The following is a 284,356-nucleotide window of genomic DNA, read 5'->3' as shown; positions in this document are numbered from 1 at the left end:
TGCAGAATGCATGGGTGAAAGAAGGAAGGAAGGAATGACCGCTTTGCCCAAATGCCATTGATAGGAAGGGTTCCTTGGATCTACGTGTCCAAGATGTCAAGAAATAGAGTCTTACGTGTCTCCGAGTCTTGACCGCAGTGCTAGTTGCTTCTCTGAATAAACATAAGAAAGGCAGACTTCATGTACACATATCAGATCGTCATGACATATACGTTTACATGTCTTACCATGTTATTTGTCAATTATACCTCAAAAAGCTAAACAAATTAAATAATAATAGGCCTTGACCCGTTTCTCAAACACGCACGCCCATGGCCATGAATTCTGCTCAGTGTCTGAAATAATATGTGTTCTATTCAGCCGGAAAAATGGAATTTGCCGGTCTTGAAAGAGAGAAACATAGAGGGTGTCCACAGGTGGTATTGAAGACAGGCCATCCGCTGGTGCCCCTAGCGTGCTGGAACCAGTTATCTAGTGCCCTGAAAACCTTTCAGAAAAAGATCTCCCCGCAGCCAGTTGGTGTGCTTTGATGTATCTGACCCGAAAGCACTAATCTGGTCGTAGTGGACACTGGAAATTAATCCCAGCCCTGGGATTCTGCAAGAGTATGGAACTGCTTTCGGGCCAATCTTCTCATTCAGAGGAAACGGCCCAAGGGCCGAGGGTACGGACTGGAGGGTGGTCCCCCAGCTTGGGAGTCAGCCGAAGAATGGCGAAGGGAGGCGGGGCAGACCAGGAACGGCAGAAACCACAGACGGGGCTGCTCAGAGGCAAAGGCCTGGCAGTGCGGAGATGGTGATAAAGGGTCTCGGAAACTGACCTTCATATGGGCCGCTTCTATGCTTCTGAGTTCCTTAATAAAAAAAGGCGAGGCAGACCACAAAACACAGAGAGAGAAAGAGAGAGAGAGAGAGAGAGAGAGAGAGTGAAGTGCAGGTCTAGACAAGAGAGAGCAGCTGCTTCATTGTCTCCCAGGGGCTCCCCCTCGGGCTGAGAGAAACCCAAAGCCAAGCCTGAAAGCGGCCTGCAGCTGGAATAAGGGCAGGGGGAATGGCTTAAGGAGCAAGACAAATAAACTCTGCCGGGGTGTGGAAGCCAGAAGGCTAATTGGAAACATGCCGGCCTCCCTCATGCCCTTTAGAAGTCACTGGAACACGGTTCCCTCTCAGCCACGGGGGAGAGACTCCGATGCTCCAGAAAGCTGGACCTGAGAGAAGCTGTTGCCACCAGGCAACTCAGGAGTGAGTTAATATTCAAAGAACCCTGGGGGTGAACCCAAAGACTTCCCACCGCCTTTCAGTTTCACTTTCCCGAATGTCTGTGGCTTCTGGGGAAGAGGTGCCCTTTGTCCCTTCCTCACCTCCCACCTCTGCTTAGTGGGATGGGACTGGGCTGCCATTCTCTTACTGCTGATGTGCGCCAGCCCCTGACGTGGGCCCTGGGATTGGCCGTCTGGAGGCCCGGTGATGGAAGCCTGGTCTGCAGCCGGCTCCTAACTTCACTCAGGAAAGACGAGCAGTGTGCATTCCCAGCAAGCTTGTGAGGGCCACTTCCTCAGCTGCCTTGAATACTGCTGAGGCTCTTGGCCACAGCCATTCACACATCCCTTCCCAACAACTAGCTCCCAGGCCCTACTCTTTTCTGTCCAAAGCTCTGCTTCTGGAGAACTCCACTCCTGAAAATGCAGAGGACGGCTAAGATGCACGTATCCAGCTTGGGGGGGTGCGGGGCGGTGTTCCTTGCTGTATTAAGAGTCCAATCGGACGTCGTTAGATTGTTCTGGGGACTAGAAATCCATGAACTGCCTCTTTGAGAGCCCTAGAATATCTCTTTTATACTTCCAGTAAGAGCCCCCTACCGGTGAATCCAAAAATCAAAATTTTGTCTGTGTACTTCCTAGAAACAATATCTAACCAATTAGCTCCATTGATCTAGAGAGCAACATTAATGTACACACGTTTGTAACTCTCTCACGTGTGACAAGAGGTCTCAAAGAGTCTATGTCAGCGCAGGGGGCCAGCAAGAGCAGCCGCACCTGAGTGCTTGTTAGAAATTCAATTTCTTGGGCCCCCTCCCCAATGAGTCTAAAGATTGAGAGTCACTGACATACAGCATCTCAATTGATTCTTGAAACAGACCTGTGGTGTCACATAATTCATATTTGACATATGTAGTAACCAAGATGCTAAAAATTTAGGTTTTTTTGCCCAAGGCTACAGAGAACTCAGGCATCCAAAAGAGCTGAGTACAGCATGCTTTCTGCAGAAAACCAGAGCCGGTTAGCTTCCTTGTCTCCATGGCCACACTTGCCGGCAGGATCCCGATTTGGCTTTGTGCTATTTGGTCATGAGGGTTCAGGGCGTGCAGCTGGTGCAAATCCACCTTCACAGATGGAGAAGCTACCCATGGAGGATGGGTCAGTAGTTCCACTTCCAAATACACAGCCAGCCAGCACATGAGGTCAATCTGCCTGCTGTTTCCAGAGGTCTGAGGGACCAAGTCCACACTTAGGCTTGACAATAAAGTACCTAATTAAAAAAAAAAAATGTATACACACACACACACACACACACACACGCATATTCTCATTTAAACTACTCTATGAAATGGATTCTATTACAGATTAATAAACTGAGGTTTAGATAAATTAAACAATTGTCTTAAGGTCATCAGATAAATGCAGACGCCATGACTCAGAATGGATGTCCCCAAGTTGACCCTGGATAAGTTGAAGTCCTCTGATACTGCATTTACATACACAACACACACGCACACACACACACACACACACACACACACAAGAAATAAGCAGCATACTTTCTTTTTTTTTAATTTTTAAAAATTTTTTAATGTTTATTTTTGAGAGAGAGAGAAAGCATGAGCAGGGGAGGGCAGAGAGAGAGGGAGACACAGAATCTGAAGCAGGCTCCAGGCTCTGAGCTGTCAGCACAGAGCCCGACGCAGGTTCGAACTCATGAATGGTGAGATCATGACCTGAGCCGAAGTCGGACATTTAACCAACTGAGCCACCCAGGTGCCCCTACAACATACGGTCATATGCCTCTTTCATGCAGTCGAGGGTTGTTGGGTACGACTGGCCCCATTTTATCGATGAGGAAGCTGAATTTCAGTCGCACTGAAATTCAGTCTTTTGAGCTCTTTTGAGGTTATGAGCCAGACCTTCCCACTGCTCAGAGCACAGTCGATCTCTGATGGGGCCCCCCAAATCTCTGCCTCCCTGGGCTGGATCAAGCTGTGACATGGTGTTAGCAAGCAGGTATGCGCAGGAGTATGTATGGCTTTCAGCTTTAAAAGCTCATCTCTCTCCATGGCTAAACCAGGCCTAGTGAGATGTAGATACATAAATATCTTCTTTACGCCCTGTCCCCAGGGAAAGATAGAACCAAATAAATCCGATTAGCTTCCCGGGATACTGGCTGCTCTCTCTCTTTGAAGTCCAGTGGGTGAAGATAATGCCATTTCCACATGGGAGAAGTCGTTTCCGAGGGCCGAAGGGTCCCCCGCGCCCCAAGCCGGAGAAGCACAGCTAAACAGAGGGGGCGATGTGGCGGCAAGGCTCACGGGGCTCCCACGCCAGGGTCCTACGTAGCCATGGCTCCTCCTCCCCCGCCTACCCCCACCCCTGGGATGTTCCCAAAGAGGACATCTATTCATCCTGACAGAAACTCAAATTGCTGCCAAGGAGGTGATCCTGTTGCCAGTTGGCTGAGAGACAGAGGAGTAAGATGACCTAACGACAGTGGGGACCAGCAGTAGCAATGGGCATTTTAACAACACTGACAACAGTAGTAACACCCTGCAGAAAAGGAATAATGTGATGATGTGCTCTCTTCTTAGGACAGGAAGTGTGTGTGTGTGTGTGTGTGTGTGTGTGTGTGTGCGCACGTGTGTGTGTGCACGCGCATGCTCACAGAAGCAGTCAGGATAGAAGTGGCCTCATTGTATCTAATGAAACCCATCGCCTTCCCCAAGGCCCCGAGCCGTTGAAGTTCCCACAACTTGGCAGTTTTCTGGGCTGCTGGCTTTCCCACACCTGCCATCAGCCTTCCCTACTGCCATTGCTACCCAGGACTCGCTGCTTCCTCGTTAATACATTCACCAGAACCATTCATAACCCAAGGGTTCTGCATCTACCCTTGTTTTTCCAAGAAGAAAAGAGTATAACCTGGTCCCAACCCCTTTTTTTCCTTTGCCCTAGAGAATAAGAGGAAGAATCCCACTCTGTCTGGCCTCAGGGAAATAGCCGAAAACAAACAAAAGATAAGACATCTGTTTTCTACTGAGGCAGTTTTGGAACCTGTATAGGCATTTGGGAAGCCCCTAATCATTGTCTTTAAATTTACTCCCAGAAGGTCTGAAACAGCAGACCATGGGTATCTTCTGTAAATTTTAGAATCCCTTTAAAAAAGAAACAAACAAACAAAAAACTCCCAAGAGTACTCATAAAGTGTCTTCTTAAGATTCTCCAACTCCAGGGGTGCCTGGGTGGCTCAGTCAGTTAAGCGTCTGACTTTGGCTCAGGTCGTGATCTCACAGCTGGTGAGTTCCAGCCCCGAGTCCGGCTCTGTGTTGATGGCTCAGAGCCTGGAGCTGAGTTGGATTCTGTGTCCCCTTCTCTCTCTGCCCCTCCCCCACCCGCGAGGCATGCACACTTTCTCTCTCTCTCTCTCTCTCAAAAATAAACATTAAAAAAAGTTTAACACAAAAATAAAAAAGATTCTCCAACCTCCAGGTTGGACCAGACTTAGCCCAGACAAAAAAGATGAGGAGGTGCCCACCCATGTGTGTGTATATTATATGTAGACATGTATACAATACAATAAACATGTCTATAAATACGTATATTATATATGTGCATATTTGTCAAAGCTAAAAGAATTCTACAATCTTGTTTACTAACCCAAGACATTCTACTTCCAAAAACACATCTTTAAGACCTTGCTGGTGAAATTTGAATTTGTTCTCTGAGCTCATTCTCTGTCACAGATACACACACACACACACACACACACACACACACACACACCTCATTATGCCTCAGCCTTTTTTCTAGTCTAAATTAAAATTCTAATTTATTAGACGTGACAGGGATTTGTTAGCCACCAACAAGAAGTATCTCCTTTTCCAGGGGATGCCTGGATTTCCCTAGAGTGGTGTTCATTTTTTTTTTCTTGGCTATAAATATATGAAAGACTCTGTCAAGAATGCCCTCAGGGCATGAAAGTGAAAGTGCAGTAAAGAGCAAGTTTATGAGCTGGCAGCTTGACTGACTGGCTTCTCGACAGGGACCCATCTGCTCTGGGCTTGCCTTATGATCCTGTCTCTTGTAGCAACCTCGCCCGCTTGGCGTCTTCACGTGCAGTTAGCCTACAGGTGAGGGAGGGCACCAGTGACCCCAGAAGTTCATCCAGGTCCTCCCAGAGAAGTGTCTGTGGAAAATTGCCCCAGCTTTTCATAAATTCTGAGGACTCCTTACTAGATTTGGACATGGCCACTTAGTAATCATGTGACTCCAGAAACGGTGGCCATGTCTAACCCAAGCTTTAGGAATCAGACTCCTTCTCAGGTCTCTTGGTGTTCAGAAGGCAAGGCTTTCCCCTCATCTCTGAAGAATCTAGGAAGCTGGAGGTAGAAAGAAAAGTTTGAGATCTTATCATCTGAGGCGAGTAAAATGTAGTCTGATCCCCTCAGGGCTCACACACCAGGGAGGAATACAAGTTAACAAGATGTTGCAATTCTGAGGGCAAAACTCGATCATGGGAGACTACTCGTAACCCACCCAGAAGGCCAGGGCAGGGAAAGGGTCAGGGACAGCTTTCCAGAAAAGGAGCCGCGGAGCTGAACTTGAAGGCTAATTAAGAGGCATTCAGCTACAGAGAGGCTGAGGCGAGGTCCGGGAGGACAAAGAGGGCCAGGAGGTGGTAGTGAGTGGTTCTAATGGAGAGAAAAGCATCTTCAAAGCACCAGAGGCCCATGAGTCAGGGACACTGTCTCTCAAAACTCATCTGAAGTCCCATGTGACTGGAGCAGGATGCACGAGGACCTTCTTACAGGGTAAGAAGGAGGCAGAGGCCAGGTGGAGAGGGCTTGTACCTGAGGCCCTGAGAAGAGAAGCAACTGCCTCAGCCCCATCTGTGGTCTAGCAGGCCTCCCAATCCCATAGCTGAACTGTCCATTGCTCAACGCTGCCTGTGTAAAGAAAGGCTTCCTACTAGGAATAGCCTCTAGCAACGGGACGGGGACACTTTTTCTGTCCCACACCTTGCAGGCAGTTCTGAGCAGGGCACTAAATGCCAATGGCACCCTTGGCAGGAGAGCTCCGTCAACCCCCACGTGTTCCCAAATGCTCCCTCTGAGAAGCACCGTAGAGGGGAAGGGGGTGGGGAACCAGGTGCTTCTTGGAGAATTTCCCTGGTTGGTCCCTGGAGACAGGAAGTGATTGCATGTGGAGGTGACTGGGCCCGCACCATCCTCCCTGCCAGAGACTGCTGGGCTCTGTCTTCCTCAAGAGGGAGAGAGTGGGCAAGGGGTCCGAACTGCGGGAAGGTGACAGTGTGACCTTCAGGCGAGAAGCAACACCTAGCCGTAAAGCTCAGGAAAATCGATCCCGCTTTCCCACTTCCGTGGTCTCTCATGGTCCTTCCCACAGCCCCTCCCCACCAAGACTTTCTTTTTTCGGTTTTGTTTTCCGAAGCAACATGGCTTTCATGCAGGGCCTGGTAATGAAATGAGATAAAAAGCCAGAGCAAGTGTTTAGAGCATTGCCGGGAGGGCTGGTCCCCCTCCTGGAAAGGCCGACTCAGTTGGAGCCGAGAAGCTGAGGCTGCCGATAACAGAATGCCTCGGGCCGGACAATGCATGAGGGACAGAAGCCCGGGAAAGGATGAAACCGGGAGGCGGGGGTTCCAGGTTGGGGACAGGGACACACAGGGGCCTCTTTTATCCTCTGTGGCAGGAGATAAAATCCACAGCCTGCCACACCGGCGCTTGGAAATTAATTCCCAAATTGTAACATGCACACCAGATCCGGGACAACTTGTGGGCTGGGGAATGACAATATCAAAGCCCCAGGAGCTAAGAGATAGATTTTATTTTCCCTGCTGACTCCCCATACCTTTGAGGTGAGGTACAGCCGTCTCGCGGGCAGCCCACCCGGCCACGAGATGGTCTGGTTGGGCATCTGGGTCCCGTCCCCTGCCCCGGCTCAGGTGAGTAGAAAGGTGTCAGCCAGGACAGACGGGACCTCTCTGCTTGCTCCCCAGGACTGTCCCCAGCTGGTGCCCACGGAGGAAATCCTGATACCAGTCGGGGAGGTAAAGCCAATCACGCTTAAGGCTCGAAACCTGCCCCAGCCGCAGTCAGGCCAGCGAGGCTATGAATGTGTCCTCAACATCCAGGGGGCGGTCCACCGGGTCCCCGCCCTGCGATTCAACAGCTCCAGCGTCCAGTGCCAGAACAGTTCGGTAAGAGGACTCGTGCTCGGGCCCCGCCTGGAGCAGGCCTTTCTCTCACACCCATGCCGAGGCCTGACCCTCCCCCTTTCCCAGAAACCTTCCGGGTCCACAGGCTGGCCCCAGGAACAGAGGAGTGTGCACGCATCTAGCACCCCTCAACCAGAGCAGGGCAGGGTCATGGTGACAGAGGAGGTGGGCTTCTGTGCCGGCCCTAATGGCGTAAGTTGAGAGCTTTGTGTCCTTTCTGAGTTTAAGGAGACCTCTGGGCCTTCGGTGAACTTTCAGCCAAAGCCGGTGGACTCCACCGCAAACCCCCTTCCCCACTTAGGAATAACCCAGAGGAAACTGGGCCAGGAGCTCAGCAGAAATAGAATGGCGTGAGGGGAGGGGGGGAGGGGAGAAGGAGAGAGCGGTGAACTTCCAGAGCAGCAAGGGTTAAACCAATCCTGCATGCCAGACAGATAGCATGAGGTGTTTAATTATAATACTAGCCCAGAGAAGATCTTTTTATCTGCCAACTCCTGTCTCTGACTATGGGGGGTCAGCTGGAGATGGGGGGGGTGATGTGACAAAGGTGTTGAGGGAAGCTAATTCGCCTGGGAGAGATAAAGAGAATCTGGGCTTCTTATCAGGCGGCTGTCAGATTCCCAGGTCACAGGCGCTTGATAGAATTTGTAATCGGTGGAAGGCCGCCAAGTGCAAGGGGAAGGTGGGATGAGAAAAAAAAAAAAAAATGCAACAGGACAAAGGGAGGAAGGTGGCAGGAAGGGCCGGGGTCAAGAGGGCGGACAGTAACATGACATGCCCCGAGTGGCCAGGGCTGGGTGGGTCTCTGAAGGGGATTCCCAGAGGTCTTCTTCACCGAGAGGCAGGGGCTGGGCCACCAGAGGGCTGATTTCTGAAGCGTGTGAAGGGCTTACAAGTCCCCTGTGGGACCAGCATGGGAGACAGAGCGGACTCCTGGCTACAGCTTGAGCCTTTAATGGTCGGGCTGATCAGATCTGTGACCAGAAGCTCTGAGCACCTTCCCTGGTGGGCTGTTGGCCGAAATAAAGCTCAAGTGCAGCCAGGAGACTCCTGCGGTGCCCAGCCCCCCTCCACCGCTGCACCCCTGTCTGTTGTGCACATGCTTTCCTCAGGACTCTGGTGGGGTTCGCAGAGCAGTACATGAACTTGCTGCAGAGACCGGACTTGTATGTGAAGAGGCAGACAAGCTCTTGGGAAGACAGAGACAGGGACTGGCAATGCCAGGGGACAGAGAGGGTGGGGAAGGGCCGGCAGGGATGTCAGAGCAAGCACCTGGGGAAGGCGAGGGTGGGCTGGACCGGAAGAATACAGGCAAGTTGAAGGGTGGAGGCTGTAGGGAGAGAGAGGCATTCTTCACAAGATATGAACTGGAAAGAGCCAGAGAGGTGCCGGGGCAGGTGTGTTTGGAGACAGGCATCAAAGATTTCTGGAGGAGGGCAGTGGAAGAGAAGTAAGCTTGGATTTGGATTATAGGAGGCACCGAACACCAAACTAAGGGGATTGGGCTGGATCCTGTTGGCATTAGTGACTGGGAGTCGGGGAGGGCGCCATAGGGATAATTCGAGCGGCAGAAGGGGTTCCCCTGATTCTCCCTTTGCTCCTTCCTCAGCCCAGAGGGAGCCAGAATCCCTGGTTTCTTTCCTGCCGTAGTCCTGGTCCCCCGAGATGCCAGCAACCCCGTGTGATAGGGAACCTCACAAGGCATGTGCCCTCTGCCCCTCTCCCCGCAGTACCAGTACGACGGGATGGACATCAGCAACCTGGCTGTGGACTTCGCCGTCGTGTGGAATGGCAATTTCATCATCGACAACCCGCAGGACCTGAAAGGTGAGCGGCTACTTCCGGGCAGAGTTTTTTGATCTTTTCGTGACCCCGGGAAAGACCGGGGCTGGAGGGATCAGAGCCAGCCAGCCGCGGTGCCATGAATAATACACTCCCTCTGTCAGCGGAACTCTTCAGAGGATCCTAAAGCAACATTTGGAGCCATCAAAGGAGTCCTGTTGGGAACCCTGTTTTATTACAACCAGAGCATCCGCCAGGCAGCTGCCGGCTCATCGCATTTTTCTCTTCGGCTCCCAGAGACTTTGAAGTGTCTGTAGAACCTGACCTAGGAGAGCAGCAAGCAGGAATGTCCTGCCAGTTTCCAGAGAAATAGAGATTCTGTTTCCAATTCGGGTCTGGTTCCCCTGTCCTTGGTCCTTCGCTGCACAAAGGTTTCTAAGGCTGCTCCCCTGGTCCTGAAGTGGGTAGGGGGGACAGTGCCAGGAAGCTCAGGGCAGAGCTGGGCTGACCTGAGAAGGACACTCCATGAGGACCACCCTTATTTATGGCCCTATAAACTCATGGGCAGCTCCTCCCATGTGCCAGGTAGCCAGCTGTACCCGCCACACGGCAAATATCAACATGCCACCCTGCTCTCAAGAGTGACAAAGGCGACTCCGATATTGTGAGCGCTTGCGGTGGGGAGGCATCCACTACGTGATTTGGGGGGATTATTTCCCTTAATCGTAACAGCCCTGAGATGTGTGTACTAGTATGAATCTCATTTTACAGATAAGGAAACTTGAGACCCAAAGAGGCTAAGAAATGGACCAAAGTGCTCGCCTAGGCGGCACATACACTGAAATTGGACAGGTGCAGAGTAGCACGGCCCCTGAGCAGGCTGATGGGAAAATTCACGAAGCATTCCAGACTGTTAAGACAAATAAGTGAAATCTTAAAAAAAAAAAAAAGTCTGGGGCGCCTGGGTGGCGCAGTCGGTTAAGCGTCCGACTTCAGCCAGGTCACGATCTCGCGGTCCGTGAGTTCGAGCCCCGCGTCGGGCTCTGGGCTGATGGCTCAGAGCCTGGAGCCTGTTTCCGATTCTGTGTCTCCCTCTCTCTCTGCCCCTCCCCCGTTCATGCTCTGTCTCTCTCTGTCCCAAAAATAAATAAACGTTGGAAAAAAAAAAAAAAGTCGAATTCACGCAGAGGGTAGGAAAGGGGTTACCGGGGGTGGGGAGGAAATAAAGAGGTTGGTAAAAGGGTGCAGACTTTCAGCTCTAAAGTGATCAACGTCTGAGGAACCTAGTGGAAACCACGGTGTCTGTAGTTGAGAGCGATGCTTTGTATAATTGCAATTTGCTGAGAGAGTAAAACCTAAATACATATTTGTAATTGCTCTCTATGTATGTGTAGGGTGATGGGTATGCTAATTAGCTAGGTGGGAGGATCCCTTTCACTATGTATATGTGTTTCCAATCATTACGGTATGGTATAATAACTTTAAATATCTTACGATTTCTCTTTGTCAGTTATACCTCTGTAAAACGGAAAAAGGAAAGAAAAAAAAATAGGCTGAATCAGAAAGTTAGAGCCAGGATCCAAAGCAAGGCTGTCCAATCTCAGAGTGCACGTGCTTGACCAGACAGACCACTGTCCTTCCAGTGGTTCAGACCACCGTAGGGCGTGAAGCCTTCTCCCCCCGAGACCCCTCTCCCTTACCATGAGCCACGTCTCACTACACTTCAAGTAGCTAGGGCTGCCCCAGCTTCTCCGTCAGCCTGACGGTCGCCTGTGGGTGCAGAGAGGGGACCAGGGCCACCAGAGGCCCCCACCCACAGGCTGTCATGGAAATTGATACCACTTTGGCTGGGAGAAAGAAATGGAACCAGGGAGATTTCTGTTCTACTTCTCAATACCCAGGCCAAATTTCCTCACTGCTGAGATAGACATTCTCCCTGCTGAGGATCCGGGCTTAGTTCCCAGAGGTTGGCTTTGCACCTGGAGCTTAGAAGAAAACAGCCACATCCAAGCTCTCTCATCAGAAACCCACCCCCCCCCCGGTGGCACTCAACAACTTGGGAGTGTGCGGGCACTGCCATCTCCACGTTCATCCCTCCTAGAGCCCAGTGTTTCTGGAAGCTGTGCACCGTGTTGGGTGGAGAAGGCCATGGTGTATACAGACTTGGGTTCTAGAATCCAAGAAAGCAGGATTCAAACTCCTGGCGTTTTCACTTAGTGAGGGATGAACTCAGACTATTTACTGTCCCTGCCTTGATCCCAATTTCCTCATCTGGGAAAGGCAGGAAGGGACGCCCTCCTTCTGGGGTCATCATGAAGACCAAATGAGGTGTTAGATGTGGACCATTTGTGCACGTTAATAAATGCTCACCACGTCGTGGTTCACTTGAAGAGTCCCGTTCCCCGCACTTTACCATAAGAAGCTGCGGGCATGAGGATGTCTGAATGTATTCCCCACAGCTGGGATCGCAGAGGGAGATGAGGACTAGAGGAGTAAAAAATGCCCCTCCCCTGGGGCCTGAACCTGACCTCCAACACAGGCACTCAAGCCCCAGTCCTGAAAGCTTATGTCTGCTTGACCAGGGGCGTTGAAAATGAGTCTCTGAGCATTCTACTCAAGATTCTGAATTCAAAACATCAGCAGGCAACAGCTGAGCCCCAGGCTCCCAAAACACATTTCTGCTGACTGGCGGGTCCAGAGCTTCTAAATCAGTAAGAGACAAAAGCAAAGGCAGAAGGTCTGCAGATTCCCAAAGTGACCTGTTATGCAGCCAGGTTGTCCTCTCTGGGGACCAGGAACAGGACTGGGTGGACTTTCTCTCCTCGTCAGTTCTGCCTGTACTTGCAGGCCCCCCGGTCTTCCTTGAAGCCGGGCTGACCTCTCTCCCAGACCAGCCAGGTCCCAGTGTATGGGCAGGATGCCTCTCTCTTCTCAGGCTCTACAGTCCAGCCGCCCACAGAGTTGGAATATCAGAACCCCAGCTTGGGGCACTAATCTTAGGAAGCTTCGAGAGTCGTGATATACCTCTTGGAGCTTCGTTTGTATCTGAAATGGGGAAATGAGTCCTTACCTGTTGTGATGAGGGCCACACGTGAGTAAGAAAGACAGTGCATAAGAATGTAGTGTGACTCTCACAGAAGAGAGAATAAGTGTGTGTGCCACATCAGGTATGTTAAGGCGCTGTGCCAAGCACTTCATACACAGCACCCCAGTCAAACCTCACAAAAAAGCAACGATCATCCCCCCCCCCATCACACATTAAGTGGACAAGGTTCAAGGAGTTTACGTTGTGTCACGGAATGTGGTGACGCCACGATCAAAGCCCTGACACAATTCGGTCTGGAGCCAGAACTCTTAAATAACATTTTCTATAGTCCCTTTCAGCCCCTATGAGGCTCAGTTTAGTATTAATCCGCCATCAGTGATTCTTGCGATGACAATGGTGATCGTTGGTGTTATCTGTGCTGGGGGGGGGGGGGGGGGGGGGTTCTGTCTTGCCTCCCAGAAGAGGCCCGGCTGTGAGAGCACTCCCGAATCCCGTCGTGTCACCCCCTGTCTCGACAGTCCACCTCTACAAGTGTGCGGCCCAGCGGGAGAGCTGCGGCCTCTGCCTGAAGGCCGACCGGAAGTTCGAGTGCGGCTGGTGCAGCGGCGAACGCAGGTGCACCCTCCAGCCCCACTGCGCCAGCCTCTCCAGCCCCTGGCTCGACTGGTCCAGCCACAACGTCAAGTGCTCCAACCCCCAAATCACCGAGGTGAGTCCAGCCAGTCCCCAGAGCGGGGAGGGATGGCCAGGCGCCGACCCGGGGTGGGGGTGGGGGAGGGGGGTAGCGGGAGAGGAGTTCAAATGGAAGAATTGTAAGTGTAGAGCACTTAATGTGGGGTGTGGGAAGCCTCTCTTGAGCGCCACGATGGCCCGTGTCCAGGCCCAAATGACAAGCCTCTGGATGTGTGTCCTCGGGCCAGTGCCTGAATGTGCGTGCACGTCGTGTGCACGTGCACACAAGGGAGGCAGAGCCAGCCCAGCCCCCACTGCCAGGCGGGCAGAGCCAGGTGGGGACGGGAAATTGGCTGCCTGATGGGTGCACGTTTTAGAGAGCAGGCTTAGCTCTTCTCAGCAGAAATGCGATTTGGGGAGCTGCAATTAGCTCCGAGTTGCAAAGTTGAACACGGAAGAAGGAAGTCAAGGCAGGCGCTACATTGGCCACGGTGCCGTTTCCCAGGATTTACTCCCTGTCCCAATTTGTTTGTGCATTTTAATGGAAGGAAATAGGTAATTAATTATCCTGGGGGGAAAAAAATGATGCTTCCTGAATAGCAAATTGCGAAGGAAGATGAATAGATGATGCGGATGAAAATGCAGCTGCTCGGGGTTTGAATGGCCTGGGAGAGGAACAGTTGTATTTAACTTTGGGTGCATTACGCGTTCATCACTCTTCGCGGCTCCCTATTCACCGACTGTCACTCGTGGTTTGAAACTTATTGCACATTCCTTTATGGTGATGAGGAGTGAAGAAGGCCTGGGCAGGTAGCACTGTGGTCTGCTTATTTAAGAAAGCAGTGACAGGCTGCTCCTTTCCCGCCTCTTCCCTGAGTGGGATTCGCTGCCCTTTTTCCCGGCTCGTTTTCCTTATTAGCCGCAGAAAGCACCTTGGGTCCTCGCCTATGTCACGGGTTATTGAGCAGTTCCTGGAGCATCCCTGCGACCATGTTGAAACTCCAGATCAGTAGAAGGACACCCCTCAAGATCAAATGAGTGTTGCTAACCTACAGATGGTTGAAGATGGAGTGTTTCTTTAGGGTGCTAGGCGCTGTCTCGTTTAATCCCGTGACTACCATGGGAGGCATATAGTCTCACCTCCATTTTACAGATGAAGAGAATGAGGCTCAGAGGAGTAGAGTGGTTGCCCCAGATAAGTGGCAGAGCCAGTATCTAAGTCCAGATTTATTTCTTATAGAGCCATTTGTAAAGTCTCTGATTTGCCCAAGTGATGTGGAACAGGAAGCAAGGTGTCCTCTTCCTTGAGAGCCAACCTTCCTTCCTAGCTGACGTAGACCAGGCAGATGCCATCCACCCACGTGGCGGCGTGCCCCAGGGAAAGCACAGCACTGTGTCTGGCACCACCTAGGTTCTCAGTCATCCTGGTGGGAAGATGCTATGACGGTGTAGACGCTGTCGTCGAGCATCGGGCTTCCTCAGTTTTGTTTCTGTCTTGGGCACGACCGTGATAGTGCCCACTGACTCCATCCCGTGTCCTTACCTCGCTGGGCAAGGGCTTACAGGAACTTCTGGTTGGTGGTGCCCCAGCCTCTGCCCTCAGACAGCCGGCTCCTTGAGCTGCTCAGGGCTCCTTGCCTTCTCCCTGATTCTAGTGATTTCCAGCAACTGCTGGCCTGAGAACATGTTCCGCCCTGTAAATCTTGCAGCTGCCGTTGTCCGTCTCTGCGTCTCTGTGTCTCTGCGTCTCTGCGCGTGTGGTACAGGGGAGCTTAAATTAGGCAGGGACTCGCTTCCATCAGCACCTCTCACCTCCGCCAACCCTGGCTGCTGCCGTCCCGTCGACTCCCCGACTGGCAGGGGCGCCTTCCCAGCCCTGAGGCAGGCTTCTCCCTGGGAAATCTCTGCCTCGGTGCTGCCCCTGCTCACTGACCGGGGACTGACGGGCTGCTCCCTTCACAGAGGACACCCAAGCTACATGATGCTAATTAACCCCCTGAGGTAATTAGGCTGTAATTGATTTTCCCAGTGAACGTAACAGCAGGAGTCGGAGGCCCCAAGCAGTGGGGTCTCCTGTTGGCGTTTTTTTCAAACAGAGGCTATAGAGAAATGAAAAATACTCTTTGGGGAAAAAGAGAGACAAATCCATGCTGTGTCTCAAGCCACACAGGGGGACATCATTCTGAACGGGACATGTAGGAGGGAGGATCCAGGCCTGGAATATCGTATTCACTATTATCAGGAATATTTTCTTTCGTTTTGTGTCTCCTTCCCTCAGCCTACCCTCCTTCCCCTGTAAAAGTCATCTTCAATTTTTTCTTAACTTTTCAGTTTTGAAATAATTTTAGACTTATAAAAAGGTACAAAAATAGTCCAAAGAACTTTCATATACCCTTCACCCAGATTCTCCAAAATTAACATCTTACATAACCGCAGTGCAATTATCCAAAGCAGGAAATTAACATTCATACAATAATGCCATGTAATATACATGCCTGATTTACATTTTGCCAGTTGCCCCACTGATTGTCCAGGATCCAATCCAGGGTCACATGTGACATTCTGCTATCATGTTTCCTCAGTGCTCTAATTCTCAGTCTTTCTTTGTCTTTCATGACCTTGATACTGTTGAAGAGTACGGGACAGTTGTTTTGTAGAATATCCCTCAATTTGGGTACAGTTAATATCTCCTTATTATTTAATTTAGGGTATATATTGTTGGCAAGGAGTACTAAAAAAAAAAAAAATGTGGAATACATGTCAAAAGGGCACAGGAACCAACTTGATATGGCCCCAGGGACCGAATCTGGGCCCGTCTGTGCAAGAAAATACATAATGATACTAGTTGACTTTAGCAATAGAGTAAGATCAGAATCTATGGTCCTTATTGATATAAATAAACAATTAACGGGAGAGAACGGAAACTCTTCTTCATATTAGAAGTCTAACTGAAACATGTAAAAGGACTTAGGGAAATAGAAAATCATCAGTTGGCAAAATTCACAGTAATAATTATTTCAGGAAAAAAGGCCAATGAATTGGTGAATGAAAGTAGGGTGAAAAATAGGATGTCGGCCGTCTTGAGCCATCGCCTCCCAAGGTATGTACTAATTACAACAAGAAAAAATAGTAACTTTACAGAGAAGAAAGCTGGTAGACACTACCTATACGAGGTGATCAAAGATAATGTCACCAGTAATGGGAAAGAAGCAGCCTCATGTGTGTCTGTGGCATCTCTTACCAAAAAGGTATCCTTTGCTAAAAGTAACTTTGAAGAACAATCAGCTCCTTTTCCTTACCGTAGCTTCCTGGGCTACTTCCTTGACGTTGGCACAGATCTTTCAATCTTTTAATCTCTTAATAATCCGTATTCAGTGAGACCCAGGCCCTTCTATATGTTCCTCCCCCCTTGTCTCTGGCCGTTGCCTTGCAAATGCGTGTCCTTGCAAATGTGTGCCTGCAAATGTGCAGGCCCACGTGCAAGAGCCATTTACGACGAAGATCCTTCTGGAGGGGTGAAAAGGGGAAGGATTCTAGGACGGCCTGTGGTGTTTGTTGGAGACAGCAGAATTCGCAATGCTGGAAACCAGTGGGGACCCGAACGGGCACTGCCCTGTTCAGGGGCCTGGAAATCAATGAGATGACCTCAAGTGAGTCTTGCTTTAGGAAGAGGAGTGGGCTCCAGCTGAGTTGAGCGGACCGGACCGCTGTGTTCCTCCTTAACCCTTTCTTATCCAACTGTGTCCATGGCAACCAAACCCACCCCGAGAGACCCGTCTCCTGTGACAGCTTCATGTAGGACAAGTCTTACAGCCTCCCGAATTTCCCAGTTTACATAAACTTCAGGTTAGAGACCCCCTCAGGACCCAGCGTCTGCTCCTTCCCAGTCAGCCCGTGGTGTGATAATGATGCTGTCCCCCGTGGGAGGCATCCCAAGCTGCTCTCGTCCTCACCGTCATCCTGGCGTCTGTGCACATGTCACCTGTTCAACCCCAGGAACAGGAGACGCGCAGAGGTTCAGGAAAGCCCGCGACATGCCTGGCCCACCACGTTGCTGCGCCTCCAGACCTGCCAGGACCCCAAAGGGGAGGACATCGCAAGCCACCCCCTAGAAAGGAAGGCTCAGAAGAAGCATTTTCGGAGAAGCTGCGAAGGGGAGAGTTGGGCAGAAAGGGGAAAGAGACTGAGTATGTAATTGGGAAGAAAAATTTAGGAAGGTTCAAGGGGATCTAGAGCTCAGGTGACAGAGGTCTCCACTCCAAGTGGGTACGTTGGTCGGCGAGGGCCGCGGGGACAGAGCACCCCCAACTGGGTGGCTTCAACAGCAGAAACGAATTGTGTCACGGTTCAGGAGGCTGGAGTCCCGGGTCCGGGTGCTGGAGGTGGGCTCCCTCTCAGGGCCGTGAGGAAAATCTGCTCCGTGCCCCCTCCTGTAGCTTCTGGGGGCTTGTGGTGTTCTTGGCCTGTAGACACATCGTCTACATCTCTGCTTGCATCTTCTCATGACATTCCTTCTTGTGTCTGTCTCTATTTTTTTTTTTTTTTTATTTGTTTAAATAAGGATTTCAGCCATATTGGATTAGGGCCCACACTAGTGACCTCATTTGAACCCGATTGCCTCTGGAAAGTACCTGTCTCCAAATACGTCACTTCCTGAGGTAACAGGAATTAGGGTTTTAACTTGAATTTGAGGAGGATAAAATTCAACACATAACAGAGCATTGCAGTAAATAAATCCTCATTTGATGAGTGACTACTGAATACCATGTGCTGTGCTAGGCTTGGAAGTTATCGCATGGATAGGCGAGGTCTGGGAGGGGAGGCAGGGGCTGCAGCCTCTCGCTGCAAAGCCCCAGCCTATCCCTGAACATGAGCCGCCTGGAAGAGGCTGGAATCTGCTTGTCCTGCAGGCCACTCTGCTTCCTCCAAAGGGCCTAAGACAGAAAGTTCTAATCTACACCCTTTGCTTTTGTCTCCCGTTTCGAAAGAGGGTAGCACCGGGGATCAAGGTCTTGACACCTAATGAGGACACTTACCTCAGGCCAGGGACCAGAACAGATGATCCATATCCTAGTTCTGGGAGTATTAATAATAACAGCCAGGCTCGACCGTGCCCCAGGACCTTTGTGTATCAACTCATCCTAACAATCCTTCAAGATACCTACAATTATCTTCATGTAAGAGTTGAGGGAACAGTGCTTAGGGAAGTAAATAATTTGCCCAAAGTCACCCATTTGGTTAGTGGCAGAGCAAACTCAAAACCAGGACCTTCCGATTCCAGAATGCAGACTTTCCCCACCACACATACCGCCTGTCTTGGTCAGAGGGATAAAGGGATCTTCCCTGGCTATACACTTTTCCACCTCACTCCACCCCAAGTGTACCAAAAATATGTTGGAATTCTCTTGAAAGGCCTCAGGAGATGCCAGAAAAACTGGGAGCACTGGCTACCCTTTGTGTTGAGCCTTAAAATAACCTGTCTTCCTACACATAATTAGGTCTACACTTGATCCTATGAGTGGTGAGGGGGCAGGAAGTGCATTTTGGGGTGTGTTTAAACTTAGGGTGACTCCTTCTTACCTGTACGGGATGGATGTTACTTTAATTGTGTATGTTTATGAGAGTTATCAGACTTGATTTCATTGGTTTCTGATGGTGCCTGTCAGCGGGATGGTGGCTGAGATGAAAGTAGGAAATTACCGAGCCTGGTGGTTCTTTCTTTCCAAGCATCTCAGCTGGATGAGAGCCCAGAGGATGGAGGCCAGGTGGCTCGCACCTGCGGGTGACAGTAGAGATCACGGTGAAGAATAAACAAAGCTGGCTTGCAACGCCAGGGACCCATCTCCAGTGTTGGGGTCCTCAGGGATTGACCAGGAACCCGTCACCGTCTGGGTACCAGAGAATATCCCTGTGTGTGTCTGAAGTCACCTGCCGCGTCGCCCCGTAAGGGCACACTGGTGCCAGGCTGTAGGGATGCTGCTTTTGCAGTCATCTCTCCACTGACCACATCGTGGATTTTACTTTGTGAATTTTTCCGTGTCACTGGCGTACCCAGCCCCCTCACTGGCTCACGCTCAGGGGGGACAAATTCTCTTTAACACTGTCTTAGGTGTGTGTACCTGGGAAAGAAAAGCGAATGTAGAAAACCGTGTACATCCTCTCTAAAACCAAGCCTAAGTAATAGTTGAGACAATATTTGTCTGAGATGATCCATTGTTCTTGCATTCCTTCTGTTCTCCATTTGCCCAAAAAATTTAAAGTAGACTTCCCCCCACCCCCACCCTGGACTCTCTGTTGTGAATGCATTTGTGAAGTTGTTCAGGGAGTTGGACATTTACAAGCATTTATCTGTAAGGCTGCACCAAATCTCTGCAGGAAAGGCCAAAAGCCACCTGCCCAGGGCCAGGAAGACTCGCTGCAAAGTTCCTAACAAATAAATAAATACGTCAGCCAGCTTTCCTGAGAAACGAGTCAGCGCTCTGATCTCCCCGTTCATTTATTTGCAGGCCTCATTAATATAACATCACTGCAACAAACAGCTAACGGGGGACGGTGTCAGGATGAATAATGGAGTTACTCTGCTGAGATAACAATTAGGTTTTGAATGTACTATCAGCTAAGACAGAGCCAGCAAGGATTCGCGCCGGGTAGGAGAGCTGGTGCCACCGAGGCCAGAGACTCAGAGCTATCAGCTGGGCTCTGGCCTACCGTGAAGAGTGTGCACACTCACATGCACACGCGTGCTTACGCACACACACTCACACACACCGAAGTTGGAAAAGGATGTGACGACTTGCCGTCTTGAATCCAGCTTCCAGGTGTCTCTGGCCAAGAGCCCAGAGGCCATCAACATCTGCAGGCACAAAGTTGGCCCCACTGCCCTCGAAAGTCAGGAAAACTCTAAGCAACAGGAAAGGAGTAAGTGGATTAGCCAGGAGAGGATTAGCTGTCTATATACCCCTGACGTGTCCTCACTGGCTTGTCCTGATTAGGGGGCCACTTGGGGCAGAACCCACTTGATCCCCATCTCAGACACAGGAGCTTTTAGTACAAAGCAGGTCCGTCAGTTGGGGGTGGTCCCTCCTGGAGCAACTTCTCTGGGACCCCCCCACCCACCCCCCAGGCTGCTCTGGGAGATTCTGATGTCACTCTCTCCCATGTCCTCTTAAGGACCCAGTCTAGGGTGCTGACAGCCTGCCGGAGACCTGCAAAGTGCTGGACTGGCCCAGGGGAGAGGCAGCCGACACCATGCTGGGCCACCTCTACAGCAACCAGCCTCTTCTCTGGACTCCAGCTAGCCTGGCTTCTGCCCAGATTTCTTCATCATTAAATAGCAATAAGAAAAATAATAGCTAACTTTCACTGAACGCTTATCTGCTGCTCAGAACTGCACTTAGCACCTTACGTTATCTCGTGTAGACCTTATGACAACCTATAAGGTAGGAGCTTTAGCCCCATTTTACAGATGAGGAAACCAAGGCACTGTGAGGGGTGACAACTTTAGCAAAGTCACACTGCTACAAAGTTCTAGAACCAGCAGTTAACTATCACCTACTTGGCTCTAGAGGCCCCACGTGTGACCCGTATACTCTTTTTCCTGGGCTCACTTAGGAAAACAGAACTCTCAGTCCACGGGGCTGGAGGGGGGAAAGGGGCTGGCACCCAGCTCTTTATCTAGCCTGCTGCAGAGATGGAAAGAAAGCCAGTGGTCCCCATGCCTGGCATCACGTGGAGAGGCTGAACGTGAATGGGCCCGGGGCAAGGTGACGAAGGGGCAGGGCCCAAGGGGGCGTGTGCACATTCGCAGGCGCAGGGACAGAGAAGAGGGAGGGGGAAGCTCCCAGAAGCTCAGAGACAAGGCAGTGACCAGCAGAGCCAGGGGCAGAGCTTCTTGGAAAGCAGCAAGCTCTGGCCTGAGCCAAGGGGGAGGGTCTGGGGGACCTCAGCAGAGGGAAACCCACGAGCAGACTAGGGCATGAGTGCCCACGGCTGATGACCCAGGGGTCTCTTCCCGGACAAGAGGATGGTCAACTCAGGCCGTGTGGTGTAGAAGCCGAAAGCACAGGTTAGCTGGACCCGGCGGGCTCTACCACTCACTGTGTAACCTTGAGCAAGTTAGTCAACCTCTCTGGATACTAGTCCCCATCTGTAAAAAGGAAATTGTAACAGGACCTCCCTCTCAGCTTGTTTGGAGCCCTAAGTGGGATAAAACATGTAAAGCCCTTGGCACCCGTCCTGGCTCATGATAAGCACTTAATAAACGAAGCGATGTAAGAATATGTATGCGATGACAAAGGAAATGAAATAAAGGACGGCGGCCATCATTATCAGAATCTCCAATAACCAGGAGCCCACGTTCAGCTTCTGCCTTCGCTCCGCATGTCTATCAGGCAGGAGATCCGAGCCGAGGAAGACGGGTTCTCTCGGGTGGAAGCCGGGCCTTGTGAGGCTCCCGCCAAGAAGGGGTCATCCTGTCACCCCTCGAACCCCTAGCCCGCAGGAGCCCCCAGCTCCGCCCTCCGGAGTGGCCCCGGCGGCACTCCCCGGGCTGCCAATCCCCCGAGGCCTGGGGCACCTCGCTCTCCGCTCCCCGGCGCAGCCCCTCGGAGCTCCCCAGCTGTAATTAATCGGCTGCATCTGCCGTCGCCCTTGGGCGGCTTTGTGGCACAGTTCCCTCCGAACCTTCAATTAGTGGCTGTGAGAATCAGGGCAAGGGGAGCGTCGCGGCGGCTGCTTTCCAGGTCACGGCACCCACGGTGGAAAACAAACATGTCGCAGTCTGGCAGGAGCCCAGATTCGGCTGGGGTGCTCTGGAGCTTGGTGGGGCTCAGTCGGGCTGTGCGGCTGGCAGGTGGGGTCTGGGTGGGTGCGGAGGTGGCTCCCCAACAAGAGGCGCCGGGAGGCTTTGAGAGGGCCCAGCGGGAGACTGGGAATCCCCCTACGATGAGCACACGCCAGCCACATCCCACATCCCACTGCCTGCTCATCCTGGCTTGCGATCAGCGGATAGAGTACTTGGCTTAGATGTGGATCAGTCACCTGTATACCGGGGCACGGTCGGGGACTGCTTCCGGGGCACCGTGTAAGGCTGCTGGACTGAGCCCTGTGCCCAAACGCCTTTCCCACATTCTCCTTCTGAATGCTGCGCATAGACAAACTTCTCATTCTACAATGGGCTAAAAGGCCAGTACTCTTAAGGCAAGGTAATAACACAACTTAAGTTCCCATTAAGATGCAAATAAAGGTTTCTTTAGGGAGAAGAGACTAGCAGGGTGAGAGGTACCTAAAATAGGGGAAGGGACCCCAGGGAGGGGGAACAGAAAAGACACCTGGGAAAGAGACCAAGGTTTCCCCTCCCTCTGGGATTTGCCCAGGGCTGGCCTGGTTAATGGTGTATGTGACAAGCGGAGGGAAGTCACCTGCGCAGGCCCTCCTTACTACACACCCGGCAGGACTTTGCTCAAGCCACAAGCCTACTTTGGGTCATTACACTCTCAGAGGATGCCTGGACGTCCAAGGGTCCAAAGGAAAGCAGCTGAAATGATCAAAGGGTTTAGAAAACAAGATCTTCCAACAAAGGGCTAACAGAATTACAGAAGCACAGGCCAGGGGTGACTTAATTGCTGTCTTCAGTATCTGAAAGATGTCTGATGAGGAGGCAGCTGTTCAGTCCTCCATTCAATGAGGAATCACACCAGAAATTGGCTTAAATTGAAGGAAGAGAGATTGCAGGAAGGACTTCTTGAGATTCCGTTACAATACTACATCACTCCCAAGCCGCACAGACACCTCCATTCTTCCAGCTGTCATTATAGAACACAGTTTGTTCTACAATCTGGTGGGACCAGCGTTTCCCAGTAACAGAGAACGGGGGATATTTACCGAAGGCTGCCATGTTGCAGGCCGTGTGCGAAGTGTCAGGTTGCTAAGCAAAAGTGAGACTGTCTCTGTCCCAAGATAGTTACTGTCTCATTGAGAAAAGAAGCAGCTTACAGCCCGGCGGGGCCATTACCTTCTTGGGCGTGTTCACAAAGGGCCGAGGGAGTGTAGAAGATGCTACTGAATCTGCCCGAGGGGGTCCGAGGAAGCATCACAGGGGCGCATCTTTTAGCAGAGCCTTGCAGGAGAGGTAGGCATTTGTCAGTGGACTTGCTGGACCGGCAGGGGGAATGGAACATCGCCTTTAGACCCTATGGGCCTGGGGATCCTTAGCTGTCCCCGGGAGCATGCGAGATACGTAAGAGAACTAGAGTTCTGGGGAGTAGGCGGGTAGGAGTGCACAGTGGGAGTCGGCACAGAACATAGGGGTGAGAGAACCCCCTTCACCCCCACCCAGCAAGAGCAACTTGCTTCTGGGCACATCTTTACCTCATCACCTACTTCTGAGGTCCACAGGCAAGAAGCCAGATTTCTGGTCCACGGTATAATATGGGTTGGAAAGCATGGGATTGAAGTGGTCCATATCTCAAGATCCCAGCTGATTTTACAGGTTCCCAGCTCCTCTCCCCATCTCTCCACACCCTCACTACCCACACTCACACACACTCGTACACATCCCAGACTGTCAAACCATTTGTTTGTGTGGGTGTCTCATTCAGAATTACTTTCCTGGAAGAATTCACTGAGTTCATTGTGAAATGCTGTGCCTACCCCAGAATGGCTGATTGCCAGGGGAAAAAGAAATGGCAAAGAGGGAGGGAAGAAAGAATGAAGACCATTCCAGACAGGGCCTGTGTCCTCCCCCAATTTATTCTGGGTGAAAGGGTGATGTCTGGCTCAGAGTCGGCTTCTGTGCAGGGCCCAGAGTCCACCAAAGCCAAGGTCCTGTCCTCAGCAGCATGGACAAGCTCAGGCTCTCTCCTGTCAGCCCACGGGCAGCTCTCTCTACCCCCATCACTCCAGCATCTAAGCTCCCAGGTCCCTTTGGCCTCCTTCCAGAGGAACGGAAAAGATTCCCGTCATCTCTAAGCTCCCTACCAACACCACCAATCCCATGTTTTTGTGATCTGGGAAGGCACAGGTGCAGGGGGAACACCAGGGAGGAAATTGCAATTGTCAAGACCCACCCTCTAAAGCCACCGTCATATTAGGGATTTTCCAGATGTTGTCTTCCTTAACCTTCAGAACATCCCTGTGAGGGGGAGCATTGTTATCTGTTTTCTGATAAGGACATGGAGATTGAGGGTCACATAGCTCATGCCTGTCAGAGGGAAAATTCAAATTCTAGTCTGTCTTACTCTCTCCCTGCACAGACGCTACCCAAGTCTCAGATGGGCTCTCTTCCCTGCCCCAGAGTAGCCAGCAGCCCAAGAGCCATCTGAAACCAGAAGCCAAGACCTGTGGATCTGGTCACCATCCCAGCCCTGTCTTGATTCCCCTCTGTCAGTGGGGGGATCTATCTAACTCCCGCCCTGCCTTTTCACCCTCACCTCTGCTGGAGCCCCACTACTGCCTGATCTGGGAGGCCTTCCTTGTAGTTCTGCCAGCAGAGGACTCCACCAACCTGCCTCATTATAGACCCGTGTCATTCTCCCAAGAGAATCGAGCTCTGCAGATGCTACACTGACCATTCTGCAATCTAACGCTGCTTGGGAGAGACAGCCTTTGTGGGCAATCTCCAGGGTAGACTTGGGACCCCGCTGCCTGGTCCGAAGTGGTACATATTTTTTTCATATAATTTATTGTCAAATTGGCTTCCATACCACACCAGTGCTCATCCCCACAAGTGCCCTCCTCAAAACCCATCCCCCATTTTTCTCCTCTCCCCCACACCCCTGAAGTGGTATCTTAAAAGATCCTGTTCACGTTCTCTCTGGAGAATACGTCATTTTCCACCAAGCCTCCCCTCTGTAGCTTCTCCCCAATACTTGGTCCTGGGAAAAACGAGGAAAATAGGATGCCTGGGTTTTTACCACCCCAGACCACCACACGGACATCAAGGCCCTTGTACTCATTCTCAGAGTCTCCTCGAAGCCCTCAGGTGTTAGGGCACGTTTCCTGCAGGATACCTTTCTCTGCGCCTTTATGCCCTGAGCCCAGACCTCCACCTTGACTCACTCTGATTTTAAGCTGGGGGAGAGCAAGTGAGGTGCAAAGGCACGGAGATTTCTGAAGTGCATTGCGTGGACAGGAACCGCTGGTATCTGGGTAGAACATGGACATAGTATAAGAGAGCAGATGTGACTGAAGAATTAATGAAGATCAGAACCTGAAGGACAGGGGCACCTGGGTGGCTCAATCAGTTAAGCATGTGACTCTGGCTAGGTCACGATCTTGTGGTTCATGAGTTCAGACTCTGTGCTCAGACAGCTCAGAACCTGGAGCCTGCTTCGGATCCTCTCTCTCTCTCTCTCTCTCTCTCTGTCAAAAGTAAACATTAAAAAATATATATTAAAAAAAAAACCTTTAAGGACAAGTGCCAAGCCAGGAATTAGGGACTTTGCCTTAACAGTGGTCACAGCCATTACAGGTTTTCAGAGCAAGCAACTAGTAACCTGCCCAAGTATGTGTTCGTGAAGGTCACCTGGTGGTAGGAGGAAGTTCGATCTAATGGGAGAACATGGAAACCCTCGCCGTTAGCGTGAGTGAGAAGTAGGGGAGCTGTGCTCAACACCGACTCAGGAAGACAGAGTGGGGCACAGATTCAAAAGATGCCAGGGAGTAAGATCTCATAGTGCCTGGTGACTGTTATTTATTGTACGCGGTAGGGGAGGGAAAGGAATCCGTTGAAACCACTTGGAAGGTTCCTGGCTGGGTGCACAGTGATTCCATTAACCTTGAAAGAGAATCTGTGAGGATAATCAGGTTGGGGGTGGAAGGAGGAAAAATTAAGAGTTCATTTTTAGACATGGTGAAATTTGAGGTGCCTGAGGGACACACATGGGGAAGTAGAGATGTCCAGTAGCAAATGGATATATGGATATGGAGCTCAAGAGAGAGGTCTGTGCCAATGATATAGATTTTGAAAGTCATCCCTAATGGAGACCTTGGGAATCCTTTTGCAAATCAAATGCTCACCACCTCATCTATGTTTGGAAAATCCTGACTTTAACATATCAGTTTTGTTCGAAGCAAGGAAGATATAAGCTGTGTCCCTTGTAAGTCCTAGAACGGGGTGCTTACTTAGAGCCTTGACCCCTAACTCCTTTGCCACCTGCCCCAGGTGCTGGCAGCATGGCGCATAGCATATGCTATGTGGGAAAGAAGACCCCGGGGACCCAGTATTCCCCAGGTATTTGCCAATGACCTAGGAGGACTCTGATTCTCCACGTTCGGATTCCAGCAGCTGGTAAGCTAGCTTAGAAGTGATCAGGCTGGTGTCTCCACACCCCAGACTAGCTATCTCTTTGGCATGCGTCTTCATGCCAAGATTATAACACTTGCTAATAACAAAAAAAATAATAACAATAATAATAATCTTTCATCTCTAAACAATATAAGCTGGCGTATGCCTCTGAGCAGCTCTGTGTTGGCAAATGGATCCTGCAAACCCCTCCAAGTGACCCTGGTCATGTCTCGGACCCCAGCCCTTGAACGTCAGAAGGGGACACTGCAGCGACTTACCAGCTGAAGAAAGCGGCCTCGCAGAAGCTGCCAATGCCGCCAACTATCCACAATCCAATCCCCAAGCACTACCTGCAAGATGGAAATATTTTTAGCTTTTCCAGAAAGATTTCGTTTCACAGTTTTTCTGAAAGGTTGTAATTAACTGCAGCGAGCAAAAGAATGTATTTTTAAAAATAAGAGTGGGGGAAGGAGCACAAACCAATCCTCACAGTTTTGCCAGTAACTTTTGGTAGGTGGGTTCTTGTCCTCCAGGTGGCTGGGGGAGGGGTGAGAGGAGCCAGTGGGGCTCATTCAAGTGGACCAAAGGAGAACCCGGGCAGTCAGATTTGCTCAAAGCAAATTCTTTCCTACTGATGTCTCCTGCAGGGGCGTGGAAACATCCCCTTCCCTGGTCCTCATTAACAAGGGTCCATCTCACAGAGCCCGGGAGGCCCAGGTTGCAGAGGAAACGGCACCGGGGGAGGGTGCAACAGCCGAGATCCGGTTCTGGTTAATTTCAGAATCCCCAGGGACAGGAAAGCTGTGGGGCTACCTGTTCCTCCTGCCAGCTTCTCTCTCTCCAAATTGTTCTGCTTCCCCCCACTCACGCCCAACACACAGAGATGCCCCTGAGCTGCCTCCACTATCCCACCCTTGATTCGTTTCATGAATCTTGTTTTATTTTTATTCCTAAGGTGGGATATTTTATTCCCAGAAAAGGGAGTGAGAGCCTCAGACCAGGTGACTTGGGTGAAATGGGCCCTCCGATGAGAGAGTTCCTCCCCCCAGGGAGGGAAGGAGGCTCCACCATGTAAGAACTGAAGAAGAGGGTGGGGGTCAGGAAGTCTGAGTTCGAATCCTGACTGTGCAGCCAACTTCCCGAGAGCCCAGGAGTGGGCCTGGCAGAGAGGGAGGCCTGTTCCAGTCCTCCTACCCACGATCGTGTCTTCTCTGCCCGCTGTCACCTGGGGATTCACGGCCAAGATGGTTGTACAACTCATGGTGCCCACATCGCAGGAAGAGCGCAGTGCCCCTTTGGGGAACAGAGAGGAGGGAAAAGTCTCCAGAACCTTTTGTAGCATTTCATTGCATTGACTTGTCATCTCTGCCCCAGGGCACCCTGACTGCACTGGGTGCCCCACCAGCATGAACAGGGTTTAATGGGAGGCTCCCAGTGGGGCTCGAGCACAGAAGGTCCCGGGCTGCAACTGTGCCCAGACGCTCCATCTGGGAGATTCTGGTGGACTCTTGGTCTTGATCAACCCACCCTTCCCTCTCTCCTTCCCTCCCTGTCTTGCCTTTCTTACGGTGTAGTGAAAAGAGCCTTGGACTTTTTTTATAACTGTGTGTATAAGTTGTACGAGAATCTGCGTATAAGATACTCTGAGCCTGCTTCCAGTGATTGAGTTCACTTCTAATTTCCTCCTACTTCAGAGACCTGTGGACCACAAAGGACGAACTTACTCGCTGGGATCTATCTGTTCTGTCCCAAAGAGCGGCATTTTTCCAAGAGCCTGATCTAATCCCAGAGAGAAATTTACACCTTGGGAGAGCCTGATTCTGCTGTTCCTTTGCCCATTGGGCCCGAGCAAAATGAGACACCATTTGGTGACTGAATTAGGAAATGAATAACTAGATACATGATCCTCGTTAATGAGAAGCCAGGAAAATTTGGGAGATCCTAAAGTTATCTTTTTCATGGTTCTGCCATGCATCGTGGGCTGTTTTTTTGCAGCCCGTGTCCAACACACTTTCCATCTTGAATCTTACCCCTGAAGCAGCACCTAATCTTGGACTCCTCTGGACTCCCACAGCTTCCCTCCGAATCTACCTTACCACTGTGTGCGTGCCCTGCATCAGGGAGCGTTATGTATGGCTCCCTTTTTATCTCTTCCTCCTGGACCAGAAGTTCCTGGAGGGCAAGTTTCCTGATGTCCTGTGTATTCGCCATCACCCCTATGGTGTCAAGCCTGTAGGAGTGGCAGTAATAGCACGTGACAATTACAAAGCCCTCCCTGGTTTACAAAAAGCTCACAAACACGCCCCGTTTGGTGCTCCAGAGGGAGGCTGGCAGAGATGATGATCCATGCCACTACCCCGCCCTTCACAACTAAGAAGAACTGAGACTTAGGGCAACTGTGACTTGATCACATTCAGGCAGCACATCTCCCAACAAGGATTTTCTGTCTCAGGTCCAGTGCTTTCCGATCTTTGTTGTTGTTGTTGTTGTTGTTTTAAATAAATGAATGCTTGAAAGAATTAATGACCTGAAGAACTGAGGAAGTCGTGTGAAATGATGTCAGGACCCTAGAGAGGCTATAAAGTGGAGAAAACATGTCGTGGGCACCCACGTTCCAGGTGTGCACTAAGCCCCCCCCCCCCCCCCCCCCCGCCTCCCTCGTGGAAGGACAGGGCACGGCTGTCTCTGCCTCTGTGGCCCAGCAGGTTTGTGACCCATTTCCCTCCCGCAGATTTTGACGGTGTCTGGACCACCTGAAGGAGGGACTCGAGTGACCATCCATGGCGTGAACCTGGGCCTGGACTTCTCTGAGATCGCCCACCACGTGCAGGTGGCTGGGGTGCCCTGCACCCCCCTGCCGGGGGATTACATCATCGCTGAGCAGTGAGTCCAGCCCGCTCTGGCCCGCCCTTTTCCCATGGAGCTTCAGGGTAGGGGCTGCCCCTTTCCCTTTTCTGGGACTTCTCCAGGATTCCCTCCCACCCCTCTGCTCCCGTGGACCCTGCCCCCAAAAGCCTTCCCTGGGCCCTCTTCTACCCCACCTCCACTTTCAAAGGCTCCTGTGTGTGTGATTCCCTGTCCCCTGGCTCCTGTGGCATCAGAACTCCTAGCACAACACTGTCTCTCATTCAGTCTTCACCTGCCCTGGCCACCGAGCCACGTTCCCAGCCAGCCCAGGTTCCTCCTCGGTCTCCCTGCCCCTCCGCTGCCAGCCCCCATTGGAATGCATCCCACACAGTGGGCTGCGGGCAACAATTTGTTTGGCTCATGGGGCTCTGACAGCAGCTTAATCCGAGCAGGGCCTCCGCCGGAGCAAATTCATTTATTTCACTAAGGGAAATGTCAGCTGGAAATTAGAAAATAGGCATGTAGCCGCGGACAGGCGAACGGGGCTCCAGGAGTGACATATGTTCCAATTTGGGGTGTTCATTTGGCAGTGGTGACCGCTGTGGAGTTGGTGGGCAGGAGATGGGCACAAAACTGGGGGCAGGAGCCTGGAAGGAGGGATGCTCCCCCCACCCCAATCCCAGAGAGAGACGGAAGGGAGATCATTCTGGATGATTTGTCATGTAAAGTGGGGTCAAGTCTCCCTAGTCCTGCTGGGAACACAGCTGTGCTGTGCGAGGGGGAGGGGTGTGAGGAGGGAGCCCCAGAGCAGGGCTTGTGGGAGGGGCTTCTCTGCCCTAGCTCCACCCCCCCGCAGCCCCAGGCCCTCCCCCTGACCTGCCCAGACCCAGCCTTTAGTAACCACCAGAAAAATGACATCACTTTCTCTTCAGTCAGCCCTTGCCCCTTCTCATCCATTTTCTCATTTTTAATTGGAAAGGACTCAGGTGGAGACTGTTATCTCCCTTTACAAAGCAGGAGAAGGCAAAAGTCTTGGGGAAGTGAAATGATTTCCCCAGTTCACTCAGGGCACAAGTGGCCAAGGCAGAGCTGGAACCCGAGTCTCCTGACTTCCACTCCAGGTCTCCCTGTCTCATAAGAGTGGATAGGGCAAGACTTCCGGACAAGAATGGCCTGAAAATGTCATGATCCTCCGGGGTCAGGAGCCACGATTCCGGCGTGGGCCCAGAGCAGGGTCAGAGTCAGAGGAGTGACTTCCCAGGCTTTGAGGACCCCATTGATGTCCGCTCACCACCTCGGGGGAGAAGGAGCCGTTCTAATCCTTCAGACCGGCTCCTCCCCTGACAACCTTCTCCCTGCAAGGGCTGAATCTTGGAGGGAGGACTGGCTGGGGCTACAGGAAAGAGATGAGGGAGAGAAGAGGGAAACTACAGAGGCTGTGGAGCCAGAGAGTGAGGTGGACGCATCTGGGGCAGGAGGTGGGACAGTCTGTGGAGTCCTTCCGGATCAGAGCCCTGCCAGGCTGGGCGAGACCCTCGGTGCCACCTACCCCGAATCCACCTTGGCTTTAAGGACCTGCCCTAGGCCTCCGGACAGAAGTCAAATCTCCAACTTGGTGAGATGCCACAGGACTCCAAAGGAAAGGGTTTGGGGGACCACTGGGTATGGCTTTGAGCTGAGAAGTGCAAACTCTTGGGCAGCTGGACACGGAGAGCTCATGAGATTTGGAATTCAAACGTGTTCTAGTGCTGCCTGCTCTACTGACCAGCCCTGAGGCCTTAGCAGACTGTCAGTCTCTCTGACCTTCATCAACCTCATGGAAATCGTGATTCCTACGTTACGGGTTTTGGGGGGAAATTCAGTAAGATGAGAAAATGGAGACTGCGATGTACCATAGGAATGTGAGGAAGTATTCTATCTTTGGAATCAAATGCACCACCCTCACCCAGGGCCGGGGGGGAAAGCGCCCGTAGAATCCACAAGTGAGGCTGTGCAGGGAGCCCAGGGAGGTGACCGGTCGAGGTTGGTGGCCCGGCACCCCAGAAAACCAACACTGCCTTCGTGTGGGGCGCGGTGTGGGCAGGAGGGAGCAGGCCCTCCACACCTCAGTTGGTACAGCCCTGGTTTCCAGCCGTGCCAGGCTCCTTACCACTCTCGAGGCTTCAGAGTTTTTAGCATCATTAAAGCCTCCCGCCCGGGCAGACAGCAGCAGGCATGATCATTACAGATGTCCGGGAGAGATGAATTTGGCTACACGGGCCAGTGCAGTGTCCCGGGTGCGGGCAGGGTTAGCGGGCACGGTAATGGCCCGCCATATGCTTGTGCCACACCATCTATCACTCAGCAATTAGGTTAATGTTGGTTAAAATGCCCCGCTTAGTCTTGCAATCAGCACCCCACCGGTCTGCGGAGGGCCGGATGATTCCATCACAGGACGTTTCCTGGGTGATAAGACTCAGGTGGGGGCCGAAGCTCCCCACCCCCAGGGGTGCACGCTCGTGCGGAGAAAGGTACCATCCCTGCCGGTCTGTGGGAGGCAGTACTGTGTGGGGGATGAGGGCACCGGGCTGGGTACCAGGAGCTCAGCTATTGGGGAACCGGGTGACTTGGGGCAAATCACTTTGCTCCCAGATTCTCAAAAGTCTCATCCGGGGAATGGAGAAATGGAGAAATAGACATCCTTAGGATGTCAGAGGAGGAAACTGTATGCCCCAGGGAACCGCCCTTCCCACCGTTAGAAAGCCTGTCGGTGTCACTAATGTGTCCCCAGAAGCTCCCTGTCAACCAGGGAGGAGTCGAACCTCCAAATGTTGAACGTGGATAGTTGTTTAGTCAAGCCCCTCATTTTGCAAGGGAAAAATGTCGGCACCCCCAGCTGTCATCTCCTTATAATATACTGGGGATCCTAGAGCCACCAGAGACACCAAGAGGAGGCCAGGAAGGCAGGAGGCCCCCAGAAATCAAACCACAGGAACTTTGCCAACTCGTAAGGCTTGAAGGAGGAAGTGGTGCATCCTCTGACCACACACTGCTGCCTGTGGTCATCGACACCCGGGAAGGTAGGGGGCACCTCCCGACACCTCAACAACCTCAACTGCACCCCGACATTGCTGCCACGTCCACCCTGTCCCCTCCCCAAAATACATAGAAAGCGTTCCATTAATTCTGCAAGCAATAGAGCAGAATGGTCAAAGGCTCAAGCTTTGGAGTCAGGTTGACCTGGATTTGAACCGTGGCTCTGCCGCTGTGGCCGTGGACAAGTCACGTGGCATCTCTGAGCCTTGGTTTCATTGCCCATAAAATGGAGCTAATAGGACCGCCCTGCAGGGGAGCTCGAGATGACACGAGAGCCTATCTTGTACCGTGCCCTCTGTGATCACAGCTCAGTAAATCGTAGCTCTTATTATTATTAAGGTACCCAATCTGCCATGGCCCGACCATCATTCCTCAGTATAACCCTTTTTACTCCCCACAGCCTCCCCTGCTTCTTCCTTACCTTCCTCTCTCCCTGAGCTCGGAGAACAAATGATACAATTGTATTCTGTATATTCCAACCTTCAGTGCGAGCACGGGGCGGGGGAGGGGGGTGGACCGGGAGTAAAAGGAAGGAGAGTGAGAGGTCATTGGGGTTCTCCCGCGTGCTTCTCAATTCCTTAGGATTCTTTCCCAGTTCTTCCCTACCACCCCAAACCCTTTGCTACAGCCCACAGCTTCCCCCTGCCCGCTTCCCACTCACAGGTGAAGGTGAACCTCATTCCATGGGTGGGGAGAGGCATCAGTCACAGTGCCAAGGAAGGGAACCCAGGGTAGTGCTCTGGCACCTTGCTGCAGCCTACCCCTGCCCCCCTTGCATCATGCCCTTCGCGGTGGGGCATTCAGGGCCAACCGCGGGCACTCAGCCTTGGACACTTGGGCAGTACTCCTCTCGCATCTGTCCCCCTTCTCCCAGGTCCCTGATATGTAAAGCTTATGTTTTGGGACATAAGGAAATGTTCTAGAAAAGATGATGCACCAAAGGGTTCTAGGCCGTTGTTCACACCCTACAGAGACAGCTGAATGGGCCATTCTAGGCCTTCTCCTCTCCTGCACAGACCCCTGGGCCCCAGGAGGAAAAAAGTATGCCCATGGCTTTCACAGGTTGTCATATTTCCTCCCTCCGTGATATCAAGCCTACCATGATCTCTTCTTCCTCCTTTCTTCTGGAGGATGACTGTAGCACAGAGTGTCCAGGGGTGGTGAGGGAGGGACGAGAGAAGGAAAGAGATTTATCTGCTCCCCCTTCTTCTTTGTCCTCCTCTTCTCCTGCAATGGATGACAGATTCTCCTCTGAAGCGTCTCAGGAGTACAGGGCATATGGTTTGCAGGACAGCAGGGACCCCAAACGGGTGCAGGCACTAGGGCCCAGGAAACGGGATGAGAGATTTGTTACTCCGAGCAGGTAGCGGCCTGAAAATAACCACACACAGTACCTTAACTTAAGCTTCTCAAATGCTCTGCTAATGAGGTTTAAGAAGACAGTTCTGTGTAAAATACTAATTGATCATCCCTATCAGCTTTACTCTGGGTTCGTAATTAATTTATTTATTCATGGAGGAAGGGAAGGGAGACTACCCTTCCATGCGCATTCAGATTCTTGTTGAATCTAATATGCTAAACGTGATAAGACAGTTATTGCATGTTAAGTAAATATTCACCAGGAGTTAAAGTACTTATTCGGGATTAACTGTTATGAAGGAGGTGGAGATCTGTGGCATGCCGTGTGTGCGAGCGTGCGGTGTGTTTGTTTAATGCAAGTTTTATTACATCGAAATGAAATCTCTGTTTAGTTACCTTCCTTCCTGGAGAAGCCGTGGCGATAAGCGCCTCCCAGCTAGACGCGGATCTACCCCCATGGTGCCGGCGTAATGCTGGGGATGAGTGCACCGGGGTCTGTTTTCCTGCCTCCCCGCTAAGCAAACCTACCGGGGGCACCAGACTGCTCCGAACTCTTATGTGGTGTTGGGAGGAATCGAAAGTCCTTTCTTCCGTCCTTGGGTTCTCTTTTGCGGAGCCTCATGGGACCCCGTGCCTTCTAATTCTAAGCGAGAGACCCCCCCCCCCCCCCCCCCACCGAGAACCTGATTTCTTCAGTCTCTCCCGTATCCTCCAGCTGCCCGCCCTTTCGAGAAGGCTGCTGTGGCCAAGGCAACCAGTGTCTAAATGTGCTTGTTGTAACTGATCTCAGGCACCAGGGAGGTCATCACTGGGGGTATTGATCTGCACTTCATGAGAGAAAACACTGTATCCCCCTCTTGCCTCCAGCTACCCAGCCTCTTAATGTGAGACGTGACTTCCAACCCCACGGCTGGTTCGCTGCCTCGCCCACCAGCTTAGGGCGCTCAGACTTTGATTAAGTGGGAGTCCACTGTCAACTGCTGTCCTAATGAACTCATCCGCCATCCACTCCTTCTGCTGCCCAGGGACTCGGCTCCTCCCTTTGGCCGGGAGCTCCTGCTTTGGGCGTTCACTATCTCGTCAGATTATCTATTCCCTTTTTAAACCTCACTGTAGGAAACAAACCACTGTTGAATCACCTTGGCAGACAGGCCCTCATTCACTCCTTTAGGGCGAGTTGCAATTTTGGCTTGTCACACAGGAAGGAATGCAAAATTACTGCCCCTGGGTCTCCCTGTTGGACCTTGGGTTTTATCCCACAAATACTGGGTAACTACCCCGTGCTAGGCACCTCAGAGGCACTGGGAATGCAGGTCGATTCCGAGAATTAAGCAGCATAGCATTTGGAGGCACTTCGGACTTTAGAGGTGATCTCATTCGGCTTCTCACTGTACAGATGAGAGGCTGAAGCCCAGAAAGGGAAAGCACTTTACCCGAGGTCACACAGCTAGATGGGTGAGCAAGCTGAGTCTTGGTACAGCACCAGTGCAAGTGTGTGATGAGTCATGCGTTGGGACGGGGGTGGGGGTGTGGGGGGCACGGGGGAGGTAAGATGAGAAGTATAGGCAGGGATGTGGGCTGTGGCCAGGCCTCTCACGGGAAGATTTGCTCTCTCCTCAGGATCGTCTGTGAGATGGGCCATGCCCTCGTGGGAACCACCTCCGGGCCTGTACGCCTATGCATTGGCGAGTGTAAGCCAGAGTTCATGACCAAGTCCCATCAACAGTACACCTTTGTGGTGAGTATTGGGCTACGGGGCTCCCAGCCTGTTCTAGGCTTCTCCCACAAAGGCCCCACACCCCCCTCAAGCTGGGGGGTAGGATGGATGTGTGACTGACGATGCTATTAGAATCTCAGAGAGTCACAGGCCAGAATTCTAAATAAGGCAAGATCAGGTCTTTCTTAGAAAGTGGATCCTACCCGTAAGGGAGGGAGGGGGCCACCCCTTGTCCTGCCAGTGTGATATCTTAGTCTCATTCCAGCCTAATGAGGACAGATCCCCTGAGGGACCTAATTAAAAAGGTCTATATTTATCCACATGCTTTGTTTTCTGCCAAGGCTGTCTCGAGTGGGAGTTTAGAGAAGTCACTTCAAATCCTGCAGAGACATGTGTCTGTGGCAGGACTGTGGGAGCAGGGGGTACTGAGTGAGTTGCTCTGTGTGATGGTGTGGTTAGGCACACTGATGCACACTCACACCTGAAGACATCTCTTCGCGCTCGGGCGGCGGGTAGTAGAATCACGACAACTTTCTCGAAGGCCGGCACTGTATTCCTGCTGAGTCGATAGCGTGCTTCTGGGGCCTTGGAATCTGCTGGGGCTACCCTCCTGCTGAATCAATAACTTGCTTCTGGGGCTCTGGAGTCCCTTTGCTGACACTTTTCTATATTGCCACATTGAGTTCTTCATTAAAAAGTGTTAACACCAGCAGATGGGGTCAAACCAGCCTTGCTAAGAGTTTTGAAAAAATCATTAGACCACAACATTTTATTCTCTCTAAAGCATTTTACTGCTTGTTTTAGGTTTTCCAGGCTCTGCCTTCTTATCTTGGCATCTCTGTCCATTTCTCGTAGTCGTCTTTTCCTCAGATTGGAGAGTACCATTGTCTGCCTGCCACCGGCTTCCCCTATCTTCCACGCAGGACAGACAGGGTCTCGTGTGAGCAGCAAACACAGAAAGACGCGGGGGGGGGGGGGGGGAGAGAAAACCGTAGAATGTCCCAGATGGGAGAGGCTTTAGAGATCATTTAGCCCGCCCTCCTCTCTTGACATTGGAGCAAACAAAAGCCCAGAGTGATCTAGAAGCTTGCTTCAGGGCCAATGGACAGTGACCGGCTGATGCGATCTAGAATTCATGCAGGTGTAGTTGTTCAGTTAAAAGCACTTCCCACTCCCCCAGCCTGGCCCTCCAGACAGGAGCAATTCCTTTCTGATTTAGGTCAGCCGCCGGATGCACCGTAGGCCACGTGACATTTCTTTCAAGCTTCGGATTTTATTTTACAGCTTAGGGCGTTTACTAAAATGTGCTGGCCATCGATAGGACATCCTCCTGATGAAGGTGAGGGGGAAGCTGTATCTAACACTGACAGGCCCCCGGCCGTGCCCCTCACGTGCTTAGGAAGGGACAGGACATGTGCAGGGGCCATTAATGGAGGACTTTGGCCCCTTAGTGGCCCAATCCAGACAAGGATGCTTTATTCAGCCTAATCGATTTTGTGCCAAAAAAAATCAGTACAGGCTCTAGATAGAGAAGCATTTTCAAATTGCTCTCAATTTGTAAACTAATTGATAGATTAGTCGGTGTTACCTCTGCCTTCCCATTGGTGTTATGAGCATGAGACTCCCCAGGGAGTTAATTAATTCTAAAGCGCGGTCCATCTGCCTTCCCTGGACATGCCAAGAGCCTCTTCTTAGAAAGGGCCTCAGCTCCAGGAGAAGAGATTGAGAAAGGGCAGAAAAAGTACTTGCACTCTGAGCAGGGACACGGCTCCTCCTTTGGTCGTTACGTCCAGCGTGGGTCTGTCCCTTTGGCCCAAACCTGAGTGTGACCGTTTCTCTGTTTTTTTCCAAAGAACCCTTCCGTGCTGTCGCTCAACCCCATCCGAGGACCAGAATCGGGAGGCACCATGGTAACCATCACAGGCCATTACCTCGGGGCAGGCAGCAGCGTGGCTGTATATCTGGGCAACCAGACCTGCGAGTTCTATGGGTGAGATGGGCTCAAAGGAGCACTGGAAGGCTGTACGTGTGAGGCGTGTGCGCGCCTGTTCCGGGCGTGTTCACACAGGTGCCCGCCCCTTTACTCCCACGGTGTGGGCCACGTCCTGGGCCCAAACACCATTCCAGTCCCTGTGAGCAATCCATCCCGCTACTCAGTTTATAGCAATATAGACCACTTAGTCAATATGTCTAGGGGCTAGATACTTCTAAAAATAATGAGAACAAGGGCCGTGAGAGCTGCTGGTGGGGAAGTTCCCAGAAACTCTCCAGTCACCATCAGGACCCAGCATTCATTAGGTCCCCACTATGGGGACTCGAGAAGCATGGAGACTACATGACCTCAGTCCTCAGCAAGCACACAGACTTATCGTCAGGGCATCTCTTGTGCATGAAAACCTGAACAGCTGCTATTTGCCGGATACTCCGATGAGGCCTTGGGGATATAGAGAATCCTGAAAGAATCCATGGGTGAGAACCCAACATGCTCAGTATTAGCCAATCATCTCCTCCTCCGGTTATAAACTCCCTAAGGGCAAGGACTGTGTTCCCTTCTCTGCATAGTAGGTGCTCAGTGAATACTTACTGAATGACTGGCCAGACTCTAAGCACTGGCTAACTAGCCTATTCTAGAAAAATCCAGAAAAGAAAAGATCACCCAAAGCCCACGAAGCCCTGACCCCTGCCCCACATTCTCCAGTCCCCTTCTTCAACGTGTTCCCTCCCTCGTCCAACCAGAGTCAGATCTCCAGTAAAAAGAGGCACTGATATGCACCGATAAGGGATATGTTCCGTTGTGTAGAGTATGAAGGAACAGAGCATTTTGTGGGCCATACATACCCTCAGACTGAGGAAAATCGCCTCTGAAGCCAGAGAGCTCTGCTCATTGCCAATGCCTTTCTTTACAACCCTCTTGCTGTCTCCCTGTCAGGCGGTCAATGAACGAGATCGTGTGTGTCTCACCCCCATCATCCAACGGACTGGGCCCAGTCCCCGTTTCCGTGAGTGTCGACCGAGCCCGCGTGGATAACAACCTGCAGTTCGAGTACATAGATGACCCCCGGGTGCAGCGCATTGAGCCGGAGTGGAGCATTGCCAGGTGAGGCAGAGGTGGGACGGATAACGCCCAGCCGCCACCTGACAGAACCCCTGTCTCGTGAGGGGGCCGGGGTCGAGGTGGTAGCCATTTGAGAGGGCTTTTAACCTAACCCAGCCTCTCCTTTTTCCCAGTGGCCACACACCCCTGACCATCACAGGCTTCAACCTGGATGTCATTCAGGAGCCAAGGGTCCGAGTCAAGTTTAATGGCAAGGAGTCTGTCAACGTGAGTAACTGCCGGTCCGCCTGGCCCTCCCTGTAACCACAGCTCGGCGTCTGGGTTTGCAATGTGATGAGGTCCGTGTTAGCTCCCTCTTCCAACCAGATGCACTGGAGCAGCCGTCTATGGGGGAAGAAAGTTAGTTCAAGACCCTGAGCTTGGAATCATGGCCCCAAACACCTGAACCTTCCAAGGACTCTTGCAATTACAGCATAATCATTTCTCGTCAGAGGGCGAGTATATAAATGTCCTGGCTTCTGAGCTTAAGAGAGAGCACAGAAGGGCTCCTGGTTTCATGCTATGTTTGCTTTGAGGTCCCGTAAGAAGCAGTGTGGAAGGGTGAAGAAATGCTGGCTCCAGAGGCAGACGCATCTGAATTGGAAGCAGGACGCTGCCCTCCATTAGTCGTACAACCACGATCAAGTCGTTTAACCTCTGTTATCCCCTATTCTCTGCCTGTGTAAACGCTGACGATAAGACTCTCCTCGCCGATCTGTAACGCAAAGCCCTTGGCGGGCACTAGGTTAGCACTTGATAAACGGCAGTCACTGCGAGCAGCTAGTCCTACCCCGGCTGCGAAGGTGATCAGTCGAACATTTTACTTTACTCCTCGGTGCGGAGCCATGTAACTTAATTTTTTTTTCTCTACGGACGTTTGTGGTTTTTAAAGAAGTTCCCTATCATAAAAGTAGAATGTCTGAGATGTTGTTACACATTTTTTAGTTAGTTCTGGTGGCTTCCCCCTCAGTCTTGTTAGCCGGTATTCTCTGAAACACTGCTGTATTCGTAATTATAGACCAGGAGATGCTATTATGGCCATTATTTTTCATATAATTGCTATTATTGCTGCTTTGACCTCAGGGGATTGAGTAGCTGTGATAGAGACAGGAAAGATGGTACTGTGCCTACCCTTTTATCCCTGACAGACCCCCCGCATGCTGGAAGCTTCCTTAGGAAACACAGAAAGGCACAAAATGACACAGCATTTGAAGGCAAGTTCTGGAAAAGTTACAGGGATCATCTGGTCCACCCCCCTCGTTGTATAGCTGAGGAAACTAATGCCAGAAAGGAGTAACGGCTTGCCCCTAGCCACGAGGGTAGCTGGAGGCAGAAGCAACTAGATCCCCCCAAAACCTGGACTCTTCATTACCAGACCCCGTGAGATGCTGGTGATCTGGTTATGACGTTCCATCATGGCAGACATGCAGGGACACCCGTATCACACCTTCAGTTTCCACCCTGGTCACAGCTCTTTGGGCCAGGAGAGCACGTGCCTCCTTATCCCAAGTGGAGAGCCTGATCTGGGGGTAAAAAGACCTATGCTCCCACTCCACTTCCAGACTGAAGCCAGTGTTCCCAGTAGCTCACAGACCACCTTGTCAAACTCCAAGGACTAAGTGGAAGGAAGGAAAATGAGGGGTGGAAATGGGAACAGTGGCCTGACACTCAGGAAGGATAAAACCCCTAAATAAATTAGGTACGTGTTTTGAAATAAAGGTTTTACTATTACTCAGGTATGTCAAGGCCGACAGCACAGGAGGCAACTGCCATTGGAAAGATAGTTTGTTATACTCACAGACCCCAAGGGAAGGGGGCTTCCACACCAAGGAGGATGCACCCGGGCGGGGGGGGGGGGGGTCTGGAAGCAGAGGGAGGAAAGGGCACTGTGGCGAGAGCCTTTATTATAGCTTCTGCAGGAAGGAAGCATGAAGGCAAGGTAAACAGGCTTAGCGTTGCCCAGTCCGAATTGTTTTAGCGGCCTCTGGGGCACGGGGGCTGTTCCTGATTGTCCCGTGCCCGGCCTGGTATGATTAGGGATGGTGGATGAGTGCTCAGAGTGTGGAAAAGGAGGCGGTCAGGGGTCTGGGCTCCGGACTCATTGGTTTGCATTAGAACACCTGCTCTAGCAGGCAGGTTGTTTGTGGTCTCTAGGCACTGGCTGGTCCTGGGAGGGGGACCCCTCCAGGTCGTAAGGCCCCAGATGTCACAGCAGTAGAAGTACAGGAAGTAAAAGACATGGTTAAGGCAGTACAGAGTACGTACGTGACTGACGAGATTAACCTCCAAAGCCTGCGGCCTTAGTCCCCACGAAGCCATTTGAAGAGAAGACTGGTCTGGAAAGGCCTTCCCTATACCTGACATCCATCTGCAAAGGCTAAGGTCCTAAGCGTCCTCTGCCCTCACCAGGGTGCCCCTGCAACCCTGGGCAGGAATCTCCCCAGCAGTTCCCCCAGCCCACCCACTGTGCCCTCCGTGTTTCAAGGAGTTAAGTGATAGTTCCTCCCTGTTGAGAGCTGGGGGTCCTCAGGCTCAGTAGCGACCTGCCCGGAGCCTGCAGGCGGACAGGCCTGGAGGAGCCACCTGGATGTGGTCTCTTCATCAAGCCTGGCTCCACAACGGGAAGGTGGTGACCTCTGCCCCCTGCCTTTGCTGTCGGGAACTCTCTGTCAGGAGCAGTGGGGACAGAAGAACTCTGCCCCCCGGCCCCACAGGCACCTCTTCAGCCCACTGGGTCTACCTCTTGCCTCTGGATTTTGAAGCATCCCCAGTGAGACGTGAGAAGGGCCAAGGCAAAGGCCGCAAAACCCCCAGGAATTTTGGCAAATAAAGTGCCGATGCAGCACCGGGCAGTTAAGGAACAGAGCCTGCTTGTTTGGGAGTGATTTGCTTATTCAGAGAGGAGTCTGGTCTAGGGAGCCCTCCCCCGCCCGGGCATGCAGCCCTCAGCAGGCTGTTCTAGTGAAACTCTTAAACTCCCTCTGGAAAGCGGGGGTTAACACTTGGACTTGGGGGTCTGACATAATCTCTGTGCCAGGGTCAGCTTCTCTGCGATTTCACATGGGGTCTTGTTTTCGGAACATGAAGCTCATGTGTGTGTGTGTGTGTGTGTGTGTGTGTGTGTGTGTGTGTATGTTGGCCAGACTCACAACACATGTGAACCTGCCAGGACAGCGTGTACTTGAGCAGGCCGAGCTCTCCCAGATGCCCTTGGCTGTTGCTGGGACACCCAGAACCCCAACCAGGACCGTGCTGAGCGCAAGCCAGGAGGAGAGCGCGTGGGAATCGGGTCTTGTCCACATGCCACGCGGGGTCCTGTGGCGGTTTCTTCGGTCCGGCCACCGCCCTGGACAGCCCTGGAACTAAACCACCAGAGAAGGGAATGGCGCCGCTCACGCTAAGTCGAGGCCAATTCAGCTAGGATTTTAGTACGGACACCAGGGTCTACCCAAAAAGGAAGGACATTATGACCTCAGTATCCGTACCCGGGCTACTCCCTTGTGCAGAGTGGGGGGGTGCCTGGCTGCAGAAGAGAGAGATCCTGAACAGAATGCTTCAAGACTTAAAGGATTCTTTTTACTCATCAGTGTATTCAGTAAACATTAACTGAACACCTACTATGTGCTGGCAGAGTGCTCATCTCATGCTACTCCCTGCGTCCCAACACATACACACCCTGTCTACACTGCTGTCCTGCTTTGTCCTCAAACTCCCTCCTCCCCAGGCCTTTGCTGCCCTTCCTTCTGCCTGGGACTCGTTGCCCCCACCCCTCCCCCTCCTTGTCTAGGAGAGTCCTGCTCGTTCTTCAGGTTACATTTCACTCCTTCTGTGCAAGGAAGAGTGTCCCTGAGTCATCCTCAGGCCACGGCCATGCACTCTCTCTCACACACACACCCTCCTACCCTGCCTGGTCCTTGCCCACTGGGCCTTTCACACAGGCACTCATGCATTTAGCGGTGCTCGAACCCCTACTGCAGTCCGGTCCCCGTCTGGGACTATGTTATAATGCGTGTTTGGTCATTTGTCTTCTCCTCCGGACGATGACAGTGTCACTAAATGGCCCCAGCTGCTAGCACAGCAGCTGACACAGAACAGGCCGTCAAACGACGTTGGTGAATGAATGAATGAATGAATGAGGTTAACATGTGTGCCCAGTCTCCCAAATTTCACAGTCCTTTTTCTCAAGGGGCTCACCGTCTAATGAAGACAACCAAGTAATCAGGGGGTGACAGGCCAAAGCAAAGAGAGGGCGGGAGGTGGTAGTGTGACACCCCCCCCCCCCACCTCTCACTCGACCTGCATTTAAATGCTGCACTCTGGGCCTCCCAGGTTTGTAAAGTTGTGAACACCACCACCCTAACCTGCCTGGCACCCTCTCTGACCACGGACTACCGGCCCGGCCTGGACACTGTGGAACGGCCAGATGAGTTTGGATTCGTCTTTAATAACGTCCAGTCCTTGCTCATTTACAACGACACCAAGTTCATCTACTACCCCAACCCAACCTTCGAACTGCTCAGCCCTACCGGAGTGTTGGATCAAAAGCCGGGATCCCCCATCATTCTGAAGGTAGGATGGGCAGAGAGCAGTGCCTGGCCCGTGCCGTGATGGTGACAGCCCCCCTCCCTCCCGGCCTTTCCTGTTCGCCTCTCTGTGCTCACGGCCTCGCAAAGCTGCCATCTCCCCGAAAAGGGAGCTTGTTTATAGATATTGACCCATCCAGCCATATATCTGGCCCTTGGGATTCTCAAGGAACACTTTACAATGTTGCTGTTTGTTCTTGTGAGCTTTGGGACGCCAAAGTTCGGCAGCACCTTGGAAGCAAACACTTCCTTTCATTGACCGCTCCCGTGGCCACCGTAGCCCGCGCGCCTATTCCGAGGGGTCACGGTGCCCCGGAACGATTCGTCCACCTGTTTTGTTACTTTCCTTTATATCCCACGTGCTCCCCTCCAAATGCTCCCTGGTTTGGAGTCTGTCTCTTCTTCCAGTCTTCTTCCCATCCCTTCCTCCCTTGCTTTCTCTCCTCCCCGCATTTTCTCTCTCTTTCTCTGGAAATTGGGGCTGTTTGAGGTTTTCCCCAGAAACTCTGCACGGAGTCATCTATTGGTTTTTGCACAGCTGCCCTTCCCCCGCGGCTTTCTTCTCTTTTTTAGGCAGTTAACTTCTGCGTCCGGGCGTCAATTGTTTCTTTTAAGATTACTGTTCTCCCCAGGGCAAAAACCTCTGCCCTCCTGCCTCTGGAGGTGCCAAACTCAACTACACCGTGCTGATTGGAGAGACCCCGTGTGCTGTCACTGTGTCGGAGACACAGCTCCTCTGCGAGCCTCCCAACCTCACAGGGCAGCACAAAGTCATGGTGAGTGAACCCTCTTCCTTTTATGACTCCCCCCGCCACCTTCTCGCCGTGCATGCATGATCTGTCACAAAGTGAGGCTGTCCCGTCTACTCCCTCCTCATCGTGTTCTACATTGAGATGGGTAGAAGTTGAGAACCCAAGAAAAGAAAGGGAGATGATAAGCAGGAAGTTGTTTCATGTCCAAGTCTGTACTGTGTGGCCGTGGTCACTCATTGCCCTTTCTGAAACATAAGGATCGATGGCATGCCAGGGCTCTACAGCGTCTGTGTGTGTGCAATGCACAGGTTCACGTGGGCGGGATGGTGTTCTCTCCTGGCTCGGTGAGTGTCATCTCAGACAGCTTGCTGACCCTGCCAGCCATTGTCAGCATCGCGGCGGGCGGCAGCCTCCTGCTCATCATCGTCATCATCGTCCTCATTGCCTACAAGCGGAAGTCTCGAGAAAACGACCTCACTCTCAAGAGGCTCCAGATGCAGATGGACAACCTGGAGTCCCGCGTGGCCCTGGAGTGTAAGGAAGGTAGGTGGAGGCACAGTCTCGCTTCCTGGCCCCATCTTTCGTCACCAGTCCTTTACGGCCTCCCGGGAAACTGCTCTTATCGCTATTTCCATCCCTCCCACCCTCAGCCTGTTCTCCCAGAAACTTACTTTGCTTTTAGCATTAGAGAAGTCCCATTAAGAATGCCCAGGGCGAGGCTCCAGGTCTGACCATCTTGTTCCTGGCCTTCCTGAGCCCTGACTCATCTCCCAGTCTGGGAGCCTTTCTCTCCCTTTCGGGGCCTCGGTCTCCCCACAGTCACAGCCTCCCAGGCTCGGCTGTCGGTTGCTATAGGTCCCCCAGATGGGAATCTGGCTCCTGTTTCTTGCATAGCTGCTCTCAGAGCGTGTGGAGGCAGCAACAGCAGGAGAGGCAAGGGAGCTCTTCACTTGCCTCCGGCCTTATCCCCTCCCCTCCCCCAGGGCTTGTTTTCCACCCCTGCCACAGGCCGAGCTGTCTGAAGGCCGCCACTCGCTGTTGTCCTCGGCCGTGGACACACGTGGGAGTAGCGATTGCTTCCTTCCATCTCCCACGCAACCACAGCCTCGAGGTGACACATATATTTGGTGTCCCCTTGGGCTGAGGACCCATCGGGCTCTCTGGGTAAACATTTCAATTAAGAATCAAAACATTTCTCCCTTTGCTACAAACATCAGGATCAGGAACAAGCCCTCTCTGCTGGGTTAAAGGGAACGGCTGGGCTGGGGCGACGTGGGGAATGGCTTCTCCGGTGCCAGGGCAGGGGAAGGGCAGGGAGAAGGGCATCAGGCAGACAGACCTGCCACCAAAGGAACGCTCCCCTGTCAGCTGAGGGCCTGATGGCTGGGGCGCCGCAAGGCTGGCTTTGGTGTTCTTAGTTCCCTGTGTGTGTGTGTGTGTGTGTGTGTGTGTGTGTGTGTGTTAAAGTACACATAACATCACATAAAATCTGCCATTTTAACCCTCACTATCTCCACACCCTAGGGCTCTTCCTTCCAGCTAGGTAGCATTAAGTACATTCACATCGTTATGGAACCACAACCGCCATCCAGAACTTTCTCTTCCTCCCCAGCTGAAACTCTGTATTCGTTAAACAGTAACCACGGCCCCCTCCCCACTGGCTGCTGTCAGCCACCATTCTACTTTGTTTCTATGAATGTGACTTCTCTAGGACTCTCATATAAATGGAATCACACGGTATTTGTTCTTTGCGTCTGGTTTACTTCATTAAGCATAATCCATGCTGTGGCATCCATGTGGTTGCAAGTGTCAGAATCTCTTTCCTTTTTTTTTTTTTTAATTTTTTTAACATTTATTTATTTTTGAGGGACAGAGCGTGAGCAGGGGAGGGGCAGAGAGAGGGGGAGACACCGCATCTGAAGTAGGTTCCAGGCTCTGAGCTGTCAGCACAGGGTTCCAGTTTTTCCACATCCTCGTCAACACTCATTGTTGTCCATTTTTCTATTATAGCCACCTTAATGGGCGAGATCTCATGGTGGTTTTCATGTTCATTTTTGTCCAAGGTCTTTGCATCTTGATTCATTATTCTCTTGCTTGGAAGAAAAGGGGAGGGAGGCTGCCTGTTCTGCGCTTGGCTTCATCCCCTTGGCCGCTGCCTCTCTGCTGTTTCGAGAACCTGCAGCCCCGTGCGTGATACTAGTCATGGTGTTCTTCCCTTTTCTTTGTTTTAACTACACTTGTAATACGCAGAAAGAAAAGGCAAAATGAGGCATTGGCAGACAGGAGGAAATGATACAGAAATCGCCCACGTGCCTACCACCTAAGAAAGGAGGCCCAGAGATACCTCACACCTTCTGGAGATGCAACCCAACAACCCTCCTTGTCTCCACACCCCAGGCCTTCACAAATGTCTTCTCCCGCCTTTCCCCTCCCCTGCCCTGGTCGCCCTCCTGAGCCTCCCTGTCTCCCTGCATTTTCATAGCCTTTGCTGAGCTCCAGACAGACATCAATGAGCTGACCAGCGACCTGGACCGCTCTGGAATCCCCTACCTGGATTATCGTACCTATGCTATGCGAGTCCTGTTCCCCGGCATCGAGGACCATCCCGTGCTGCGGGAGCTGGAGGTAAGGCCTGCCTCTCTCCCCAAGCCACCCGGCAGGAACGCAGGACCTGGGAAACGCAGATGGGGCCCAATAGCTCAGAGAAAGGTCAGGAGTAAGGAGGAGAAACGGCTTACAACAGCATCCCCCCCACAGGGATGTTTCTCATCAGGCGGATCACGGCCAAGGTGGGGGTGGGGGGGCACCCAGGCTCTTTAGGATGATTCCAGGGGAAAGCTGATTGTCATTTTTTAATTAATGACTAAATTAATTAACTACGATTCTGCCACATTCTCAAATGGATTTAAGGGGGCTTAAGGAAAGACCTACGATTCTGTGAAGTTTGTTTGCTCATTTGTTGGTTTGTTTTGCCAAAGATAATAAATCAGGGCAGAGAGGATTAAAGGGAGACTAGCAAACCAAGCAAGTCTGATGGAGTATCTCCTGTAGTACCCCTGGGACAGGCGGACGGACGGCATCCCCTGTGAGGGCTCTGCCTGGAGCCGACCCCCACAACCGAGGGGGCGGCCAGAGTAGATGGTGGACCTCAGAGCCCAGCCATTCCTACCCCATCGCGGGTGCGGGAGATGGGGCGGGGTGGCTGCAGGCGTCACGGACAGAGTCCTACAGCTATCGCCACGTAAGACCCTCGGGGAGAGGCCGGGCTAGGAGGCCGGAAGCCTGTCCTCTGAGGGGACGCCCGTCCCGTCCACCCCAGGTGCAGGGAAATGGGCAGCAGCATGTGGAGAAGGCTCTGAAGCTCTTCGCCCAGCTCATCAACAACAAGGTGTTCCTGCTGACCTTCATCCGCACCCTGGAGCTACAGCGCAGCTTCTCCATGCGCGACCGCGGCAACGTGGCCTCGCTCATCATGACCGGCCTGCAGGGCCGCCTGGAGTACGCCACCGACGTCCTCAAGCAGCTGCTGTCCGACCTCATCGAGAAGAATCTGGAGAACAAGAACCACCCCAAGCTGCTCCTCCGCAGGTGCGCCCCGCGGCAGGGCGTGGGGAGGGGGGCCTGGGTCGCAGCGGGCTCGAGGGCCCTGCTAGAGCAGCATGACAGGCTCCCCATCGCAGACATGACACCCACGCGCAGTGGCCTGTGTCCGCGCCTCTCGCGGCACAGAGTCTGATCTCCCCGTGGCCCCGGGAGGCTGTGTCTGCACCTGCTAAGTGTGAAGGAGGAGCCCAGACCTCGGCTCAGAGCTCGCCTCGAACCCCGGCTCGAACCCCGGCCCTGCCACCTGCTAGCGGTGTGGTCCCAGGCCCATGACGCAGCCTCTCTGCTGTTTATCTTCCTCACTGACAAAATGGCATCGGTAACACTGTCTCCCAGTCTCTGTCCCTCCTTGTGCCTCTAGAGCTGCACTGTCCAATGTGGTAGCCACACGTGACTGTGAATGAAAATGAACTAAAACGTGAAATTCCGTTCCTCCGTCGCGCTAGCCACATGCCAAGGGCTCAGTCACTGCATGCCGGCCACCATATTGGACAGCGCACTTAGGGAACATTTCCATCCTCGCTGAAGGTTCTGTGGGACAGAGGCTGGCTGGAGATTTGCTGCAGCTTTTCCCTTCCGCGCCTAGTTCCCAGGATCCGAATCACCAGTAGCCACCACAGGCCCCCTCCGCCGTTGCCATTTTTACTGGCAGGAGAGAGGGCTGGAGACCTTGGCATCCATCCCCCAAGGCCACCCTCCCTGAGGCCCCAGAGAGCAGAGCAGAGCTCCTGAGCCCCTCTGGCAGCTGAGGTTGGAATGCACCATCTCCATTTCTCCACCCTCCTCTTTAGCCTGCTCCCAGCCAGGTCGCAGGCTTCCAGACCCCACGTGGGGTGAGGAGGGAGGAGGAATGGCTTTGTTTTATGAGTTCTGAGCCCCCATCCTGCCAATCTGAGCATTAGAAACTCTCATTAAGAACTGTTGTATTTAAATTAGAGCTAATCTCAGGCACAATGCAGGGAGAGGGTACTGGGAGGGGCCAGGGGACAAAGCTACAATTTCTTCTGCCATTGTCACTCTCTCCCAGGCCCAGATTGCAGAGCAGCCCTGGCAAATGCCTGAGATTTACTGCAGCCAGAGGGTGTAATTTGCACTACATGTAGGGTGTTAAAATACCCCTAGGCATCCCCATCCCCATCCCCATCCCCATCCCCATCCCCATCACGGAGGGTCTGTTACAGCCACTTTGTTCCTTCCCGGAGTCCCCAGATCTGCAGCCCAGGTTGGGGGATGGGGAGAGGTGGTGCTTGCAAAAACAGATCCCCTGTGCGCTGAACACTCATGCACACCGCTCTCCACTTGAGTGGCTGGGATCCACAAGCCCACGCAACAGCAGTAACGACAGCTAATACTTACGGAACAGTGCTCACGGGTGCCAGGTGCTATTCTTAGTGCTTTACATACTTAACTCATTCAATCCTGATAACAGCCCTGTGGGATAGGTATTATCATGGTCCCCATTCAAAGATGGGGAAAACGAACCCAGAGACTGCGGAAATGACTTGCCCGGGGAAATGACTTGCCCGAGGTCACGCAGGCAGTCCGTGGCACGGTCAGACTTGGAATACAGGCAGTCTGATTCTGAGTGGCTGGAGGGGCAGGTACCAGGGGCCTTTGGGGTATGAAAATGGAGTATTTAGGCATGCAAGGAATCCCAGAGGGACAGAGAAACTCAGTTGATCATCCTCAGGCCGGCAGGAAGTAAGGAGAACTGGCCATTGGTAGCCCTGTGGAAAGGGGTACCTGGCACCTTCCTATGCAGACCCGTAGTGCCAGCTCCACAGGGAATTGTGGCCCAGAAAGAAGAAGCCTCTGGCCTTAGGTCACACTTCTCGCTCTGGTGTCCTGGCTCCCAGCCCTGCATGCTTTGATGCCCTGTTGCTCTCTTGGGCCACGGTGCGTACAAGTCAGACGACCCCCCTCTCGAGACGCCCTCCACAAAGGACCGCCCCTCACCCCTTCTCGCTCCCCAGGACAGAGTCTGTGGCCGAGAAGATGCTGACCAATTGGTTTGCCTTCCTCCTGCACAAGTTCCTGAAGGTGAGGTTGGGAGCGAGCCGGGACCTAGAGCTGAGAGTAAGATGGGAGGGGGGCTGCTCCAAGTCTGGCCATCCAGGCTTGCAGGGGGACCCCTCAAGAGTAGGAACCTGCCTGGCGGGGGTGCTCCAAAGCAAAGCAGGCCTGGGAATATGGCCGGGAGAGGGAGAGGCGAAGACTGGTGCCCCCGCACAGCCCACGCCCTTGCCTGTGCCCACAGGAGTGTGCGGGAGAGCCACTGTTCATGCTCTACTGCGCCATCAAGCAGCAGATGGAGAAGGGTCCCATCGACGCCATCACGGGTGAGGCCCGCTACTCCTTGAGCGAGGACAAGCTCATCCGGCAGCAGATCGAGTACAAGACCCTGGTGAGGAGGCTGGAAACTTAGGGGACACAGCAAACCTCCTGTCTCAGATCCATTCTCTGCTCTCCAAGCACAAAGCCAATCAATAAAGAGGCTAGGATATGGCCTGGGGGCAAGTCTCAGGGGCGTGCCAAGTGTTCCAAGAGTGTGGCAGACGTGCCTTTGTTTCCCCTCCCCATCTCAGCTGGTGGGCCTAAAGAGCCCTGTCTGTCTCAGTTTACCCTAGATGATATGGTGGGGGTGGGGGTGAGACCCCCTCCATTAGGTATGGGGAAATTAGCATCATGAGGAAGAATATGAAATTGCTAATTCCTAATATAGAGGCTTTGGGAGGTGGGTAGCCATCCCTGGATACACCTGGAGCCATCTCTGAACCCCTAGGACACCTCGTTCCAGGATTACAGTGGCTCCTAAGCCAACCAGGAACTAGAAAGTGGAGTCCCAATTCTTTGAGAAGGGCAGGGTAGGCATGGCTCAGGTTATCATTTGGCAGATGGCAGGAAGGCGAGAGAACCCGAGGCATGGACATTTCTCTTGTAGGGAGGGTAAGTCTTAAAAGGGGAGTAGTCCAAGGGCTTCCTCCCACTCCTTCAAGCTGTCCCTTGAACTCCTATCCTGCTCCCCCTCCGTCATCACTTGTAGATCCTGAACTGCGTCAACCCCGACAACGAGAACAGTCCCGAGATCCCAGTGAAGGTGCTAAACTGTGACACCATCACGCAGGTCAAGGAGAAGATCCTAGATGCCGTCTATAAGAACGTGCCCTACTCCCAACGGCCGAGGGCTGTTGACATGGACTTGGGTAGGAGGCCTGGGCTTGGAGTGTGTGGGCAAGGGGTAGAAAGTGGCTTCCAGGAGGGCCTTTGGGCCATGGCATGGAATGAGGTGAGAAAATGAGAAGCCGCGTCCTGCATAGGCCCCTCCTGGGGACAGTCCTGCCCCAGGCAAGGGGCCGTAGGAAATACTTCTCCCAGGGCACTGCTTGCTCTGATGTGGCCACCTCTGGTGAAGTCCACACTTCTCCCCAGCTGCCTTGACCCCATGGGGCCCTTGAAGTCTCAAAGCACTATGAGTGGCACCAGCTGGGGTTGCCAGGCCCCTAGAGGAGGCAGGACTGGGTGATCTTGGTTCATAGCCCCCCCTCCCCCGCCCCCTCACCTACACCACCCCCTCTCCCCAGAGTGGCGTCAAGGCCGGATCGCCCGGGTCGTGCTGCAAGACGAAGACATCACCACCAAGATCGAGGGCGATTGGAAGCGGCTGAACACGCTGATGCATTATCAGGTGAGGGCGGGGGCTTTGAGCCGCGACCTTTGACTCCCCAAAACGTTCCTTTCACTCCAGGGTTTGCTCTCAGGCCCTCAGAAGCCTAGAAGAGATTTTCTCATCTACCCCTTCCTCCTCCCCTCTGAGTATAAAACAGAGATTTTCAGCCATGGCTACCGATGAGAATCACTAGGGAAACTTCTCAAAAAGACGAGTGCCCCAACCCCGCCCCGAGAAACCGACTTAAGTGGTCTGGGTGAGGCTAGGCATTTCTATTCTGTGTGTCTCTACCTCCACCGAAAAATGGCATATTGTGAAGTCCTCTGAAAGGACACTGACCGTGGGTACCTGCTGCTTTCTGTCCTCAGCATCTCATCAACGCAGCTTACACTTCTCACTTGCCACGGAGCAAGAAATTGGACAGACTTGTCTTCCGGGTCTTGCATTCTGCCACTTCCTAGCTGGTGTCCTTGGGGAAATTACTTAAGTTCTCTTCTTTCTCATCTGTAAAATGGAGTTCAAAGTGATCCCCACCCCATAAAGTTGTGTGAAGTCGATTCAGTGCAGTAAAGTGTTCAGCACAGAGGCAGATGCACCGAATGAATGAACAGTCAAAAAAAAAAAAAAAAAATTCCGGCAAAAGAACAAAAGATCCAGGAGTTATCTATTCCTGCCTCCCCTTCCCTCCCATGGTAACAACTGCTCTCGTGGCTGGGGGTCTCTGTAAGATTAAGCACAGGTAGGCTGGTTGGGACTCAGGAAAAATACTGAAATAGAAGCTGGAAATGAGAGACACCGAGGGAAATTAAACCAACCAGAGGAAGCGCCGCAGGCTGTGAGACCCTAAGGGATTGCCTGATTAATAACATCCTCCCAGGTCCACGCCGCGCACAGGGAGGGTGCGGAGGGACTGGCAGGCACCGGGTTGCCATCAGCCAGGCCACTGGGGGTCCTGAAGGCCAATAGGAGCTGGCTGGGAGGCTCCGAAGCACAAAGGAAGCTAGGGGGGGACACTGGGGGAAGCCCCAGAAACGCTCCTCTGCAGGCTCCATCCGCCTTACTGGCCTGCGTAAACTGTGCCGGGTCCCTGACCACACCCAGCCCCAGACAGAGGAAGTGTGGTGTCTGAGAAGAGTAAAGGCTTTTCAAGCTGTATTAAAACCCCCGCTTCGGCACTCACTGGTGGTGTGTGACTTTCACCTCTCAGAACCTGGGCTCCCCATCTGTAAAATGAAGATGACAGCCAGGGCTTGTGAGGGTGGTTGGAAGAATTAGAAATAACGGGTGAGGGACGCGGGAGGTAGACTTATAGCCGTTCCCTGTTGATTCCGCCCCCATCCCGCTCACACGGTGCCGATGCGTCCTGTAGAGCACTTGCAATGAGCTGGCTATAACAGCAGAAGAAAGCACAAAAGAGAATAGCATTGTGCCCTCAAATCATCAGTTTCTCAAGGGCAGGAGTGAGCCCTTTCTTTTCTGTCTGTGATGCCCTGACGGTTGTTACTGAGCCGTCCGTCCTAAGGCTTCCAATCAGAATGGAATGTTCTGTTCTTACAGTGCTCATCATACAAAGCACTTCCAATTCCCCGATGTCATTTATCATTCATGTATTCATTCGTTCCTCAAATATTTACTGAGCTTTGCCGAGTGCAAGGTACTTCCCACATGCTGGCCCAGAGTGATGAGAAACACCAGCCATCATTCTTCCCTTTGGGAGACTGTGATGATGATGGTGATGCCCATAAGAACCACACTAATGCCGATACTTACCGAGTGCCCACTGGGCGCCAGGCACTGCTGTCGGCCTTTATGTGTCCTGACCCCTTTAAGCCTCATGATACACCTACATGCCATTAGTATCCCCATCGACAAATGAGACGACCGAGACACGGAGAGGTTAACCGACTTTCCTGATGTCACGTAGCTAGTAAATGGCAGAGCCGAGGTCGGACCCAGCCAAGCATCTTGACCGTGGATTTGCACCGCCTGTCAGTCAAGAGAAAGAACGACCGAGCACTGAAGACGAGAGAGATTTAGTGACGAGACCTGGAACTGAATTGAACTGTGGTCATTCGCGTCACCTTGTGAATCTTCCTTTAGGTGACAACAAACCACACGTGGAGAGCATCATCTGTTCTTCTTGGGAGTAGAAACCCCTGCCCCTGCCAGGCTTTCAGAGTATCGTTTCTAGACTGCCAGTTGCAAGGAGAGTTCCTGAAGGACAGAGGTGGAGAGGTTCCCCTCAGTTCCAGACCCGGTACCGATGGTGCGGACCACTGGCAGTCCAGGGAGCCACCCCGGCTGGGGAGCAACGGGGCACTGGAACTTTCCAGATGCCGTAAAGAGCAAAGGGCCCTTCAGCTTTATGCCATCAAGTCAAAGCATCGCCCCCTTGTTACTCTCCCCGGAGTCAAAGGTCCTGGAAGTCCCTCCAGGAGAAAATCTGCATAATCTTAATTAACAAAGAGATGTTAAAAAACTTCCTGGGTTCCCGCAGATTTATAGGGAGGGTAAAATTAAACACCACTACTAAAACCGGCTATCAGGGAATCTCGTTAGCACTAATGTTCATTTATAGTTTGACTTCCCAACATTTAATTCTTTTTTGGTGGGAGAGAGGGACTGACAATTTAAGACCCAGAAAGATGGTTTTACGACTGGTGCAGCTATAAATCAAACTTATAAAGTTCATAAAAATTGTTAAAATAAAAAATGGTTTAATAGGAATGTTTTATGGCCCATAACATTATTATAGCTGTTTTATTCCCTCTGCGTTAGGGGTTTAATTGGATCGCCACAATTCTGGGGATTCTCCGTTTTTATTGGATGGAGGGTAATCTTAAATCAAAATGGCCCCAAATGTCTTCAATATGGCTTGTCATTTATCAGCCCTTTCCCTCCAGGCCGGGTGCTGAGCCTGGGTACCCTCACAGAGGACAGAGCGACAAGCTGTCTTTCTCTCTGCCTCCCCGAGAGCAGTTGCCCTGTTGGTGGAACCCCTCAAGGTGGCCCGGGCATTATAGGACCCTGGCCAGAAAAGAAATCAGAGCCAAAAGGGAAAATGGGCTGCAGACCAGTGTGACTTGAAATGAAATCCCAAATTAGGATATAACGAGGAGAACATGTGCTCTGGAGCCTGACAGACCTGGCTACAAAGATGGGCTGTGCCGTGTATTCATTGTGTGGCTTTGAAGACATTGCTTAGCCCCTCTATGCTTCAATTTCCTCATCTGTAAAATGGTAATAATCGTGCAAACTCACGGCGTTGAAGGGAGGCTCGAGTCTAGCCCAGGCTGTCCAATAGAAACATAATGCCAGCCACATGTGTAAATTAAAACTTTTTACTAGCGATGTTTAAAAAGTAGAAATGAGCCGATGAAATTGATGTTAACAATGTATCTTCTCTAACCTAATTGATTCTAAGATAAATATGATTTCAACATGGAATCAATATGAAAATTATTAACGAGATAGTTTGTGTTCTTTCATTCATGCTAAGCTATTGAAACCCAGCGTATATTATGCGTTTATGGCATAATAGCTCGTGTTATAGTTTAGACACTTACAATGTATCTCCGTTCGGACTAACTGAAGTTCAAGTGCGCGATTAGCACAGGTGGCGAACAACTACCGTGTTGGACGTATTGGCGAGTAGCAACCATAGTATCTTCAATATCCCTGAACTCCTTGTGTTCCACCCCACGCCTCCTTCGTTACCTTCTAGAAGTACTTGATAATTCACTTTACCGGTTCAACCACACTCTACCTTTCCTACCCTTCTCAGGTGTCAGACAGATCAGTGGTGGCTCTGGTCCCCAAACAGACCTCCTCCTACAACATCCCTGCGTCTGCCAGCATCTCGCGCACATCCATCAGCAGATACGGTGAGGACCTGGAAAGGCAGCCTGGGCAGCCTGGAGGCGGCTTCTGTGATCTACCATGGACCTCTCGCCAGCCCTTTGGACAAGCAGGCAGCCCTCGCAGCTGCCCTTGTCCAGTCAAGGACGTTCGCTCATTTCCTTCCCTCCCCCCTAGTGCAGTCATTCCCGGCACGGCTGCGTCCTCAGAGCTGTGGGAGTTGGCGTACCATGTGCCCTTCCTTTGACAGCCTGCACCTGCTGAAGGAGGTTGAGGGGCCCAGAATCAGGGAGGCTCCTGGGTGGTGTTTCCCACATGCCAGTCCTTGGTCCAGTCCCAATTTGTACCTGTTGTCCTGGCTGAGTTATTACTAGCCCCCCTTTACTCTCAAAAGGGTCCCAATTTGGCAAGTAATTGACCATTCTGGCCCATCCACCCCCGAGGGCACAAGGGCCCCCAGTGCCTGCTGGGCCATGAGGTTACCTTGCTTCACCCTCTCTTGCTTCATTTTTTCTGGCTTTGTATATGCAGGAAGGCTTTGGGTTTTCCAGCTCAAGGACCGAGTCCAGTGGCTCCAAAAATGGCTTAGGCAATGCCATATTCTAGGCTCCAAGTAAGAAGGACCCATTGACTCCCAAGAGGGAGCATTATAAGTTACAGCTTCTTAGCACCCAGAGTTTTAATCAAAGCCCCTATGAAAATATTCGGCTGACATATTACCTATTGATTATTCTTTGCCGTGCAAGCATCAGGGGAGGAGAGCTCCCATATTTGCAAGGCTGTCTCCAACTCACAGAATTTCCAAACTCCTTTTTATTTTTAATTTGTTTTAATTTTTTTACTTAATTTTTTAAATTTTTTTAGAAGTTTATTTTGAGAGAGAGAGAGAGCGTGCACGCACATGTGCACACGTGCACACACACACAAGCGTGCACGAGTCGGGGAGGAGCAGAGAGAGAGGGAGAGAATGAATCCCAAGCAGACCCCAAGCTGTCAACGAGGAGCCTGATGCAGGGCTTGAACTCATGAAACTATGAAATCGTGACTTGAGCCGAAATCAAGAGTCGGATGCTTAACCTACTGAGCCACCCGGGTGCCCCTGAATTTTATTTTAAAAGAAAGGGTTTCAGTCTCCTCTGTCATCATGCCAACCAAGGATCCCTACAATAACCCACCAAATATGAAGTCCCAAGGGTCCCCGTCCAATCGCAAGTAGTTTATTCTGAGTGAGTGCAGTAGGCGGGCAGAGATTCTAGAAGGATTCTACAAGCAAGCATGGCGAAATCAGTGTCTCATGGGCCTCCACTGCCCCCTTCTCCTCAGACTCCTCCTTCAGGTACACCGGCAGTCCCGACAGCCTGCGGTCCCGAGCCCCTATGATCACCCCAGACCTGGAGAGTGGGGTTAAGGTGTGGCATCTGGTGAAGAACCATGACCATGGGGACCAGAAGGAGGGTGACCGGGGCAGCAAGATGGTGTCTGAGATCTACTTGACCCGGCTACTGGCCACCAAGGTAACTCCTGCTCTCCCCAACCCGGGAGGGCTCCTTAGAGGGGTATGTCCTGTCCACCCCACCCGCCCACCAGCGTAAGAAGGCTTTCATGGAGTCTGTGCTTTAAGGGGACCCATTCAGACAATCAGACCCAGGTCCCAGAGCAGGCTTTCCAGAGGATCGGGCCACTGCTGTTTTTCCCCTACCCTTTGGCAACGGTGGCAACAATATCATTGCCCCTGGCCCATCAAGACCACCATTACTCTGCAAAGGAACTGCTCTCTCGGCTCTGGGTGCCTGTACCTTTTAGGAAAATGTTAGGGTTTTCTTACCGATGGCAGCTGGATATGCCAGCCTCCACCACCACTGCCTTTTCTACCTGCTTTCTGGCCACATCGGGAGGGAAGGCATAAAGGCCTGGACCTGCCAATAATTGGAGAGAAGCCTCCCCCTTCCCCATCCCATCCCACCTGCCCCCGAGTGCTGATGGAAGTGAGGGGGCCACGGTGCTGGATGCTGTGATCTAAAAGCCGTCTTCCAGCTTCCCTCGCCGAGAACAACTATGCCTGTAAGGATGGCAATTATGTGGCTCATATTTGCCAGCACAGGTCAGATTTCAAATGCTCTCCACCACAGACCCCACAGAAATGCCGCTGAAATTCTAACGCAGTGGCATCCAGATTGCAGCTCTCAGACTTGCTCCCAAAGATGACATAGAAATACACCCTCGGACCACGTGTCTCAAATTTTGCTTTTGCTAATATGCTGATAAGAGACGAACACAGGACACCAGAAAAAAGGTTGGACGTTTACCTAACTGTCAGAAGTGTTCCTTGAACCTGTCAACTGTGGGATGCAGGCCCGGCCTTGTCCCTGCCCAGAGATCCTCCAGGGCCCCGTGGGTCAAGGCTGGGCCTGGCTGTCCTTGGATCTGGACCCTTGTACCCACAGCACCCACTCCCAGACGCCACTGATCCCAGGCCACTGATACCACAAACCTCCTCACTCCTTTCAGTCAGACCCATTGCCGTCCTGCCAGGAGGCTCATCGTCCTCCAGGCTGTTCCGCAGACACCCTCTCGTCCCAGCGTGCGCCCACCATCCCCTGTGGGCAGCCTGGGCTCCGAGGACTCACGGTCTTCCAGTCCCAACACCCTGTGCCTACGCCCGCCCGGCACGGACACAAGCATACATGTGCCATGTGGCTGCCAGTTGGAGGAGAGGTTCTTCCCAGGAATCTGTAGCCTCTCCAGCCCCTCCCCCCTCCCCAACACCCCCGCAGCCCCCTCCCTCCCCACCCCCCACCACACGGTCTGCGCAGCCTGGTGCCGCAGACAAATTTCCAAGGCGGGATCAGTCCAAGGCACCATCTGGTCTGCCCGTCTGCTGCCTGCACCCCCACCCTCCCCCACCCTCCCCTTCATACTCTCCCACCGTCCCTCCCCCAGGGCACCCTGCAGAAGTTCGTGGACGACTTGTTTGAGACCTTGTTCAGCACTGTGCACCGGGGCAGCGCCCTCCCCCTGGCCATCAAGTACATGTTTGACTTCCTGGATGAGCAGGCGGACAGACACGGCATCCATGACACAGATGTGCGGCACACCTGGAAAAGCAACTGGTAACCCCTCGGGGGGCCCAGGGGGAGCTGCGGCCTGGAGAGGCCGCGAGGTGTGGGAGGTGGGACCGGCCCGGACCCGGGAGATGCGGGGAGCCCGTTCCTCGCGGGGCCGGGTACTCTGAGGTTCCTAGAACAAATAGCGCACATATGCTCTGCATCCCCAACACGGTCCCCGGGGCTGCCAGCGCCCAGTGGGGCCCGCCTGGCTTAGGGCCCGGCACCAGGACGCGTGCTTGAGCTCTGCCCTTTCAGGTGGAGATCCTTTCCCAGGGAGCACTTCCTCCCTGACCCTGAGACCTCTGGTTCTCAAGAAAGGATGCTGGAGGAACCTACATAAGGAGCCACCTTTGGACCGAGCTGCACAGCTACAGAGCCAGTCAGCATCAGGCATTCTGAGGGGGGTAGAACCCACGGCCCTTCCTGAGACGGGGAAGCCCTGAACTGAACACAGACCCCGGGGAGAGAGCTTGCACCTGCTATAGATTTGAGCCCACCAACCGGGAGGATGTCGTTGCAAACTTGATCCCTTAAGGCCAAGTTATTACCCCGGCGCCATGGCTTTCAGGAAGCAGCGGGCAGGGTGTCCTGCAGGCGTGACTCTTCCCTAAGGTAACCTCGGCAGCCAGACCGCGGTGGGACAAGCGGCTCCCGCAGGCCCCTGGCAGAGGACTTTTCTCTCCTCGGTTTCAGACCCGCATCGCCAGCCAAGCTAAGGACTGGCCCTCAGGTCAGACGGGGCCTGGCCAAGAGCCGGAGTCAAAAACCTTCCTCCAGGAAAGAGCACGGAGAGGGGAGAGCGGAGGTCCAGGCATGTGGGTTGGGCAGGCAGCCCGCACAGCTGTCTGGAGTCAGCGATCTCCTCAGAAAACAGAGCCGACACAGATGGGCCCCGGCTGTTATTTGGGAATCAAAAATCCTAGCAACCGGCAAAACACTTTGGAAAAAACCAACCCCCATCCCATATAATCCTTTCTTCTCCGAGATGCTGTGGTTGCTGGCCCTCTGGAGCCCGCAGCTTTGATCACAGGATAGTGAAATGGGGAGATTCCGGTGGCCGGTGGTCGCGGGGGAGAAGCCCACGGCGCGCCTCAGCAGGGCAGGCCTTTCGTCTGGATTCCCGGGGGCAGAGCCCTGCCTGCCTCCTTTGCTTTGGAAGACTCCCCAGCCCAGTGCTGCGGTTTCAGGGAAATGAAGAGAAAGTTCTGGATTATCCCCGTCTCTTTGCCTTCTGTTGCCAAACAGGCCCCCGTCGTAGAAATGCCCTGCCCTGGGGTTGTGGCAGGAAGAGTCCCCTTCTCCAGACCTCAAACAGCTAATGTCCGAGGAAAGAATATTAGATGCTCCCCAGAGCTGCCAGAGGAGGGGAGAGTGGAACAGATGAGTCACCTCTCAGCCGAGGCAGCTTCTCCTGGCCACAGGACAGTGTCTGATCCTGTTGTCCTTTGAAAGATAAGCAGAAATCGTAATGGAAGCGTTTGGAGTGGGCAAAGTTGCCCTTCCCAAGAGTTGGCACGACTGAGGCATTTGGGAAAGTCTGGGGCACTTGAGGGTCAAGAGAAGATGAAGGAGAGAAGCAAGGTAGGCTGGATTTCTGGACCGCCATCTCAGGCCAGAAGGACAAGCCTGGGAACAAAGCTCACTCACACAGGAGCCCGGGAGTTAAGGCCCTGCGGGCAGCTGGAAGAGAAGACGAAGCTGGAAAAGGCACAGAAACAGCAGCTGTTCTGATTTTGAAGGGGAATAAATGGGCTTTTCCTCCTTATGGCCTCAGGAGCAGAGAAAACTCATTCTCCTCTGACTGTAACTTCCCAAGCCGCAGAAGGAACACTCCTAACGACTGATCAGTTCCTCTTGGGGTGGGAAAACGCTGAGCTACACTGAGTCGTTCCCAGCATGCCCACAATGGCCTCCTCTCCTCCCTCTGCCCCTGCCCAGATAGAGGGGGGGCCCCCGGGGAGAGCCCTGAAAGAGGCGCCCCCTGGGGGGCCCACTCCTCAGCCCCACCCACCGGGCCTGGCCTGCCCTGGGAAGTGGCGCAGGGGGCCAGGCTGGGCGGGAGCGCAGGTGGCGCCCTTTGTGGGGCTCCGAGGCAGCGCCTGGGGCTGCTGGCTGCGTCCTTCCGGATAACGGCCATGGCACTGTGTAAAGGGACTCCAGGAGTCTGGGGGCTTTGTTCGAAGCTCTGAGAAAACCGTGCAGTTCTCTGTACTTAGGCTTCCCTGGGGGCCTGGGAGCCTTTGGCAAAGGCTGCCGGGAAGGAGCAGAACCCACCTCCGTCTATCTACCTCTGGGTAGGGATCAGGGTCGGCCCCCCCATTAGGGTACGATGGCGCCTCTCCGCTTCTCCCAGGATCAAGAATCACTTAGGCTAAATTAGCAGCCCTGGCTGGCCCAGTCCTCTGTGATTACATTCCCTTGCCCTTGGGAGAGAGAGGCTTCACTTGTAGAAGGAGGAGAGGAGTGTTAGTGGACGACACCAGGGGCACGGCGGAGGCTCGGCCCTCAGGGTCCCTTCTGCCTTTACCCACAGCCTCCCTCTGCGCTTCTGGGTGAACGTGATCAAGAACCCCCAGTTTGTATTCGACATCCACAAGGGCAGCATCACGGATGCCTGCCTGTCCGTGGTGGCCCAGACTTTCATGGACTCCTGCTCCACGTCAGAGCACCGGCTGGGCAAGGACTCCCCCTCCAACAAGCTGCTCTATGCCAAGGACATCCCCAGCTACAAGAGCTGGGTGGAGAGGTCAGTAGCTTCCCTGGGACAGGCCCACACCCCTGCCTGTCTGCTCCATTCCCCACACTGTGGGCTTCACTGAGGACTCACACCCGTGTTTGAGGTACCTTCGGATCTCAGGTTCCCCTCCTTCCCCCTTGTCCAAGCTTTCTGGTAGAGGAAGGAGGGGAAGCCCTGTGCCCTTGGAGCTCAGACCATTATCGTTCTGATTACCTGTTATTGAGCACATGCTAAGCAACCAGTCCTGTGATAAAGATTTTTTATGCGTCCTCTCATTATAATATCCAACAGAGTGGCAAAGTATTACTGTCATCGCCATTTGACTAATGAGGAAATTGAGGTACAGAGAGGCTTAGTAACTTGCCCAAGGTCACCCAGCTAGCAGGCAGTAGAGCTGGGATTGGAATACAAGAAGTCTGGTTGGAGTCTGGTCAGAGTCTGGGCTTTTATGCATTCTGGGAGGGGGGACACTATAGTGGGAGCTCGGAGCTAGATGGAGTCTGGCCTCCTGAGCAACAGTCTCCCGGCCTCGCCCTTAGCTTGAGGCAAGAGGCCAGAGGAAAACACATCGAAAGAGACATTGGAGGCAGGAGTAACTGGGGACATCCAGTGCTCTCGAGGGGCCCGAGGTCGGAGTAGTGTAGGCAAATGTGTGCCAGGCCCCCGTTACGGAGTCTGTCCTCTCTACGGCAGATACTATGCAGACATTGCCAAGCTCCCCGCCATCAGTGACCAGGACATGAACGCCTACCTCGCTGAGCAGTCCCGTCTGCATGCTGTGGAGTTCAACATGTTGAGTGCCCTCAATGAGATCTACTCCTACGTCAGCAAATATAGCGAAGAGGTAAGGCAGGGCCCTGGAGGGGACAGAGACTGACGCGCAGCCAGAAAGGCAGTTAAACAGAACGCCTGGTCCAGCCTCTAAGTAACAGCGACAGAGGGTAGTTTAGAGAAAACAATCATGGAATCAAAAACCCATGAGCTCAAAAATCATTACCATTCCCTTAGAAGGTAGCCTTATCGTCTCCAACTCATCCAATGCTTTCTTACACATTCCATTGTCTTTCACCCTTTGGCAACATAATAAACAAGACTTTGATGATGTAATTATTTTTCCTTTCAAAGCGTTGGACAATTAATTTCATTCTTTCTTAAACAGTGAATCAGACTATTCTTTGCACTTGGGCACATCCGTCAGTTACATTTTAGGTACGCAGGTGGACCTTAACATGAGGAGAGGTTGAATAAGACAGCTTCAGAGGATTTACAAGACCTGCATTGACACTGTACCTGAAATTAGCATTAGTAATAATAATAATAATGATAATGATAATAGCCAATACTTAGCACTTCGTCGTATATGCCAAATAATTGTTTTATTTCTTTAAAAAAATTTTTTTTTACATTTATTCATTGTCGAGAGACAGAGAGAGACAGAGCACAAGCGGGGGAGGGGCAGGGAGAGAGGGAGACGCAGAACCCGAAGCAGGCTCCAGGCTCTGAGCTGTCGGCACAGAGCCCGACACGGGGCTCGAACCCACGAACCGCGAGATCATGACCTGAGCTGAAGTCGGACGCTTAACTGACTGAGCCACCCAGGTGCCCTTGCCAGATATTGTTTTAAATATGTTGTTTTAAGATACACCCAGGCACAGATGTGCCTGGGTGGCTCAGTCGGTTAAGCGTCCGACTTCAGCTCAGGTCATGATCTCGTGGTTCGTGGGTTCGAGCCCCGGGTCGACCTCTGTGCCGACAGCTCAGAGCCTGGAGCCTGCTTCGGGTTCTGCACCTCCCTCTCTCCCTGCCCCTTCCCCATCTTGTGCTCTGTCTGTCTCTCTCTCAAAAATGAGTAAACACTAAAAAAAAATTTTAAAGATATATCCATATCCATATATACACTCAGTTAATCATTTACATGGTTTCAGGTCATGCTCCTTAGGGCGGGATGGAAAGGCAGAAAGAAGGACGAAAGACTCAGCACATGGCTTATTCTAAACTGAGTTCTGAAGTCTCCCCCACCTCTGTTTTTGTTCCTCAGCTCCTCGGGGCCCTAGAGCAGGACGAGCAGGCCCGGCGACAGCGGCTGGCATACAAGGTAGAACAGCTCATAAATGCCATGTCCCTGTCCATTGAGAGCTGAGAGACGGAGCCTCACGTTCCCGGGAAGAGGGACCCATGCAAGCTGTCACCCTGCGAGTCTCAGAAGAAGGACAAGTGAAGGGGATCAGACCCCAGAGCTTGGTGTCCCCTGAGACCCCATCACGGGGAGAGGGGAGGGCCCCTCTCCCCACGCCAGCCACGTTTCGTCACAGCCGGTTCCCGCAGGGAGAGACCATGGGCGCCGTCCCTCCACAGTGAGAACCAGAGAGAAGCAGGGGCCCAGAGAAGGCGGTTCTTCAAGCCGAGAGGCACGAACTGGGGACAGTTCTGCCTCTGTGACTGCTGCTTTGCATGAAAACTCATTTGATGTATATTGGGGAAATAATGAGAACTTTATTTAATTTTTTTTAAGAAAAGGAAAAAAAAAAAACAGAAATAAAACAAAAAGCCTCCCTGTTAATCCCGTCCAACTTCTGTTTCATTCTGATTTCTGCCCCCCTTCCTTCTTCCCTCCCCCCTTCCTCGAGTGACTCCTCTTTCCACATGCCAGAAAAAGCCTGCAAAGAGAACCGGAGAGAAATTGGAGGGAAAACGATCATTTCCTTCCCCTTGAAATTACGAGAAAATGAGGAGGAGGAGAAGAACGAGCACAAGTTCACCCCAAACGCTTCGCCGAAACAGAGGCCAGGAAAACCTGGAATTATCCCGGCAGCCACAGGAGCGTGGGAGCTACAGAGCGCGGTGCAGACGGCAGCGCCGTGGAGGGGGCTCAACCCGGCTGGCTGGGCGCAGAGCTTCACCTACCACACCCCCCTGGGCTCTCATCCCTGGAGAGGAGCTCTGTGTCCATAGAGTTACCAGTGCTTTTTTGCTACTGCTTTTGTGTTCGTTTTCCTCTTGTTTCATCTCAAACCTCAAGAAGCGAGGAGCTGACCTTTGGTACTTTTCCCTTTGGTGTCTGAAAAGTTACTAGGAGACGCGGCGGAGAGCTGGGCCTCTCCCAGACCCGACGCCTGGCCTCCCTGTGGACACCGGGCAGCTTTGCCTTACATCAGTCACGGTCCTGAACCGGGCACCCTGGGGAAAGGGCCTGGAGGTGTGTGGCCCCCCCGGGAGATTCCATCTGGGAGCTGTCTGGGGGACATGGGTATCTGGCTTTAGATTGCACTCCAGTCTGCCCGTGGTTTCTTGGCAATTCGAGAGAAAGCAAAAATCAAACACTGTTTACAGCAAGCAATACTTGAAGAGCGTAGGGTAAAGATGCTGCCGTGTTGATTGTGACGCTTTCTTTCTATCGTTCTCTTGTGCCTGCAGAGGGGAGACGGCCCTCCACTCCTGTGTGGAAGCTCCTGGTCGGCTGAGCCCTGGCCTCAGTAGAAATGACTGTAGCATCCCCACGTTACTGTCTCCTGCCTCTCTCTCTGCCTCTCCTGTCCTCATGAGTTTCAAGGACGAGTGGGTGGCTTCTCACTGGGCTCCTTTCTTTCTCACTCTCTTCTGCTGACACCTAAAACATGGATGACCCACTCTCCTGAGTGTAGTTTCTAAACCAAGAGACCAAAGCTCCACACCCGGGTCCAAAGGCGCCACGAAAGCCAGCGGGAGTCATGGCTCTGTTGGTGGCAAGACCTAGGTGACCGGGACAGCCACCAGAGTTTCCAGGCCTCCCACACTGGCAAGGATCCAAGCAGGCAGCTCCAGCTTCTCTGTAAGAGCATCAGAGGGAAGGAGAAGGAGGGCGAGAGAAAGGCCAAGGGGTGGGAAGGAGGCAGGCAGGAGAGGACCACCGCTCCCTTCCTACTTTCTACTTTCCAAGGGCCCGCGGTGCTGAGAAACTGGACCAGGCAGCCCCACAGAAGCCAGACCAGGGTCATTTCCTCTGTAATGAACTCTGGGCCCCAGCTTCTCTGTGCCATGATTTACCTCCAAACAATTCCAATTTCCAAAGGCTCTGCTGACCACACTGGATTCCCAGGAAAGGACTGGGGGAGGGGGAGCTCTGCGGGCTGGCTTCCGTCCCCGGCGTGTGGCTGTGGAGTGCCGTGCTAACCACACAGCAGACATCGCCCGGGCTCCTCAGCTCCAGTTTCTTGCCTGAATGCAGCTGACAGAGGGAAAGAGAAAAGCCTTCAGCAAAATACTCAGGAAACTCGCTCTTTTCATTATAATTCACAACCAGCCATGCCAAGGCCACTTTCTTCCGATAATCCACTTCTGCTAAAGTTTCTCTGGACCCTATTAATAGCCTGAAAGAAATACTAATGACTGGCCTTCCGCACTAAGCCAAAGTGTTTGCTCTTCATAGCACCCAAAACTTCTCAGCTTGGAGCCTGTGATTTAGGGTGATGAAAGGAGAGAGGATGTGTGCAAGAGGCATGTGAGCCAGGGACTTGATCCCACCCACAGAAAAATCCCAGCTCGCCCTCCTGTTACATGTGAGCTCCGAGTGAAGGTTTTCTGATCACGCCCCTGCACGGACCAGCATCCGGGGTTTTGTTCCACCAAGAAGGAAAAGGAAGTTAGACGTTTCAACAGCTTCTCAACCAACGCTTACCTCTATGCATCTCGGGTGGACACCCGAGTGTCAACCAGGAGCTACTTTGGGTGACTATTTGCTGCCCTGGGGCTGTTCCTTGAAGGTGTTTGGAGAGTGGGGAGAAGGATGGGGGATAAGCCAACTGGAGAGTGGAGAGGAGAGGAACCAGAGCTGGTGTGAATGTTCTGGCCACATTCCTCAGGATTCCGTAAGAGTGTGGGGCATGTTGGGACGGCAAAGGAAGTGGCACAGGGGCGTCTCTGAGGAAGGAATTCAAGAAAGGACGACTCAGTGCGACTCAAGTCAGGCCGTGAGGGTGCACACTTGTCAAGCCTTGGCCCTTCTCCAGCTTCCCCTCTGTCCCTCCTCCACCAGCTCTTGGCTTTGGGTCATCAAGAACCAATGGAGTCCGTGCCTGTAGGATGGGGAGAACGGGGAGTCGATTGGCCTCTCTCCTCCCTATTATCCAATTTGGAGATATTTGGAGCTCATGTAAGGAAAAAGTCACAGCCCCTACCCCACACGAAGCCAGCCATCTTGGAGGGAGGCAGGAAGGGCAATGCCCCTCAAAAATCAACCCAGCTTCGTTGTGTTTCGTTAATCTGCACCAGCGACAGTTCTCTGGAAAAGGCCCCCAGCAATGTGCTTGCCAAGACAGAAGGTGCTAACGGACAAGACGAAGATGGGCGAGATGTCCATTTTGGTGGAGCAGGTCACTTTACCTGGTCTGCTGCCTCTGCCCTCAGCACGGGGGTGGAGGGCGGGTATTTCTGTGTCTGCCCTCCTACCTCTCCCCACAGCACAGCTCTGAAATCATTTCTGATCCACCGCTGCAGAGAGCTCCCCTTCCTTGCAGAGCTCAGTCATTCAAAGTGTGGATCAGCTGTTAACCTCGCTGGAGGGTGGGGACTGGTTCCTACATTCATCCATTCAGGGAACCTTCATACACTGCAGCTATCTGCTAGGCACTGTTCTGGGTGCTGAAACACAGCCACGAATAAGACCAAGAAGGACCTTCTAGCAGATTTACACTCTCCAGGCTACTGGTCCCTGCCACCAACTTAGTAGGTAAATTCTCCCCCACCACCTGCAGAGGGCATGAGTTGTGCAGAAAAGGGACCGGAAGAAGGAAGAAAGTGGACCAACCCAGCTGCCTTACCTTATTCTGGGGACATTCCTTGTGCAGTGAGAGGCTCTATCATTTCTCCTGCCGCTGTCCCTTCTGGTGGCGCGTCCCCTGCTGCTTGAGCTCCTGACCTTTCTTCATTTCCACCAAATGGGGACAAGAAATAGCGTTCAAGGCCTCTGGCCCTGCTGAGCATGAAGCAGAAGCGATGGATGGGTGTGCTGGACTAAAAATGATCCGGGCAGAACAAAAAGAGAATGTTTGAAAGCCTCTGGCTGAGAAATCTCCAGGTGCATCCCAGTTGCCACACAGGCCCCCATTAACCTGCAGCAGGTAAACACTGGGCCAGCAGCCGCCCTGGGGGAGGCCATTTTTCCCCCAGGCACACTGTGCTGCATCTGAGGCGCCTGGAGCCTGGCTACTGATGGGAAAGAGCCAAGGCTCTTGGGGCAGGGGGAAGGGGAGCGGTGAGAAAATGCAAAACAGCCTCATACTTACAGGGCTGTGGCAGCAGATCTCGCGGGAAGATGGGGAGATGAAGTTCAGGGCCTTGTCTCCGGAACAAGCTTTGCAAAAATGGCAGGATCCCCTTCATAACTCCAGAGTCTCTCTTCTCGGTCTCTTGACTTTCTCCTGGTTTCCCCAGAGGAGGAAGTTTTAGCACCCGGGCCTCAGTGTTACCATGAATGAAAGTTTCACTCTTGGTATCAGGGATGCCTTAGGAGCTGACTGATCGAGATCACTGCTTGTCAAACAGGGTCCCAGCCCAACAAGCAGACTGGAGATTCTGGGCTTCTCGTGGATATGTCTGTCTCGTTCTCCTCGCTGTAACAGGGCTCCACCTTCAGACGGGGCTCTGTCCTTTCTGCTGTGAAGCTTACTCCTCCTGTCTAGCCTCCAGAAAGATGGGAGGCACCTTTGGACATCAGTCAAGGCCCTGCCTTTGGCTTTATTTGCCCTCTATGTTGACATTTCAAGTGGAGAACGTAGTGGAACGTGGTCCCCCTCCATACAGGGCAGACATTAGCAAGTCTGTTGGGGAACACGGGACAAGCCCACGAAACTAGGGACCTGAGCCCACCTGCCTCTCCCCCCGACTTCTACCCAAACTCACTCTTCTTGACACACTGGAATCTGTATTATATATATTTTTAAGAAAATACAATGATAGTTGTCTGGTTTTGTTGTTTTTACAGGTGTTGTGGAAAAAAAACTGTAAGAAAATTAAGTATTTAAAATGTTCCAATAAAATGGGTTTTTTTTTTTTTTTTGGTTATTCTAATATATTATTGTGTACCTATTGTAAATACGAAACACTCCTATTTTGCAAGCCAAGGACACCATTTGTACTGTTGTTATATATAAATAAAGTTTACTGGATAAAAAAAAAAAAACCCACCTTCTATCTTCAAATAAACCTGGTTGTTCAGCCACATAGACGCCGAATAACATTTCACAGGCATATACAAGAAGCAAGTTACTCATGGGAAGATGAGCTAAGTTGTTTTAACGGACTTCTAGAATTCTCTCTGGAACCAGAGCTTATTAATGTCCAGTCATCATCATGAACACACACACACACACACACACACACACACACTCTGCTCCAGCCTGTACCAATAGGTGAACACTGCCCCCTAGCCCCAAGACCCCAGAATACAGGGTTTTTTTCCAACAAAAGACGGATGGTGCAGATACTTTGGGTTGAGACCATTTGCCAGGGAAGAATCAGGTCTCAGGAGAATGAGGAGATCCATCCCTAGTCCTTCCTGAAATTTACATTCATTCATATGTACAAAACATTTATGAGCGTGATGTATGGCATCATGGCACGGTGGGGTGGGGATCATAAATGAAGAACACATGATCCTTTTCCCCTCATCAACCTTCTAGGGGGGTGAAAAGCGCAAGGATTCTGAAAAAGGAATGTCTTGGCCACACCACGAGCAGGGTGTTTTTGTGGTTTTCCTTTCATTTTCAGTTAAGAGATTAAGGATAAATCAGGGAATGATGCCAGAAAGTGTGTGCCTTTAGATCCAGCACGGGCAGGGTGTGGGAGGGGAGGGAGAGGGTGGGCCCTGGCCCCCGGGATCAGTTGGGCTGATGGGGAGTCCAGTCAAATAGCCTGAGAGGTAGGGAGTTGATGGGTTGACCTGAGGATGCCACACCCCTTCCTCTCTTCTGTGCTTCCGTTTTTCTCTTTCTCTCTCTGGTATCCCGAACTGTCCACTCTCAACAGGTAAAAGGAGGAGACGAAATTAGCCCAAGAGACTGTCAATCTGACATCTCAGAAAACTGTGTGCCAGGAAACCACTGAGGGCTCTCTTTACGATCTTGAGGTCAGAACTCTTTTCCGGGCACGCAGGCTTGAGCTCACGTCAAGAGTAGAGGCTTCTGAAGGATGAGGTGCAGCCCTGCCCTTAGCGGGCCTCCAATCTGCTGGGGGAGACAGCCCCTGCCTTCAAGGTGCCTCCAGCCTGACGGCGGGGACACGGACCCTGCTCTCAAAGACAGCCCCGTCTCATGCGGATGCCAACACGTGGGTGAATGGGGCCTGGGACTCGAAGCACCAAATCATATAAATAGGTGCATGTACCTAAATACAGTGCATGCTGGGATTATAGACTTGTCATGGATTCAAAGGGAGAATCTCTGCTACGAGTTTTCAGTCCTTTCTCCGCAGCGTCTGTTTATGAGGTTTGTGCGCATGCTCGTGGGGACACACACACACACACACACACACACACACACACCGTTCCCTGAGAGACAGGAGAGATGCAAATGGTCGTCCCGAGGGTGAGGAAATGCAAACAAAACACCCTGAAGAGCCTGGAGAAGAGCACAGTGCTGGGGCCTGTGTATAATTAGGACACTGTTTTCCACTGCACAGAGGGTTTTGTTGGTGAGTGCAGAAACCAACATAAAGCATCCTCCGCTTCTAATTTTTTTTTTTTCAATGTTTATTTATTTTTGGGACAGAGAGAGACAGAGCATGAACGGGGGAGGGGCAGAGAGAGAGGGAGACACAGAATCAGAAACAGGCTCCAGGCTCTGAGCCATCAGCCCAGAGCCCGACGCAGGGCTCGAACTCACGGACCGCGAGATCGTGACCTGGCTGAAGTCGGACGCTTAACCGACTGCGCCACCCAGGCGCCCCTCCGCTTCTGTTTTAAACGCAGACCTAGAGCACTGGAGGCCCTCTGTTCCACCACAGGGGGAAAGGTGCAATCATTTCATGCGGCCCTGGTGAGCCCCATGGCCTGTGCCCATGTGGGGCAGGGGCAGTCAGATGGGGTGGGCTGACTGGGACACTGGGCCTCGTGGATTCGATGGAGGGGGCCATTTCTCTGTTTCCCCAATCTTCTTGCGCCTCCCCGTCTCTTCCCTCAGCAACTTGGACTTCAGGCACCTCCATTATTAAATACCTGCTGCAGGAACTACCTTCCTCACGGAAGGAAGAGATGGGGGAGGAGGGAATCTACAGGTGCCTGTCAGGGAAGGAAGCGACGGGGAATCTACGCGTGTCTGTCTGTCCCGCTCTCTGTCATAGGCCCAGGACAGAGCACGGTGAGGGTCCGGCCCACGGCAGATGCCAGTAAGAATGTTCGGAAAGAATGAATGATTGAACAAATACGGTTTGGGGACCACCTACCGTATTCCAGGTACTAGAACATCTCCTCCTACGGTAGGCGTGTTCCATTTTTGTAGTCTGAGGCTCAGACAGGTTAAGGGATTTGCTGAAGGTCACGCAGCGACTGCAGAGTTCGGACTGCATGTTCTTTCCACAGCACTACGCTGCCTTTCGTTAGCTCTAGACCATTTAATACTCGGAAGTCTTCCCCAGAAACGAGTCCTCCCTCTTGTCGCAAGCAGGTGCTGTGGGAGCACTCGTCGGCCTTCGCTAACATTCATATTTGTTCAGTACAGCCTCTGTCTATTCATCACTCGCAGGGAGCACGACACTGGATTAGGCACTGTCAGACGTGTAGACGGGAAAAGAAAGCTAAGCTTTTAAGTTGCAACTTTCCCAGAATGCACAGTCTAATGTCAATACCGAATCGTTATTCTAAGAGAGAAGGACCCATCCCTTTTCTTAGTGGGAATGACATACCATTTTCACTATAAGTGCAAAAGAATTTCACCGAACTGCAGCCGTAGGATGATCAGAGAGCTGGGCCCCTCAACTGAGGAAACCCCTGCGCGATCCATAAGCCGCTCGAGAGAACCCGGGGAAGTAGGGACTGCTGGAAATCTGTGCCTGATCAACAATGACACCATGAGCTGATCACACCTCTCGGCTCAGCGAGCGAGTGGAAACACAGAGGAGGCTCCCACCTTATTTGGCTGCTAGAAGCTTGGAGCCAAATTCGTGGCCCACCCGTGGCACACATTCAGGACCTTCTAATGCATATGTGATTGTGATATTCATCCTACTCCTGATTCTGCTTTATCTCTGTCTTATCTATCTTTATTCCTCATTCTTCTCTCCTTTCTTTTCCCTTTTCTCCTTTCGAGATAGAGTTCCCGAATCTATCCCTGGCTAAGAGCATAGGACTGGGATTCAGATTGCCTGGGGTTGAATTCCACTCCCGTGCTGTGTGATCTGGGACAAGCTGCGGAACCTGTGTATCAATTCTCCAATCTACAAAATGGGGATACTATATATTAAATAGGGCTTTTGAATGGCTTAAGATAATGTATATAATGGACTCCATAGATACTATTATAGATAAATGAGGGAAAGTATTAACCATCCATCCTTCTTTTATAGGCCGTCCAATAGGACCTACAGGCAGGAGGAAATGAGAGTCTCTATCTGGCTGTGGGAAGAAACTGAATGAATGCTCATACGTTTCACAAAGGCAACCGGTGCCTGAGAGTTAGGCCCTTAGGAGCCTAGGCATGGATGTTGACCAAGGAAAATGGGAGATGAATCAAGGCTTTACCCAAAGGCAAAAACAGCCATGAAGCAGCCAGGAAATCTGCTAAACGCAGATAGAAAGTAGCAGAGAGAAGTGACTCCAGCCAACCCCCATGTACTCAAGCTACAGACAGAGTCCAGAAGGTTACAAAGTCAGTAGGTGGCTTCCTGAGAGCTTGAGGAGGGCCCGGGTCCAAAAAGTGTTTGGGGTCTAGTAGGAAAGATGAGCCTTCACCCAGAGAGCCAAGGGGCAGGTCGGGCCCACAGGCCCAGAGAAGGGGCCCCAGAGAAGGGCACAGAGGCTAGAGGCAGAGGACATAGATCCCAGGAGGGCCGATTCCCAGCGAGAAGCCAGGGCAGCAGAGTAGGAGAAGAAATGAAGTGCTCACCAGACCTGGGAGGGGTGCTTTTCCTATCTCCCATCAGGGACAAGTCTGGACACCTCCGTCCCCAGTTGGATCCAGGTAAGTGTATGAGTCACGGTTTCCCAGAGAAGGAGAACCCACAGAGCAATACGGTGCGGGTCCAGGCGTTGGCATGTATGCATAGGGATGTATGTGGGGAGGAGGGTAGATCGACAGAGACTTTCTGGAACTGGTTCACATGCGAGTCTGAAGTCTGCAGGGCAGGCCGGCTGGCAATGCAGGCAAGAGCTGATGTTGCAGTCTCGAGCCCAGACGCTGTCTGGAGGCAGAATTTATTCTTCTTTGGGAACCTCACTGTGACTCTTAAGGCGTTCAGCTGTTAGATGAGTCCTCCCCATACTGTGAAGGGCAATCTGCTTTATTCAAAGTCTACTGTTTATAAATCCTACTCACATCTAAAAACTACCCCCCTTGTTTCGAGAGACAAGGAGAGAACACGTACGCACATGCAAGCAAGTAGGGAAGGCACAGAGAGAGAGAGAGAGGGAGACAGGGTCTTAAGCAGGCTTCACGCCCAGCACAGAGCCCGCCGCAGGGCTCGATCTCACGACCATGAGCTCAAGACCTGAGTGGAAATCAAGAGTTGGACACTTAACCAACTGAGCCGCCCAGGCGCCCCTGAAAAGAACCTTTGCAGCAACATTGGGACTGGTGTTTGACCGCACAAGTGGGCACCATAGTCTAGCTGAGCTGCTCCGTTAAATTAAGCATCACAGTGAGGAAAAGACCACTTCCTGTCAAACACTGAGGCGAAACTCCGTGTAAGGGAATCTCTAAATCCATCTACTTGGATGCTTTTTTTTTTTTTTCTTTTAAATTGTGGTGAAATATACATAACGGAAAATGTACCATCTTAACCATTGTTAAGCATACAGTTCAGGCACATTAAGTACATTTACATTGTTGTGCTTCTATCACCTCCATCCATCTCTGGAACTCATTTCATCTTGCAACACTCTGTGTCCATTAAACAATAACTCCCTGTGCTCCTCTCCCCAAGCCCCTGACATCCACTATTTTACAACGTGATGCTTTTTTTTTTTAAATCTGATTTCTTTCACTCTTAATTTCCTGGTATAAACTGCTTTCGAAAAATCCCAACCGTTGCTGGCAAAGCACAGAAGAAAAGGGACGAACGTCAACGAGGTAGGCAGTGACCTCGAGGCCAAGCCTGGCAAAGGGACGGTGAGGGTTCCAACTCCAGACTGGGGAAGAGGGGCTGACTCTCTGAGTCATCACGGGGAACAATAGAAAGTGGGAAAAAACTGGGGCGCCTGGGTGGCGCAGTCGGTTAAGCGTCTGACTTCAGCCAGGTCACGATCTCACGGTCCGTGAGTTCGAGCCCCGCGTCGGGCTCTGGGCTGATGGCTCAGAGCCTGGAGCCTGTTTCCGATTCTGTGTCTCCCTCTCTCTCTGCCCCTCCCCCGTTCATGCTCTGTCTCTCTCTGTCCCAAAAATAAATAAACGTTGAAAGTGGGAAAAAACAGAAACCATTCCGTTTTCTGGCTTTTCTCCTGAATGCTCATAAATGTCCGTCATCCTAGTCCATTTATAAGAGCCCCACCAAGAAGCATACCCCAGGAACTAGTACCAAAAAAGTTAGTTGTTTAATCCCCAAGAGTCGTGCGGAATTCCGTGATTCCAGGTCTGTCTTCCGAGTCTCATCTTTCCTTGGCTCCCCAGCTTCATTTGGCTCAATTTCTCAGTTGCTGGCTGTCACCTCAAGTGCCCCTGACTCTGAGGATGCATTTTAGAAAAGCTGAGCCTGGCGCTCTGGTGGGTCCAAAACACCCCCAGCTCCCCGGGAGGGGAACCCGAGGGGGCGGGCCCGGGAGGGTAGGAAGGGAGCCCTCCATCCATGCGCTGCCACAGTCTGCCTCCACTCCCACCCAGGACGACCCACAGTGATTCTAAAGGGCCCCAAACAGGCGCCTGGGTGGCGCAGTCGGTTAAGCGTCCGACTTCAGCCAGGTCACGATCTCGCGGTCCGTGAGTTTGAGCCCCGCGTTGGGCTCTGGGCTGATGGCTCAGAGCCTGGAGCCTGTTTCCGATTCTGTGTCTCCCTCTCTCTCTGCCCCTCCCCCGTTCATGCTCTGTCTCTCTCTGTCCCAAAAATAAATAAACGTTGAAAAAAAAATAAATAAATAAATAAATAAATAAATAAATAAATAAAGGGCCCCAAACCACAATGGGAGCTAAATCCCAGCTGACAACAGCAAATCTCGAGCTTCGGGAACTACAGGAACTCTCCTCCTCTTCTTTTATGTTAGAGGCAGCTCTTAGCCTCCATCTCAACTCGGTGTCCCTGTAAGGAGGGTAAGGACACAGACAGAGAACAGAAGCAGACGTCATCACTCCTCTCGGCCAGTTCCCCCAGCGTTGGGGTCCCGAGTTCTTCGTCAACCTTGTTGAATGGGGTAAGGTAAGGTACAAGGGGAGGAGACGTGTACACATGGGCGAGCTAAATGGAGGCTCAGAGAGAATACATAACAAATCCAGAATCGCGCTGAGGTTAGTGGCATCCTTGGGACTTGACCCCACGTCTTCACAAGCTGTGGCATCAGTGGTCTTCAGGGCTTATTAAAGGGGCCTCATCTGTTCCAGCACAGAGCGCTCCCAGAGACAGCCTGTGACAACAGCACTCAAGTTTTCTGGGTCCTCAGTCCTGTGCCAGCCAAGCGAGGGCAACCCACCGCAACCCACAAGACTTCTGGAAGGGTGGGTCAGGCCACCGAGTCAGCGTGCTCAGGAGTCCGCCCCAGCCACTGGACCTGTCCCCTCCTAAAGCCCTAATCCACCGCTAACTCACTTGGGTGACCTTGACAAATCCTTTGCCTTTGTCCCATCTCAGCTTTCTCCTTTATAACTTGAAGGGGCTTAGAAAAGATCAGTCGTTTTCAACTTTTTACCAAAGAAAGGCTCATCCAGAATCCAGATCCAAGTGGAGTGGCCCTGGTGGAGATAGAGACAGGGAGCCAAGCCCCACCCCCCTGCACCTCCCCTTCCTGCCCCAGGTCTCCCCCCACCTCCGCCTCCCACGTCGCACCCTGAATTGCCCCCTGAGCAAACTATAAGGACTCCAAGGAAGAAGGTGGCCACCAAAGGGCCACCCTCCTCCCTACCAGACAGAGGTGCCTCTGACCCACAACCGAGGTGTCGACCAGGTAGAGGGAAGTGTCAAAGGTCAAAGCAGAATCCAAATTCAAACCTCAACCTCAGATCCAAGGAACTGCGAGGAGAGCAAGGGCCAAATACGGAGCCAACATGGAGATAGTGATTTCAGATAGGGTAAAGCTGGAATAGCCAAGAGACAACAGTCCAAGGGGCTTGGAGCAACTCCAGAGTTGAGAGTGAAGGATGAAGTCGCCTTCGATAGACTTCCAGCCCCCCAGGAGGGGAATTCTGCATTCCTGCAAGGAGCTTCCATGGGCAAGCATCCACGTCCCCGAATCCAGCCTCGGCTCTTTTCTCCAAATCCTCAGTAGTGTCCCCATGTCAGGAAGTGGTCCATAGAGCACAGGGGCAGAGTCCCTTAAGCCTTCTGAGCAAAGAAACAAAAGTCACTGAGTCCTGGGGCACTTGTTTCCTATCTCCAGAGAACCAACAAGATTCCTGCTAAACCAGGAGACAGAGAACAAGGGAGAGGCCTGGGGGGGGGGGGGTTCTGGGTGTGGGGGGAGGTTGAGAGAGACCCTGAGGCACCACCCGAGGAGGAAGAAGGAGAGATGCGGACTCCGAGGTTGGTGCACCCAATCTGTTTACACTTGAATGAAGACCCACGAGGAAGGGTTTTGAGATTTATTTAACCGTTACTGGCCCCCCGGTCTGTTCTCTTGTAAACCCTGCCTGTTTTCATCTGGTGAAGAGCTGAGAGGGTCTTAAGAATGCATGGGGACTGTGCTGGCGAGAGCCAGGCTCCCAACCAGAGCTGACCTGCAAACAGGACAGCTGGTAACGAGACAGAGGAGCCGGCCAAGTTCCTCCTCTAAAACCAAGAGAGAAAGGACCAGAAAGACACACAGGACCATGTGTGATGGTGGGTGGCCACGGGGGGCACTAAACGAGGCACTTCCCTTTTCTTTTTATCCCCCTTCCGCCTCTCTGGCCACCCAGGCAATGAGAAACCTCCAGGGACAATGCCTCCATGTCGCCATCTTAAGGAACCCTGGGCAGGAGGGAGTCAGAATATAGCCCTGCACTCAGTGTTGGGGAGGGTGGACTCCAGTCCCCTCCCACCAGCCCAGCCTGCCCATCACCACTGCCCGCCCCCTATTCTTCTGCTCCCGTTACCCTTCCCCCCCCTCCTCTGTGTGTCTTTGCCCTGAACTAAAACCGCATTTTATCTGAGACACAAAAAAGAGCCAGGAGGACAGTGGACAGAGTGCCCAGCTCAGAGAGCTCTCGTCCAAAACATCCCCTTTGAGGAAACCTCCTCTGATGTTCTCTGATCTCAGTCTTTAGAAAATTCTGAACTTGGAAAGCTGTGATGTGCTTCTCTATTCTCTCGGTGCCCCACCTTCACTCCCCCCAGGATGCCCACGTCTCCTTTCAGGGGCTCCTTCCTTTGGTCCCTGTAGGCGATGGAAAGGGACACGGACCCACCTACCACCGACGGCCATGCTTCCCTCCTCCTCAGCCTTGACCTGGTCTCACTCCTTTCTGGAGCCGCCCTATCCCTGGTTCAGCAGCATCACTGACTTGGTCTTGTTCTATGAACACGTTACATGGACGAGACCTGCTCCTAGGGCCTCGTTCCGGTCCCTTCCACACAGCAGAACAGTTTCCCTAGGGGAGGCTCCACCAGAACCCGAGACTTCCTAACTGTCGATTTTCTGATCCAACCCCACCCTGTCCCCGTCCCCCTCGCCCGCTGTGCCTGTGTCCTTGTTCACTTTGAGCTTTCTGTGAACCGAGATAGAAACATAGCAAGATGGTGAGATAATTATGACAAGCCAAATAGTTCACAGGCTCTGCCAGTGCAGAATAGCAATGCTGCGGCTGCTTTGGGCTGTTCCAAAAGCAGCCTGGAGGACGGCTCATACGGATGGAAAAGACAAGAGCCGTGAGACAAGGGTTGGGGGGGGGGTCCTGTAAGGAAACAAGGGAGCCCCGGGGCTCAGGTGGAAACCTCATGGCCCTTGTCTCCTTTTCCATCAAGTCTGGTCAAGTCAGCCCCACGGGGTGTCCAGAACAAGAGACAGAAGTCCAGGAGGTACATGCCAACAGCTCAGATGGAAAAACACTCCAAAGGTTCCCCGGGGGGCGGGTGCGGAGAGCTGGCGTGAGTAATGATGAAGGGTCTTTCTTCAAGGCGGTGCCAAGCCTTCCGTCTCTGACGCGGTTCCCAGAGCCTCGAGGCTGGCGGGGGTGCGTCTGCAAGGCCCATGGCTGACTCTGTGATCTTGAGCAAGTCACTTGACCTTCTGGGCTCATTGTGTCTCATCTGTAAAGCAAGAGGATTCGACGAAGTCATCTGTAATGCGCTTCCGTCTCTGTGGCTTCTTGATTGCTGTGACTGTCACAAGGGAACAAGTAAAATCTGAGAACCGGGGGAAGAAAGTATCAAAGATGCACAAAGTAAATACCAGAAAAGGCCAGGCTCAGAACCTAGGTACCTAGACTCCTAGCCCAGAGCTCTGCCCGCTTCAGAGGAAGGTCTTCAGAATAATAATCTGCGTTATGACATTCCCCATGCCCCCCGAAAGGTGAAATCCCCCACGAAGCAAATGTGTTTTATCTCCTTGTGACCAGACCCTTCACTATCATGAACACTACGTCTGTTCATGCATTGCCTATTCCAGACAGCATTTGAAATATGTTTTGCTAAAATATGGATCGTTGGCATGCTGGAATGTGACAGGCCATAATAAACTAAATGTGGGAAATATATCGATACTTGGATCGGTGCATGGAAGTGGAAAAGGGGAGGTTCCGCAGGGACAAGCGAGGACTGACCACGCGAGTGGTCAAGTGACCGTGTTGACCAAGGTTAGAGGCAAGTTTAGATTATAGTCTTTTATTTATACAGATTAAATGGATGAATGCTTGCTATTCTTAAATTTTAGCCACCTCAGCCACTGGTTCGGACAGAATGTGATCAGGGCCACAGAACCCTCTGGTAAGCAACAGGTTCTCTGCTCCCCCACCCCACCCCCTTCTCCCAGCTTTGTCCCCATGCCGCCGACCTCTGCTTCCCACCCTCAGTGGACACACAGGCTCTGCCCTACACACACTGAGTCTTAGAAATCAGCAGCTGAAAAGGCAAACTTGCCTGCCTGGCTGGGAAGAGGGAGGGAGGGGAGGCAGGACCGGAAGTACAGCTTCTGCCATGGCTTCGAATGGCATGGACCCTAAGGTGACCCCACTAGCCTGGATGGAGAGGTGACCATTGAGTCTGCACTCGGGTGACCAACTTCAAACGCCTGGACCTCGCGTGACCAGATTCTATCACCGTGACCCCCTGTGTTAGAGACCCCTCGAAGCTCAAGGTAGCCTCAACCATTTTCTCCAGGTGATACGTTCCCCAGTCGGAAGAGTCTAGCTCTGCTGAGTCAACCACAGCACAGAAAGTAGGCACGATGGGGGCAAAACATGGGCTTTGCCACTTAGTAGCTGGGTGATGTGAGGAGTTTCTTACTCCCCCAGAGCCCAACTTCTAATGTAGAAAATGTGGTGGTTCTGGAGAAAAATTAGACAAGCGTATGTAACGTCCTTAGCCCAGGCCGGGCACATAGCAGGCCCTTGAGGAATGAGGAGGGCTCTCCTGTGGCAGTATTAACTCGCACCGCCTCCCTGCAACGTTCTGGCCCTTCTCTCTCCCTCGTCCGCCCTGGAGACTGGAACTCCCCCACAGCCGACATCTGGCCGAGCTGAACTGTGGGAAGGACAGAAGCAGGGATCAGACCTCGGTCACCACCATCCTCAGTGTTTTCTCAACTAAAAACCAAAAACCTGGCCTCAAACTGCCCCATCCCAGTCCCCTGGGCACTGAAAAGCTTCTGACCAGAGGCCCAGATCAAGGGGCTGACTCTGTATTCAGGAAATGAATCCTGGTTTGGGAGAAGCGGGAGGAGACTCCAAGAGCCATCTGGAAGGTGGTAGCGTTTCCAACTCGTCCTGGGAAAGACCAGACAAGAATCAAAATGGTGTGGCATTAGCCCAAGAACAGACAGATCAACGGGATTAGGCAGCTTCGAAACAGACCCTAATATATATTTAAGGACTTAATAAATGAGAACAGAGCTTTGCAATTCACTGGAGAAAGTGTGAGTGAAGCAAATGCTGGGCTTGTGGGAAATGGGCTATTTGAAAAGGAATCAGTTTTGATCTTCATCTCACAGTATACACTAAAATCTCAGATCAAAGAGTTAAACCTGCAAAAACAAAGAAAAGCGGGGGGGGGGGGGGGGAGGGGGAGGCGGGGAGGGGGAAACAGAACATGTCATTTTCCCGAATGGCAAGACTGAATAGTACAAAGATGCAAACAGTTCATGAATTGAGATATATGTTGAATCTAATCCCATTCCAAGTCCCAAATGGGATTTTTTTTTTTTTTTTTTCTGGAGCTAGACAGCATGATTCTAAAATTCATCTGGAAAATGAGCAGGAAAAGCCAATTTTTTTTTTTTCAACAGAGTAATTGTGGGAGATTTGTTCCACCAGATAATAAAATGCTACATTTCATATACAAATATGTCATATTTTAAAATATGTGAATGTATAAAGATACAATAATTAAAACAGTGTGATTATAATGGAAGAACTAACTGAACAGAATAAGACAGCTCAGAACAGTGAACTGTATATTAAAAAAAAAAAAAATTCAGCATGTGATAAAGGTGGCATCCAAGCCAATGGGGAAAGAAAACATTCTTTAATACATGATGCTGGGATTAATGATTAACTATTTAGGGGGGAAATCTATTTAAACCCTTATCACACAAGATAGAACAAAATAAATGTCAGATGAATTAAAGGGTTAAGGGTAAATAAAATAGAACCATAAAATACTTAGAATAAAATATAGATTACTATTTCTATCTCAGTGTGGAGATGGAATTTCTAAGCACAAAAGCAATTGGAGAAATCACAAAGGAAAAAAACCCAGATATATTTGGCTGCATAAAAATTCAAACCATCTCTATAAAAAAATCATAGAAAATAAAAATAAACAGCAAAATCAACCTGAGAAAAATGTCTGCAACAAAAACATCAAAAAATTAATGTTCTTAAAATATAAAGTAGCATTTATACGTGACAAAAACCACTAAACCCCAAAGAAAAATGTGCAAAGAACAAGAATAGGCTATTTGCAGAAGATATACAAATAATGGTTAAGCACACAAAGAAACGTTGAGCCTCACTGGCAATCAATACACAGGAAGAAAACACAGTAATGAAATACATTTTTTTTTTTTTTTTTTTTTTTTTTTGCCCTACCAGATTAGCAAATACTTGTAAAAGTCGATGCAGAGTATCGAGGAAGCCACGGTGCAACGATAGGTCCTCTCACACTTTGCTAGCACTGTAGAAATTTATACAATGTTTCTGGAATGCAATATAATGCAATATAATAAGCCTCAAGGGTCTTTAAAATATTCATTCTCGTTGTTGCAATATTTCCATTTTATTGGAATATTTTATTCTAATTTTATTGGAATAATTCTATTATTCAATTTCGAGCAAGTAAAAAATAAGGACACACATATACGTGTTCATCTCTTTTATTTATAATAATAAATACAAACAAATATTCACCGAGGTTTGGATATTCACAAGTTTTGGAAAGTTAAATAAATTATAGTATACCTGCAAGATGGAATATTATATTATCGTTTAAAACTACAGCCACAGGGGTGCCTGGGTGGCTCAGTCGGTTAAGCGTCTAACTCTTGATTTCGGATCAGGTCATGATCTCATGGTTGGAGAGATGTAGCCCCTCATCAGGCTCTGCACTGACAATGTGGAGCCCGCCAGGGATTCTCTCCTTCTTTCTCTGCCCTTCTCCTGCTCACACTCTCTCTCTCAAAATAAATAAATAAGCATATTTTTTTTAAATTAAAATAGGGACTCCTGGGTGGCTCAGTCGGTTAAGGATCCGACTTTGGCTCAGGTCATGATCTCATGGTTCATGAGTTCGAGCCCAGCATCAGGCTCTGTGCTGACAGCTCGGAGCCTGGAGCCTGCTTCAGATTCTGTGTCTCCCTCTCTCTTTGCCCCTCTCCCACTTGCACTCTGTCTTTCTCTCTCAAAAACTAAATAAACATAAAATTTTTAAAAAAATTAATTAAAATAAAATTAGGGGTGCCTGGGTGGCTCAGTTGGTTAAGCATCCAACTTCCACTCAGGTCATGATCTCGCAGTCTGTGAGTTCAAGCCCCGCATCAGGCTCTGTGCTGACAGCTCAGAGCCTGGAGCCTGCTTTGGATTCTGTGCCTCCCTTTCTCTGTCTGCTCCTTCCCCGCTCATGTTCTGTCTCTGTCTCTCAAAAATAATAAACACTAAAAAAAATCAAAATAAAATAAAATTATAGCCACAAAAATGTTTTTATGATTTAGAAAAGTGTTCATAATATGTTACAATGTTATCTGAACAGTTTCTACAAACATAATGATGATTGTCGTTTAAAAAAATTTTTTTAATGTTTATTTATTTTTGAGAGAGAGAGAGAGAGAGAGAGAGAGAGACAGACAGAGTGTGAGCGGGGGAGAGGCAGAGAAAGAGAGAGGGAGACACAGAATCGGAAGCAGGCTCCAGGCTCCGAGCTGTCAGCACAGAGCCCGACGCGGGGCTCGAACCCACGAACCGCAAGATCATGACCTGAGTCGAAGTCGAACGCTCAACCAACTGAGCCACCCAGATGCCCCGGTTTTCATTTTCTTTTAAAGAAAGTACTATATTTCTGGACTCATCTTCCCCTCTCGTAGGGTAGCAGAAGGTACTCCCAGACCCTCCTCCCAGCAGACTCTCTTCTTCCAGGTCCTAAACTGCACTCCTTGGTGACCTCTGTTCCTCCTCTGATGTTAGGAGGGCAGATAGACCCTCACGCAGTCTGCTTTGTGGCCAGCCAAGCCACCCACGGGACCCAGCCCCCAGGAGAAGGCAAAGTAATGCTTCAGACTTTGCCCTTGGCAGAACCTGTTATCTCAGTCCTACTACCTACGTACGAATGCTGGCTGATGACCTTGGGCAGCTCGCCATCTGAACCCAAAAGTACGCTCCAGGGAGGCAGGCTCTTTCCCATCCGCTATTGTATCTCCAAAGATTCGGGATTCCTCCTGAACGAATGAGTGAGCGAACGGGCGTTTCTTCTGTGAAGTGCGGGAAATCAACCCATTTCGCGGAGTGTTGCGAGAAGCAAATGCACTCACATGGGTGACAGGCCCGCCCAGCGGACGCTCTTCAGACCCCGGTGCTCACCTCGCACCGAGCTGGCCACACGCGGGGCCCCCGGCTCCCTGCTCGCCTGCAGCGAGAGAGCTTTGCTGAAGGTATAAATGGTTTCGCCTCGTCTCTTTGAGTTTTCCCAGATGGTCCGAAACACGTGGCTTTCTTCCTCTTCTTCTTTGCCTTTTGGTTTCCTGCGAATCGATTCTGCCGCTGGTGAAGGGCAGTAAATTAATAACTAGATTTCCCCCCACGACAACAAGTCCCACAACTAATTGGCTCGATATCTCCCTGTTGCTGTATCACTTTGGGATTTTCTGGGTGAGATATAAATAAGCCAATTCTATTAATAAGCCATTTGGCCAAGGGAAGAAAATACACTTCCGAGATCCCGAGGGGCCCGGGGATGCCGCTCAGTGGCCCATGGAGCGAGGCACTTGATTACAGGAATGAAGCATGCCGCCTCTGTGCCCTCCTCCCTGCAAATCTGTACTCCCGGCAGATTCCTCTCGGTCCTGGGGGGGGCGGGGAGAGGAAAGCTTTGTTAAGTTTAAAAATTATAATTTAGATAAATCTGTGCATTCATTGGCCTGAGCATGTCTCTGGAAAATAATAGTTAGCAGGGTAGAACCTGCACATTTCAGGGGCTTTATTGTCTCCTTATAATTAAGTCCTGCACAGAAATCCAATTACAAATGTTCTCAATCGCCCTGCAGCTAAGTGCTAACAGAAGAGGGGAGGAAGGCTCCAGGACTTAAATAACTGTGGATAAAAATTAATATCGTGGCCGTGTTGGCTAATTAAAAGTGCCGCCTCTATTAGCGGGCCTTTATATTAATAAATGAGACTGTTATTATCATATCCGACAACCAGGCTGCTTATCAAGTCTGCTCTGTCAGCCTTGCTCTTGAAAGCACAAGTTCATTGCCCTGGGTGCAGGCTCCTACGGGAACAGAGGGGAGGACTCCGTTCTCGCCAGGCACTTACCGAGCTGGGCACCTTGGCATACACACTGCCTGTGTGCTCCTCCCACCAGCCCTGTCTGGGTTTTGTCATGGTTCCTACTTCCCAGTTGAGCCAACCGAGGCTTCGATGTTCAGTAACTTCCCCTGAGAAGAGGCAGAGCGGGATTCAGGACCCGGAGGCTGGCACTCGTCACGTTACACGAGCTGATTTTCCTGGCTGGTTGGGTGGGGCGGGTGGAGGTTTTTCACAATGTATCCATACCTGGAAGGTGGAAAACTTGCCCTCGGTAGGTCTGGCACATTCCTTTGTGGCCCCACGACTTGTTGATTCGTCCTGTGCTGTGGACCAGGCACTGTCTGAGGCCCGGGCCACGTGGCTGGCCCCGCGCTGGGGAGGAGAGCAGGTGTTCGTGATGGCGGAGAAAGCAGAGGGTGCCGTAGGACCCCACCAGGAAATAGCCAACCCGGACTTGGGGGATAGCGGAGATTTCTCGGGGGACACGGCATCTAAGCTGAGCTTGGAAGAAACCCAGGCCAAGTAGCGAGACAAGGGGGAGGAGATACCCAGGCCAGGAAATCCCGTGTCCAAAGGTGTGAGGGAGGAGCTGTGCCTGCAAGATAACATTCAAGGTGTGTAATGAAAAACCAGGTGAGGCTGAAGAGAGAAGCAGGGCCAGATCACATCAGGTGAGGCCTTGCTGCCTCTCCTCAGAACTTGGGCACAGCTTACCCAAGGGCAACTGAAACATCTTTGAATCATTTTAAACAGAAAGTGCTGTGAACAGAACTGCGTTTTGTGTTCGTGTCTCTGGCAGGAATGTGGAGATTACCTGGCTACAGTCTATCCTGGAAGCAAAGGACCAGTTAGGGACCGTGCAGGAGGGACAGGAGCGGCTCCATTCAACAGCTATGTGGTCAGCGACTGAACACGGGGGCTGCGTCAGGAAGTGGGAGGAGTCACATCCGACCCCGGTTTTCTGGCTTGAGCAATGTGGAGGGATGCTAGAAGATGGGAAAGAGAGGATGAGAAGCAGCTCTGGGTGTAAGACATAAGGCGCATTCGGTTCCTGTGTGGCCACAGATGAAATCATCCAGGGGGAGTGGGAAGAGGGGCCAGACAAGTCCTCAGTGGGCTTTAACAATCTTTGTTCACCCTCTCATCAAACACCATGCATCTTCTCTGGGCAAGGCACTTGCGTCTTGTTACCAGGCATTTCTATCTATTAGTATACTATGTCCTTGATGACAAGAGGTGAGGAACTTCCAACCTAGGCTAGGTGTCCCCCAACCCCCACAGAAATGTCAAATTTATTATTTTTTTAATGTTAAATGTTATTTTGAGAGAGAGAGAGAGAGAGAGAGAGAGAGAGAGACTCTGTGTGTGTGGGGGGGGCGGGGAGCAGAGAGAGAGAATCTCAAGCAGGTTCTGTGCCATCAGCACAGGGCTTGATCCCAAGAACTGTGAGATCACGACCTGAGCTGAAATCAAGAGTTGGATGCTCAACGGACTGAGCCACCCAGGCACCCCACGTCGAATTTATTTTGAATCACTAGTATCTATCATAGACAATCCAGTGGATGTGGATCAAATTCTGGTTCTGTACCCAACGTTGAGTCAGCCGTGGGTTTACTCTGAGGCCTGAGCTATCACGAAAGCAGGGTGACTGAGAAAAAGTAGCCACAGACTCTCTCAGTCTCAGAACATATTTACACATTTACCCTAAGTCACCAGAGCCCCATAACCGATCCAGACCCGATCATTTTAACGTCTAAATTTCAAAGATAATAATAATAATGAATGAAATACCGACTAGACTTAACAAATGAAAGCTTTTCAGGGAAGCGGAGGAGGGAGGGAGAGGGAGGAAAGATAAATATCTGAAAACAACATCTTGTTTTTACAAAGCAATGGACCAGTCATTTGCCATCCATCAGCTAACAAATGCAGGAAAGTCCGGATTGATAGGAACGCTAGCAGAATGGGGACGAAGGGCTACAATGTATGGATTTTCTCATGATAAGAAGGTTGTTTCAGCCTTCACTGAAAATCTTTCCAGAGTGTCTGGTTAAGCTTTCCTGTTCTACTAAGTCAAGCTGGTTTTCTGATCCTGCTTCTGCATAGACCTGGAGCAGGTGAGAGGTGAGCCTGGCCAGAGTAGAGTTTAGGAGTTTATAGTTTCTTACACAAGATTATAAAGCACGGTGCCAGAAGGCAGATCCTCAACGCTGTGTCTGAAGAAGAACCAAGGTCAAAGCTACATGATAAGGCCAAGACCTGACCATCAACCCAAGAAGCCAGGCAAGAGGCCAAAGACAGAAAGGGTCAAAATGAGAGGTTAGGGGGTTAGGGAGCTAGAGTCAAGGTGCTAGAGAATGGTGAGTGGAGACAGTGGTGAATGAGGGAGTCTGAAGGAATCCCCGAGATCAAGGATTGGTGATATTACAGGTTTACTAATTATCTATCGTTCCGTGTAACAAGAAACCCCAAAACTCAGTAGCCTAGAAAAGCAAACATTTGCTACCTCAGAGTTTCTGTGCATCACGAATCCGAGCATGTCTCTGCCGGATGACTAGGGTTCAAAGCCTCTTACGAGGTTGGAGTCAAGCTGAAGACCCGAGCTGTGGCCTCCTCTAAAGGCTTTCTTAGGACAGTGGGGAGGATCCACTTGTAAGCTCCCGCCTTTGGTTGCTGGCAGGCCTCAATTCCTCCTCCCACGGGCCTCTCCATAGGCTGCCTAAGCATCCGCAAAACGTGGTCGCTGATGACTGGAGAAAGAGAGAGAGACAGAAACCAGAAACTGAGAGATTAAATTAGGAGACAGCAAACCCCCAAGATGAAGATCACAGTCTTTTTATAACCTAATCTTGGAAGTGACATGTTCTATTCATTAGAGGCAAATCAAGAATCCAGCCCATGCCAAAGGGGAAGGGATTATACAAGGAGGTGAAAACCAAGAGGCAGGGACCTCTGGGGGCCATCATAAAGATTCCCAAGCCTGGTTCATTTAAAGGGACTTTACGGGCTGGACACCAGCGTGTGGAGCAGACAATTTCTTTGATGGATGAGAATATCGCAAAATTTCTGGCTTCTTCATCATCCATATTGGCTATTGTTTTCCATGGCAGCAGATGTTGAGATAGAAGGTATAGACAGCTAAGGTAACTATTTAGCGATTTCCAGATATTCTCTAGAAGTCGACTTTTGCCCAACTCATTGACGTCATTCTGACACTTGCCTTCTCATCGCATCGATCCCTCCTCAAAAATTCCTATTGTCTGTGCTACAAATTAGCGTCTTCTCTAAAAGGCACTAACCTCTAATTGTCTGTATTTTCTCACAGTGCTGCCTTGATTGATAAATCTTCTGGGAGCCGAGCTCCAATACCTAGTCAGTTGCATCGGGAGAACGAAGTCTATTTCTGATGGTGGTGCGTGAAAGGCTTCTGCTCTTCTACGTTTATTTATTTTTGGGACAGAGAGAGACAGAGCATGAACAGGGGAGGGGCAGAGAGAGAGGGAGACACAGAATCAGAAACAGGCTCCAGGCTCTGAGCCATCAGCCCAGAGCCTGATGCGGGGCTCAAACTCACGGACTGCGAGATCGTGACCTGGCCGAAGTAGGACGCTTAACCGACTGCGCCACCCAGGCGCCCCAAGGCTTCCGCTCTTCTAAAGGAGTGTGACACCAACAGGTCGAGTGGGACCTTGGGATATGACATGTGGTCAGAGCAACATAATCAAGTCATATTCTGGGCCTGCCCAGCCCGGCTGGATGAAGTGTGACTCATCCGAATGCCTTGGAGAGAGAAGTGACAGGTGGATCCTTGGAAGGACCCTGAGAGGAGTGCACAGTGGGACCCTGGCTCCATATTTTCACACAGGGACTGGGCTTTCAGGGAAGTCCCTGTTGAGAAGGCACGCTGCAAATACATCTGCCCATATGGTTATAACAGCCAGGGACCGGGTCGAGTTTATGGAGAGGATACAGAGAACATGAGAAAAGAAAAGCTGACAGCACTAGAGTATGAAGAAGGGGGGACGTACAAGAAGAGAAGGAAACTAGATGGGAGAGCCCACGGCAGAAATGTCTGAATGCCACCACGCCCAGCTCCGGGCCCAGCAGCCATCTCTCTCTCATGGGCAAATGCATGTAACCAATGTTAGGGACTTCCTGCTAAGTTCTAGGCCCAGAGGACACAAGGATGAACAAAATGGACATCACTGCTACTCAACCAAAGTTCACTCTTGGGGGGAAACAGAAATAGAGGCAGGACAATGAGGCTCACAAGGAGGACATCAGGCCCTTAGGATGAAACTGTACCGACAGACATGTCGAGGCCACCCCACCAGCACAGCAGAGTCGGTGGCCTTCTGGTTTGTAGCCCATCTATAGGGGACCCAGCCTGAGGAAAACACCCCTCCAAACTTTTCTCACCCCAAACCTGGGCCCTGGCTTTGGGCCACAACCCCCAAAACCTAGTGTTGGGCTCCCGCCCTAACTCACCTCATTTCTCCCTTGGCCTCTCCCTACACCGACCATCTCTCAGGATATGGGCCTTTTCATCCTTTCCCTGCCTCTTCCTTGCCCACCCAGAATCTTTGGGAATGGCAAGAGCAAGAGAAGAAGCCAACGGCTGTCATTTGCCATGGGTTTGTGAAAGGCTATGTCCTCCAGTCTTGCTGACAGACAAAGGAAGGAGGTAGGTCCAAGAGAACTCTACATGGGCGAGGTCGAGGGGCATCTGGCCAAAGATAAGCAGAGGCCGGGCATCCCCTCTCCCCTACTCCTCTCTTAATGGCGCTCGCTTGTGGTACTAGGAGGGCTGACCCTCCGGGCATACTACAAGGAAGACAACTCAGCTACGGAAGAAAATGGCAGCTGGTGAGTCTTTAGCTCCCAGGTAGGCATCTGGCTTTAAGTCTGCTCAGAGAACCCGAGACGTCTGTGGTTGCTGGCCTCCTCCACAGCCTCTGGAGAGGTCAGCTATCACAGCTCTGGAGTCGACTGTTGAGATAACCCCCATTTTTTCCATTCCTCACCTACTTTTATGAGTAAGACTTTCTTCCCAATGTCTCCGCCCTAAATCCCTCCCGCTCTTATCTCCTTCTACAATTAAAGGCAAAGAACGGGAGTCAGCGTAAGGTCACAGCTTCTGGACACTCGGCAGCACACAGAGGTCAAGAGCCTGAAGGCGTTAACTGTTCACACTGGAAAGCTGAGGATGCGGCCGGTCGAGTAGGACTTCGGGGGGACAGAAGGAAAGCCAGGGTGGGGGGAAGCCCCGCCAGAGGCCCTGGGGCTCCAGGAAAGCCGAGGGATGCGTGTCAGTGAACACACCTCCCAACAGCCCGTAGCCGCGTGGACAGGCCACGTGAATGTGCTTCCGGGTGAAAGTGGCAGGCTCCACGATGGGAGCTCCCTGGCCCAGCCCTGCCAGTGCTTGACATGGAGCCCCTCTCCGTAGCCCAGCACCCCCCTCGCTTCTCTGACTCTTGCCTCCCCTTCTCCCACCAGGGCTCTGCATGGCGAGCCATCTTTTGGCCCTTCTGGTTGCCTCGGCAAGTTGCAGACACCCTCTCCCAGAGCTCCGGGCCTCTGCACGGCCTCCATGTGCACGTGGCTGCAATGCCCCTTCTCTTAGCTCTCTCCTGCTCATCCAGCGCCAGACGCCAACTCCTCCATCAAATGAGCCTCCATGATGCTCAGAGGCTGGGCCGCCCCTTCTCCTCTGCCCCCCAACCCCAGGGTCGTCTCCCTCCCTAATCCCCACCCCCAGACTCAGCAAAGGGGGGGGGGGGCGGCTCCACAAGCCAAAAGGGGTGGGAGAGAGGGAGCAGGGAGGGGAGGCTGGGAACGCAGAGCCCCGGCCCCCTCCACATCCGCTGCTGCAATCACAGCCCACCCCCAGCTGACAAAAGGCCTTGTCAGAGCCAAGGGGTCTGGTGCCAGCCCCGCCCCTTGGAGCAGCGACAGCCGTGTGCTACATTTGCCCAATTCTGCAGCTGGGCTAATTACTGTGGTTCCCGAGCTTGGGGTCCAGCCCCAAACCAAACAAATTAGGACAAAAACCATAGGCTTCTTCATCCCTCTCATTCCCAGCCAGCAATTGCTGAAGGACCCCTATAATTGATGACAATGAAATAAAACCCCACCACCTGTCCTTACTCCTAAGGACTTGGGAGCCCGGCCAATACCTCGGCCCACCCCCCCCCCCCGTGGCCACAGCAACGTGGAGTTGTGCAATGCTGCATTCCCAGTGCCAGCATCACCCCGGGAACAACCTGGGGCCCGTCCCGGCCCACGACATGATCCAGCCTGGAAGAATAACGCAGCTGGCGGGCGGGCTAAGAGGTGAGTGGACTTGCGGCCAGGACTGCCCCGGGGGTGGGCCAGCCCCGTGAGGCCTGGGGCTGGTGTGGATGCTGGGTGGGGGGCGGGGGGTGGGGTGGAGGGGGTGGTGTGGAGGGGATGGCAGCAGCTCACGGCCCAGGTCTTCAGGAAACACAGAGGAAGGAAGTCCCAGGTGGACAACTCCCAGGAGGCCATACTCAGAAAAGTCAGGAAAAGCAGGAGTAAAAGCCAGCAGTAAGGCCTGGAAGTCAGTAGGAGGACCCTGGCTTGAGCATCTAGGTTTAGGGACAGAAATTAAAACAAGGACCCAGTGATGTACAAGACCTGGGTGCTAGGGAAGGAGATCAAAACACAGGTTAGGCAAGGCTCCACCAGCAGCGAGGGTACCAGGCCGAGATCAGATGTGGGTCGTGGATGCCTTGACGAGGGTCCGGCTTAGGTCCAGAAATACGGGTGATAAAAGAGGCCTGGACAGGGGCAGAGAACCAACTTGTGATCCTGGCTACAGGGCCCTACACTGTTCTCCAACTCTGCCTTGCACGGAATTGCGCAGAGGGCTTGTTAAAACACAGACTGCGGAGGGCGCCTGGGTGGCTCAGCCCATTAAGCGTCCGGCTTCGGCTCAGGTCATGACCTCGTGGTTCGTGAGTTCGAGCCCTGTGATGGGCTCTGTGCTGGCAGCTAAGAACCTGGAGACTGCATTGGATTCTGTCTGTTCTTCCTCTCTCTCTCTGCCCCTTTCCCACTCACACTCCATCTCTCTCTCTGAAAAATAAACATTTAAACACACACACACACACACACACACACACACACACACACACACACAGAGTGCTGGAGTCCTTGATTTAGGAGGTCTAGGGGTGGGGGGAGCGCTGAGAGTCTGTATTTCTGAGTAGTTCCCAGGGGATGCTGATGTTGTTGGTCCAAGGACCACGCTTTGAGAACCACTGCTTTAAATATCTGGGGACAAGATATAATCCCTCAGGCTGAAAGTGAGTGACAACCCGGGAGCCAAGAGGAAATCACCCAAGGTAATGTTGTACCCTGAACGTGTGTATTCTCCTGTCCCTTCCACACCTCCCAAATTCGTGTGTTGAAGCCCTCACTCCAAATGAGACTGTATTTGGAGACCGGGCTGTGAGGAGGTGATAAAGGTTAAATGAGGTCATGGGCGGGATGCCCTAATCCAACAGGGTTGGTGCATTTATAAGAGGAGGAAGAGACACCAGAACGCACGTTCCCTCTCCTTCCCCTCCACCCCTCTCCCTTGTGAGGACACAGCAAGAAGGCCATCTGGAAGCCAGGAAGGGCTCTCACCGGCACTTTGATCGCGGACTTCCAGCGTCCAGAACTGTGAGAAATACAAGTGTGTTATTTCAGCCCCCAGTCTGGGGTGTTCCGCCATGGCCACGCAAGCAGACTCAGTCAGGCAGACTCAGAGACCAAACAACGCGAGTAAATACTGAGACTTTGTGGAAAGAGGGAGAAAGATCTGCACGTACGCCTCCCGAGCTGGCCGCACGGACGAGCCCACCTGTGGTTTCTGCTCGTCCAGACCCACCCTCACCTCTGACCCAACTTTCTCCGTTGCCTGCTTTCCCGCACAATCCTAACGAGGAGGACTTTAAAAGCGCTTTCTCACCTCCGCTCCTCTCTCCATTTCTCTGCCACAGCCCCTGCCCTGCCCCAGGGCAAGCCTTCATCTCTGGTTCAAGGTCATGTCCTGAGCGTCCCAGCTGCCCCCGTTTCCTCTGCCTCAGTCTCCCTTCACCTCTGCCCTCGGATCTGGCCCCGATCAATCACCCTAAAGCACAGTCAGGAGAAGCAGGGGTCGGTGGGGAAAGTGAGGACCGAGCCAGCCAGCTAGTCCCTGCGGAGGCGGCAACCACAGGTCAGGGAGGCTCGAGGAAGATTTATTGGCCACTGAACTCAGCCGGAGGGCGTGGGGTAAGAAGGCAGAGAGTGTAATCAAAGTGATATTTTATGTTCCTCCGTCTCAGGAAAATAATTGTTCCACTGGAACATCATTACACTATCGTTTTTCTACTCCTGTGCCACTTACAGGGAAATAGAAACTCACTTTCTTCTTCTTAATAAGCTGCAATTTCAATAACTCTAAAGGCTTCTTCTGAGACAGAGCCATCCTCCAGTGATGTGGTGAGGACAGGCGCCCCCTCCAGACTCCCAGGCGGGGGAAGGCCTGACTGGCTCCTGGGGACAGCTGTCCCTTCTTCTTGATACTCTCCTTGCCTGTCATCCAGGTGACCAGCTGTCCCTGTTTGCCCAAGACTAAGGGGTTTTCCCAGATGCTGGACTTCCAGTGCTAAATCCAGGTCAGTACTGGGCAAACCAGGACAGTTGGTGACTCTATCTCCCACCCACTGGGGACAAGAAAGCAACATTGTGCATTTAACAAGTATTTGTTAAGTACCTACAGCATGCCAGACACTTTCCAGGTGGCTGGGAAACGGGCAGATGCCAACAAACGAACACTTGCCCTCAGGAAACTTGCATTTGAGTGGAGAGATAAACAATAAACATACTAAGTAAGTACATTATAGAACATACTAGAAATGGATGGAGGAAAGCAAAACAGGGAAGGAAGATTGGCAGGGAGGTGTGGGGGGTGGCCATCTTAAATATGGTGATCAGGGTGGGCTTCACTAAGTTGGTGGCATTTGAGCCAAGTGCGAAGGGGGTGTGGAAGCAAGTTATGAGGATATCTGGGGGAAGGGCATTCCAGACAAAGGGATCGGCCAGTGCAAGGGCTCAGAGGCTGAGCTTGGCTCACATATTCAAGGAATTCCACAGAGGCCCATCGGCTGGAGCAGAGTGAGCAAAAGGGAAGGGCAGGAGAGAGGTGGAAACTATGGCCAGACACCAAGCCTTGTAGGGCTCTACAGATCACTGGGAGACAATTTGACTTTTACCTGGAATGAGAAGGAGAAAGAACACACTCTGATTTGTGTCCTCATAGACTCGTTCTGACTGCTATAGAAGTCCATCAGGAGGCTGTTGCCATAACACCAGTAAGCAATGGCAGGCCTTAGACCAAGATGGTAATGGTGGAAGCGGTCAAAAAGAAGCTGGATCCGGGCGCCTGGGTGGCTCAGTCGGTTAAGCGGCCCACTTTGGCTCAGGTCATGATCTCATGGTTTGCGAGTTCGAGCTCCGCATCAGGCCGTCTGCTGTCAGCACAGAACCTGCTTCAGCTCCTCTGTTCCCCACTCTCTCTCTGCCCCTCCCCCACCCGCGTGCGTGTGCGCGCGCGCGCGCGCGCACGCACGGGCACGCTCCCTCTCTCTCTCTCTCAAAAATAAATAAACATTCAACAAAAACAAGAAGCCAGATTCTGGATATATTTTGAAGGTGAGGCCAACAGATTTTCCTGGGTATGAGGTGAGAAAGAAAGAAGAGCTGGTGTAACTTCCAGTATTTGAATGCACAGGGGCCATGACGAGATCTTAGAGTAAATACTATACATTTCAAAGACCCAGTGCACCCTCAAAGGACTTGCACTTGAGAGATTGCTAGGTTTAAGCTGGAGTCTAAGGGGCACTTCCAAATAAGCCCATTAAGGCTGTGGAGCATGGTCGTTAGGCGCAGAGCAGATTTGTACTCCTCCCTGGGCCCAGAGCTGGAGAACGAGCTACTCAAGGCCTAGCCTGCTAACTCAGGAGAGTCCAGTGGTTAAGAGGTTGGGCCTGCACTTAAACTCACTGAGGCTCAGTCTTGTCATCCAGTGATTGTTGCAAAAATTGAATGAGACCATGTTAACAAAACATTTAACACAGGGCATAGGCACAGAGCCTAGAAAGCTCGTTCCTGGTGGAGAGGTGGAAGATGTGGTGTTGAAATTCTGGCAGTGGCCAGCAGAGGGCACCACCAGCAAAAGACAGTGGCGCTGCGCTGCCAGGGAGACTGGCTTATTTGCCTTGGATCCGCTAACCCGGTGAAAAAATAGACTAGCTTCCCACAAATAACAGGCTGGGATTTAGATTTATATCCCCTCACTGCCGAGATCTACCGCTGTGCAAAATGGATCTTCTATCTTAGGGTTTCTCTTGCTCAAAACAGCCCCCCCCAAGCCCTGGCATTAGAGGGGAATCATGCAACTGTCTCCACCATTAGCCCGTTCTTACCTCCTCCCCAGGACCCTGCAGGATACCCAGAGACCGGATGACTCTTCCCGTACCCTGGGCGTGGGGAGGCTAGAGACAAGCACAGATAAGGTTTGTCCAATTTGTTCTGGTCCCTGGAAATTCTGCTTATCTCCTCTCCCATTGCTTCATCACATTGCCAAAATTACCTCGATAATATATTTTTTAATTTAAGAATTCATTTTCACTTCACGAAAGAGGAACACTGCAGCCAGATAAGAAACTCCATCTGTCTTCAAGAAAAAGGGTCGTGGATTTGGGTGTCACGAATCCTGTAATGTCTTAAATTAAGGTGCCACTTCTGAATGCTTTCTTCGTATTTATGAAATGATTATTCTACAGAGGTGCATTTAATATTGTTAAAATAATGATTGTGCATGTTTAATACATCAATTTAAGTTATTATCTCCCATGCTATAAAATGTGGGATAATTTCATAAATAATTATAAAGCATTTACAAATGGCGCCTTAATGCAAAGCATTCTTGCTAATCCTTTATCTTTCACAAACACAGAAATAACAATTAGGTTCCTGGAATGAAAACGGGAGGTTATGTTCTAGAATGTGTCACCTCCTCACTGAATGCAAATAAGGAGACAAGGAGAAGAATAAAAGACCTGGATAGAAATAGCATGCTTTCCCACTTCTTGACGGATGGAAGGTGTCTGCGTTTTCATTATTCTAAGCACTGGGCCCTTTCTCCGCGGGGACAAGGAGGGCTTGCTGCCTCAGGGTAGGGGCAATTCTTTGAACCCTCTTGGTAATTTATTTTGGGAACTAGAGAGGCCTAGCCACAAGGTTGGAATAAGAGGCATTTACAGGGGCGCCTGGGTGGCGCAGTCGGTTAAGTGTCCGACTTCAGCCAGGTCACGATCTCGCGGTCCGTGAGTTCGAGCCCCGCGTCGGGCTCTGGGCTGATGGCTCAGAGCCTGGAGCTTGTTTCCGATTCTGTGTCTCCCTCTCTCTCTGCCCCTCCCCCGGTCATGCTCTATCTCTCTCTGTCCCAAAAATAAATAAACGTTAAAAAAAAAAAAAAGAGGCATTTACACACACACACACACACACACACAGGCACACACACACGCATGCACACACATGCACACAAGCAGGAGAATGGACGTGACATCCCAAGGTTCCTGGCAGTTTGATCCAGGTCTTCAACCATTCCAGAGGACAGGCTGAGTCACAAGTCACTAGAGACCATATATGATGAAAGAACTTCCGTTTTGTCTTTTTGATCAAAGAACTTCCATTTTCATCTTTTAGCCTGCCTACCAATAGTACAGACTTAGGGAGGCAGGAGATACCCTCAAGGAGCTTACATTCTACAAGAAGACGCTGAACGTTCACGTTTAAATTTACAGAGATAGCACAGAACTGAGGTTAAATTAGCTAAATTAAGATTGGGTTGGTGTAAAGTTAATCCAGGAAGGCTTTTTGAAAGAGGCGAGATAGACCGGGTCACAGATCCGTGAAATCAAATAAATCAAAGACAGGCTGAAGATGCGAAAGAGACAGTTCATTTAACGCCCATGTGCTCGTGTGCACACATGTACACACACACATACACGTGGTGAGAACTGGCTGTGTACCTAAAGCAACGAGTGATTCAAGCCAGGACATCAGGATCCAGGCTTGATCAATCCTGGGAGATATTTTGGGATAATGCTCTTTGAACCCCACCAAGCCAGCCTGTCTCTCAATGGCTGGACAGTGACAGAGATGACTGAGTAAAAGAGAAAGGAGGTCCCAACCAGCCCATGAGGCACCCTGCAGCTGATCCAAACCCCAGCTCTGCAGGAACAAACAGCTCCCTAATTCAGGCAACCGTCTTTAAAGCCAAGTTGTGAAGTCAAAAATAGAAGGGGCAAAACCTCAAGGGTCCTGATGCTAAGACACCAGCTCCCATATTGGTGCATTGCTGCTATCTGTATATCAGCAGAGCTAAAAGGAGTCCCAGTTATAGATTGTCCCCAGATCTGGGGAGATGGTGGGGCAGGGGAGGTTGATCGAGATTAGACGACACTCAGTGGACCGGCAAGCTGGGCTGTGTCAGGCTGCAGCCTTAAAGAGGAGGTTACCCACAGCTCCCGAGCAGACCGGGAAGCAGGCTGCTGTCACAACTCAGAGGGAAGGCCCTCAGAGAAGCTGGAGGCCATCTCCTCCACTCCTGTCCATCCCAGGGCCGGCAGGAAGGGCCAGGAGACAAGAGGGACTGAATTCTTACAGCCGGGTGGGTTCCTGAGCCCTCTCCCCTGCAAAAGATGGATCCATTACTAGGAATCCACGCTGATTGCACCCTTCTCCTCCCACGCCTGCACCCCACCATTTCCACCACTATTTTTTTTTTAATTTTTTTTTTAATTTTTTTTTCAACGTTTATTTATTTTTGGGACAGAGAGAGAGCATGAACGGGGGAGGGTCAGAGAGAGAGGGAGACACAGAATCGGAAACAGGCTCCAGGCTCTGAGCCATCAGCCCAGAGCCCGACGCGGGGCTCGAACTCACGGACCGCGAGATCGTGACCTGGCTGAAGTCGGACGCTTAACCGACTGCGCCACCCAGGCGCCCCCATTTCCACCACTATTAATGACCACGTCTGTAGAGGCCCCATCCAGGTTCTCAACACTCAGCTACTCCCAGCCCTGCCAACAAGGCGCTGGGGGCTGACCACACACAAAAGAATGACCTTCTCTGGCTCTCACACACAAATCCCCAGTCTTAGCGACCCGAGAGCCCTCATCCTGTGTCTCTAGCTCCCTCCGAAGTACGTCCTCTGTCCTACAGTTACAGCGAGTCAACATTCCCAATCATGAACTCATCGAAATAGAATATTCGCATAGCTTCAAATCACCTCCCCCCCCCCCCAAATGGGCATTATTACCTGGTGGTTTTGCCACATCTTCAAAAATCCTTCGCTGCTCTTTCCTCCAGGAGGTGGAGCTTCACTTCCATCTCCTTGGGTATGGACTTAGTGACCCGCTTCTAACAAAGTACGGGAAGAGAGAGCTAGTAATGTTTCAACAGAAAATCCTGATGATCAATTATCCACAGAGGATAAAGCACGCAGTTTCCCAGGGGCAGGAAAGATTTTCTAGTTCATCTGGATACTAAGGTACGTGGAGGCAGGAATACTACATTATTCTGGAAAATTAGGCTGAAAGAGAGAGAGAGCGAGCCTTCAAGAGCTCGTGTCCCCAGTAATAAGTCACAGCGAGATCATGTGCCTCCTGATATAATTCAATGGGAAGGATACTTCTCCCCTGTGGTATTCTTCCTAAAAACCAAAAACATGGGGGAAAGCTGAGAAATGGTCACAGGTTGGAGAAGACAGAGGACTGAATGGAACACGGTATCCTCGACGCGATCCCGGAACGGAAGACGCTCAGTGGGAAAGCTGGCAAAAGTGGAATAAAATCTAGTTTCCATACTAGCATTGTACCGGTGTTAATCTCTTAGTTTGGATACATGTGCCGTGATTGTGTAAGAGGTTAACATTAGGGGAAGCTGGGTGAAGGGTACATGGAACTCTGCACTATCTTTGCAACTTTTCTGCAAATCTGAAAAAACTTCAAAATCAAAAGCTTTTGGTTTTTACAAAAGAACTCATCGTCTTGTTCCTCCCTCCCCACGTTAAAAAAAAAAAAACAAACGACAAGACCTCTCTATCCTCACATCCCCATTTATGTTGCTTTATTTCACAAAGTCCATGTCGCAGGGTTATTTCCCTTCCCAGAACACACCGGGCGACCTCTTGCTTCAGGAACTTTGCTCCCAATGGCTTTTTTTGAAACTTGCCCCCTGCCTTCCTGCCACCGGCCCTGTAATGCTGGTCCAGAAGGGTCAGTCCCGGGCTCAACTTCCCCGTGAGTCTCCCACAGTCCACACTCCCCACTCTGGATGCTGGGCGTTTTTTGGTCTGCAACACTCATCTCCATCTTTAGAACTGGAGAATGCCTTTGCAGGAGGAACACTCAGCTTGGAAAAGTCCACCACATGCTCTCCCTCCCGCTTTTCCCCACCTGCTCCTCAAAGGCACCTCACCCCCGGCCTTGGGTGAGGACAGCACAACAGTGCCTCCTGGTGACCGGCGCGGGGCACTGCAGAGTCAGCAGCTCCGCATTCCCTGCACAGCTTTGGAGCTGGGCTCACGGCTGACCCTGGCCTCCTTTGCCCCTTCCCGTTTCGGTGCACACCCTTTCTCAATGGTTTGCGGGCTTTCTCTCTCTAGCTTTTGCTCCTGCAGCCCCGGGTGCCTTTACTTCCTCTTTTTGTTACATTTGTGGACAAACTAATGGTTTTAATTGAGACCAATAAGAAGGAGCCTCATTATATAGCAAACGGGGAAGGGGAAGAATAACCGTGAGTTCCGAGCAGAAATTAGATCAAATAAAGACTCGGCCCCATTGGCTTCTGAAACCTTCGAAACCACTCAGAAACTCCATCCAGATTTTCCATAAGTCTCTCTCTACTTTGCTCATCCTTTCCTATTTTTCCTCACACTCCAATGTTCAAAATGAAAAATTTCATCTATTTTTATTCAATACTATCATATTTCTCTTTTAATTACTAGCCTTGCAAGAGTATTGTTTTCTACTATTTTTCATGGCAAATGCACAGTACTTAATCTATACTACGGGTTAAATAGGTTTTTGGCAGCCAGCCCTGGAGCCATGCCAGCACTGATATCCTTGTTGTTATGGGAAAAAGCTTCAGACAACTAATTCAAATGAATTTTTGGAACTCAACCCATTTATAAGTCAGGAACTGCCTGTGCTGCCTTGGATGGTTATTTGATTGGTTGGGGGGGGGGGGGGTAGGTCTTTCTTGTTTTCCAAATGAACTCATTCAGTGTGCAACAAATACATATTAAGGCCTATTACAGGAAGGCCCTATTCTAGGCCCAGGGGATGCTGGGGGACCCAGTCAATTCCTGCCATCGCAGAAAGGGAACCAGGTCCCCTAGACCTTGAACCAGATCCAAGACCAGGTTGAAGGCAAAGGCTGCGGGGGTGAGGGGGGGGTGCGGTATGTATTAGTCAGGGTTCACCAGAGAAACATTTATAGGATATATACATATCATGAACATCATATATCATGTATAGGTATGGATACAGATATCTATCTATAACACATGTACTGAGAGAGCGAGAGAATTATTTTAAGGAATTGACTTATGTCATCGTGGAAGCTGGCAAATCTGAAATCTGGAAGGAAGGTGGGCAGGCTAGGTAAAAGTTGATGCCATCTAGAGTCTGAAATCTGGGGCGCCCGTCTAGCTCCGTCGGTTAAGCGTCAGACTTAGGCTCAGGTCATGATCTCACGGTTCGTGAGTTCAAGCCCTGCATCGGGCTCTCTGCTGTCAGCACAGATCCCGCTTTGGATCATTTGTCTCCCTCTCTCTCTGTCCTCTCTCTCACTCTCTCTCTCTCTCAAAAATAAACAAACATTAAAGAGAAAACCCTGCGGGCCAGCTAGAAGGTGAGAAGCTTCAGGAGTTTTTTATACTGCAGTCTTAAGGGAGAATTTCTTCTTCTTTGGGAAACCTCAGTCTTTGCTCTTCAGGCCTTCAATTGATTGGATGAGGCCCAACCACATTATGGAGGTTAATCTAGTTCTCTCAAAGTCTACTGGTTTTACATATCAATCACATCTAAAAAATATCTTTGCAGCAACATCTAGACTGGTCTTTGAGCCAACAACTGGGCTCCACAGCCTAGCCAAGACAGCATATAAAATTAACCACCACGTAACAGAAGCTCAGTGAGCCCTAAAGCCCAAAGGTGGGGCTCTTATCCTGCTCTAGGGAATAAGGTACAAGCAGAGACCAAATTCTGAGCCCGGTGAACAACGGCACAGAGAACTAGCACATCTTTCCACGTCCCCTGTGTGGTCTATCCCATGACATGCCCGCAGACTACTGCACTGTATTGTACTCACCCCTACACTCCAACAGGAGCGTGCCCCCCACTTCCTCAAGACCCTAGGAGGCTGGGCAAGCCACCTGTCTGCCCTGAATGCTAACGGCAAGTTCAGGCTCGCTCCACTGGGTATCCGCCTAAAGCCAGCAAGGCAGAGCAGACAGAGTGCCTCCGCCACCCCTTCTTTCCCATGGGCTCCTCCCTGGCATCCGCTGCACATTCACGTGTAAGAATGTGACTCTGTCCCTCAGACCCCGGAGGCGCAGCGCAGATGGCCCCCTGCCCACCTCAGTCCCCTGGCCCCTCCCGCCTCCCGAGGAGGGGCTCGTCAGCATCTGGCAGTGCCGCCTGAGCAGTCCGTCAGCCTTACACCGCTGTCACCATGAGACGTGGCGGAACGAAAACAAAAGACGTGACAAATTTGTCCTTTTCTCTTTCATAATTAACCAAAATATCTCAGCATGTAGCAAAGCACGGCTCCTAATTAACAGACAGGCGAGAGGCGATTAAGAAAAAAAAGCTGCCGCCCCTCTCAACACCCCTCCCACACACCCCTCCCCTCCTCCTTACCTTGCAGCACCCCCTCCACCCCCCCCCCAACCCTGGTAATTATATTTGCAGAAGAGAATGATATTCTGGTCAGACACGACAGATAGAAAGAGCCCAGTCCCCAGTGAGGCAATTAATATTTCACACCTGCCAAAGCAAAGTGGCCAGGGGAGGGGGAGGCGCGGGGAGGGCGACTGCGTTGTCACAAGGCCAGAGTGTGCAAAAGCCAAGTGGGGACAGGCCTTCTGTTGGGCTGCGGGAATGGGCAGGCCAGGCTGGCACAGAAAACAGCCCTTCAGGGTGTGCATAGAGTGGGGGCAGGGGACCATTGGGCAGAACAAAGGATCCGCGATTCTATACCCTCCTTGGGTACCCTCCTACCCTGTTTCGCAACTCCCAGCTCACTTATGCACTCCATACACACTCCACCCCCTGGGGGAGCAGCACGAGATCTAAGGGGTGGGGGTGAGCAAACACAGAGGAAGCAAGCACAAAACATTCACCAGTGACCTGGAGCCGCACCCGCCCCCCCCTTCATATGCTGCATGGGAGTCATATACAGCAGAGGCAATGTTTATGGTTGACCCTGTCTTCTACAAGCACACTTCCTCACAGCCTCTCTCGTGCTCCCCGGTGACCCATGTGCGCACACACACACGCAGGCGTACTTACACACACATGATCACACTCACACGCGTGTTTTTACGCACGCACACACAACCGTTTCCAAGTCAAGCAATCAGCCGAGAGTCAGTGACTATACTTATTATGTTCAAGTCCCGGCCCCCTGAGATTCTAACAAGAGCTATGGGGATGGAACTGCTGTCGATTTCAAAAAGAATGCAGTTGGGGCGCCTGGGTGGCTCAGTGGGTTAAGCGTCCGACTTCAGCCAGGTCACGATCTCGCGGTCCGTGAGTTCGAGCCCCGCGTCAGGCTCTGGGCTGATGGCTCAAAGCCTGGAGCCTGTTTCCGATTCTGTGTCTCCCTCTCTCTCTGCCCCTCCCCCATTCATGCTGTGTCTCTCTCTGTCCCAAAAATAAATAAAACGTTGAAAAAAAAAGAAAAAAAATTTTTAAGAAAGCAGCTAATACACCCAAGTCATGCTGGTAAGTGACACGGTGTGATACGAGTGGCTTCCCGGCTTCACTGAGCACCTCCTAGTTGTCAGGACGGCTCACTAATTACTCCATGCCCCTTACCTCATTCGTTGCCTGTGAAAATCCTCAAAGGCACACAGCACTATCATATTTTATACGGAAGAAACCGGAGATTCCTGGAGGTTAGGTGTCCCACCCAAGGCGGAAAGGTAACAGAGCTGAGATTTAAGCTTTGTTGTGTCTGATGCAAAACTCGTGTTACTTACTCACGCGCGGAAGCCAAAAAGTGGAAGCAACACAAACGTGCCCCCAACAGAGGAGTGGATAAACCACATGTGGTCTAGACGTACAATGGAATATTATTCAACCTTGAAAAGGAAGGCAATGCTGCCACAGGCTGCCACATGGATGAACGTGAGGACGTTACGCTACGTGAAATAAGCCAAGAGGACAGACACCGTGTGATTCTGCTTGTATGAGGCACCTAGAGTTGTCGAATTCATACAGAACACGGAAGGGTGGTTGCCAGGGGCCGGGCGGTGGGGTGGGGTGGGGGCAGAAATGGGGAGTTCGTGTTTAATGAGTTGATGAGAAAGTTCTGGACATGGACGGTGATGATGGCCACACAGCAACGTGAATGTACTTAATGCCACAGAGCTGCACCCTTCACGATGGCCAAGATGGTAACTTTTATGGTATGTGTGTTTTACGACCACTTGAAAAACAAAACAAACAAAACCCAAAACAGCTCGTGTTGTTAACTACCACCCCAAGGGGATAAAGAAGAACGAAAGGTCACTGCTGGCTTGGTGGCCGGAGCTTAGCGCTTGGAGGCGTGAGGTTTGAATGGGGCCCTGAGGGAGGGACGGGCCGCCTTGGCAGGAGTTCAGGCACAGGAAGTGGCAAAATACCAAAGAAAATGCACAGGAGCTTCTGGGGCCTCTTTGGAGAAGGAAATTGGTGGAAACCACTTCGATCCAGAGGGAACAATTTATTAGAGATGAATCTAGAAGGAAGTCCTGAGTTGAGTGAGAGGTTGGATTAGATGTCATTCAGGTTTCTTCCGGAGTAAGGATTTTAGGACTTCCAAGGACAAATTTTGAAGAGTAATTGAGTCTGACTGACGGGGAGCATCCTGAGAAGGCAAGAGGCCACTAAGGCCAGATGGAAGGCCACGTGTGGGAGGTGAGGCCAGGCTCAGATTGTGGCAGATCCATAGAAGTGGGGAGCTCTTGTACGGCTGGGCCGGGAGTGGCAGGGGTCCCTGTGCCTTGAAGACACCGTTCTGACAGAGACAGAGATGCAGATGTCCAGGAACAGAGTAAAACCTAGAGAACTGGAAGGAGAGAGAGTCCTCATACGGTCCGGAGCAGCTGCTTTTGCAGACACTGGATGAGAGAAGACACAAGGTGGCTGCAAGGCTTTGTGCATGAAAAAAGAGGAGGTTTTCAATACCTTTGGACAGAGGAGGCAGCCCGGGTGGGGAAGAAAGCCAATGAGGGACGGAACATTCATTGTGGCCTGCAGTGCAGTCCTATGCCCCAGCCAGGAATGATAATGACCATCCTTTACGCCGACGATGCTCGGTGATTCTTCTCCAGTACACATCTACGCCCCATCTGCTTCTCTCCACCCCGACTGCCGGTGCCCTGGTCCCAGGCATAGCCCCCTGCTTCCCTATGGCATCGCTGAGTGGTCGACGTGCACATTATCATCCCCAATCTACAGACCAGGAAACTGGGTTCTGGGAGGTGGAGCTATTTGTTTAAGGATAACTAATACTATTCAAAACCCTGAGTCCCCCAACTCAAAATCAGGGCAATTCTTGGGTGTAGGGACTTATGAGGACGTTTCCCTTCGTTCCCCTCCCTGGGAAGTTTATAATCCACCTGGGCTGATCCAAAATGCACATAAGTAAAAGGGACAGTGCATATCTGACTAGGGTGAAAGGCAGGTGGGAGGTTACAGGCTTTAGTGACCCATGCACACAGCTGGGATCTCATTGTGGCCCCTTCTCATAGCAAGATCATGAGATCATGGAACATTCCTTAATGACCTTCAATATATTCATCTGTAAAACAGCTATCATTTCTTCATTTACCCACTCTTTCCACCGGTTCATTTAGTCAAAAGTAAGTTACTGTACAGGGCATTGTACTGGGCACTGGAGACTGAACTCTGAACAGGACAAGAAAGGTCTGCCCTCAAGAAGCTTCTGTTCTAGGGGCACCTGCAAGGCTCAGTCAGTTGAGTGTCCAACTTGAGCTCAGGTCATGAACTCAGAGCCCCTGCATCGGGCTCTGTGCTGACAGCTGGGACCCTGGAGCCTGCTTTGGATTCTGTGTCTCCCTCTCTCTCTCTGCCCCTCCTCCATTAGTGCTCTCTTTCTCTTCCCCCCTGCCTCTAAAAAAAAATAAATAAACATTAAAAAAAAATTTAAGAAGCTTCTGTTCTAGTGCGTGGGGTCTGGGAGAGAGTAAAAAGGGGCTGTGCTGTAGTCCAGGCAGGAGACAAGTCTTGGAATTGGGCAACGAGTGGGGATGGAGAGACAACAAATGCAAGTTACCTACTAGAGGTGAAATTAACAGACCTGACTGATTGTTGCAACTTTAGGACCAGAACAAGAGGCAGGGGAGGGGGGAGGGACCCCATTATAAGAATTAAAGGGGCACCTGGGTGGCTCAGTCAGTTAAGCATTGGACTCTTGATTTTGGCTCAGGTCATGATCGCACATTCGTGGGATTAAACCCCTCATCGGGCTCCAGCCTGAACACAGAGCCTGCTTGTGCGCGCTCTCTATCTTTCTTTCTCTCTCAAAACAAATAAATAAACATTAAAAAGTAGAATTAGAAACACCATACATGACATACTCAGCATAACACCCAACACGAACTGCTGCTCAAAGATGATAGCTTTACTTCTTGTGAGCACTGAGGAACTAAAAATGAATCAGAGAGTAGTTTCTGCGGAGGAGGGCTAGAGAAGTGGAGAACAATTTCTGAGGGAGGTGAATTCTGAGCGAAGTTTAAAGCAGAGGAGGGAAGCGGATTGACATGAGGGTGTCAAGAATTTCTGGTGGGAGGCAGAACGGAATGGACCAAACTCAGGTTTGGAGGTGAGAACCGTGAGCCATCAGACTTCAGAAGCAATCGGTGTTGCATATATGAGGCTTCGGCTCAATGCACCAGTAAGGTGTATGTAGCACTTTAAAATGAAATCAAACCAAATCCAGATCCTCAAGATGAATTCCTGACTCCCCTTCAGGTCCGCGAGCTTCGATTGGGAGATGTTTGCCCTCCGTTTGCAGACTCTCCCCTTCTATGCTCCTAAAGAAGGAAAAACAGAGCCTAAACGGCCCCAAGACGCTGGGGGGTGAGGGACCAGGTGGGCAGGCGGGGACCAGAGCCCGAACCCAGAGCCATGTCAGCGCACCCGTAGCCAGTCTCCTGGGAGCGTCTGCTAAAAGGCCCACTCAAGGGCCCTTCGGGATCTTTCTCTTTAGCAACTGCTGCCCACGCGATTTCTGCTTCACTTCCCGTCCCCCACTCTCTGAAGGCTGCGTTGTCTAACTTGGCAAAGCTACTTGAGCCTCCAGTACAAGTGTCTATCCCCGGCCCACCAGCACCCCCACCGCAGCCCCCACAGGCCTGGATGCTGCCGTCTGTGCGGGCAGCAAAGGCCCAGCCTTGTGGAGGGAGTGGGGACGTGGCCGGAAGCAGGTCCTCCCACAGCAGGGGACACCTTCCCAGTCGTTGCTGCCCCCTATTCCTGATTCTGTGGCCCAGCGCTTCTCCAGGTAGAGTCCACAGATCCCCCGGGGTTCCCTGAGACACTTTCGAGGGTCCTTAAGGTCAAAATGTTTTTATAATAATAAGACATTATTTGTCTTTCTCAGGGGGTTGACATTTGCACCATGGTGCGAAGGCAGTGGTGGGCAAAAACTGCTGATGCCGTGTGAACCAAAATATTAGCATCAAATTGAACTAATACTCATTTTATTTGTTTCCTCGCCACATGCTCACAGTAAAAAAACAAACAAACAAAAAAAGCCAATTTTACTTATGGACGTTTCTTATGAGGCAGTGGAAATCATTAATTTTATTAAATCTCCACCCTTGAGTACTTATCTTTTTAATATTCTGTGTGACTGAGAAGTACACATTTCCTGCTGCATAGTGAAGCCCAGTCCTCGTCTCAAATAAAAAGCATTTGTGGGATCAAGTGGAGAACTGAACTAGTTACTCCTTACACGAAACACCATTCCTATTTGAAAGAACTGACAAGCTATGGTTATCCTGACTTGTGTTTCGGTAGAGATTTTCTCGAAAATGCACAAAATGAGATAGAAAACCTGAAAGACCACCCACATACCGCCAGAACCGATAAAGGAATTCAGGAAAGTCACAGGATTCAAAATCAACGTACAGAAATCCGTTGCATTTCTATACACCAATAATGAAGCAGCAGAAAGAGAAATTAAGAAAACAATCCCATTTACAATAGCACCAAAAACAATACGACACCTAGGAATAAACCTAACGAAAGAGGTGAAAGATCTGTACTCTGAAAACCATAAAAGACTCATGAAAGAAATTGAAGACAACACAAAGCAATGGAAAAGATATTCCATGCTCATGGATTAGAAGAACAAATATTGTTAAAATGTCTGTACTACCCAAAGCAATCTGCACATTTAATGCAATCCCTATCAAAATACCAACAGCATTGTTCATGCAATGGAACCAACAATCCTAAAATTTGTATGGAACCGCAAAGACCCTGAATAGCCAAAGCAATCTTGGAAAAGAAAAGTAAAGCTGGAGGCATCACAATTCCAGACTTCAAGTTATATGACAAAGCTGTGGTGATCAAAACAGTATGGTACTGACACAAAAATAGACACGTAGCTCAACAGAAAAGAATAGAAAACCCAGAAATCAACCCACAATTATATGGTCAATTAACCCGTAACAAAGCGGGAAAGAATAAATACATATGTGTGTATATATATGTGTGTGTGTGCGTGTGTGTGTGTGCATGCGTGCATACGCACAATGGAATATTATTTAGCCATTAAAAAGAATGAGCTCTTGCCATTTACAACAACATGAATACAACTAAAGAGTATAATGCTAAGCAGAGTAAGTCAGAGAAAGACAAGTACCATATGATTTCACGCGTGTGTGGAATTTAGGAAACAAAATAAATAGACAAAGGGAAAAAGAGAGAGAAATCAAGAATCAGACTCTTAACTATAGAGAACAAGCTGATGATTAACAGAGGGGAGGTGGGTGGGGAGTGGGGGAAAGGGGTGATGGGGATTAAGGAGCCCACTGGTTGTGAAGAGCACCGGGTGATGTATGGAATTACTGAATCACTATATTGTACACCTGAAACTGATAGTAACATGGTGTGTTAACTGCTGGAATTAAAATTAAAGCTTAAAAATAAAAGTTGTTGGGGCGCCTGGGTGACTCAGTTAAGCATCTGACCTCAGCTCAGGTCATGATCTCACGGTTCATGGGTTTGAGCCCCGTGTCGGGCTCTGTGCTGACAGCTGGGAGCCTGGAGCCTGCTTCGGATTCTGTGTCTCCCTCTCTCTCTCTGCCCCTCCCCTGCTCGCGCTCTGTGTTTCTCTCAAAAACAAATAAACGTTAAAAATTTTTTAATCAAGAACAAAGTTGTTGGTTTAATTACACAAAAAACGAAATGAGCCTGTCACTTAAACCAATTGACAAATTTGTGCGCGATGATAAAATTTGGCTTTCATGTGAAAATTAGAATTTTGGAAAAACGTGTCCTTGTCACCATGAACTGGACGGCTTCCCCAAATTTGAAATCTTTCCTGATGAGGTCAGTGGTGATAATAACAAGTCTGATGGGGTTTTTAAAATCTTGTATAATGAAATGTGTCAGCATTTGGAAGATCCACATAACTCAATGAAATAATAATTTCCAAATGTCCAATGCACGATTCTACAAGATCACACATGGAAAAAAGAGCCATTGGAAGTAGAAGAATCATCAATGTATTTTCATACAATACATACAATTGAGTACAAAGGGTTCATTGATATGGTTTAAAACTCTGCATTGCAAATAACCTTTAGGGAACTGCCCTTTATTGGGGCACCTGGGTGGCTCAGATGGTTAAGTGTCTGACTCTTGGACTCTTGATCTCTGCTCAGGTCATGATCTCAAGGTTCGCCCCCACATCGGGCTCTGTGCTGCAGTGTGGAGCCTACTTGGGATTCTCCCTCTCTCTCTCTCTCTCTCTCCCTCTCTCTCTCTGCCTCTCCCCTGCTCTCTCTCTCTCTCTCTCTCTCTCTCAATATAAATACATAAACTTTTAAAAATGTAAAAGAAGAAACTGTCCTTTTTTGAGTTTTAGTGTAATATCAAAACTGAATAGCCACATTCTGATAAAACCGATTAAAAACTCCTACCTACACATTTGGATGGAGCTGGACCTTCTTCACATATTTCATCCAAAACAGCATATCCCAACAGATTGATTGCAAAAGCAGATGGGATCCATTTAGACACTAGGGAGATCTGCAAAAATGTAAGACAATGGCACGCTACTTACAAATTCTTTGTATTTTGGAAAATATTTTTCACAAGGCCATGTTATTTATACTAACATGTAAGAGCTGTATTACTGTTAATTTTTAATAAATTTGAAAGAAGTGCTTTAAAATGTCCGCTTTGGTTTCCAGTACAGGAAAAGATTGCCTTAGAAATACAACCCGCATAAACAAATGCTGCTTGGAGCCCTTGATGCTTTTTAAGAGAGTGAAGGACTCCTCAGACCAGAAAGTTAGAGAATACCGCTCTATCTCACTATTCCCCACCACCACTATCACCTCTCCTCGGGCCTGGGGCCCTAGTGTTCTCCATGCTTCCAAGCCTCAGCTCCCAGATCCTGATCCATAATGTCTGACCTAGACCATAATGCACCCCCTGCCTCCCCAGGGATTCCATTTCAAGGTGACAGAGGAGGGCTCCAACCTTCTGTGTGTCCCTTGTCCTCACCATCTACCCCTGCACGCTCTCTCTCTCTCTCTCTCTCACACACACACACACACACTCACACACGACAATGTGTGCTCCTATAGACAATAAAGATCCAATTATTCCTTGGAGTAGCCTTTGATCCTGGAAGAGTCAACTTCTCAGGCTTTATTTTCATCAGCCCCAGATGTTAATGGTTACAGGCATCCTCCTCAGATCGTTGTGCAAATTAAGTGAGACGGTGTATGCTAGATTTTTCCATCTGCGAGCCAGCTCTCCACCTTTCCACGCCCTGCACTGAACCCCTGGAGGCTTTCAGTTGGGTTTGGCCAATGGCAGGCACTGGTGGGGGATGCCAGAGGGTGGCAGGAGAAAGAGGCTGGAGGGCTTGTCTCCCTCTTATAGGGGCACACATGTGTGCACACCCACAGTTGGGCAGTGTCCCTAGAGGAGGCAGAGCTCCTGTCGGACAGCCCCTCACATGGGGCGGCTCCTTCTCCCATTGTCCTCCAGGCCCCGGGATGGGCCTTCTTTGGCCCTGAGGTGCCTGACCACTCCTTGTTGATTTCCTTCAACAACTCACCTCTTTGCAAATAGCTCCTTCCTGAAATTCTTCTCAATTAGATTGTCTGGGTGTGCCATTGAGTTCCTGCAGGGACTTTGACTGAGAGATCCAGGTGTGAAATGCGGTAATGGAGGACATGTCCATACCGGAGAAATGTCCTTTTCTTTCTTTTTAAAAATTTTTATCTTTTAAAAAAAAATTCAATGTTTATTTATTTTTGAGAGACAGAGACAGAGCACGAGCAGGGGAGGGGCAGAGAGAGAGGGAGACACAGAATCCGAGGCAGGCTCCAGGCTCTGAGCTGTCAGCCCAGAGCCCAACGCAGGGAGCAAACCCACAGACCGCAAGATCGTGACCTGAGCCGAAGTCGGACGCTTAACTGACTGCGCCACCCAGGCGCCCCATTTTTTCCTTCTGATCTCAAGTCTTCTATGACCACTGGGCATCCCCAGCTCCTGGCTCACCTTCCTAGGAAGGAAGGAGGAGACAGGGATTGTTATCTCACTCAGTGCGGATTATTCTTAATGCCGCTTATGTCCAAGGCACTGCACAAGGGGTTTGCAAAGAAACTCAAGAAAAGAAACAAGAATCCTGTGCTTTTTCGTCTTTATGCCTTTGCTCCTGATGTTCTCTGTACCTCCAGTGTTCTTCTCTTTCCATCAGTCAAAACCCTCAGACTCACCTTCTTAAGAGAACTTTTCATATTCCCCAACCATAAATAATGTCTTTCTCCCCCAAACACCTCTTTTAAGGCACTTATCTCTTTTTAACTTGTGTTATTCAATTCGACTCAACACACATTTATCCAATGCTTATTTTAAGCCAACCCCTAAAGCCAGACACTAAGCAGTTCAAGGAAAACTATTTAACAGTACCTGCCCTAGGGGAGCGTGTGCTCTTGCCGTGGAGACAGAAACATAAATACTTATGATGCAAAGGGAAAGAGGTCATAAAGGAAGTTTATACAAAATTCTATAGGCCATGGTTAGAGGCAACACTATGGAAACATCTAGATAGATGTGGGGAGATCAAGAATAATAGAAGAACAGCAGGACCCTCTTCAGGGAGTAGGTTCAGGGACACTAGAAATCTCAATCTAAGAGAAGCCCAGTATCCAGGCAGCCAACTGACGCAGGGTGCAGGGACAGCCTTGTCGAGGATGCTTGCTACATCAGTGAGCCTGAAGCCACCCTTGGGTCCTTGCTAGGTCTTCTCATGGCCTGCAGGGGTGACATAGGACCTTCCTGTGCCCCGGTGAACAAACTCAGAGCTGCCTGGTGGGCTAATGGACCAGCGGAGCCTTGAGGTCTGATGGAAGGGCTACCTACAGATGCTTCCCACACAGAGTCACAAAACTGGACCATAGATGTTAATGGTGAATTCCAGCATGAGGCCCCAAACAACTAGTTGGGGCCTCAGGGGTCATCAGGCCGGGCACCAGCCCAGATCAGCCATCCCGCAGGAGAGAGCAGGCCATTGGGAATGATGATGCGTGAGTCTAGAACATCCTTCTCCCCACGGCAACAGCGGGTCTTATCAAACACAATGAAGAGGACCAGGGAGAAGGAGAAGGCATCTCCAAGAAAGAAGGCATTTACCCAGAAAGAATGAGTCACCAGTTCCTGAAAAGATGGCAAACTAGCATAAGCTGCTAGCTTCCTCACCCAAAATTAATGTTGGAGAGACGAGAGCAGAGAAAATAAGTCATGTATCTGAGGATCTAAACATAAAACTGTGAGAAATCCCTGGGAGACAGAAAGCTCCTGAAAACTGGGAATAGTTGTGTGTGTGAAAGGCACAGGTGGACGGGTGAAAGGGAACAGAGGGGGAGAAGCCCCAGTGGGAGACTAGGTGGGTTCTCCAGCTCTGGTCCTGTATGCCCCCCCCCACACCCACACCCACACCCACACCCTCACCCACTCTCTCTCTCTCTATCACACACACACACACACACACACACACACACACACACACACGAGCTACCTTGAGATGACCATTGTCTACTTAGGACAAGCAGCATCACAATCCAGACCTCTGGGATTCCAAAATTATCAGAGAAATCTTAAAACTCTGCTGGAGTAAGAGTTAATGGGGCCAGTAGTGTGTTTCCAGGTGCCCGTGGGTGCTCCCTCATCCAGGCCTCTCTGCCTTGGAGCTCATCCCCTCCCCTCTTTTTGAAATTCACCAAAAGGTAACAGACTAGGATTTCAGACCCTCCCCCTACATATTACAACAGAATAACTGTATCCCCAAGGGAACATAAGTTTACAGGTCAACATAATTTGACCCTTAGGAACAATAACACTTTAAAAAAAAGAGATAACAGGGGCGCCTGGGTGGCTCAGGTCGTTAAGCCTCCGACTTCAGCTCAGGTCATGATCTCACAGTTCGTGAGTTCCAGCTCCACAGCGGGCTCTCTGCTGTCAGCACAGAGCCTACTTCAGATCCTCTGTCTCCCCCTCTCTCTCTCTGCACCTCCCCCATTTGTTCTCTCTCTTGAAAACAAATAAATAAGTAAATACATAAATACATAAAATTAAAAAAAAATTTTTTTAAGAAAACAACAAACTGAGCATCACGCGTCCCGTGAAGCAGGATAATTGGGACAGATGGACCAAGATCTTAAAATGAGCATAATAAATATTCTGAACAAAAGAGACACTATTAAAAGATATAAAGCAGCTGGAAGCCATAAAAAATAAACTAATAGAAATATTGTGTGTAAATCATAATTGAAATAAGTAGAAGAGATAAATAGCTAGATGGATAATCCACAAGACAGAATGTGTAAGTGGGAAGATCCCATTGGGGAATCCTCCTGGAAGGCAGCAAAGAAGATACGAGGATAGAAAATTTTAAAGTAACTCTAAGGCAAGTTGTAAGCACACAGAAGTACTAACATCCAGATAACGGAATTTCAAGAAAGTAGGGGAAAAAAGAGGGGAGGAGATATTTGAAGAAATAAGAGTAAAAGATGAGGGGCACCTGGGCGGCTCAGTCGGTTGAGCGTCCAACTTGGGCTCAGGTCATGATCTCGCAGGTTGTGGATTCAAGGCCAGCGTCGGGCTCTGTGCTGACAGCCTAGAGCCTGGAGGCTGCTTTGGGTTCTGTGTCTCCCTCTCTCCCTGCCCCTCCCCTGCTTGTGCTCTGTCTCTCTCTGTCTCTCAAAAATAAATAAATGTAAAAAAAAAATTTTTTTTTAAAGATGAAAGACCACAGACTGGAAAGAGTTATAGAGTCCCAATAGGATAATAAAGAAACACGCACACCTAGACATATTTTGGTGACATTAAGAAATCAAAGACACACACAAAAAAGTCTAGGTTTGCAAAAAGAAAAACAAGTCATCTAAAAATAAGTGAAAGACTCAGATTTTATCAGATTTCTTAACAGTACGTTGGCTATAGGAACACACAGAGAACTGTTTCCAAAGTATTAAAAGAACATTGTACCTAGGATTTTATATATAGCCACATTGTCATTTATGTGCACAAGTGCCACCAAGATATTTTCAGGCATAGGAGGTTTGCCACACAAAATCCCATTTTGATACTTCTCTTGAAAGCGCACTCAAATAAAAAGAGAAATAAATCCAGGAAAGTACCGCAAGAGAAATTTGATGGAACAATGATCAAATTCCTTAGTAAAGCTCGTCTAAAACCGCAAGTATCAACAGAAGATTAGAAAAGAAAACACATATTTATAACCCTCAAAACTAAGGTTTTAGATATTAGCAGGCACATAAGCATAAGTGCAGATTTTAAATTGAAGACAGCCACCATAATAATAAAATAGAAGATACAGCTTTTAAATAAGCATAAGAAAACGTATCTCTGTAAAGGAAACCATAAGAGAAGAAAAATTTTTAAAAAACAAACATGGAGTAAATGGAGAATACGAAATAACATGGCAGAAATAATATAGGAACAGGCCTGAGTGCAAAAGGCAATTAATTATATGATAAAGGTGGCATCTCCAATCACTAGAAAAAGGTGGAATTTTAAAGAAAGGATGTTGAGGCAAGTGGATAATCATTTGGAGAAGATAAAATTGGAATCATACCCCACACTCTGAAAATGGATCAGTCATATTTGATGTATCAATGAAACTGCACAAGTATTAGAGGAAAACAGGTGAATTGCCTTATAATTTTGGATTGGGCAAAGGCTTTCTCACGAGGACTCAAAATTCAAAATCAATGGAAGATAATTCAACTGCATAAAAAAACCTTTTACATGGCCCAAATCACCATAAACAAAGCCGAAAACACATTACATACTGGGAAAATATGTGCAATGCATAGCACAGATGCAGAGCTAATATCTTATTATGTAAACAACTCACAAACATCAAGGAGAAAAAGTCCAGGCTAAACCAAAGAAAGAGGGAAGGGGTTGGGGGGTGAGAAGGAGACGGGGAAGGATCCTTAAATATATTAAAAGATCATCAGAATATGAAAAATGTAAATTAAAACTACATTGACGCCATTCTGCAACTCCAAGATAGGAAAATTTCAAAAGCGCCATAAAACATTCTGTTGACAAGGGTATGGGAAGACAGGCACTCAAAGTTACCACTGGCAGGAATGCAAAATGGTACAACCCCACAAAAGGGATTTGACAGTATCTGACACAACTACATATGCATTTAACCTTGACCCACTAATCCTATTTACATTCATTCACTCTGAAGCTCCAGCTCCAAAAAATAGGAAACAAGAGGTGCGCAAGGTTATTCATTGCCGCATTATTTATAATAACAGATTATTGGGGACAATCTGTGTATGTACGTGCAGAACAGATTGGTAGAATGTCATTGCATGTCTATACCTTGGCATAACACGCAGCTGTAACACCGAAAAATATCTTTATACGTTGATGTGGATGTGAAGTGATTCCCAGGATATTTTTATGTAAAAGACTGGGATAGTGTGCTACATTTTTGTAAGAAGGAAAGTGTAATAAGAATACATGCCCATTTTTGTAAAAGAAACATAAGAAGGATAACTCGGTGAAATCGGTTACCTGCAGGGAGGGATTCAAAGCAAGGAGTAAGTGCTGAGGGAAGGACAGAAACTTCTCCAAATGTACTGTTCGTATGGTTTGGATTTTTGACCCATGTAAATATTTTACTACACACAAAATAACATTAAATCATGGAACACGGAGGAACGACCCTGAAGTTGAATGCAAACAGAAACAAATGAACCTACGTGTATCTTAAACTGATAAGATACCTAACGATACAGAAGGGAAAAAATTCAACCCAATTAACTTTTGGGCATGGTACATTCTCAGTGAGACAGTCTCTAAAAATAAGAGCGGCAAAGAAATTTTGAACTGTATCCAACAGTATTGTTTTGATGGTGGAATGGGCATGGCTATTCCAAAACTATTTTGTACGTATTATGACAATGAGCAAATGAGTAAATATATTGATGTTCCTGAGAACCAGGGCGGCTGAAAACCTGTGGGAGAGAATCACTGTGCAAGAATGAGAGACACATAAGGAAGGGGAAAAGGAGAGGAAGAATCCTCCTGTAGTACTAGATTGGAATTAGAGGTGTGAATATCTGATTTTTTTTTTTAATGTTTATTTTTGAGACAGAGAGAGTGAGCAGGGGCAGGGGAGGGGCAGAGAGAGAGGGAGAGACACAGAACTCGAAGTGGGCTTCAGGCTCTCTGTTGTCAGCACAGAGCCCGACGTGGGGCTTGAACTCACGAACTGTGAGATCATGACCTGAGCTGGAAGTCGGACACTTAACCGACTGAGCCACCCAGGCACCCCTGAATACCTGATTTTTTTTAAGCATTCATTTTTCCTCAAATTTATTGCAATATAACTGAGGTACACTAGCCGCATATACTTAAAGTATGCAATTTGTTCCGTTTTGACAAGTGTACATCCAAACAAAACCATCACCACCAAAAAGATAACATTTCCATTATTCCTGAAAATTTCTTTGTACTCTTCAATACCCATCTCTTCTGTACCTCTATCTCCATGAAACCACTGATCTTTTTTCTGTCATTGTACAATAGAGTACATTTTCTGAAATTTTGTAGAAATAGGAGGATAGGATATGTACTTTTCTTTGATTCTTTCATTAAACATGATTTGAGGGATGCCTGGGTGGCTCAGTTGGTTAAGCATCTGACTTCGGTTTGGGTCGTGATCTCACGGCCCGTGAGTTCGAGCCCCGCGTCGGGCTCTGTGTGGACGGCTCAGAGCCCGGAGCCTGCTTCGGATTCTGTGTCTTCCTCCCTCTCTGCCCCTCCCCTGCTCGCACTCTGTCGCTCTCTCAAAAATAATAAACATTAAAAAAAATTTTTTTAATATGATTTGAGATTCATTCATGTTGTGTATCAAAGCTCGTTCCTGTTGATAGTTTTCATTCCTAAGATTGAAATGGCTCTGTTATTATGTTCATATAAGCTTGTAATTATTACACCTTCCTAATGAATTGTCCTTTTTGTCATTATGAAATGTCCATCTTTATTTCTAGGGATACTCTTTATCTTGAAGCCTATTTTATCTGGTCTTAACATGGCCATTCTACCCTTCTTATGCTCACTATTTGCATGACATCTATTCACTTTATACCCAGCTATATCTTCGTAGGTACAATTTGTCACCTGAAGGCAGTGTATCGTAGGGACTTGCCTTTGTATCCATTTCTGCCTTTTAATTGAAGGGCTTAGACCATTAGCAATTAATGTAACTATTAATATTGCTGGCTTTTACTTCTACCATTTTACCATCTGTTTTCTGTTTTCCCCTTTATTTTTGTAACTTTATCCTCCTTTTCTAGTTTTCCTTGGGATTATTTAAATAATTTTTAGCACTCCATTTTAGTTTGTTTATCAGTTTACTTATTTATTTATGTATGTATTATTTTTTTAAAATTTTTTATTATGTCTATTTATTTTGAGAGAGAAAGAGAGACAGAATGCGAGTGGGGGAGGTGCAGAGAGAGAGAGGGAGACACAGAATCCGAAGCAGGCTCCGGGCTCTGAGCTGTCAGCACAGATGCGGGGCTCGAACCCGTGAGTGCAAGATCATGACCTGAGTCGAAGTCAGATGCTCAACCGACTGAGCCCCCCAGGCGCCCCTATACGTATTATTTTTTTACAGAGAGAGAGAGAGAGAGAGAGAGAACGTGAGGGAGTGCAATTGAGGGAGAGGAAAAAGCAGAGGGAGGGAGAGAATCTCAAGCAGGTCCCACGTCCAGTGTGGAGCCTGATGTGGGGCTTGATCTCACCACCATGATGAGATCATGACATGAGCTGAAATCAATAGTCAAGAGTTGGATGCTTAACCAACTGAGCCACCCAGGTGTCTCTAGCATTTTATTTTAATTTGTTGTTGGCATATTGGCTTCATCTCTTTGTATTATTTTGTACTTTTTTCTCTAGAGATTACAAATATATATACTTTCATATTTGAGTAAAATGTAGAAGTTTTGCAATCATATAGACTCCCTTATTATTCCCCTCAACTGATCTTTATGTTATCATTGTCATTTGTATCATACCACCATGTAATCTTTGCTTTTGGTGATGACATGTGTTTTAAAAAACTTAAAAAGAAAAAAAAAAATGGTCTCTTATACTTACCCAGTTATTTGTTTCTGTTCCTTTCTGGTTTTCTTCCTTCATTCCTCAAGACCCAGCTGTCTTTTGTTATCATTCTCCTTCAACATGATGAATTTCCTTTAACAATTCTTACAGTACAGGTATTCTTGTGACAAACTTAGTTTTCCTTCATGTGAAAATAGCTTCATTTTGACTTCATACCTGGAGGATATTTTTGCTGGCTATAGAATTCTGGGTTGATGGTGCTTTTCTTTCAGCACTTTAAAAATGATGTTCCACTGTCTTCTGACCTTCGGGGTTCCAATGAAAAATTTCCTGGCATTAGAATTCTTGTTCCTTTGTATGTAAAGTGTAGTTTTTCCTCTAGCTGCTTTCAAAGGCTTTTCTTCACCTTAATTTTCACCAATTCGATTATGATGGGTCTACGTGTGGTTTTCTTTAATTTTATCCTGCTTGGGGTTCATTAAGCTTCTTGAGTCTTGAATCTATCAACGTGAAATACAATAAAAATTCAGTAAGATATTAATGGGAGCCTGAAGCAGATACAGTGAGGGGCCAGAAGAGAAGCAGTTGGCTCTTCCAAGTTGATGAAGGGAAAGAGATGCCCGGGAATGGATGTGAGCAGGCATGCAGAGTGTGGGAGAGGCGGTGTGGGAGTGAGCAACACCGTGTCGTGTGACCATGCAGACCTCAGCTCCTCATTCTCCAGGACTCTTCAACTTCACATTACCTTTTTAAAATGTTCATTCTTTCTTTCTTTTTTTTTTAAATAACCATCTGGCTTTGTTTTGTGAAACTCTTCTTTTTTAATGTTTATTTATTTTTGAGAGAGAGAGAGAGGCAGAGCGTGAGCAGGGAAGGGTCAGAAAGAGAGAGAGAGAGACACAGAATCTGAAACAGGTGCCAGGCTCTGAGCTGTCGGCACGGAGCCCGACACGGGGCTCGAACCCATGAACCGTGAGATCATGACCTGAGCTGAGGCCGGAGGTTTAACCACCTGAGCCACCCAAGTGTCCCTGTTTTGTGAAATTCTTAACGAAATCTCCAGGAGGGACATGGTTTCTCACTCTGTCCTGCCTTTCAAGGGTACAAATAGCATTTCTCCCTTTCCCTGTATCTTCTGAGGAGGTCTAACAAGGGGCTTCACAAATTAAAACAAGCAAACAAAACAAAAACAAAAAAACGGAAACACCGCTGTGCTTTGGACAGCATGTGGGGACTAATTCTGGTTTGTCACTTTATGAAAATACAGTGGCAGAACAAAGAAACTCAGTTTTTCCTATTAAAAAAGCTGCCTTTTTAGATAGTAACAAGTTAATTGGTTGAAGCAGTTTGACTCTTAGAAACAGAATAAGTAAAAAAAAAAATCATTTTCTCACCCAAACTTATACCAATTAAAACTAACCCTCCAAACCTTAGAAGTTTATCCAGCATTAATTACTATATTTAAGGGGCTAAAATTAAGTGCTTTGTTGGTTTCTCCAGATAATTTACATATCATTATTTTACAATTCATGTTGCAATGATTTTTATTAAAATTAGTAAGTGAAAATGGAATAATATTACCTCTAAGCTTTCAGGATCTTAGGGTCAGAGCCATTTAGTTTTTTCTTCTTTAAAATTGTAATTGTCAATTTAAAATATATATATATGTAGAATTTAATGATTTATTTTAAAAAGGAAAGCATGAAACAAAAATGAGCTAGTATTTACAATTTCGCTGGGCTTGCATCAAACCCACAATTAAGGCTTTATAATACAGAGGGCAAGAAGAAAAAAACAGAGAGAACCAGAGAAAAATCAGAGTAGAGAAGAGAAGGGCAATTAAAAAAAAAAAAAAAAAAAGGAAAACAGAGGAAATGACATTAACTTGGTTGACCCAGCATCTTCAAATGTATGCAACTATGGAGCTCAGAGAACAGCCGAGCACCCACTGGTGCTCCCGGGGACACAGTTTGGGAGACTCTGGCTACAGGCATCCTCGAACCACCCCCAGGAGCAGCATGTGTCATTTGTGCAAAGAGCTCGGAGTTCAAAGACAAAGACTGGAGCACTCGCTGGGAGCACAAATCGCCAACAGAGGGAAGCGGTCCTGGCTGACGACAGTTTGGTCCACGGCACTGTCTCGCCCACTCTAGACAAATGCACCCACCTGCCGCGCTCCTTCCATCCCCACATTGAGACATCACAGGCACAGGGGCAGAGCGGCCTGCCCCAAATTCCTCAGATGAGGTTGGAGGGGTGAGGATGGGGGTGTTTGTCGTCCATGTCACCGTCTGTCTCTAAGTGGGGAGGGGGATGGTTGTTTCTGGAGCAGAGTCTCCTCAGAAACCCTCTCGCCACCCACATCCCTCTGCAGAGAGGATTTGGCCGGTGTGACATTTCCTGACAGCTCTGACAGGCCTCAAGGAGACAATTAATGCCTCACAGCTGCCTCTACTAGGGAAGGTGCCGGAAGAGGAGGAAGGCGGGGAGGGAGGGAAGTGTGTAAATTTGCAAAAAGTTTTGAAATAATAGTAGAGAATAGCAAGGGAACTGAATCAAAATCTCATTGAACAGATGCCTCTTGGAATCCCCTCAAGGGCCGGAGAGTGGACACCTGAGGCAAACTTATGGCATCACCATAGAGAGAGGCTAGTAGAGCCTCTGTCGGAGCTTCTAGAAAGAAAAAGAAAGCTGATGGCAGAGCCTGTCTCCCTGGCCTGGATTCCTGGGCTGTTGGACCTTGAACCCTGCCTGCCTCACGCACGGGGATAGAAGGAGTCTAAGGTTGCAGGTGCCCAGCTGTCAGGGCCGGGGAGAGGGAGGGCCGCCCCCGGGAAAGTGCTTTCTGATAAAAAGTCAGACAGACAGAGAGATGAACGGGACTCCTTCCTTCCCAGACACCCCCACGTCTGCCCGGGCAGACAGATGGGCCTTTCCTCTGGGCTTTATAGATTAATGCGTCCTTCTTATCAATTATGGAGACAAGAAAGTGTAATTTTCTCCCCATGTTTATACTGTTCAGGATTAATCTGCCTGTAAATGGATAATCTGTCAGCTTTCCGAGACACTGAAGTGGGTAGGGGGTGGGGCAGGAAATGGGGAAGAGATTTACCAGTGGGTAATGCCATCTGCTTTATTAGGTTGTTTTATAAACCTGACATTCAATTTGTTCTGGAGGACTTGGTGACGGATTATTCTGTAAATTCCCAAATAATTACGATAACCAGAGAAAGAGGAAAAAGGGGGAGAGGAAGGTGGGTTTGGAGGGGTGGGGGTTGCCAGCACATCTGTGAGTGATGGTTCCAGGGGACAACAACATCTGTCCCCAGCCCCCTCTAGGGTGGGGGGAGGTTGACAAAAAGGGCCTGGGCACCCTTCAACCCCTGGTCTCATCCATTATCTCCCTTCCCCCCATCTTCCAACATTCAGAGTCTCTGCTCTCCCCAACAAGATGGCGAATTCAAGTGAGCCGGGACGGCGTTATCAGGGTGTACATCATATACTTTCTCCTGTCACCTGAGTCTGAATCCCGGGGTCTCCTTACTAGCTAAGCGAGCTTGGGCAAATGACTTCAACTCTCTGCGCCTCAGTTTTTTTCGCTTGTAAAATGGAGACACCACTGGCACTTACCTCCCATGGCTGCTACTAGGATCAGATCAGTTCCTGCATGGAAGGCACTTAGACCAGTGCTTGGGGCAGACTGAGCGCTGTATAAACTACTGTCTATTGCATTTTTATCCCACAGACCCGAGCCTGCTGCTGACCATATAGTATGCTCTGGATAGATACCGGATGGTTGAGTCTGAAAAATCAGAATGGGAGAATCAGAATCTCAGTGCTGATAAGCCCCTTAACAACCTGAGCCTTCACCACCCCACCCCACCCCACCCCCCACCCCGGCATCCCCTGCCTGAACACTGCCAGGGACAAGGAGCTTTCTACCTGCCATGCGGGTGGCTAGTCCCATCTCAGTTCAGTCAGTCCTCAAATAAAGACCAAACCTGCCTTCCCCTAGCAGAGCCCTCCCAAAGGGTTAACCCTGCTGGGTTTGCAACGGGAGGCAGGGGAGAGCCCCTCTGGTAAAGCATAGGCTTGATTATGAGCTCTGAGAGCTCGTTTTTCAGCAGAATGCTATTCAATTACCCCGTGCACGCTTATCTTTTAAATTTCCAAATGCTGCCTTCCACGGCTCTGTAATCTTATTTGCCACTTGTGCTTGGGGTGGGAGTGGGCGGGGGGAAAAGAAGCCACACAGTGTGTGCCCATCCTTGTGTTCTGGGGTACGAGGGGGTGGTCACGGATCCCATGCAGGGCGAGAGAGGTGGCAGGACTGGAATCCTTATTGCCTGCTCTCTCTGGCCACCTCTGTCCCTTTGTCTTTCCAAGCATAGATGTCTTGCCACAGTTGGTTACCCAGATAGAGAGGTTCAGGGACTGGAGCCACTCTCTGCCGTTTGCTGGCTTTACACTGGCATTTACTCAGACCCATCTTCTATTAAGGGAGCGCTACAGGAACTTACAACTATGATCGGAGGACATAAATGTGGTGCTCACTTCCTTCAGTGAGTGTCCTGCCTTGCCACCAGGCCCCCTCGGGGACCTTACGAGTAGCCACCCTTCACCACCTGCCATCCTCCCAGAGTCTCTGGCTGAGCTGACCAGTGAAGGCAATCTGTAGAAACTGGAGGAGGTGCCTGCGTTTTCAAATGTGCAGACACCAAAGCAGGGTTGCAAGTATCACGAAGGATCGGGGAAGCATGACACCATCAAAGGAACAAAGTAAAGCCCTAGTAATTGACCCTAAAGAAATGGACATCTACGAGCTGCCTGACAAAGAATTCAAAATAACTGTCTTAAAAAGAAAGGAAAAGGCCAGCCACAGACTGGGAGAAAATCTTCACAGTTTATACATCCGACACAAGACTCACCTCCGGAATATACGAAGAATGTTTGTAACTCAATAATAAGAAAACAAACAACTCAGTTTTAAAATTGGCAAAAGCCGGCGCTCCCAAAAGAAGGTAGAGAAATGTCCAACAAGCACGCTAAAAGGTGGCCAACACCTGTAGTTAAATTAAAACCACAATGAGATACCACTTTGTACTCAATAGCGCAACTCAGATATTAAGAGTAGACGATACCAAGAACTGGCAAGGCTGTGGAGGAACTAGAACTTTCATACGCTGCTGGCGGGAATGCAAAACTGTACAACCACTTTAGAAATGAGTTTCGCAGTTTCTTAAAAAGTTAGACACACACCAGCTCTTCAGTTATCACGCATTTACCAAAGAGAATTGAAAACACGTGTCCACACAAAGATTCGTATACAAATGTTCACAGCAATTTTATTTGCAATAGGCCACGACTGGAAACAACCTAACTGTCTATCAACAGGTGAATGGATAAACAAATTGTGGTACATCCATACAATAGAATACTACTTAGCAGTGAAGAAAAGAGTGAACTATGGGGGCCTATATTGCATCAATATGCATATGCATATGCGGCCTATACCCGCATCAATCTCAGAAGTGATAGGCTGAGTAAAAGGAACCAGATACACCAGAAAGGACATTTTATGTATGTCTATGCATATGAAGTTCGAGAACAAGCGACATTACTCTGCGGCGCCAGAAGTGGGGTCCAGGATTTCCAGGGGTGGAGATGGGAGCCTGACGAGGAAGGGGAACAAGGGAACTTTCCGCCGTGATGGAAAGGGTCATTGCTTAATGGCAGCAGTGGTTCCGTGACTGGATTTATTTGTCGCTGCAAATCAAACTGCACACATCACATGTGCGCGTATACACGGTACGGTATATTCCTCGATGAATAAACTATTTCTCGATCAGAACAAGCGAGGGGAGGAGGAGGAAAGCCCTGAGCCCACGCTGCCCCCATCCTGCTGTTCCATCATCAAACAGCACGCTGCAGGTCTAACCAAGGACAGGGAGCCTTTACGTCAGAGTTGTTGTAAAGATTCAGAGTGGCCTCAAGCATTTAGAACAGAGCCTGGGGACAGTGCACAGTAAACGGTGGCTGCTGATGTGACAGCTGATGGTGGGCTGAAGCCGTGGCTGCTGATGTGACAGCTGATGGTGGGCTGAAGCCACCGGGAGAGCGGGAGAGCGAGCTCAGCAGGCAGGAGGCCCGGGCTGCGGGAGGGAGCAGAAGAGCCAGCGAAGGCCAACGTCTCTCAGGAAGGATCCTTCCTTGCCTCTTCCAGCTTCTGGGAGCCCCAGGCGTTCGTTGGCTTATGACTGATGGCGTCCCTCCAATCTCTGCCTCCATTCCCCGCACGGCCGTCTTCCCTCTGTGCTTCTGTCTGTGCCCATATTTCCCTCTTCATATAAGCACAGCAACCACATCGGATCCCCGCCCCCCCCAACTCCAGTCTAACCTCATCTCAGCCTGTTTACACAGCACAGAACAGACCCTCCTTCCAAATAAGGTCCCATTCACCGGCACCAGCGGTTGGGACTTGAGCATATCTTTGGGGGGACACAGTCCAACCCATAACACCGGGGCTCTGCCCTACACACTGAATGTATCTGTGAGGATGGTCGGCGTACACGTGCGTGCAGGCGTGCCTTCACACGTCCGTGCAGTGCCCGTGTGGAGCTGTACGCGTGCTGTGCACACCCGTATGCTCTTTCCGGGTGGCCCCAGGCACTGGGTTCTGTGCGGGAGTCTCAGGTTTATATCAAACATGGGAGTTTCCGTCTTTAATAACGGGCTGGGTTTCTCCCCAGCCCGTTCTGAGATTCCTCACCTGCCTCCGGGCCCCTGCTCTCACCCGCAACACGATGGGTTTTCAACGGCTTCTCACTAATAAAACGGTTATTTCCTGACTGACACATTCCTTCCTCTAATTATACACTTACGTCCGCCCCTGGCTCATTCAGGAGAAGAGACAAAAGGCCCAGGACCCAGGCTGACTCAGGGCACACACGCTCACATGCACACACTCACTCACACGCTTTCACAAGGAGCAGTGAAGGTGTGGTTCTCAGAGCGCGTGATGGACCCTGGGGGCCTTCTTGACCGAGATACCTATCTGCAAAACTCCCCAGAGCACTTCATGGCACCAGAGGCTTCTACCAGAGCTGCATATGTATTTAAAGACCCAAACATAGGGGCGCCTGGGTGGCTCAGTCGGTTAAACGGCCGACTTGGCTCAGGTCATGATCTCACGGTCTGTGAGTTCGAGCCCCGCGTCGGGCTCTGTGCTGACAGCTCAGAGCCTGGAGCCTGTTTCAGATTCTGTGTCTCCCTCTCTCTCTGCCCCTCCCCCGTTCATGCTCTGTCCCTCTCTGTCTCAAAAATAAATAAACGTTAAAAAAAAATTAAACACCCAAACATGAACATCATCATCTCAAAACCCAGTAAAAATTAGGTAAAGATCCCAATAATAATCCATCCCGAAAATGTTACTGTAAGGCTGAGGCCAGTTTCTCTACCAGCAAGTGGGGGCAGGCGGGGTAAGGGGACAAACAATATCGTTCTCCGGCCTGCCGTCCTGCTGCTGCCTCCGGGGGTCACTGACTGACTTTGAAGATGGTTCCAGGACCGTTACGGCAGTCACTCGGCATGGCCTAGAAGTCACTGGACAGGGCGCCCAAGCCAGAGTCTCTCTGCCTCCTTTCAAAGAAATGCAGTTTAAGAAAGGGGGAAGACAGTTCAAGGCCACGTATCAACCTCCTCATTTTACGGAAAGAAAGACTGAGACCTACAAAGTGATTCAGCGTTGCCGAAGCACAGGAATCCAGTGTCTCCTACCGGATCTTTCCTGCACAGCGTTCTTTCCTCCTCACCTGCCCCACCCACTCCATCTCTCGGGCTTTGGGGGTGAGGGTGGTGGAGAAGGAGGATAGAGGAAAGACTCCCCTCCCCACCCAAGAGGGCCACAGGAGAGTGTCTTATAAGGCTCAGAAGTCCTCCTTCCACCTGCAGATTCCTCCATAGCCCAGTTCTCCCTTCTGGAAAGTCCATGGCACCCACCACCTGCCCTAGCCGGCTCCGATGAGCTGTTTAACCCAGAGACACTATTGCTTCGGTGCTTTGATCCTGTAGGCACCTGCGGCTTTTTCTTCTATTTTTCGCTGCAGGGTGGATGCTGGGTTTTCTTTCCTTGTTACAGGCTGTGGTTGGGCTGCCCACTGCCTCTCCAAGGCCACCGGATGAGGTCCATCAATAGGACAGTAGCGGCAACTGGATTTGGGATGCCTTTTGCAGAAGGGATTTGCACCAATTCAGAATCAGCGTTTTCTACAAGCCTCTTTTTTGGAAGAGGTTGGAGAGGAAGACGATGTGCATGAAAATCACGGACGTACATATACAGATGATGCTAAGAGGCACGTCTTACCTGCCCGGTTGAGCAGCAAGCTTTGAAGGCAGGTCCTCCTCTTATATGTCTGTGTCCCCCATAGCACCCAAACACACAGTGAGGCATCTGCTGGGGGATCTGGGACAGTCACTTCCCCTCTCTGGGTCTTAATTTGCCCCCTCTGCGTGGCGGGGACTTAGATCTCCCATGAGGTCACCCAGTCTCGACGTTTCTTGAACATCAGTGTCACCACCCAGAGTCTACACCATGAGTCTTTCAGACACATGCTCTGTCACTGGCATCTCCCTCCGCAGGAAATCCTTACAGACCCCTCCATCACAGAGTGCCCTGCTAACCACAGTAAAAGCCGGTATGTGCAGCCAGGGCGGGGGGAAAGGAAACACCCTCTAATGGAATGCCTGACTTCTGCAACAGTGGCCCAGCCTTTGAGGGTTCCTATCTCCATTCCCCGAGTTGCTCTCCTCCCACCAAAACTCCCCGCAGTGGATCACATCCATCAGTGGGGACGGAGTCGAGAGCTGGGAGAGCCCATAAAGAGGAAAAGCCCTAAGAAAGCTCTTCCCTGGCAGACAGCCCGAGAAACGCAGGTGGAAGTGAACAGAGGCAGAGGCGAGTGACGATTTTCAGGACAAATCTTTCTATCCCTGATGAGGGAAAACACATTCCAAAGTAACTGCCTGAGACAAGAACAGGGTGGGACGCAAGCTGACGAAGGACAACTCAGAATCAGGAATTAGGGGAGGACTCAGCACACAAGGTTAGTGAGGGTGAATTTCAAGGGAACTGTAGGCAGTGTGGCTCCCTGAGCAGACGGGGGCACCTAATTCTCGTTCCACTGTGGGGCTTCATCCTTCTCAGCTAAACCCTCCCTTGTTGGGGTTGCCCTTGAGACATCGTTGTGCCTCTAGCGACCCCTCTACTCTCACCCCCCACCTTGCAGAAAGCTTGCCTCCCTGGAAGTGTGACTAGTCCATACATACTATGTCTTTGTGGGGTGGGCAGAGCGGGGGTGGGGGTGGGGGTGGGGGGGGGGGAGTGGTGTCCACCCCCACCCTTTAAAGGTCCAGGAGTGGAATTTGTGGGCTGGGCCCAGCTGGCTCTTTCTTCTAAGTCTCCACTCCCCTGCCATCCCCTCCCTCTACCCTGCGCATCAGAGTTGTTTTGCCAGCAGCGCCTTGCTCAAGGTCAGGGAGCGGGCGGTGGTTCCCAGCACTGCTATCACCTGACATTTACTTTACAGGCTGTTGACTCCCAAACAATACAGTGCATGCCGATTTGCAGGGTACCTTCCGTCTAGTTTTCCAGTAAGCCATTCCCACCAAACAAACACGCAGGGTTCCCCTGGCCCTTGCGCGGACCTGGAAAAACACAGCGCCTGGCGCAGTTCCCAGAGCTGGGTTCGCGGGTCCGCGGCCGGCCAGCGCCGGCCACGCCATGGCGCCCAACTTCCACGAGAGGGCAGCCGCGGGCCGCAGAACCCCCGACCGCGCCCGTCTTCCCGGGCCGACTCGCCTGCGCCTGCGCAGACCGGCGGTCGCTGTGGCCCAGTGCCCGGCCCGCGCTTCCGGCCGCCGGGGCGGAGCGGGCTGCCGAGGGCCTCCGGCCGGAGCAGCGGTTCTGGGTCCCGGGAGGGAACAATAGGCGGATTTCATCCGTCGGGGCCGACCAGCCTTCCTCCGAGGCCCCCGAGACGCGATAAGAGGAGTGAGCTTCGGTCGTGGCCCAGGGGTTAGAATTTCCGCCCCGGCTGACCTCGGGGCTCGCAGGCCTCCCCCGCCGGCCTCCCGCTCTCCCACCAGCCCCAGGGCCCCTCCCGCGGCCCACCCTCTGCCAGTCTGGCCCTGTTTTTTGAGCAAGGTCGCCTTGGCCTCTCATTTCCGGAGATCGCACCGGCCAGGGGTCCCCGGGAGCGGGCACGGGCCGCAGGGAACGTCCAGTTAACAGGCAGCCCCAGTAAAGGGGCTGTGGGCTGCGGGCCCTCACTGCGCATAAAGACCTGCACGGTCAGAGCTGGAAACGACTTAAAGGATCGGCCAGGCAGCAGTGAAGAAACGAGGGAAGTACATGAGTCCAGGTCACGAAGTTTGCCAGGGAGGAATAAATCAGACCTTGTCTGTTCCCTACGCGGGACCCAGTAATAGTTTCCCTACCTCTTGGGAGAAAGTGGGAGCTCCTGAAGATGGTCTCCAGGTCCTCCAGCTCCATCTACCCCTGCTTATTCTCCAATACACCCTACCCCCCCCCCCTTTCTACTTGGTTCTACCCCATGTTAGACTTTGCACATGCGGCTTCATGACCCCAGCCTCCCTGGGGCCCCAGCCTCTGCTGGCTGACTCCTGCTCAACGTTTAGACTTTGGCTTACACGCCATTTCCCCTGGAAAACTTCCCGTGCTTTCCCTGTGCTCCTCACATAGAACCCTACACAGCACATGCTGGGGGTAGCCCCCACACACCACCCTGTTTGTTCACTCCTGTAGTCCTCTTCTCCGCCCAGATTGTGAAAAGCCTACAGTAAGTCCACGTTCATATTATGTCCCCGGCATCTAGGCCAGTCTTGGGCCCAAGATTGGGACTCCAAAAATATGTGATGAATGAATGGGCCAGAGCTAGCTTATCTAAGGCCCCAGCCTCTGGACCTGTGTACTTTTCACTACATTGCCCTTTGGCCCTTTCACTCTTGTAACTAAAATAACCAGATTTATGGTATAGAAGGGCCTATGATATAGGGCACAGGAGGGGAAACCAAGTGTCCAAATGAAAGTCACTTCTTGGCAGAATTATCACGTTCTTTGCTTCGGCGGCGAGGAGAGAAACTTCCAACGGCATGTTGGAACATGATGTTCTCCCAATATCTGTATTCCAAATGGTCAGTTCTAACTTACTATTCTGGTTATTCTACTTAGAGAAATGACGTCGCCAAACAGAGATTTCAAACCGCGTTCCTACAGTTTGGCAGAAGTGTTCCGGGGGCCCAATGTGCCCACTTCAATCCGGGCAGCACCATTTTTATTTAGGTCTTTCTTGTGGGGGGGGGGGGAAGAGCCAAGATTCCTCTTAATGCTTCATGAAAGTTTTGAGTCTACGGCACCAAAGGATTGTGATGTACAGCAGCTCAAGAGCTGTGAACAATCATTAACAGCTAATCATTTCAAAGGGCCATAGCCTACATTCTCAGTAAAGTATGTATCACAACCAGCCAACGTGCCAACGTAGCCAACCTGCCAACCTATTGACCCACCGAGCCCCATTCCTTTCCTTTTATATGGAGTCTGTTCCCTGCTACCCAATGGGGAGTCTGATGTTTAATGGATATAGCAAGGAACTGGGAGGTATTTTTTCAGATTTTGTTGGATTTACACAAAGAGTTGCTATGTTACTTCTTTTGTGTCCTTTATTTTGATTTTTTAAGCTTATTTGTTTGAGAGAGAGGGAGTGGGGGAGGGGCAGGGAGAGAGAGAACCCCAAGTAGGCTCTGTGCTGTGAGCACAGAGCCCAACTTGGGGCTCGAACTCACAAACTGTGAGATCATGACCTGAGCCAAAATCAAGCATCACGGGCACCTGGATGGGTCAGTCGGTGGCATCTGACTTCCACTCAGGTCATGATATCACGGTTTGTGGGTTTGAGCCCCATGGCAGACTCTGTGCTGACAACTCAGAAGCCTGGAGCCTTCTCCAGATGTATGTCTCCCTCCCTCTCTGCCCCTCCCCCACTTGCACGCTCTCTCACTCTCTCTCTCTCAAAAATAAATAAACATTAAAAAAAAGAAAGAGCCAGATGCTTAACCAGCTGAGATACCCACGCACCCCTCTTTACTTATTTATTTATTTATTTATTTATTTATTTATTTAGGTACTTATATTACTGGGGCATTTATTTTTTGTTCTTATATATATACTTTTCTTTGATGGCCAAGAGAAGTAAGAATTAGTGAAATTCGGCTTCCAAAGATTTTGCTATCCATGCATGAAAGTTGCTCACCGGATCATTTTCTTTTTCTCTTTTTCGCCTTATTTTATCTACTTTGATTTAATTATTTTAGAGAGGGGGAGAAGGAGAGAAAGAGAATCTTATGCAGGCTCCAACTCTTGATTTTGACTCAGGTCATGATCCCAGGGTCCTGAGATCGAGCCCTGAGTTGGGCTCTGTGCTGAGCATGGATCTTGCTTGGGATTCTCTCTCTCTCTTTCTCTCTAAAGAAAAGAAAAAAGTCAGATGCTCAACCGAGTCACCCAAGTGCTCTGCTATGTTACTTACTTGAAGAAAAAGGGACAGTTGGGTATTTCATATTTCTCTTTAAAAAAAAACTTTTTTGATTAAAGCTCTAGATTTTTTTTTTTCTTAAGTGCCCCTTCCACCCCCAAAGATGTCCAGGTCCTAGTCCCTGGAACCTGTGAATGTTACCTTACACGGCAAGAGAAATTTTACAGATGTGATTATGTTAAAGATCTTCAGGAGATTATCCTGGATTATCCACATGGGCCTATTGTAATCAAAAGAAGGTTTTATAAGCGGGAGCTAAGAGAGTCAGAGTCAGAGCTGTGTCAGTGGAAACAGAGGTTGGAGTGACGCAGTGCGAGAAAGACTTAGCTGAATACTGATGGCTTTGAGGCTGGAGGAAGGGTCCGGAAACCGAGGACTGCAGGTGTCCTCCAAGAGGTAGAAAAAGGCAAGGAAACAGATTCTCCCCTGGAGCTTCCAGAAGGAACACAATCCTGGCGATTCCTTGATTCTAGGCCAGGGAGTCACATTTGGAATTCTGACCTCCAGAAGCGTAAGATAGTAAATTTGTGTTATTTCAAGCTGCCACATAGTTGCGGTAATGTGTTAACAGCAGCAATAGGAAATTAATGCACGACCCCTCCTGGGAAAAAAGAAAATCCTGCTGTAGACCCACATCCATAGAAGGGGATGAACTGGGGAGAGGAGACAACTGGGCAAGAGCTGTTAAGAAGACAAGGGGCTCCTGCAACGCGGGTAAGAATGTCAGAGGCTACCCACGTGGGTGATGTATATGTAGGTTCTTTCTTATTCCAACACGGGTATGAGCTGGTGCCACGGAGATATACGGGGCAGTACTTGCCTGCGGCTATATCTACTATTTTTTTTTATTTTTTTTTAACATTTATTTATTTTTGAGACAGACAGAGACACAGCATGAACAGGGGAGGGGCAGAGAGAGAGGGAGACACAGAATCGGAAGCAGGCTCCAGGCTCTGAGCCATCAGCCCAGAGCCCGACGCGGGGCTCGAACTCGCAGACCGCGAGATCGTGACCTGAGCTGAAGTCGGACGCTTAACCGACTGAGCCACCCAGGCTCCCCTGCATCTACTATTTTAACTATTTGTGTAGCCCTTTTTATTTCCCCTGCCAGCCTGCGCTTTTCCGTGATGGCACTCCTCATTAGGTCCTGGTCCTTTCCTCTGCCTTGTATGAATAACCCCGCCTTGCATTTATGAGGCATCTCCCACTTCCCCAAGCTTTTCTGCAGCCATTCCCCATTTTGAGCCCTACCACAACTCTCGTGGGGTCAGGCAAGGCCAAGAGTAGTGTTACCAATATATTTCACTGTCTCACGCAAGTTCTCCAACACCCAGGCCCTTCTGTCCCCGGTAGCCCACCCATTTTCTCTGCAAGGTGAACTCTAGGCCAGGGGTGAGAATGTGGAGGTGCTGTGGGCCTGGAGGGGTCCTGAGACTGTGAGCTCAGGGCCACCCAGAGTTACTGTGTGCAACTCCTTGGGCTTCTAACCTCTGAACCTGGAAGAAAAATGCTTTTGCCCAGCTTGGGGGCGGGGGGCAGCAGGGAACTGCACCACGGTGAAACCTTTTTCACTGTTCTTCTCAAGGACGTGGAGTAATTGGATGGGAAGAAAAGAGGTCAAAAGAGGCGGGGGAGGGCAGGTAGGCCAGGCTGACAGTCAGGGGTCCCCAGTCTGAGCCCCCTCCTCATCCCCAACTGTCCTACAGAGGCTCTACTGTGAAGGCAGGCAGGAGGGATGGGCATGCTTCTGGTCCGGGTTTCAGGGCCTGGCAGAAGGGAGCGTCAGAAGAGAGCGGTACCCATAATTCTTTGGATGCCATCCACAACCTCCCAGAGACAGCGGTGTCTCTGGTTAGAGACGGTTTCGGGCCATAGGTCCTCATATATCAGGGGTCTAAGCTGGCCCTGGAGCTTGCAAGTCACTTTGCCTGGATCGCACTTCCTCTGCAGAATGTGGGTAACACCTATCCTGCAAATCGCTGGGAGGATAAAAATAATACATGGAAAATAGGAAGCACTCAAATGACAGCTCTATTATTTACAGCCAAACAAACCGAGAGGGGAAGTGGATTTCTCAAAGTTGGGCAGCTGATAAACGGAATCAAGACCCCATCTTCAACCCAAGTCTTCAGTTTCTCATCCAAAGGCCCTCCACTTCCCACAAGCATCTGTGGCCCAGCGTGGGACAACCACCCTCTCCCCCGCCCCCCCCCCCCCCCCCCAAGACAAATCTTCCCAGCTCGGCTCACACAGAGAGAGCAGCAGGGGCTGCTTCTGCGCGCGGCCCCCACCCAGAACCCGCTGGAAGCTGAGCGCCACACAGCTGCACACAACTGGCAACCCTCCCGGCTGGATCCCCGAAGGGCGGCGCCGCGACCCGAAATCTCTGCGCGGGGAGACGTCAGGGCGGCCGCGTGCGTCTCCTCCCTCCGGCCGCTGTCCCGACCGCCGCCCCGGAGCACAGGGGCACTGAGCCCGCGGTCAGGGCGGACCCCGGAGCGGCGCCAGGCACAGCCTGGCTGGCGAAGCTCCCCGCGCGCCTCCGCTCCCGGGTGCGAGCGCTTCGAGCCGGGGCAGCCTGGGGCAGCGGGGAGTAACCGGGAGCGCAGCGAGCCAGGGCGCACGCACATCTGCAAACCCTTCCGCAAAGCTCTCCCTCTGCAAGCGTGTCGGGTCCGCGCGAAGGCAGGGCGGGAGGAAGCCGGGGCGGCCGGGGGAGGCCTCGCGAAGTCGGCCCGGGGCGGCCGGGAGGCAACGGGAGAGGGGCCTGGCCCGCTGCCTGCAGGGTTCAGACGGGGCCAAGGAAGCCAAAAGCCGGCCGGCTCGCGCCAGCGCCGGGAGCCAAGGCTGACGCGGGGTGCTGAATAATGTTTGGCCGGCGGGCGCAGCCCCCGGGCTCGGCGGGGACGCGCGCAAGGGGCGGGCGGCCTCCCTCGGCGCCTCTGCCCCGAGCCCGCGCAGCCCGCTCCGCTGCGGGAGCACTCCCGTCCCGGGCCCTGCCACCGCCGCGTCGGCCCCGAGGGCGGGCAGCAGGCGATTCCAACCCCACTGGGCCCCTCGGGACTCCCTGTTCTGGCGCGTGCCTGGGATCCCTGAGCAGATCGTGGGAGGACAGGAAATGCGGTCCCACTCCCCACGAAAGCAGTCCACCCGCCCCGCGCATGTTCCCAGGCGGGACAGCCCTGGGGCCCAGCTCTGAGATGGCTTGCTGCAGAACTTCCTGAAAGTGAGCACCTGCTTTGGGAAGATGACAAGAACGGGGAACCCTGACACTCAGCTGTGCTGAGCCCCTGAAACTCACCTGTCGTGAGCCACAAAGGGACCTCACACAGCCCTGTTATTCCCTTACTGTCATTAACAAGACTGTAAACATAAACAGGTTTGTATTTTACCTGGGCGCTTTCAACCCATCTTTCCTCTTTATCCTTACAGCAACCCTGTGTCGCAGACAGAGCTGGTACCTATTCATTTTACAGGTGAGAAGTCGTAGGAGTGAGAAAGACCTGAGTTTCTGTGCCCATTCGCCTAGCCAAGCTCTGTCAACCAAAGGCTGACCCCCTTCTCCCTCTCTCTCTCCCTCTCTCTTTCTCTCTCTCCTTCCCTCAGCGGGAAGCCACATTTCCACCCCCTGCAACATTCTTGAAGACGGTGGCCTCTATTTCTCTGAGAATTAGGCCTTCTAGTCTTCTGCTGCCTGGAGAGGTAGTGATAGCAAGTGATGAGGAAGCAGGTTCTCCTTACAGCAGGACACATTCTGTGAGTGGCCTTCTTAGATGCTTTCCTTCCAGCTGCAAGGAAGATCAGCACTCCTTGCCCTGGGCAAGTAGTTCTCAAAGTCTAGTCCTCAGACTGGCAGCGGGAGCGCCACCCAGGAACTTGTAAGAAGTCCATTCGCAACCTCTGCTCCACCCCAGACCTCCTGAATCGGACACTCTGGAGGCGGAGCCCAGCAATTTTGTTTTAAGGAACCATCCAGTGGATTCTGTGATACATGCTGAAGTTCTGGGAACCACTGTTCTAGAAAAACTTCTGCAGAAGCAGACTCTGAATCCAAGAGCCTGACTGCCGCACTGCTGAGGAGGTCCGAGAAGGCAAGAAATGAACTGGTCCGGCGATCAGCAGCAGTGTGATGGGTCCATTCCTCAGATTCTCTGTTCACTCTGTGTGTGTGTGTATGTGTGTGTGTGTGCGCGCGCGTGCGTATGTGGGTAAACCTTTGGGGCCACATAATTGATTGGAAAGAAATGGGGTCTTTCAGGGCGCCACACAATACTGCGTTCACACACCCACTCGACTCACACCGAGTGGTCCTGCTGTGGACCAGTCCCTCAAATTGCTAAGGATGATCTGGATATTCACTGATTCTTTGAGTTGGAAGAAACAGGTGCAACCAGGTCATGTCACGCAGTGGAACAGCATTGCTAGGTACGAGGAAACACGTGAAGCGGACACTGCTGTTTCGTTCTCTCTGGCTGACAGAAAGCTGACCCTGACTCAGTTGAAGGGTAGAGCCAGGCTGTGCTTCCGGGAAGTGGGGGGGGGGGGGAAGGGGGGAGCAGGCTGCACTCCTCCCAGCTGGCCCCAGTGCTTAATGTAGGGATGGGTACCAGGTATGATTCCAACCAGTGACGGAGCAGGGAAGCTTGCTGGGGAGCGGTTGGAAAATTTTCCTCCCTGTCTGACAGGGTCACAAGAAACATGCATTTCCTTTTTTTATCTCTAGACGCCACTGCCCGGAATCACTACGGTCTTTCTGAAAAGACAGTGACACATTGGACTAGAGGCGCAGGCAGCATATTGAGGGTGGCAGAGAAGAGAGTTAGGAAACACTTGGTATCTTCAGGATGTTGTTCAGCCACCAGGTTCATGGATTTGGAGAGGTGGGGGAGGGGCACGCCTTGGGATTTTCCTGTTAAATGAGATGGATTATCTTTCTTATCTAGACCGCTTCAAGTGCGGTTTTCTTTTGCAGCCCAAACCTTCTGAATACAACGAGTGAGATCAGAATCTCCCTGCGATACACAAGCAGAAATGCAAGTCCCGTGCGGCATCAGAGGGGTTATCAGGAGGACGTTCAGAGGCTCTGACAACGCTAGGCCTTAGATCGGCTGGCGTCCCGCATCTGTCTGTCTCAAGAGTTTCCGGCTCTGTTGCCCTGGCTGTGGGTCCCTTTTTGTGTCTGTCGTTTCCACTTTCTGCCGACTGGCCCTTACTCTCTCCGGTTTCCAGGTCAGATTTTCAACAATGAGAACCGGACTGCCTCGTTGAGCAGCACAGCTTCTGATGGGGAAGGACTTCTCATGTGGGGCCTCCTCCTGGGTCGCTGGTCAGTCTGTGCCTTGGCTGTCGTTGAATCAGGGTCCTGATCCTGGTAAGGAGAGTGGATACGGAACGTGGCCAGCCCCACTCAGCCCGAGGCAGAGGCCGTGGGCTGGGAAGCCTCCCTGACAAGTAAACAAGGCCCTTGGCAGGTACTGAGACTGACTTGCCACCACAGCCTTCTCGGGGAACAATGAAATGGCAGCGCTGAGCCAACCAGGGTCAGAGCAAAGGAATCCACTCCAACCACAACCCCCCTCCGCTGTTGATCTGTCATACACCCGACAGTCCGGGGGGGTCTGGCCAAAACGTGTGCCTGGGTGCCTCGATCTGCCTCCAGACGCACAGTCGAACTGCTCAGAGACTATCCCCACCCCGGGTGGGTCCCCGCAGGAAGGAGGCGCCCTTGCTGCCTGCCCCGAATGCGCACACCACACATGATTTTTCCATATGGCACTTTATGGCAACCGTCTGCTGGGTTGCTTTGTTGTGTGCCGCATCAGGAAAGCCTTCGCGGTGCCGCCTTGTGCTGGGATGTGCCCACAGCCACGGCGCTGACGGAACGGAGAGTCGAAGGGACAGCAAACGACCGCAGCAGAATGTTTCCTAAAGCCACGCTTTAAAAAAGCATAGGGGATACCGGCAACAAGGAGCCCAAGTGTGCGAGCACGACCTCGCTTCCGCTGTGTTTGTGGCATCCTGATCGGACGTATGTTATTCTTTCCTTGAGAGCAAGCAATCACAGGAATGGAAGAGGCGCAAACTGAGGTGTTTCTGTCACTTGTTAGTTCTCTATCCTCAGGCGAGTTGTTTGAACTTTCTGAGCTTCAATGTCTTCATTGGTAAAATGCGCCTAATACTCCTTCCCTCGCAGGCTTGCCGTATTCCTTCTACGCAGTGAGGCACCTGAGAAGATGTTGAACACCTAACGTCATAATATGTTAAAGCTGCAATTCCGAAAGACCCCCTCCCGGGAAGCAGGTGGGCTATCGGATGACTTTGAGAGAACCATAGTCTGAATCTCTAGACCGTGGCATTGACTGAGTCCGGCGATGTCAGAAACGAGCCGTGGCTGGAAAGTGCCAAGTGGATCGTGGGATCTTGGGAAGAAGACAGCTTCGCTCCTGTTCATCCGACCAGGAAATGGAGAGGAAGCCAAAGTAGCTTCCAGAGCTGAGCCCAGGTGTCATTTGTCATTTTACGCTACATGGGAAGTGGGACAGGACCCGGGCCTGACACCAGCTAGGCCTCCGAGGAAAGAATCAGAAGCCACGGTTACCAGTCAGTGAATGATGCCACGGCAAACCACTCAGGGCATTAGGAGATGGGTCAGGAATAAGAATGGGATTTTTCGGGATTTGGGAGCCAAAGGATCTTCAGGGGTGTGATAAAGATGTTTAGGAATTCTCGGGCCTAGCATTGAGAAAGGTCAACTAGACATCTGAGAGCACTCAGAAGTCTGGAATGGCTGCCTGAGGCCACACTCGAAGAGGAAATCAGCAGTGAGTGTTGGCGAGATTTTAGGGATCCCTGAAGGCCACACGATAGGAGTACCAGACACTGGTGTTATTTAAGATGGTGGGGAGGAACAGGGCCAGTTTTTTCCAGAAGACAAGAGTCTAAGGTGTTTCACTCCACCCGCCCCCACCCCACCCCTGCACATCCTGCAAAATCCTCAGAACCATGAAGAGCCTGGGTCTGACTCCCATCCGTAGGTTACATTAAAATGCCCAGTCGGCCTTAAAATAGGAAGAGTCATCCAGGTGGGTAGCACCTCATCCTAAGAGCCCCTTGGAAGCAGAGAATTTCCTCTAGCTGGTCGCAGAAGGGGAAGTCAGGGATCTCAAGCAGAAGGACTCAAGTCACTACTGATGGCTTGAAGAGGGAAGGGGCCACTTGTCAAGAAATTTGGTGGCTTCTAAGAAAAGTAGCTTTGCTGACTCCCAGAAACAAGAGAGGGATCTCAGTCCTACACCCACAAGGAGCTGAATTCTCCAACAGCAAGAATGAGGGTGGAAATGGATTCCTTCCCAGGGCCCCCAGATGAGGGCCCAGGCTGGTCAACACCTTCACCTTAGCCTTGGGATACTCTGAGCGGGGGACCCGGCCAGATCCAGACCCAGATCCAGAGATAATAAGTGGGTGTTGTTTTCAGCTGTTAAGTTTGTAACGATTTTGTGTGCAACAGTTGGACACAAATACAGGTCAATGAAGAAAATGTAGCTCAAACTTGAAGACTTAGAAATGTGTGCATCTTTGCCTAGTTTCTACTCTGGTTTTTTCCACCTGTTGTTTACCACTATCTTCTTCATACTTTTCTTTTTTTTTTTTTTTTTTTAATTCACTCTCTGATTACTAGGAACCAATAAGAATTTAAATATACCTAAGTGCTGATAAAATATAAGAAAAATATACAAAAAAATGTAAAGTCCATACTGTTTCTGCCACGTAGTTTGTGTGGCCTGGGAAAATTTTTTTAGCCTCCTTGTGTCTCAGTTTCTCATCACAAACAGGGTTTATAAAGCTTACTTACTGCATTTAAGTCAGACTCAACTCACACGGTGTATTCCAATGTGGTTTATGAAGTATAAGGCTTTATACAAATGTAAGCAACTGCTTCTGTAAAGCCAGAGCAACCAGCAGGATGCCTGGGGCAGCCAGGCGAGCCAGCGACAGTGAAAATCCCAGCTAGAATTTCTAGACACCTAGTAGGAGAACATTAATGAGAAGAGCCCCTTGAAGAAAGTATGGAGGACCATTTGCAAGGACTATTTTTCCTCTTGGCTGTGCTTTCATTCTTCAAGTAAAAAAGAACAGACTCGGAAGCATGCTAGACTAATTCTCGGTATCACTAATAACAGAGTTTAAAATCCTAGATGAAAAAAAAAGTAATATGATTCCCAGAAAGGCCGACCAAGTTGTTTAGAGAGCAAAAGAGAAAAAGGAAGCCGCCCTGTAATACGTTATGTAATGAAGACATTAAACAGAACAAATGAATGAAATCAAACACCTGTAAAGCAGAGGAGAAGCAGAAGGAGATTTCTTGGGGGAAATGTTATCGTTGGTTAAAGATAACACACGCCTGTGCTTCACAATAGGGTGTGAAACGTCTTGCACGGTAAAGAGATGGTTGGAAAGAAAGGCTACAGGCACGGTGTGGCAGCATATGGAAATTCAATCTATAACAAAGAAAATCAGACAAGCGATGGGTGATAAGCACGCCCATGAAGGACAAAAAGACAGATGTAAAAATCTGATGAGTTCTCCCACTACTAACAGCATCCAAATTAGCAGAATGTTTATTATAAATCAGACTACAATAGCTACACAGAGGAATACTTTGGAGAAGGTTCAGAAGAGGAAGAACCAGCACCAGTGCTATATTTAGTCAACAATAACAACAAAGTGTTTTGTTTCCTGCCTGTTCCATTGTTGATGGACAATGAAGCTGCATTTGAAAAACATGAACCCAGGTAATACGAAAGCACACACATACGTACGCACGCCAGGTAAATCTGTAAATAAATTTACAGGCATAATTAAAAGCTTTCACTAGCACACAACATTCTGCAGTCATCCTAGAGAATGGACAAAACTGAGAACCAATTCCAGGAAGTAACCCCATGCCACAGAGAAGCCCCGTGTTTAGGATCTTAAGTGTACCTGAGACTAGAAACAGGCTTGAGTTCAAAGCTTAGCTCCACATTTAGCCTTTGGGAGATACTGAGCATTTAAATCAGCCTCTCTGAGCATCAGTTTCTCTGTCTGTAAAATTGAGATAATAGGGGTTTGGAGAGGACTCAGTGGAATATTACACATAAATGGCTGACATCTGGTCAACGATCAAAAATGGTGACTAATTTTTAAATCAGTAATACCCCTCCAGCTGTAAAGGAGCTCATTAAATAGACTGAGGATCCTTTCCACTTTTAAAGGCTTACAGTTCTACCCTTGTACATTTTGATGGGAATATAAAATGGTGCAGTCGCCGTGGAAAATAGTTTGGAGGTTCCTCACCAAACTAAACATAGACTCAGCCTACACTCGAGCAATTCCAGTCCCAGGTGCATACTCAAAATAATCCAAAGTGGGGATTTAAATGGTTACTTAGAGCGTTTTTCATTAGAACATTTTCTTACAGTGGCCAAAAGCCAGGGTCCATCAACAGATAAGGGATAAACAAAATGTGGCACATAATATAATGGAATATTATTCAGCCATAAAGAGTAATGAAGTTTTGTTACCTGTTACATACTCAAAATAATCCAAAGTGGGGATTTAATTCCAGTTACCTGGTGCATACTCAAAATAATCCAAAGTGGGGATTTAAATGGTTACTTAGAGCATTTTTCATTAGAACATTTTCTTACAGTGGCCAAAACCCAGGGTCCATCAACAGATAAGGGATAAACAAAATGTGGTACATAATATAATGGAATATTATTCAGCCATAAAGAGTAATGAAGTTTTGTTACCTGTTACAACATGGATGAATCTTGAAGACTTTATGGTAGATGAAATAAGCCAAAGGCAAAAGAACAAATATTGTATGATTCCATTTATATGAAATACATAGAAACACATAGGAAATTTCATAGAAACAGAAAGTAGAGATTACCATGGGCTGGGGGAAGAAACAAAGGTGAATTATTACTTAATGGGTACTGAGTTTCTATTCGGAATGTTTTTGGAAACAGTTTGTGGGGATGGTTGCACACCAGGACGAACATGAATGATGCTACTGAATCGTATACTTAGAAACGGTTAAAATGGCATTTTTTATATATAATAAATTATATATAATTTTCCCACAAAAAAGCGTGGTTCTATCTTTCAGACTCTTCTCCTGTGAGACGCCAACATCCCAGTTAGAACGATGAATGCCACCTGCCTTTTCCTATTCCCTACAGTCACAAGTGTGGGCTCTCGAGACAGTTCGCCTGGGTTCGAAGCCTCCCTCTGTTACTTACTACCTGTGCCATCTGGGGCAAGCCGCCTCAAATTGTTGGAGCTTCAGCTTCCTTCTGTGTAAAATGGAGATAAAAATAATCCCTACCCCGTAGGCTTGTTTGGAGGAACCCGTGAGATGCTTACACCGGGGCTGGGATGAAGAAAGGGCTTCTGAAATACAGGTTCTTACGATTCCTTGACAAGGGCCGCTACAGTGGTAGCGGAAGGTGGAGAGCGTCAGAGTGGCAGTCTAACAGTGCTGGGGCCAAAGTTCCGATTCTGCTTTCCCAAGATGCGCCTCCCTGAGGTGGGAACCCTTGGCTCTTGTCCCCAGATGATCAGAAGACAACAAAGTACTCCTTGAAGCACTACCCAAGCCCACTCCATCCTTCCTACTGTAGGCAGAGAGATCATTCTAGTCTTTCAGTAGATAGCATCTCACGGCTCTTGAATTCAGTCCCAGCTCCTGAATACCCCTTTCTGCTCTAACCATGTAGACCGGCTTCCTGCCCTGCCTGGAAAGCTTTTACCTTGCCACTTGCCCCAGCTCTCTGCTCCCCATCATTTCGGTTAACACGCGGACATCACCTCTTCCAGGCAGGCTTCTCTGGCTCACCAGGGCTGAGTTAGATGCTTCTCCTATGAGCTCTTCCCACTATCCCTACCATTGCATACTCACTCTGATGTTATTGCCTGTTTTCTTATCGTCTCTTATTAAGCTCCTTATGCTATCAACCTTTTTATCCATAGCACCTAGCATAGTCCTTGCAGTGCCTGGATCATAGAAACACATGCTGGTTGAATGGATGAATAAATTTGAACGGAGGGAAGAATGGCCTGGCATTGGTTCTGTAAATTGCGTCAGGTTGTGAGACGGCGATATCAACTTCTATAAGTCTTTGGCCTCTTTCAGACCTTTATCAGACCATTATGGACCCTTGACGTTAGGTCAATATTAACGAAAAACAGTAAGTGACAGCACAGATCCGAAACAAGGGAGGTGGGCAACTGTTCGTTTTTTAGAAACTTACTGGCCCCTACTGTCTATTTGCAAACAGATTCCTACCTGTGGTTTCAGTCCCTCCACCATCCAAACTTACCTGGTTCTTAACTTTCCTACTTGTACCGGTGGTGGCACCATCACCTGAGCTAACCAAACTTAAAATCCTTTCATCTTTGACTCTCCCATAGCCCCTCAGATCTCCACGGTCCCTCAGGCACTCATTTGACCTCCAATCTACACCCACTTTCCCATTCCTACGATTGCTCTTAAAAAGTGCTTTGTGTGAGAACAAAGCTCTGGTAGAGAGTGTTTTCCTCCACTTTGGGAAATCATCAAGGACACCCGGGCCACTCAACGTCATTTAATACGGAACACAGACTTCAGGCTAGTGTCTCATTCTCCAGCACCTTTGGGAAAACAGCGCTGTTAGACTAGTTAGGTTCTCAAGGCAGAAACAGCACCAATTTTAAATGGCACCAAATGGGGCAATGACCTAGAACTGCTCCTTTTTTTTAATCTTCATAATACTAGGAAAATTAGGGGCATGTCCCTCTGCCTTAGGAAACAGGAAGGCTAGCCTTTCTCCTTTGAACCAGTGGCATTGTTTTATTGTCTTTGCCTAGGAAAGGTCTGAAGCAACCATTGAATTTGTACTTTAGCTATTGCCAGAAGGAACATTAATTAATATAAATTACAGCATAATTAAATCACAGAAATAAGTAGGCATTCATCAAAATTTTAAAAAGAACAATTTTATACAATCTTCTCCCACTGGTTAAATTGAATCATTCTGCTATTTAAGCTGCTTTTCCACACTATTACTTATTTGTGGCGCCTAATAGACGCCTTCCTCAGCAAAAAGTACAGAATCATAGAGGAGTTCGCTTTGAGAAGGTATAGACAGGTGGTCACCGCCTAAAGCAGGTTGTCAGATGAAAGTCTTGTTTTCCCAAGCAGTACGGACTAGAATTCCTAAGTCTGTCCTGTCACTGTCGCCCTCTGTCGAGAACAGGGTCTCCTCACTCAGGGATGCTTATATGTGACCTTTGATCTCCCTGGGCTTTCAACTTCCTCTTGGAAGAATGTAGATGATAATGGTATCTCCTTCACAGAGCTATTTAGAACGGTGCCCAGCACAGCATTCAAGCATTATTCCAAGCTGTTCCCCTGCCCCATCCCGTGTTGTTCCTGCAACTCTGCAGTGGGTAGCCTGCCTGAAGAGGATTGCCAAGTCCAGATCTTAATATTACAACATAGAAGGACATGTTTCTTTCTTTCCCATCTTGTATCAAAATTGGATAGCTCTCATTCAGTCCAGAAAAATCTATATCGTTTAGAGGTTTGGGTCATTATTTATAGGTGTTTAGCATGTGCCCAGCGATTGCTTAGGCATCTGGGATTGGAGAGGGTCAAAGCATATAAACCACCCATCAGAGATGCCCCAGGTTCTACACATGTGATCTTCTTAGGCCTTGAAGGAAATACAGGATCACATTTTTTCAGCCTGTGGAGATGCTTTAACAAGTAGGAGGTTAGTATGTAAGGGTAGCGGCTCTCAAGATGACAATCAACTATCTGACTCTCCTGTGTCGCATAAAAACCTGGGAGGCTCAGTCGGTTAAGCGTCCCACTCGATCTCGGCTCAAGTCATGATCTCACGGTTCATGGGTTCGAGCACCACATCAGGCTTCTCCCTGACAGCACAGAGCCCGCTTGGGATTCTCTCTCTGTCTCTCTCTCTCTCTCTCTCTCTTTCTCTCACTTTCTGTCCCTCCACTACACTCTCTCTCTCAAAATAAATAAACTTAAAAAAAAAAAAACGAGTTAGGTATTTTCCACAGTGCTGCTTATCTCCCTTTATTTAAAGGTTCATACATTAATTCCTTCTCGAGTTGTCTGCAGCTGAATTTTATTCTTCTTATTGTCAGAAAATGAAAACTATGAAATCTAATGTGTTCGGCTTTTGTGCTCACTATCAGAAAGCTGATAGCCAGCTCATTGCCCATATGTGCCAATCCGTTCCCTTTAAGTGTCTAATTGTTTACTCTCTTTGCATCCTTCGACTGTACTTTCTTTTAGTTACCTTATCTTGAGCTTCTGAACAAAGGGCTGTACAATTTTCAACCTTAAATGAAAAAAAGTAGATAGTTCATTTGATTCAACAATAGCAATAATAGCAAAAATAGTAGGTAAATATGAACACGTGTGAGTAAATCACTGGCTAGTATTTAAGGTTTCTGTTCAGGAAGGGTTAAATAGAAGCAGTAAGTAAAAAATACTAGAGATTTTTAAATTTTTTTTAATGTTAATGTTTTATTTATTTTTAAGACAGAGAGAGACAGAGCATGAGTGGGGATGGGGCAGAGAGAGCGGGTGACACAGAATCTAAAGCAGGTTCCAGGCTCTGAGCTGTCAGCCCAGAGCCTGATGCAGGGCTCGAACTCACGAACTGTGAGATCATAACCTGAGCCGAAGTCGGACATTCAACAGACTGAGCCACCAGGGTGCTCCAATACTGGAGATGTTTAATATAGACACATATTATGTATTTATATATAATATGTAGATAGAGACATATACCTATACATAGATATATAGACAGGCATGATATGTAGATACATATCTCATATATCACACTTATTTTTTAATTTTTTAAATATTTTTATTAATCTTTGAGTGACAGAAAGAGACAGAGCACGAGTGGCAGAAGGGCAGAGGGAGAGGGAAACACAGAATCTGAAGCAGGCTCCAGGCTCTGAGCTGTCAGCACAGAGCCCAACGTAGGGCTCAAACCCACAAATCAAGAGATCGTGACCCGAGCTGAAGTCAGATGCTTAACCAACTGAGCCACCCAGGTGCCCCTATCATACTTATTTTTATAGAGACATATATATGCAAAGATATCAGATTCTTTGCATTCTTTGCATAACTCAGACTGTCTAGGTTTGAATCCTAGCTTCATCCTCTACCAGCTATATGTTCTCGGACGAGTTATTTATCATCTCATTGCCTCAGGTTCATCATCTCACAATTATAGGTAAAAATATTCCCAACAAATGTTTCTTTGAGGATTAATGAGATAGTTAGGATATGGCGAGCTTTCAATAAATACTAGCTTTTACTCTTAACAACTCTCTTTTACTCATTTATGCTAAGTGTTCCTGATAACATATCCTGACAGTGTTTCTAAGTCCTGTATTCAGAATTTGAACAGTAGGCTTCCATGTTTTAAGATGGGATGGGCTATCTTCCCCAAATGCTAAAGACCAAAGAGTCCTTAATTGTACTTCCTGTAGATAATGCCTTACTCAAACTCCAGTCATCTGGAACATATGAAGATCTTTCATGGGCACAGCTGGCCAGACAGAAGCAGCTATGGTTGTGGACGAGGAGTTCAAGGCTAACCCATAGCAGCTCCCTTCCTTCTGCAGGTTGCTCAGGATACACAGGGATCAGGGTAGAGAGGGAAGAAGATTGATCTCTCTCTCTCTCTTTTTTTTTTTTTTTTTCATTTCCAAAACAATAGCTGCATGAACTTGCTGTGCATGAAAGTGAGCTCTAAGCTCCCCTTTGGGTCAGGTCCCCCACTCAGTGGCCAGCCTTCCCCGTATTTGTGGTCAGAGAAGAGGGGGTCTAGCAAGCCCCCAGCTCGAGATGATGAGCTCCTGTGATGAACAAGCCCCACTCCCCGCCAGTCAGGGATGGGGGCACGGGCTGGGGAGGGGGATGCTGACGAGGATGTCTGCTACCTTCCAAGCCCAGCCTCAACTCCCGAACATCAGTCACCTTTGGCCCTCCCCCCGACCCACCCTAACAGCAAAAGGACAACAGCACCAATTTCTTTTGGCTCAAAATAACCAGCAATGAGATGACACAGGGAAAAAAAAAAACCCAAACAGGCGCGTTGCTTGTTATGTTTTATTATGTTAAATGGTTTACATGGGATAGCCTATTTAATACAATATGTAATAAACAAAAATGTGGAACTTGCGAAAGCTAGATTTCTGAAAGTTGAACTTTTTAAAAAGCTTTATTTATATCGTTCTTTCATTACATCCTTGTTTAGAGGAGCCACCTGAATTATAGCATAATTATATTTTTCAAATATCTCTTCATGTGTGGTTTTGAATATTCACTTAAGGGAACGGAATCAAAACCCCTTGAGAGAGGTGTTTTAGATTCAGCCAGGAGTCTAACCAGGGATGGTTAGTACATAATCCGAGACTGCACCATCCAGGGTGGTGACCACTAGCCACGGGGGTCCACTGAGCACTCAAAATGTGACTGCTGCTGCTGCGGCATCGCATTTTTAAATTTTGCTTCACGGTAATAATTTGCATGTAAAAACCGAAGTCGCGTAAAGTATTTTTCTCGTCACGCAAGCTGACCGCTGGTAGGACCACACATGAAACATTCCTCTTACCTGAGGGTGTTCATGTCGAGCACGTGCCCTGTTTCTAGTATTACCTGTAAGCGTTTCACTGACGCAGCTGATAGCCACCTATTGATTCAATTCAAATGAGTTCTTTTTTTTTTTCTATACACCAGTGTGACCTTATGATGTGTTCATGTGGATATTTTATGCGGACAGCGAGAGTTACAGTGATATCCGTAAATCATCGTCGGTGATTACATCGACATTTTAATCGTAACACAGTTGATGTTTAAATTCAAAGTGAAGGCATGCTGGGGCATCCAGGTGGCTCAGTCAGTAAAGCGGCAGACTCTTGATTTTGGCTCAGGTCATGATCGCACGGTTAGGTTTGCGGGTTTGAGCCCCAAGTCGGGCCCCTTGCTGACAGCGCGGAGCCCGTTTGGGATTTTCTCTTTCCCTCTCTCCCTCTGCCCCTCCCCTGGGCATTCTCTCTCTCTGTCTTTCTCTCTCTCTTTCAAAATAAATTTTTTTAAATGTTTTTACTTATTTTTGAGACACAGAGAGACAGAGCATGAACAGGGGAGGGGCAGAGAGAGAGGGAGACACAGAATCGTAAACAGGCTCCAGGCTCTGAGCTGTCAGCCCAGAGCCGACGCGGGGCTCGAACTCAAGGACCGTGAGATCATGACCTGAGCCAAAGTCGGACGCTTAACCGACTGAGCCACCCAGGCGCCCCTCAAAATAAATTTTTAAAAATGAAGGCATACCACTGACGCCGAATTGCTTAGAGGTCCAGAAGCGGGTACTGTCATGGAAATGATACGTTGTAAACGTCACAGTGAATGGTGATTGCGATTTGCTGACGGGATGCCAAATGAGAAAGGTGATTTTGGTATAAAGATGTTTTTAAAGGTAATGAAGTGTGCAACAGTAAGAGACATTTTCACCAAATACACGGTGAATTTGCTAAATTGCCTCTCAATATTCAAAAAAGGGTTGTTGAAATTAGTTACTTCAAATCAGAATCAAATATCTAAGACAGATTTTCCCCTTTGTAGACAATCTCCTTTCTTTCTTTCTTTCTTTCTTCTTTCTTTCTTTCTTTCTTTCAAATTTTTAAATTTTTTTTTTATTTGATGAATTTGGGTATATGTAGACACCTGTGATATTATCACTACAATCAATGTAATAAACATATATCACCTCCAAAAGTTTCCCCGTGTCCCTTTGCTGTGTGTGTGTGTGTGTGTGTGTGTGTGTGTATGTATTAAAAACACCTGAGATCTACCCTCCTAACAATTTTTTAAGTGCATAATATTCCATTGTTAACTACAGGCACCAGTTTGTGCAATGGACCTTTAGAACTTACTCCTCTGTTGTAACTAAATTTATATCCATTGAACCAGTCCCCATTTTCTCCTCCCCCCGCCCACTGGCAACCCACATTCTATTTTTCGCTTCTTGAGTTTTCTGCTTTCTTAAGTTTGACTAGTTTAAAAAATTTTTTTTTCAACGTTTATTTATTTTTGGGACACAGAGAGACCGAGCATGAACGGGGGAGGGTCAGAGAGAGAGAGAGAGGGAGACACAGAATTGGAAACAGGCTCCAGGCTCTGAGCCATCATGAGCCATCAGCCCAGAGCCCGACGCGGGGCTCGAACTCACGGACCGTGAGATCGTGACCTGGCTGAAGTCGGACGCTTAACCGACTGCGCCACCCAGGCGCCCCTAGTTTGACTAGTTTAGATACCTCATGTAAGTGGAATCGTACAGTATTTGCCTTCTGTGACTGATGTATTTCACTCAGCATAATGTCTTCCAGGTCTACCTGTGTTGTCATGAAGTTGTAAGACATTTTAAATAGGATCTGAGCTTGTCACTTTCACCAGATATAAAATTGCCTTGATTCGCACATGCATACATACATACATATGCATACATTTTTAGATGGAGACATGGTAAAAGAAACCATGATTTCAGCTATAGAAATGTTTTAGAAAATTATGAGGAAAATACTAAAAAAAAAAGATATTTCGCAAAAAGAACTTCAATTAAGCCACCGAACAATTGCTTATAAAAGACAAGACCCCTTTAACAATATCAAAGTTCAATTGATTCAAAATCTGAAACATTGCAAGTTTTTGTTCTGTTTTGCTTTGTTTTGTTTTAGCTTTAAATGAGTCACAAGGTATAACACTGCCCAATGAGTCCTTAGGGTATGTTTTGTCTCTAAAGGCTTCTTAATTTATAAAGAAATATTGTCCATTCATAGCCTAAAATATCAAGCTCATGGCATGGATATTTTTTATTTTCCATCTGTCAAAGAAGAATTTTGGCTGGATATTAAAAAGTTAGTTTTCTAACACAATAAACAATTTTCCAGCCATGTTAGCTCAAATCACAGATTTATTGAAATTTTTAAAAAGGAACTGATGTTCCTTTATTTCTTTGTTTCACTGGATGATACATCTTACAAATATTTATGCCCAGTTTTCCAAAGCAGACTCCATGAAATTTGTCCTGGATACAGTTGTTAAAATCAGTCAGTGTATACATGCAAATGCAATCAATCATTAGAAGTGAATACAACTGTTGAAAGAAGTAAAAGACAACCTAATGGGCTCATGGCCAACACTCTGGAGTGGTGAAAAAGTTTTGCAAACATTTACTGTACTGTTAACCTCAATTCCAACTTTCATTCTTGAAAATAAAGGGATCTTTACCAAATACCCAAGAATTAGAGATTTTATTTTTTATTTTTTTTTTTTTTTAAATTTTTTTTTTTCAATGTTTATTTATTTTTGGGACAGAGAGAGACAGAGCATGAACAGGGGAGGGTCAGAGAGAGAGGGAGACACAGAATCGGAAACAGGCTCCAGGCTCTGAGCCATCAACCCAGAGCCTGACGCGGGGCTCGAACTCACGGACCGCGAGATCGTGACCTGGCTGAAGTCGGACGCTTAACCGACTGCGCCACCCAGGCGCCCCAAGAATTAGAGATTTTAAAAATGGCATCATGACTTAGATTTTCACACCGATATCATACTGCATATCAATGAGCTAAATTTAGAGCTCAGAAGAAAAGAAAAGCTTATCAGTGACCTACCAAGACAGAGGCAAAATCGTCAGTTAAAATGGAAGCTCTTCATAATCAAGTCAACATTAATGATTTTTACAGTTTTCTTTCATGAGTCAATATGCAGAAGATCTTCATTGTAATTGATATCATTCTGTAAACAGGCTGCGAAACTATAAGAAAAAGATGAAAAGCTCAATACTGACCAAAAGCTGCTTTTCAATGTCAATACCATTTTGAGTTCAGGGTTAATACTGAGTTAGCACAAGAATGAATGAATTTCCTTAGGCAGACCTGGATTTGAAAATCATGCCTTTTGCTTTAAATCCAGGCAGTTACTTTTAAAAAGATGACCCAGTTTTATCAATGTGGATGTGAATATTAAAGGAGAATGATTTTTCAGTTATGAGGAAACTTTTAAGGATGTTTGGAACAACTTAGGTATATGAGTATGCTTTCCAACTATAAAATTTATAAAATCATACACGGCATTTATTCCCCATAAAAACCAAGCCATCCAAATTTGCTGAGCTTTAAGTGCAAAATGCACTTAAGAAGAAAAGAATCTAAAAAGAATCTTCAGGGGCACCTGGGTGGCTCAGTCAGTTAAGCATATGACCAATTTGGCTCAGGTCATGCATGATCTCATGGTTTGTGAGTTTGGGTCCCATGTTAGGCTCTGTGCGGACAGCTCAGAATCGGCTTCAGATGATCTGTCTCCCTCTCTGTCTGCCCCTCCCCCGCTCGTGTTCTCTCTCTCTCTCTCTCTCTCTCTCAAAAATGGGTAAACATTTAAACATCAATCAATCAATCAGTCAATCAAATCTTGATTTCAGCTAGGTTGTGATCTCAGGATTCATGAGATTGAGCCCCGCGTTGGGCTGTTGACATCTCAGAGCCTGCTTGGGATTCTCTCTCTCCCTCTCTCTGTCTTCTCTCTCTCTTTTTCTCCCCACTCCCTTCCCTCTCAAAATAAATAAACATAAAAAAAAATACATGGCTGCAGGAAAGTTTTAAATCACATATGTGGTTTACAATATATTGCTATCAGACAGTGCTGACCTGGGGGAGTCTGTGAAAACTGCCTCCCAGTCAATACTGCACTTAGATGCCTTCAGGGGCTAAGGAGGGGAGGGGAGGAAGTCAGCCTGGGTCAGTGATAACCACCCTGACCACTGGGAGAACTTTTTGTCCTGTTGGATATATAAGTGTTTGTCGCTGCTCGCCCTTGTCTTCCTGATTTTTCTTCTTCTGACAGTGGAAAGAAAAGAAAAGAAAAGAAAAAAGGAAGGAAGGTCAGTTCTGGAAGCTTAAAGCCAGATTTCCTCTGGAAGTCTGGCTAGCCAGTTAAAATACGTCAGAGTCTATTCAGAGCACCAAGGAGTGAAAGAGAATGCCTTTCTCTAGGAAGTGAAGGAAATCGCTTACAGGCTTTTGACCCTAGAACCATCAGAAACCCTGAAGCAGAGAAAAGGAGAAACTCTGAGCTTCTGGGACCCTTTGAAGAGTTAGGACTTTCTGACCCTGGAAACTTCATCTAAGAAAGTGAAATCTTGTTTTAGTAAAATAAGGAAAGTGCGGTTAGAAGAAGAAGAGACGAAAGCTAAAAGTCGAAGTTTAATGGGGAAAGGATATTTATTTTGTCCTTACGTATTTTATTTCTATTTTTTCTCCAAAATATACAGGAATCACATACAATGATTAGTGATTACCCGTGACCTAACAATTTATGCTTTTATTTTAATAATCACATTTGGAATAGATATCAGTATAAATGACCCGGCTCTTTGCTGCTTTGGTCATGGTTGGGAAAAGGTTTTGTTTGTTTGGGAAGGTGGAGTGCTATGGAGAAACAACCCGTTTACCTAGTGGTAGATGCAAGGAATCCAGACGTGGAAACTGGGGGGAAAGAAACACTTTCTGGAACAAACTTACAAATTCAGCCGAGGTACTTGGTCTGTGTCATAAGCAGCTCTTTGCTTGGCATGGTGCCTGCCACCACGTAGGCGGCCAGCATCATTTGTTGGATTGAATTGTAAAATGAGGTCATTTCCACAAAAAGATTTGTTGTTTAATCAGAAGACAGGGTACGAACCAGAAGACATGAAATAAATATAATTGGTTTTAGTGTTTGTATTTTTGTGTTTTGTATTTATTTTGCTAATTATAGAAAACCTGCTTCTAGTTTTCTTTTCTCTTCTTAGGAAAAGACAGTGGGTACACAGAACACAATACCGACATTGAACTTACTACCTGAATCACGCTCTCCAAATATTCTCTGTAATGACTTGGAACCATTTTTCCCCCACATGCATTATCCTAATTGAAATCCTGCTATAAAGTATCTGCATGCTGGGGCCAGTAAAAACTCATCATTTGAACACAAGTCTGGGCAAGAGGACACGGGCGCCCTGCAGTCTATCTTCTCTGTTTCCCCTGTAAGATGGCTTCCCTCTTCTTGCTTTGTCGATTGCGTTATTTAAACTTGCATGTTATAGCAATCATTTCCCCCCATTGGTAAGTGAAAGAAAATGCCTTCTAAGGAAGTGGAAAAGCCTGTGAGAAAAGTACATGAACCAAAGAGTTCTAGAAAACCCCATCACGAAAAAGAGAGGAGAACAAAAGAGCATTCTGAGAGAAAGGAATGAATATAAAACCCTTACGCAGGTAGAAAGGACAGGATAATGTGTATGGGCTACTGAACAACATGGGCGCACAGGGCTTGTGTCCACACTCACTAATGAATTCATTAAATGCAACTGGTGGCTTTTAAAGCAATTTTTTTAATGTTTTATTTATTTTTGAGAGAGAGAGAGAGAGAGAGAGAGTGTGTGTGAGTGGGGTAGGGCAAAGAGAGAGGGAGACACAGATTCTGAAGCAGGCTCCAGGCTCTGAACCGTCAGCACAGAGCCCGACACAGGCCTCAAACCCACGAACCGTGAGATCATGACCTGAGCTGAAGTCAGACACTCAACCGACTGAGCCACCCAGGGGCCCCAAATGCAACTGATGTTTTAAATCCATCATACCTTTTAGAAATCCTCCCTGGATTATTACATAGGTTCCTAAGAATGGTTTAGTGATATATGGGAAAATTGATGGGGGTTTTAAGAAATGCTTTTTTATTCTTCTCACTTAAAATAAGAAAATATGGGCTCAAGCTATTTGGAATTTCAATATCCAAAGTATTTTCAGGAGTATATTGGATTTGTACAACACAGGATGCCCGAGGTCACGGAGTGAAAGCACAATTAGATGGTGTTATGAATAAATCTGTTTTAAAGTTTTCATATCTAGAAAGGCCGTTTTGACTACAAGGAACTTAATATTTTTATGTCGCTTAGAGATATTTGGCAAACATATGACTCTAGATAATGTTCCATAACAGAACTTCAAAGTAGTCCTGTGATGTTGAAATAAAGTTGGAATCCTAAATGAAAATTTTAAAAAATACATTTGGAATTTTTGAGATCTTTATGAACTCTCCTTTCCTCGAAAAAAGAAAAATAAAATTGAGTGTGGAAGCCGTCATCAGTTCATGGACTGTCATGGCTGCTCCTCGCTGGTTTCTCTATCTCTAGTGACCTCTCTCTCTCTGTCTCCCTGACCCAGTGGTCAGAACAAAGCTCTCAGAATTTTCTGGTGAAACACCATTTAATCATTACAGCTTCCGGCTGAGGAAACATCCCCCTTTCTTTTTGCGTCAGCTTGCAATGTCCCTTTCCAATGACCAATGATCAGTGATCGATGTCCTGCCGCGTCACCCAGTCTCCTTTAACAGTTGCCATGACTCTGTTAGCCTGCCCTCTTTTGTATGTGACTGCGCGTTTCTTTCAAACCTCCCAGCTTGGCAGGCCCTCTTGTGCTCAGTTAGCAACACTGTGCAAAACTGCTTTGTTCTGCTTAGTTCTCCAGTCCTCTTGGGCACACGTATAACAGGGACACAGCCACACGTAGCTGCAAGCAGAGCTCCGAGCACAGGATGTGGGATCAACTAATGTTTGTTAAATGAACAAATGAGTATGACATTATCTACTTGAGTAACCATTGTCCCATCTTGAGAGACTAAAAATCTAAAGGAAACTTTCATCTTTAATCATAGGGTAGACCAGATACCCTGAAATTTCCTGTTGTAAAACGAAATAAAATAGAATTGACATCCTTTTATTTTAATTTTTTTAATGTTTATTTATTTTCGAGAGAGATACATCATGAGACGGGGAGGGGAAGAGAGAGAGGGAGACACAGAATCCAAAACAGATTCCAGGCTCCGAGCTATCAGCACAGAGCCCATTGGGGGGGCTCGAACTCAGGAACCAACCGTGAGATGATGACCTGAGCCGAAGACAGACACTTAAGGACCGAGCCACCCAAGTGCCCCTAATTGACATCCTTTTAAATGCAAAGTTGAGTTCATAAGATACAAAGAGAAATCCTTAAAGGAATAGGAAAACTATCATAAATCTGTGCTCAGACCAAGCTGCTTGGTGGGGTTTTTGCAACTGGGCAAGTGGAGGTTTGGGTTTAAAGGACCACAAGGAGGAGAAGAAATAAAGCCCACTCAATGTTGAGCCTGAAACCAAAACCTCTGGAGAACACTATTGGTGGACACATAAACGCTACTTGCTTGGTGAAGGGAGGATGAGAAAAATGCACTCTACTTCTGAATATAAATGGAGAAGAAATACATCATTTACTGCTACCGTTTCCAAAGCCCCACTAAAATCAGAGGAAGAGATTTTTTTTTTAATGAACAAACCACCAGAACGAAGAGTGCAGGGGAGAATCAGTAATGGAAAAATACTGGAAGCTTGAAAACCTATGGAAAAGTGGTCACCGACTCAGAAGATACTTAGAGCACTTAATCCTCAGCCTACAGTACAGAAAGCTAAGAAACGGCAGAATTTTGATTGCAAGGTTCCTCCAAATTCACAAATGGCATGAGGAACCTATAGGGTATGGGGGTAAATTTGAGGGTAAACATGAAATGATTGGTTGAAGGTCAGTTTGTTTGAAGAGCAGTTGGTCCCCAAATTTCCACCCTGACCCCATTTGTCCTATCCCACCATGCCATAGGTGATGGTTTCTCCCAAAATGCAGCAAGATGATGAGAGTTAGGGGCTGACAGATATGAAGCACAAAGTCTCTAGACTGCCAGGTACCAGCCCTTGTTTCAGACAGGTGCATCATTCTGATAATAAGGGCACGAACTGAAAGCTGGGATTCCCCACGGCCACTTCTCCCACCAGTTCCCAGGTTACAAGTACCTAGGACAAAAAACCTAGGGAAGACAGGGAAAAACCTTCTGGGGCCTCTGGCAAGCACAGTAGGAAAGCAACTAATGCCAGGCGTCCTCCAAAGATACATCCCAGCCAGAACACCCCCGCTGTGGAGACCACAGCTGACAAGTCAGACCCCCTTTCTCAGCGCTTCTAATCAGCTTGCTAGTATTCCATTTGTAAAGATGAGTAGAGACTCAAGGGTCATCAGAGAACAAAGAAAGACTCTATCGCGAGAGACACAGACCAAAACAAAAAAGCAAACAAACAAATAGGAAGAAGAAAGCCACTTGGAGGAAATGGAGGCCATACAGGAAGAAGAATATATATATTTTTAAAAGGTACAATTACAAATATCCTCAGAGAGATAAGAGAAGACCTTATGTCCATAAAAACAAAAATAGAAAGGCAAAAACAGGGAAAAAGAAAAGAAACAACATTGAGTACACAAACAAACTAAAAAGCACTCTGGAAATAAACAACATTCTAGCAGAAGTTTAAAATGCAATGAAAGAGCTAAAAATCACCGTAGCGTAAAAATACATGACAGAAAATATTATTGAACAGATAATGCCAGAAGACTGGTTCAGAAAGTCCAATATCCAAGCAGCAATATCATTCAAGAGATTTTTTCCAAATGGGCAGATAAAAGATGTATTGATCACCCAACATTATAGATGAGCATAACCCGCACCAAGGCACATGTTGGCTTCTCAGAACACTAAGGAACAAAGAAAATATGGGGCGCCTGGGTGGCGCAGTCGGTTAAGCGTCCGACTTCAGCCAGGTCACGATCTCGCGGTCCGTGAGTTCGAGCCCCGCGTCGGGCTCTGGGCTGATGGCTCAGAGCCTGGAGCCTGTTTCCGATTCTGTGTCTCCCTCTCTCTCTGCCCCTCCCCTGTTCATGCTCTGTCTCTCTCTGTCCCAAAAATAAATAAACGTTGAAAAAAAAAATTAAAAAAAAAAAAAAAAAGAAAATACCCTCAGATTTCCAGAAAGAAGAGAACATACCACACTCAAAGATCAAGAATTGGAATACCAACGCTGGGACCTAAACGACAATGAAGTAATGCCTTTACAATTGTAAAAGGAAGCAACTTAAAATCAATCATTCTATTCTTAGCGAAACTAAGAGTGAGAGTAAAGACAATTTCAAACATATAAGATATGGAAAGGTTTGCCTCCATCCGGGACTCAGATTCTCAGAAAGCTGGTGAAGGATGTACGTGTCACAAATGAGGGAGGACGCTGAGAAAGACGGAGACAGGACACGGGAAACAGGGAATCCAGCAGAGGAGAGAAACAAAGAGAATCGCTGGGATGAGGGAGTAGGGACAGCCCAGGATGAGACAGTGCTTCAGACACAGATGGCCACCAGTCCAGCCCAGAGCACATTTGAAGGCGGTAATATTTCTTTAAGAAGATGCAATTGATAGAATGTTTGGTGCACCTGAATGTCTTGAGAGATGAGCTCAACAACGGTGAAGAATTTAGGGTTGAGTCAATGATAAAGGCACAGGAACTCACGCAAATAAAAACTCAACACTCTAGTTATTTCCAGGGATGATAAACAGAACTAGTTCAGGAAGGGGGTGGGGGGTGGATTTTAAAGTTGCTTGATTCGCCTGAATAGAATTTGTATAGTTATAAAATAGTTATAAAATGAAACACTTAACTGTCTTTCCTGGAATTAATCTTGTGGGGACGAGAGGAGTGAACGGGATAATGGGGGAGGTGAAGTGAGAGACAGCCCGGCCTCATCTGCCAACCTAGGAGATTTACGTGTAATGACTAAAATGAAAAGTCTAGAAGTAGTCATGCAAACATGTTATTTAGAAATACGGGGGCGCCTGGGTGGCGCAGTCGGTTAAGCGTCCGACTTCAGCCAGGTCACGATCTCGCGGTCCGTGAGTTCGAGCCCCGCGTCGGGCTCTGGGCTGATGGCTCAGAGCCTGGAGCCTGTTTCCGATTCTGTGTCTCCCTCTCTCTCTGCCCCTCCCCCGTTCATGCTCTGTCTCTCTCTGTCCCCAAAAAAATAAACGTTGAAAAAAAAAAAAAAAAAGAGAGGAAAATGATCTGAAGAGGGAAAATAAGAGAAAAGGCATGCTGGTTTTTCTTTCTTCCTTTTTGCTTTAATGTTTGGCCAGAAACTCTGGAAATAACAGGAATCTTTAAACTATGTAGAAATATATTTTGACCAGATTTGTGTTTCTATATACATATACAAGTATGTATGTATGTATACGTATTTATAAATGCGTGTACATACATGCAGTTTGATCTCCTTCGGCTTCTATTTCTAACAACTTATATACAAAAATGAATCACAAAGGGATTTTTCTATTTCTGTCTGGACTTTGGGTCTTGTGTGGGGAGGGAGAGGAGAGACACAAAACAAGTTTCCCTAAAACTCTTAACTATAGGCCTGCCCTCATAAGGGTGTTGGATGAGAATCCTTATTTCAGAAAATTTTCCTTACTATATACATTTTGGAAAATTTCACTTACTGATGTATCCCATGCTGCTAGCACAGTGTTGGCACATAGCAAGCACTCCTCAAATAATTGCTGAATGAGAAAATAAATGTCTGAGGATAAAATTAAATTAGTGGTGTATAATAATATGTAAGACAACACAGGAGATCCATATAGGTAGACTTTGTAAAATCAAATATACTTGTGAAAAGTTTAAAGTTAGTGTCGATGATAATTGAAATAGAACGTAAAACTTCCAACATAGTGTAAGGGGAAAAAGTTGAGTTAAGCAAAATGACTAATCTAAAAGAATGAGAAAAACAAAAGAACAGAAAAATAGGACAAATAGAAAACACATAACAAATGGTAGAAATAAATTCCAATGGATAAGTAATCATAATAAATATAAGTGGGCTGAAAACCTACCAATGAAAGGCCAGGGATTATTAAAATGGATTTTAGAAAATTCAGCTTTATACTTTTACAAAAGACACATCCTAAAGCAAGGACGCATAAACGTCACAAGTAAAAGGATGAACAAGATATTTCGTGTAAAAACTATATAGAAAGCTCATATAGCTACATTAATATCAAGCAAAATACACTTTGATGTAAAAAAATTTCTAAAGATTAAGAATATCGTTAAATATTGATAAGTTTTCATTCACTGTAAAAAATAACAATCCTACCCTTCTCCATATCTACTAACATCATTTCAATATATAAAGAAAAAATTGATAGAACTACAAAAAGAAAATAGCAAAATCCACCTACCCGGTGGAAAATTTTAATGCAATTCCCTCCAAAAATGATAGATCAAGCGGGCAAAAGTTAGCTAGAAATAGAAGATTTGAATGACGTAATTAACACATTTATTCCAGGGGCTATATATAGGACTCTAAATCCAACAATTGGCAAATACACATTGTGTTCAAGCACACGTGGAACACTTACGAAAATTGAATTTGTATTATTAAGCCATTAAGCAAGTCTCTGTAAGTGGGAAAGCTGTCATATCTCAGACACTATCTTTTCTGACTAAAATAGAATTACACATTTCTTTGAAATAACATTAAAAAATACATGTTTGAAGATTGTAAAACATACTTGTAAAAGGTCCTTGGGTCAGGGTGCCTTGGTTGGTTAAGCGTCTGACTTCGGCTCAGGTCATGATCTCGCGAGTTCAAGCCCCACATCAGGCTCTGTGCTGAGAGCTCAGAGCCTAGAGCCTGCTTTGGATTCTGTGTCTCCCTCTCTCTCTTCCCCTCCCCTGCTCATACTCATGCTCATGCTGTCTCTCTCTCCCTCCCTCTCTCTCTCAAAAATAAACATTAAAAAATTAAAAATAAACATAAACAAATAAAAGATCAAAAACCAAATCAAGTTAGAAACTGGAAAACACATAAATTTGAAGAATAATAAAATAGTACATATCAAATGTGTTTAATGAACAAAGGTGATATTAGTGGGAATTTTGCAGGCTTAACTGCTTATATTACAGAATCAGAAAGAATAGAAATTTAGTGCGCTGTCTTAAGAAATTACAAAAACTGACAGAAGGTACACAAAGAATAAAACCAAAAGTTGATGTTTTTGAAAATCTTAAAGGTGACATTTTTTACTAGATTGATTAAAAAAATTAATATTTAAAAATCATTTATAACTATAATTATAGGATACGTTTTAGAATATTAAGAGAATAGGGTGGATAATTATATACTTTTATGTTTAAAAACTTAGGCAAGAGGAAAAATATTACATACCAAAACTGACTCAAGAGAAATAGAAAATCTGCATATTAATGTAACTATTAAGTAAATTGAATGAATTGTTAAGAATTGATTCGCACATATAATCTCACCCAACATTCAGATACTTAGCAGTCAGTTCTATAGAATAGTTAAGGAACAAATAATTCTATTTTTTTTTTATTTTTAGTTTTTTAAGGTTTATTTACTTTGGGAGAAAGAGCGCAGGAGCGGGGAAGGGACAGAGAGAGGGGGAGAGAGAGAATCCCAAGCAGGCTCAACACTGCCAATGCAGAGCCTCATGCGGGGCTCCAACTCATGAACTGTGAGATCATGACCTGAGCCGAGATCAAGTTCCGGATACTTAACCGACTGAGCCACCCAGGCACCCCCAAATAATTCTGATTTTATGCAAACACTTCTATTTAATAGACAAAGAGGAAATACTACCAACTTATTATATATTTTTTTAATACAACTCTAAAGCAAAAGTATACTAGGACAGTAAGAGAAAAATAACATACCGTTCTATTGATAAATAGAGGTGCAAAATAAAAGACAACAATGTTAGCAAACCAAACCAGCAATGTATTAAAACTCACACTCACACTCACACATATATACACACACATTGAAAAAATCTATTAGTATCACTTTCTATATTAACTCATGAAAGAAAAAACAATACGATCACCTTAGTGAATGCTAGAAAGAATATAATAAATGTCAATGCAGGTTCATGATACAAAGGCATGGATTTCCTTAGACTACTAAAAAGTGTTAAGTTAATTAGGATCAGAATCATCTACACGTTAACAGAAACCTGCCAAAATATCAAAAGAAGATAATTTCTCTCTCATTAGATGATACTCAGACAAACACCAGCGATGACATGGCAGCTCTATGGAATCACAGGGGACCTAGGCTCCTCTCTGCTTTGCCATCACAGAGCTTGGCTTCACTTTCATGGTCCCATGTGGCCATTATGGTTCAGCCATTACTTCTGCCTCCCATCCCCCTATGGCAGTTCGCCTTTTCCAAAGAAGGCTATAGAGATCTTAGATGCTCTTTTCCAATACGACCTTTCCAATGTTACACCAAAAAATGGAGTTGTTTCTCTCCTTCTTGAAGACGGCAGGTTCTGTTACTGCTTTGACCGGTAGGATATGGCAGAAACAACATTGCGCCAGTTTGAGGCATATCTGTAACCGAACTGGAGGCGATCGCTTTCTGCCTCGTTACAGCTGGCCTCTGCTTAAGAAACGTGACTTCTCTGAGGCCATCAGGCTGTGATAAGCCCAAACGTTGTAAAACAGTTCTGAAGAGATACCATGTGAAGTGAGACGAAAAAGCAAGAGATATCGGACGTATGAGTGAAGAACCTATCTTGGAGTGGACGATCCAGCCCTGGCCAGGGGAACGATCCAGCCAAACCCTTCTTAAGTCCCTGACCCACAAAATTGTGAGCAAGGTCAAACGTTTGCTTTAACCCATTATGTTTCTGTGGTTTGTTTAATCACAATGTGTAACCGGAGCACTTCTCATTGAAGGAGTTCTTCTTGACAGCTTATGGAATGTTTATTTTTGAGACAGAGAGAGACTGAGCATGAACGGGGGAGGGGCAGAGGGAGAGGGAGACACAGAATCCGAAGCAGGCTCCAGCCTCTGAGCTGTCAGCACGGAGCCCGATGTGGGGCTCGAACTCACGGACCGTGAGATCACAACCTGAGTCGAAGTCGGATGCTTAACTGACTGAGCCACCCAGGCGCCCCTGGACAGCTTATGTAACTCCTGGCTTTATATTTTGTTGGCCCAAACTTAGTCACATGGCTAAGACCTAGAAGTCTGGGACTTGTTAGTCTCCTTTGGGCTGCAATGTTCCCAATGAAAAATCAGAGCTCTCTACTAAGGAGCAAGAGGAGAATAGACGGCAGGATTGAAAATAGCAATCTTTGACACAAGTTATGTCTACACCAGTGATTCACAAAATGTGGCCTCAGGACAGCAGCAATGGTATCACCTGGAAACTTGTTAGAAACGCAAATACTCAGATCCCACCCCGGACCTCCTGAATCAGAAGTGCTGGGGAACGAAAGTTTGAGAACTATTGATCCACACTTAGAGAATAGGATTCTTCCTGGTGAAATGTCAGAGACGGTTGATGATCTTTTAAAATCAGGAACAGAGAAAGATGTCTGGTATCACTGCTTCCATTGAACATCGTACTTCCTGTTGTGGTCTGTGCAGCAGGAAAAAGAAATAAATGTTATACAAAATATATAGAAAAAGATAAAACTGCCATATTCACAGTTGATATTGTTTTTTTTTTTTCAACGTTTATTTATTTTTGGGACAGAGAGAGACAGAGCATGAACGGGGGAGGGTCAGAGAGAGAGGGAGACACAGAATCTGAAACAGGCTCCAGGCTCTGAGCCATCAGCCCAGAGTCTGACGCGGGGCTCGAACTCACGGACCGCGAGATCATGACCTGAGCCGGAGTCGGTCGCTTAACCGACTGAGCCACCCACGTGCCCCAATATTGTTTACACAATTACAAAAAGAAAAAAAAACGAATAGCTTTTCTGGGTAAACTGATTCTAAAATTTATATGGGAAAATGGAAGTTCAAGAAGAGTCCAGATGTTTTTGAAGAAAAGGAAAGAGGTGGAGAGAATCGGCACTGCATGGCTACACCAAAATTTATTTGGAAGTAGAGTAATCAAGATAGTGAGGTATTGACACAAGGATAGAAATATGCGACTGGAAGAGACAAGAGAGCCCAGAAACATGGGACATGTGTCTAAGTGAAAGTGGCATTTAAGATTGGAATGGAAAAGATAGACGAGGAATTAATTAGTTCTGGGTCAATTGAGTTCATTCAAAATGACAGTATTGGGTCCCAATATCACTGCAACAAACAGTATCCATTCCTATTTGGTTAAAGACTGAATGTAAAAATCAAATCTGAAGATTTTTGGACAAAACCATAGGAAGATGTCTTTAAGGCTACGATACAGAGAAGAACTTCTCGTACAAGATGTAAAACACACAAATCATACCGAAAAGGATTGATGAATTCAACTACATTACAAGTTAGAATGTCTACCCAACAAAAGAAACCATTAAAAAAAAAAAGGACAATTCACAGACTGGGAGAAGATATTATATAACATATAACGAATAAATAATTAATATCCTGAAAATATAAAGATCTCTTGACACAATCCAACAGTTCTGTATGTGTGATATGTTTTACAACATAAGCATAAGACTGAGATTTTTTACTGGATAAATCTATATATTTAAAATCTATATATTTCTATTTGTATAGATTTAAAATAAGATGCAGCTAAAGAGAGAATTAGCAGAATTAGTTGAATGGTAAAGTAGAAATGAAGAAATTATCTGAGATACAGCTCAGATATCCAGAGCTAGAAACCATGAAAGAGAAATAAAGAGGCATAGAAGGAACAAGAAGTTCTAGGAAGTATATAATCAGAGTTCCAGAAAGAAAAGACTAAGGCAGAGGAAATATTTGAAGAGATAATAACTAAGGCTTCCCCCAAATTTATCAACAGGGGCACCCACACTGGAGAACAATTTGTGAATACGTACTAAAGTTGAGTGGGTTCATTTCCCAACAATCCAGCAATCTGACCCCTAGGTACGTATATACCATCAATAATGTCTTGCACATATGTACAAGATGATATGCACAAGAATATTCATGATGTTAGTGTTTATAATTGGAAAATACTGAAAATATTCATCAATATGAGAGAAGATATGTCCACATATTAGAATACCAGGCATCACTACAAATTAATAAACATATGTCAACACAAATAAATCTTGCAAAGATTTTGAGGGATAAAACCAAGGTCAAGAAAGCACATGATACAACGTCATTTATTTAAAATGTACAAATGGGTAATACAATAAATATCACTCAGCGATGAATACAAATGTATTCGAAGTATAAAGAAATGTTCAGAAATACATAAACACCAAACTCAGGATGGCGATTTTTTGCAGGCAGAGTGAGGAGAGACAGAGTTATGATCGGAAAAAGGGCACATAGGGGTCTTTAATTGTGTTGATAATGTTCTCTTTCTTAAGGGAGAAGGCTCACAAGTTCTTTATATCACTTTTTATAGCCTTTTTTATGGCTGAAATATTCCAAAATATACTTTTAAGCAGCTAAAATGCCTTTGAGAGATAACTGAGGATGTCCAAGAATTGGGGCTGTTTCAACTGAAATGTGAATATAATAGTTTCTGGAGACATTTAACGATTCATAAAATACAGTTTATCCACATGTTACTCTTGACTCTCCATCCTCCTTTCTCCCCAGAAGACACGGAATTTCCTCCGGGCGGCCAATCTCATATGTTTTCATGGCACGTATGTTCCCCTTTCTCCCAACGTTCGCCGTGTCCTCAGCGTATAAACATCCCCAAGCCTCTGCTGTCTTTGACGACTAAATAAGAAACTCCTGTCACTTACACCTGCTGTGAACGTCTTGCCTCCCCTCTCACCAGGAGTTCTTGGAGGAGCACCTTCTACTTCCTGTCTCCAGCCATCGCTTCTACTCGCTCTGCAAACCACTCCTCTCTGGTCCCTTTGCTGAAAGAGCTCACGCTTGGGTTACAACAGTCACTTGAAAGTCAACTCCGGAGTAACTTTTCGGTTTAACAGACCCCGGCTGCCCTTGACGCTGCTGATCTCCGCTGGCCCCCTGAAGTTCTTTGGTCCCCTTGGTTCTGAGATCCTCATCCTTGTTCTCCTCACACCTCTTACTCCTCTTCTGTTTTCTTCATAGTCTCTGGGTTAGCACGTTTTTTATAAGTCAGGTGACCGAACGCGTGTGGGTGCACTTCTGAACTCTCTGGTCTGTTCCGTTCCTCGGTTTGCCTCTCCTTGCGCCAAAACCACACGATCTTAGTTACTATACCTTCATAATTGACCTTAATATCGAATAATACAAGAGCTCCAGACCTGTTTCTCTTCAAGATTGTCTTGGCTATTATAAGGCTCTTAGAAGTCTTTTGTTTCCCCCTGGATCTGTCCCCAAAATTCAGGGGAAATTTTTGAAATTCTAAAGTCTGAGAATATCTTAGTTATTCTTAGTCATGTGAAGGATTAATTTCGGGGACAGCTTCTTCAGAAACTTATCATCCCCGCCACACGTGCTTAGGCTCCCATTTTCTATGCACTTATAATCAGTGCACATTTTTCCCTAGAGATATTTTGGGGAATAATAGCAATTATTTATGTGTTCATCATAATTATTTTTACTCGCTATCTCCCGCAACCCCTACGCATTAGGTATTATTATCCCATTTGATAGATCAGAAGACTGAGACCAAGGAAAGTGAACCTACTTGCCTTTCACACAACTGATAACGTTTTAAGTTTGGCATTCAAATCTGTCTGATGCCAAAGCCTGGTTTTATTTTGTTTTTCTTTCACTCTTTACTCCTCCTCTTCCAATGACACAATAGACTAATCACAGAATTGAAACTAAGGTTGTTCGAGATTTGATGCTTACCTATAGTTTCTGCACTGGAGAGCACATGACACTCAACATCCGCAAAAAAGGGCTCACTATGCTTCTTATTCTAAATATAAATATTGCTCTATGTCTGAATCACTTGTTGTTAACAAATCCCCCCTCGCTGACCCCCAGAGCATATTGACATCAAACAACTAGTATGTCACCAGGTTGGAGAATTCCATGGGTCGGGGCTCAGCAGGAAGGGTTAATTTCTGCTCCACGGCTGTGGGGCCTCAGCTGGGGAATAAGAGATGGCTGGAGGCTCCTTCATTGATATGCCTGGTGCCTGATCAGACTCACAAAGGCTGGGTTCAGCTGGGGCTATCAGGCAGAGCACCCTGATGGGGCCTCTCCATATAGTGTGTGGCCGCGGGGTTCCAGGAGAGGGAGCATGTCAAGAGAGCAGGCATTCCCAGAGCAAAAGGAGGACACTGCGGGAACCTTCTGATCTAGCCTCCAAAGTGCCCCAGCAGCACCGACATCGTCCTCCATTAGCCAATGCAATCAAGGCAGATCAGATGCGAGGGGCAGGAACACACGGCCTGCCTCTCAGAGGTAGGAGTCTCAACAAATCTGGGGCCATATCTTAAAACCACCAAGGTTTATGAAAATATCAAGACTTATATCATGTTTTTGATATCTGAACCCCTGTTTCTCTCCTTATGGCTAGTATTGGATCTGGGAGTGATGCCTTCACAGTATCCATAATTAGATATATTCTGCAGGAGACATGCGACTTTTCAATGGGTTCCCATCACCCCTCACGACAGGAGGATGTGGGGTGGTATTAGAAGCAAATTCTAAATCTCCCATTCCTCTCTTCTGGAATTTTCCCATTGCCGTGAACCATGAAAAAAAACAACAACAAAAAAACATGGCACTGCGTGGTACCCAAGAAATGTAACAGGGAGCTTTTCCCTGACTCAAGAAATTTTATATTAAATTAGGATAATAAGAAATATATGGAGAGATACTTAAATGATATTAAATAAACATGTTGATATTTCATTTGAAGAGTAATAGGGTACATTTACTGAGTACTTAACTTACCACTTGTCAGCACGGTGCTCAGAGCTTCTTTGATCTTTCACGATTCTATGCCCTTTCACTCAAAGCGTGGTCCTCAGACGGGCAGCATTAACGTCACCTGGGTGCCTGTTAAAAATGCAGAACTTTGGGCCCCAGCCCAGACCTCCTGAATCAGAATCTGCATTTTTAACAAGATCCCCAGGTGATTCATGTGCCCATGAACGCTTTAACACACTGCTTTATGAAGTAGGCACCATTACCATCTGCCCGCGGAAACTTGCTCAAGGTGCACAATTTGGGGCTTGGCAGAGCCAGAATCCAGATCCAGGTCTGATGGGTTCCAAAGCCCCCCACGCTCCTGACAACGACTCCAAAATGCCTCCCAGTAATTCTCAGCACCATTTCAGCAAGGGCTTTGCCACATGGACAACTGTCGTCTGTTTACGGGGAGGTTGTGAAAGTCTTCCACGGTGCTGAAAAAAGAGGCTCAGGAACAGGTTTCTCCACCAAAGCAGCGCTGCTCCGTCCCTGCCCAAATTGTTTAGCCCTCTGTTTCCCCTGAAAGATTGAAGAGTTCCTTAAGAGATGGGGCCATTGCCCTGTCTGTTTTCACAGCTCCAGAAATTAACACAGAAGCTGGCACGTAACACATGATCTGCTCCTTACGGGCTCGTTCATGAATCAACAATAGACCTGTTTGTTCAAGTGATCTGTATAGGTTGTGGACAGTTAACTGGAAGCTGATGTGATTTTGCAATAAGAGAAGGTGCACGGCTTTTCCCTGGCGTTTGTTACAAGTCCAGGATTTCAGCCGCAGAAAACCAAGGCACGGAGCTGTGCTTGGCTTGTCAGCGCGGCTTATCTCTCCATGCAGGCAGCCCCCAAGCTCAGCCAAGCAATGGAACTTTCTGAGAAATGTTCTTTCGTTCCCGGCTCTGGAGCACAACCCCTCTGTGGCTATAATTAAACCCCACCCGATTTAGGAAGATCACGATCTGTGAAATGCCAGCAGGCTTGGGCCGCAGATCTCTGTGGTCCCTCCGTTTCTTTTCTCTCTCTCTCTCTCTCTTTCTCTCTTCTTTCTACTCTATTATATCTCATCTCTTCCTATTGAGAAATCTAAGGAGAGGGCATGGACACGGAGTAATGGTGAGTGGTTTGAGCCACCCGATGCCCCGGTTTGCCCAGGACAGACTCTGTTTATGCTTGGTAGTTATCAACAACATCCTCTTTCACTGTCAAAAACGTCTCTGTTTGGATGATAGATTAGATGGTCACCCTAGTCACTGGGGCCTCGTGATGCCCTGAAGTTACCTCAGGCCAGAACAGGGCCAGTCCCTCACACAGGGATCTGCTTTCTGAACTGGCAAATCATCCATCGTGGGCAATTTCTGGAAGAATGGTCTTCCCGTCACCTGCCGCAGTCCGCCGCGGAACTGCCGGGGCCCCACCTTGGTCCTACTCAGTCAGAAGCAGGAGCTTCCTTTCCCCCAGGGCCTTAGTCCCCAGGACACATCCTCCCAACACTGGGCACCCAGAATCCTTAGTTTTCAGTCTCAAGGCCTCCACCTTCCCAGCACCCCTCAGCAGTGGCCTGAAAACACCACCCTTCTTCTGCACCCCACAGTGCTATTATTAGGTGGTCGCGTCAGAGACTAGAATTGCGATCCCCGGCGGCCCTTTGATCCCCCCAACGGAGGAGAGAATCGCCGGAAGGGACAGCCCAGCCTGAAGTTAGATAGTCCGGTTCTCTTTTCTCTGGGCTCCGGGGGACTGCAGGCCAGCAGGAAGGAGCTGAGCTATTCTTAGCCAAGGTGTGGGAGCCTGGCAGGAGCTTCAGGCACTGCCCCAAGGGTCAGAGACAGGAACTGGCCACCCACTTTGGCTGCTTCCCCCCCCCCCCGCCCCCCCGCTTTCCTTTGGCTGCCCCTCACACAAGGAAATGACCACCACTCTCCCCTAACCCAGCAGCAACTATGGCTCAGACTTGGCCACCCCCTCGGTCCCCTCAGCAGCAAGTTTGTCTCGGCCTCCCTCAGACGGGTCAGTGTGTGGGTACAGTTAGAGATGGGAGAACGGTCTCAGTTCCTTCATGGAACCCTATCACTCCACAGATGCCAAGGCTGAGCTCCAGAGCGGGGGAGAGATCTGTCCAGGCTCACCTGGATACTCAGGGTCTGACCCAGAGCTCTAACCAGTGCCGGGCTGGGACACAAGCTATGGCAGCTATAAGGTTGGGCTAAGATTTCCAAATGCCAGGCAGAAGGCATGGGCTATCGGTGACAACATCCTGCTAAGTCCTCAGAAAAATGGAAAAAAAAAAAAAAATAGGACAAGATCACCAATTGTGCTTTTGTAGAAAGGGTATTCTTTTGAGTTTATGCTCTTATGAACTTGAGGTTGGAAGAAAACGGCCTGATTTTTATGAAAACGACTGTGCTAGCATACGACAATCCCATGTCAGTCCCTAACATGAAAACATCTCTTACTGATGTGTGAACTAAAAATATATATGTGAACCAATCAAGCAGAGAATAGTGACCAGAAAATAAGGCCACGGTTCATTCATTCATTCAGTAAATATCCAGAGGGTCCGTTGCTGGCCTGTGTTGTGCCAGGGCACAACATACACATGGCGTCGGCCCTCATGTTGCTTACAGCCAGATGGGGATGACAAGGGACAAACAAGTAAACGCGTGACTGCGAAATGTGATGCGTGCTACAAATGAGCTTTTGAGAGGAGGGTGCTGTGAGAGAGAACAGAAGGGGCCGGGTGGGGGGACTTAGTTTCCATCAGGTGTTCAGGGAAGACTAAAAGTTGAGGAACCATTCTAGAGAGAGCAATGAGGCAAGAGGAGCGAGCGGTCAAAGGGACGGCTTCAGTAGAGATGCGAGGTTGGAAGAGACCTTGGCAAGCTTCAGGGACCTGAGACAGCCGGTGTTGGGGAGAGTGGGCCAGGGGGCCCGATTCGGAGAGGAGACAGGCAGGGTGGAGGCCGGCCCCTTCAGATCTGATTGGTCCCCGTGAGGGGTTTAGCTTTTCTTGTAGAGCAAAGGGAAGTCATTGAAGCCTTTTCAGCAGGGGGATGAAATGGCCCAGTTTTAATTTTAAACATATTATCTCTGCCTGCTGTGTGAAGAATGAATGAATAGGGGAAACACAAGAATGGTCAGAGGGAGATCAGATTGGAGGCCACTTGTATTCCAAGCGAGAAATGCAGGAGATACAGAGAAGTAATAGACTTTCCTCAAGATTATGTTCTACTTGTAAGCAAACACACACACACACACACACACACACACACACACTCACGCACACACACACACACACACACACACACACACACACAATGAGTCAGATTATTTGGCACATTCAATACAGTCATATGTTTGGACACAGGGTTTTAGAGACAAGAGCTGAGAACACTCCAGGACCGGCCCTCTCCCTCTTCAGTTCTAATCCTCTGGCTTTGCTGTGGGGTCTTCAGATGGTCCTGTGCTCACTCCTCTAGGTCAGTACCTCCTCAGAGGAATCCGCCAGGCCCTGTCTCTGCTGTCCCCAACCGGTCCTCCCCAAGCTCCCCAGTTTGGATAGGGCCATCTCTAGAGAAAACCCACATCTGGGAAGCAGCTGCCTGGCCACTCTCACAAAATCATCATCTAATCCAGTTGAAGCTGGAGTGCAGTGAAGGCGTGGAAAACTAGGAAAAACATGAAGCCTGTCCAAGATGGGATCTGGGTAGAGTGTCAGGGGTACCACCCCATCTTTGGAGACATGCCTCCAGGGTAGCCCTGGGGACTTCAAGTGGCCTTTGTGCCTTCCTCTGATCCCTGCGAAACCAGATGTGTCCCACAGCTGTGTACCATCTGCTACCCTCCACCCCAGAGGAAGCTACAGTTTGGGGGTTAAAGAAGTGAGGGGAAGACAGTGACTCTTCTTTGGCTCTGGAGGGTGAGTTATAGGAATGAGTCTAGACTTCCCACGAAGTAGGCAAATGGCCTGGAATCCATCTGCACCGTGGCTCCCCCAAAACTCTCTCCTGGCATGGAAAACAAATTGAAAGGAACCTCAATGTCCTGGGGCTTTCAAACTCCTTTCCTACTAAGCTGTTCATAGACTCCAGCTTAGAGACCTCCTCTCTCCTGTTCACTCTACTCCCTGCCCCTCTTCCTTCCTCCACACCCCAAGCACTTGCACCCCAAGTTTCCAAACGCGGATCATTAGAAGTCCTGCAGCATCTAGTCAGGCTGACATGCAAACCTCCCCAAAGGAAGAGAACTGTACTCCCATCCAGTAGATGATGTTATCAGCCCCCCTCCCTGAGCGCAGAAGTTTGGTGCGGCCCAGACATATGGATCTTTTTAGAGACTCATGCAATTTGGCAACCCCGTTTCACACCCTCCAAGGCCTGCTGCTCTGACATTGCTCTGCTGGGAGTGCACCGGGAGAGGGAATGCACAGCTCTTTTCAGGCCCTTGTATTCTTGTTCTTCCCTGGTCGTTTCTCCTGGCAACTCTCTACTCAATCTGGAAAACAAAAAGTGTTTCTCTCCTGGTTCAATCTTTGGCTGAAAACAGAAAGGAGCTGAGAGAGACAGAGAAAGAGAGAGGGAGAAGGAAAAGAGAAAGAGGGAGAGAAGGGACGAGGGAGGGAAAGAGAGAGAGATGAAAAAAAGGAAGAACACAGAACTATACCAGTCAGTCTTCTAAGACAAAGACTAGGAGCTCCTCAACCAGCTACACACTCTGCCTTGCTCCTCCTCCTCCTCTTCTCCATCTCCAGCCACTCCAGGGAGGGCTATTTGCATCCCCCAGGTCTGTGTGGCTGGTGCTGCTGGATTGTGCAGTGCACAGCCTGAGCACTGTCTACTTCGACCCTGCCTCCTCCGTCAGGTAATCCATCCCGAGCCCCCAGATGAGTACATTCTGCCTTGCTCTAGATGCTCCAAAATGATGAAAAATGCTTCTGTGGAGACCAAAAGATGTCTCTGAACCTTGGCAGGTTCACACTTGCCCCTCCTTTTCCCCCAGCCAGACACACAGGGGGCTGGCATGTCTCGGAGGGAAGGGAACTTTCTTGCTGCCCCTGGAAGAAAGAACAACTTCTCTGCTCAGAAAGCAGCAAGCAGCCAGAACTGCCAAGGAAAGTATTCTGGCACTCAGAGATCATCTCCCAGCATGAGACGTCTGGTGACCCCCAGCTGGGGCATCTGAAAATTTTGAACCCTCAAGGGTGAGGCCATCTTTGATGAAGATGCTAAATTAGGAGGGTCCCCCAAATTCACAGCAATTGGGTAGTCCTTGAGCCATTCTCCCACCCTCTGCCTCCAAAGTGGTCTCTTCCAGGCCCCAGGCCCAACTCAGAAGATGAGAAGTGAGAGAAGTGAGAAGTGAGGAATGCTTTGCCTTTTTCTTCCTGAACCAGGCCTGCACCAACCACCTTATTTTATTTTTGATGGTTTCAAGACAGAAAAGGCCTCTATACAAAGCGTAAGAGTCAATAGCTTGGGACAGATGTTTCCTTTCCAGCCACATTTTCCTGCCCCGAGTTAAAAATAGCTACCCTCTTTGCTTTGGCTTCCGTAAGATGTATGTTATTAATGCTCTCCATTTGGATTTCCAGAGACGAAGATTGATGGGCCCCTGGATTTTCAAGCCTATTGGCCCATGAACTAGATGCCACATTGGGTGCGAGATGACCCAGCCCCTTGACAGAGGTTCCCTATACCTACCTTCAGGTAGCACCGCAGAGAATTTCCCACATGAAGAAGGCAGTTTGTTAAGCAGCTCCACTTTTGTTTCTCCGTAAAGTCTTCCTCTTGGAATTTTCTTGAATCAGTTACACCCCGACCCCTAGGGTAGTCTGGGCCCCCTCTGATACTCTGGCTTGAATAGAAACATAAATACTGCCCAGCAGCATTCATGAGCAATGTTGAGATAGGCCTGCCTCATCAGGAAGATTTATTGAAAGCCTAGAAAACACACACACACACACACACACACACACACACACACACAAGGGAAATGAGCAGAGACAATGCCAGAAGTGCAGACACACTCACATTCACAAACAGTGGATGTCTGACCCAGTCTCAGAGAGCTGCTTCCCAGGACTTAAAGGATCCTTACCCAAGTTGTCCTCACCACAGACACGTTCACCCTTTAGTCAAGCTGTGTTCAGGGATCACAAGGCTGCTGTCATAGGCCATCCAGGTCCTGACAAAGCTAAAGGAAAGAACTATAAATGAATAACTGCCACACTTTCACCTTCTCAAAATGAAAATAGTTTTGCTGATTCTATTTGTTTGTAAAAGTAATGCATAGATGACTATTGTAAAACCCAAATGTACAGGCTGCCTTCAGAAGTGGAGAAGAAAGTGACATTCACCCATAACTTCGTCACCAGAGACAATCATTGTGTATGCACGGGATGCATGTTATCGCTTCACACGCCGACCTTTCCCCTCTTCCCGCAATAAAACGGCATCACACTGTGCCATGCTTTTATCTCCACTTACGTATCACCAGCTCTTAATAGCTGCCGTAATGCACAGAAAAGCTGTGGATTGTGTGCAAGTCTAGCTGAAATGCTCCATCCTTCCTCTCTTACTCAGAAGCTTGTCCCTCAGGAGCAAAAACGGAGATGGGAGCCCCAGGCCAATGCTTGGAGGGGAGGGGGGAACGAGACATTACATTTTACGCCTCTTTTCTAATCATCATTTTTGCCTTTAAGGATATCCTCAGGGGCCTGTGAAAGATGCCAACAGATGATCTCGGGCGCCTGCACTGGGTGGTCAGCCCAAGCTCACTCCCGTCTAAGGAACAGCCCCACCCATTCAAATGCAACTGAGGGATGTTATATCAACATCAGCATATTCTCCAACCTACTTAAAATTATGCACATGTGCATTTTAATGTATATATACATACGTATACATACAGAAGTAATTTGAAAACTTCTGTGAAAACTTCTGTGAGTTAAATATTTGTAACAAATTAAGACACAAATTATTCACAAACAAGTAATGATACAGATTAAAAAGGGAACATACTCCAGATAAAGCACAGATTAATGAGACAAAAGGAATTTTATCAGTAACAATTTGAAAACTTTGATAAATATATAATTGCCTAGGAAAATAAGAACACTTGCTCAAGAAGAAATTTTTTTTAAGCTGAGAACTCATAACAACTAATGGCAACAGTATTTTAAAATGGTCTCACACTAAATACCAGGTCCAAATGATTTCATAGGCAAGTTCTAACAAATCTTTAAGGAAGTAATCATACCAATCTTATAAAAACTCTTCCTGAGAATAGAAAAAAAAGAAAGAAAAGAAATACTCTCCAACTCATTTTATAAGGACTTTATAACCCCAATACCAAAATCAAACAACGACAGAGTGACGGAGGAAAAAAATACAGGCTCATTTCATTTATGAATACAGAAGCAAAAATCATAAATAGAAGATTGGATTCACAAATTAAATTCTACAGTGTATAAAGATGATAACAAGCCATGTCAAAGTTGGCCTTAATGCAAAGTTGGTTTAATGTTAGAAAATCTATAAATGTAATTTACTATACTACCATATTAAAAGAGAAAAACCATATATCATTTCAATAGATCTAGGTAAGACATTTAAAGAAATCATAGTAAGTTCATTATTAAAGACAGAAATCTTTTAGTCAATGAAGAATAGAAGGGAATGTGTTTAGCATGAGACAAATTTAATAAAAAATCAAGCAAATGTAGTCCTAAGTGGGGAAACATTAGAATATTCGCCTTTAAGATCTGAAATGAGGCCAGGAAGTAGAAGATCACACAGCTTTAATCTTTGTGGTGGATGTTCCTGTCAGTACATTAACTTAAAAAAAAATAATTCAGAAGAAGGATTGGAAAGAAAAAATGAAATTATCACTATCTGCAGTTGATATGATCATTTACATGGAAAACCCAAAGAACCTATAAATACTTAAAAATAGTGGAAGAATTTCACAAGGTAACTCAATAGAAGATGGATATAAAACAATGAATTGTATTTTCACACACCAGCAACAAAAATAATTAAAAAGAAGATACTATTTATAATAGCATTAGAGGACATCAATCACCCAGGAATAAATCTAACAAAAGATGAATTAAAGCCACTACAGGAAAAATCATAAACTTTAATGAAGACCCAAACAATGGAGAGCTATGCCAAATTCATGGAAGGAAAGGTTTGGTTTTCTCCAAATTAATCCACAGAGAAGTTCTAATCAAAATCCAAAGGGCTGTTTCGGGGAAGAACCTGATAAGCAGATACTAAGGCATATGGAAGAGTAAAGAGCAGAGAACAGCCAGGCCACTTTTCTGAAGAGAATTTAGAGTCTCACTTGCCCTACCTATATCAGGACTTCCTTGAAGCTGCAGTAAATCAGGCAGTGGTAAAGATACACACGGTGACCAATGGATAGAGTCCAGGAACAGGCCCACATTTATATAAAATGTTGGCATAGGGCAGAACGGCATTTCAGATCAGCATGGAAAGGAGAGGCTACTCAGTAAACAGAGCTGGGAAAGTGGTTATCTGCATGAAACATACATGACGCTGGATTAGGGCCAAGTATTTACCCTGAATCTCTTAGTCCCAACGCCATGCATCTATACTCTCCTCTACAATGCTGGGTATATACACTGTGTGTTTGCTCCATTCTGTGAGAACATTCAATTCTTCTACAGAGGCCAAGGAAAGCAAACAAGATGGGCAGAATTCATCAGTTGTATTAACTACAGATAATAAGTAACAAGTCTTGTAAGACAGAGGCAGAATTCAGATGTGCTAAAAATAGGTAGCAAGTTTGTAATCTGCGAAGACATGTAAAAATAAATGGGGGGGGGGGCAGTTCACCTGGGTGGCTCATTGGTTAAGCTTCCAACTTCTGCTCAGGTCATGACCTCATAGTTTGTGATTTCGAGCCCCACCTCGGGCTCCGTAGTGACAGCTCAGAGCCTGGAGCCTGCTTCGGACTCTGTGTCTCCCTCTGTCTGCCCTTCCCCCGCTCACACTCAGTGTATCTCTCTCTTTCTTTCTCTCAAAAATAAACATAAAAAGAAAGAAGAGGAATATGCTGTAAAAAGGGTGGAACAAACAAGATTATTACTTACAGGTAGAAAGGGATAGAAACATTTAATCATAAATCACAGGGTAGACAGCATACCATTTAAGGGTTGACAGCCAGGTCATTATCTACCTAAATTGTCTACCTGTTGGTGCCACCATTCTGACTCCTGTATGCTCTGCTTCAGAAATGCTGAAAAGGGACAGAACACGGACTAGCCATGTGAGCAGACCTGTGGCCAGGCCAATCTGTCCTTGCACCTCCCAATAGAGCAAGCATTGGTTGCGAACCAATTGGTTGCAACATTGGTTCCATCAATCTTCTATCTACTTATCCCTTACTGAACCTCAATTCTTGTCCTCATAACTATGCTATCAGAGCATAACACAAGAGAGTAGGGTCCATTGACCCTGCTTGCTTCCTATCCCAAGCAGGTTAACCTACGCCCACTCTTTCCTCTTATTTCTGACTGTATGTTTTAAATGGATTCAATAACCTTTGTGATCTGATCATCATAATTTGTCCTGAGCCTTCCTGGTCCGTGGTCTCTACAGCCTGCCTATGGCATACTTGGAGGCTAACACTACATGGGCCTAATTTCCCACAGGACACTGGGGCCAGGAATCTCTATGCCACATTTCCCAGACCCCCTTTTCAGTGGTTTTCTAGTTAGGTTCTGCCTAAAGGATGCGCTGGAGAGAGAATGGGGGGCAGGAAGAGAAAAGAAGGGATTCACTTCTGACTTCAGGTCCTCACGGCCTCCCTGTGGCCTCCAAACACCTCTGCCACCCGGGCTTCCTCCCTGCCAAACTGGGGTTTAAACCCTGAGAGTTTTCAAAGAGCCAAAACAAGTTTGCAACGTGGGAAAAAGGTGCTGGTTCCAAAATATGAAACTGGAAAATCAAAATGAACAAAAGTTTTCTTAACCGTCTATAAAAGGTAAACTCGGCCAACTTGTAAACCACAATTCAACTCTTTAACACTTTTATAGAAACGTAATAAAGTTTGAATTACAAGAACCAAATGAGGAATGTACTTTAAAACTCAAAATTTTTAGACCTTTCCCCTTATTTTTTTTATATCAAAGAAGTCTATTTAGCATGGGATGGGGAGAACTATTTTAAATTGGTTGATATGACATGGAAGGGTTGGGGCTGGGGTGGGACGATGTCCCATGGTGAGGGTGGTCATAACCTAGAGGTTTATAAAGGGCCTGACAGAGCGTCTCTCTCTGGATCTTTCTGTTGCACCCTCCACTATGTGCCATGTAGGTAACTTCTAGCACCAGCTTATGGGATGAAGCAGGGGGCAGAGACACCAAGGGGTAGCCAAGAAAGGCTAGAGCTTTGAAGACACTTGATAGCTCACCACTATATGACTGTGAGGAAACATAAGGCAGGGGCCCCAGGACGGACTTGTGTCCAGTGGCCTGCCTGAACCTGAGTTTGTGGGTGGTTGCCGCAAGCTTGTATGTGCATGAAGTGGTGAGTCTCAACGACCTTGGAAAATAGGAAGGGTAGCCAGTTATCACCCAGTGTCATAGTTGTGGTGCAGACCAGAGAAGAACAGATCCGGTTTCTTAGAAGAAGGGATGGGTCAGCCTCCCTTCCCTACACTCCTATTTTTCCTCTCTGAAGTAAGCCAGCCACTTTGCATGGAGCATGTCTTCTTTCTAAACTAGGGCTTCTTGAACTTAGTGTGCATAAGAATCACGGAAAATGAAAGGAGACAAAAATAGATTTGAACAGGTACATGCACCCCAACGTTTATAGCAGCATTATCAACAATAGCCAAACTATGGAGAGAGCCCAAATATCCATCAACTGATAAATGGGCAAAGAAGATATATGAAAATATATATAATAGAATATTACCTAGCCATCAAAAAGAATGAATTATTGCCATTCGCACCAACGTGGTTGGAGCTGGAGTGTATTATGCTAAGTGAAATAAGTCAGTCAGAGAAAAGTACCATAGGATTTCACTCATGTGTGGAATTTAAGAAACAAAAGAGATGAACATATGGGAGGGGGAAAAAAGAGAGGGAAACAAACCGTAAGAGACCCTTAAGGATAGAGAAACTGAGGGTTGATGGAGGGAGGGTGGGGTGGGGGTGATGGGCTAGGTGGCAATGGGCGTTAAGGAGGGCATTGTTATGATGAGCACTGGCTGTTTTATGTAAGTGATGAATCACTGAATTCTGCTGAAACCGATTTTGCACTGTGTATTAACTAACTAGTATTTAAATACAAATTTGAAAAGAAAAAAAAAAAGAATTACGGAGAGTACCTATGAAAAGTGCAGATTCCCACACCTTAACCTTCATTCTGTGTACACCACGCTTTGAGAAGCTCTGCTCCAGAGCTAGTTAAGAAATTCAGGTGCTAGAAACAAATTCTTTCCTATCTTCTGGGGCCCAGCTAGGGCAGACAAATGGCATTTGAAGTAACGAAAAGAAACTACTAAGAATGAAGGAAGATCCACACTGACCAAATTGGTTTTCCTATCTAGCAAGGATTATAACTCCACATTTTGTTCACAACCTCTGGGTGTGAAGCAGACCCAGTCTCCAGAGCTGAGAATGTTGAGGGGGAGTTGAGAGAGGGGTTGGGAGAGGAGCTAACCTCTTTTCTCTATTAATTGGGAGTCCCAAGGACAAAGGCCTGATTTAAACATGTATTTTTCAGCTTTTTCTGCCCCTAGCTCCAGGCCTTTGAGGTCTCACAATGTGGTCAGATCCAAATCACCATTTGCACTTTGAGAGAGATTCATACCCAAATTTGCATCTTAAGCCTTTGGTTTTATGACGTGATGAAAGGCTTTGTTTCGTATTTAAAGAAAAGTTAGCCAACAAGATCGGAATAGAGAGCTTTGAGCTTTGTTTCCAGACCTGGGTCCATTTCTCTCTCCTGTACAAACCAAATAATAGTAAATCAGAGAAGGACCATAAAGATAAGTCTGCTTTCATGATGTTAGGGAGTCTGCAGACAAACAACTCAGGAAAGATCACAGGGGGCTGGTCTGACCTTCCTTCCTCCCAACTTGGGCTGTACAGGGCGCGTATCATGGGAGAGACCCGACTGGGTGTTAGTAATCCTGTGATTCCGTTCAGGATCTCAGAGCATGTTCGCAGACTGTGGCTTCCCTTATCTGCTCCCTGGTGCCATCATCTCCGCCTCCGGCCCCTCTCCCCTCCAGCGTCTTCCTCCCCCATCCAATCCAGTCTGCCACAAGGCTGACAGCCCAGCTCAGAGTTTCTGCAGTTCAGATTACCAACATCTAGAACAGAGGGATCTCCAGGATCCACAGGTAGTAGAGGGTGGGGTCAGGGGAAGTCCTTTTCCTGATGAAAGAGCTAGACAAAGCCTGTAGAGTCTCAGACCCAGAGCTGGAGAGGAGGTGACGGGACAGAGGGTGTCCCAGATGCCAGGAGAGTCCTTTGTCTTTATGGCGATGGTGACAGGCTCAAAGTACGTGGACAATTAGGAACGGTCACAGGAAAAACCCCTCCAAATTAACACAGACAGATCTTGCAGGGGAAAAAAGTGAAAAGAAAATCAACAAGGATGGTTTGGACGGGTGAAATGAATAATTACAGTTATTTATGTGTCCTGCTCACTCTTCATGCTTCATTAACATGCAGCGCAGTCTCTGGTGTGACTGTCATTAAATGCATCAGCTTGGGCACGGGCTACGTTTTTACCTGATTAGCAAAATGCTCACATTTGTAAACTAGGGTCCTCACAGTAGAGTCCTTTGGCAAGATGGTTCTCGGCTCAAAAGTTAAAAATAAAGGAAAACAAAAAGGAAAGAAAACACACACACAGGCGCGCGCGCACTCACACACGCACACGCACACACACGCACACAGAACTCAGGGGAAACTTGCCCCCTGCCACCGGCCAGGCTGACACAAAGGGGTTAAAAGTCCAGTGGAAGTCGAGCTTGAAGGAGTAAGACGGGGCCTCTATATAAAGTTGAACAAGTATCTGGGGCCCGCACAAACCTCCACCTTTTTTGGCCTCCACGGCGGCAACCCCAGCCCCTGCTAACGTCCTCCGCCTGTGGGACCAAGTGGGGAAGCTCACGGTTGTGGCGGCCAAGGAGAGGGGCCGGCCTTGCCAGGAATATAGAGGGAGGGGAGGGGAAAAAGCCCGATCGCCCACCCCGCTCCCGGGCGGAGGGCGGGGGCAGCGCGTCCCGCGGGCCGAGCGCGTCTCGGGCTGTGCGCATCTCGGCGGAGCGGCGCGGGAAGGATGCTGGTCGGCAGGGGCGCGCGCGCGGGGCGCGGGATGCCGCGGGGCTGGACCGCGCTCTGCCTGCTCAGTCTGCTGCGTGAGTACCGGCCGCGCGCCCGGGCGGCAGGGAGGGTCCCCGCTCTCCCGGAGCCGAGCGCGCAGAGCCCGGGGGCGCGCAGGGAAGGGATCCCCCCCCCCCCACAGCTGCCCCAACCCACGCCCCGCGCCCACGGCGGCTCCCGGCTCTGGTGGGACCGGGCCCCCCCTGGGACCGGCGCACCACCTGGGAAGCGCTGGGGTGGACGGGGAGGCAGGGCGGGCGACCCCGCCGCGAGTGTCAACCAGCCCAGGTGTAAACCGGGCGGAGCTCTCTGAGCTTCCCGGTAGTGGAACAGTGCGACTCGTTCGCATTGTCTCTAAAGTACAGCGCTTCGAAGATGCCAGAGGCTGTGGCCAAGGGTCCGGAGCGCAAAGTTGGAGCCAGAGCCAGGAGAGGGGAGGACAGAAGCAGGAAAAGTTTTGCGCCTGGGGGTTGATTGAGAAAGCCCAGGCCGGAGCGGGTGCTGGGAAGAGAGCACAGGCGCCCACCGACCACCACCACCACCACCACCACCACCACCACCACCACCACCGGCACTGGGCGAGCCCGAAATTTAAGGATGGGAGCGAGGCCAACCTGGGACAAGGCCCCAGCTCCAACGCCCAGGAGGCGCCGGAGGCAGGCTGAGTGAGGTGACCAGGGGGTGTGGAATGAACAACGGTCCGGGAAAGAATGCTTGCATTTAAGATCTGAAAGCTAAATTACAACTCCCTTTTCCGAAACCCACACCCACTCCCCTGGAGAGAAGATGGCAGCGGATGGGGTCTGTTGTGCGCCCTGCCTCCGTCTCCCCATCGCCACCCCCCCCCCCCCCCCCCGACCCTGGCACCAACCCCAACCTGTTACATTTGGGGGCATTCTTCCTCTTCCCCCTCCAAGTTCTAGAACTAGGGAATATGTCAGCAGGCTCGTGGACACCCTTCCGCTCACCCACACTTGCTCCTACTTCTTAGGATCTTGCTCTCTCACTTTGGTAAAGAAATCATAGACAGTAAGTATTTATTCTTAATTGCTTTCATTTGGGGAGAGCATTCTCTATCTCCTCTCATTGCCTTTAGAGGGTTTTAAACATAGTAAGCTGTTCTCCTTGTTGCTCAAGATTCTGCTTCCAGCCCTCTAGGGCCCCCAGTTCCCTACACGTACTCATCCTACAGGCCACCCGCTATGGCCCCACAGAGTGACCTGGGCCTGCCAGCGGGACTCCTTTGCTCTCAGTGTCCTCTGGTGTCAGTGTTGGGCCCACCCCGTTGGAGAGAGTCTCCGGGCTTGGGAAAGCTCTAAGTTAGGCTCTGAGTTGACCAGTTCGGCAGCCCCAGACCTGCCCTCTGGGGCAGAGAAAAAGCTGTCACTTCAATGTGGAGACACTAGGATAGGGGAACTCCCCTGGGTGCTAGACGGCACCCTCATAACACAGTGGAGCCGATCAACAGCCGATCAGATGCTTCACTCTCCTTTACAAAGCTCGTGATGACCTGGTCCTGGGCCGAGTGAGGCCCACCCTTTTTTATTTCCTCAGCTGGCCAGTCTCAGTCTCGCCTTGGCCCGTAGCAGGGGGTGGGGGGAGCGACTTAACTCCTGCAAAATCTGGGGCAGATATGCCGAGAATCTCACTGTCTCAGCTTTGGGGGTGACAGCTGGGACATGGGTCCCGACTCTCAATCTTGCCAGACTACTTGAGCCAATGTGTAGCCTTTCGTCTTGCCTGAGAACTTTCTAGGGTTTGTTTCTTTCTTTCACACTGGGAGTCATTTTCTGTCCTGGTCTACATTGGGGGGATAGATGAGTGAGTGACTGTACCTTGAAACGCTGACCGAGGGACATTTGCAGGAGTTCCGTGCGATTATTGCAAACTTTAGGGCACCGGGGGTCTTCTCATCATGTACACTGACAGAGGGCTTTGTTCTGGGAAGGTCTTTCTGTGCTCTGTGAGAAGTTGGCGTAAAGATGGGCACAGCGGTCCGACCAAAAGTAGACTCTTTTTGTTGCAGATGAAGCTGCTTTGGGGGGCGACCAGAGTCAGAGTGAGTCGCCAGATAGCACTCCCCTGCCACCAACAGGTAAGAGAAGCCTTTCAGGTTATTAGGAAGCCCCATTTGTGGGCCTCCGGGTATCTGTCCCCTCCAAGCCCTCCATGGCCTATCTCCTTCCTCCCTCTGTAAGGACACCCCCCCCCAAGGCCCGCCCCTTCACATTCCTCTTCTTCCGTCGTGCATGCTGACCCCACACCCATATCCTGTCTGGGGCTACGTGTAAGAGGGGAAAAAAGAAAAGGGAAAAGAATTTTATCAGATATTTTCCAGAGGAGAGAGGACTCCACCCTTTGACTCTCTGCCATATAGCGACCGACGAGGAGCAGCCTTGGGGACCTCTGACTAATTCAGTGGTCCCCAGTGGTCCCCCTCGTCGGGCCAGTCCAGCTGGCACAACCTTTGCAAATGCAAGTCTTCCACGGCCTTCCCGTTTGACGGATAAAACACTTCTGGGCATCTTTTTCTTATCCCTTTAGCTCCACCTCCTGGGCCTCCTTGTTCACTTGTCCTCCTGTTCTTCCTACTTTGAGTCTTTGTCTCTAAAAGCTCGGGGCAAGGAGTGCCAAACTGCAGCAGATAAACTCGGGCGCAGAGACTTACAAAAACAAATAAAAAAGGAGGAACAAATTCCACTCCGTATGGTCTCACTGCCTGATTTCCTTTAGACCCTGGGCAGGAGGGCCTGGGCTCACTTTCAGGGCTGGATGGCTATTCGGCTCCACCCTCGGGGGGCCTGGCCTCCCTCTCTCCTTGACTTTGCCTGATCTAACTTAAATGGCCCCCGAGTGTGGAGAATTCAGAAGGTGAAGGTATGGAAACAAGAACAAAAACACCACCCTCCAAAAGAAAATGCTCCAAGTTGCCAGGGCAGAATTTCCTATTTGTCTGGGTCTTGACTTCTCTAATGAGAACATTCTCTTCCCTCCTCAGCTACGAAATAAAAACACATTATCTACAATTTTTAGTCTCCACGGCCCCTGACTTTGCTAAGGAGAAAGATGCGTGCGGCTTGGGAGAGTGAGAGGGCAATGAACAGGGGACGGGCCAAGGTGGACTTCTTAGCACCTGCACTCTGGGGCCCACCCCGGGGACCAATCGCTTCCCTTTGGGTGTAAAAGAAAAGGCCTTTGGGCTTAGTTGGCTTCGTCTGCTTCTTCCTGGTTTGGCGGGGAAAGACCCCAAAGAACCCACAGCTGGTACCTTTTAGTGGGATGGCATCTCTAGTTAGCGAGTTCTGTTGTTACAGAAAATGCCTTAACGAGTCTCTGGGTGAAAGTAACCTGGACCCCTGGACGGGCCTTGGAGGTGCAGGGGCAGACAGGAGGTTAATTGCTGAGCATGATAGAATACATTGGAACTTTGTGTTTGATGGGCCCGAGAGACACAGGCTGAGGGAATGCAGAGTCCAGAAGGAGTAGAGAGAGAGGAAGGGAGGTGCCTGGACCATCAGAGAGGCAGTGGTGCCTGAGGGTGGAAAAGACCCAGCGAGGAGAAACTCCTTACGGTGTGGCATGCATGCTTAGCACAGTAATGTCTGGAATTTCAGGCTTATGCCGTTGTCTCTTCCGGGCTGGGCTGTAATCTGGCTCCGTGCTCTCAAACCTTTGATAAACACACGCCCGCCTGGTGTTAGTGTGCTTTGCGGGGAATAAAGGAACAAGTCCTCGGCTGGCCTACGGTGAAGCAGAACTACAGTGCCTGAGCACAGGGAGGCACAGAGTTGCAGAAAGGGAGTCAGTGGCGATTAGGGGAATGAAGGAGGAGGTGACTAGGAGAAAAGTGGGCCCCCAGAGAAAGCGCAGGAGACCAGGCTTCCGTGGTAAGTCGATGGGGTCCAAGACAAGGTATTTGAATATTAAAGGGAAGTCAGAGTCCCCTGTTCACTCAGGCCACAGACACTTGGTTTACGCTCACGTCTCAGTGAGCCACTAAACCATAGGAAGGCATCAGCCCAGTTCTTTGCTCTGGTCCAAGATGCCCAGACTCGGGGAGACCTGTAACAAGGATCCTTCCTGAATGTTCCCGGAGAAGATGGGTGGCTCACCACCTCCCAGAGTAGTTCATTCCATTAAAAATATAATAGTAACCCCCCCCCCCACTATTTTAAGCCTTACTTTGTGTTACAATGAAATTAGCTTTCTTGAATCGTCTGATCATTAACTTCTATTCTTAATTAGAATTGGCTAATCTTCAGTGGCTTCTAATCTAATTCTCTTCTTAAAACTACCATGGAATTAATATGATCCTTTTTCAAGACAATCCTTAACGATCTTTCTGGCCCCACTAGACTATAAGCTCCTTGAGGACAGGGATTTATTGAAATTGTAATGACCTTAACCCCAAACCTCAGGAAAGAATCTTCTTTTCTTCTGTGCATGGTCCTCTGCACGTCATGGGTGCTTATGACCAATACGAATGAATACATGCGTGAAATGAATCTTGAAGAAAGTTACTTATTCTCCCTCCCCAAATTCTTCTTTTCTGGATCAGAGGTTAGCAAACTTTTTCTGTCAAGAGCCACATAGGAACTATTTTAGACTCTGGAAGCCATATGTAGTCTCTTAGGCATATCCTACTCTGTTTAATTATACAACACTTTAAGCATGTAAAAGCCCTTCTTAGCTCACTGGCCGTACAACAGACAGCCTGCGGGTAGATTTGGTCCACCAGCTATTTGCAGACCCCTGATCTAGATGAAATAACTCCTGGCCCTCAACCATATGACTTGGTTTCTAGAGCTCTCCTAATTCTGGTTATCCTTTCACGGACACTCCCTAATTTAACAAACTCCCTCCTAAAATACGGCATTGAATGAGACCACTCTACATAGATGTGGTTGGTGTGAACATGCCTGACATGGTCACCATTCAGTCTAAGTGCTTTTTCTGAACTCAGAGGATTGTGCTAAGCACCCTGAGAAAACAAATGAGTATCAGAGATGTTTCCGGCACTAAAGAAATTTATAATGTAACTGAGGTGACAAGACCTATACTCAGGAAACAGAGTTTATGATTTTGTGCCAGATAAGTGGTGGAGAGACGTGTCTCAGGGTCTCTGAGAAGCAGAAGGAAGGGGGCCCTATACTAAAGATAACTGCTGTTTCTTGAGCGTTTACCAGACAGGCTAACTGCTTTATGCTTCTTATCTCCTTTATTCCTCAAAACAACTAGGAGTTAGGGAATATTTTTATTCCCATTTTATAGGGAATGTTTAGAGAGTTGAAGAAGCTTCCCCCCAAGCCCTCACAGTTAGAACATGGTAGAGAAGCCTCTGAACATGGTCTGACTGCAGAGCCCAAGCTCTTTCTTCTGAGGTTTCCTTCTCTTCTCAGAAACATGGGCTGTGGGTTCCCAGCAGAGTCCAGCAGGCTTCTTCTTCCTGCTACTGTATCCCTGTGGGCTGAGACACCCAAGATTTTCTGGAAGAAACTCCTCTCAGGCAGGGCACCAGAATTGGAAAGGAATGGTGGAACGGGGCTAGCTGGCCAGGAGGAGATCAGGAAACAATACCAGCAAAAAAAAAAAAAAAAAAAAAAAAAAAAAACAAAACCACACAAGAAAAAACAAAAAACAAAAACAAAAAAAGAAAAAAGAAAAAGCAAAAAAACCACAACTAAACCTAAGGGGGTCTTTGGAAAGCAAGACTGAGCATAGGAGAGCATAGGCATTTAGCTATTTAAGTAGCAGAGCATTCTGGATCTCTGAGGATTTGTAAGCCCTCTTTCAGGATGAAAAGATTCTCCAATTTACTAATTGTAGGTAGGAATCTCTTAAACATGTATTACATTATGCCTTTGCTTTCTCCGTGTACCCCTCAGAAATAGGACTTTAACTTTCATGACTCAGATGGATCATGAAAATAATTTAGTTATGGTGCAGCTCAGTGACTTTGTTAATGCTTACTAAGGTGTATATATTTATTTCCTCCTACTGTAAATGATTCCAGACCAGTGTGTGGTTTTTTTTTCACATTTATTTATTTTTTTGAGAGAGAGAGAGAAAGAGTGAGCTGAGAAGGGGCAGAGAGAGAGGGAGACACAGAATCTGAAGCAGGCTCCAGGCTCCGAGCTGTCAGCACAGAGCCTGTTGCGGGGCTCGAACCCACGAACCGGGAGATCATGACCTGAGCCAAAGTCTGGTGCTCAACCGACTGAGCCACCCAGGCAGGCATCCCATGACCAGTGTGGGCTTTAATACTCATGTCTGTTTTTCATTTATCTGTTTCTTCTTTTTTAAACTGTTGCTTCTCCTTGATGTTTGCTCCTAAGAGTCTCCAATTTTTAGCTTTAACTAGGATATCAGATAACCAAGCTTGTTAGAACTTGGTGTAAAACAAGAATAATTGCCTCTGAATAAGTACCTGTAAGTTAAATGCAAAACTTTTACTCCATGAATTCTGTGACCTCTGTTTGGCGTTTTTGGCTTCTTATCCTTATTCCGCTAACTTTCTGATATCTTGTCTCTTCCCTTTGCCCCAAGCTCATGAGTTAGGATCAAATAGGATATCTAGAGTCACATAGGGTACTTAGGGGGACACAGTTAATAAAGGTAGGATGGAAGGTAAACAACATAAGATGGCCTTTTGTTCAATTTTAAATCGTACTGTAAAAGCCCTGTTGGGTTGGGGCTAACGGCTGTTTGTCTGGAAGGCTCCAGTCTAGAACGGAATGGAGTGGAGGTTTCGTTGATCGTCTCCTAGAATCGAACTGGGAAGCCGCTATTGCTCCCTTACAGAGTTGGAGAACAGAATCAGATCAAGAAAGGTCAGCATTTGATAGTTTAATGCCTTGGATGGGGGCGAGAAGCTAGGATGGACAGAGACACGTGGTCGGTCTTGATTCTTATAAATGTTATTCCTCCAAGGCGCAGTCTCTTCACGGGAGCTCCAGAAAGGGAGCCCTAGAGACTGTGAAATTAAGACACTCCCTGCCTGCTAGTCCCTACACCACAGCACCCAGGTTGGATTGGTCTCCAGGTCTTCCACCACCTTGTTCCCTCGCTCTACACCCCCTCACGTATCCCGTCACATAGCCTTGCCTTTCTGCCCTCCCTCTTTGACCTGTTTCTCCAGGGTCTCAGAGGCTTCCTTGCTCACAGCGGGCTCAGGGCCATGCATCTGAGGTTGGGGTTTCATTTTCTTGGCAGGTGGATCGTGCTACCTGCTCCTCAGCGTTTGGCCCAGTGGTGGGTGGGAGGTGGCTGCAGCAGCTGGGAGCCCGACCCCAGCGGGTCGGTAGCTGGCCTGGGTCCAGAGTCGCTTCACTTCTCTGGCACAGGCCCTCCGCCCTCCGAGCCAGCAGCAGGTCTCTGCTCACATCTGGAAGAGTTCAGAACTGTTTGTCTGGGTGAAGGAGGCCCTGGGGAGGGGCTTCAAAAGCATGACATCACCTCAGTCAGGCGCAGCTTTCTTTGGAAAGCGCAAAGGGCTGGGTCAGCCTGAGCCAGATAGGATTCCCAGGAACTGATGTGTTGGAAGAAAGAAGAGGAAAGGGCGGGCAGGAAGAATGATGTCAACGGGGAGTTCCAGTGGTGCTTTGGAATGGTACCTGGGGAGGATGATCCTTCAGGTCAGTATCCGCCTGCTCCCGCCACCCGCCCCCTGTGGTGAGTTCATAGCTTAGGGGCGGATTGCTGAGCGGGTCCTGTCTAAGGGCCCGGGAAGACTGGATCTGCTTTCCCACCTATTTCATTTTGATAAACCCACCTCCTGCCTAACCCAGGTAGGAGCCCATCCTTTTCTCTCCAGAGGTGCGGAGGATGCATCCTGGTTCTTAGCAGTTTCGACTCTCTGACCTTCTTGCTACTTCTACTCAAGAGTCAGCTAAACCCCAGTGGCCCCAGTGTTCCCTGCCCTGAACTACGGCCTCCCCTCTTGGCCAAAACCTTGCGTGATTCAGGCTCTTATCTCTAAAATGCAGGTGGTACTATCATTTCATCCTCCTGCTCACATGCACATAATGTCAAGATATGATTGTTGTATTCACCATTTATATCCATGTACTTGCAGCAGGTGGGAAGGGAGGCAGATGTGGGACAGTGAGACTTGTCACTGCTTTTAGGGGAAGCATTGAAACTAATGCCTAACTTCCCTCTTGATGCTGAGGAAGAGAAGAGTTGTCACTCTACATTGCCATTTACCTGGAGACCTCCCAAAATTACAGCTCTAGATCTCAGTCAGGAAAATTGAAAGACAAGCTTTAGGGTGGCCTGGGATCCTCAGGGGCCTTTCCTTGAGGGTGGTACTGTGGGTGCTGAGCTCTGGGTACCAAGTCGATCCTATAGCATTTATGGGGCCCAAGCCAAGAATGGAATAGAGGCCCTCATACCATATGTCTAAATACTTCAAAGTTACAGTCAGGCCTGTGAGCTTATAAATGAAATGTCCTCTATCCCCTTACCTTGAAAAACATACCTAATGGCCACCTGGAAGGCCAGGTTTGAATTTGGGACCCTCTCAGCCTCAGAATTCAGTGCCACCGTGTGGCTGAGCAGGAAGAGATGGCCCTTGACTCCAGCCTGTCCCTCTTCTCTTCTTTTTACCCCCAACCCTGGCTCACTGTAGGGGATCTTGCATGCATGCAAGGGACACACCATCCGCATGCTTCATGTGTATACCTTCTCCCTGAAACTGCCACCTCTTGGCCACCCTTGTGCCTTGGAGGTCCATACCCTGGTACTGCCGTTCACCCTCAGAAGGATGGACTGGGAGAAAAGGCCCCATGAGGATCCTCAAGTGAGAAAAGAGGCATTTGGGCAAGAATTTCTAGGAGTTCTGGTCCCCAGTGTATGATCTAGACGACAGGGTACATCTCTGTTGGCCCCATGGACGCCTCATGGTTGGGAGCAGGGCGGAGTAGGAGGAGGAATAGAATACAGACTCTAACGTTCAGGGAAGTTTCTCCTTTCTGGATGTAAGGATGGCATTGATAGGTACCCCCAGGAAACACAGAAGGACAAGGACCCTCATGAAGATCTTCAGAGAATAATTCAATCCAGGAATATTATACTATATCAATTTAAGTTATTTGTCATTAATTCTCCCAAAACAATCCAGGTAAGGAAAGACCCTCACTTTAAAGGTTGGTAAACACACACACACACACACACACACACACGCACACACACGCACACACGCACATTAAACTACATAGTTATTGGAAAAGGCAAAACTAAGCTATCTTCCTACATTTGATGAGAAACCAGGCCTTAAGTTCTCTAGAGCATCCACTGGTCAGAGGTTCTTAAAAGAAATCGTGGGGTCACTTACTGAGTTTCTCAACAAAAGGCAAGGAGGATGGGTTTGCAGGCCACGAGGGAAAGACTAGAGTTTGGGAATAGGGGAGTCTTGGACAGATAGAAGATTTTTAAGGGGATTGAATAGAGATGGCATGAATCTAGTGGCTATTCCCAGAGTATATGAATGGAACGGCTGGAGGGTGACAGAAAGAGAGACAGATATGTTTAAAAAGGAAATCTTCCCCCATACTTTAGATTTTTGCAATGTTTATTCAGATATAACTTGATATTTTAATATTTTATTTAACAAGTTCTAAACATTGCCTCGTATTCTCATGTGGCTTTAGTTTTTTTATATTTCTTTATTTGTAATGTGAAGCGCATATAGCATTTATCCCATTGAAATTCATTTAGTTGTTTGCAACTTTTCCCTCCTGCAAATGGTACTATACTGGACACTTGATGCGTACAAGCTTTTCCTTCCTTATCTTCTTAGGGAAAATCTAGTAGTGAGAAATTCTCCTGTCCAGGAGGATAGTCTTGATGTCATGATGTCCTAAGTCTCCAGGATGATTTAGGTTCTGACTTTTCCTCCTTGTTTCTCGATAGCCTCTGGGTTCACAAATACACAAACCAGGACCACGGTTACCACAGAGTCCGCCACCTCACATACAAGTTCAACTGTTTCTGCAAATGTGTCCAGCCAGGAAGCCACCACACTAAGTCCTCTTGGAAGTACCATGCCATACCCTGTCTCTCAAGACCGCAATGGGACCACAACAGCCATCTCAGGTAAAAAGTGTTTGTCTCGGGCCCCAGAGGGATGTGGCTGGTGCTTGGGTAAAGCATTAGGATGCCTGCAGACCTCCCTTAGCCCTGCCTTCCCCCGCAGATGGAAACATACAAGTCCTGCGAAGCATGGTTTTTGCATCATGTTTAGGGTGCCCTGAGGTAGATTCCTGACGATTCCTGTAGTGATGGCTTTCTCAGGCCAACACTTTGGCTGCTGATCCTGACCAGTAACTCTCCTTGTACCCTGTTTTCATGCTGAGTTCAGCTTAGTGATAAAATAAGGATCAGATGAGGACTCCCTAGACATCTCTGATCTCTTCTAAGTGAAAGAAAGTATGTACAGGTTCACACTGGTTTTTGACTTCTTCGGGGTGAACCAGATTCCAGCTCAGCATCAGAATCCTGAAAGCACCTCTCATACATTCTCAGTGATAGCCATGGTTCCAGTAGCTGGCTTGAAATGAGTTTGGTAGGGGTTAGGATATGAAGTAACTCTTAACTCCCGCGATTCCCTTTTCTGGTTTGAAGTCCAGGTCAGTATCGTTATCTGTAAAGTTTTAATTCAAGACAGTGAACTGAGATGTGTGTAGGGGTGTGTGTGTGTGTGTGTGTGTGTGTGTGTGTGTGTGTGTATGAAAACATGTGCATGCAAAACATGTGTTTTGGTCTATTTCAGAGACTACAGTCAACTTCACTTCTACCTCTGAGATCACCCCAGTGCCTGGAATGGGGAACTCTTCTGTCCAGCCACAGACCTCTTTAACTGTCACAGCGTTTTCCACCACAACCAACTTTTCAACTTCAGACATGACTTTGAAGCCCAGCATGCTCCCCGGAAATGTTTCCGATCCCCCATATAACAGCACCATCAGTGTGACATCCTCCACTGAGCCTTATGCATCATTTTCTCCCACCCCAAGTACCATCAAGGTAGGTGAATTGGGCCAAAAGTGGCAGATTGTCCCCTCGCTTCGTATGTATGCAAACCCTCTCCTCCCCTCAACCTCTCCTCATCCCAGCCAGTCAGATTTGGGTCACGTAAGAATTAACATGGAAAATATGCAGCTTAAATATTGCTGGCAAAGATAGAAAGGGGAAGGGAGGAGTGGAGACAGGTCGCTGACATATGCTGTGGGTATTTCATTTCTAGGGAGTTGAAAGTAAAGGGGGATTCTTGGGGGTCCATGCAGTTGGCTGTGGTTCTTTCTAGTACCTCTTGGTCTGGGCTTTGACCAGGGCACTATTTCCCTTTGAGCGTATTTGGAAACCATCCTCTATTTAATGGGGCGACTTGCAAACAATGTTTAGGACCACTACCATTTCCTGTAGATGAGAGAGTTTGGTGGTATGTCAGGTATAGAGAAGCAGTGAAGAACTGGGCAGACCAAGGATGGTGAGCTCAGCCTTGGGGTCTGTGGCTGTCAACAGTTTGGGGCAGGAAGCATAGAAAATATGAGGGTGCGTGCTGCCTGGGGGCAGGCTCAAGGGACCTGCCTGGTTTCTGTTTTTAAAGGAACCAGAATAGGAATCTGGAGAGCCCTGGGGACCAGGAGGAAAATGAGTGTCACCAGGATCAGCCTGGCCACCCCCATTACCTTAGTGCTTATATGGCCTCACTGCATGTGTATGATCCACGGCAGGGAGAACAGCCCCAATGGGTAAATTTCGTCCCCGCTTCCATTTCTGCACCATCCAAGCTCATGTTTACCAAGATTGCAAATAGCTACTTGTTGGCAAGCCCAGGCTGGTAACAAAAGTTTTGATTATCTGATGGGGATGGGTGTAAGAAGGAGGAAGAGACTAACACCAATTTATACATCTAGTCCCCTGCCACTTTTAAATTTTCTTTTTCCTAAAACCTGTTAAGAGAGTACCCCTACAGAAATCAAACTGGACAAGAGGTGGGGGTAAAAATGAGGGGCAAAGATACTGGCTTATTTACTTTGTTTTTGTTTTAATACAGGGAGAAATCAAATGTTCCCGAGTCAAAGAAGTGAAATTGACCCAAGGTATCTGCCTAGAGCTAAATGAGACCTCCAGCTGTGTAAGTCAAACTCCCCTCCACCTCACCCCTATCCTTTCCTCCTCCCTCTTCTCCCACAATCCCTTCCGAGCATCCTTAAGCCCTCTTGGACTGGACCAGACTTTGGTGGGGGTGGGGAGAACTTAGTTGGTCAGGCGCTTTCAAATACAGAGCTTTGGGTTTAGGGAGTAAGAGGCCCCATCTGGCGGGCAAAGAAGGCAAAGACAATTTTTTTTTAAATTGAGTTAACTTTTTCCCCTCCTCTGTAGTACGTTTAATATATACATGTCAGACTTAAGTTTGCTTTCATGTTAAGAAAGTCCTTAGTGAAATACACACTAGTGACCTGAAGTGCCAGTTTGCTTATTATTTACATGTAACTCTTTAATCCGTTTAGAATTCTTTTGTGCTGTAATGCCACATTTTCCATATAACCGTCTTTCCTAACATTGTTTATTGAATGATCCCCTTTGTTGACTGGAATGCTGTTTTTTAGCTTGTATTAAATTTGTATTTGTCCCAGGGCATATTCTACAGAGATATTTTGTTCAGTTTGTCATTTTTTGCCTATTTTAAGTTTTTTAAAATTATTCTACTTTTATATTATAGTACTCTTTAATATCCAGCCATGCAGGTCTTGGCTCACTACACCATAAAAAGTTTATTTTTTTGTCTGTTGTTTTAGAAAAACTTTAGGGGGCGCCTGGGTGGCGCAGTCGGTTAAGCGTCCGACTTCAGCCAGGTCACGATCTCGCGGTCCGTGAGTTCGAGCCCCGCGTCAGGCTCTGGGCTGATGGCTCAGAGCCTGGAGCCTGTTTCCGATTCTGTGTCTCCCTCTCTCTCTGCCCCTCCCCCGTTCATGCTCTGTCTCTCTCTGTCCCAAAAAGAATAAATAAAAACGTTGAAAAAAAAATTAAAAAAAAAGAAAAACTTTAGAAACATCTTGTCCATATTAAAAAAAAGAAATGTTAACATTTTCATTGGAACTGCTCTAAAGTCTCTCTATTTTTCTGGTCTTCTCTTGTATCATTCAGCATATTATCTTTTTAGTTTTTAAAAACTAAAAGCTAGTTTGTTTGTTTGTTTTTCCGGTAGGCTTTATGGACTTTTAAAGTTTATTTATAACACAGATTTCCCATTAAATATTCTGATCGATCATTGCTGGTATATTATAAAGTTGAAAACTTCCAACTTTTCAATATACGTTCCCAACATGTATTGAAAGTTTTGAAAATTTATCTTAGGTTTAGCCATTTTCTTTAACTTACTTGTTAATTTCAAGAGCTCTTTACTTGATTCTTTTTTGTTTTCAAGGCAAGCTCTCATGTTTCTGCCACCATACATTGTTTTTCTCCTCCTTTTTAGTAGTTAATGCCTTGTTTAAGTTTCACATCTTATTGCATTGGTTAGACCATACAGCTCGGCGTTAACTTTGAATGTTGATAGCAGACGTCCTTGCTTTGTTTCAGTAAATCCAATTTCCTGACAGTTACAGTTTCCTCGACGAAGAATGGAATGACAGGACTCTTCCTATTCACTTGTAGGAAAAAACATTTCCTTATAAGTTGGGAATCCATTTAAGGGAACTATATGTGTGACGTGTGACATGTACACACACGCATGGGTAGACTATAGTCTGTAGAGGGCATTCAGTTATTTATTTTGTCCATTCTGACTGCCCATATCGTACCTGTGATTATCAGTTGGGTCATTCTGACTCACAGATCTTTTAGAATTATGCCTAAGGTCTTTTTTTAGCCCAGGACTTCTAAAAACAATGGGAATTGCAAAGACATAAGTTCGCACAATAGGAGAAGTGCACGATGCAAAATAGTGAAGTTAAACATGAATATACAATGTACAAGTAATACAGGAATTGCAAAGACAGAGGCTCACACTCTAGAACAACTAAGTGCAATTTGCAGACTAGTCAACTTCAACATGAACATACAAAGTACAAGTAAAACTCTGTGTGTTTCTGATACCTATTTTCAACTCTCCTTATGAAAAAAAACATCGCCAAACCCTTTGTTAATCATAGCTTAAAAAACGACTTTTTTTTTTTTTTTTTAGTAATATCCTGGTGAAGCACTTATTTTCCTGTGTATCACACTGGTCTGTGCCAAAATGCTGCTTCTGCATGCCACTGATTTAGAGCCAATTGCAGGGCAATCTAAGTGTCTGTCCATTGCCCTTCAAGGCTCACATTTAACTAGGGTCACCATACAAGACAAGTGCCGGAAACTGACCGCTACTCCAGAAATAACTCCTCTTACTGTGGTTGCTTTCTCTCTGTGGTCTTTACTGTCTCATCATTCATGCCACAGCTGAGAAGGTCTGCTCTCTCGTCTGAGATCTGGGGAGCATCTGTGAGCAGGGACGTGCAAAGACAGCAGTCCCTCCACTATGCTAAAGAAGGCCTCTGCACCGTTCACAGTGAATCAACTCTCTGGTGACCCCTTGGTCGTGCTACTTTTCCCTGGCCCCTCTGTCACCCTTGATCCCCCCTCTCTTCCTGAGGGTTCCTCCTCCCTAGTCCCCAAGCAGCAGTGCCTCCTAAGTCTCCCCAAGGTAATTTCCCCCCCCGGGCAGCAATCCTTGTTCAGAATCTCTAGCCAAAGCTCCGGATTGTGTTTCAGATTCCTTTCCCTTGAGTCCTACTGCGTGCTGATTTGATCATCAATCTGTTCCCAAGGCTGTGAGTGAGTGGCGTGGTGGCTCCTAGTTTTCCTTAGGTTGCATTTGCCCCCGGTGTCAGAGGGCCTTAAGGGACTGGTTCGAACCGTGGGAAACTCAAGCCCTACTCACACCCTAAGGAGAAGCATGAAGGATTGAATTCCCCTAACATTATGTCCTTGAGTACTTGTGCAATGTCGGCATGCTCCTGCCTCCCGTGTACTCCCGTAACGGAAATACGTGTGCATGTTCTCAGCTATCCAGACACTCACTCTGCACTGGGTTGTACTGAGTATCCAACCTTTCAGCTCCCACTGTGTGGATTATTCCGCCTGTCTTCTGTACCTGCATCCTGCAGGCATTCATTTCTCAACTACTCTCCTTTTGCTCCCCCTCCTTCACCTCTAGGCAGAAATCACCCCTATCAGCCTGGGAGGGGGGGAGGGTAACCCCTACCCTCTTCTCAAGCACCTGCTACTCCGTCTTAGAGCCCTCATTTGCAGGACCCGTCACTCTGAGTCTGACTTTCATTCTCTCGGCTGCAGTGTCAGGGTAATTTAGTTTTTGTGGTTATGGGTTCCCAAATCGTTTCCACAATGTGAGGTTACTTTATTCTCTTATGCTGTCCCCCCCCCCCTTTATCCAGGGAAATACACCAAGAAATTTTTTAATGGTGGTAAAAGACACATAGCATGAAATGGACCATCTTAACCATCTGTAAGTCCACATATAGTTCAGTGGTATTAAGAACGTTCGCATTGTTGTGCAGTCTCCAGAAGTCTTTTCATCTTCCAGAACTGAAACTCTACACCCATGAAACAACTTCCCATTCCCCCCACCTTCTCGTCCCTGGCAACTACCCTTCTACTTTCTGCCTCTATGATCGGACTACTCCAGGTACCTCATAGGAGTGGAATCATACGGTATTTCTCTTTGTGCGCCTGGCTTATATCATGGAGCATAATGTCCTCAAGGTTCATCCATGTTGTAGCATGTGTCAGGATTTCCTTCCTTTTTAAGGCTGAATCATGTCTATACCACATTATGCTTATCCCTTCATCCACCAATGAACACTGGGTCGCTTCCATCTTCTGCTGTTGTGACTGATGCTGTTATGAACATGGGTGTACAAATACCTCTTTAACACTCTGATTTCATTTTGGGGGCGGGGGGGCACATACCCGGAAGTGGAATTGCTGGATTATATGGTAAATCTATTTTTAAATTTTCGAAGACCCGCCATACTGGTTTCCATAGCAGCGGCACCATTTTGCAACCCACAGGGCACAGGTTCTGACATGTCCACGTTCTCACCAGCATTAGCTATGTTCTGGGTTTTTCTGATAGTAACCACCCTAATGGGCATGAGGTGATAGCTCATCGTACTGTTGATTGGCATTTCCTAGTGATTAGTGATGCCGAGCATCTTTTCATGTGCTTATTGGCCTTTGCATATCCTCTTTGGAGAAATCTCTATTCAAGCCCTTTGCCCACTAGTTTGTTTTTTAGAACTACCTTTCTTTAGAGCCACATGTGTTTACATGCAGAGGTCGTATTTCCTCAGCTAGCTCTCATCGCCCTTATTCTGTCGTATTGACTTCATCTAAGGCAGGCTGCTTCCAGCCTCCAGATCATATCCCCCAGCCCACGCCTTCCTTGCCCTCTGCCCAAACACTAAAGGTCAGTTTCCATGCAGAAAAAATAACTTACAGATGGAGGACAGATGAAGACCATGTGTCTCCTGGTGAGAGCCTGAGATCTGGAGACAGTCTTACTCCTCGCTCGTGGTCAGCTGCTCACCGGTGGGGTGACTTGTAGCAGAGTCCTTCACTCCAGTCTCTAAATGAAAACAGGGTTTTACCTGCCACGTCAAGGTCACACCAAAATAGATAAAATGAGAAAGAGAGGGAGGGAGGGAGAGAGAATGAAAATTGATCCTAAAAATCTCATCATTAGGAAAAAAAAATTTTTTTCCATTTCTTAAAATTTATCCTGAGGGGCACCTGGGTGGCTCAGTTGGTCGAGCATCCGGCTTCTCCTCCTCAGATCATGATCTTGTGTTTTGTGAGTTCGAGCCCCACCATCAGGCTCTGTGCTGACAGTTTGGAGCCTGGAGCCTGCTCCGGATTCTGTGTCACCCTCTCTGCCTACCCCTCCCCCATTCACACTCTGTCTGTCTACCTGTCTCTCTCTCAAAAATAAACAAACATTTAAAAAAATTTATTTTGAGAGAGGGAGAGCGTGAGCGGGGGAGGGGCGGGGAAAGACGAATAGAGAGAATCCCAAGCAGACTTGGCTGTCAGGTCAGAGCCCAAAGCTGGCTCAAACTCACAAAACTTGAGATCCTGACCCGAGCCAAAATCAAGAGTCTGACGCTCAACTCACTGAGCCCCCCAGGCGCCCCACATTGGGAAACAATCTTAAGGATGATTTGGAAAAATACCTGTCCCTCTCTCCCTACTCCAAGTGCTTAATGAACATGCTTCCTTAACATGTTAAGAGTCTTGGCAAAGTTTGAGAATGCTGCTCTAGAAAGGTTAGATGGTTTTATCGTTGTAGTTATTATTTTTGCAAAGCAACATGTGTGAGCAGATGTGGTTAGGGGCTAACAAATCTGATTCTCATGAGCAAAATGGCAGTCTGTGGCTTCCTCCTGCCCACTCTCCCATGATATCTGCCCACAGCCTCTCTGGGGGGAGGATGTTTATTTCAAGCGTCCGGAGAAGCATTGTGCTTTGTTCAGGATCCACCTGCTCCTCTCCAGCTCAAACACAATTCACTGATGCTGTTGGATTCCAGAGTGGGAGGCTGGCCACTGTTATTCCCTTGAATTTAGTCCAAGAAACTAAGCGAAGGGTGGAGGGACCCTGCGTGGAAGCCAGACCAGTTGGAACTTTAAGCTGAACAACAATTCACTGGGTTCTTCTGTTTGTTTGGTGCTACGTTTAGTGTCGTCTGGGTTCAAAATTTTGTAACGTACGCCCATTCTCCCCATTAAGGAGTTGTATTGTCTAATCAGAGAGAAATGGCAATGACAGTAAGGCAGAAGATGATCAGACACCGAAGTGTGGGTTCTAAGGGCTACGGTATATGGTATACTACTATTATTGATGGTAACAATACCAGCTGCCCTTTGTCGAGTGCCCATTGGGTTCCACACACTTTGTTGGGGGCTCTTTATACAACACAGCTTTAGTCACAGCTCAGTCTTCAACTGAGGAACCTCACGCTCAGACTAGTTGTATGTCTTGCAAAGACTCTAGTCAATCGCAGAGGCAAGGTTGATGCCGGGTCTATGGGAGATAGGGCCAGTCTCACTGGGGAGCTGGGGTTTGAGTTGAGTCTTGAAGGATGGGATTTCCAAGGAAGAGGGCCATGTTCTTCCTTTTCATATAGGCAGGGCTGTGAAGGTCACAGGCTCTCACACACTTGGGCTCCCCATAATGGCACCCTCAATCTGAAGGCCTTTCCTGACCAGCTTCCCCTGCACACATTCTCCCCATTCTTCAAGGCTTACTTTGAGGTGTTTCTGATAACCCCCAACCTGATGTATGCTCACCCTCCTTTGAATGTCCGTAGAACTTTAGCTGTACCTTCCTCATGGTACTTACCATGTAACTAGCTCTGTCACTTGTCTCTTTGTGCCTCAGTTTCTTCATCTCTAAAATGGGGAGAATAATAACACCCATCTTGAAGGGTTGTACAAGGTCTAAATGAGTCAATATATGTAAAGCACTTGGAACAGTGCCTGAGACATAGTGACCATCATTTGTTTTCATTGCCATGCATGCAAACTAAGAGCTTTGGCTATGTAGAATTCATAGCTACCCACCCCCCCATGATACATGTGCAGAGATTTGCACACAGTGTCTTCCATTCAGGGCTTGGTAAATGTCAGAAGAGCTGAATATGGTTGAGGTGCAGCTTCTTAAGACTCTGCAGGTTGAGGACATGCCATTTTGTGTGGTTTGTTTAGATTGTGCAGGAGCCCTGTCCCTCTGCCTCTCTCAGGAGAGATAGATTTCAACCAGAGATGCTCCAGGAGGCCAGAGTTGTCCAGGCGGGGACTTCCCTCCTCCTCATCCAGAAGGCATGGTGTTTGGGAGGGTGCTCCCAGGGAAGCAACGTAAGGCTCCCCAAAGAGAAAGGGGCCTAGAGAAGAAAGACACTGCTGATCATATCCAGTGGTATCCAGAATGCCCACAACAAATGCTGTTTTCAAGAGCCAGATTTTTCCAGAGACAGAGCCTCTATCCAAGTACTTCCTTGGAGACCTTTTCTTTTCTTTGCTTTTTAAATGCTTATTTATTTTTGAGAACGAGAGAGACAGAGTGTGAGTGGGGGGCAGGGCAAAGAGAGAGGGAGACCCAGAATCCGAAGCAGGTTCCAGGCTCTGAGCACGGAGCCCAACGTGGGCTCGAACTCACAAACTGTGAGATCATGACCTGAGCAGAAGTTGGACTCTTAACCGACTGAGCCACCCAGTAGGCCCCCTTAGAGACCTTTTCTTGAGAGTTGAAGCAGCAGTGGCCTGAGAATGCATTTTTCTGTGCCCTTGGTTCTTGAGGGGCTTCTGAGGCTACCTCTGAACTCCTGTCTCTGTGACCTGAAGGTTAGCTAGCCCTGCTCTTCTGGCCTCCTCCAAGCCCATTGAGTTCCACCCAGCTCCCTTCAAGTCCAGCTGATAGAAGAAAGCTGGGGCCTGAGGCCAACCCTGACCTTGCCGTGTGCAGAAGCAAAGGATCCTGGGTTTTCCTGCCGTGGGCCACAGCAGTAGGAAAATACCCAGGCTGCTTTCCAAGCTGGGAGGCCCACAAGGAGCAGTCCTGCCCCACAAACAGGAAGCTGTCTCCTCCACGGAGGCTCAGTTCGGATGCCCCTCACACGCCCCAGCAGTTTTCCCCGAACAGGAAAGTTGTCGGAGCCGTTCAGGCATTTCCTCCTCACCATCTGCCATCCGGACAGAGGAGAGAGTCTTGGTTTCGGTTCCTTTCCTGTGCAGGGGAGGCCGCTCTGATTGGAAGCTGCTGGAACACATCCTGGGAGGTGTGAGAACAGGGTGTTGGAAGGGCACAGCCAGTGTTTCCAATTCATCTCTGTCCCAGGACTCAACTGGCAAAGAATCATGAGAGCTTATCTCCTGGGGCCAAGTTCCTGAGTCCTAGGGACCAGACAGCAACTGGAACCATCTGTGGACCTCATGTAAAACTGGCTTCCATGCTTTTAGTGGGGAAAGGGGGATGGTAGACTGGACAAAAACACCATTTCAGTTTCAACCATGCTCCTCGTGAGCCCCGTTGGGGGGTAAGACGGAAGGGCCCAAGGATGCCACTGGGTCTATAGCCGTAGACTTGTTCTCTACTCCCTTCCCTTGGCTTTTCCTCCAACACTTGGGGCTTTTATAATCTTGAAACAAAGGATTTTCTCTCCATCGGTAATACACTATTAATATTTGCTGTTTGAATTTAATTTGAAATAGTGTATGTGTCCATGGGCAATCCTTAAATAAGACAGTGTTTCCTGAATTTCTGCTCTGGTCCTCTTACAGCCCCACCTAGGACACTGACAGATGTTTCGCGACGGGGAAATTTTTGAGTTTTTTTCTTATTGTGTTTTGGCACCTCTGTAGTTCACCGGATTTTTTTTTCCCAGTTAAATTTTTTAGGAGGAAAGGATCCTTCTCGTTTAGAGAGTCATAGTGTGACTTTCATCAGGATTGCTACCTGAGACTCTGGATGCAGCTCAGGGTATATGAATAATTTCATCTTCTGTTCCCCATTTCTCTCTATGTTACCAGGAGGAATTTAAGAAGGATAATGGAGAGGAACTGACTCAAGTCCTGTGTGAGAAGGAGCAGGCTGACACTGGGGCTGGCATGTGTTCCCTGCTCCTGGCCCAGTCTGAAGCGAAGCCTCACTGCCTGCTGCTGCTCTTGGCCAACAGAACAGGTAAGGGGTGCATCTGTCTTGGGGTCTAGGGAGGGAGTGGGGCTGAGGTTAGACAGTCCTGGGTAGAAATCTGGTATCTTAGCTCAAAGAGCACAGGTGCTGGGGAGAAGAGCCAGGCTGACTTTGGGAGATGGAGCACCCTGGGCATCAGAGCATCATCTAGAACATCACAGGAGGGCACAGGAGGATGAGCTCTTCCCGCTTCTAGATTCAGCAATCCCTGTTTCTCATTCTAGAACTTTCCAGTAAGCTCCGTCTTCTGAAAAAGCACCAGCCTGACCTGAAAAGGGTAAGTTCTCTAAGGCGATGGGAATTCTCAAAGGGAAAATTGGGTCAGGGGAGTCACTGGAGTGGAAGAGAAAGTACTTATCTTTTCTAGACTTGTCCTTCCTACTTCTCCATCCTTCTCCAACAGTCCTTACCTGTCTGAGCTTGAACCAAAATTTTATGGTTTTAAAAGATGTCAGTCTTAAGTCCTTTTTAGAAAAACCCCTGAGGTCCAAGACTTCCTGTGTTCATCTGCTGTTGGGTCTAGCATGGGCTGGGCTTCTCTTCTAGAACTCACATCCCACAAGTGACAGGCTGTCTTTTCTGTCTTCCCTTCAAGCTTGGGATCAAAGCCTTCTCTGAACAAGATGTTGGGAGCCACCAGGTCTATTCCCGCAAGACCCTGATTGCCCTGGTCACCTCAGGGATCCTACTGGCTGTCTTGGGCACCACTGGCTATTTCCTGATGAAGCGCCGCAGTTGGAGCCCCACGGGAGAAAGGCTGGTCAGTTTGGGGGTCCAGGGCAAAGGAAATGAGGAAGATAGTGGTCTTCTGGGGAGGTCCATAAATTTCCTGGAGCGGGGAGGAGACATACCAGAAAAGGTACTTCCGTGCTTTTACACATGGACGTGCAGAAGGCACATTATCATGTCCATGGACAAGTCTGAATAATATATAGCAGATTGGAAAGGAGGCACTAACTGGGGCCAGCCCACCTGCTCACTGTGGCAGCAGATGGCTCATGTCATCCGTTTATGATTTTGCCTGGGATAGTTCAGCTGGGTATACCAGAACAGCCTGCTAAATCAATCACACTTATTGACATGTATATTAAATGTCCGTGGGTGCCACTTAGCTCACCAGAAGGGCCCTTATGGAAGGAAAATCTACTGTTGGAGTGTTCTGGATGAGGGAGGACAAGGCTGGGGTTTGACCCTTGGCTTCTAGCCTGCTACCCACTCTGGGGAGGGCATTCCATCCTGGGAACTGCCTGGTGTCTGGCGGGAGCTGGTTATGGAGCTGTGGCGGCACGGTGTTGTGCCTCTCCTCTGTCCTTTCTCCTCTAGGAGCTGGAACCCTGACTGCTCTTCAGGAAGAAAGGAGTCTGCACATGCAGCTGCAACCCCCTTCTCTCCCTCCCACCTCATCTCCCCCCACCCCTGCCTCACTCCCCTGCTTACCAGATAATGCTCCTTTATTTATACACTGTCTAGGGCGAAGACCCTTATTACACGGAGAACGGTGGAGGCCAGGGCTATAGCTCAGGCCCTGGGGCCTCCCCTGAGGCTCAGGGAAAGGCCAGTGTGAACCGAGGGGCTCAGGAGAACGGGACCGGCCAGGCCACATCCAGAAACGGCCATTCAGCAAGACAACACGTGGTGGCTGATACCGAATTGTGACTCGGCTGGGTGGGGCAAGGCTGGGCAGTGTCTGGGGAAGGGGCCCCTCCCTGCATCTGACCACACGCTGCCTCCACGCTGGAGGCACCATCGATTGCATTCTACCCTTTCCTGCTGCACACATCCTCGGAGGCTGTTCCTGGGGCCCGGTACTGCACCGGGCCGAAGGGTTCTCTCCACCTTGGTGGAGGGGAGATAACCCCTGCCATTTACATGTTCAGCTCGCTAAGCCCAGAATCGGGTCGACTCTGAGTAAAGGTGTGGGGGGAGGGGAGGCCAAAGTGCAGAGAAGCTACCAGGGTTGGGGGGTGGGAGGTGATGATCTTGCATCACTCACACATGGGCTTCTGTCCTCTCCCTCCTCTCTGCCATATTAAAGGAACTCCCAGGGGAAGCATGGGCCTTTTCTGGGCTACCATTTCCTCCCAGGAGGCTTTGCCTTTTCCTGTTTCTTCCTCAGATCTGTCTTCTTTACATCAGGGAAACCAAAGCAACCCAGCGCACCTGCTCCCTTGTAATGATGCAGCCAGAAAGACTTGTTATCCTAAACCGTCCCCCTTATGCCCTGGCCAAGGCACTGTGGATTCAGGCACCGGCTTCCCTCATGCTTTCCGGTTTCCCCTGAGCTCCACACCTCCCTCCACATCTGTATACAGAAGCCTGCTTCGTTTTCTGGCTGAGCCTGGAACGAGGCTCCAAGTTTTGAACAACGTCTTGTGTGTGTGTTTGGGAGACAGGGTTAGGGGGACATGGGTCCATGCATTCCTTCCTGTAGGGGCAAGTGGGAGAGAGCGAACGGCTCAGTCCTTGTCTCTCTGGGGCTCATGGAGCCTCGTCTTGAGCCTCTGTTTCTCCCTGTGGGTCAGAGTGGACAGGATCATGGGACCAGACCTTTGAGCCAAGCCTCTTGACTTGTGCATCTCTGAGGAAGCGCCTTGCTCAGAGGCTAGGTCCTGGCCTTATCCTCTGATCTCGATGGCTTCTTCCTTCCTCCCCCTGACTCCTGGGTTGAGCTGTGGACTCAGTCTCCCAGCAGACTCCTTTTGATCTCTGTCTCCCTCACTCCAATCCCCTCACTGCTCCGCACCTCCATGTAGTCAGGGCCCCTTGACATCTCCAGAGAACCTTCACCACAAGCCACCTCCTCTGTAGGTGACCCAGGTTCTCATCTGTATTTTTCAGTTTTATTTTTTCCAGAGGGGTAAGCAGGGATCCTGGTTTCAGTGACGGTTGGAAATCAAATTTTCCAGAGAGAGGAAGATTGGGTGGGTTTTATTTCTGAATAAAAAAATGGTGTGTGTAAATACTGTAATTAAAGTGATACTGAGACACATCTGTTCTGTGTCACTGTCCCAGCCAGTTGTGTCTGAATGCCCCAGCGGTCTCCCCGTCAGACCTCAGACCTGGCCAGACTGTGCAGTGATACGGTGGAGAGGGGCTAGCCAGGAAAGAGGTGGGCCCATCGTGGGGACACAGGTAAAACCCAGGGTGCTGCCCTTTGGCCAAGTCTCCCTCTCTGGGGGAAGCTCACAGGAAATCTGGATGCGTCTAGTCACAGAAAGACAGACCAGGATGCAGCAGGGACCTTGAGGATGGAGGGTGGTGTGCCAAGGACATAGGCGCTGGAGGCCTCGTGGCCTTTCTGAGAAGTGGCACGTTTGGGTCACCGTATGCAGAATATGCGTAACTGGGTGAAGGAGCCCCATGCACGCCTTACTGTCACACCACGTCCTGCCCGGAGCTGGGAGCAGAACGGTGAAGGCTGGGGCGGGCAACTTCTGGCTGCCAGCTCCGGGAGGGAGTGGTTTCTATCTTCAGTGTGAAGACACCAGCCTAACTGCCAAAAACGTCCGTAAGGGCACCCCCAGCTCCCAGGCCCCCCACCCCCACCATAGGAAGTGGGGGAGGGACCGCTGCCAAACACTGCCCAGGAGCTTCAGGAAACGCTCCTGAGTGTATCAACAGTAGCAGAGGCAGTTGGGGCCAAACAAAGGATCCTTCCCTTCTTATCTGGCCAAAGCCAGACCTTTCCCTTTAGCACTCCCCCACCCCCTCTTCCCCCTTTGCTTTTCTCCAACTGCTGGAACCAGAGGTTCCTCTGCAGGACTCAGGGAAAAGGAGGTGGGGTGGGGAGGGGGGGGGCGGGAAACAAGGGATGAGATCTAGAGCTTTCCCTAGGAGGTGATGGCTGATTCTGGGAAGGGGTGGAGGAAAGGGAAGATGGTAATCTGGGAAGAGAAGGCAGATCGGCCTCCATCTAGTTACATCGTGCCATGAGAGCGACCAGACGAGGGTCTGGCAGGTTGAAGATGGCAGGGAGGCAGTGTGCAGCCTCCTGGGAAACGTGAGAGAAGAAAAGGCACCTGGACCTTTTGAAACAGGTTTAGCCTCAGGCCCAGCAACTTACAGTAGTATTTTGCCCTGAGTCTGTCAGCCAATGTAGGCTTTGAGAGGTAGAGGGCTGTGTGTGTGTGTGTGTGTATGTGTGTGTGTGTGTGTGTGTGTGTGTGTGTGTGTGTGTGTTTAGGGGGTTGCTTTGAAGCTGGTTCTGTTTGGTGGCTGGACAGCATGCCCCAAAGGATTCATTGCATTCTTGAAACCTCAGACTTCCCCACCTTTGGCCTGAACACCCTGGTGCGGCAATGGCTCCACCTGCTGGCCATGATGGGCACCTACCACTCAGCTGTTCATCGGTTTCCATGGTGAGGTTCTCTCCTGGCTGCTCTACCCTTAAACAGCCTAGTCCGGTAGATCTCGTATATGAAGCTCATACAACTATAAGAGGTCACTGCTGAAGACGACTTTACAGATGCGTTCAACTTAACTCCCCTATGTCAAGTTAAAGACAAAATAAGGCCCAGAGAGGAGGGGTAGCTTGCCCAGATCCCCTGGAATTCAGATGTCCTGAATCCGAAGCTCTTCCCTTCATCCTACCATCCCACTGTTCCACCAGGGCTTCAAGGTTCCTCCACTTGGATGTCATGAAGCTGGCAAGGGCCAGTCTCAGGATAGGTCTGGGGCTTCTAGAGTCTTTCATCAACAGGTGCTGTTCCAGGCCTGGCCAGCCAAGCAGGTCCCGGGGCCTTGAGACAAAGGAGAGACTGAAGAGCCCAGGAAACTGTGAGGCACAGCTCCCCCTGCTGTGCCCACAGTCAGCCCCAGAGAATAAACTCTGGAGTATCACATAGTCCGTTGTGGAAAGCATGCCCGGAAGTGTCTTCTCCTGGTCGCACCTAAGTGGATAAGTCGGATTGTCCTCTAGGTGTAGACACATGGGTCATCCACATTGCATCCCCTCTAGGTAGGTCAACCAAACCCAGTAGCAAGCAAGCAATCCTGTGCAACAGGATGCTGCTTCTGTCCGTGAAGACCCCATCCAACGAGTTCACAGTCAGCATTCAGTCATTCTGGAAGTCTCATGGAGCACCTGCTATGTACCCACGCTGTGCCAGTGGCTGGGGATAGAGCAGTGAACAGATCCTTATGGAGCTTCCAATTCTGGTGGAGAAGAAAGACGATAAGCAAACGTATTTATCTAAGCAAATAAAGACATACGTTTTCAGGTTGTATCAAGAGCCATAAAATAAAATGATGGAGAGTGACGGCTGATACTTTGCATGTATGGTGGATACTCCCAAGGAGGGGAGAATTGAGAGCGTAGCTCACCTGAATGGAGCGAGGGGGAGATGACGCCACGCAGGGGAAATGGCAAATGCAAAGCTCTGTGGGGCAAACCTTGGCAAGTTCGAGAAGCCGCAGATAAGCGAGGGCAAGAAGGCTACTGAGGCTGCCTCAGAGTGAGAGCAAGCAAGATCCGCAGGCCAGACCACATCAGGCCTCTTGGGCTTCAGTAAGGAGTCTGGATTTTATCCAGAGATCAGGAAACCACTGGGGGGTTTTGAGCAGAGAAATAACGATGATCTGGTTTATGCTTTTCAAGGATCAAGCTGGTTGCTGAGTAGAGAATGGGGGTAGAGAGGCAAGAGGGTGGAAAGGAGGAGGGCAGGTGGGGGATAACCACCGTATCCAGAGGAACGATCGCGGCCGGGAGCAGGGTGAGAACAGCGGAAACAAAGCAGAATTCCAAAGAGGTCTTGAAGGTCCAGCTAACAGGACTTGTCACCTCCGTGGAGTCCTTCAAATACAAATTTTAAAGAGTGTATTTTATGTAATATTCACAGACACTCTATGAAGTAAGTACCATTATCCCGGAAAACAAAACTGAGTTTTCAGGGGGCTGTGCTCGACGCTCAGCGGGCAGAAGCAAAGATGAGTAAACTGTGAATTTATTTGAACCCACAGATGTTTCAGTCTTGAAAACAATACTGTAAATGCATTAAAACAAACAAAAACAACAAAATGCAAAGCAGCCGGTGAGAAAGGACACAAGGAAAGAGTGAGTGAAGTATTGTGTATCCAGGGGCGGGCCGACTCCTTCCGGCAGGGAGAGAGACTGGGGACGGTGGGTCATGGGAAGATGCCACCTGAGTGGGGTGGTAAAAGTGGTTACAATTTTGGTAGCAAAAATGGGTGAGGACCTTCGAGGCTAGTAGAAGGGCATCCATAGGTACCTGCAGAGATAGGCGTGTGGGGAAGTAAAAGGTCCTTTCAAAACACTGTGTTTCCCAGTACAGCAGACAAGTTGGAGGTATTAAGGGAAGCCAAGTATCAAAAAGGTGTGTGTCATTGAATGCCAGGCCGCAGAGCTTAATTGTATTCATTGGAAAAGAGAGTACCACGGAAAAGTTCCCATGTATTCCTCACCTATTCATCTATTCGACAAACCTTTTTATTTATTTATTTATTTATTTTATTTTTTGAGTGCTTATTACAAACCAGGTACTATGCCAGGCACCTGGGATAAGACACAGTCTCTTCTGGCAAAGTCTTCTCACTGGCAGACATGGGAGGGATAGATGACAGAACAATTCGTGCTGAACCTAAGTGATATGGTGAAGGACGCTTTGAGTGGAAGGGGCATGGAAACCATGGAAGGCTTCCCAGAAGAGGTGACATCTGGGACAACTTAGTTTTAAAAGAAGACTCTAGAGATGAGTGTTCCAGGAAGAGGAAGGAGCCTTGGCCCAGGTGCAAAGTGAGGATGGTCATTCCAGAAATACAAGGGGTTCTTTTAAGGCCCAAGCAAAGAACACGATTCTTCTTTGTATCTTCTATTTCCGTGCGGAGACTTTCTATTTGTTCTTTTATTTCAAGCATGTTATAATTGCTCATTGAGGCATTTTTATGATAGATGTTTTAAAATCCTTGTCAGATAATTCTAAACTCTCTGTCATCTCAGTATCGGTGTCTGTTAATTACCTTTTCTCCTTCAAGTTGAGATTTCTGGTCCTTGGTATCATAAGTGATCTCAAGTTGTATCCTGGACGTTTTGGGTACTATGTTACAAAACTCCAGATCTTATTTCAGTGTCCTGTTTGGTGCTGGTCTGGTGGGGGGATTCCTCCTTACCAGGCGGGGACGGAAGTCCCGGCCCTCCATTCAGCTGTTGACGCCTGTTGGGGTGGGTGCCCCATTCCTGTTGGATAGATTGGAAGTTCAGGCCCCCTATTATCCCTGTGTTGATACTACCCTGGTGACATGTCATTCTAGGAGTCCCGAGGGCCCCAGCCTTCGTCAGTTTACCTTTCAGAGTCTTCTTAGGTTTTCTTTTTTTTTTTAATTTTTTTTTTAACATTTATTCATTTTTGAGAGACAGAGCGCCACTGGGGGAGGGGCAGAGAGAGAGGGAGACATGGAATCCGAAGCGGGCTCCAGGCTCGGAGCTGTCAGCACAGAGCCCGATGCAGGGCTCAAACTCACGAACCGCGAGATCATGACCTGAGCCAGAGTCGGACGCTTCACTGAGTGAGCCACCAGGCGCCCCACCTCTTATGTTTTCTATACACCATCCAGAATTTTTAGAAGCACTTAGCCAGAGGAATAGGAAGCGGTACGTCTACTTTCATCTTGTCTGGAACTGGAAGTTTGTGCCAAAAATATGAAGAAGTCAATCACTGGCCATGAGGCCTGCGTGGTAGGGAGGTTGTAGATGAGCTTCTCAGAGCCCTCTCACCCCCTTAAAAGTTCTTGAGGACTCCAAAAAGCTTTGGATTTTGAGCGTTACATCTATCAATAATCACTGTACCAGAAGCTAAAACCGGGAAATTTTGAAATTATTCAGTAATTCATTTAAAAGTGGTAATTTTCTCATTGTGTGAGTATATAAGTAACCTACATTTTAATGAAAAATAATGCATTTTCAAAAATAAAAGCACTTCGGGAGAACAGGGGCACTGTTTTGCATTTTGGCACCTCTCTTCAATATCTGGCTTAAGAGAAGCCTCCTGATTCTCTTTCATGTTTCTGTATTCAATATGTTGTCATATTACACGTCATGTGGCCTCTGGAACACAGCGGTGTCTACACTTCAGAGAGGAGAAAAGTGAAAAAGGACAAATCACATTTTACTATTATCAGAGAAAATCATTTCAACCCTAGAGACCCCTGGGAAATGTTTCAAGGTCCCTCAGGGGACCCTGGATTGCACTTCGAGAATTGCACTCTTTCCACGGCTGTGGCTGCTGAGCCCAGGAAACGGGGCTGGTATGAATGAGGAACAGAACTTTTCATTTTATTTCACTTTAATGAATTCAAACTTTAAAACTGAAACAGTATAATTTTTTGTTAAATATAATCTTACTGTTTTGGTAAGAATACATTTCACTTTAACCCTCGAAAAGTTGGCATCTGAATTGAGACGTGCCGTACGTATGAAACACCAGCCAGATTTTGAAGACTTTTGAAGAAAAGTGAAGGTGAGGGGCTTCTCATTAATAATTTGTTTACATTGGGTTTGTGTTGCTCTGGCAATTATTTTGAATACAGTGGGTTAAGTAAAATGTATTGGCAAGGTTGATTTCATTTGTATGTTTTAGGGTTTTTTGCTGCTGTTATCGCTCTTTTAGGGGTTTGTTTGCTACTTTTACTTTAAAAAAATATTTATTTATTTATTTATTTATTTTGAGAGAGAGAGAGAGATTGGGGGTGGGGGAGGGACAAAGAGAGTGAGAAAGAATCTTAGGCAGGCTCTGCACTGTCAGTGCAGATCCCGATGCGGGGCTTGAACCTGAGAACCGTGAGATCATGACCCGAGCTGAAACCAAGGGTTGGATGCTTAACTGACGGAGCCACCCAGGTGCCCCTGTTCATTTTATTTTTTTTTTTTTTAATGTGGCTTCTATCAATTTAAAGCTACGCGTGTAGCTCATAGTAGGTTTCCACCTGGCAGTGCTGCTCTAGCTGAACCTGGGCAACGAAAGCTTTCTGTGCCATGTGAAGTTTATTCTTTTTTTTTTTTTTTTTTAAATATTTTTTTTTCCAACGTTTTTATTTTATTTTTGGGACAGAGAGAGACAGAGCATGAACGGGGGAGGGGCAGAGAGAGGGAGACACAGAATCGGAAACAGGCTCCAGGCTCTGAGCCATCAGCCCAGAGCCTGACGCGGGGCTCGAACTCACGGACCGCGAGATCGTGACCTGGCTGAAGTCGGACACTTAACCGACTGCGCCACCCAGGTGCCCCTGAAGTTTATTCTTTATTGCGAAGGTAGTGCGGAGCCATCGAAAGGTCCCAGGTAGGGCAGCGGCAGCAGCAGCAGATTTGCATTTTAGAAAGTTCGCTTTGGCAGCAGTGTGGCATGTGGGTTGAAGGAGGAAGCAGCTAGGAGGTGATTTTACTGCTGAGGATAAGGGAAGCTTGGGGTCTGGAGAAATATACTGGAAAGACAAAATCAACTGGTATCGGTTCTTGGGTGTAGTGATGACACTGTGGGTCATACCGGAGAGTATTCTTATTCTTAGGAGATGCCTGCAGAAGTGTTTAAGGATGAAGTGTCCTATTAGCCACAACCAACTTTTAAGTCCTGTATATCCACATGGAAACATCGCACACATACACACAGTGCATATTTGTGAGAGCCTGGGGAGGAAAGGCAAGTGGCATGTTAGTATTATTATGAAAAATATATGTAGATGGCGAAGGGAGGTGGGGAGAGAAGGCAAATGCGTTATAAAACGTGAGTCACTGTGACTCTCAAAGTGATCTAGTAAATAAGGGATCATTTTACTTTTTTAAATCTTTCTGTATGTTTGAAATTCTCCAAAATGAAGAGATGGGGGAAAATGAAAAAAACCCCAAAAACCCTTAATGCATTGATTGGATGTGAGAGCAAGGGGAAAAGAGCAGGCAAGGATGAGTTTCTGGTTTCTTGATTGACAATGGAGTGGACAAGGTTGTCATTCTTTTTTTTTTTTTAAGTTTATTTAATTATTTTGAGAGAGAGAGGGAGAGAGAGAGCATGTGTAGGGAGGGGCAGAGAGAGACAGAGAGAGAGAATCCCACGCAGGCTCCATGTTGTCAAAGCAGAGCCTGACGTGGGACTCAAACCCATGAACCATGAGATCGTGGCCTGAGCTGAAATCAAGAGTCAGATGTTTAACCGACTGAGCCACCCAGGCGCCTCAGTGGTTGCCATTCTTGAGATGAAAGCACAGAGAATACACGGGACTGTGGAAGGTCAGGATGAATCCAGTGTGGAATGTGTGTGCTTCAAGGTGCCTTGGGGACCCAACGGGCAGGGTACAAGCTTAAGTTTCTGAGAGGCAACGATTCTAGAGATGCAGACCTGCAGGATTTGGAATCCAGACAGTAATTGAAGGTTTCTGAGAGCAGTATAGTATCTAGGGTGTGTGGGGTGGGGAAATAGAAGAGAAGGAGGTGTGAAGACAGAACCCCAAGGGAACGCTAATGTTTAAGGGTCTGCAAAGGAGAATGGAGTTGTAGACAGCCTCCATGATGCCCCCCAGGATGGCCTCCTCATATTTGTACCACCATTGGTCTGTGTGACACAGTCAAAAATGATGGTATGTCACTCCTGATATTAGGTTATAAAAGACACTGTGGCTTTCATTCAGGCTCATTCTTCTTGAATCACTTGCTTTGGAGGAGGCCATCTGTCATGTCACGAGCAGTGCTGTGCAGAAGTCCACGTGGCAAAGAACTGAAACCACCTGCCAACAGCCATGTGGAGCTGGGAAGAGCTTGGAAGAAAATATTCACGAATGAATGAATGAATGAATGGATGGATGGATGGATGAGACTGAAGTCTCTTGAGAAACCCTGAACCAGAACAACCCAGCTAAGCAGTTCCATCCGACTAAACTGCTCCCAAACTCCCGACCCTAAGAAACTACATGAGATAATCAGTGCTATTTTGAGTGGCTAAATTTGGGGTGATTTGTTATGCAACAACTGACAGCCAGCACTGAGGACTCAATGGAAACTTAGAAGAGTGGTCAAAGAGATATGAAAACTTTGAGACTAGGATAACACGAAGCCAGGGAAGAGAATCTTACATGGAGGAAGGTCTGGGATACAGTATCCAAATGCCACCAAGTGGAAGAGAAATGGACTTTTCAGCAAAGGGGTGGTTGGCAATCTTGGTGAAAGCAATCAGTAGGGTGTAGGGGGGCAGAAACCAGAAGATAGTAGACTACAGAGTAAATAATAATAAATGCTATAATCTTTCCATTGTCACATTTAATTGGGGGGGGGAACCCTAGTGGCAAGTATCATAATCCCCATTTCAGGGATGAGAAAGCCAATGTCACACTGCTGCTATGTGGTAAAAATCTGTCCCCCCCACCCCTACACAAGGGAACTATTCAAGAATTCTGTCTAACTATATTCATTACTGTCTCTGGAAAGAGTTCTGCTAAACTCCATTTTGGTAACCTCATTCCATTGGTGGTTGTGTTCTTACATCCTTTATAATTTCGGTGCCCCCAGATGGCTGCCCAGCTGGGATACAGGCTCCTTCTAGTTCTGCCTAAATCAGCCTTCCTGCCTTAGGTAAATCCTTGAGAAAAGAACTGACAAATTAAAATGAGTGAAAAGCCATTCTTCCATTCATTCCATCATTACTCTTTTGAGTTCTTTGAAAGAGCCTCAGCTACCGGGCCAGCCTTCTGAGATATGGATGGGCTACCAATGTGATGTTTTATATCTGAAGTTGGCACTCCACAAGCAGAAGAAAGTCTGCCTTATCTTCCTAGAGAGGGGGCCCCTACCCAAGGTTGAATAAAGCACAGCATCAACGAATGAAGCAATCAGAGTAATCACTCAGCAGTGATTAATAGCAATAACTCTCAAGTCTCACACATGAAGCTATAGATATGTAGCTATTTCTAGCCCCAACTCTGTTCTAATGTCTTTGACCTTCAGTCAATCAGTTCACTTTCCTGTGACCCATACCACCTCCGCCACTGAAAGGTTTCCTGAGAAAGGTTTGCCCTGTGAGAAGAACCCACCTCAGACCGGCTCGAGCTTTACTAAGTGACCGTGTGGTGTCTCGGTCAGTCTCCCTGGCTTTGGACTCAGACAGGCTCCACTGGGATTCCAGTATCTGTGTGATTGCAAGTGGGTTTCACTTTTAACTTTTATTATTTCCAGGTTTCTCATCTGGGAAAAAAAAAAAAGAGGGATGATAATATTTACCTCTTAGCATTCCCCTAAGTATAGTAGGGAGAAAAAAATTGTCTGTAAAAATATGACCGCCCAACTCCCTCGTTCTAGTGTGGGGCAGGAACCACCTCAGAGGTACTTGGGTCATTTGTTGAGGGAAATGCTTCGGTAAACCTGTGTGGCCAAGAAAAGCAGCTAAGCTCCCTCATGTTCACCCATCTCCACAGTTCCTTCTCCAACCCCAGATTGAGAATAGCCCAGAATGCAGAGATTTGCTCAAGAGAGATAAATTACAGGACACCTGGGTGGCTCAGTTGGTTAAGTGTTTGATTCTTCAAGTCAGCTCAGGTCTTGATCTCAGGTCTTGGTCTCAGGGTCATGAGTTCAAGTCTCACATTGGGGTCCATGCTGAGCGTGAAGCCTACTTAAAAACAGAGAGAAGCAGAGAGCTGAATTTATTTGTGTAATAAAGTAGTAAGAAACTTGTGTTTCCAGGGAGAGGTGGGGAACAGTAGAGAGAAAGAAAGAGAAGGGGAAAATGGCAGCCAGGTGGGAGGGCACCATGTGAGGGAGATGGGGAGCGTTGGTGTGGAGATTTCCAGCTCTTGCTTGTTCTAAGTGGTGTTACAACCATCATGTCTTGCTTCTGACCTCCGGTAGAAGTCTTCCACACAAAATGGCCCTATGTTCTTAGGGTTTCGGGGATAGAAGGAAGGAAGGAGCTCAGCTTGCTATGAGTGAGAGTGATGCGTCAAGCGAAAGACATTGTCAGGAGGCAGATACAAGAGGTTGAATTCAGCCAGAACAGGAATTCATAAGGAAAAGTGACCATGAAAATCTCATCCCATCTCTCAAGAATCCTTGGAAATTTGGGGTCAGAACACAGACATTCCACAAAATTGGGTATGGGGACTGGGCTACGTCAAAAATCCATGATCCAAGAAGGCTGGTAAAAATCAGATTACATAAGGATGAAATGAGAGAAGGTCCATAAAGCATAATTAGCTCAGAGCCCAGCTTGTGATAAGCACTGAACTACAGGTAGCTTCTTGTTATGATTTAGTGCGCAATTTCCTTCTTTCTTCACCCCTTTGAACTTCAAGGGCTCACAATCTACTTGAAAATTACGATCTAGTCATTCATTCATTCTGCAAACATTTATCAAATTCCTTCTGTATATCAGGTAAGTTAAATCATCTCAGGTAGCAGCGATGATCACAGCTAATGTTATGCAAGGCTCACTATGCGCCATGCGCTGTGCCAAAGGCCTTACCTGGCGCGTGTCATGTATTCCTCAGGACAGTCCTAGGGAAGAACGCTCCCACTTTACAAATGACACACTGAGGCACAGTAAAGTTAAGTGGCTTGCTCAGATCACATAGCTAGCCAGTGGGCGGGGGCGGAGCCAAGGCTTGAACCCAGGCAGCCGAATTTCAGTGGATTATTTTAAGCTCTACGCTGTTTCTTTTTAATGTTTATTTATTTATTTAGAGAGAGAGAGAGAGAGAGTGCAAAGGAGGGGCAGAGAATCCCAAGCAGTGTCCACACTGTCAGCACAAAGCCTGACACGGGGCTCAATGCCACAAACCGTGAGAAGATGACCTGAGTCGAAACCAAGAGTCAGACGCTTCACCCACTGAACCACCCAGGCGCCCCTCCATGCTGTTTTTAAATGCAGTCGACCTGGGTGAGTTATGGCCTACGGAAGGGGGCGGGTGGAGATCACGAGGTAAGGGTCCTGGGGAGATAAGCCTACAAGTACTGGCAGGATTTTCTTGCCTCCTTTCTCCTCACCCCTTCTACTCCCTTTCTAGCTCTCAGCTCTCCAGATGGGGGTGACATCAGGATCCTCACACTTTTCGTGTGTTCGGAGCTGCTCCTCAGCTCTGCGTTGTTCCCACCGTTAGCAAAGGGAAGGAGGAAAAGAAAGAGAAGGAAAAGACCCATTAAAGCAACCAATAGATAATTAGGAGCAGACTATTTTGCCATAATGCAGCACAACAGCAATAAATAAATCAATCACTTGGGGGGTGGGGAATGACTCGCCTATAATCAGCTATTAAAGGCTTGTACCGCTAATTAGTCTATTAATTAGAACTGTTCTCGCCCTTCCACACGTTATCAGCCTGCCAAGGCAAAGAAAACTCAGCCCCAGGGGCAGGAGATAAGAGAAGTAAGAAAGACGGAAGTAGCAGATTCAAACAGCTGGGCAAGTCTGTGTTTTAAAAGCACAGCTTAGTGCCCGGGGCAAATCCACCTGCTAGTAAGAAAGGAACGTTTATCAAAAACCAAAGGGCTGTTGTCTTTGTTGAGCAGAAAGGGAAGAAACGATTTAATCTTTAAAGGGAAAAACCACCATAACGACACAAGGGGATCTGTGAAGGGCAGCTCCACTGGGTGTTCCCTGGGGCACTGGACACGGTGAGAAACACACTTGCTTAGCGCAAAGGCAGCGTTATCGGAGGCTCAGGAGCACGGCACTCTATCCCCTGATGCTCAAGTGTACTCATCTTGGGGAACTAACACATGTTGAGTGCCTACTATGTGCCAGGCACACCCCTTCTGTGCTTTATGCTTTGCAACATCTTGTTTGCTGATTTCATTGACGTTCTTAGAATGCCCGACAGTCATTTTTAGGAGTTCTCAAAAAGAAGCCTCATTGGAGCCCTCACAGCTGTGGTCACCAAAAGATGGTTGTTCGGCTCTTCCTCTCCTGTTCTGACTCTCAGTGGTCTGTGCCCCCTGCCCACCCAGAGCCTGAAGAAGCCTCTCATCCATCACTGAGGCTGACTCAAAGGGCCTAGGGACTGACAAGGTCTTCTTCAACAGTTCATACAGGCTCTGAGCCTCACAGCTCTCTCTGTGTCCCCAGGAGGGGCGCAGTGGGGAGGACCGTGGCCTTCGTACTCCTCCCCTCTCTTTTCCAGCGTCTCTGCTCCCCTCCGCCCTCCCCTAGTTACCAAACTGACATCCCCATGCACTCAAATGAAAAATAGCAGACACAGAGCGGGGTGTTGGAGGCAGGTGTCTCCACTGGCAACAGCCCACCGGCAGCTGCTAGGTTATCTTGTTTCATCCTTACAAAAGCCGTGTGACAGGCTATTACCAATCCCATTTTGCAGAGCGGGGAAACTGTGGCTCAGAGAGGTTGAGTCACGCGGCCAGTCTTCCCGAGGCAGTGACAAAGCACTTAGCGAGACTTCAGTAAATATTTGCGCCGCAGACAGAATCGGAAACATGGAGGTGATGGAAGGTTTCCAGCTTTGGGGGACCTCAGAACTCTCAGGGGTCCAACTGCATGGTAAAGGGGGGCTGTCAATTGGGACAACCCTCTAGAGTGGCAGAAGGGCCAGAGATGGAGAGTACGGGGTCAGCCTCAAGGTCAATTGCTCCCTACCCCACTCCTTCCTGCCCTAATACTTGTCGTATAGCTCACTTTCTACCGGCAACCCTCCCCAAGAAACCCTTTCAGAAACGGTAAGTGGTGACACTGTCTTGCCTGATCCTCAGGATGTCAATAGGTCTGTGTCCCAACAGTGCTTTCTGCTTTGTGGGTGAGAGGGAGGGGCAGTGGTGATGGATGTGTGGAGAGAGCCTGGGCTTAGGAGCCAGTGACCAGCCTCTATTCCCTGACAACTAGCTAGGTGACCTTAGGCAAATTGCTTTACATTATCCACTTTCAGTTTCCTCATATGCAAAATAGGAAATGTCAGCTGCCTACCCCCAAATGTTATTGCGAGGATCCAGTGCAGTAATACAACACTACTATTATATAGAGAGAACTTCACAATTACAGAGTGTTTTCATATATATCTCTGCCAACCTTTAGATCCTCAACACCCTCAGGATTATTATCCCTATTTTTCAGTTGAGGAAATCAAAGACACAGAAGGATTGAAATTCACTTGAAAACAGTGAGCGGTGCTATTATTCAAAAGCAGAATGCCTGGCCCTACCACGTCTGACTTTCAGACCACGTAGCACCACGGCATTTGCCCTAGAGTCTCTCCTCTGGGGTATGTGTCACGTTCAAAGCTTTCATTCATTCAATAAACATTTGTTGCCTTTCTACATAGAGTCAGGTAGTGAGGACACTTTGCAGAGCTCCTAGTGCAGCAGAGAAGGTAGACCTCATATATGTGAGGAACAATACTGTGTGAGAAGGAGAGTGAGGACAGGTGATATAGGAGGAGACCTTAAGGAAATCTGAAGAGTGAGTAGGGCATAGCCTCATAAAAAGCCAGGGAAGGGCATTCTCAGCTCAAGGTGGGAAAGGGCATGGTGTTTGGGACTACTAAAGCATAAAAGGTAAGAGGGAAAGTGATGAGAGAGAGACTGGAAAGTCAGCTGAGTCCAGATTTTGAATGCTTAGCAAGCGAGTAGAGGAGTTTGGACTTTATCCTTAGGATAATGTGGAGCTACCTAAGGCTTTAAGCAGGGAAACGATTGGGAACCTAGGAAGATTTTTCTCGCTGGGATGTGGACACTAGATCTGAGTTGGGCAAGACTGGAGGCAGGTAGACCAGCTAGATGGGGACACATGCAGAAATTCAGGCAAGAAATAATGCTGGTCTGAGCTCCAGATGGGATCATAGGATGGAGAGAAGGGCAGTCTTTGGAATAGAGTTAGCAATCAAAACCAAGAAGTGGTGATTGATGGGGAATGTGCATGGAGAGAGGCAAGTGAGAGGAAAGAGTCAAGGATGACATTAGCTTGTGTGATTGGTGAATGGTAGTGTCCTTATTGGAAAAGGGGACATTAGGGGTAGAATATCTGCTTTCTATCAGGTATATTCTGCATGAACTTATATCCCAATTTTGCCAAGAACCTCTAAATTATGGCTGTCTTGTCCAGAGGATGAGGAATGGGTGAAAAGATCCTGCCAACTTGAGAATTCCATTGGCCAGGCACTGAGGTGTGCACATGGTATATGTTGATGGTGCAGCCTCAGGAAGTGGAACAGCATCCAGTTCCTCTGGAGTAACAGGATTCATCTCCCTGGGTTTCCTGTGGGCCTTCTGTTCCTTCAACCCAACTTCCTTTTCTTTGGTTTTTAAGAGCTGTGTGTCAAGGGCAGACCGTATAAGGCATATTAGTAGTTGCCAAGGGGGAAACTGATCTTAAAAGAGTTTACTATCTAGAAGGACCAAGAAGACAACTAACTACGAAAATAACTACAGATCCATCCATGTGGATAGTATTAATGGCCATAAATGTCATAAAGAACATGCTCCCAGAAAGCCATTCCTTCTGAATGGGGAAAATCGGGGGAAAAGGTATCCGAGTTGGTCTTAAAGGAAAGATGGAATTTCTATAGGAAGAAATGTGAGATTGGGGGGCAAAGGAGATATTCTAAAGGAGGAAACAGCATGATCAAAGATGGCAGCGGGTACAGGTAATCACCAGCTGGGAATCCTGCTGTCTTAGGGTATCTGCAGAGACGGTTCTTAAACTGATGTTCAGGGCGTTTTGAGAAGTCTGCGAATGCCCTGACTATCCAAAATTGCGTATGTATGCACATGGACTATTCTGGAGAGAGGGCCCACACCTCTCCTCCAATTCTCAGAAGGGGCTGGATCTGAGAAAAGTTTAGAAAACAGCACTCTAATTCTCCCGAATTAGAATTCACAGGTGGGCTGGAGGCGTGTGTGTGTGTGTGTGTGTGTGTGTGTGTGTGTGAAACAAGCACGGTTGGGAATGACCGGTGCATACCTGGGATCTCTCTATAGGCCCAAGGAGGCCTTGGAATGCTAGCCTCACGAGCTTCCTGCCCTTTGCCACCCCCCCGATTTCCCACCCCCATTTTACAAGAGCAGTCACCACTGGCACCAGGGTCTCCACTGCCCTAGGAGAAATAAAGGAGGCAAGGACAGAGGAGCAGGGGGGAAGAATTCGGGAATCATGCAAAAACTCTGAATCGCCTTTGGAGACAGGCTGGGAGGGGAGTCGTTCCGCCCTAAATCTGGAGACAGTCAGTGGGCCCCGCAGGTCCCCCCCCCCCCCCCCCGACACACACACACACCGCCCCACAGCAAGGCTTCGGTCAAATTCTGGGAATTTCCCAACCCGTCGGTAGGGCTGCGGCAGATTTTCCCGGACGCGAGCGTGCCGTGCCCGCCGCGGCCGCTGGGTGGCGCGGCGCCGGGCACCGAGCGTGGGAAGCGCGGGCGCGCGGGCGGGCTGAGCTCACACTCCCGGGAAGCGGCCGCGGCGGAGCCGGGGTCCGCAGCGGCTGCGCATCGCGCGCCTCCCGCCGGGCGCTCAGGGGCTGCGAGGTGGGCTGAGCGGTCCCCCGGGAGGGAGGAGGCCGGCCGGAGGTGAGAGCGGGACCCCGTCAGGGTGTCGGGGAGTGGAGGAGGTGGGGGGGGGGGGGGAGTCACAGCGCGCCAGGCCTGCGGACGCTGTCCGAGGGCCCCGGGGCAGGGAGGGGGTCCCCGGGGGCGATGCCGGGCGAGGGTGGGGGGGGCTGGCCGTGCTCGGCTCGCGCCCCACCCCCGCTGCGGCGCGGCCTCCGGGTGCTGCTGCCCTGGCCGCGTGGGTAGGAGCGGATCGCGGCCCGAGCAGCCCCGGTCGGCCCCCGGGCTCTGGGGCCAGGGCTGGCTGGGCGGGGGAGGTGACGGAGCAGCCCCCTGGCCCCGGCGCGGCAGCCCCTGCCCACTCCCACCTTGCGTTTCTCCGCTCCGCAGTGGGCGTGGTGCCCCTTTGCTGCAGAGGGGGCGCCCGGAGTTGAGGAAGGCAGTGGGGGAGGGAGAGCGCAGAGACAGGTGGTTGAGGGGGCGAGGGCTGGTGCGCCGAGGCTCGTGATATTAATGCGTATTTCTTTCTCCCCCCTTCCTCAGGGGGCGCGGAGGTGCGTGTGGAGGAGGCGGCGGGAAGGCCAGAGGCATGGCTCGGGAGAGAGGGCAGGCTGCCGGAGGTGCCACTGGGCTCAGGCTCCGATCAGCCCCCCCCACCCCCACCCCCCAAATTAATAAAGTGGGTGAGGTGGTGAGGGTGGAGGAGTTTGATGAACACCTGGCCCCGAACTGCCCCGAACTGCCCCCAGCCGGCCGCCTGGCTCCCGCGTGCATATCCGGGAGCCGCATACTCTGAGCACTCTGCAGAGGCCGGGGTGGTGGGGGGTTTGGTGAGAAAGCCCTCGGTTGAAGGAGCTGCAGCAACTGAGTCAGCTCCAGAGATAGGGGTTTTGGGGGGCGGGAGGTGAGGGGAAGTCTCCAGGCCTACAGCCCCTGTTCATAAGTGGTGGGAGGTGGCGTCTGTAGGGAAACAGGGTAATGTCCTTAGGACCCCCCCCCCCCCCCAGCTTTGTTCAGAGCCACAGACCAAAATTCCGGATTCGCGTTTGCCACATGTGCTTATTTCTTTTTTCTTTCCCTTTCGGTTTATTTTGTTTTGTTTTTGTTTTTGTTTTTGTTTTTTTGTTTTGTTTTTGGGTTTTGGGGGGGTTTTTTTTTGTTTGTTTGTTTTTTGTTTTTTGTTTTTTTTTGTTTTTTTAGAGGAACTGCAAATGACAGAGCAGAGGGACGGCTGGCCCAGCCAATCCTGGAGCTGCTGCAGCACTTGTTCCCCAAACAAACACGTTCTGGTGCAAGGACAGAGAGGAGGGGGCTGCTGGCTCACGCGCCCCCCCCCCCCCACCGGGGACCACAGCCCCCTTGCTGCTCCTGTGTGGGAAGGACAGCCCGGCACCTTGGGCCACACGGACGGAGGCTGCCCTGGGCCAGGGTGAGTGATGATGGTGCTGCAGCCCCTCCCTGCTGCCCAGCGTGGGAAGAAGAATGCAGAGCCAGGCAAGTCTCTCTCTGTGTCCTCTGGGGTGGAAGGAGCGGGTATAGACAGGGCCGGGGCAGCCAGCTTTGGCATTGGTGGTGAAAGCCTTTACCTCCAGCCCCTTGGGTTTGGTTCCACCCCTGGCCTGTCCCTGGCACTCAACAACTGTGGCTATGTGCTTATTGGTGCCACCATGTTATATAACGCTTATATAATCTCCCAGGGCAAGCGCTGTGTCTCCGCTCTCGGGTCACGCCGACACTGTGTCCCTGTGGGAGGCAGGATCTGTGGAAGCTTTGGGGTGGACCTTCTCCTCAACTTGGCTCCTCCTCCCGATCCCCGGCGTAGGAGGGAGGGATGGGAGAACTGGGACCCATCCACACCAGCTGTCTGGGGCTCAGAAAGAGGAGTTGACTGGGCGGCCTCCTCACCTTCTTGCTTCTCTAGGCCCCCTTATCCAGAGAACTGTCTGGTGGAGTGGATGCCCTTCTTGCGTTTTGAGGTCAGCATTGGTTCTTGGGGCCCCCTGGCATGGCCGATGGGTGTGGTGAGATGACCCCTAGGATGTGACAGAAGAATACGCGGTACATAGGGTTGGATAGAGAGAGGCAGAGATTAACTCTGCTTTGAGGTTTATGAGCAGAAGTGATTAGAAGGATGGTAGTGGCCTTAGGAGAAATTTGGAGCAGGCCTAGGAGCTAGGGGATGGCCAGGGAAGGGTGTACAGGGAAGTGGATCAGACAGCAAAGATAAACATGGTGTTCTTTTACTGTACTCTCCACTGGGCTGTCCCTGGTTACCAGGGCAACAGAAGCAGTGATGAAAATCATGCCTTTCGTTCAGTGGAAAAATCTAGCTCCTCCTCCCGCCTCTTCCTTCTCTAATCGCCTGCGACCCATTGGGAGGTTGATGGCTCCAGGGATCAGAGACCCCAGTGTATCCCCATCAGGCCCCCCATTCCCCAGTGTTTTAATCATCTTGCCCCTTCCAGCATCCCTTATCTCCCCCAGAGCTCGGCAGTTGCGCAGGAGTTGGAGTGGAAGGAGGGGGAAGGGCACGGACGTCATTGCAGGGCAGGGCGAGCAGAGCGTGGGCAGAGACGTGGATGCAGGAATGACTGGCGCACGAGGAGGGTCGGGCACTGATCAGCTAGATGGCGCTTGTTTCTGGGGTGGTAGGACCTGGGGGTGGGAATAGTGGGTGAGGGCCCCCAGAGCCTAGCAGGCTAGGCTTCCCATAAATAGGGAATAGAAGGGCCTCAAGGTCTTTTTTGGGGTCTCAGCTCCCGATGACAGCCAGGGTTCATTCATTTAGCAGGAACTGGGTTCCTACCACGTTCGGTAAGTTTCTGGGAGCTGGGAAGACAGGACTGGCCAATTTGACCTTGGAGAAATTGCAGTGGATAGGAGGAAGGTGGGTATATAGGGGAAGATCAGCCTGGCTTTGTTACAAGCCTGGAATCTGGGACTCCAGGCGAGGAGACTGGTGGTGTTCCAGACTGGAAGTGATGGATTAGGGTGGAGCCTGAGGGGACGCAGAGGGAAGAGTCTTTCAGAGAGCCACTTTGGCTTGTGGCTAGGTCGTGGGGAAGAGAAGGTGCTAAAATTTTGAGCCTTAGCGATTGGCAGAAAAACCCGGATTCAGGCTTCTTTACAGTAACATCATGTTTGATTTGATGTTAGGCGACCTGCCTTCAAAACCACGGCAGTCCAAATTGAAATGTTTATGGTCAGGCAAATAGAGTTTGCAGTGGAAGCCAATTCTGGGAAGAGAACTTATAGGGAATTGCATTACCAAGCCTCGAAGGTGTAGGTCGCTGAGAACGTATGCAGGGAGAGTGAGCCCAGGGCCCTGGGCATCGGCCTAGAATTGGGCGAGACTGTATATCTTGTACCTGTTTATGATCCCAGCGCCCGCCCAGACTGCTGGACCTGTTTCTGCTAATGAACACACACGTCTTCTATCAAACCACACCCCTTTCTGAAGTTCAGGTTTCTGTTTAAGTTTCCTTCTCCCTAGTAACTATGTCCAGGAGGCTATGTCCTGGAAGGATAGGTATATACGCTTACTTCTCCACTCATTCTCCTTGACCTTTGCTGTGCCATTCACTTATAGACTACTGAGAGGCCCCAAGTTGTGCCTGCTATAGCCACGAGCCATCGGTCTTTAATTAGCCTCCACCAGCAAGACTGTTTGTTCTGGTTCCTTCCCAGTCATCACTCTAGAGGAGTAAGAGCACTGCACAGAGCGTCAGGAGGCTTCTGCCAGCTACGTGGTCTCGGGTGAGGCACTTCCGTTTCCAGGACCTAGTGCCTAGTCTGAGCGGTCTGGTTTCTTCCATGTCCAAAGCCTTCGGATTTGACATCCAAAGCTTTCTCCACCTCTGCCCAGGTTTCTGGTGCCGGGCAGGCGTTTTGACCGAGCTGTGCAGATTTCTCTGATGCTTTGTGGGAAGGAGTAGCAGAAATGGAGGCCTGCTCTCTAGGGTAGACCCCTGTCTCCAAAGTGGTGGGCGCCCTCCAGAGGGAGTGTGGCCCTTGTCCCTCTTGGGAATGTGGAAATGCGGGAAGAGCAGGTTTTCCCAGTCACCAAGCAGTTGGCAGGCTACAGCCCATAGGTCAGATGCCTGCTTTTGTAAATAAAGTTTTATTGGAACCCAGACGTGCCCATTGTTTATGTATTGTCTATGGCCGCTTTCCCGCTAGGTTGGTATAGTTGAGTGGTACAACAAAAACCATATGACCCGCGGTCCCGAAATACACTGTCCTGCCCTCTACGAAAAACTGTGCCGTAGACCGACAAAGTGCTTAGATCTCCACTGAGATGCTTAATTGTGGCCATTTCAGAGTCCTATGGTTCTTGAAGATTCTGCATCGGGCCTTACCGTGTTATCCCATGAGAGGGTGATATGGCAGTTGAGATAGTAGATTACTGGAATCAACCCAAAGATAGCCACCCTGTATCTGGGAAATCCCTTTCATTTTCATATTTCATATTTCCCTCGATGCCTTTGATTCGTCACTTCCAGCCTCACAGCCCCTTGTAGTGCCAGGGCCCTTAGAGATGCATTTGCAGAGAGCCTGCAGCCGAGCCTAGTTTGTCTGCCTGAGCCTGGCCCTCATCCACTCTGTCAGAACAAGGCCCTCTGGCTTGGGGTTCGTAGGGTGTGCATCTGTGCTGGCTTGGGTCCGGAATTAGTATTCAGGGCTCTTGCGGCCAACACTTACGGTGTCCTCTTGTGTCCAGGTTTCCACCCTTTTGACCTGGTCCTCAAACCAGAGTCTTGGTGAAATTCTTGGTTAGGAACAGGACAAGCCACCCCCCTCCCCCCTCCCTACTACAGGACAGCCGCACAGCAGTTGCATCACTGCTGGTCTGTGTTGGGATAGGAAGTGAGACACTCTCGTGGCCAGAGGAAACCACGTCCTGGGAACGGCGTTGGGGGGTGGGGGTGACTGAGGTTTATTCCCATTGCAGCTGGAAGGGAGGAGGCTGGCAGTGGGAGGAGGGAGCAGACAACCCAGAATAGCAAGCCAGAAGCTGAGCACACTCAGAGCTGCTTTTAGCCGGTACTGGTAAGCCTGGCCCTGGGAGTCTTCCTTCACACCTCCCTCCACACATTGTCCCCAGAGGCTGGCTCTCTGACTGTTCTCATCCCCCCAAGAAAGAAAAAAAGAAAGGGTCCTCGTCAAAAGCCCTCTCTAAATACCTTTCATTTGTAGAGCTTAGGGTGACCCTGTCCTGCTTGGACTTGACCGATGTTGACACTGGTGCACTGACTTGGGGAAATATTTGTTTACCAGATATTTATTAAGGGTCTGTTACGCGTGGGGCACTGTATGAAGAAGCTCAGAGGCTGCCAAGGCAAAGAAAGGATTCACAGTCTGGTCTGAAAGGCACAGGGACCGTTGAACCCATTTCGATACGATCTGCACTGGAATCTAGGCTTCTAGAGAGCATATCCGTATCTGTCTTGTTCGTTGCCGTCATCCTGGCGTGGGGTACCGTGCTTGACACACTTGTAGGTGTGCACGTGCTTAATTCGTTGACCCGTCCTGATTTGGTGCGTCCCGGAAGTGTGCGGGAGGTATCTGAGTAGGCAAGTGGAGGAAGAGGGGAGCTCACGGCAGCGAGCGTGGCCGGTTTGGGGGAAGACGGGATGTTCCTGGGCCTCCTGGTGGTGTGGGTGCAGTTAAGGAAAGAGGGAACGCCCTGTGGGAATGGGAATCCTTGGGCCTCAGGGGACCATGGGTAGGGAGGAGAATGACCTAGGACAAGGTGGCAGGACAGCGGCAGCCCACACCATCGGAGAAAGCAGAGGGGCGGGGGGGGGGGAGCGGGGGGGAAGGAGAACCAGCCGGTGGCAGGGAAGGGGAAGACTGGGGAGGGAGAGTGGGAACTGTGAGAGAAATTACGGCCGAGTCTCCAGGCCCAGGGTGAAAGCAGAGCTGAAGCAGGTGAGTCCCAGATGCACACGATGGCAGTGACAGAAAAGACACGTCTCAGCCCCATTCTGTGGCTCTTCAAAAGACCGTGTCCGGGTACGACCCCCATGATACCACATTTCTCTGCAGTGGGGCAGATGTGGGGAAATTAGCTGTAGGTTGAGATGATGGTTACCCTCTAAAATTCTTACTATGGAAATTGCACATGTATGTGAAGATATAGTTAGTGTGAGAACATCCCACGTTCCTGTCACTCAGCTTTAACACGTAATCAACATGTAACCTGATTTTATTTGTACCCCACCCACCTATTCTTTACTTCTCTCTTGTGTGTGTGTATATATATATATATATATATATATATATATATATATATATTTGTTGTTGTTTTGTTTTGTTTTGTTTTTACAGCAGATCCCAAACATCATGTTCCATCCATAAATTCTCCAGTGTGGCTCTCTTAAAGCATAACCCAGTTGTCGTATCCCCCTGAAATATCACTGGTCCCCCCCCCCCCGGCCCCCCGCCAGTGTTTATGTTTCCCTGCTGGTCTCAGGTTTCTAACAGTTTTGTTTGAATCCAGTTCCAAACAAGATCCACACATCTCATTTAGTTGATGATTAATCTCACGTTGTCTGTTAATAAAGATTATGGGCATGCTTACAATAATTTATGTTTTGCAGTTCTGCCTTTTAGATTTATTTAGCTGCCCTGCTCTGTCTCCCTTCAGCTGCCATCAACAGCTTTCCTGAGTTCTGTTGAACCGTGTTGTGATTCCTGAGCGTACTTCATTATTCTTCTTGTCTTTTTGTCTTTGTGGTTTAATATAACTAGTCATTTATTCCCTCCTTCAGTAAGTGCTTCTGGACAGCCTGCTTCGTGCCAGGCGCTCTGCCGGGCTCTGAGCATGCAGCTGTGGAAAGAGAGCGTCCTGGGAGCTTACAGTCCAACCACATGAGAGCGGTTTGGGTCCACCTGTTGTCTCTTGCCCCACGTGTTCACCCCAGCTGAGTTGGGTGACCACGAGGTCACTTGTGTGCTGTCAGATCTGCTGTGTTCTAGGGCTTGGTATTTGTGTTCTTGTGTGGTCACTTATGTGGCTGATAAGAAGTGCTTCTAGAACTATCCAAGAAGTCGGGTATGTTTCCTGTGGGAGGCATCTTTCATAGCCATGTGACCGGGAGTCTAGGAGTATCGCCGACGGACTTGGCGTGGATCCGTGAACACTTGTGGCCTTGAGTCTTTATCTCTAAGCAAGTTAAAATGGAGAGGCTGCTTTCCCTGGGGGGTGGTAGAGAGGCCGAATGAAACATCTGGAAGGTGCTCTGAAATGTGACTCTGTGAAGGTCAGGCTGCTTGGGGACTTGCGTCCAGTCTGATGAGGTCACCTGCCTAGGTAGGTTCACTTTCCCAGTTTTCTCTTCTTTGCCGCACAGTCGAGTCCTGGCTAGCCTTGCTGCCTGAGTAGCAGACTCTGATGCTTCTGTTCGGGTCTGTCTTGCTAATAAAGCTATTAACTTATGTGCATCTCTCTGTGTAAATAATAATCAGACCTGTGTTGGGTCCCTGTGACCCTCTGATTTTGAGAACGGTCTGTGATTCTTGTATTTTTTTCTTCCATTTGCAGTTTGGATGCAGCTACGCTGCGGTTCGTGAATAGCATCTGAGCCTTTAAGAAAAAAATCTTCGTTAATAAATTAAATGTATTCCCAGATATAAAGACTAGTATTCTTTCACCTCTCCTAGATATTTTATCGTATACTTAAGATAATAGTACAGAGTATATTAAATATACCATGATATATATAATTCCTGTCACTGAAGGATTCATAGGTTAGAGTTTGAGAATACTTTTTTATTATTTCCAATTAAGCAGTCTTTAATTATTTTGATCGTATGGCTATGTTGGTTAAAATTTTTGAACGGATTGCTGTGTGTGTGTTTATAATTTCTATACAGTATGCCGTTGCCATACTAATACATTATATATGTTATAAAATACAAAATAAAAAGAATTTTTTTAATGTTTATTTTGAGAGAGAGAGAGAGAAAGAGGGAAACACAGAATCCGAAGCAGGCTCCAGGCTCGGAGCTGTCAGTACAGAGCCCAAGGCGGGGCTCGAACTCACGAACTGTGAGATCATGACCTGAGCCAAAGTCGGATGCTCAACCGACTGAGCCACCCAGACGCCCCCAAAATAAAAAGAATTAAAGGAAGTTGTGCTGCAGTGTATTCTCTGCCTTTCTCCAGCATGAACCATTCCTGGTCCTGGTGGAGGGCAGCTCACACTCCGTCCCCACCCCTTCACACATTCAGGGCATTACTGCTCTCGCAGAGCTTCCCTCTCCCCCTGGCATTGCCAGTTGTGCGCCCTTTCTACTGGATTGCTTCCATGTGCTGTTCTTTCTGTCTTCTTTGACTCCAACCCTTCCTGTTCCTGCCCCTTTCTCTGTCCCCAGAGAGTCTTTGGTCCTTGCAGCCTTCACTTCCTCTCTTGATTCCCCCCAACTCTGGGTGAAAGTGGTCTTGACGAAGCCAGCCGTGACCACCATGTTTCTAAATCTAGCCCTGGCGTCTTTGTCTCGGTCCTAGCAGCTCCGGCAGTTGGGCACATCTGGTCGGACCCTTTCCCTCGAAGCGCTTTCTTCCCTTGGCTCCCAGGCCATGAATCTCTGGTTTTGTGCCTGTCTCATTGGCTGTTCTTTTGTGGCATCTCTTCTCTTGACCTCGAAACATGTGCCCCTTCCTCTCTATCTTCTCTGTTTCTCTCTGTCACCCTCTCCCAACCCATGGCTTGAAATACAATCTGCATGAATGATTTCTAGAATTTGCTTCAAAGTAATCCTGGGAGATAGACAAGATTGACCATGAGTTGTTAACAGCTAGATCTGGGTGATGTGTACCTAGGGGTTCCTTGTACTGTTCCTTCTGGTTTTTTTTTTGTTTGTTTGTTTGTTTGTTTGTTTGGAATTTTCCATGATAAAAACTTTAAAAAATCTATAGGCTAGTGACCTCCCCCCCCCCCATTATTTGTCTGAAGCCCAGCCCTTCTCCTGAAGTATAGAGCTGTGTGTGTATCCATCTGCCTACTTAACCTTTTAACTTGGATGTTAATAGGCTTTTCATGCTTACAAGTCCAAAACTGAACTCCTGATTTTCCCACTCAAATATATTCTTCCTGCGGTTTCCCGTCCTGGTTATGGGAATGCCATCCTTCCAGTGGCTCATGCAGAATACCTATGGTCACGCTTGTCTTAGCTCTTTCTCATACATTTCTCATTCAGTCCATCAGCAACTCTTGTTGACTCTACCTGCAAATATATCTAGAATGTGACCCATGAGAACTGCTTCTACTGTCTTCGCTGTTGTGCAAACCACCATCATTTGTCACCTGTTTCTTCTTTGCCCCTTACAGGCTATATAATCCTCAGTAGGCAGAAGGATCCCATGATGCAGAAGCCACATCATGCCCTGCCATGCTCAAACTCCGCAGTAGCTCCTTGTCTTGCTCAGCGAAAGCCATGGCTGTTGGTGTGGTGTAGAGGACCCCGTAGCTTATAAACACTGTCCAACAGAAATATAATGTGAGTTACGCACGGGAGCCACACGTGTAATTTGACATTTTTCCGGTAGCTAAATTGGAAAAGGAAAAGGAAACAGGTGAAATTCATTTTAATAATTAACCCGTGGGGCACCTGAGTGGCTCAGTCGGTTAAGCGTCCGACTTTGGCTCCGGTCATGATCTCGCCGTTTGTGAGTTCGAGTCCCGCGTCAGGCTCTGTGCTGACAGCTCTGAGCCTGGGGCCTGCTTCGGATTCTGTGTCTAAACTCTCTCTCTGCCCCTCCCCCACTCGCGCTCTGTCTCTCTCTGTCAAAAATGAATAAACGTTAAAAAAAAATTAAAACAGAATTAATTAACCCGGTGTGTCAAAAATACTTGTACTTCTGGTAGATATTACAGGGTTATTCGCACGAAGTCATGCTCATGGCACATCTCAGTTTGGATTAGCTCTATTTCTTGGGCTCCACAGCCTCCTGCGGCGAGTGGCTCCCGTGTTGGAAATGCACGCCTCCGTGATCTTCTGTGTCCTTATCTCCTACTGGCTCTTCCTTCTTTGACTTTGTTCTGGCCGCACTGGCCTTTTTGCGGCCCCTCAGATAAACTAGGCATTTCCTGTTCTAGGTCCTTCTATTTGGGACTCTTTTTCCCAGATAGCCCTGCAGCAGAGTCTTACTTCCTTTGGGCCTGTGACCAGATACCACCCTTGCAGTGCCCACTCCGCACCCACACGTTTGTTGGCGCCTCCTGTATCCCTACCCTCCAGTGTTTTCTCCTGAGCGCCATCACCGCTTAACACACTGTAATATTTCTGTTACTTCGTGTATTTTCCCTCTCTCCCTGCTGGAATCTGAGCTCCACGAGAGCAGGGACTTTTGTCACTTTCGTTCACTGCTGTATTTCCACAGCATGGAACAGTGCCTGGCACGTGTAAGAGATAGGTGGATGTGGTTGAAGAATTAAATGGGATGAATGATCAAGGAGGATTCTTTTTTAGCAAGCACCGTTCGGTTGAGTGCACGTCACCGTGTGGTGTCATATTTTTGCAGCATAGCAGTTTGAAGGCCTAGTTGAAGTCAGGGTATTTTGAAAGAGACCCCTTTATAAAGAGGCGATCATGGGTACAACTTATAACATAAATGGATTCAAGACCCCTGAAACGCTGCATTTCATTCATTTCCTTGGGTCATTTTAAACCCAGTTTGAACATCCTGCTGCAAGGGTGTGCGTAGGTACGGCATTTTGGAGATGACGTCCTTACCTTGAACGCGGTAACGTCGTCACGTAATGGTGGAAACGATTTCCAAACGCCTGCTTTTAAGATGTTCTTTCTGTGACGTCAGTCTCTTTCAAAAAGTAAAGGTTTTCTTACCCAGTTTTTAAATGTCACCTTTACCTTGAAGAGACAGATTAAATATTTGTTTAAAAACATTCATTAAGTGGCATTCTACTGACAGGCGCTCCCTGCAGAAGAGGTCAGCAGATTTCGGAGCTGTGATGTTTTCTGCTTGAAAAAACATACGTGTGGTTCCTCTTTAAGTTGAGCACCTCTTTCAGGGACTCTGCTGTGAGATAAGCAGTGACCGTGTGGTCAGATGATTTGTAGCCCTCACCCTCTCATTACAGAGGGCTGTTATTTGTTGTATGGAGGATGGTACCCTTAAATTTGCTTCCCCAGGTACATGTAAACTGTATGAAAGTACACAGTCAGCTGGGGGTACCACTGCCCATCCTTTTGTGTTCGGATCTCCTACTCAGGCACAGGATGCCCCCTGGACCTTTAAGTGACAGTGACCACCGGGCACACAAATTGAAAGAATTCACTGGTGTCGATTCACATGTCAAAGAACAATACGATTTAATTCCCTATTTTCAAATAAAAGGAAATACAGACATCCTAATCATTTCTTCTTCGTCCTGATGGATCTTGTACTTGCTTCATCCAACACGGTTGTTGGATTGTTGGTTCTTCTGTATTAACCTTGTCTCTATAGCTCTCATCCAGTTGAGGACTGGGTCTCCTCTTTTCGGTTGCTCCTGGTACCTAACAGGGCTGGGTTTCACCAGTATCTACGGACTGAACGGTGTTGGGGAGTAGATCATTCTCTGACCTCGGCACCTTTGTTGGACGGCAAAGTCTGGTATCCAGATGTCTTTGGTAGCTGCTACAGCCATTTGTTTAACAGTGTCACAGGCATTGGTGGCATTAGGGAGAACAGCAGTGTAGTTGATGCTTGATGAGTCTTGATGCCTCGTCTGGTTCTGACAGGTAGCAAAGTGGCAGCTGCGTGAGGCACCGCCGTGCTGTGCGGTAGATGGCTGTGCTCAGGTGCTGCTCTGGAAGTGGGCTGGCAGAGGTTGCTGGAAAAGATGGCCAGGGTAGCTGGAGTAGCCAGCTGTCTTCTTAAAGCGTGGTGATACATCTTTAAAGCATCGTGGGATGTCTTCCTTCAGCTCACCTAGATGCTGAAAATGTCTGTGCAGCTCTGCTCTTCATCCGTGTTGACAGTCTAGGAGGTATGTCAGCTGGATGTGTTCACTTGGAGTTGACTTTCCGACTGCTGTGACCAGAAACGCAATTTAAAAGATGAGCGGCTGGAAGGAGAGCCGCAGACCGTCTCAAGAACAGAGGCCCTCGGTATTTTCTGCTGCGTGGGCCACCTCTCGTGGTCCCTGGACCCCACATTGGCGAGCAAGGCTTGTCCCCGGCGGACCGGTCTTTGCTACTTAGATAACTCACTACTCCACCGGCATCTGTTCATTGATGCACATCTGTACAGGGCCTCCTGGGTGAAAGAGTCTACCGTTCCGAATGGAGTGGGGTGGGAATGGGACAGGAAGGAATATGCCAGCGTGAATGGGACAGGGTCTCTGTCCTCAGGGAGCTAATGGTTAGTGAAGGTGCCAGGCACCCATGCTAAAAATACAAGACGAACATAAAAGGGATGTGAACGGAGTACAAGAAGGGGATTTGTTAGCCAGAGGGGGTGGTTGGGAATTGGAAGATGTCTCTTGGAACATGAGGAAGAAGATCTTGTCCATCTTGCTCTTAGCTGAATCCTCGGAGGTGCTTCGTTCCTGTCAGGTGCTCAGTAATTACGTATGTGTTAATCGTTGGGTATTGAAGGAGTAGGCCTTCACCCGAAGAGGCAGTGCAAAGGCCCGGGGGTCAAGGAAGAAATGACTGCTTGGGAGAAAGTAGTTGGTGTGCTCTGAGGAGGTGTATGTGGCAGAAAGTGAGCCTCCGTGTTGCAGAGTTAAGGGCAGTCTCCGGAGGGCCTCTACCAACTTCCTGGGAATTTGGTGGTGGTGGTTCTTAAGCTCTTTTGCACCAGTACTCATTGGGAGTTGCATGCAAATGAGTCTCTTTCTCCAAGAAAAAAAGTATCATAACAGCACGTGGTCTGGCCTATGCCGTCAGAGAACTCACAGATCCCAAGTTACAATACCGTGCTGTCAGCCGGGGGTCTGTCCGTGCTCTTGCTGAGATCTCATCATGGGTAGGAGGCACTTGTTTTCCCCTTGATGCACACATTCCAGGTTTTCAGGGCACCGACGGGCGGCAGGCCTAGTCGTGACCCCGATGAGCTCAGGGAAGCCGTGGAGAAGAGGGGAGAGGTCTCTCTGTGCGCTGACGTAAATGGAGAGATCCAGCGTTTCTTCCATTTAGCAGAGGACAACAAGAAGTGTACCTGGGAAAAAAATCGGGGGAAAAAATGAACCCTTATAACTTACTAATTTGGACTATGGGATGCTTATGCTAACTTTTTTTCTGTGACGCGGTTTCCAACGCAGACACCCGGCCAAGCAGTAATTACAGATATAGAGGCAGTGTTTGCATTTTTTGGGAACAGCGATTGCGGAAGGGAGTCATTAGAGTTTCATGTTACCATGGTACAGGGTCCAAAGAGCTCCTTAGCTGTCCCGATCCATCCACGAGCTGCCTGGAGGAGGAGGTGGCGAGATTTCACGGGCTGCTTGAAAAAGCTGAAAGACTGGGCTGAGGGTAGTTTGAAATTGGATTGTTCTGTTCTCCTTGTCATAAAAAATTCCTGTAAAGAAAGTATCTGTGTACCTTCAGTTAAAAAATAAATTAATCAGACTTCCCGTCTGCCAGGAGTTTGTAGTGTATCTGATACACAGATAGGATATTTGGAGATTTGAAAAACCCGACGTGGGCAGCACGGTGTTGACTTTTCTGCCTGTGCGTGTCGTAGGAAGTTCGTCCCGTGGAGGTGCGGTGAGGCCGTGCTTCGTTCTGGTGAACAAGGTTGATTGAAGACCAGCCCTGTGTGTGGTCATGCTTGATGCTGGCCAGCAACGGAAGGAACCATCGGAGGTGGAAGGGGAGCGCCCTTGAGCTCCCGCATCCAGAGCAAAGCAAGGAGCAGGGTCGGGGACCCTTGGGAACAGCCATTGCTGGATGCAAGCTCTTCCTCCCCTCTACTCCCCCCCTTCCTCCCCATTCATGTGCTTAGTGGGATTTTGCTTTGTGAAGAGGTTAGTCTGTGAGTGAGTTTTACGTTTTTGGCGGGCTCCTGGGTGGCTCAGTTTGAGTGTCTCACTCTTGATTTCGGCTCAGGTCATGAACCCAGGGTCGTGGGATCGAGCCCCGAATTGGGCTCCCTTGAGCGTGGAGCCTGCTTAAGATTTTTCTCTCTTTCTCTCTCTACCCCTCTCCCCTGCTCACACTCTCTGTCTAAAATACAGTACAATACAATACGATATTTTTTTCAAGGAGAAGAGGCCCTCCTGTTTTTCCCAGAGTTGTGTTCAGACTTCAAGTCCAGACACTTTAATGGGGAGTAAAATCAGTTTAATGGGTTGAGACTAACGTTTTTTTTTTAAAGGTCATAATAGAAAATATTAGATTGCATGGAATGTGGTAAAGAGGAGCATGATTTTGTGAAGGTTTGTTTCAGTTTTATACGTTTCATATTTACGTATAAGTACATAGTATTATATGCTTACATATCTGTGTCTCAGAAAGGTCACACGTAGTGTACAGGGTCACCTTGTAAACTTTATTTCTTACTGTGGGTCAGGGTCCAGAAAGTTCGAGAAATGGTCCTGGAGGGATTTCTCAGCTCTTAGGGTAGACAGTGGGTTCCAGCCGCTTCCCTGGAGGCCATCTCTATGGTGACAGATGTGTGAGAGGGCTTTTTTTTTTTTTTTTTTTTTTTTTTTTTTTTTTTAAAGAGCAGCAGATTCAGGCTCCCACAGTGTGATCCGGGCTTGTCTGTGGCTGCTCGCCCACCCCTGCCCCCACTCTCCTGTGCCCAGTGTTTCCTGCCGCGGGGTGGGGTGGGAGGGGCAGGGAAACCTCACTAGGGGATGGGAGCAGAGGTCACCCTCCCCTCTGTTTCACCAGGTGTCATTCCCTGGAGTGCAGCGTATTCAGCCCCCTGCCTCTTCTCTGTCTCTTGACTTTCTTAGCTATGTCCACACCAAGGCTAGGGCAGGGAGAAGGCCATCTGAAAATGCTATTCTGCCCTATGGTTCATTGGGTGGGGATGTTAGAGTTCACACGATCTGGGGAAGATACTGGCACAGTGGAATGAGCCAGCCCAGCTCAGTGATTTCACTTGGATTTGTTGATTCTCTGCCTCCATCTTTCCTCCAAAAGAGAGGAGTCTTTCCTGGATTCTAGCTGCCTCTCCTTCCACCAGCTGTGCCAACCGGCCTGCGGAGTGCTGACCCACTTGTCGTACCTCAAATAGAGGTTTAAATTAGGACCTTTAATCTGTAAGAGGCTTACAGCCTGTTGGGTGGCCAGCTGCTCTAGACTCCCATGGGGCAGAGCTGGGCTTTGCCTGGCTGTTGTTGTGTTTAAGGAATCAGGGGGTTGATGACTTCATGTCAGGAATAACCAGACATATAGACTCACTTGTCAAAGGCCAGGGAAGCAGGGTCTTTGGGAAACAGAGCTGTTTTCCCAATATCCCTTTTGCCGTCAGCACTCGCACAGGCCCTGGGGGTGGGTGGGTGGGTTCTCTTGGGATGGAATGCTGTAGTGGTATATCCTTGTAGTGATAGAGTGGAAAGCCCAGAATTCCATGGGGTTTGGGTGCTGACCTTGCTTCTCCTGGGTACTCAGCCTGGATGTGCAGTTAGTTCTGCTGGCTCTACCTGTGTTTCCATTCCACAAATATTTATTAATCAAGAGTCGTGTGCCCAGGGTGGTGCTAGGTGCCATTGGGAACACACAGAAGCATGAGAATTGGAGCTTCCCCCAAATTGCTCATTGTCTTTTGGAGGAGACCAGACTAGTATATATCAAAATGTTCGTTCATCCACCAGGCAGATACTTACTTGGCTGGAAGCTGTTCAGGGGAACAGATTATTGAGTTCCAAAGTAAACGGCATGGGGGATGTATTTTTGGAGACCTGAGCAGGGAGAGAACACCAGGGTGGGCAGAGCTGGGCCCTGAGTGGGGAGATTAAGAAGGATGGGAGAGGAGAGGACGTTGAAGGTAGGTAGGAGCAGCGAGAATAGGCAGGGGGACTGGGTGGTCCTCTTCCAAAGGGTAGGTGCCCGTGGAGCCCCCCAGTTCTGGAAATAGCCCCAGTTTCGGGCCTACGCACCCTTATTCTTTGGATAACATTGAGACAGCTCTTGGGTTTCCTCTCTTTTCTCCCCCTCTTTATCATTATAACAACGAGAAGAATGATTCCTAGCATTTATTGAGCATTTATTGCATACCACTGTTCTGTATGCTTTTACGTGGATGTTCTCATTAAGTCTGCCCAGTAACACTCTGACGTAGGTGTTAACGTATTATTACGTGCATTTTACAGCGGATGGCACTAAGGCATAGAAAGGTTGAATAACTTGCCACGTCATGTGGCAAGGAAATGGTTGGGTCAGGAGTCCCCCCAGGGCAGCCTGAAGGCAGAAACCTGTACTCTTAACCCGCCGGTTCCTGAACTTGTCTGAACATTGGAATCGCCGGGGGATCTTTTAAAATTTCCAAAGCCGGGGCCAATTACATTACACCCTACACCAATGACATCAGTCTCTGGGTGAGGGGGGACTCGGGCATCAGTACTTTTTGAAGCTTCCCAGGTGATTCCAATGTGCCACCAGGTTTAGAAACCATTATGTTAACCTCTGAATTTTTTGGGAGGGGGCCTTGAATATTGGATTGAATCCATTTTTATCTCCAAGACAGGGGGCCTTCCCTCCAGGCCTGTCTGAAGCTCACCCATGGTTCTTGAGAGAGTGACTCCAGCCTGTTTTCTGAGGGAGCAGGACCCGTCGCAGCCCACGGCATCCGGGACCCCACCTAGGTGGGCTGGAGTGGGCAGAGGGAGGGGTGTTCTCCTGGAGGGGTGCCTCTTCTCTCGGAGGGCCGTCTTGGGGCAGAGACACTGTCAGAGCCCTGGAGACCTTCAACTGTGGTTTCTCACGTCTTCTGCTCCCATGGGCCCCTGACTTCAGCGGGGAAGGGCGAGGGTCACTTGAGGGCAGATCTCTTCTCAACGAGTCCTGCTCCTCTCCGCCTGTCCCCGGGTGAACCTGAAATGGACACGAGGAACGGAGTCGTTTGGGTGGCTGGGAACAGCACTAAATTTAGCAAAAGTGTAGCTGGTGGGGGGCTGGCCTGTAGTGAGCCAAACGCAGCCCGAGTGGACCAGATTTATAGTCAGCAACGCAGCCAGCGTCGTCTCTGCTTGGGCAAGTCTGTGGTTATACAGGATCTTCCCGTGTCTAGAGCCCGGAAGCTTGTCAGCCTGTCCTGCAGGATCTCCCTGACTCTGCCCCCAGGAGGCTTGGCTCCACCCCCGCTGCCCCTGGGGATCTGGCTCCTTCGTCCTTCCCTCACGTGTCTGGAATTCTCACTTCAGTACGTTAGCCGTGGCCTGAAAATTCTTCCATGCCTCTTGGCAACCATGATTCCCAAGGCCCTGGAGGGCAGACATGAACTTTGGTGGATTTCTCTTAGGGCATCTGGCATGTTAGGATACCTTTTGGTCAAGGTTGTGGAATGGAGCAAAGAGTTCATTCACGTGGTCAGTTGAACAAGGTTTTAAGGGTCTGAGAGGCCCACTGTCTCCACTTAAAGCGAATCACGATGTGGAGTGACCGTTGGTGGGCCGAAAGGCTCGTTAATAGTTGGGGATTTCTTTGGGCGCCTTATTTTCTGCCCTGTTGGGGCCCATTTCTGGAAGGAGGTGGGTTTCGTGGAATTGGAGACTGGGGGTCTGCCGGTGACAGGTTATCTTCCCCTCCTGGATCTCCTTCTTCCACTTCTCAGATCTCATGGTGGCAGCTTGCCTGGGAGAGCCGCTGTTGCCTCAGTGCCCTGGCTTTGATTAATGACCAGGCTACATTTTCCCATCCCTTCCCAAAGTGGACAGTTACACTTTGGCCAGGGCTGGGGTCTTGTCTGCGTGACATGATTTGTTAGCCTAAAGCATCGGTTCTCAATCAGGGGCATTTCCCCAGGGGACTTTTGGCAAAGTCTAGGGACGTGTTTGGTTGTCACGACGGAGGAGAAGGAGGTATGTTATTGGGGTCTAGTGGATAGAGGCCAGGGATACTGCTAAATGTTGAGGGCAGTCCTCCCCACAACAAAGAATTATCCAGTCTGGAATGTCAATACTGCTGAGGTTGAGAAACCCTGGTATACGGGGGACAGTCTTATAGGCCCTTAGAGGCCATTTCTTCCAGATCTGTGCTTCTTTTGGAAATGACGAGACCAAGAGCTGTCTGGCCACCTCCTTCTCCCATTGTCCTCCAGGTCCGTTCCCCCTGCCCTTAGCATTTACAGTTATATACTCTCATATGTTCATATATATTCTTGTATATGAAGAATTCTTATATGCATTGTGTTCAGGAGGTTTCCAGGGAGTTGCTTAAACCTTCTATGGTACAGATTCTCATAGAATCCCACCATTAAAGCGCTCATGTACCCTAGGTCAGTCTTATAGGCAGCATGATGCAGGTATGTCCCTGGTGCACCTAAATCAGCTATGGTGTTGGCATGTTTCGATGCTGATATCTTTGACATGAACTTTCAGTGCAGCAGAGAAGCCCTTCCAAGCAAACCTCCTGTGGAAGGACAGGGTCTAGCCTGCCTTGCAGATCGGAGTTGTGCTTGCTAAGTCCTCTTAAACGCAGGAAACATGCTTCTGGCCTTGGAGAACATGATGTTGCTTCCCAGATAAAATGTCCCAACCTGTTGCTAGATAGCCTCAGCTGCCGAGCACATCGCTCGTCTGCCAGCACCCTTCTCCTGCAGCCAGCAAGGCTGCTTTAAGGTCAGGACAGGCCAGGAAATGTGATGTCTTCCCAAATGAGGACCTGGAGGGAGGATGGCTGTGCGTGGATTCTGGAATACGCTGGCTTTGTACGTTTCAGGACAAGCCTCAGGGTTCTTCTCATGTGACTTCGGTACTGACTCTATAGCTGTGATGTCAGAGAGCAAAGGTGTGAATGGAGCTTTTATAGTTTTGGGGTGGTGGGGGGTGGGTAAGAGAAGAGGCGGGGAGTGTGGTGGCAGGGCAGAAGCCAGGGGAAGATGGACAGATACTTCCCTGGATGCATTTGGCACCCTCGCTCCCAGGTCACTCAGTGTTCTGTATGCTCTGACATGCGGTCTCAATTTCCATGTGTTCTAGTGAGACCAATATATTTTTAGATGAGCCCAAGCCAAAGAGTTAGGAAGGTAATTCTTCTTAAGGGAGTAAATACGAATGATGTTGGGGTTACCTGTTTTGTGTTTTAACTTGGAGTTTGTGGTCTCTCTCGGTTGGTGGAAATCCCTGGGCGATGGATTATATGGCAGATCCTGATGTTCTTGGAATTCAGGTTCACTGCTTCCCTTATTCTCAGATACAGGACTAAGGTGATAACTGTGGGCTCGGGAACTAGGTTCTAGGTTACTGCTAGTTTAGTAGGCAGCCAGGGCAGTCGAAACCAGAAGCCTCCAAAGTCCCGGTCAGTGATGGTAAACATCTGAATGCAATGAGCAAATGCATGTGTGTATATTTAGAAAGTCCCACCCTGTCGAGAAAGAACCTCCGGGTAAGCCCGGATTGCTCATCCCAGCCACAGGTCTGAGCACACCCAGGGTCACATCCTCTTATTCCATGATCAGCTGAAGTCACTTCCTTATGTACCCAAGGCTGCCCACACCCAGCCAGTATTTCCTGCACTGGGTCAGGAAGTGCCGATCACCCCTTTCAAAACTTCTTGGTAGCCGCCTTCCATCGTAGCTACCATCTTGCATCCTGATCCTGCGCTTGTCTTTGGGCCCTTGGCTTCTGCTTGGACTAGCTGGCTTCCAGGCCCAGACCGACTTCAGTTGTCCGGTAGCCACTGGACATTTAAGCCCTGGGTTGCCTATCTGGAGCTGTGTTGTCTCCCCAGTCTTCTCCATTTTCACTCCCTTCCCTGCCCCGCCCGGCCCCTACCCCTTCTGTCTTATTAAAACAATCTTATTCCTCATAAAAATTACTCCATCTTTCAACATGTATCCATAAAACCCAAATACATTCTCAAACTCTGTCTCATAGAACATAAAACTTGATAAATTAATTTGAAGTTCTAAAAACATGTTAATTTTATATGCCTTCAAAGTTTTGTAGAGTAACCTCTACCATTTACTAAAAGGCAATAAGAACGCGATCAGAAATGTATGTGTGTCTTTCATATTTCGTGAGTGGATAGTAGACACAAAAATCTATTGGTGCTGGGGAAACATGCCATTTTTCTTAGGGTGTTTATTTTTTAGTCTTTCTCATGAACTATTTTTTTTTGGCTATTTTTGCATGACATGTACATTCAGAAAGGTGAACAAATCCTAAGATTTTAGCACAAAGTGTTTATAGCCTATAACCAACATGCAGGCCAAGAAAAGAAATAGAATATTACTAGACACCTCCCTCCTCTCGCCGAAAACTCCTTGTGCTTCTTTCCAGCTCCCTTCCAAGGGTAAATGCTATTTTGACTGCTAAAATGACATTAGTTTGGTCTGCTTTTCAACTTTACAGACGTGGACATTCTCTTTTGTGTCTGGCTTCTTTCACCCGTCACTTTGTTTGTGACATTCATCCCTGTTGTATGCTATTGCTGCTTTCCATCCTGCTGGCTGTGTAGTATTCCATTTTATTGATAGACCACAATTTAGTATCATTATGTGGCTGATGATGTTTGGACAGCGTGGGTGTAGACCCTGGAGATGAACTGCTGGATCATAGTTTTAGTAGATTGTGCCAACGCAGTTGTAACAATTGTACTCCCACTGGCCACTTAGGCAAGTTCTGGCTGCTCTGTGTCTCTATCAGTATCTGGTATTATCTTCCTTTTCCATTGCACTCAGCCTGGTGGGCGTGAAGTAGTATTGTACTCTGCTCTGAATTTGCATTTTCATGATACTGGCCATTTGGATATCCTCTTGAGAAGGGCCTGTTCAGGTCTTTCGCCCTTTTCCTATTGGGTTGCCTGTCTCTTTCTCATTGGTTTGTAGGAAGCTCTTCATATGTTGTTGGATATTTGTATTGCAGCTGTCTTCTCCCTTCAGTAGCTTTTGGTGTCCATATCTTTAGTGATATCCCCAAGGTTAACTAACCCATATGAAAACATTGGGATTATAGATAGTACTTTGTACGTGGATCTTTTATTCTTTGTTAGTGATGCTCAGCTTACAGCTTCATTCTGTCACTACTGACCTAGAAAGGCACTGTTGGAATATTGGTCGTGTAGGGTGGGACAGGGACTCTTGAAGTTCTTGGCATAGTGAGGTGCTGGCACCTTTGGGGCCCCGTAAAAATACAAATTGTAATATCCAAGTGCTTGCCATGTGCCATATGCCATTCTAAGCATTTTACATAGACTATCTCATTTATTTCTCAGACATGCTTATCAGTTAGTTACTATTATTACTCCTCATTTTTTAGTGGGGAAACTGAGGCTCAGAGAGGTTTTTTTTTTTTTTTGTTTTGTTTTTTTCTGTAATTAACGAAGGTCACATAAATAAGACTCTGGTTGCAGAGCTCATGCTCCATAGCCGTTGTACTACATAGAAAGCTGCACTTCCAAAAATCAGTGTGTTATTAGCATGCCTGGAAGAGTGCCTGGCACATAGTAAGTGCTCAGTAAATACCCGCCGAGTGAAAGAATTCGACAGTGGTGAGTCGAAGTCTTCATTGAATGGGGAAGTTTGTCCTGGCACTGGATATGTCGGCCTGAGAAGTTGTGTTCCATCCTGCTGTATGTCTTGCCTGGAGTGGTGCCTGTTGTGGTGTAGACATCACAGTGGGCATTTGTGGAGTGAATGACTCAATCACAGACAGACTGCAGCCTCTGCTTAGCAGAAGAGATGAACTCAGAGAACACCGCGGGGACCGGGGCCGAGGCAGACACATCACGGGGGGCTATGGTGATGGTCCAGGGAGAATCGAGAGCCTGGCCAGCAGTGCCCTGGTTGTGCGGCCACAGGGCAGCCCGGTGGTGGACACAGAAGCAGGGTCCAGTGTCAGCAGGCGAGGCTGTCCCAGTTACAGGCAGTGAGGTCAGAAGAGGTCCCAGCAGCAGTGCAGGGCTGACAGGACGCAAGGTCAGGTAATCCAAAGTCACAAGGTTGTAAGCAGTGAAAGTTCAGGCTGGCAGGAAAGAGAGCCAGGGAGCGCTTGGAGGGAGTCATCTCCCGGGCTGGGTTCCCCTCCTGAATGAGGCCTTTCTTCTCAGGCTGCAGAATGCCTGCGAGGAATACACCAGACCTCGGGGCAGGGTGAACCAGAGACTTCTCCTGTGCTGGAGCCAGCAGCAGCCTTCGTGAATGTGTTGTCAAACTCTTTATTTAGCGGGCGAGGAAATTAAAGCTTAAAAATGTGAGGTTATTTGGAGCCGGTGGTAGAGCCTGCATTGGAACCAGGCACTACAGAGTTTCTCTGTTTCCTCATGCTGTCCTCAAACATTAACATGTGGTGGAAACTGTGATACCGGGGAGGAGGACGGAAAGGCGAGGGCCTTAAAGAAGGATGATGGCATATGGGGAAGAAGAAGGGAGGGGTCAAGCGCCTGCAGGACAAACCTGGAGGGGCGGCACAAGTGGCAGAATTTGGGGAGGGAAGCTGCGCGTGTGATGATCGCCATCTTGACTCCAGAACGTAAGTTCCATGAGGGTAGGGTCTTTTCTGTTTTTACTGAAGTGCAATTTACAGAGGGGTGCAAGGAGGACGAGGACTTTTTTTTTTTTTTCTTGTGACAAATAACGTCTGACTTAACCATCTTCACCATCGTTAAGCGTACAGCTCAGGGCATTAAGTACATTCATGGTGTTTGAGCAGCCATCGCTGCCGTCCATCTCCAGAGCTGTGTTCACCCTGCGAAGCTGAAACCCTGCACCCATTAACACCACCTCCCCATTCCCCCTCTACCCAGCCCTGGCAGCCACCATGGCTCTGACCACGCGAGGCATCTCGGATAAGTGGAATTCTCCAGCGTTGTCCTTTTTGGGACTGGCGTTTTTCAGTTGACGTGATGTCTTCAGGTTTATTCGTGTTGTAGCACACACCAGAAGTTCCTTCCTTTTAGAAGCTGAATAATGTTCTCTTGTGTGGATATACTCCATTTTAACTATTCATGCATTCATTAGTGGATACTTCGGGCACGAACTTTTACATGGTTTACTGATCAATGACCAGACTGAGTCCTGGCTTTGTAGGCACTCAACAGAGAATTATTGAATGAATTTTAGTTATGTTGAACATGGAGTGACAGTGGATATTCAAGTAGACTGTCCAGCAGGTGTCCTATGATAACTCGGGTCTAAATGGAAGGGGACGGGGAGGTGGTGGGGACGGGGGGGTGGGGGGGCGCCTGGGTGGCTCAGTTGGTTAAGCATCAGACTCTTGATTTTGGCTCAGGTCATAATCTCACTGGTTGTGAGACTGTGCCCTGCATTGGGCCCCCTGCTGAGTGTGGAGCCTGCTTAAGATTCTCTCTCTCCCCCTCTCTCTCTGCCCCTCCCCTGCTTGTCTACACTCTCTCTCTTGCTCTCTCTCTCTCAAAAAAAAAAAAAAAAAAACATTTAAAAATAAATAAAGGGGAAGGGAGCGATGAAGCCAGTAGTGAAGTTACTCCCAGGGCATAGGGCCTGAGCCACAGGAGCAGGGGCCTGGCCTCCAGACAGGTGGGAGCAAAGCCAAGAAAGATGCAGGAAAGGGGGTCTCAGGGTAATGGCATGTACTTAAAAACAAGATAGCAGTTTTAAGAAGGGGGTACTAAGTAACATCCAAGTCAAGAGGATGAGGTATGAGGAAGGAATGCTGGAATCGGCCAACAGTGATGAAACCAACGCTTGAACTCGGCTCTGCCTGACATCACTTCGGAAAGAAATCCATAGAGTGTCAGTGGTGGTACCGGCCAGAATGTGCGATCAGGGGAAACACACCTGAAATAGCCAGAGCTATTAAATGCTGAGGCACCAGCCCTGGCAACAGGTGAAGCAGCGGCAGAGAAAGATTGAGGGAACACAGATCATTCTCGGGCCTCCTTGAACTTGCCTGTGGCCTTGGAGTGTGGTTGGGGGCTCTATGCTGTAAAGAGGAGAGAGCAGGGCACCCGAGTGGAGGAAGCAGTGAGGGAAACGAGCTTGGGGGACAGAATGTGGGTGTGAATGGGGATGATAAGGAGACCAGATCAGTGAGGCAGAGGATTTGCAGGGGAACATGGGAAAGATGGTTGGCACATCCATTATCTTCTCCCTTTTATTTTTTTTATTTTATTTTTTAACGTTTATTTATTTTTGAGACAGAGAGAGACAGAGCATGAACGGGGAAGGGGCAGAGAGAGAGGGAGACATAGCATCAGAAGCAGGCTTCAGGCTCTGAGCCGTCAGCCCAGAGCCCGACGCAGGGCTCGAACTCACGGACCGTGAGATCGTGACCTGAGCCGAAGTCGGACGCTTAACTGACTGAGTCACCCAGGCACCCCATCTTCTCCCTTTTAAAGTTGATTGAGAGATAGTGATTGGGAAGCCTGAGTAATCTACATCTAAAGTAACTCAGCAGTCTTATTTATAGTTACTGGACACCAGAGAATCCCCAGGACAACCCCGTTGCCCTGTAAGTATAGTAGAATATTCTATCACTGACCCTGGTGGTTATAAAGATTCGGTTGCATCTGATAGACACAGCTGGCTCAAAACAGAGTGTGGCTATTTCTGAGTTGTGTGGTAGAGAATCAGATCCCTCATTCTGAGTAACCCGTATTCGCCGGGCCCCAGCTGAGAGGCACGCCTGGTGCTCGATGCTGGGCTAGAAAGACAGAAAGACTGTGGTCTAAAAACGAGGAGTTGAGCCCGGACCGTTCTAGATTTACCTGAGTCTTCAAGACTTTCCTTCCCGCAGACCCTGAAGAGATGTTGGACTGAAGGCCGAGAAAGTGAATGGTACATCTGCCACCATCTCACTCTCGGAAGCCTCTAGAAAATGCCAGGCTGCCCACGCACTGCCCTGGGGCCAGGCAGAAGTCTGTACTCTCATACGTACCCCTTCTGAAAAAGCAGTTTGGTGAATTCTTATGTACACCCACAGGGTTGGCCCTAGATCTTAAGGAAATATTCAGAAATGGCTTTTAAAGATAATACCCAGATAACCGCCTCCCCCCCCCCCCGGCCCCCCAAATCCGTGCTGCCGGGAAGCTATTTATCTCAAGGAAAATGCCCGGAGCATTCCCACAGGGTATAAATGAAGCGTGTGGACCGTGAATCCTCCGTGCAGGGAACCAGTCAGATGCCGCCCCCCAGTGCAGGAACCACGTCAGGGAATGTGAGGCAGGCCTGCTAACGTCCTTGCCTGCTTCTGAGTCCCAGGGTTTTCCTGAGCGAGCTGACAAGCAAGAAGCATCACACTGCCTGCCTCCGGCTCTCTCTGAAATGCTGGAAAGGAAACCAGGACCCTAAAGGAGGCTTTGGATCCCTTTAGGCTCGTGCCTGTGTCATCTGGTACCGTGTCTACTCCAGCCCACGTTGCGTTCTCTTAGCGTAGGGCCCATCTAGTCTCACCCGGCACCTCGGAGCCTAGGTTTCAGGGAGTCTTACCTACAGACACACAAAAAATAGTAAGAGCTAAATTTATCGAGTCTTTGCCATGTCCCAAGCCCTGTCCTAAGTGTTTCCTATTCATTAACTTGTTTAAACCTTAAGGTGACTCTGTGGGATAATTGTCATTTGACGGATGAGGAAACCAAGTCACAGAGACGTACAGTATCTTTCATGAGATCGAGTCAGCCAGCTAATACCAGGTGGAGGCAGAAATCAAAACACATGTGCCTCCAGAGCTGGTGACTCTTCAGAGAACACAGCCCCAGTGGGACCTGTGGGAGCCACCAGAGGCCAGAACAGGGAGGTCATTTGTTGACCAGTCAGACTCCTGGATCCGGTTTCTCCCTGTTGGAGCCGGCTGCCCCTGTTGCTTCAGGGAGGGGACTGCTGCCTTGTTGTATTACCCAAGTTTGCCAGGAGGATTAGCCTCTTCCTCATGTCAAAACAAGCCAAGCAGGAAAAAAACCAACAAACAACTCATGACTTTCAGCAGAAAGAGCCCTGCAGCTTCCCCAGCAGGAGGGGAGACCTCCACTGCAGAGGCCCCGAATGTTTCTGGTTACGTCCCGGTCATCGGCATATGCTCCTGAGAGGGACCCCAAGACCCCTCGTTTTGCAGCTTCGGGTCCTGAGGCCCGACCCGTTTGGCGGCCAGTGTCTGTAGCAGCCCGCCTTCTCTCCGCTGTCCCCCCATCATACCGTGGGGGCTGTGACAGTGTCGTGGACAGCTCACCAGCAGCACAGCCACCTGTGGTCTATGCTCGGCTCTGCCACGAGCTAGCTCTGGGCCCGCGGGCAGTTCTAGTTTCCCATCTGTAGGATGACAAGAGTGAATGTGAGTGGTGGTTTTCAAAAAAAAAAAAAAAATTTTTTTTTATTGCAGTGGAACATTTTCTTCAAATAAAACGTTACTGATAGGGGCAGAATATGAAACCGTTAAAAGCAGAGGTATACATTTTCAAGAAAGAAACAAGGGGAGAGAAACCTTAGGCCAGTCGGACTTCTTTACAGATTATCCCCCGAGCCTGCCCGGTTTTGCTCCCTTGCTTTTTCTCACGTCATTCCTTCCCCTCGGGTTGCCTTTGCTCCTTCCATTTTTATTGGGAAGTTTTGGATTTTTCAGATTCCCTTTCAGCTTCTCCCTCCTTCGTGGAGCCTCTCTCTCTCTTCCAGGTGGGAAGCACCCACTTCTGGGGTGTCTCTTTGGGAAGTGGAGGGCGAGTGCTGGGCAGTGGCCCTCCTCGCACTGGGCTCTGTCCAGTACTGCGGTCACCACTGATGGCCCTGCCGGCCTCACCACCCACACCAGCCTCCCTGCCGGGGACGCCCCATGTCCACGGACGTTTGTCTCTCAGGGTGGTTTCGAGTAAGTTTTACCTGCTAAGCTTCAGTTCCCTCATCTATAAAATGGGACTGGTGATAGTTGCACTTACCTCATCGGGTTAGTGAAAGGATTAAATGAGCCTGGAAAGTGCTTAAAATAGTGTCTGGCTCATGGTGAGTGCTCTGTGTCTGTTAATCCTAGATTACTGGCCACACTTGTGTTGTGTCGGTGGGCTTATTTGGCCCTATGACCACGAGCTCACCTTGAGCAGACTGTCGTAGGTATTCCTATAGTCTCAGTGCCTAGCCCACTGCCTGGTCCACGGTAGGCATTCAGCAGACGTGTGTTGAGAGAGCAGGGACCTCGGATTTGGGCCGAAAGGCGGGTAGGCAGATCTGAGGGCACCGTATGAGAGAATGTGGAAACTGATGTTGGAGGGGTGGATTGAAACCAGATGCTAGGGGGGCGCCTGGGTGGCTCAGTCGGTTAGGCGTCCGACTTCGGCTCAGGTCATGATGTCGCGGTTCGTGAGTTCGAGTCCTGCCTTGGGCTCTGTGCTGACAGCTCGGAGCCTGGAGCCTGCTTCGGATTCTGTGTCTCTCTCTCTCTCTCTCTCTCTGCCCCTTCCCGCTCATGCTGTGTCTCTCCCGCTCTCAAAAAAATAAACATTAAAAAAATAAAAAAAAAAAAAGTCTTAAAAAAGAAACCAGATGCTAGGGGGCCGTGAACCGTTGAATGCCTCGGTGAGGCACTGGGGAGCCATGGAAGGAAGGCGTCAGAGCAGAAGGACGCGATGGCTGAGAATTTCAGGGAGGATACCGTTAGAGGAATCTAGAGTCCGGATGGCAGAAGAGAGCCTGGTGCCAGCGGGGCCACCAGTTAGGAGGCGTTGGGGACACAGCTGGGAGTCACGAGCTGTGTGGGCAGGCAGCATGCTCTCTGCTCTCCCTCCCTCCCTCTCAGCACCGTGAGGAACCAGGCCAGCTGGTTGTGACCTTCCCCCGTCCAGCCCTGACTGTTCGCAGCCCTGGTTCTTGACTACGTACGTCCCACTCATGCTGACACACCTTTCCCAGGTTGCCAGGTTACCACAGCCCTGCGCTGCGTGAGTCCTTGTACCGCAGCTCTGATGCCACTTCATTCTCCGCCCCCCCCCCCACCCCGCACTTTCCAGCCTCTCTATGTCTGTGTGTTTATTATTTTAATCTTAAAGTGAGAAACAGTGAGGTTGCTGGATGTAGGCCACGAGCTTCTATTTGCTCTTCTCACCAAGGACAGGCATGTTCCCAAGCCCTGGGAGCGGAGCCCCGGAGCCCCCGGGGGAGGGAGGCGTGAGGCAGAATGTGGAGAGGAAGGCATGGGTGTGCTCAGGCTGGTCCGCCATCTTGTCTGTGGCCTGCACGTGTGGCCGCAGCCTTCGTGGGCTCCCTGTTGGTCAGGGAGCTGTTCTTCGGCATCACGTGGTGGGGCGCCCGGTCCCGGCCTCCCTGGCAGGAGAGCACAGGTCCCAGCCGTGGTGTCTCCGCATAGCAGTGGCAGCGGACACACTCTGGCTGGCTGTCTTGGCCACGGCCGCTTGTGCGGCGTGGTGGCTGGATATGAATAAGGAAGCCGCTCGTTGCCAGCCTGTGTTAAGCACCTCCTGTATACAGAGTTTTGTGTCTGGTGTCCACGACACGGGCAGATAGAGAGTTCAGGACACTGTGTAGTCCCTGCCCGGGCGGTGGGGAGTAGTAAAAATAACTGCCATTTAATGAGTGCTTACTGTGTGTTGACCCGTGTGCTAAGTGCTTTGTATATATTATCTCATTTAATCCTCACGGTGATGGCGTGTCACTGCTGTTATTAGCAGTCTTCTATGGATGAAGAAACTGAGGTTAGCTAACGGCCCTGGCTCGCACAGCCCCTGAAGGTGAGTCTTCCTGACTCCCAGGCCCCCACCGTTGCTCCTGATGCTCTGCCTCCTTTCATGCGTTAGGACGTGTTGTCCGTGCATTTGGAAGTCTTGGGTCAGTTTATTTCTCTGGCGCTCACTGGCTGGGCCGTCTTGGCCAACCAGCTCCCTTTGCTTTTCTCATTCACTCATCTGTAAAAAGGAAATCAATGTGTATACTTCACCAGGCTTTGGCGGGGGGGGGGGGGGGTTCAACAGGATGATCGGTCGTAAAACGACTTTGTAAACTAGGAGTTTTACCCATGTAACATCTCATTTAAATGAGTCAGTAGTAAAAACCTACTTAAAAAATACTTTTTTACCCAAAAGACATGTATCTTTGGGTTTGTTTGTTTAGAGAAATGTGGTTAGTCCCACCTTTATTTATCTATTTTTAATGTTTATGTATTTCTGAGAGAGAGACAGACCTAGCGTGAGCAGGGGACAGGCAGAGAGAGAGAGCGAGACATGGAGTCCAAAGCAGGCCCCAGGCTCTGAGCCATCAGCACAGTGCCTGACTTAAACTCACAGGGCTTAAACTCACGGACCTTGAGATGATGGCCCGAGCCGAAGTCGGACACTTAACCTACTGAGCCGCCCAGGCGCCCCAGTCCCACCTTTAGATCTAGGGTTGTCGGTTGTGAAAATGAGGAGGAGTTCGTTAACGAAGCACAGGTATTCGGAGGAAGTCTCCTAAGAGGATGGGATGTCCCTCGCTGTCTAGCACGGCGAGGAAGAGGCCAGGCTTATAAGTCTTTGTTCCTGGCTGTACGTCCTTGAACGCACCCCTCAGTTCCTGAGTCGTAACTTCGCAACGCCGTCCTGAAGGCTGAGTGGGCTGTGAGGCCGGACCTACGGCAGGTGTTTGATGGATACTGAGGCCCACGTTCGTGAGGAGGAGAATGCCGCTTGGGAACATCAAAGGCGAGGGGCATCCGAGGCTGGGGACTGGGCCTTATTTGATGATTCTCAGAAGGGGGATGAAGGGAACCATCCATATCTGTGGGACTGAGGGCCGAGGCCACAAGGCAACCTTGATAGGAAGCCAAGCTCCTGTTAAGGGCTCTAAGCTGCATAGAAGCTCTGCTCCTATCCCTCATCTGGGGGCCAGTAGGGGTCAGGGCTGTGGGAGAGAGGGTAGCCTCTCCCTGCAGTCCTGCAGGCCCCCAGGAGGAGGCCAGGTCTTAGAGGTCAGCTAGGCAGATACCGGCTCGGGTCAGAGCAGGTTACAAATCAGCAGGAGGAGGGATGCATTCCATGGGGTGACTTGGCCGAGGAGCACAGTTTACTCACAAAGAGGTTTTGTTTGTTTGTTTGTTTGTTTGTTTTTAACTTGTTACTTGGTTCTGTGTGTGAGGGAAAGGAGACAGGGGAGCTAAAAGTTGGGGAGGGGAGTGGAAAGAGATGGAAATGTTGGGAGTGGTTTGTTGGGACACAGTGATCTATTCCTTACGCAAAGGTGATGTGTAATAACTTTGAGTGTAGCCTGATGGCAAGGAGCGGTCAGTTCGTAGCCTCTGGGCATTTTATGATCCGAGAGTGAGGGGTACACACTGGTACTTCGGATATTTAGAAGTAGGCCCCACGGAAGTTGTACCGTGTTTCCTTACCTGTGGTCGGTTGTCCATTCAGCCAGCGGACAGTTATACTGGAAATGGATGTGCCATCATCATGGCATAAAGGGCCACAAGACACAGTCCAGTCCACGAGAAGCTTCCTTGCAGTTAGGCTGTTTTATAACTGCTCCCAAATCATGTTAGCTCTGGAGGCTATTTTAGGAACTCCTTTGGTTATGAACCATATCTTGTATTTAATTTTGATTCTCTTTTTCCTCTTGTCCTGGATTCAGTAACAGCGTCAACAAACACTGTGTGCGTTGTGTTGTCTTTAAGTGTTGCGAGTATTTAGGAGAATACGAGATAAGTTGGTGAGACCCGGCGTAGCCTCCCAAGGATGTTTGGCCCTCCCCAGGCGGACACTTCCGTGTCTCAGAGGACCCTGAGTTTCTGTCCGGCGCCTGTCAGTATCCGCGAAACATCTGGGGCTGGCCAGCAAAGTAGAGGGTTCTGCTCCGTCTTCTTGCTTGGTGCACGTGTCTGATAACAGCAAGAATTTCGGCCCACCCCAGGAGGCGCCTGAAGGTGGCGAGGCTCCAGCTTTCCACGTGAAGGCTGTGGATGTCACTCCTTTGCTCCTTTCTCTCCTTCTGCCACCATCTCAGGCGAGGACAGTGTTCTGCTCTCCCTTCACCAAAGCCCGGTTGGTAGCTGTAGGGAGCTGTGAGTCTCTGGGCTTTGATTCTCTGGAGGAGGATGGCTTTGACAATGGTCTTCCCACCTGTGGGACGAGCATGGCTGATTTCTGTCTCCCGCATTCTTAGCTTCACATGGGGTCACAGGGAGAACCATGGAGCAGACCCCCCCGGGTTCAGGGTTGTGGTTGCCCTGTTATCCTTAGTATCCTCCAGCCAGAGGGCGATGTGGTTACTCGTGCTTGCGAAAGCACAAGTCGGATGGATGTCCCTCTGGCATTTGCTTGGGAACCCTTTCTAGAAACTGGAGTAGGATGGCTAAATTCATGTTCGACAAGTCTGGATCGGAGGGAGGAGAGAATAGCAGAACCCTCAGAGGACCAGGGCACGCAGGGAAGGGCCGTGGACGAAGTGAACCTGTTTCCGGTGTGGCTGTCAGGGACTCAGGGTGGGCGTGTTGACAGGGAGGGCTACTCTGGCCCGATCAGCCAGTCAGCAAGTATTGATTGAATGCCCCTGGGAGTTTAGCTTTGAGGAGAATGAAAGAGAATTCTAAAGCTTGCTTGGGCCCCATCTTTGAAACATTCACGCTGCAGGGGCAGGCCCTGGAGGAGCACCCATGATGACACATGACGGCGCATTATCAGTGTCTAAATTGCAAGATGGGTTGCACGTGTTGTTGGCGTCTGGCGAAGAGAGAACAGTCACGGTGGCAGACGTGTGGCCTCTGCCTGGGAAGGAACGGGGAATAAAGGCAGATAGATTGCCGCATCTTGCGGAGACCACGGGCCTCGGGTTCTAGTCAGCAGTGTCTGGGCACCTTCTCCTTGTAGGAACTTGGCCGGGGAGAAGTGCACACTCAGGGAAGGAGGCCAGGTAAGCTTAGGATCAGAGAGCAGGGTTTGATTCCCAGCGAAGGGAAGCGGAGCAGACAAGCAGATGTGTGAAAAGCGCCGGGCTTGGTGTTTTTCAGATAGAAAGAACTCGGCACAGGCTTACGCATAGATCCCTAAGACCGTGGTGAAGAAGAGTCCCGAAGGAGACACCAAAGGGAGGTTTGAAAATGGGTGCACAGGGCTGGGGAGGGCATGGAGAAACAGGGCAGCGCGCTGGTGGACTGGGACCCAGAGGGGGAGTGGAGAGTCCTGGGGAAGGAAGCAAGTCCAGAGGAAGGCTGCTGGCCTGTGAAGGACGGTTAAAAATTGGCCATATCAATTCCAGAGAGGGAGAGACGTCGGTGGAGGGTGTTTGCTGGGCACAGCTTTGTGTATTTAAAGGACTGTCACGCGATGTGGGTGTCAGGCTTCCTCCGTGGAGCTCCAGAGGGCAGCTCCGGGGCCAGTGGGCAACAGTGACAGAGAGGCAGATGTCGACGCGTGGGACTGAATTACGGCTTCCACCGATTGAGCTGTAAAGGATGGGACGGGGGGCAGATGGGTGACCCTGTGAGGTAGTGAGCCCTTTCAGCGGGCCGACAGTGTTTACAGGTAAGCTGAGCGGCCGCCACGCAGGGACGCTAATAATAAAAACAACAGCTACCACTCACTGAACGCTTGTGTGCCAGGCGTATTACCGTGTGCTTTCCTTGTAGGGACTCGTTTACTCCTCACGGCCACCCTTTTCAGCCCCGCTTTACAGGTGAGAAAAATTAGGTAGGGAGACAGTCCCCCACCCAAAGTCCCCCACCTTGGCCTCGAACCCAAGGCTGATCATCTTACCCAGGTGACCTCTAGGGTACCTTACCTCCCCAGGACTCTAAAGGCTTTATGTGGAGGGTCATCCCAGGCCATTTGGATGGGGCTGAGTGACTCTGTTGGGTTTGGGGCAGGAATGGTGGTTGCTGCTCTCGGCGTGACTTCACTAGGCGTGCTTTTGCCTGACCTTGAGGTCAGTGGGTGGGGCTCTGGCAGCAGGGGTGTTCCATTGGCAGTGAGGCTCTTGTCCAGGATCCTCCGGCCCTCTAGTGACTCTGGGTTCTCAGACGCACCAGTGGCGTTTTTTTCTCGTCAGCCTTCCCGGAAGCTTCCTGGTGGTGCCCTCAGCTCACTGGCCTGCGGGCTCCCCGCCCACTGCCAGCTCTGTCTGTCGGGAAGGCCCGAGTGACGCATAAGGTGCTGTGGCCTGGAGGGGTGGCAAGACTTGAGTCTCCTCATTTGGTGGGGGGGGGGGGGGGGGTCCAGGATGGGACTAAGCAGCCAGCTGTCCTCCTGGTGCCCTGCTTTTCCAGACAGAGTTGGAAAGCCATGGTTGGCCGAGGTAGGGCTCCATAAAATGTGCCCAGCACGGTGCCTTGACACGCAGTAGGCCTCACGCACACCTTCTGGGGTAAATAAATGGTCCATTCTTACTGTTGGATGAGCCTTCTTTTTTTTTAGCATTCATCTGGCCCCTGAAGGTTTTGAAGTTTTCAGAGGGAGAGCGTTGGTGAGGCGAGGTGCTCCCGTCACCCCAGATTACATGGCATTGGGGGAAACTTCCAAATGTAATCTTTTGTTTTGATCTATCTATCTATCTATCTATCTATTTATTTATTTAGTGCAAGGGGAGGGGCAGAGAGAGAGAGAGAGAAAGAGAGAGAATCCCAAGCAGGCTCCGTGCTGTCAGTGCAGAGCCTGATGCGGGGCTCGAACCCACAGACGGTGAGATCGTGACCTGAGCCGAAGTCGGAGTCCCCCAGTGCCCCAATCTTTTGTTTTTTTTTTTTTTAAGGCAGAGCTTAATTGCCTCTCTGCTTTTCGGGAAAGAACATTGACCTCAGAGGCCTGTGCCAGATCCTAACCTGAGAGTAACTGCTGCCGGCCCGTCCCAGAGGCCTTCAGAAAACAGAACCCTCTAGAAGAGTGTGGCGCCAGCGCTCTTCCTCCATTGTTAAGACAATCACGGGGCTCTCTCTCACCCTCAACGATTCTGGTCAACAAGCCCTCCCCGCTCCTGAGCTCTTCTGTACGCAGGGGATGTATCCATTCACACCATCAAAGATGTTTAGAACCTTAACTTCTTGTAGGATTTCATATTATGGAAAACACTATCCTGCAGTTGGAAGCAGTGTTAATAAAAACACGTCCCAGATATTTGCCCCCAAATACGACATCGACTGTTAGGTTGTAGACTGCCCCTGCCCCTCTCTCACCCGGCTCAGCCCCAGAGGCCTTGCCCCTGCTCCAGCTCCTGGCAGGGCCGGCATTTTGCTGAAAGCCCAGACTTGCTCGCTGGCGTGCATCACGGCCCCCGTGTCTTTCCTTTTCCTTCTTAGGCTGTGGGTATGGGCATGGGCATGCCCCCGTGTGGGGGAGAAGGGAGTCTGGAAATTAAAGCTCAAGTCAGAGCTGTTTGGGGAACCCCCTGTCCTACTGGTGTTTGTGACTCCTGCTGTCTAGATCTGACTCAGCTAAGCAAGCGGTAGTTTGTTCTGGAGCAGGAAAGAAACTTGATTTTTGAGTGACACGGTGCTAAGCTTGTATCTTCACGCAAAGGTCAGTACAGCTCCATGAGTCATCAGTTGTCCAGGTTCTGCGCACCCTAGAGACATCTCCTCTTGCCCGGAGCTTCCCTCCCGGATCAAGACAAAGAACCCCGAGAGCAACAGTAACATCTAAGGGTCCCAGCCTGTGCCTGGAGGGCACATGGGCAAGACCTCCTACCATCCCCGCCCGGCCATGTCTGGCCCGTGGCACGGACCGCAGGTTCCAACCGTGCAGGGATGGGGTAGGGCTCCCTTCAGCCCAACTCACGTGGCCCAGCCACACTCCATTTCTCTGGAAATTATTTCCATCCGTTGACAGGGCCAGGATTTTGAGAGCAGCCAGCCAAGAGGCGCGTTGGGTTACTCCCTGAGTCGCAAACAGACTTTGTCCCCCTGTGTGTCAGGCAGCGCTGCAAGCCCCTGGGGCAGGGGTTTCCAGGGGCTTCGGCTAGTGGAGTGAGTGTGTTCACTCAGCCTCAGGGCATCGTCAGCATAGTAGGTGCCGGGCCCCTTTGTCAGCCTCTGTTTTGTGTGAAGCTGAGTCCTCTGTGGCAGGAGCTCAGAGTTAATGGTTACTGGCCGAGGACAAGATAGATGTTTTAGCCTTGCTCACTTTCCCAGGAGGTGACGGGAGCCGGCTTGGGTAGGACACTTCGGAGCCTGGACTTTTGGCCCAAGAAGCAGACTGACTGAATCTTCCCAGGAGAAAGCATCTTCTTACCAACAGGGCATACTGGTCACGATGTCTGCCGTCCCAGGCCCGGCCATCCCCGGGCCCCCAGACAGACACGCCCTGTCACTCTGTTTCCCTTGAGGGAGACATTCCATGAGGGAGTCTCTTTTGGTGCTGGGGCTCACTTCCTTTTGTGACGTGAATTCAGGACTTGCCTTGGACTTCACTCACCTTCCTTCACGCCTGCAGCCCTAGGAGTCCCGTGCTCTGCCAGGCCGCTTACTGTCTGCTGCCTGGCCCGTGCTCCCCGTCGGTGGTGGCGTTCTGGGTCTGCGTCTGCATCTCACCTCTGCCAGGACCTACCCTCCGGCACAGGCTGTCCCCAGCCCTCGTCTTGGGTTTTCACTTGGCACGTGGTACTGCATGTGTCCTTGGGGTGTTTGTCGTCCCTGCTGGGCCTTGCTTCACTTCAGCTCAGCAACCTGGATGGAAGTGCCATGGTCCCTTGGGTTGGGAATTTGATAGGAAGAGCTCCTCGGTGGCTCTGGGGGGAGTTGTTCCAGGAGACGGACAAGATGCAGTCTTAAGGCTGACCACATCATGGTCGTTACCGTGGATTGAAGCTGTTGACAGCACTCTTCCTTCAGGAACCTTCTCCCCATCAGACTTCTAATGTATGAGTACCATTTCTCACGACCCCCAGCACGTATTCAGACTTTTGCTAATTGTACGTATATAAATATATACATGTATACATATGTATTTATGTATACGTGTATATATATATATGTATATATATTTGTATACATATTTGTAGATTCTGTGTTTTTGTTTCTTCCTACAGAACCCTGAGATTAGCAGTTATCTTACTAGGTACTTAACTGTTACAGCAATTTCGTTTTCACTTGGCATCTCTGACCTTTGTTCTTCCTCTGCCTTGGACCTATCACCTGAACACACACTTGATTTTGTGTACTACTTTGTCTTCATAATACGAAGCTAGGCTGGCTGTGCCTGCTTAGTGCTGGGACGGAAGACCAAGAAGGCCAGGGACTATAGGTTTTACAGGGTACAAACTTTCTTCCCGTGCCCCATATGGCACCACACCCCAGATTGTCATTGTCTGTCGTCACTGTTATCGTCGTCACGATAGCTGGCATCGGTTGAGCTTTTACTTTTGCATTTTTTCCCAAAATTTTAAAAGTCGCCATTGACATATAGTTGGCACACAATGTCCATCTTAGTTTCAGGCGTACAACATAGTGATTCGACAACTCTATTTACGTGACTCGGTGTTGACCCCGATAAGTACAGTCACCATCTGTCATCATATGTTACTACAGTATTACTGACTATATTCCGTATGCTTTACTTTTCATCTCCGTGACTTACTTATTTCATAACTGGGAATTTGTACCTCCTAATCCCCTTTATCTATTTCACTTATCTTCCCACTCACCTCCCTTCCCCTGTAGCAGCCCCCAGTTTTTTCTCCGTATTCGTGGGTCTGTTTTTTTGCTTATTTATTTTGTTTTGTAGATTCCGCATGTAAGTGAAATCATACGGTGTTTGTCCTTCTTGATTTGTTTCACTTAATGCCCTCCAGGTCTACTCGTGTTGTCACAAGTGGCAAGATCTCATTCTTTCTTATGACTGAGTAATACTCGTGTGTGTGTATGTGTGTGTGTATATATGTACACACGTATATATGCCGGTATGTATATACATGCAAATGTGCACACGTATATACACGAATATATGTGCACATACATAAATATGTATACCACATCTCCTGTATCTATTCATCTGTTGATAGACACTTTTATATCTTGACTATTGTAAATAATGCTGTAATAAACCTAGGGGTGCACATATCTTTTTTTGAATTAGTGTTTTCATTTTCTTTGGGTAAATACTGAGCAGTGGAATTACTGCAATACGTGGTATTTCTATTTTCAATTTTTTGAGGAATCTCCATACTGTTTTCCACAGTGGTTGCACCAATTTACATTCCCACCAGCGGTGCTTAAGAGTTCCCTTTTTCCACATCGTCACCAACACTTGTTATTTCTTATCGTTTTGACACCAGCCATTCTGACTGGTGTGAGGTAATATCTCATTGTGGTTTCGCATTGCATTTCTCTGAGGGTTAGTGACACTGAGCATCTTTTCATGTGTCTGTTGGGCATCTGGATGTCTTTGGAAAAACATCTATTCAGGTCCTCTGCCCATTTTTTAATTGGATTGTTCTGGGGGCTTTTTGGTGTTGACTTATGTAAGTTCTTATATATATGTATATATATATATATAATTTTGGATATTAACTCCTTTTTGGTTATATCATTTGCAAATATCTTCTCCCATTCAGTAGGTCGCATTTTTATTTTGTTGATGGTGTTTCCTTTGCTGTGCAAAAGCTTTTCATTTTAGTGTAATCCCAATAGTTTATTTTTGCTTTTGTTTTCCTTGCCTGAGGAGACATATCCATAAATACGTTGCTGAGGCTGAGAGATTACTTCCTATGTTTTCTTTTAGGAGTTTTATGACTTCAGGTCATAACATTTAGGTCTTTAATCCATTTTGGGTTTATTTTTGTGTGTGGGGTAAATGGTTGTCCAATGTTATTCTTCTTACATGTAACCATCCAGTTTTCCAAGCACCATTTATTGCTTAAAAGATTGTCTTTTCCTCATTGTATCTTTTTGTTTCCTTTATCATAGTTTAATTGATCATATATACATGGGTTTATTTCTGGGCTCTCTGTCCTGTTGCATTTATCCATGTGTGTTTTTGTACTAGTACCATACTGTAGTTTGGATTACTATAGCTTTGTGTAGCCTAGCTTGAAATCTGGGATTGTGATGTCTACAGCTTTGTTCTTCTTTCTCAAGATTGCTTTGACTATTCCAGGTCTTTTGTGGTTCCATGGAAATTTTAGGGTTATTTGTTCTAGTTCTGTGAGAAATGTTATTGGCATTTTGCTAAGGATTGCATTGAATTTGTAGATTGCTTTGGGTATTATGGACATTTGAACAGTATTGGTTCTTCTAATCCATGAGCATGGTATATCTATTTGCTCATGTCATCTTCAATTTCTCTCATCAATGTCTTATAGTTTTCAGAGTATATATAGGTCTTTCACCTCCTTGGTTAAATTTATTTCTAGGTAGTTTATTCTTTTTGGTGCAATTGTAAATTTGATTGTTTTCTTGATTTCTCTGTCTATTACTTCATTATTAGTGTACAGAAACAGCAGATTTCTGTGCATTAATTTTGTATTCTGTAACTTTGCTGAATTCATTTATCAGTTCTAAGTTTTTTTGGTGGTGTCTTCGAGGTTTTCTATATGAGTATTTAGTTGTTGGGCATTGTGCAGAATGCTTCTGTATCTCTTAATAGCCTTACCAAAAAAGCCCCTAGGAAGTATGGATGAAGCTGAAACTAGAAACTTAGAAAGGAGAAAGAAGTTGTTCCAGTTTATATAACACATAAAGAGACTGTACTAGAATTTAGATTCAAATATATCTCATTTTTTAATCTGAGTTTTTAATCACTATGTGTGCTATATTTGTTTAGTACTATGTACTCACTAAGTGTTTGTTGGATGGCAAGCTTGCTCCAGCAGCTGGGTCTCCATTCGATCACTAACCATGATGAAGACAGCGCCCAACCTCTTTTTTGAATATTTACAGTGTTAGGCTCTGTACTAAATGATGTACCTCAGTTAACCTATTTAATATGCACAGCTCAATGAGGAAGATATTTCCCCATTTTGCAGATTAAGAAACTGAGACTCAAGAAGACAGAGTTAACTTGCTCAAGATCACACGGCTAAGTAGTATGTAGTCAGGATTTGGATGCACGTTATCTCTTACACACAGTATGAGTCTGTTCTCTTGATCACTGTGTTACCGTCTACAAAAACGAGACTCAATTTTGCCACTATCTCTTTCTTCTCCCTTAGCTTTCTTTGTCTGGTACTGCTCCTTTTCTTTCTGAGAGGTCCAGGCTGGGGTCCTCTTCTCACAGTATGCGAGTCCACATTGAACTTACTTTGCAAAACTGGCTCTTTGGTTTATATTTTCTTGAACTGTACTTGTTGGCAGATTCTCATGTTAAAATCACCCGATTTAAGATTAGTGCTCCATTATACAATAATAGACCTATTTGTCTGTCTTATTTCTGACCGAAGGAATGGAACAGAGAAACAGACCCAGAAACAGGCCCATATGTATCTGGACACCTGATTTATGACAGAGGAGTGGGGAGATTTATGTTGAGCAGTGGGGAACGGACAGTCGTTTTAATAAATAGTACTGGGACAGTTGGATATCCACAAGGAATTAAATGAATCTTGACCACTGCCTCACAGCATGCACAAAAATAAATTCCCGAGAGTCCATCTAAATGTGCGAGTAGACAAAATAAAACTTCATCTACGAGACAACATAGAATATCTTCATAACCTTGAGGTAGCCATACATTTTTTAAGGAGACACCCAAAGCACTAGCTCTAAAGGGAAAGATTGATAAGTTGGATGACATTAAAATGAGAAACTTCTGATCAATCATCCAAAGACCTCACTAAGAAAAGACAAGCTGAGTGGAGAAGACACATGGAATACCTATAACTGGCCAGTGGATTTGTACCTAGAATATGCAGAGACTCTAAGGAATCCAAGGAAATGAATCCCTTCCCCCAAATGGGCAAAAGAACGTCCCATACATATAAGATTGTGAGCTGTGTGGTTTTCCTCTCCCAGTTCCAGGTTTTCACCAGTTTGTCCCAGATCATTGGCACAACCTGGTGGCTGGCCTTGGGAACGATTCAATGCCGTGGCTCTTTCTGACATTTCCTTTGTGTGTGGACTGTGGGCCCTTCCCTTCACATGTTCTCACGCACTCAGCTGTTCATTCTGCCACGAGTGCCTCCTTTCTCATGTATGTGTAATGCATGTGTCTCTTCCTCTTTTCCTTCGGGTTGTTAACTTTTGATCAGCTATTTTAAGAGTGTTTCTCTCCGGCTTCTTCCTCCCCTCCCCCCCACCACCTCTTTTTTCATTTCCCTTTTTGTACCTACTTGTTTAGCCTAAAAACTTGCGGTTGTAAAAGTTTTCCTGAAATGTCTGAGTGTGTTTGGGGGACTAGGCTTGTTCCATGGGCTCCAGAGGCAGAGTGAAGATGGGAGGCGAGTAGTTAGTTACCTAGAGAGAGATTTCCTCTCAACCACATTCAGTTGTCAGAATCCTCCAAAGGTGGGATGGGAGTTATTGAACCAAGGTGAGGCTAGACAATGGCTTGGCCATAGTGTTGTTCATGGAGCGCCCTGTGCCTTGGGTGGGCAGCTGGATCATCCCTTCCAATTTTACCAACAAAGCCCTGAACAGACTCTTTGAGCATGTCCAGAGTAGCAGCTCCTCTAACTGTGAGAGAGGGCCAGTACGTTGGAATATATATGTGTATATGTCCTGTGCCTTCCCCTAGGACTTTTGTCTTTCTGGTGGGTCAGGATGAGACACCATTACTGGCCCTTGAGTGGTATCGTGTATATTTAAAAATAATTCCAAAGCACCCCTCCATTCACAGCCCTCCACATAGGGCTGGTTGACCACCATTGACCTGAAGGCCGAGATTTCCCTCACTGCCCTCTCTTCCATCCTTTTCTTCCGGTAGCAGTAGCTGTGAGGTAATGCTGTTCCCTTCGGTTATGTTTTTTGTTTCTTTAGTTTATTGAAGTCCTCACCCTGGCATTGCTTGCTCCCATTTTTTTTTTTTTCATAACAAACGTATTTTGGATACATTACCACAAAGAAAACAACTTAGAGGCTCTGCAGGTATGTTTTGACTTTTAAAGGTTTTTGACAGTGTTTAAAAGTTGGAAGTTTAATATAATAAATCTGGATTTCCACCTTCTCCTGGAAAACTAGATGATGTGGGCTCTTGGTGGCCTCTGTTCCCAGATGGTCCCAATCAGGTGGGGCTGGGGAGGGCTGCCCGTGAGAAGTAGCGTGTTCCTTCCACTTGGTACATTCCTTCCCAACCCACATCACTCCTTTGTTACCTGCCTAGACCCCAAAGGCATTTGAGTTTGTGGCTTTCTGAAGTGGGTAAAGTGGGTGAGCCTAGGAACCCAACTAGTGAGCTTAATATGATTTCAGTGGGAAAATTGATTCTAGCTTTTCAAGAGCAGATTTTCGAAATATCAAAAATACCAGTTTGGGAATGCTAATACAGGTTCTGTAACTAGCATGCATAGGTCTTAAGGTCTTCTATGCTGTGTGTTGGCTTAGCACCTAGAACGTACTTAATAAATGATTTACCTCTTGGGGTCACTGGGTGCCTGTTGTCTGCCCCCTCCCAGGTAGTGAATAGAAACACTGTCTCACTGTGGCCCACCTGTAGGTTCTGCCTGGGACTGAGACCATTGTCATTTTATCTAGAGCACTTTCTCTAGCCCTAGATATTTGTGTGGAGTTTGGGATTGGTCTCCTGCACAGGTACCCTGTCTTGAGAAAAATGGTTTCTTTCCCGATTAAAGATCCCGGGGCGCCTGGGTGGCTCAGTCGGTTAAGCGTCTGACTTCGGCTCAGGTCATGAGCTCGCAGTCCATCAGTTCCAGCCCTGCATCAGGCTCTGTGCTGACGGCTCAGAGCCTGGAGCCTGCTTCAGATTCTGTGTTTCCCTCTTTCTCTGCCCCTCCCCTGCTCATGCTCTGTCTCTCTCTCTCAAAAGTAAATAAAATATTTAAAACAATTTTTTTAAAGAACCTTTTTAAAGGTGTCCTCATAGGGACACCTGGGTGGCTCAGTTGGTTAAATGTCCGACTCTTGATTTCAACTCAGGTCATGATCTCATGGTTCGTGAGCTCGGGCCCTGCGTCGGGCTCTGTGCTGACGGTGTGGAGTCTGCTTAGGATTCTTTCCCTCTCTCGCTATCTCGCTCTCAAAATAAACAAACTAAAAAGAAAAAAAAAAAAAAAAAGATCCAGTCCCCATAGAGTAGGCCAAAATGAGGAAATGAGGGGACGGAGAAGCCTGCAGTAAGCCTGCTCTCCTGGCTGATGCCCACCAAACTGGAGTTTGTGGCAATTACAGAGCGATTGCATTCCAAAGCCTGGACGAGGCCTGGGTAAAAGTTCAGCTCATTCCCTGCAAAGAAAATACTTCGTCTTTGGCATTTCATAGTTTTGACCCAGATCAGTCAGAGGCCACGGAGAGCTTGCAACGTCTATAAAGCGTGCACAGCTTCCGAGGCCTGTAGCCACAGAGAAGCCGAAGGGAGCCGGGGGCCTGCTGAGCTCGAGTTGAAGCCCTGCCTTTTCAAGTTTGCCGTGGCCCAGCCTTCCCGGGCCTCACAGGGTGGATGGAAGGAACCAGCACCTTCCCTCTGCTCCGAAGTTATCTTTACCCCCTGAAATCAAACACCACACGCAGCACCCTGTAAAACTGCTTCCTTGTAGGACTCGAGCGTGCTTGCTAAGTAAACATCCTCCCGTGTTTTTAGAACTGAATTCGTTTCTGCTTCCTGGTCATCCCATTCGGGTTTTTCTGTCGTAGGCACCACGCAGAATCAGGTTAAGAGAAGGAAGATCTAGCATGGGGCAGAGGCACCTAAAATGACTGTTTCAGTCCCAGTAAAACTGTGAGAAGAGTAACACGGTCGTGGGAAGAAAAAGCAAAGACTTAGAAGAAAAGCAAAGTGAAACAAAGCCTCCCCGAACTTAGTACTGTCCCAGTGCCGTTCGAGTCAAGAGTTGGGCCCTGCTGAGTCCCTGAAATGGGGACCTTTCTCTGCATGGACTCAAGCTCAGGTGTGCTGTGGTTGGAGAGTACGGTTGGCCCTCCTCAGTAAATTCCGCAGCTGTGTATGGCCCTCCTCTGACCCTGACTTGCTCCTTGCTCTGTCTCTCATGACTTATTTGCCTCTTCTCTCTCACTTCCGCCCACCCGTGACATCTCCATCGCCATGGCAGTGAGCAGCCACGTCATTCACCAAGTTCATGGGGTGATGGGCCAACTCTTCGGAGCCCTACTTCCCTCTGGTTCTCCCTCCTGAAGCAGGAGGCTCCCTGGCAGAGCTCAGAGCCCTTTGTTTATTTGATCCTGGGCTCTTGGATAAATCAGGAATGTCCTGACATGAACTTAGGCATGTTTTTCTTCCATGGAAAAGGAAACTACAGCAAATGGTATTTAAGTAGGCAGAGGACCATTCCGAGGGACTTGCTTTAGTGCCATCAAGGCCACATTCCTTTGGTCATCAGACCAGTAGGTGACTTCTTTATTGGCATGCACTACCCTGGAGCCCAGAAGGTGTGAATTTGAAGCACTTTCCCCCCTGCTGGGAGCCTGGCACAGATGCCCTGGGCTTCTTTTAAGCCCGTGGAGTGCCATGGTTGTCTTCCAAGTGGTCTTCTTTCTGCTGGGTGAAACCTTGGCCCCAAGTTGCCCGAAGAAGGCTGCTTGGGAAGCAGGGTGCAGGACAAGGTGGCCGCCTGGTCTTCCGTCCTCAAGTCCTCTTCCCAGAAGTCGCAAGGTTCTTGATGTGATACACCTTATGAGTCAGCTAGCTACCCGAGGACCTGAGTATATTTCTCACTTCTGGTCAGGTCTAGGCCCATAGAGCACAACTGGTCGTGGGAAACCTCCGTGGGTCTGCGTGCTTTCCACGTGGCGGTGTGGGAACCCAGCCTCCCTGGGTCTGTCTGGGTAGACAGGGTCTAGGGAGTTGGCTTCCAAGCTGTGCTGGATACATTTCTGGGTCTGGGGTCGGGAAAATGTTGGGAGCTATGTGCTTGGCTGCAGTGGAGACCTATCGGGATCCCAAAACAACCCCAGCCGGCCTTCAGAGTGTTGGTGGGAAAGCCCCAGCCCCGTGAGGGTTTCCAGGTGTGGGCAGGCCTCCCACCACCATCACGGGGCAACCGGGGGTGAGCCGGCATGTGCTCGTGCCCCTGGGCTGCCCACCCGGAGCAAAGAACCCGGCCGTTGGCCACTCCAGGTCCAGGCTTGGCCGCTGCTCTGTTTTGCTGCTTTCCATGTTGTCAGAGGATCTTCTTGGGAACAAATGACTCAGCAACCTGAATCTCTGGGACTGAGTGGCCTAAGTGCCTTTTGAGAAGTGATTGGACATTTCCACCGAGGCCCGAAAATTCTGAGCCTGGAAAGAATGGAGATCCAGCCTGGTGTTACCCTGGACTCTTCGGGCTGCAGTTCAGTTAGGTTTCTCCCCCAGTCCTGCCCTGATAGAAGGATAGCATCCGTGGGGTAAGCGGGCAATGTTTTAATTACGCTTTTTGTCCTTAGGAAATTCCAGGGAGAAAAAGGTCCTGGTTTGTGGCCAGAAAAGCAGAAAACAACAAAAGTCAGCTACAGGTCATTGTTCTGGACGTGTCTGTGGCACAAAGAGTTAATAGGACAGTGGTGTCAGGGTGAAGACCATTTTATTCTCCTGTGTGGGAGAAGTTCACAGGATTCGAGAAGAGATGAGGCAACGTTTAGCATGGGACGGCCCTGTCTGGGTTCCGGGTGCTGTCACTCAAAGAGTTAAGCTAGCCTGGTGGCTGGGAAGCCGGCAGGGAAGGCGTGAGCCTGCAGGGACCAGGCCCTCTATGCCCCAGAGCAGTGAGGTGTGAGGGGTAAAAAAAAAAAAAAAAAAAAAAAAAAGGGCTCAAAAGTGTGGCCAGGGAGCAGAGTGTAGGCCCAACTTTTTTTTTTTTTTTTTTTTTTTTTTTTTTTTTTTTGCCTTGTTTGACCAGCCTTGGCATTGCCCTCCGGCTCTCCAGGGGAAGAGCTGCAGTTCTGCTCTTGCAACACAAGGAGCAGACTGGAGAATTTAGATCTGCGTCACAGAGCTCAGAGAGAGAGAGAGGGGAGAGAGAGAGAGAGAGAGCGCGCGAGAGAGAGAGAGAGCGCTCCGTCGATAGGTCTGCTAGCAACAGCCGTGCTGCAGCAGAGAGAGAGAGAGAAATCAAGAAACAAGTCATAGCAACACCGGGCACCAGGTTCTGCCAGCTCACTTGCCAAGCGTTCAGAAATCTGTCGGGGGCTAGAGGCCTCTGGGTAGCCCGGGCTAAGGAGATGACACACAAGGTGGCACGGGCGGTTCCCGCGGGGGGGAGGTGGGTGGTGGTGGGGGGGCAGGGGTGGGAGCAAGAGGTTGCGGGGCGATGGTGGAAGGTTTAACGGGACCAATTTCTGGAACATTCGGGACTGCGGCACCCTACGGCCAAGACCGAGATTTGGGTCTGCGCAGGCGACGATGGGTGGTCCGACGGGCTTCAGGACTTGATGGCGTAACCCCCTTCTTCCCCCACGTACGTATCTGCTGGGATCGGGGGCGATGTCTCTGCGTATGTGGGTGCTCTGTCTTTCTCACCTTCTTTCTCGCTTTTTTGCTATTTTTTCTCTGAGAGAGGTTTTTTGTGTGTTTTTTTTTTTTTTCCACTTTAATTTTCTTTTCTTTTAGTGTCAGCTGCTCAAGCCTGACCGGGGTAGAGGCTAGAGGAGCAAGCTGTCCCCAGCGTCCCACCTGACCTACCAGCCTTTGCCCCCGTTTCCTTCTTTTGAACAGACAGACAGACTGGTTTTCCAGGTTGTTTGGGTATCCGCGTCTGTCTGTCCATCCACGTCGTCGTTCTTAGGTGGCAGGTAGGAAGTGAGGAGGAGAGGTGCTGGGAGGAAGGTGGAAAGCCATAGCTTTCCAGGGGTTGCCTTATTGAAATGTTCAGCCTCGGGGCAGCTGGGCTGGTGGGGAGCCGGTGGGCAGGATGGGGCGTGGGTTGGGAGAAGTGGGGTAAAGCTGGTAGGTTTGTCACTGCGTAGTTGGGAAAAGTGGGGAATGGTGACGCAGTCACTGTTGCATCTTGTTAGGAGCTCCAAGGGGGACAGGTAGTGAGGCTCCCGGCATCTGTAGGGCCAGCTGAGAGGGGTTAGGGATGAGCTGAGAAGGGAAGCTAGCATTTAGAGATTAAATGTCATCCTTTTGGCGTTGGAAAGTTGTTTACCTTGCGCTCTCTGTGTCTCCATGTTGGCACCCTTCCAGTTCACATGTGATGGCCTTCCTTGTACTGCTGCATCATTAACTAAGTGACTGAGCTGGCCTTCCATTGGCCAGGGGAGGGCTCTCACTCCAGACATTTCCTCTGATTGGTGGGTGGGCCAATGGCAGGTGAAAACCTTTTTTTGATTGGCTGAGGGCAGGGTATCAAATCTGAATTTGCATTTCACTTGCTTAAAGGGGAGGGGGGGAGAAGCCCAGCAGCTTTCTAAAATCTGTTTAGGGGTGTGCGTATGCTCCTGTGTCTGTGCCTGCTTTTGACTGACCAGGTGAAGCCTCTTCCTATGCCTTTTTTATTTCAAGCACTCAGAGGAAGAGGAGCTCCGGGTTCCCCAAACTTTTTTTTTTTTTTTTTTTGGAGTAGGAAGGGTTGGAGAGATGGGTGCGCAGAGGGTTGACCAAACTGGAAGGAAGTATTTGTCCTTTAGTTTGGTGTCGGAAAAGGGAATTTTCCAATCAGCCACACCTCGGTGTTGCGGCACAATAATTCTTGGCTCCCCTGGAAACGCACGGGGCAAGGTAGGACAGATCTGCTGCTGCTGACACTGCCACCACCATGGGCTTCCTGCTGCCTCTGGGCTGCTCCCTGGGGACGAGAGATTTGCATTGACGGGGCTGTCCAGAGCTGAGCCCAGTGTGGGAAAGACCTGCCTTCTGGAAGCTGCTGCTCCTTGGTCTTGGAAAGGTGAGGATGGGGACTGACCCCAGGATGTTGCTCAGAAACTGCGTATTTGGTGGGATTTCCGGGAGAGCCACTGGGCCGCAAGAGGTTTGGAGGTCCCAGGTTAGGAAGGTTTGTCATTCTGGGGAGTGAGGAGAGTGAGAGCAAAACTAGGGCAGCAGGCTGTTCGCCTGTGGTTGGGGGAGGGAGACTTGGAAAAATCAGGGTCCCGGCTCCCCATCGAGTCCGTGTTGCAGGTCTCACGTTTGTGGGGAGGGGGTTTCAGAGCCCTGCGCCTTGCGCAGTGGCCCCCGCCCATGACTGCGCATCCGGGAACGCAATGCGCCCTGGGTCGCTGGCCTAGGACAGCACCGCCCTTCTTCTTACATAACGGAGGCACGGCTGTGCCTTCTCGGCCTTTCTTTGCAACCCTGCCTCCTGGCTCCCCAGGGCCCATGGAGCTGGGGAGGGTCTGGTTGGGGAGCAGGGGAAGACTTGGCTCCCTTGGAGGGTTAGCCCTCATCCAGTCAGTGATGGGAGTTGGGTTTGAAGACAGAAGTGGGCTGCTGTCCCCCTTGGGAGGTGGAACGTAGAATGTCCTTCTCAATGCCCTGTGTCACCCATGGCCCCCAGGACCTCTAGGGGGCATGGGGTGTGACGTCCGTTCTTTCCTTCTTATGCTTTCTGGGTTTTGAGAGGAAGTTTCTGAAGGGAAAGACATGACGCTTCTAAGAGTGAGGAAGGGTGTGTGTCGGGGGCCCAGTTGGGAGGTGGTTGACAGTTCACTCCCCTTGTCACTGGCTTCCCTTTCCTTGGGTGGGTTGATAGTGTTTTGGACTCCTTTTATCCTAAGGCTGCCATTTTGGAGGCATTTCTGCTGGTCTCTGACATGGTGGCGTTGGTTTTTCTGGTCCTGCTGTGCCAGTTCCGCAGAGTGGGCGGGGGGCGGGGGCTGTGACGGAGGAGGGGAGGGGGGGCAGAAGCGCAGCAGAGGCGGGCCCAGTGGTGGCTGCCGCAGTGAAGGTGGCCCCAGGGGCAGGACCGCCCAGTCCCACCCTCGGACACAGTCTTGGGTGGGGGTTCCACCACCTGGGGCCCCGGCTTGGCCAGAGGGTGGGCATTGCTAACAGAAGGCCTGGGTCTCCCATGCCCTCGTTGGCCTGAGGCTTAAAGCAGTCCAGGGCAGAAGCTGAGTTTTTTTTTGGGGGGGCTGTGTGTGTGGAGGGGGCGACTGAAGGCAGAGACCGGGCTGCTCATCTCAGACGTGTCGGACCTGTGGTTTGTGTTCCCCAAATAGGCTCTGTCTCCGGCAGTTTCTCTATGGGGACAAAGGGGGTGGGGTCCAAGGCAGCTTTGAGGATTTGTTCGATGGCCCTCCCTTCTCATTGTTTTTCTTTTCTGCTCCTCGTCATGCCCCCTGCCAGTGCCATGGTTCCAGCTGTAGTCCTCCGGTGAGGCTCCCTGCTGCCCGTCCCTCTCCTTTCCAGGCCCTTCTGCGTGCAGCGGCCATCTTGTCTTTTCTTGCTTAGAGGTTTAAAATGGTTTCTCATCATTTCCAGAGTACAATTCCTTCCCTTTGGCACAGTGCTGAGGACTGTCTGTAACTAGCCTTAGCTCTCCTCTGCAGTCTTACTCTTCTGCGTTTGCCCAGGTGGACCACGTATTCCAACAAAGCCAGGCAACTTACTTTTTCTTGCTTTTCCTATCTCTCGGTTTTCCCTACTGGTATTTTCCATGCCTCCTTGGCTCCACCGCACCCACCTGCGGCAGCCCCACCGTCCTCCTTGGACCTTTCCCGATCACCTTCACAAGCAGCAGTCCTCGTAACCTCTCCTTGCTCCCTCCGGCCAAGCTCTCGTACACTTTGTCCCTCTCGTGTGCTACTTTGGTGGCCTTACGGCTCTTTGTGTAGAAGTCTTGGGTCACCTACGAGATGATGAGCTGCAAGACGCTGAGAGTCAAGGAAGGAAGACACTTAACCTATTTGGTGCCTTCTGTTCGCCAGGTGCCACGTCAGGCTGTTCCACGGACCTTCTTTCATTTACTGCTTTCCACAACCCTCCGAGGAGAGTCCCGTGACTGGTAAGTGTTCTGATCATGATTAGAACCCCTGTTTCCCCAAACCTTTGCCTTCTTCTTTACCTCTCAATTCTCAGTGTCTGCCACATGGCTCTTACAAGGTAGATCCCCAGAACGTGCCTGTTTAAGGAATTTCATACACCTCTATTGCCATATGGGAGTTTGGGTGGCCGCTCTTCCTGCGCCCGAGGTCTGGGTCTTGTAGCTGTTCCACGCTCCCCTGGACCCTGCTACCTAGTTAACTTTCTCCTCTTCCTTTGCGGTCAGGTTCACTCAAGATGATGGCTTTTTTTTTTTTTTTTGTAGCTGAAATTTTGTTGGATTAACAAACCTCAGTTATCCTACTTACCTTCCTCCTGGAAGAGAAGGTGGAGGTGGGATGGTTGTAGTACCTTCAGAGCAGAGTGAACTCCAGAACCCAGGATCAGTGGAGGTCGGACAAGGCAGGGAGCAGGACCATTGCACTTGGATCTTGACCCTGCCTCATCTTGTTAGGTGGTTTTTCTGAGGCTTAGTGACCTCAGTCAGTGACATGGAGCCACTGTAATCTACAGTGAAATGCTTAATATATTGCCAAGCAAACAGGCTCCCGACAGAAAGTGGTGCACCTCCCTTTCCCCTGCCCAGCTGTTTTATCGGGGACTTAAGAAGAGTACGTAGCAGGTGGCTGGAGAAGGAATGGGGGGAAGGGAGCTTGCCTGCCTTCAGTGATACCAGAGGCAGGGGAGGAGGTGACCGGGCATTGCACACCTGAAGCCTGCGAGGAAGTGCTTTTCCCTGACCTGGAGTAAAGACCCCCTTAACTTCTGCATCGGGAAAACGCTGTGGGAGCAGAGCCGTGAGGTCAGGGTGGGTGGTGGCAGCGTGAGGGTTAACCAGTGATCCTTCCTGGGAGCCTCGTGACGCCAGGTTAGCTTCCCCTCTTTCCGAATCGAATCGCAGCAGTGGCTGCCTGCTTCCTGACGCTGCTGCATCCCGTGGGAGGGGAGTTGGGCACCCTGAAGCCCCTCGTCACCGATTCCGGGGCTGCAGAGCAGAGAGTGACGACAGCCCATGAGTTGTCAGCCGACGGCAATGGGGACCCTGGTGACGGCTGCTTTGTTGTGTTTTTCCTCTTTGGATGATGACTCAGTGTGTCGGGAGCTGGGAGATGGGGCACTCAGCCGAATGGCCAGGACGTTCTGTCAACATGAAAGCAGCAAAAACAGCTTATCGGGGCTCAGAGCCGACCCTTAGGCTGGGTTCATTTTCAGGAAGGGCTTGGCAGAGAAGAGCACTTCCGGACATCGGGGGTGGGGAGACAAGGCCAGGTAACCCAACAGGGGTCTGTGGACCCTTCAGTTTCAGAAACCGAAAAGAAAATGCAGCTGCTTGTGTTATTAGATAAGCTTGGCAAACGGTCATTTTACAAGCTCCTCTCACCCGTCCCAAACAAGAGACATCTTCTCAGGGCCAGAAAACCCTCCGGGATTTCTCACCATGGCTCATTGTCATAGATGGAGGGTGAGCCCGTCTCGGGTAGGGTGGGCCTGGGAGTCCTTAGTGATCACTGGCATTCCGGGGCCCCGGAAGCAAGAGCCCATGGTGGGGACGTGGCGTCTCAGGTGACCTCTGCTGGCATCACACCAGCAGATGGTGTCACCCACCAGAAGATGGTGGGTCCACATCACCGGCTTCAAGCCGAAGGCCAGCTCTGGCGCAGCCTACTTCAGCTTCCCCTTTCCTTATTGTCCCGAGTCAAACTTACCTTCTCCCCTTTCATCGTCCTCAATTCCTTCTTAGGTGAAATAGTGGGCCTTGAGTCCTTGACCTTTGTGTGTGTGTGTGCGTGCGTCATCATGGCGGCTCAGGGTTCTAGACTTTTCTTGAATCTGCAGCATTGCGCTAAGGGCGCGTGACATTCCCCCCCGCCCCGCCCGCCCGGCCCCGCCCAACCATGGCCAGCCATGCCTTCTTGGGAGCAAGAGAGGCCTGGGCCTCCATTGCCACTGAATCTCAGGCTAACCACTATTCTCAGCATCTGGCTTCCCTTCTCTCCTCTGTCTCCCTCGGCCCTGTCTGGGGACAGAGGAGCAAACAACTTGTGGGTGGGGAATTGAGGACGGCCTGGCCCGGGACCACCCTGCCTATGTACCCCTTGGGCCATTTTTCAGTCTCCCGCTTTCCCATAGATGATGCTTAGCACTGACATTTATCGCCAAGCACCTCCTCCGCTCCCCAAGGACCTCCCAGCGTGACTCATTTGGGATCTCTGCAAGGAGTGGCTTTGGGGCCTTGGGAGCCAGAGGGAGCAGGAAGACCTGGTGGAGGTCACAGTGGAGAGGTACGCAGGGCAAAGGACGAGAGCCGGCTGTCCCTGGCCCAGAATGCAAAGGCAGCCCCAGCCCCTTTGTGTCATGTCATTTTGAGCCTGAATAGAGAGCAACTTGACCTAAAAAAAAATCGTATATATGTGGATGTTAGATCCTTTGTGTCTCTTTGTCCAGAAGCTGCGCATATGACGAGGGCTCAGATTCTGTACTTCAGAGAGCTCTGCTGTCCCTCAGGTTTGTTTTCCGAAGGAGGTGGTAGTTCCTCTTTGATGAGACCCTGTGCCCACAGGGACTGGACTTTTCTCCAGGACAAGGGGCACAGCCTTGTCTTGTTGCTATCATTGGATAGTGAGCAGCAGCTGAAGACCATGGTCCCGGGGCCACATATTAGCCCCAGATGGGACCCTGATTGGGGCTTGCAGAATTCATTGCTTGGCTGGCTGGCCCCAAGAGCTGAGCCTACCTGGCTTCCTTTCGCTTCTTCCTCACAGAGAACTCAGAGGAGTTGAGCTCCATGAGTCGGTGACAGCCTCTTGGAGACTCAGGCTAAGCTGGGGACAGAGCTGGTGTGCAGAAGACAGCCATCATACCACCTAATAGAATGGCCCGCTTGCATTTATTTGGAACAAAAAAAGGAGATGCCTGGCAGCCTGGCTTTCTGCAGCTAAGTATTCGTCTGCATTCTGGTTTTCCGTCACACATCGGAAGCGATAGATGTTCATTGAACCCACCCAGCTGTCGTGACTTCTCCTTTCCCCGCGCACCCCTGCCCCTGATCCTCCAGCAAAGATTGGATTTTCTGGTGCGGCTGGAGAGCTGCAGAGAGGCTAGATCGCAGTGTCCAGCCCCCGCACATCGCCCTCACATTCAGGAGAAGTCGATTTTCCCTAAAGCGGAGCCTAAAGCCCATGTCCCTCAGTGCGGTGTTATTAATGGGCCGACGGGAAGGGCCCTGCTTGCCCTCACTGCCCCCAGCGGGGAGGTGAGGCTCTCGGCTGGCTGGCTGGGGGAGGACGGTCCTTGCCAGCATCTAGCATGGTTCTCTGCCAAGTTCTAGCTCCAAATCTCTAGGCCGCTAGGAACCTAGACTATATATAGCATTGTGCTAAGCAATTCTTATCGGACATGTCTGCCCTCCCCTGCGGGAGAGGAGCCCTTCTCCCAGGGAACCGGAACCTAGAGAGTGTGAGCCTTCTCCAAGGGGTCTTTCGTTCCAGGAAGGGCTGTGTGTGTGTGTGTTGTGTGTGTGCGTGTGCGTGTGTGTGTGCGCGCGTGGTTGTGTCTGCTTCAGGGCTGCCAAGCTTTCTTTCCTTTTCCCTGTTTCAGATGCTGGGAGATCGGAAGGTCTGATTGGGATGAGGGCCAGGAGGTTCTTGGTGTGCGATGTGGCCCATGGCGCCCACCAGCCTCCCGCATGTCTTCTTGGTTTCCTGTTTGCCTTCTTTGCCCAAGGAGGTCTTCTGACCTCTTGAGCTTCTTTTGGATCTCCTGTCTTCCCTGCCCTCCTCTACCTCTTCCTCCTCCTTCCTTTGATTCTCTTTCGGGTATGTGACGGCAGACTGGGCTACGGGCATCCGGGAGCTGTGTCTGCTCGCCGCCCTCACCACCGCCCCCTCCCCCCTCCCCCCCACCAGTTTGGGGTTTCTGGAAATCTGGCTTTAGTCAGCCGTCCTCTGGAGGAATTGGGTGGTGACTGAGCGTTTCGTGCTGGGTGGTACGGGGCAGAGCAGGCTGGATATTTGCCTCCTCCCTCCCGTAGGTGCTGTCGAGCCACCGATTTTCTGTGGTTCCGCGACCCCGAGTGCTGACTGATGTGACAGGTTCCGGTCTTGTCAGTGAATCATCGCCAAGCTGCTTATTGGAACCCAGATGCAGCAAGAAAATGGGATTTAACCCCTTCCCGGCCTCTCAGGTAAGTCAGGTGTGGGCTGACGCTTCCGGCCCCACCCCCCCCACCTCCCAGCCCCCTTCCCTTCTCATGGAGACCATTTTCCTTAGTCAGTGGGGAATCCTCAAACGTCTCCATTCACAATCTCCCAAACAATGCTCTCTTCTTTCCATTCTCCTACTCCTGGCTTTTCTGTGAATGGGGTTAGTAACCAGCAAGGACTTGGGGGAAGGGCCAGCCACAGTGATCCGGCTGCCGGGATGTGGGAGATGGCAGGGACGCGTTTCTGGGTGTGGCAGTCAGCAGAGCAGTTGGGCCTCCCACAGTGACTGGCCAGGAACTCTCCTTGGCCCCCAACATCCAGCATGAGATTCTGGGTTTGAGCCCGGTTGGGGGCAGGGAGTCTGCCTGGGACTTGGGTGTGCCCTTGCTTGTGTATCCCAGTGGATGTTCACTCTGGACACCTTGGGGCTTGCGTCTGCAGCCGTAGCCTAGAGTTTACACTATGGGCTGGGCAGTAGACTTCAGGGCTGTTTCTCCACTTGGCGTGTGTCATGGGGCTTGTTTTGGGGTTTTTTGTTTTTTGTTTTTTGTTTTGAGTAAATCACTCTCTTCCTCTAGGCCCTCATTGCCTTCACCTTAAAAAAAAAAAAAAAAAAAAAAAAAAAAAAAAATTTCCTGGCCTGGTAAACCATTGCAAAGCATCTCCAGGCTGTTGACGTACAAATGTTTTTTCTCTGCCTCACTTGATGCTGGTCACAGTAATAGCAGCGGTGATTAAAAATGATGTTGGGACTGCAGAACTGGGGAGGCCTGTCGCATTCTAGAGACAGTTCAGAAAGCAGACCGTAGTCGCTTGCCACGCTGCCTACCAGGAAATCTCCTATTGAATGCATTCCTGCAATGTTCTGGGCGAGCAGGGTCAGGTTGGAATCAGCCGACAGCGGATTTGTCTGGGGTCTCAAGATAAAAGGGATGGTCCCCAGTAATTTTACCTCACACTTGGCTGATACCCGGAGGCACTCTGCTCTCCCCACCCCCTTCCCACCGCTGGCCAGGAAGGACCGGTGAATTCTGCCCCTGCCCGTCAGTGTTTTATCTTCTCTCCTCCCCATCTGACCGGAGGCTGAGCTGGCTGTGAGCAGCCTGAGGTCCTCCCCGAGTGAGGAATCCGAGGCTGTTGGGAAGAGACACCCGACTCTTCTCTTCCCTGAAGGAATTTGACAAGTCTCAGCCCCTCCAGCAGTAACGTGGGGAGGGATGGCTGGGGGTGTTGGACCTGGAACACGAATAAAGAGGAGAGATCAGCTTTGGTGCAGCTGGGGAGACGAGGAGGAGCCGGCCAAGTCCCTCAAGATGTGTCGGCTAGAGTCTGGCCAGTGCAGGCTGCCGGGCCGGAGCCAGATGGAGCCGCTGGCCACGCTCAGGAGCCTCTGCCCCCATATGGTGTGGTGTGGTCCCGGGCCTGGCTCAGGGTGGCCGCTGCTCCCATTCACAGCCCTGCCCTGCCCTTGGCTGGACTGGGAAGATCAGAGTGGGAAGCGGAGGGAAAGTTGATTTTGCTCCTTGTGACGCAGTTGTCTGCGGGGCCTCTGGCGTTTCCAGACTTGGGGTGGGTGCTTCCCCGTTGATTTTCCTCATTTTGTTCGTCATCTGCTTCCTTGCTCCCTGCTTACCGGGCTGGATTCTGCTGCCATGACACGGGCATTACGTGTCCCCAGCCAAGCTAGCACCACGGTTGGCATCCCCTGAGAGGGGGACTGGGCATATCTGGCACTCGGTTCTCAACCTTTGAACCCCTGCGCTCTGGGAGCCAGGAGGCAGAGTGGGGCCTCTCCATCCGGGGTCCAGCAGAGGTTAACAGGGCTGGTGGTGCCGGAGCTGTGGTGGTGTGGCCTGGCCAGGAGGCGCTGGGGAGGGGCCCCGCTGGGGGACCTGATTGGTCAGCACCTTCTCTGTTCCACTGAATCCTGAGCCGGTCGGGGCCGTGAATTGTTTAATGCATATCTTGGCTCTGTCCCCTGGCACGAGGGCCTCCGAGGCTGCAGCCACAGCTTTAGCGAGGATGTGTACCTCGTGCTGGTCACTGTTTTGGGCACGTTGCCTCCCTGTGAGATATGAAAGAGATACTGCCCTTTCCACTAGCAGGCTGTCTGTGGGAGGCCCTCCTTTTGCGTTGCTTTTCTGGGCCTTGGAGTGTCTGTGAAGAAGGCCTAGGCTGGGTTTGATTCCTTGCCGGCTCCTTTCACAGGAGGCTGCTCGTGAGCTGGTGAAGCCAGAGAAAAGCTCCAGGCCCCAAGGCCCGTGCACAGCCTGATGCGATAGTGTCGGGCCTGGGCAGGAAGGAGCAGGGAAACGAGGGTGGAGCGAGGCACGCGGGGACGTGGTCGCGCATCGTCTGACCACAGGATCGGGGCAGCGGGGGTGGGGTGGGAGGATGCGTCCGGCGTTCAACCAGCGGTGCCCGCTGCAGCCTGGAATGGGCCTGTGTGTGCGTGGAGCCCAGGTCAGGGTCCGTAATGAGGCGTGAGGCTATGAGATGGGCATCGGGACTCTTGGTCCCGGCAGAGGGTCCCAGGAAAGGGAAACTGACTTTCGTTAAGCATCTGTCTTTGCTGGTCTGATTTCATCCTCAGAGCAACCGCATGAAGTAGGTATTACTTCCCTTCAACAGATAAGGAAGCCGTGCGTAGTAATTCACTGAACCAAGGTCACATACTTGGCAAGTGGGATTGTTGAGCTTTAAACCCCGGCACTTTGGATTCCAAAGCCTGTGCTTTTTCTTCGCCCTCTTGGGTGGAAGTCAGACATCTTTGGGAGCTAAGACCATCAGAGATCAGGCAGCCGGGAGATCTGACGGAAACCGGTGTGAAAGGCCAGGTGCCTAGGGGGACGTGGCAGCCACTGGCCATAGCCATGCCATATCCCTTTCGGGGGGAGGGGGGCAAGGCAGAGACAGCTAGTTTCTGGTGTCCCTGAACAGGCAGGGCTGAGCATGGCAGATACACCCACGCCACAAGTGTGCGCCCAGTCTCTGCTTCGTGGCGGGGCGTGTGCTAGGAGCTGGGGACGCAGAACTCTACAAAACCAAGTTTCTGCTCTCCTGGGATGTACTTTCTGGTGTAGGGAGAGGTCGTTCACGATAATAAAAAAGGAATTAGGAACTATATAAAGTATGCAGATACAAAAAGAGGGACAGCCACCCAAAAGAAGCAGCGATCCCAATGTTGGTCAGGGAGGGAATTTGAGAGACTGAAGGATCTCGACCACCTGGGGAAGCCATATTGATGGAGCCCCCAGAGTTCAAGTTGATAGAGTTGCTAATGCCTCTCTTTTCCTAAGAGCTGGAAAAACCACCCAAGGTCCCCAAAGCTTACAAGAACGTGCAGTGAGTCAGGGATCAAGGTGGCAGTAGACATCAAGCCGTTGGTCACCAGCAAACGAAGGTTTTTCCGTTAGCCATGGCTGCTCTTGGCCTAACGTCTCCCCCCCTCACCAGGTGGCAGCTGGCGCCTCTCTGGCTCGTCACGGTGCCCCTCTCTCGTCCACACCGACAGGGGAGCGCTCGGGTTAAGTCTTCGCCAAGTCACCAGTAAAATATGTGCCTGCAGGAGACAGAACTCGGCTCAGGCTCCCCTGGCAGAACCCGTGGTTCCAAGATTATCGCGATAGGGACGGGTCAGGGGGCGGGAGAGGGAGGAGAAGTCACCTTGTGCCAGATGCTTGGACAAGTTTTGTGTCCAAAAGAGGTTGAGGCAAGTTGGTGGCTGGAGATGGGGGAGGGGATGTCTCCAGCGTGTGCGGCTCCAGGGCTCAGGAGTTGTTTACAGGGTAGAAGCTTATGGTGAGTCAGGCCACGTGATTCTTCCCTCCCTGGCCCCGTGGTCGAAGCCTGCCCCACTTGAACCTCGGAGACTGCCACCTGCTGCCAGGGGGCAGATGTTGCACGAAGGTGTGCGCTGTGGGTCTTGGGGTGTGGTTGCGGGAACTCTGGGAAAGGGGGCGTTCTGTGGCGTTGTATAAAAGTCTCCACAGTCCCGTGTTCTGGCCCAGGATCCCGTGGTAAAATCTTACTCACTTTACCCTTTTGGGACTCACTTTCATTATTTCTAAGATGAGGGGGTTGAACCAGAATCTTTTGGGAGGTGCCTGCCGACTCTGACGTGGGGGCTACCTGGGTGTTCGCGGAGGTGTTTCTTAGGCAGAAACTCAGGTCGGGAACGAGCAGGCCTGACTTACGGGAGAGGGGAGGGGCCTTGAAGGATCTGAGAACAGCTACAGTCCTGTTTTCTGCAGGGATGCTGTCACCATCAATTAGGGCAGGTGGGTGGAGACAGTTTTCCAGGAACTCTTCAGGAGCGAGTGGGAAGGGGCCGGAGATTGCGTGAAGGTGTCTCAGGAAGGTCACCCAAGTGACAGGGATTGTGACCTCTGGCTCCCACCAAGGGGCCTGTCTGGAGCTGGGCAGTGTGGGGGTCTTTGCTGTGCCACAGGGGCTGACCTGAGCTGCCACCGTGCTCTAGGGAAGATGCTCTGTCCTTTGTGGCCCTGAATCTTTGAGGGAACACCGGACTACCGGTCCCGTGTCCTGGGCCTTCCCTGAGACGTCTGTTCAGGGTCTGTGCCCCTTGCTGTCAGGAAGTCTTCCTTTATATTTAGCCATTTTTTTTTTCTCATGTGGTTGTTTAAGCCCTTCTATTTAAAAAAAAAAAAAAAAAAAAAACGAGAAAAAAAACAAAAAACAAAAACAAAAATATCTCCGAGCCGCTTGGTTCCATTTTAGCTTTTCAGTCTTGAGTCACTGTTTTGAAGGTAGCAAAAGTAAAACACATGCAGGGAAGCTCAAGGCCCCAGACCCTCGTGGGGTGTTGTGAAAGGCCAGCCCGAGGATATGGCGGCCCCTGTCCCCAACGTCCGCCGCTTCTCCAAGGCTGCGTGGGTAGGAGCCCCTGGGGCTGCAGGCACGTGCTACACGGGCCGCCGAATGGAATGCAGGGTTTTCAAATTAGCAATATGCCTTCAAGACACGATCTGTGTGCTGCTTTACTGGACACTTAACGCTGGGACTCGTAGCTGTGAGCCCGCCCCCTTCCCCACCAGGGTGGGGTGGCAAACAGGGATTTGGGCCAGGATTCAGGCAGGAGCCGAACTGATCCGTGACCGACCTCTTATGCGCACCGTGTGTTGTTTTTGCAGCTCTTTTCAGATTCGCTGGCTCGCTTGGTCCTCACACAGCCCTGTGAGGGTCGGCGGTGGGATCCCCCTGGGTGTTCAAGCTCAGCCTCAGACAGCCCTGCTGAGGTCCGGTTTCTTGTACCTGCTTAATTTGGGTCACCGCAACCCCCCCCCCCCCCCCCGCCCCCAGGCCCTCCGACTCCAGATGTCATTTCCTTGGGTTTCAGTTGTGCTCTTCAGCTGAGCAGGGGGGCAGGGCAGGGATGGGGAGTGCATCTTGGGTAGCCGACTTGATCTCTGTAGGTTGCAGGTTTCTTTTCTACGCATTGAATGGGGAAGGGAGCCTCTGCCCAGGTTCTCCTGTTCTTGGATTGTTTCAACTTCTCTTACGAGGAGTTCTTATGAAACCTGGCTTGCCCTCCTTGACCAGGAAGCCAGCCATTCACCATGTGTCTCTGGTGAGACTCCCTACGTTTGGAAGCTTCTGGAATATACGGTGCTTTAGACCGTTCCGACACATCTGTCGGGCACTTCAGGCATGTGCATGTAGCCAAGTGGCTCACTTAGAAATGAAGCCCCATTGTGGGGCATTTTTTTTCCAACAGATTTATAAGGTATGCCCAGAGCTTTCTGCCCAGCGTGTGCATCGTGTATACGTTATCTGTTTGCTGGCTAATTAACGTACAGCACCCACTGGAAGGATTGGCCAGTGTATACTGTAAGCTGGTGGAACCAGTGGCTTCAGCTCTGAACGTTGCTTTCTGATAGAGTTGAAAAAGTAGGCCTTACCCACAGAGGGGAAGGTGGATCAGACAACGCCTGGGCATCAGTGTTCCCTGGATACGGAGCGTAAGCCCACTCTTTATGAGGAGGGTCGAGGCACAGCCTGGACTGTGTCTTCTGGGCCGCGTGGCCCTCTGACTGGCCTTTATTCAGAGAGACCCAGAGCGAGCCTGTATGAAGGGAGAGAGAAGTGCTTGTCTTTGTTTATGGCACCCTTCACTCGTGATGGTTTGGGCTCACCTCGGGCACGTTTCTTGAAGGATCGGGGTCGGACAGCGTGGCAGCACGCATATGTCTGTCCGTTTGTATTCCCTGGATGCAGGCTTGGCTCGTAGAGAAGCCCTGCCATGGGGAATCCATAGAAGAATTGTTTTGCTGGAGCGAAGGCTTTTGATAACTTTTGTGTGAAGATGTGTCACACCACACCCAGATCTTTCTGTTCTCCTGGAGGATGGGAAGGAGGATGGCAGGACCTGTAGCTGGGAGGCGATCTAGGCCAGCCTTCAGGGAGGGCTGTGGCGGCCTCTTCGCTGAGGGCTCCCAAAGAGACACAGAGCTTCTTTATCTCAGAAGAGGGACTGGATGTCCCTGTCGAGGTCCCTCGGGTCCTGAGCGTGTGGGACTGTGAGGCTCTCCCTGGAACAGCGTGAACTTCGGGTACCAGGACCCAGAGCAGGTTGCACATCTTTTCTTTCTGCCGTGGAGGCAAGCCTAACCTCGGTGGGCCCCACGAGCATCGGGCCTGGAGCTCTAACCTTGTTCCCTCGTGCAGAGAGAATTCCCAGAACTGACCCAAACAGCATTGATATTATTTGCAAATAAAAAAAGGAGAAAGCCATGTTGTCCCTCATCGCTGCCAGGAAAGAGCCCTGAGCGGCTCTAATCCTGTCTTTGTACCACTGCCACTCCCCACCCTTGCTGACCCCCCCCAGCCTAGGGCCCTTTGATAGGCACTAGAGATGTGAATGAGTTTGGTGGGAAGGCCAAGGGCAGGGACAGACACGGTTTGCTGGGAAGAAGGTAGGACAAGGAAAAGGAGTATCTCAGGGCAGGCCCACGGGCACACATGTGTATTCAGATGGACATACTATTTACTGGTAATGCCAGAGTCTGACATGAACCAGTTAATGCCTAAATGAGGGTTGATTTCGTGTGGAGAATCATACATCGTTTTGTGTTTAAGTCTGCAGCTTTAGCATCAAAAGGCCTGACAGGCTGGGGACTTTTCGCTGGGCCCTCCTGTCTGTAAGATCATGCTCATTTTATATTGATTTTCTGTCTCCTTTCTTTCCTGTTTTCCACTCTCATGCATTCCTTAGGTGTACATGAATATTTGTCCACGCATTCGTGTTACGACTTCCTTGGGGCACTGTTCTTTTCAGTGTCTCCGACATCATTGAACGTATTGCTTTTATTTAAAATGTAAACAGGCCAGAGGCTCACTGCAGAGGGGAGCCATCCTTGCAGTGCCCACAGAATCCTCTTCTCTACCTTGTTCTGGAGCAGGGCATGTGGAGCCCTGAGGAGACGGGAATCAAGGGTGTCTGTGGGAACCAGCCAGACCCCGTGCCATGCCCCCTCTTTGGGAAGGGGTTGCTCAGGCATGAGTCCCCCACCCCTAACATTATCAGCAGTTTCTGCTTTTCAGCTTGAACCCTGAGTAGTGGCCTTGAAAGTCCAAGAACACCTGTCACCCTGCTTAGGTGAGGGCGACAGAGAGGGACGGGGACAGACGGGAAGGGGACACACGCTCCTGGCCACGGGCCTCTCTCCAAGACAGGTGAACTCTGTGTTCCAAAAGGAACTCATTTAATCTTTTGGCCCCAATGGAAGTTGTTTGTATTTTCTCTCCCTCTCTCTTCTCCCTCCTCTCTCTCTCCCTCAACACCCCCGCCTCCACCCTCCAGCCTCCAAAAGAATTTAATCTGCTGGACAACAAACAATACTGTTATAAAACTTTGAAAACAAGAGGGTGAGGCCTCCCTGACAAGGAGAAGGGCATGCCGGGTAACGGCCGAGGGAGCCTGCCAGGCCCGGGACGGAGCCGGGCGAGGGCCCAGTTGGCCGGGTACCTGGGCGCCTGCCCCCGCCCAGCCCACCAGCCCAGCCATCCCCAGTCCAGAGGGGAAGGAACCGAAACAAAAGCAGGGGCAGAGAAGCGCCTGGAAAGGGGAAGTTGTACGTGTTCCCCTCTCTCTGATCTGATGCGAGTGCGCCAGACTGTGAAACTTCCTCCCCCACCCCTCCCCCGCCAGCCTCCCTCCCTCCTCGTCCTGCCTCCTCCTGCCTCCTCCCACCACTCTCTGTTCCAGGCCCGAGGCCCGATAACAGAACAGGGCTGGCCTAGGTACAGCCACCGGCCGGCCGGCTGCAGGGGAAGCAGGCAAGGAAGGTGTTCCAAGTTGGCTTTGGACTCTGGACGTACCCTCTGCGTCCCCTTCCTGCCCCCAGCTAGAGATGTGGAGCCACGGTGCGAGGTGTGCCCCAGTCCACGTGCCCCGCCAGGGGTGTGCCCAGCTACCGGGAGAACCTCCGCTCGGAGGTTAGTGGGTCTGTCCCACTACCCGGTGTCTGCTGGAGGCCATGCTCCCAGGAGGCCGTCAGACTCGTACAGGTGGCCTGCTCTCCCTCCAGAGGGAGCCGGGCTGAGCTGTGGAGCCCTGGAGCCTCCAGAGGGGCTCAGGGGACAGAGACTTGCTCCCCGCAGCAAGCAGGCACAGGGTCCTGGCAGCGGGGTGCCTGGTGGGGTACCGTGTCTGCTGCTCGGGGTGACCCAGCTCCGCCTGGGGAGCAGGCAAGCTGGGCGCTGGGGCATCGCCCCCCAGCTGTCTGAGTGGATTTCACCTGAGACCGAAGTTTCGCTGCCACGCCCTCCTGCACTGCGATGAGCACATGATTTGGGACGGGAGAGTGAGAAGCAGCGGTGGTCTGCCTTTGGCCCGAGGTTGTTTGGACCCGTGAACCGTGTGGTGGGCATTGTGTTTGTGTAATGGACTGTAGGCGTGCTCGCTTTCCTCTCGTGGGAAGCAGTTCAGGGCAGTGCCCGTCCTCCTGCTCTGCCTGAGCGAAGCCTCTCTCTGGGGAAGCGTGGGGGTGCCCGCCCCCTCTTCATTCCATCGCTCCTCCTTCTCTGCGCTCCCCACTGTCCCCTGCTGCCCCCCCCCACGCCCCACGGCACCCCAAGGCATCCCATCCTCCCAGCCAGCTGACCAGCCATCCCGAGCCTGGGCCTGTACTGAATCTGGAGGATTTCCAGATGCGGGTCTTCTCTGGTGTTGAGGCAGGGACAGAGAACCGAACCGGGTGGAAAGCAGCTGCCTGGGAACTCAGGCCGCGGTACCCCGGCCCCAGGGAAAACCGGCATTGCTGATGTGGGGCCCATGTGATATGAGAAGGCTGTGACCTCCTGCCCTGTTACCTCCACAGGCATTTGAGGGGCTCAGTGGGTCTAGAGCGCGTTATTCTCACTTCGGGATGCCGGGTCTGGGACGTGTAGGGATCCCTGGATGCCCCGCCCTCCTTTTGGGGGCCAAGCTGCCAGGAAAAGAGCCCATGTTTCCTGCCTCCCTCACCCTCCATTCCCTCCTCCCTTGCCCCCCGTGCACATACCCGTACACATTTTATCACCCTTTCCTCTGATTCATTAACCACAGCTAGTTGGCAACAGGCCCCCACCCTGACAGCTCAAGACAAAATGTCCAGGACACTGGGTCTGGCCTGGAGCTGAGTGACAGGAAGCTGGGCCGGGCCTCTGGGCTCACGCATACAATGGGCAAGGACCGTGTGGAGTGCAGAACCTTCCTCATTTTCAAAGGGGTCTTCCCCAGGCCCCTCTCTCTCACCAAGATGACTCTTCTTCGCTGCCAGGAGCCTGGAAACCAGCATCCCGGGTAGCAGGAAGACCTGATCTGGGCTCTGCTTCCGGCACCCCTCCCCCGCGCCGGCTGGAGCTTGCGTCAGTCATGTAAGTAGCCGTGACTCAGCACCCAGCCTGGTCGGGAGGGAGGCAGAAGACGCCTCCCAGGAACCTTCCCAGCATTCTGGATTTGAACACATGGTGGTAGCTGAACACACTGAACGAGCTGGCGGCCTTCGGTTCCTGGGGGTGCGTGTCTGTCCGTTCCGCGGATTTGCTTATAGGTCTCATAAACCGGGGTTCCTCTCCTTCCCGTTCTCATCCCGTGTTATTTTTTGGACACCATGCCTGGCATAGGATTTTTAGGACTTTAAAAGGCACAGACGGCATCATTTCTAGAACGCAGCAGAAGCTCTCTTTGCAGTCTCCAGACTGCCCTTTAAACCGATGGCCCATGAATCATCTTTAACCCTCAGATGTTTTTGTTTGACTTACAGAGTTTTCGTTGTTTTTGTTTGTTTGTTTGTTTGTTTGTTTGTTTAACGTGTCCGATTCAGACATGCTTTTAGACAAAACACAGCCTCTCCAGGTCACTGGACTTCTGCTGCACGAGGTCTCTGCCTCTCTGTCCTGTTTCCCACCCCAGCCCTCAAGCATTTGAATGCACGGAGACTGGTCTGCATGAGCCCTCCCTCGTTTTGGAAAAACTGGGGCCCATTCCAGGGAGGTGCGGGTCCCCCGTTCTCAAGTCTGGGCCGCGCAGGAATTAAAGCCCCTGTGTTCTGATTCACTGTGTGGTGACCTTTCCTCCACCCTCGGTCGCTGCCCGGGCAGAGGAGTGTCTAGGCATGAGGGGGTGGAAATCCCTCCAAATAGAACGTCTGCACAGAAATGGACGGAGGCTGCACCGTGCTTCCCAGACCTTCTCCCTGCGTGGTGGCGTACCCAGCTCTCTGGCTGGGCGTTTGCCTTCCCCGACAGCGCACCAGACTCTTCCCGCTGGCCCATGTGCGTGGGACTGTTGGGCCAGGCTGGGACGATCACACCGTCCGCCTTTGACAGCAGAGCCCTAGCAGGCTGGGGCCTCCAGCCCCCGTTAGACCACCTGGCCCCATCTAACAAGGGAACAGAAACACCAGCTAGCTTCAGGTAAGTGCATCCTTGCTCGATGGACTTTTGCCAGAAAAGCCTCGTTCCCCTGGGAGGGCTGAGACCCGAGCAGACTCCTGTTCAGTGGGGTTGGGAGGGCAGAAGGTGTTGGTACTAGGATTACTTACCCCCACCCCCACCCCCGCACGCCCCGCCTTTTCTTGTCTTATGGTGTTTATGTTCATGTGTTGTGAATGATTTCTCTCTTCCTCCAGAGAACTGAGTGTTGTAGACCTCGGTCTGGGGGCCCAGACCCTGGTTCATGGCCCTCAGTTCCCTCAGTGACGGTTGCCACTCCCCCTCTGAACTCAGGGCCGATGCTCCCTGGGTAGCGGGAGAGACTGTAATGAATCCCCCTGATGACCACGTGACGTACGTGCGTCCTGAAGGACAAGAACTAGGTGCTGTGAGAGGGCGTAACCCAACACCTGGCTCACCTGGGGAAAGCTTCAGGCGACCTGCGTCACCTGGGAGAGGGTTGATGGGGTGGTAGCCCTGGGAGAGTGGACGACAGAGAATGTTCCAGAAAGAGGGAATGGTGTACGCAGAGGCCTGCTAGGGGAGGAAGGAGGCTGTCTGGATCACTGAAAGACACCTGTGTGACAATACCTTGGGAAAGGTTTTGTGGATACTGGCAGTCGGGGGTTACTAAGGAGGAAGAGTTCGGCTGGAGTAAGAAGCAAAAAAGCTGAGAAGTAGCAAAGGTAGATCTCCAACCCCCTCGTTTTATAGGACCCCACAGAAATGACTCTCATTTACCACTTACTTCCTGACCTTAAAACCCTGGAAGTTAACCTGTGTCGTGGGGCCCAGCTGTTGACTGCAGGTGCCCTGTGTCAGAGCTGCTGCCCAGCTCCTCCCTCAGTGGCTGGGGCCTCGCAGAGCCCCTGGGCTCGGAGCCCAGTGCTGGGGTCAGAATCCAGAGTCCAGCACAGCCATTGCTGGTGGTTCATCTCCAACGCCTCCCCCAACCGCAGCTATGCCCTAGGAGAGCACAGAGGCTCCAGAGGGGCAGGAGGAGTGGGCGAGCCAGCTGGGGGCACCGGGCCCCTCACGGGACCAGCTGGGCTCCCATCTCCACCGGGTTAAACCTGTTGTGCAGTCAGTCACATCCACGGCCACGCAGAACCCTTGCCTAGGACTCCCCCCACCCCACCCTTGCTCACAATTGAGTTCAAGAACAGAATGAGATGATAGACCAGCCGTGGAGCAGGTGCAATGGACAGAGGGGCAGGAACACACACTCTGGAGTTAGACTTGGGGTCTCTGTACCACGTAGTAGTCACGTGACCGTGGCGAGTCACCGAACTACATGAAGGAGCAGTTTCTCCTGCAGGCGCAAGAATACTACTTGCCTCACAAGACCGACCCAATTACAAAGCACACCTCAGTGTTCACATTTTATTTCCTTCTCCTGCCTGCAGCGGCACATGCTGTTATTTCCGGGAGCCACAATAAATACAGGCCTGGATCTGGAAGCCTTCAGAGCTGGTAGACAGCCTGAAAGATCCAGATTCTACTCTGTCTCCTCTTTCCTTAGTTGTGGCATCCCAGGAGATACAGACCTGTTTTCTCTGCTTCCGATGACCAACACAAAAGCAAACAAACAAACAAACAAAAAACCCGACACATTTAGGAGATGGGAAATCTGATTTGAACACAGGATGCAAATCTTATTTTCAGACACATTTTGAAAACAACACAAAACTCGGTCCTTGTGTTAGAGGATTATCTACTTAACACCGCTTCAGGACACGACATTTGTGTGTGTGTGTCACAGCAGAGGTGAAACAAAGATTGCTAATGTTCTGACCCTTACTTGAGGCTGGGAAGGTGGACCCCAGGCTCTTCCTGAATAGGGCGCGTCAGGAGTTGCCCCCAAGCAGGTGAAACTCACCTGGCTCGAACCTCCTAGGCAGATAGGACGCTTGTTTCCTGATGACGTGACATAGTATCAGAAGACACTGCGTGCTGTGAAATGTTTTCGAGAGCAGGGGGCGATGCTAATGAAAACGTTCACACATTTTCATAATAGCTCTGGGATACTTCCCTTCATCACATGTGTAATAAACTGTTAGGACTGGTCGTCCAGGGTCAACTAGACTTCATGAGTTTTGTATTGCTACCGTCTGTGTGACGCGTCAGCCGCGACTTTCACATTCCTTGAGCTTCCCTGGCTAGGTCCGCTCTGTGCCTCTTTCACGGACCGCAATGTCCCGTCCCAAGTGGAACCGCAAGAAGACAGGGCAGCACCTGGGTCTTCCGGTGGTGTCTTCCTTCTTTCTTCAATGAGATCCTCTTCTTCTGGAAGCTGGTTTCACATGGTGGCTTAGATTTTTCCATCTTTGTATCTAGCACCATTTGAAATCAGTGTTTTAGGAGTAAGAATTGCGGCGCAGCAAAGGGCCACCTGCAGAGGAGCTCTCGCTGGTGGGACAGAGCCCCTCCTTCTGCCGCCTGAGCCGGTCCAAGAGAGGAAGAACTTGAAAAGGAAAAGTGCGCCGCAGCGTATGTCCGTTGCGGGTTGTGGAGGGGCGGCCATGCGGGGAGGGTGTTTGTGTTTCAGAGAAACTCTGAGCTGGAGCAGGGGCCGAGGGGATGCCTGGTTGTAGCACCTGGGAGCACCACCGGGCGCTCACCTGTCCGTAGGGCCTCTGACCGCGGGGACCAGGCGATGCCGACTCCTCCGGTACTCGGTACTCGATTGTAGCGGGGGAGGGGCGAGGCTGTGTGCCTGGAGGACGGTTCCATCCCCATCGGCGTTGCACCCGCTCCTAGAGGCCCCGGAACACCCAGCTGCACTTGCAGTGTGGCTGGAATCAGACTTGCCACCTGCACGGTCAAGTGCCGGACCCCCGGGAGCACCACTGGACCCATCTCTTACACAGGCTGACCGATTTCTCCTGGTGTTCAGAGTCTGTTTTTGTCTAGCACCATTTGAAATCGGTTATGATGTAGGGGGAAAAGCAGCAGCCTCGAAACCTCACGCCAAGTCTGGTGAGCAACAGCCTCTGTTCTCCTGGAAGACGTGGTCTCCCGGAAGACGGATGGGCAGAAGGTGGGGAAGGACGATCGCGCTTTTTTCACTAACTTCTTTCACTGCATTAATGATACATTATTGCGGAGGTAAGAGAGAATTGAATGCAGTTTTAAAAACAAATCGCTGTAACCTATCTGATGTCCTGGGGTGCATTTTGCTAAAATGTGGCAATGCTGTGTATTCTGTAAATGGCTGCTGTTGAATTCTCTTTCTGTTAAGAGTCTATTCATGCATCTTGACCTGAATAAATATTTTACTCTCTTCAATCAATCATGTCTTTGTTTTTCATCTGATCATTTTCTGTTCGTAATGCCATGAGAAGTGGGGTCCTGCAAAGGTTAACTTGCTATGCAGACTTACCTACTTCCTAAAGAACTGGAGGAGGTTACGGCAGACACACGTTAAAAACGAAGCCCGTTAAGATAAGAATGAGGTCCTGTGAGCCAAGAAATAAAATGAGAGAAAAGATCACGGAAAAGAGAAGTGTTCAAGCCTGGGCTGAGGGATGCTCCTTTTTGAAGGGGAAACTGAGGCTGGTTCCGAATGGGCTGCACGCAGCCCTGGCCCCTCTGCGGTCGGTGTTCCTTCCGGAAGCTTTTGCACAACCGAACATACTGCCACATGGCTGGTAAAGGGGAGCAGCCTGATGATTTCAGCTGCTTTATAAAAGACACAGGAGGGGGTACCTGGGTGGCTCCGTTGGTTAACCATCCGATTGTTGATTTCGGGTCAGGTCATGAT

The 284,356-nt window shown here is 49.4% G+C and overlaps 2 protein-coding genes and 6 long non-coding RNA genes across 25 annotated transcripts in view; 6 read left to right on the top strand and 2 right to left on the bottom strand.

Annotated features, from left to right (window-relative positions):
- Positions 1-63,246, top strand: part of PLXNA2 (plexin A2) — a 208,843-nt gene extending 145,597 nt beyond the window's left edge. The window contains exons 10-32 of one of the 3 annotated variants that reach the window (XM_045456756.1): positions 7,284-7,484; positions 9,233-9,329; positions 12,849-13,039; positions 29,019-29,170; positions 35,189-35,306; positions 37,139-37,275; positions 38,215-38,382; positions 38,514-38,607; positions 42,709-42,948; positions 43,595-43,738; positions 44,023-44,257; positions 46,197-46,339; positions 47,034-47,302; positions 49,291-49,357; positions 49,575-49,721; positions 50,361-50,520; positions 50,899-51,002; positions 54,769-54,868; positions 56,166-56,356; positions 57,783-57,952; positions 60,483-60,695; positions 61,380-61,530; positions 62,725-63,246. In XM_045456756.1, the coding sequence (XP_045312712.1) occupies positions 7,284-7,484; positions 9,233-9,329; positions 12,849-13,039; positions 29,019-29,170; positions 35,189-35,306; positions 37,139-37,275; positions 38,215-38,382; positions 38,514-38,607; positions 42,709-42,948; positions 43,595-43,738; positions 44,023-44,257; positions 46,197-46,339; positions 47,034-47,302; positions 49,291-49,357; positions 49,575-49,721; positions 50,361-50,520; positions 50,899-51,002; positions 54,769-54,868; positions 56,166-56,356; positions 57,783-57,952; positions 60,483-60,695; positions 61,380-61,530; positions 62,725-62,826 (3,594 nt within the window). In that variant the 3' untranslated portion in view covers positions 62,827-63,246. Of the gene's footprint in view, positions 1-7,283; positions 7,485-9,232; positions 9,330-12,848; positions 13,040-20,172; positions 21,330-29,018; positions 29,171-35,188; positions 35,307-37,138; positions 37,276-38,214; positions 38,383-38,513; positions 38,608-42,708; positions 42,949-43,594; positions 43,739-44,022; positions 44,258-46,196; positions 46,340-47,033; positions 47,303-49,290; positions 49,358-49,574; positions 49,722-50,360; positions 50,521-50,898; positions 51,003-54,768; positions 54,869-56,165; positions 56,357-57,782; positions 57,953-60,482; positions 60,696-61,379; positions 61,531-62,724 lie in introns of those variants that run through there. The other 2 variants (XM_045456757.1, XM_045456758.1) reach the window with 2 other exon arrangements.
- Positions 63,247-85,576: 22,330 nt separating this feature from the next.
- Positions 85,577-107,778, bottom strand: LOC123587023. 2 transcript variants are annotated; one of them, XR_006707096.1, is made up of 2 exons: positions 107,676-107,778; positions 85,577-85,911 (listed from the first exon to the last, which is right to left on the bottom strand). It is a non-coding gene; the product is annotated as an uncharacterized LOC123587023 (long non-coding RNA). The 2 variants fall into 2 exon arrangements; XR_006707095.1 differs by lacking the exon at positions 107,676-107,778 and adding an exon at positions 96,546-99,035.
- Positions 86,806-92,688, top strand: LOC123587022. 2 transcript variants are annotated; one of them, XR_006707094.1, is made up of 5 exons: positions 86,806-88,381; positions 88,661-89,497; positions 91,929-92,046; positions 92,478-92,529; positions 92,641-92,688. It is a non-coding gene; the product is annotated as an uncharacterized LOC123587022 (long non-coding RNA). The 2 variants fall into 2 exon arrangements; XR_006707093.1 differs by having other exon boundaries at positions 86,806-89,497.
- Positions 107,779-131,226: 23,448 nt separating the features above from the next.
- Positions 131,227-137,233, top strand: LOC123587021. Of its 3 annotated transcripts, XR_006707091.1 has the most exons (3): positions 131,227-133,421; positions 133,720-133,876; positions 133,969-137,233. It is a non-coding gene; the product is annotated as an uncharacterized LOC123587021 (long non-coding RNA). The 3 variants fall into 3 exon arrangements; XR_006707092.1 differs by having other exon boundaries at positions 131,227-133,829; XR_006707090.1 differs by having other exon boundaries at positions 131,227-133,876.
- Positions 137,234-161,112: 23,879 nt separating this feature from the next.
- On the bottom strand, positions 161,113-164,834 carry LOC123587020. The gene is made up of 2 exons (XR_006707089.1): positions 163,827-164,834; positions 161,113-162,458 (listed from the first exon to the last, which is right to left on the bottom strand). It is a non-coding gene; the product is annotated as an uncharacterized LOC123587020 (long non-coding RNA).
- Positions 164,835-177,066: 12,232 nt separating this feature from the next.
- CD34 (CD34 molecule) lies at positions 177,067-200,953 on the top strand. Of its 3 annotated transcripts, none has more exons than XM_045456755.1 (9): positions 177,068-177,245; positions 179,237-179,305; positions 187,123-187,305; positions 187,982-188,235; positions 189,269-189,349; positions 197,802-197,952; positions 198,189-198,241; positions 198,560-198,724; positions 199,288-199,428. In XM_045456755.1, exons 1-9 carry the CDS (start codon positions 177,167-177,169, stop codon positions 199,300-199,302), a joined length of 1,050 nt encoding a protein of 349 aa, XP_045312711.1. In that variant the 5' UTR covers positions 177,068-177,166; the 3' UTR covers positions 199,303-199,428. The 3 variants fall into 3 exon arrangements, with proteins under 3 accessions (XP_045312709.1, XP_045312711.1, XP_045312708.1); XM_045456752.1 differs by lacking the exon at positions 199,288-199,428 and adding an exon at positions 199,435-200,953 and having other exon boundaries at positions 177,069-177,245; XM_045456753.1 differs by lacking the exons at positions 179,237-179,305; positions 199,288-199,428 and adding an exon at positions 199,435-200,953 and having other exon boundaries at positions 177,067-177,245.
- A 15,352-nt stretch (positions 200,954-216,305) lies between these two features.
- LOC123587018 lies at positions 216,306-220,572 on the top strand. Of its 2 annotated transcripts, XR_006707088.1 has the most exons (6): positions 216,306-216,460; positions 216,983-216,993; positions 217,640-217,868; positions 219,228-219,326; positions 220,029-220,195; positions 220,305-220,572. It is a non-coding gene; the product is annotated as an uncharacterized LOC123587018 (long non-coding RNA). The 2 variants fall into 2 exon arrangements; XR_006707087.1 differs by lacking the exon at positions 216,983-216,993.
- Positions 220,573-236,127: 15,555 nt separating this feature from the next.
- On the top strand, positions 236,128-282,673 carry LOC123587017. Of its 9 annotated transcripts, XR_006707079.1 has the most exons (7): positions 261,364-261,705; positions 261,847-261,929; positions 262,082-263,357; positions 265,339-265,415; positions 268,216-269,636; positions 279,438-280,575; positions 280,888-282,673. It is a non-coding gene; the product is annotated as an uncharacterized LOC123587017 (long non-coding RNA). The 9 variants fall into 9 exon arrangements; XR_006707082.1 differs by lacking the exon at positions 262,082-263,357; XR_006707080.1 differs by lacking the exon at positions 261,364-261,705 and having other exon boundaries at positions 261,747-261,929; positions 269,484-269,636.
- Positions 282,674-284,356: the final 1,683 nt, after the last annotated feature.

Source organism: Leopardus geoffroyi, chromosome C3 (assembly GCF_018350155.1).
Source record: "Leopardus geoffroyi isolate Oge1 chromosome C3, O.geoffroyi_Oge1_pat1.0, whole genome shotgun sequence".
NCBI classification, from domain to species: Eukaryota; Metazoa; Chordata; class Mammalia; order Carnivora; family Felidae; genus Leopardus; species Leopardus geoffroyi.
The sequence above is the reverse complement of the archived record's forward strand: the minus strand, read 5'-3'. Positions and strand labels throughout refer to the sequence as shown.

Coding starts and splice junctions, on each gene's coding strand:
- CD34 (XM_045456752.1), top strand. CDS start 177,167: ATGCTGGTCGGCAGGGGCGCGCGCGCGGGGCGCGGGATGCCGCGGGGC. Junction 179,306..187,122: donor CACTCCCCTGCCACCAACAG/GTAAGAGAAGCC, acceptor GTTTCTCGATAG/CCTCTGGGTTCACAAATACA. Junction 198,242..198,559: donor ACCAGCCTGACCTGAAAAGG/GTAAGTTCTCTA, acceptor CTTCCCTTCAAG/CTTGGGATCAAAGCCTTCTC.